Raw genomic sequence first — 248,965 nt, 5'->3', positions numbered from 1 at the left:
ATCTCATCTCACGAAATGAAGGGTCACGTGATTCAAATACTATCTCATTTCGCGAACTATCAGCACCGAATTAGCCTCGAGCAAACTATGTCGTTGCGAGCGTTAGGCACCATCAATCCGCCAATTCTCCCATATTCCCATTTCAAGAATTTATCCCTCCGTTTTCACCCTTCCTCTCGATCTTTCTCTAGTACAACACAACCCCAACTAGGGCAAAGGCTTTTTGTGTATTAGATTGTCCACATTTTTATTACTTTTTACGGTATGTATTCTGATACACATACCCAAAAGTGTAATGAACTGACTTTATTACCTAAACTCAAATCTGGAAAAATATTCAATGACTGACAATACGGGTAAGTTTCCCTTTAAATATGGGGCAAGTGGCAACATGGACTACTATATTGGGAAGCAGTAGGTTGTTCCCATTTCTCTCCACTATCATTTCCCCACTTACTCCAATCATAAGGAAGAACAAACCAACCGCTCATTCCCAGTTTGCCTCCTCACAGGTATACATCTTATTTTAGGAAACTCTCCCATCTTTCAGCATAAAGTAGCATCCAAACCAATTCGGGCATTGATCTCGAGACCATTCGTTCCCCGACGATACCGAGACCTAAATTTACCTTACGCATCAGCTGTTGCCATGGACTCGGGAAACCGAGACACGAGTTGAGCAATCGAGATTAAGCGTCGACCCTCCGGACCTGGAGGGGGGCCAGGACGGGACCGTCTCTGTGGACTGTCCGAACAGGTTACATATTTTGTCTTCTGACAACTCTGCCTCTCTGATCATTGACCAATAAAATAATGGGGCCACAGTGACACGTGGCAGCATCCCTTTCCAGCTTCCAGATTGCATCACCCATAAGGATGCAGTTGTAGATTTCCCAAAGCCCAGCTCAGCACACAGCTCCTACTCCCTTTGCCTTCCCCCCATAGCTGTTCTAATCCAATCTAATCGTACCCTTTGATTTGGAAAACAACAGTTGATTGCTGTGGGTGGAACCATACGAATTACGATAGCCACGACCGCCGAATTTCAGGCGCTTTGAGCAAGTTTTGCATTAAAGGCTCCACGGATTCAGAGAAACTATCCAGTTCAATGTATGATTCAGGAAACAACTGTTAATTGCTGTGAAACTTTCGACGATTTCTATCAGTTTTTTTACGATGGGCTCGGTGCCTATACGGGGATTAGCATCCATCATCCCGACATTACTCGAACCTAAAGATATGGAAGAAGAAACCTGTCTTGTCATCGGGACCAACCGAGCTTCCGGGTTTTTAACCGGGGGCGTATTCAAGTGCCATGTGGAAGGGGCCATCGTGTGACCACACACGGTGCCCCCAGAATTCAATGCTCTGTTTCGCACCAAAATCTTTTTCCTCGCTCCCTCTTTGTCTGCTGTCCCTGTCAACACCCTTAACTGGAGTTAAGAAGGACTCTGGTCTCATGGTTTCCGCAAACTCCCTCGTCCTTTAACCCATTTGCCCCTTCCTCAGCTCTTCGGCTTCCCCTCCACACATGTCCCCGACAGAGACACACGCACACACACACACAGAAGAAACAAACACAGGGCCGCAGGTTTCAGTTCTCCCGTTTATGTGGGGGTAGGAACTGGGTTTTCTCAGGTGAGCTCGAGCTCGTATTCCGTTTCAGAATTCGACCTCTCGTCTGGTTGATTTTATCCGTTGGGTGGTTTCTTTTCTGGGAAAGATCCGTCCTTGCTGTAGGTTTCATGTCCTCTGCTTGTCTCTCTGTGTTTGTCTGGTTCTTCCGCTGCTCTGTTTCGGCCGCACTCAGCTCAGAGATTCAGTCAGATTAAGAAATGGTGGCAATCGTGTTTACTGAATTAATTAAAGAAAAAAAAAATTCTTCATTTTGTTGGGTGTTCCAATTTCAATCCAATTCTTGCTTACTTTAGTTCATGGTATGGTTTCCATAAATGGGAGGAAGACAACGTCTTTCTTGGTTGAAGGTTGCCCTTTATGTTTATCTTTGTTTGATTAGTTAATTAATCGATTGACCTTTCCATGTGCTTAATTTTAATTGATTATTAATTTAATTATTTAATAGTTAAACTTTATATACTGTTGATGTGTTTGTGCACAGTCCATGTGGGACTTTTTTTTATAATAATACCTCAGTTTATATGATGCTTTCAGTTATATACAGAAATCTTCAGACATCATGAACCCTTGTCTTCCTGATTGGAACTTTGAGTCTGATCTCCCTTTCACCAACCAGAACAAACCTTCAGGGTCTACTCTCTCTCTCTCTAGCCCACTCCCTCTCCATGTTTGCTTTTGAATGTCGCTGTTTGTTTTATGGTTTGGTTGATTGAACCGTGCAGCCCGAACAACGACCTGGTGGAGCTCCTATGGCGGAACGGGCAGGTTGTGATGCACAGCCAGACCCACCGGAGGCCCAGCCCGGATCACCTCGAAACTCAGCAGTTGCCTCAGAAGCACGAAAACCAGCATCACCAGAACCCGACTCAAAGGGCAGGCGTTGGGGGTAATACTAACATGTCTTACGGGAATTCGAGTATTCTGATCCAAGACGATGAGACTGTGTCGTGGATCCATTACCCTGTTGATGATTCCTTCGAGAAGGAGTTCTGCTCGCCCTTCTTCACCGAGCTGCCGGCTGCAGATGCTATGGAGACTGACAAGCTGATCCTTGCAGCGCCGGAGCAGGCCAGCAACAGGCAATCTTTTGACCCGGACAGCTCGAGGGTCCCAAACCCGATGCTGCCCCCTCAACCTCAAGTTCAATTCCCTGATTCAGCCGTTCAAAAAAACCACGGCTCGGCGAAGGTGAACTTCTCGCAGTTCTTGGGGCCGATCAAGGGTGACTTGAGGCACTCAAATCCTCACTTTGGAGGGGCTGGAGATGTTGGGGAGTGTTCGGGTATGACTGTCGGATCAAGCAACTGCGGGAGCAACCAAGTTGTACTAAACGACCCTGACTTCAGTCGGGCATCCAGCAATGGGACGGGGACGGTGGGCTTGTGTTCCCAGCTCTTTGCAGAAGATAACATCCCAAAGACGGTTCCTCAAGATGAAGGGAGGAAGACGGAAACCCTTGAGCCAACTGTTACTTCTTCCTCCGGTGGATCGGGAAGCAGTTTTGGTGGGACCCAAAAGAATTCGGCCGGCACCAGTAGCCTTAAGAGGAAGGGCCGAGATGTGGAGGACTCTGAGTGCCAAAGCGATGTACTGCTCCCTTTGCCTCCGGCGACTTGGTTCTCTTTGTTTTGCATGATTTGGCTTCCCTATGGAAAACGTTTAATTCAGAATCTAGGACTTGGTTCGTTATCCAAAGTTCGTGAAACCGACTTTCATTGTTGACATAAAATGATCTTCACTTTCCACAGAGAAACACTAGAAAGTGCGGAAATGACTTCCCTTGCAAATTTATCAACCTAAACAAACTGCCTCACGATGTATCCATATTCTATTGGTGTAAAATTAATCTTTTCAATGGTTTTAGGCTGCTGAACTCGAGTCTGGTGGTGGGAAAAAGCCTTCTCAACGGTCTGGGTCAGCTCGCAGGAGTCGTGCTGCAGAAGTGCATAATCAATCAGAAAGAGTAAGTACTCTTATCGGCTTGTAGCATATAATATGATGGGAAAAAATTGAAGTTTCCCAAATTTAGCCTTGAATTTTGCTTACAGAGGCGGAGAGATAAGATCAATAAGAAGATGAGGGCACTCCAGGAGCTCATACCTCACTGCAACAAGGTCTCTGCCCTTTTTTCACATGTTCGATTTACGCTATAAATTGATATTGGAATTTATCGATATATGATTTTGAGCTCATAATGAACTTTTAGCCCAACAGTTGAAAAGTCTCTCGGATCTCGTCACTTTGAGGTATGCTTTGTTATTGAATCAACTAGATTCGTTCTTGCAGACGGACAAAGCTTCGATGTTGGATGAAGCAATCGAGTACTTGAAGTCTCTCCAGTTGCAGCTACAGGTATGACGTGCTGTCTCTTCAGACAGTGGCTCTGTTTAACCCGAAAAAAGAAAGTAGATTAACAATCTTTTAACAGAACTGTGTTACCAATTGAGAAAATTGTACCTCGATCAATGTCCTCAGATGATGTGGATGGGAAGCGGGATGGCAGCTCCAATGATGTTTCCTGGAATGCAGCCGTACATGTCCCCTATGGGCATTGGAATGGGGCCGCACCCATTGGCTGCCGTCCACAACAACATGCATCTGCCTCGAGTCCCGATGGTTGATCATCAGTCCACGTCCATGGCCCCACCAAACCAGAACATGATGTGCCAAGCACCGGTCCTCAATCCCGTGAATTTTCAGAATCAGATGCAAATGCAAAATCTGCCTGAGCAGTTTGTGCGATATATGGGAATGCACCAACTGCAAGCTGCAGCTTCTCAGGTTCATTATTGCCCTCCTTGTCCATAAGATGTTTTAGCTATTTTGCGATGTCTGCCACTCTGTGGAAATTATCGAGTCCAACTTTGTCTTGCAGCCCGTGAATATGTTCAGATTCGGTCCTCAGACTATGCAAAATTCCCAAGTGACTGCAGTACCAGGAACGGGAATAGTTCAGCTCGGTGGAGGAGCTTCGAACGATGATGCTTCACGTGGCAAGATAGGTAAGTCAGTTTTCACGTTGCCTTTCCCTTCATTTGGTCAGACCTGTCATATGCTTAGAAATTCGATCATGTCACATGTTTCCATATGAAACGAACATCATGCTCTTCTCCTGCAGAGCTAAAACTTCAGTTGTAATGTATTTCTGACCCTATGTTTCTTCCGACTTTGACAGGCTAAAACTTAATTAGAGCCAATCCTCATTATGAATGATGAGATTTCCAATGAGCTTCTGCAAATTGTTGAGAATATAGTAGGAGTGTATATTCTTTTATGGGCAGATTCAATGCTCTTCTCCAGATAAGTCGGCTCTTACCGTAAATTAAGCTCCCGTTCGCAAAATTTTGGCTTCATAACTTGCGTTGTGATTGCCGTTCATAAAACTGGCAAAAATCTCATGTACAACTATATTTTTACATTCTCTCATTTCACTTATTTATATATATATATATATATATATATACACACTCGCATCAAGATCAGTACAGGTTGCCTGTTGTGTTCTGCCCCAATGATCATTTATTGAAATTATAGAGCTCGATTATTGCTCCGGGGCCATCTGGATACGTGGTTTACGGCATTTAATTTGTAGGTATATATCGCTCTTCTTGGAGACGTATTAAATTCAGTACTTATCAGCTCTATGTCTAGATCCTATGTATGACATTACTTCTTGTGGGGAACCTCGAAGAAGAGACATATTGTGGGGACTTATCAGGTGTCCCCATCCAGCTCTAGAATTAGGATGTGAATGTCGGCATCTTAGCTTCTTCTCCAATTGATTTTCGCATAAAATAAATGTGCTTTCGGTTTTTCTTGGAGAAATGTTAAGAGTAAGCAACTCTCAGTTGCTCTTAGACCTAAATCGAAATGAGCTGATCAAGTAAGTTAGACGAAACGAACAATCCAAGAAGGAAGTGATTTTCATCAACCATCTGATGTTACTTGAAAACTTTTAAGCTCATAGTATTATGTTTCTGTAATTTACGATGCGATATCTCAATGGAAGATAAAGTTACTTCTAGGAGGAAAAATGATTGATTAGATTTGAAAAGGGTATGAGTAAAAGTAATTTTTTCATTATCCATATGTAATAAACGGCCTTCGATATTGATTAACGTTCCTGCTATTGTGTGTGGTTAAGAGGATTATTAGGAAGATCGTGATTTCTTTTTTTCGCAGAAACTTATCTGCTTCCTAATTCCAACGCTTTCCAAGAGCCAACTTATTGCGTCCTTTACTTAATTGCTTTCCAGCGCTACACCCATCTTGGAAAACCATTTTTGTGATCCACAACAATTTCAATAGTAACCATCAACTGCTGTAGGGACCAAATGAAGATTCTGATCGATCAATCGGTAATGAAGGTCGGAGTAGCTTCTGGATTTGGAAAGGTTTTCATCGAAATCGCTTGCTTTTTTGAGCAGCCAAAGAATAGCAAAACGAGGGAAAGGCCAAATTCAATGGAGTATTATCATTTGGTTGACAATTTTCTTTTTTCTTTTTCTTTTTTTCATTACAAGAAACGTTGATAGACCTATTACAGATAAATAGAAGTTTTAATATCTAATAAAATGGTATAGATAATCTCACTGAATATCGAACTTGAAACCTCTTGATTATCAGGAGAAGGTAGCATGAATATTCCGATCGAACTTGGAACCTCTCGTGCACCATTGCATTACACCCTCTTTTTTTTTCCGATTACAAAGGAGGCACAAGATCTAGTACAATGAAAGAGAAATATTAAATAACTAATAAAGGAATACTAATAATTTTACGAAGTATCGAACCCTTTTTTGCGCTACACCCTCTTTTGATATTTGATTGGTGGGAACAACAGAATTTGTGAAGTTTCCACTTTGCTAAAGTTGGCCCTCACCAAATGTGTATGTTCTCTGACCACATATGATTTGACAAACATTAGTTTGCAATCCATCAGCGACTTTGCACTTCATCTCAGTAAAGATGCTCTTGAGATTACAAACACTATCCCAAGTTGTCCATGAAGCCCCACCACCCGACACCCTTTGAAGTGGATAAATTATTGGGCGATTGATCGAGATTGTTTTCGAAATCTCTCGCTTAGGCATATTGCATGATCTATTGTCCCAGTTCCATGAGCTTCCATTGCGAGAAAGAAGGGTCGGATATGTGCATCTTTAATCATAACGGGTTATCTTCATTTTGTATATTGTCGCTTTGCTGGTCGCTGCAACTATGATTAATACGGACAAAGACTTACAACCATACATGATAAGTGATGCACTTTTAACTTATGTAATCCTGCAGCCACCTTTGATATCATACAGTGTATATATGGCAAATTTCGCAATATTGTATTGTATTTTTCGAGCGATGTATCAAGAACAATATTGTACCTCTGACAGCTCGAGTCGTCGCAATCAAGATAGCCACTTTGGAAGTCCTCGCTCCACTAGACGAGCATGCAGGTTCTCTTCGATTTCTCTTTTCTTCATCTCGGTTACCTTTCGTTGATTTAACTCTTGATGTCCCTTTTGATCTGTATTGACTCGCCCCGGTGCGTAGCTAGCTGCGAGGACATCGAGTGTGGGCACGAGAAGATTTTATCTTCAACTTTATTTTCACACCCTTTTGTCAAGTGGATAGAGATAAAGGGGGCATCGTATATGTTTGTGACGATGATCAATACATCTCAAACTCGACTCAAGAAATCTTATGATATTCTCTTTGGCCATCACCTTTTGCACTTCTTTTGCTTTCATGTCTATGTTTTGTTCTCTTTGCCTTTGAGGGACAAAAGATGTCTTCAGTTCCTCTGTAGTCCCACTACATATCTTCCCTCCCAAGTTGTCTAGAAATTATTACATAAACTAAGTGCAATGTATAAGCGGTAGATTGACAGATATATAAAAGTGTCCCATCATTTTGACGCAGTTTGTGCCGATAAGGTAGTCAGTATCAACTGGTCCTTTTTTTTTTTTGATCAATAATGAGACGCTTTTATATTTATGTCAGCTAACGATTGGTTCAGTTCACTATCGACGCGAGGGACTGAATTCATGTGATAATTTCTCATTTCTAGACATATGTCGAGAAATGTGTGATTTGACACCAAATGCGTATAATAATGAATTTTAATGAGGTAGGAGAGAGCTAACCATAAGTGATGGAGATATGAGCAAAGACGTATTCAATTTATTGCACAACATATAAGCCATCGTGCCTTTCCCTTTGTTCCGGAGAGAGATTGGTTTTCATTGGACCCACTCTTCCCAGATTTAGCACATTGTTCATGACCATTTCTTTTTCTTTAAGCCTTTCATTGATCATGTCCACAAGCTCGGAATGTCTGAATCGAGGTCTTATGTCCAGTAGTGTTCGCACCTTTCAGGTGGCTAGACTGATGTCGCCATGCCCTGTCTTCTCAAGGCACAGCTGGTTTAGTGATGTGTTAACAGCGTCTTTGTTGTGGCTAGTCATCCACATGAATCGCACTCGCATTGATCGAGCGATGTCCCTCTTTTTTTGGAACTCAATTTCGGAGACTTCAACAGGTGTCCTGATCGGTTGATGTGTCAAATCTTTTTAACTCCTCATTTTCTAGGCTACACATATCTTCATTTGATTATCAATATACATTAGCTTGTTAAATTGATGAATTCGATCCTCAGATGGCATAATTCGAGAAAAGCCAGGATCAATATTAGACATATCTCGAATTGCAGATTGATATGGAAACACATGTACGTTACAGTCAAGCCGCAAGTACTTATATTCAGATTGTTGACGCAGAATATGTACAGTGCTGTCAATTTGATCTGGTTAGACATGTTATTACTCTTAAACCAATCGAAACTGTCAGTTCATATCGATGAGCAACAGAAGGTTTATTACAATGATCTTCCGGTGTTGATACCGGGGATCACGATCTTCTTAGATAGCGAACAAAGACAATATCTTCTATACAAATCGAAATGGTCCCGGCTACACGCTGTCATTTCTGTTGGGTCTTGAGGACACTATTCGCTGCATTAATAGAGAGAGTGGAGATTTCATCTTCCAACTTCTCGTCTGGGAGAGTCTGCTGGTGCAGCGTCTCGCAGAACTCGTCATGACTGATCTCACCAACCTGTTTCGAATTTGCAAAGGCGGATAACACATTTCTCAGTCGATGTTCATATTAACATTTCTTTTTAATCGATGTGAGATAATCGGGGTATATGTAATTACCTCTTTGAGGGCCACCGGGTCCCCCTTGGCTGATGCTTGACGTTGTGGCTTTCTTTCCGCTTTCTTGTTTGCTGTTTCTGACATCTTCTCTCCGACAGAACAGCGGTTCAAAGTAAAACTGCGTAGAAAGATGATTTAGGTTCTTAATTAATCAAGATTAAGAAGCCATTTCTGTTGGGTATTTGTTTATATACAAGGGATGGAGCACGAAACATGGAGAGCTTCAAGGGCAACCTAGGAGGTTGTTACTGGTGTGGTTCTGACAAGTGGCATCTTCCTTTTGCGATTCTTGACTGCGCTCTTGGAGGAACTAGTGAAAAGATCCGTATGATGCACGAAAGCCTTAAATAAATAAAAATTGGTCCAATTATCAATGTGAATTGATTCAAGTAGTTGGAGCACTTATTTTCCTTTAGTAAGGTTTTGTATTCGAGTATTGTAAATAGAAAAAATTTACACTAAAAAAGTTTTACCCCTTAGTGAACCGATTCGCTAAACTAAATTAATCGAGATCCTATTGAATTTCTAGATATTATAATACGCATCGAAAAAAATAAAAATGGGTCCGTATAAAAAAGAGGAGGCCACGTTTCCCGTCATTTTTTGTTTCATTTCTAATATTTTCTTTCATTGCCTTTTAAATTTATTTACAAACTGTAATTGTTTTTTGGTTTTTTTTTTCATTATTTTGATTTCTTCTTACATCCTCCCAAAAAATTTCGAAATTAGCATGACGTAGCTATCTCTGAAATAGGCCACATCCTGTAAAAGTAGAGTAGAATATTATTTTGATATTCACGTGCATTGTTTTCTCAAAATGATACCATATGCAATTTTTGTCTGTGTAAATTCAATGGAAAAATAATGATGAAGCGGGTTTCATTAGAATGTCTCTAAAAAATGTCGAAATTGAGAGATTTATAAGATCTCAACTGATCAATTCTAGAAAAATATAGCTAACATAATTAAATGAGTTAATCTCATTAAATTTATTGATAAACTCAATTATGCATATATTTTAAACTAATAGTTGCAAACTAATTTGGGTTCACATGTTACATTTTTTTTCTTATATGACAATATAGGTGTTTAGTACCAATATTATAATATAGTATTGTAATTCAAGAAGTAACGATACGAATATATTAAAAAAAGCACGTAAAATAAATAATATATTTGCAACTAAAATGGGAATTGTAAGAATGTGATAATACTACTGCATGATAAGGTTAAAAAGAAATATAGGCAAACAGTTTGCTTTCTTCTCTTCTTTCTATTTGTTTAGCTTTTTTTTTTCTTTTTTATAATTTAAATCCCTTTAACTTTGTTGTACCTTTTTAAACAGCCCCCTATAATATGAGGCGTAACTAATAAATTGAAATTGTTCGATACTTGAAAACTACATATTTATCATATTTATCATATTTTAGTATTCAAATTTAGTTAAATATATCGTATGCCTATCTTTGACATTTCATATACTATTCAATGATTCAAATTTTATATAATGAGTTAATCTATTAAGTTTTGTTTAATAAACTAAAGTATCGTATTCAATAATAATTGAAGAGATGTAGATTTTGGTTTTAGTGAGATTCATTACGTGATTAATATTAGTGTATTTGCAATATATATTTTAAGGACATGAGCAAAAGCAACGTAATATGATAATTTAAGTAGCAATACATATATAAAAAATAATATACCTACGCATATACGGTATTTGCAACATTTATTATAAGTAGATGAGTATCGCAATAAAATTGTAGTAATAATACTACATAAAAAGATAAAAGATATAGACACATAGTTTTATTCATATAAATTGATTGATACTTTTGAAAATACATAAAATCATATATAGTGTTAGAGATACATATTTGATAATTAGGAAGTAACTGATTTGCTGAATAAAGCTTATTTGCTTAAAATTAAATACTTATCTTTTGAGCATCATTTGCGATTTGATATCCAATATCTATTTGAGTTTATTTATTTTTTATTTGAGGCGTTTCATTAAGCTTAGGGTTGGGTGATGTGTAGCTTCTTGGGCCGGTCATTCTAATAAGGTTGTTTATGCCCGTGTTATCGTCCATGACCAGTTTATCGTTCCCTATATCTACGATCTTCTCCTCTTATATTAAATTTCATCACTAGAGTTGAATGATATCCAAATAACAATTTTTTTTAATAACAAAAAGTTCATTCTTTTTGCGCCAATGAATACTCCCACAAACCCATGGAACCAAATAAGTCTGTTTGCAAGTACACATTTGGTGGTCTTATCAAGGACGTTCTAAGCATGCAAGGATGGATTCAAATTCACGATATTATGGACTTCTCACGAACATATACATATGTTTTCCCCCACAAAGCGCAGGTTCTAACCGTTCTACTCCTTGTTAATTATTAAAACTTGACGATATTAATGTATGATAATTTTTTATTAAATTATGGAAATAAACTTTCTATATTCAAATTAATTCTTCTTTATGCAATGCAATTCTACAAATGAAAAGTTTTTAATTCAACAACTAATTGTATAAAGCATTTAGCATTGTACAGTGCAAAATTTAAAGTACGACCATCGCATTGAAAAATTCACCATGTAACAAAGATTTGAAATGCACAGTTCACTCATCTTTATTCATCTACTTGCATTTAAAGGGGATATTTTTCGGTGTGTACCCAGTATTAAAAAATTTAACGAGTTTTGATTAATTCAGTTCGAGTTGGATCGGTCCACTACAAGGTAAACCTTTTCCAATTAAGGATTTTTTTTCATTCACTAGACTCGAATCCGAGACCATATTAAAGAAACAAGTGTTTAACTACTTGAACCAACCCTTATTAGTTAAAGGGATTTTTTTTATAATATTAAGAGTGAAAAACTTCACCTCCCTCCTTTTCTCTCTAGCTACTCCTCTTTAGTGGGATATAATTCCTTTATAACACCTATCAATGGTTTTACATATGTCAAGGTTAAAACTCTCCTTTTAACTTATATAAAAGATTATTACACGAACTCAATCACCACGTCAGTAATGAATTGGCCGTTCTTCGACGCTCATCCATGTGAATGTGCTCCATCATTCTAATGGAGGACACTTTTTTATGCGTGCTATCCAACGGAAGATTATGTGCAAGGTGGACTGAGTTCATGTGATAATCTTTCCCGCTACTAGTAGCGGTACGGTGAGTTTGAGTGCAAGAAGCAACGGAACTGGCCCATTGGACCATACAAAATTGGGCCAGGTGTTGGGCCTGACAATGACGTGGCCCCATGTTCTTTTGATTGGGCCTAGACCTCTAAACGTACGGGATGCAACACCCCTGCTTATATACATAAATATATATGTAGTATAAGAGCTACGAGCCATTGCTGACAGGAGATATATAATATATTCTCACGTTAAAAACGACATCACTAGGGAAAAGCCGAATTTCACCTATATATTTTATACATACGTGTATATATATATATATATTACCGCGTGATTTTTTCTTTTAGTCACTCGGAATTATCCATAATTCCATCTCTGACATCTTCCATGTGGCATCACTGGATACTGAGGTGTACGGTATCCAGATCCCACTTCCTTCTAGTCCACCGAAAATTCCAAGACTTGTCCAAAAATCGTAATGTAAGATCGACGAAGGAGCATTAAGATATTATTCTGTCGATAGATCGAATTGAGGAGTAAGTATTTACTATTTAGAGCACGACATTCCATTCTAGTCCACCAAAAAGTGTAAGACACATTTAAAAATCGTAAGATTGATGAAGCATACACTAAAAAATGCTAAATCCTCATTGATGGTGTGCTTTAAAATCGTTCTACTCTTGGCAAAAGAAAAAGAGGAAAGATCTTTCTACTTACATCTATTTAGTCTTTAGAGATATTGCATAAATTACAATTCATGCTGAGTGGGATTTTGAATTAGGAGAATATTTAGATTGATATTAATCCGATATGACAACACTCTTAAGTATTCGGTTGATAAATCAGGCAATCCGGGAAACCTCTCATGCGGTTAACGGGCACCCAAGAGATGGCCAAAATGTAGGGGAAAAAAGAACAAGGAACAAAGCGAAAAAGGAGATCACATAACCTAACAAGCAACCGGGGAAGCGAAGGAGAATACTTTTTATTAGGTCACTTGCACGGTTTACTGGTCGAACTTATTTATATCTTGAACTTAAAAGATTGTTCACGTTATTTATGAAAATCAATCTGATGAAATCATAATATCTCCCATTATCTAAACAATAGAAAATAAAATATAAAAAACCGATGAGTCAGGTCAATTAGAACCACCCGTTCTGTCCTGCTCAAGGGATAGGGCAGTGTACGGGTGGGCCTCTCTTTGGATAAAAGTTTTTGTTAGGTCACATGTCCAATAATTTGATATTTGATTGCATTGGATTTCTCCATCATTATTTTCCATATGGTGTATTCAGGTTTTTTTTTTTAAGCTATAATGGAAGACATATGATTTAGTTTAATAAAATATCAATCTTAAAAACGAATAAATTGATAATCTCAAAACGAGTATTGAATATGGGACATTTTCGTCACTTATCATATGTTGTGATAAGTTATTGTATGTTGTTATGCAAATCGTGGAGAAACTACAGCCATTGACCCGTGTATCGAGATCTGAATATGTTGAATTCGAACTCTAATTGAAAGTCGCGAATGATGAAAACTCAAACCTAACCAACATGCCGGGGCATAGCGTAAATTAAACGTTGTAAGACATCAAGTTGGATTCTATTAATTTGTAGGTTTTGAATTTTGATGAAGCTTTTGCCTCCAAAGAGGAGAAGATATTTTTGGGGGGGGTGGAGGTTAGGGTGGCGGGGGGTGGCCACTCGTGGGGACTGGCCGCTGCGTCGGTCGGTCGAGGGCTTTACAATTTCCGCACGCAAAGGGCGTGGTTGGCGTTTTCCTTTAAACGGCGGGGCCCACCAGAATTGGCCGGTCAGAAAGAATCCCCTGCCTCTTTATTAATACAATGCACGAATCTTCAAAAAGAATTTAAAATTAATAGAGGGTGTAGCGAGCATGGCATGCTCCCCAAAAGAAAAATTAAAAAAGATTTCATCTATGATGTCCGTTATAAGAGCACTTATCTCTCTTTATTAATTATTAAAATTTTATTTTATCATACTAAATTGATAAACATTCTTTATAATTAAAAGAATAATTAAATTAGACTTTTTTCGATTATAAGAGAGGCATGTACGGGTACAGTGAAATAAAAATTTTAATAGTTAATAAAAAGGCACGGATAATCTCACTGAATATCAAATATAAAATCTTTTAATTATCAGACGAATGTATATATCATTGCTCTGTACTTCTTTTTAATCAGGCTTTCTTGGGCTCTTTGATGTTGCCCCACATTATATAGGGGGGGGAAGGAGGAAGTTGTGCCACCGTATGTATGGAACCCATCAATTGGGTTGGGATGAGTCATCTCCAATGAGGGGTCATGTACGAGTCTCGTCACCCCCACTTGGATTTAGGAAAAATAACAAAAAATTTATTGAAGATTGTCGAGTTTATTAAATTTTTAATAAAATTATCATCTTCCGTCCCTTTTGACTTTACTATAAAAAAATCTTTGAACTTCACCCCTTGAACAAAATTTTTAGATCCTTCTCTACTCGTGATTAGATAAAGTTGTACGTACGAGTAGAAGAAGAGAAGAAATAAAGAGTGAAATCTGATTAATCTAGTAGTGTCAATCGAATATTTGAACTCTTAGATTTTTTTTTTTTACGTCCTTGCTATGTCCTCTTTCGAAAGGTCATATTTTCAGTGGATTAGTCTTATCAATTTAAACTTTTTGGGTAAAGGTTGAATTAATTAAGGTTGTGTCATAAGTGTGTATGCAGTATATATGACATGTTTTTTCCTTTTATTTTGGCATGGTCTCAAGAAAAAAAGTAGATATGGACTATAGACATAGTGTCTGTCTTCCTAAACTAACTTGTAATATTCGCATCATACACATATATGTGTATATAAATATAGTATACATTACTCTAACAAGTTTAACTTAATGATTAACAAAGAGTTCATGTATCCACTTCAATCCTGAATTCAAAACTTTTTGGAGCCACCAGAGCGTTTTTGACGTGATTACATATTTATTTTGCTTATGGGGCTTCATAAAGCTCCGGAGATTAATTGGACGATGCTCGAACATCCTGGGTCAAAAAAAAAATCTTGTATACCAGAAAAGGAAAAAAAGTGAAGGACCACTTCATCTCTACATCATATCTTGATAGCTCATCGTAGGACTTTTTATTCATGATTACATTGATGAAATTATTAAATTTGCTAGAATTACATTTATTGAGCATATTTTCATAGTGATAGACAATAAATAATTCTTATTCAATCCGTCAAAACAACTTTTAGCACAATTGGTCCCTACGGGTCACATTATATATCAGACGAGGATTATCATGATTCTAATTTTTATCAACACATTTGATAAACATGGGAAAATTATTGAGTCCAGTGGTTGCATATTCAGTCGTTGCGCCTCATGCGAAATGTTTTCTTACTTAAAGAATAATGTTTCATATAAGATGAATAACATTTCAAAACAAAACAATCAATCGGCTGCATGTACGAATCAGTGAACTAATTTTTTGTACGAAATATTTTCGTACTTGGAGAATAAAGTATTGTATAAGAAAAATAACATTTCGTAAGGAGACGCTGATTAAATATTCATCCGCTTGACCCAACCTAAACATGAGATGGATGCCATCATCCTCTTAAAAGGCTGTCGTGATGACGCATCCACCGCTTTTTGTAAAGCAAATAATCTTTTTGGATGGTTGCAAATTGAAGAGTTTCGTGGCTGAGAAAATAACACAAGATGAAGAAAGATGATGCGTCGTCACTACTATGTAAAAAGGTGATAAAAAAATATATTGTATCGGATTGCAACAATTAGGTCAAGTTTAATATTCAAATTTCATTACAACTATTGCAATCCGGTTATCTAGGGTCTAATTCGAAAGAAACAATTTCCATGAGTATAAGATAAACGTCTTGAATCCACCATAGTACCACGATTTGAAGGCCTTTTGAATTAATATTTTTACGAGACGGGTATAAATTATCTTCAAATTTTTATCTTTTCGAGGGAAAAGAGTTTATTTCAATTGATACTGTTAATTTGTGCCTATCTTTTTAAGATATCTCAAAATAAAAATTCAAAAATGGCAACATAAATAAATTAAAATTATTTTTTTGGGTGATAAAAAGTCAACATTTTGATTGTAAAAGAAAGGAATGCGCCATTTCCCCCTGCATGTCTCACCAATTGACCTCAATTGAGGTTTGATTTGTGCCTCACGAGGCCAAGAGAATTATCTTACACATACGATGATGATATCGACTCAGATTGCTTGCAACTCGCAATGCTATGAGCGACCAGCTCGAGAGGCCGAGATCGAGTTCTAACGACCCCGTTGATATTTTGAGTTTCGAGGTAATCTCAGCTAGGTCGATGTATTGCATCGGGGCCAAGAATTGACTGGCATGGGAGTCGCTATCTTAAGAGCGGAGACATTTTGAGATTGGTTTGACGGTTTCTTGATACACGGATACCTCATTCACTTTTTTTTTTCTCTTTTTTTTTGTTTTTATATTTTAATGATTTTTATTTATAGTTTCACAGTATTTGGATATATCTCAAAATTTATTCCAAAAATATTTCCAATTCATGATTGTGACATGATAAAATCTTGCATATGTATTTTGGATATATACTAATGTGACCTGAAATAATGTGAATTATTTTTGACAACGATGTTAAGGATGGTACGAGAAAAAGACCGTAAACGATATGTGTGCAAATAACGTAGAGAGAATTTAAAATAGATGCTAGATATCAATAGGCATGTGTATTAAATGTAGCAATAATATAAAAAACCTGATTTTCTTTTTCAGGTTTAAAAGAATTAGTTGACTGCGGTATTATATACTAATAATAAATTCAAACGAAGATAAACTGGGTGTTTGATAATTCAAATTAAGTGTTGAAATTAATCATTCGGTACTTAATGAGATTCAGCTTGTTTGATAATACGAAACTAAATTTGACTTAACTTAATAAGTCAATCAAAAATACATTTAACCGTTAAGTAGATCCGGATTTACTTTTTTTTCACTTACTCTCTCAGAGGTGCCCCTCAACTTTTACATAGTTTGCAAATCAGTCCACTTGGCTTTGGGACACTACAGAGAAGGGAGAGAGAGAAAGAGAAGGGAAAGGGTCATGGGTGAAGAGGGTGGAGGTGGCGGCAGCGGCGGCCCCAATTTCGGCCACCATTGCCTAATCAAGGTCGCCAACAACGTCAGTGGCCGCTAGCAACCTCACTTGACCGATGGTAGCCAGGATCGAGGTCACCACAACCCCTCTCCCCTTTCTCAGTCAGATTTTGATCTAACCTTCTTTTTTTTTATTTTCGAAAAACAGTAAAAAATATCGGGGCAAATATTAAAAGAAAAATTTTTTTGTGGTCATTGTACAACTAGAATCTCAAATAATTTAAAGTTTTTAGAACTTATCTTACCAAACAAAATCTATATATAATATATAATTGTTGTAGCATTTATCATTATATGCCATTTGTCCAAAATGTTGAAATTGGATCTTTTCGTTCACCGACTTTTCATATGCCAAATATAATAAATTTACGTAACTTGCATGTTAATTACTACTAAAAAGAATAGAAATACAAAAGATGATCTAAGAAAAAGGTGATTTCATAATTAAGAAAAAATTTGATTACAGTCTCGATGTTAACGTCAAATGCACTTAATGTTATATAAATACATTGATTTTCGACTCAACATTTATAATAAAAAATATTTTTTGTTAAAATTCAAAATATTTTTTCTAAACATTTAGCCATGTTACTATAGATTCAAGACTTATAATTAACTTGCGAAAAGTATCAATATTATGAGTAAAAGTTCAGATAAAATACAAGTAAAAGTTCTTCACAACTTTCTTCTCAATTTCATAGTGAAAACAAATAGCTAATTGCTGAGTGACAGTAAAGAAAATTTATTCTAATAGTGAAAATAAAATCAAATAATTGCGAGAAAGTAAAATTTTAAATCAGTATATATATGTTTTACAAAAAAAATTCTTATTATTACATATATGTCGGACTCTGTCTTGTATCACTACACTAACACCCCTTCTTCAATTATTGATTGATTTTGATTAATTTAAATATACTCTTTCTTTATTTGTAAAAGAATACATTTGTTGATGTAAATTACAACTAAATAGATATATCTTTTTTTAAATAATAATTCAATTTTGATTAGATTTTAAGAATTTATCGATCAAGAAATTTCTGAAGCAAAACCAAGAACATGTCTCGCGCCCTGCGAGCTTGTAGACTAGTTAACTTAATTGGATATGCACAAACACTAAATATTTAACTCTTAAAATTTAGCACTTATAATTTTTTTTAAACACACTTGAATATTTAGCACTTATAATTTAGTGGAAACAAACAAACGCAAAAATTAAAATAAAGGGATGTTGCACATGGAAGGGGACCCGGTGCAACTTCATAAATCGGCTTTAACTGATAATCAAAATAGAAGCCGGTGAAATGAAATATTTTGCTTTTTCTTTTTCTTTTTTTACTGAAATATCATACATTAATATATTCTTATTATTAAGAACCTTGAAAATTCTACTAGTCCCGCCCCAAGTCACTGTTTTTTCCTTTTTAATAATAAGGGTGTCCGGATTTTATTTAATTAATTTTCACGATCCACATGAACACCTTGTAAGGTAATATAATATATCAGTTTGGCCACAAATTGTACATATGATTTAATAAAAAGTATTTTCTTGCATGCTTCCTTAGATGATTTGAACTTGATATTTTACTGAAAAATTCATCATTCCCCTCACCAAGAGAAACTCTCTCTGTTTTTTTTTTTCCCTAACCAACTCCAGTTTCGAAATAATTGTTAACTTATCTGTTTTATTCAATAGTTTTTAAAGAGTAGAAGCGTTTTTAAATTTTCTATTGATTTGTTATTTGTACCAGATAATGTTAAATCAAGAAATTAAAAAAAGAAAAGAAAGAAAGAAAAATTTTCATTTCCAATTACTAGATACTCACCTCCCATATATATATATATATATATATACATGTATATACACTTCAAATAAGCTGGCGATACACGCGAAATTGACTAAATAGCATCTTATATTTTTGTTTTCATGAACATTGACATACAATTTTTTTGGTAAACGAATGTTAACATACATTTATTGATACTAATTAGTATATATCTTTTAAAACTTTTGGAAATCTCAATTTTGGTAGAAGGAAATCTCAAATTCGGATTATTCACGCTTTCATATAAATGAAGAAACTCTCATCATTGATTTATATAGTGTTTAATATGGCAAATGCTCTACATCCAGGATAAAAATATTACATATGTATATATCTTCTCGATATCCTTTTAAAAGATAATATCAATATATCAAAATTCTTGAAAAGGGAGTTATATAAGTCTTGTTTATTTTTGGAGAATTCTAATTTTCTACGAAATTTTTCTTAAAATAAGAAAGCTACGAAGAATATGTATACTTATATTGAATTGAATTAATTTTTTGAAAGAAAAATTACTTCTACATTATTCTAAATTATATATAAATTAGAGAAACTCTTTTTTTAGTTCTCCACTTTTTCATCTGTCCATTATTTGCCTTTTTTTAATTATAATCAATAGCTTTCCTTTTCATTTGTCCATTATTTCGTTTTTTTAAATCTAATCAATAGCTTTCCTAATCATCTTTTTATGATGATTACTCTGATTATTCTCATATTATAAAATTTTTAATTTAACATTAGTAAACATATTCTTATATTTTTTATGGAGAAATAATTTTGAAAATGAGAATAAAAATAGAGATGAAAAGTGAAAATCAGCTTTTTAAAAGTAAACAAGCCCATTATATTTGTTAAGTTTTAACTCTAATTAGTTGATATATCCGCATTGTGAGATAATATTTCAACACATATTCAACGAATAAAGATAAATAGAAAAAATGCATGTGCCGAGTAGATATGTCAACATAAACAGTGAGAGATAAAAAAGTGAATTATGACCAAAATTAATACTCACAATAGTCTTATAAAAATGCGAATCGTAATGAATATAGAGAAAATTTTCTATGACTTAAAGGGGTGGGAAAAACTAATAGAAAGATTATGCATGCAAAATGAAATATGTCATCTATTTATAGGATATTTAGTGCATTGAACTTGAAAAGATATCTTGTATCTCAAGAGACTATGTAAATTATCGAAAAAACTTTTGATTTTTAAATAAAACTCATAATTGTATATACACACATATGAATAATATGGACATATATAAAAATTTATTGAATATAATACAAATAAAATATAGTAAAAATTCATTTAACTGAAATGAAAGGTCCACTAATGTGTAGTTGCGGGTTTTATGATTGGCCTTATATGGCGCAACCACGTCATTTGCTGTTTCTTTTATATATTATAATCGATTATTTTTTTCTAAGTTTCCCGGGAGCAATAAACGTTAGCAAAACTTGATTTACAATGAAAAGGCATTGATACATCCCAAGTGATTTATATATTCATTTTCAATTCAAATAGATTATCGTAATATCGTTTATTTGTTTATATTCATTTTAATTAACGTTACAGGTTTGCATGTATATGATATATATCTTTAAATTAGAAATAATTTTAATTTTGGTTTTTAAAACTAATTCTTGGTCAACTTCGACCAGCCGAGGTAATAACAATTTTGTCTTGCCCTAGATTTTGGTGCATTAAGCGAACCTTTGTCTAGTTATACATATATACTAGTCCCGAATCTCATACGTTGCATGTGATAGAACGTGAAAAAAAATCCCAAGCACGGCAAAATGAAAGTGCAAAAGTAGCATAAGATTGAGGAACTATTATAATCAACGGTCAGATAGGAACTTAAACAATTCATCTTCAAGAACCATCAATAATCAATATGCATTCAATAGCAAGCGCAACACAAAGAGATGACAAAAGCTTATAATTTACAAAGAGAATTCGCGAATAGTGCAAAAAAGGATGAAAAATAGAGATTAGTAGATCTATATTTTCATATTTAAGATTGAGAATCTAAAGTTAAAAAAGAAAAAGTAAAAGATTGAACAACTCACCTTCACATCTAATAGTAAACATACTTTTTTAGAGTTTGCATATAGTGATAACAGTTTTTTATAATCGAATAAATCACGGTTTATGTGTGGTAGGTCCTATTTATAACGATTCATATCTATAAAAAAAATAATATCTAATTTGTTTTCTGAAAAGCAAATTTGATTCATATCTACAATAATAAATAGGATCTAATTTATTTTTCGAAAAGCAAATACGGTCTTATGTGATTTATATAGATAAAATATATTTTGTGTTATAAATATGAATTATATTATTTCATACAATGAATGAAGTATATTAATTCAAATCTATATTTATGTCTCAAAAAATTTTAAAATTAAAATTCGTAATAAAAAATTCAAAAACCGAGAAAATAACAATCAATCCCATAATGCTATATTTATATTTTTTAAGAATTTAAAAATTTTAAGAATTATTTTTTAAAGAACATAAAAAAAATTAAGAAAATAATGAACGGTCCCACAAATCTATATCTATATCTATATATTTTTAAAATTTTTAAAATTTTTAAAATTTATTTTTTGAAAATTACTCAAAAATCCGATAAAATTTCATTTAGTAACGGAGCATTTTGAGGCCATTTGGTTGGGCCTACCTTGAACCTACTTTTGTGTGTGTATATATATATATAGGGTTTTTATGTCCTTCTATATATAAGGGCATAACATAAAAACCAATAAATAAAGTAAATTTTCTAAAATTAAAACTTTATTTAACAAAATTTTACCATTTGAATACAAGCATTTATTTTATTTTCAAATTGTTAAACGCATTCATAGTTAGTTTGAGTTCTTATCCGATGCACTTAGGACATAGGATAGAAAAAACGAATATATATGAGACACGGGAAATTCTCTTTTTATTAAGAAACGAACAATTTTAGTCCAAAAGTAATGTATAGAATCTTATTCGACCATTAACCTACCCCTTACACCGAGTTTAATTAGTTAAAAAATGTCTATCTCGCCACCATAGCTCAGAACATAGGATAAGGATTTGTCACTGATGTGTTTGGTTTTAGAGTTAAGTTGAGTTTTGATTTTAATTGGATTGTAATGATTGTTTTGTTGAATTATGAGAAAAAGTGTGAAAAAGTAATGAATAGTTGAGAGAATTTAGTATTAAAAATTGAATTGAATATAATGGATGTGTATGTGGATTTATGTATAGGCCTCATCTTTTTTACTTTGAAGAGTTGATTTTTGTTGTGTAGTAAGTAGAGTTAAAGTTAGAGTTAAAATTTTAAAATCCGATTGCGAAACCAAACGGAGTAGAAAATCCCATCCATTTATCCAACAACATACAAAATACACCCTAAATTATATCTATAATACTTTAAACACGTTGAGTTGAATTGTTAACTTCACTTAAGAAAACCTGCAGAGAGATATTTCTTCTATATATGCCCCAAAAAAATAAAAAAGAGAAGAAAATATCTTTTATCAGTCTCTCTCTATTTGTCAAATGACTTTTCACGACAAGATATATATATTTTTTTTATCAATAACTGAAAAAAATGAAGAAAATGAATTCCCCATATATCCATGATTGATGAAATACAACAATATTGGTACAGCCCGAAATCCTATTCACATTCATAATTGAATCCACTGTATTAAAGTATATTATAAATTTCGGTCGAAAGCAATTTATAATATACAAAAAGAACTAATCCCTTCATTCCACTTTTAATATTACCATCAAGAGGGAATGAAATATAAAACTATTAATGGAATTCTTATTCAGAGCACTAATATATAAAAAATATAATATATATTATTAATTAATAAATCAAGTTTTAGGGTTTCCGTTGATGGAAGTGTCCCCGTCTACACAGATAAAGGGTCAATTTTTAATGTCAATTCAACAAAGCACGTCACTGTACTGCTTTTTGGATGCACTATCTTGAAGAATTACATGCACTGATCGAGACCCTCAACTAGACGAGTTCTGATAAATTAGTCTATTGACAAAGATATAGTCTGATCGTTTCATATTATTTCATATGATATTGTCAGTAATTCAGATAGTAATAAATAATATTCCTATGATCAGTAGTTCAAGTAAATAGTATGAGAGAACTATGTAGGTAAAAATGACATTTGCTTTTTAATTCTATATATAAAAGGAAAAGGAAGATGATCATCAACATGATCCCCTCTCTCTTTTTGCTTATATGGAGGAAAAGAAATAATCGAGCTTTTGAAGTTTTAGAGAATTTTATAGATATTTTGTTAGGTAAATGGATTAAAATGTTAGTTTTTGGATAAAGGAGAATTGATTAGGGGATGTTAGCCTATTTATTGATATGATCATTCAACTATTCTCTAAGCTTGCTTTTTGTACATGTGATTTTTTGACCTTTTGTACATTTGTTTATACTTTCTCGATACTTTTTCAACATAAGTTATTATCATTTTACCGATAAAAAAGAAAATTCTATATCTAATATATATCTCTTTTTTTGATGATTACAAAATTCAAACACCCTACTTAATTACTTACCAAACGTTGTCAAATTGACAACTCATTTCTCATTTTTCACATTATTCTATATGATATCATCAGTAATTCAGATAGTAATCAATGATATTCATCTGATATGTATTTCGAAAAATAAATTGGATTAGGAGAATTATGCAGATAAAATGGACATTTTTCTTTAAAGGCTATACTTGTTCTTTATGGGTGAACAGATTATACTTGTTCTTTGATTATTTGAAAATTTAAACGCCCTGCTTAATTACTTACCCAACGTTGTCAAATAGGCAGTACATTTCTCATTTAAGTACATAATTGATTGATGATTTCAATATGGGTAACTACATATTTCATGATTTATTATTTTTCTGTAGATAGTACATATATACAGGGAAAAAAAATCCAATTAGTGATTTGTCCTTTTTTTTTTTGGTTGTATGGTTTAAAATCTAACCATTTTGTACGATATACGTAACTGTTAACTTTATTCTCCAGTTATAGAAAATGCTCATTGGCCTAAAAGAAGATAGAAAAAAGGGAAAAAATTGAAGCTGTTACAGTCCCACTGATAGAAATAATTTCAAAACCTCTGCATTCTAAGTTGAGGACGATGCTGCTACACCAATCCTTCTTTGTCAACTGTCAACTTTAATTAGAAAAAAGTAATCTAAATTAAATTTAAAAATATACATAAAAAATATATATGGCTTCTATGTGAAGCTCTTAATCTTTCTTAATTAACGAAAATGATTATTTGGAAACATAAAAAATTAAAATGGAATAACAATAATAATTATTAATATCGACATTCAAGTAAGAGTCATAAGCTTCCTAACATGCATCACATGGTTTTGTTTGGTGGCACGACAAATATGGCAAAAGTATAAAACTTTGGGAATTAAGAAATTAATTAAATCAAAAAATAGGGGAAAAAATGAATTTAACTACTCTCACTACCATTTAATATAAAAATGGAATTTAAAAATCCTTATTACCACATATTTTTGTTTACCATAACAAGTTCTATCAGCTCCACTCAGGTTTAACGATAAGGAAAACCAATGCATAGCGATCTCGATGAACATATCGGGCATAACAAAACACGCATAATTGCCAACATGATATGAACATATATATATATATATATATATATCTTATTATGGGTTTTTTTTTCATTCATTTTTTACCATAGATGTATTATTAATCATGGATTTTATTGACAGTAAAAAATCCGAAAAAACATTGTCTTTTAGAAAAGAAAAACGGAAAATAGATTAAACGCATTGTAATGCAAGTAGTAACGTACGTGCCGCATTATCAAGGTCCAGCCTTGCGAATTACCGGAAACGCCCTTGGTTTCCACGTGGCTAAACCGCTGTGGAGGGTAGAAGAGTAAATTTGGCACGCGGGAGACATTTGATTTCTTTTCCGTCGGGGCAAAATGTCTATAAAGGCGACCCAAAACAGCGGGGGTTGGCAACAGCCAACAGCGGGCGAGCTCCCTTTCTCTCTCTAGAATCAACACCGTCGTCGTCCTGCTTTCTCTCTCTAAAATCTCTCCTCCTTACCCCGCCGAATCGAAGCCGTCGACTGCTGGATTCGACACCCTTTGCATGAACGAGTCGACCAGTCTTGACGATCGGCCGGGAAAGAACTTGGGTTTCTGAGGGCTTGGACTCAACTCAACCGTTGATTTCGGCGGAGGGTGTTTGGTTTTTCCGATCGCGAGAGAGCGAGAGAGAGGAATCGGAGATAAATCAAGTCTGCATGAGCTGGTTGGGGAAGCTTGGTTTCCTGAATCTGAACACGAACCACTTCATCACGTGCCTGTTGATCTTCATCCTCCACTTCTCCCCTCAATTGCCCCGGCCCCTGCTTAATTTCCGGACGGAGCAGCTGGACCCATTATTATCACTACTGTTAATCTCGATTAATTGTAGTAGTAATCGCGGGCTTTGTCTTAATAGCCGATCACCGTCGTCGTCGTCGCATTATGGATTCCGGGAACAGGAGTAATCGCAATTTGCACAAAGGTTGCTCCTTTTTTTTTTATAATTTTTTCTCTGTTGAAAATTCATACTCTCCGATTTGCTTTTTGTCGGTGGACGACTGCCCTTATCGCTTCACGAACTTTCCAGCGGTTTCCGCAGATTGTCTGCTGTTTTCTCGACCTTTCTGTCATGTTCTCGGTTTTTTTTTTCCTCCTCCACCTTAAAGAATTTGGACCTGTCAAACTGTCTTTGAATCTTAGAATCTTTGCCCTGATGAAGGCTTATACATGCAACACTATATATAATTCAAATGTGATTTCATTGATTGGGTTATCATTGAGGGACTGTCTCCGGTGTCTGTGATGGTCACCCTTAACTCAAGACCAAAAAAGGTAGTATATACCCATTATCCAAAGAAAAATTTTCTTGTTTTCTTTGCTGTCATGATGCAATTCGAAAAGGGGGAAAAGGTTGTTCTTGGTTACTCTTTCCGCGGGGAGTTCAAGTTTGCGGCTGATTTTGGCAGATTCATGGTGAGATCCTGTTACATGGAAAGCAGAATCCCATACAGGAATCTCTTGCCTTTGTCGGTGGTAGTGTTCTTTGTTTAGTCTTTGCTTTTGTTTGGAATTATGCCCCGCAGTTCATATCCCCACTTCTGTTGACTCCCACTGCAAATTTCCACACTTGGCAGCTGCCATATTACTGTAATGTCGGCTACTGCTGACTAAGTACAGTATTGTTCCCGTTTGTATATGATGTTGGGCTTCCAAGATTAATAGTTTATTCAAATGAAACTGTCTTGATTTTCAATGTTTGAGTATTTCTTGTCGACATCTCTGGAAGTTTTGTGGCTCATTGATTAGCTAATAAATTCTTCTTTTTGTACCTTAGCTGAGTGCTATTCAACTGAGAGGAAGCGTGGCAGGACCCCATCTGTTATTGTTCTAGGTGCTGGCATCGCTGGACTTGCAGCTGCTCGTTCTCTTCATAATGCATCATTTCAGGTAATTTGAAACTAACTGTCATAATCTTGTTTGAATGTTCAGTAATAACCCGGAGATGTTTCGTGGCATCCCTCATGAACTTGCTGCGCCTTCTACATTTTGACAACTACGACCTGCATTGCATTTTTTTCATGAATTTTTATAAGCGGATGATTATAGCACTATTTATGCATAACATGGTGAATGTTACAAAGGATTTTGGGAATGTGTCCTTACTAGAATGTCACTTCAGTGTGTGAAATTTTGATACTGAAAAATTCTTGCTGTCTTCTGGAAGGACTCCAGAATTATGGTACTTTCTTTGATTCTAGAAACATCCGGTTACCTATGTAATATCATTTTCAGTTTTCACCTTTCTGTTGGAGCATGTGCACGTGTCTCAATGCGCTTTTTCTAATGCAAATTCTTCTGATATGAGCAAACTATACTTATCCCTCCTTGATTGATACCGTGCTCTTGGTAGGTCACCGTGCTGGAATCACGTGATAGAATTGGTGGTCGAATCAACACCGACTACTCTCTTGGTTTCCCCATTGACCTAGGTGCTTCATGGTAAACTCAGCTAGCTTTATGCTTTATACTTTGGAGTTCGTGATTGTGTGAAAGAATGGCTTAGTGTATAAATGCTTTTGTTCCAGGCTGCATGGTGTGTGCAAAGAAAACCCATTGGCACCACTGGTTGGTAGATTGGGACTACCTCTATACAGGACCTGCGGCGACGACTCTGTCTTGTTTGATCACGATTTGGAAAGGTGTGTACATGTTAATATTTTTCAATAGGACAGACGTTCCGTATTCTATTTCATTGCATCTATAGAATCCTTCACTTTCTTGTTTGAGGCTTGTCAATCTGTTAGAATCCTCTCATTTGAATCTGCCAGTAGTTTCATCTGTCCTGTTTTCTGTTTGTTGGTTTTGCAAATAGGAAGGGCTTGACTTGTTTTGGATTCTCACTGTCCTCAGTATATCGATCTCATGCATAATCATCGATTAACAAGTTGAATCTCATGCAGCTATGCACTATACGATGCGGATGGAAAACAAGTTCCTCAAGAGTTGGTCACTGAAGTTGGTCAGGCATTTGAGGAGATCTTGAAGGAGGTATGCCTTCTATACATTTATGCTATGCAGCTGACTACAGTTCTTGTTTTTCTCATGTCATACAGATAGCACAGTCTCCTATTTCTTGACTTCTGTTTTTTGCTTCATGCAGACAAATGAGTTGAGGGAGGAGTTAGAGGAGGACATTTCCATGCAACAGGCTATAGCAAGTGTGCTTGAAAGAAGGCCAGATTTAAGGTATCAATTAACTTAAGCCATTTTTATGATGCTCTTATATGTTTTTCTAGACTACCTACAAATGTTTGTTTAAGCTGTTTGTTACTTGACAGGTTTGAGGGTCTTGCCAACAAGGTGTTACAGTGGTATTTGTGCAGAATGGAAGGTTGGTTTGCTGCAGATGCAGATACAATCTCTGCTAGATGCTGGGATGAGGTGAAGCAGTAGTTAATTGATTTGATTAGATGTATTGGGCAGACTTCTCTTAGTTATTAGTCAAAAAACTTTTCGCGCATAACTAAATTATTTCGATTTTTAACTGTAAACAGGAGGAACTGCTTCCTGGTGGACATGGCCTTATGGTTAGGGGTTACTTGCCAGTTGTTAATACCCTTGCTAAAGGTCTTGATATCCGCTTGGGTCATAGGTGCAATACCGTTGGTTTTCACTATCTCCATTTTGTATTTTGAAAGTTTTCTCCAGCGGTAAAATATTCATTGTATTTTTTTGGTTTCTTCAATAGGGTAACTGATATCATCAAGCGCTCCAATGGGGTGAACGTGACTGTAGAAGGCGGCAAGACATTCTCTGCAGATGCTGCAGTTATCACCATTCCTCTTGGTGTGTTGAAGTCCCACACGATTAGGTTTGAGCCTAAGCTGCCAGATTGGAAGGAGAAGGCTATCTCCGAGATTGGGCTTGGGGTTGAGAACAAGATTGTATTGCATTTTGGGGAGGTGTTTTGGCCCAATGTGGAGTTTCTCGGGGTGGTCGCAGACACATCTTATGTATGCAGCTATTTTTTAAACCTTCACAAGGCGACGGGTCACTCTGTTCTCGTTTATATGCCTGCAGGGCAGCTTGCTAGGGACATTGAGAAGATGTCTGATGAAGCTGCTGCGTCATTTGCTTTCTCACAGCTGAAGAAGATTCTTCCTGATGCTTCTCCCCCGGTAAATTTAGCTTGCCTTGTAATCTTGCTATGTTGTTCTCCCTCTCTCCATCTCCCACTCAATCTCTTTTAAGAAAATTCTGACAACCGCTGTTTGGATGATGCAGATTCAGTATCTCGTATCTCACTGGGGGACGGATGCTAACTCCCTCGGGTCTTACAGCTATGACCTAGTGGGCCGGTCCCATGATCTCTACGAATGGCTGAGGGCTCCAATAGACAACCTATTCTTTGCAGGGGAGGCAACGAGCGTGAGCTTCCCGGGTTCTGCCCATGGGGCTTACTCGACCGGGCTGATGGCAGCGGAAGAATGCAGGATGCGGGTCCTGGAGAGATATGGGGAGTTGGACCGCTTGAACCCTTTAATTTATGAGGAGGCCTCGCAGATCATGGTCCCTCTGCAGATCTCCCGCCTGTGATCTGATTACCCGAGTAGCTACTACTGTCCCCTAGCATAAGTTCTCGTGTTCGCCATATGCTGACATAGGGATTCAGGCAAGAAATGCATTATTGTTTGCCAATTTTGGCTGGTCGGGCGGCGGGAAACCATTGTTTTCTGCCGGGCGAACCAATCAAGGGTGTGGTGGATCAATGTGTAGGCCCTCTTCTATGCGGCATACTTGTGATCATATTATAAGACTATTAATAACAAATGAGCAGTAGTATTGGCGGTGCAGTTGTGTTGTGTCTTTGTTTTGTCCGAGTCTTGAAGAGCAAAAGGGACTGTGTTCCCATTTACAGCCTTAAAAACGTTTGATTGTGAATTACAAAAATATTTTAGTCTCCCTACTTCGTGTTTTCTCCATCATGTTTAATGACGATGATTTGTGATTCCCGTCAGCTCTGTTAAATTGACTGAGAGGACATAAAGCAGGCCTTCGCATGCTGGATAAACTTGGAGGACGTAAGCCAGGCCTTCGCATGCCCAATAAAATTGTTTGGGATCGGCGGCTGCTGACGAGCCGTTTGAATTCTGGAAAAGGCAGAAATTTGATGTCCACATACCAAGTGTATCGGTACCTGCTGTCCATTTTCTTTAGAGAAGACTGTGGTTTTGGTCTCTAAAGATTCCATTGCCATGGTTTTGGTCCCTCAAAGTTTTTAGTTATTGTTTTCGTCTATCAATCTTCATTCGTTTGATGTTTTAGTCATGTCGTCATCTTGCGCGTGCCAACCGTGACTGAAATTTCACGTGGCGATTGAGCTGAACATAACTCCGCCAACCCCCCACCCCAACCCCTACTCCCAAATTGGCTTGAACGATGTCGTTGTCTTCCTCACCTACTTGCATGCCCTTACACCCAACCAGTTCAGTCATTCCCGCCAAAAGTAACAAGCATACATTGTTGTTTAGGGTGACAAATAGATATCCCCAAATGTTGAAATCGTTGTACAATTTGATTTCGGTTTGTTGAAATTGGGCAGAGAAGATCTATTAATCGCACATTGAAGATGTGGAAATTTCAATTGTCTCAGCAGTATACTCGATCCAAGCAATTTGGGGTGATTCCGTTCCATTCCTTGGCATCCGTCCTTTTCACTTTTTGTTGTTGAATTGCAGTTGGAATATTTGGGAATGGCAAAAAGCCAACTTTGGCTGTTGTCTCATACTGTTGTGAAGCAGATGTTGTCAAATGGCAGTTAGAAACATCCAATTTGTTGTCTGTTTTCAGTTCCTCTCATCAAGGCCTTTTACCCTTATTTCTTTGTGGTCCCTTTTCTGGTTCACTGCTCCTGATTGTTCTCCCATAGTACTGACAGAGCAATACTTATTTTTTTTAATACATGTACAAATAATGGACGATGACTTGTACACATTGATTTTTACCATAGGGGTGAGTTAGTTTATGAACCCCGTGTGCAATATGTTGGTGGAGAAATTGATGTAGGGGGGAGGAGGGGTAGATATTGACAAAGTATCATATCCAGAGATTGAGGACTTATATGTTAAGCATGTATATATATATATATATATATATATATAAAGAAGATTTTCTAGTTGGTTCCCGGGTTAGAAGTGCATAAAGGGCTGATGGATTTTGAGACAGACCAAAATGCTCACATATTGTATTCATCTGCTAGAAATGTGAGAGAAATAAAATTCTACTTCATCCAAAATGAAGAATGGACTATAGTAGAACTTGCAAAACGAGTTCTGCAATTTGTAGTTTCTGATGAAGATGATAATGAAGGTGACAGTGAAGATGCATGGGAGTTTGAGTGTGATGGTTTTGATGGTTTTGATGATAGTGATTCAGATGATGCATCGGTACCAGGGAAAGATGGGGATGAAGATGATGACTCTATTGATATAATTTTGTATAGAGAAGACTGTGTTAGTATATGTTAGTACTGTTCGTATGTATCTGTGGCCATTGGCTTTGGACCATATATGCATTTTGTCCACCATTATGATGACTTTGAATAATGGCATATGTATATAGCATATGATGTAATTCATCATTTCTGCAATGCAAGATTTTTTTGTGTATAAAAACCAAGGCAAGTTCCAAATTGAGAATGTATATAGCATATGGCATACAGATGGAGATGGATATGGACAACAAATTGCAATATATTCCAATAGACAATACAACAATACAGACCAAACAATACAGATGGAGATGGAGATGGACAAATGGACAAGAACTTGACAAACAAATTTTATTACCAACAACAATACAGACCAAACTTGTTGGATACATCACAAAGTTCCATACACGGATAAAGTTGGATGGTAACTTGCAAAAAATTCCAATTCATTCCTCTAAAACAACCACAACAATCCAACATATTTCAAATACCTAGCTAAGAAAAACAATCTACAATCTACAATCCAGCAATCAACAAGCTCAGAACCTCCCCATAACAATCCTCACAACCAACACATCCACTACAATTGTCAAAATCTACCACAGCCGAGCCAGCTTCTTCAGTTGAAGCTCACACTCCATAATCCTGCTTTTTAGCAACATCACATTTCTCTGAAGTTGGTTTTCAATTGAAGAACTGTTATGAAGTTTGTCTTCCCACTCGAAATACCCGCAGGTATGAGCTTCATCCTTTCCACAAATGACACCGATAAAATGGTTGATCGGAATTTACAATGGTCTTCGAGATCATCCGACGTGCTCTTTGTCCACAATAACAAAGAATCGACCCAGCTCTGGAGATGCTCGAACTGCAATTGGAAGGGCAGCTCATGCTCGATTTACGATCTTTGTTCATCTCTTTCCTCTGTAATTGAATTATAATTGGAGTGGCAAGTGATTAAGGCTTCTTTCCCTCACCTACAACTTCTTCCTTCCTCTGCAATTGAACTGTAATGTGGCCAGCCTCAAACTTCTTCCTTCAAAGCCTCAAACTTCTTCCTTCCTCTGCACTCGATTTGTAATTAGAGTTAGGTTTCAAATTTGGGGGTGCCGATTCCTAATTAGGGCTTCTATTTGGCAATTGAGGATTTCGGGTAACATGCAATTGCAAGGGATTCTAAACGCACCGTTTTTGTTGGGGAGGGTTTGGGGAGAACGACGTCGTTTCGCATCTTTCTTTTTTTTTTTGGTGGAGCGAGCGAACGACGTCGTTCTCAGTCGCAATTAAAAAATTCACATTTTAACGGAGTTTTGTCCAGCTCAACCGCCATGTGAGATTTCCATCATAGTTGGCACGCGCAAGATAACTGCATGACTAAAACATCAGATGGAATGAAAATTGAGGGACGAAAACAATGGCAAAAAACTTTGAGGGACCAAAACCATGGTAATAGAATCTTTCAGGATCAAAACCACATTTTTCTCTTTTCTTTACTGAATCTCCTTGTGGGGATTTACGCGATTAAGGTTATTGTAAACTGATCCGGGAAATTGGAAACCGAACATGACTAGCAGTTTTCCCAACTATGCCGAAATGCTCTTGAGAGGCACATAACATAAAGTGAACTTACGCAGGGTCTAAACATCGGAACATGAGACGAAGGAATGGAATAAGGAAACTTCGCTTCGCGATTAGCAGTTTATTTATCCTGGCCCGGAGACGATTAGCAGTTTATCTATCCTGCGCCGGAGACCCCTGCAGAGGATACACATCCTTCTACTTTCTCCCGAGCTCAAACTTTAAGCAGCTGATGCACATCCGAAAGAGTTGCATAAACCGGAAAAGAGCATACGAATAGGAAAACATTTGTGGAGTGTTGATGAAGATGATATAACGTAGGCTCTGCATTTTCATAGTAAAAATGAAGAAATATACATTTAATACAATCGATCGATAAATATCTCCAGATCCGAAAAAAATGAATAAGTGTTCTCCCTCCAGCACCAACCGCCCAGTGAAACAAACATGGATTTACATTGGCTGAGCAAGACTGGCAAATAAATCGAGTAGGACAATGTCAAGAAACTGCAGCAGCATTCTATGAAGCCTATGATCCTAAAAGAGACGATTTGAACAACTTGAAATTCTTCCTTTTGTCTATTTTTGCCTTGTTGCATCTCTCTTCTTTAAATGCGACTCCTCCGAAAATCCCATGAACTCCTCCCAGCCTCTTCCTTCCAGTTATGCAAAATATGATCAGTCAGTTCGAAAGGATTGGAAGAAACCAAGACATCACTGATGTCATCCTGAGCACTGCACCTTCGGTGTATGCTGCATTATAACTTATCCTGCAGATTCAGAAGATACAAGCAAATTAGTATATTAAATTAGTATATTTAATGTCTGCGACCAACCCCATCCTTCCAATGGAGTTTCAGTTAGTCATAGCAACTAATCTAGTCTCCAGTCAGTAATCTGTTGAATTTCCCTCTAATCGGTTTTGGTCAATTAATGCAGTTCCAACTAATGCAGTTCCAACTAGTCATAGCAACTAATCGGTTTAAGTCTGTCGAAGCCTTAATCGTAAACCAGATGGTTACGAACTGAACCACGTGGATTATTTTTGGTTAACATAAAAAATTATAACAGATTCCAAAGCACCCCAAAGTTTTCTGCTAATGAACAGGATAGAGTAGTACCATCAAGGACCTTTAGCGGCAAAAGCCGATTAAAATAAAGAGCTGAAGCTTTCAACAGGATCAGATTCTTCAAGCATGGAAGCAGCCTGGAAGCAGTCTGCTGCATCAGCCACACGACCATCCTCCTTATGGACCACGCCCAAGTAGTACCAAGCATTTCTGTTGGTGGGCTCTAACCTCAGAGCATCAGCAAGTAAGCCTCTTGCAACAGGCAATGCTGAGGGCCCCATCTTGTACAGAACCGCTCCAATCAAGATCTTACAGGGCACATAAGACGGTTCTAGCAAGAGAGCATTGATGTAGGAAGCAAGAGCTTCAGCAATCTGTCCCCGTCTCTCGTGCATCATACCTAATACAAGTACCAAGGAAAAATGAGACAGTTTCCTAAATTTTCTCTTTTAGCATGAATTTGAACACCGCAGCATCAACAGGGTTCTGAAACTTGCCTTCTGTGTGCAGTGCTTCGGCAGAGAATGCTTTCGATTCTCTAGCTTTCGACAGGCATATCTCAGCATCCTTCCAATAAGAGAGGCTAGAATATAAATTTGCAAGACCGTGCCAGACTTCGAACTCATTATCTTTGTCATCCTCTGCCTGTCAAGGAAAGATGACATATAAGAGAATGCAGCACTAGCAACATTCTCGGGATAGCGCATAAAAGACACGATCATTTCTTATCAAATCTCTTTTCAACCAAGAATAAATAATTTTCTCCTAGTGATTTTGATCACATCATAACTCTGGATCACGTAATTTTCCTTTCTCATGATCTTAACCATATCATTAATCTTCATCCTATGACTCTATCTTGATTGTGCTGGACCGATAGACAGTCCAAGCACTTTCCAGGACCTAAGTTAAACCTGGCTTAGACAGATTTTATAAAAACAGGTCAAACTAACAAAAGCATGTATTTAATGTGTCAACTAACCTGGGAAGCATTCCGCGTCAACCCAAAAGACTTCCTCTGGGCTTGAACCAAAGCAAGGAGGTATCGGTAAGTCTCAATAGCATCCAGTGGCGATGACTGGGAGATCTTCAGCTTTGCTTTTAATCGAAGCAAAGGCCCTTGTTCCCATTTCGCTGTCTCATCTAAAGCAGCATCGGTGACCACTTCAGCCTCTGAAAATTGCTGTTGAGCAGATAAAACCAAAGCAAGTAGTCTCCAGCCCTTCAGTATGGATCCCCCAGTTGCATCAATGAATCTCTTGGCAAATCGCAAGGCGGTATTCAAATTTCGATGTTCGGCATACTGGACTCCAAGCTCAAAAATTAGGTCTGAATTGTTTGGCTCCAGGGCCAATGCAGCATCTAACGATTTCAGTGCCTCAGATTGAAGTTGAGACCTCTCGAAATCAGAAGAAGCCACTTTGGCCTGCTTTCCGAGACAAAGACCCAATACCCGAAGACCCATGCCCTTCAAATGCTCATCCTTTCCCTGCGCAGCATCAATTGCCCTCTTTGCATAACCCACACCCTCAGAAGCAAGAAGGTTGTCCTGAGAGCAGATTTTAGCTGCCAATAGTAATGCCATAAGATCATCTGGCCGCTCATGTTTGTGTAAGGATTTCCTCAACAGATATAATGCAACTTTATTCTGTCCAACTGCACTATAACAAAGAGCCAAAGTATTCCAGCGATCAATTCGATGATACACTCCGGGCATGATTTCTTCAAACTGCTTAGCTAGAACAGAAGTCTGGCCACATAGAGAAAGTGCAAATGTGAGATGCTCCATAACTGAGGGATCCCACTTAAGGATACCGAGGCAAAATTTCCTCATTAAAATCATCAGAAGTAGAATGGCCTCTTCTAAATTATTTCTTGGGATGTAAGAACCATCGGCTTGAACAGCTAAACTCGGCGGCCCAGCCTCCACTCCACTGTACAGCAAAAACACAGCAAATCCTTTCTGAATCCTCGCACAGCACTCATTGTCAAGATTCCACTGACTAAGAAGGGCGCGTCTGTAAGAAGCCATTGCTTCGGGATAGCAACCAGCCTGCTTCCAAAGCTCTGGGAGCAGCTCCACAGCATGACTAACTGTCTCCTGCAACTTGTTGTCGACCTGTGCATCTGGTATTCCCAAATAAAATATCCTCTCCACAGCATCAAGCACACTTTTACATTCATTGGCAGCCTCTGAAAAGAACGAGGAATATGTAATAAATGAGACTAAAAGAAAATAAAAGCATGTGTTCTAGAAATAGGGATGGGTGTATAATATATACCACTCAATCGCCCAAGCTTTTGAAGAGACTTCGCTTTCAAGTATATGGCTTCAAGCACCAAGCTAGCAGCATGCTGTGAAACTGCATGAATTGATTCCGTTCGCGACCGGCTTTTCTTAGCAGGCTGTTTTTCTGTGACAGCAGGCTGTAGTCTCTGTATAGCAGCTTGAAGATCAATGCCCTCAAAAACACGAAGAGCACCCTCTACATTTCCTCTTTGGTATTCCAACCTTCCAAGAAGAGCTCTTGCTTCCTACAAGTTTCAGAAAATAGTCATGAAATCAACTTGACATATGCGTGCAGTAACTGAAGTGTTTACTGGCAGATTTTAAGCAATCCTCAAGCTTGCTAAGTTTGCAAAAACATCACTCAACATTCCTTCAGGAACTGACCTCAAAATTAAGCGAGAGCCCTTCTCGTAATGAAGATTCTGCTTCTTGAATATTTCCCTCATCGAGTTTTGCTTCTACTTCTGTAGTATTCATACACAGCCCATTGGCGTGGACTTCGCGCACAGTTGAATCATCCCCAGATCCGGTAAACTCTGTCGACTGGCTCTGTGCCATCTGTTATGTTAGCAATACTCACACATTTCACTTCTTCTGTTTCCCTATGGTCCTAGCAATCACAACTGTGCCGCAGCTCCCCTGCTGCTTATCCTAAAAACCTACATTAGACGAGGAAAAGGATCAGACCTTCTGCACTAATTGTCTGCAGTTCTTGCCCCTTATTATCCACAAAAATCTCAAATTTCATGTTAAAAATTTCAGCTGCATCCGGCCCGGAGTATGCATGTGCAAGCTTACATCAATGCTGTGATCCAATAAAGGATAGGTTTTCAATATACAACAGCACGAATCATATCAATATGTACAGTTCGCAATTGACAGAGGACGAGGAAAGTTTTTGCCGTTGACTCACGAAAAAAGCAACTTTAGGACAGAACCCGACATTTTCATCATCATGAGGAACTCAAATGGCAATGATTGTCAAAGGTAACCTTAAAGTAAACAATTCGACTCTTTTTCACAAAGTCAGAGCTCCAACAGAACATTATATAAGCAGTCAAGTCCCAAACATTATCCTCAGAGAAAACAAAAACACGACAAAGCAAAAGCAATTGAAGCTCATTTCCTGTACTTGTCCCCCCCAAAAAAAGGGGGGACAGCCAGCAAACATCAATTCCCACGATCACGAAACATAGAATACACATCAAAATGGCGAAACCTTCAGATCCATCGACCTGAATAAGAGAGAACAAAAGGGAATCACGATCCTCCCAGGAGGAAAAAGACCAAAACTTTCAGACGGAAAGTCAAAGGGAAACAAAAAAAGAATCCGATCTCAACACCTGAAAAGCCTACTCCGGCAATCGGAGCAGAGAATCAATCAAAGGGACGAGAAAATGTGAGAAAAGTTTCATCCTTGCGGTCAATTTCTGGAGTTTCTCTGACCTTGAGACTCATATTGGGTGTGAGGAAACAGGGGCGAACGAATTGCCGCTGATCAAGGAGGATCGCCGTTGGGCGGCGGCGTTAGGGCTGGTTGGAGCTGGCCGGCGGTAGCGGGCGGAGGATCAAATCATGTCATCCCAATGTCGAGACAAAGGAGAGAGGTTCCCTCTGCAGATTTCGCGAGAGAGAGAGAGAGAGAGAGAGAGATCTGTAATCGATCGGGACGAAGAGCTTTGTAATAAAAATAGTTTTTTTTTGTCTAAAAGAAAATTATATTTTTGAAAAAGGAAATTCTAATTCTTCTCCTCTAATTAAATGTTTGTTTTGCAATGGCAGGCTTGTCAGCAAGCTCAGGGGGGGACGACAGGAATTTTAATTAGGTGCACCAAATCTTAATTAAGCACTATGGGATTCCACTCTTCCCCAATTGGGAATGATATGTGATGAATCACATAAATTTGCCCTAAATGATCTCGCCAGATTCATCTTTGGTAGTGATAAATCTTCTGATAATTCTATTTTACAATGTGATATGAAATATATATATATATATATATCACATAAAATTGCTCCAATTTTTAGTTCTTCATTGATTTCGCTAAATTCATCTTCTAGAAAGATAACTTTACAACGATATGAAAAAAACATTGATTCGGCTTGCACTAAGGGAATATATTCTTTCTTTCTTTCTTTCTTTCTTTTTTTCCCTCTGCCGCATTAGTTTGTAGAAATTCTCTCCAAGAATATTATTGAGTTGAAAAAACTATCTTAATAGTAGAATATTAACTGAACTAATTAATGATTTAGATAGTAAACAAAAGATTATGGTACTCGTTCATGATAAGTATGCAACGTCAATTTGCTCATCTTGCTACGAAAATAGTTCAATCTTTATATAAAATATACGTGTTATAATTTTTTAATTCATATGACGAGACATTAGCTCTTATGCCCTAATAATCGGGTCGAGAGGGGCTCTTTAATGATGGTAGGAATGACTTGAGTTTTGAGGTTTTTTTTTTTTGCGCACCTTAATATTCGAAAATTTAAAGGATCTTAATTAATTCAACTCGCACTAGGTCGATTTATTATGAGGTAAAATCCTTCTAACATGAATTTTGTTTATTCACAATATTCGAACTCAATACTTTATTTAAGGAGCACAAACGTCGCACAATTTAAACCAACTTCCCTCGGTGAGTTTTGAGCCTTTTTTAGCTCTAGAGGTAAATTATTGTCCTTTGTGTTTTTATGTAAGTAATTCTTGTCCTCCTTAATACATAAATTCTCACCCTCGATATTATTGCAAGATTAATTGGACATTATTCAGGGAAAAAAAAGAAGAAGATGGACATTGAATCCGTATATGGATCTGTGAAATACTCATTCCTTGATCGGATGCTATGTTCTGGAACGAAATATTTATTTTATAGATAACAAAATGATAAATCTTTTTTTATCTATTTAATGGGAACAAAATGGTAACTTCGCCAAGGTAAAGTAAAACTATGTGTTGATTGCATTAGGGTCACGGCCCTTCCTTGTAACTGAAAAAAGAAAAGACCTTGTGCTCAATTCTTCCGATCAAATGTTATCAACTATAACCCTCGTTGCTTCCTCGGTCGCCGACCTCTTCAATCGAGCGACAGCCTTTTCGACCTGGGCAAGTTTGTGGTCATGAGTTCGAGATATCACGTAAGCCAAACAGACAAAAATTACGTGAAATTTGTAGGAAGGGACATAGTTACCTCGGTGCTCCAATTTGTTCTTGCAGTTAATATGATCAGGGTCAGAGTTTGTAAACCCACTCCAATAATCATACCCCACCAGACCCCCTGCAGATAAAAGAACCGGCCCATCGTGTTTGGATGAAATTATCGAGTAGTTTCAATGGATTTCATCGCCTATCAACTTAAGTTCTAGGAATTCCAGAAATTACCGCCACGCCGAGGCTCGTCTTGAAGCCCAGAACGCATCCTATGGGGAGGCCAATGATGTAGTATGTAGTGAGGTTAACATAGGCCACCAGCGCTTGCCACCCGCTCCCTATCGCAACACCTGAGAGTTCAATCCCGATCCCGAGCCTCGTTAATGCAACATTCCTGATAAGTTCTCTAGTCGAACTATATGTGAACTAAAAATTTCACAGTGGAAGTTTCAATAAAATGAGATACCAGAGAGGATCGGCTGAATGCCGTTAAGGAAGACGGAAATGGCAAGCAGAGGAGTCAAGTCCGAGACCGCTGAAATGACTTCGGCATCGGACGTGAAGAGCTTGCTCAGCCCGACCCGGAATATGAGGATGATCGCACTGAATACTATACTGATGAGGATGCTGGTTCCATTCACTACGATGACTGAGAACTTGGTTACCTTAGGGTGCCCCGCCCCGAGTTCATTACTTACTCGAACGCTGCAACCAGGATTAAGTAACCAAAAACTTATCAATAACGCGACTGGAAAATGAGTAGTTCATGATGATATGGCATTGGGTTTCGAGTCGATAATTCACCTGGCAGCGGCGCTTAGCCCTAGCATGAAGTTCATGTCAAAATTCCAGTAGTTCATGCTGCAAAATGTATCAACATTAGCAAAACCGAACTAGGATCAGGTATGTACTTATAGGAGAAAACCAGAGTTTTTGGTCCATCGATGTACCAAATGGAAATGGAGTCTAGAGAAATCGTTGGGTTCGGGAGGAGACCCGAGATGAGCACGAGTCCTTGGCTGTACCAAATCTCCAGACTGTAAATTAAACACATTAGGATTCAAATTATCTGTTGACGTGTGATTTATATGAGTCGGTCCAAATGAATTAAATGCAGACCAGAGCATGACAGCAGAGGCAACGGTGAGCTTGAAATAGGGCCAGATCCCCTTGAAGGCCTGCATTGAGAGCCCGGTCCATGTCTCCCTGCACGACGGGCTGAACACGATGTAAAGCCAATTCAGCACGACAAGGAGCCACCACGAGAAGCTCAGCGTGAGCGCTGCCCCGATGAGCCCATAACTCAGCACGTAGACCACGAGGTACGTGAGGAGGATGTGGAGGACAAACACGCCGGCGGACATGTAGGCCAGCGGGTTAACGATGTTCTGGGCTTGGAGGAACCGCTGCAATGGGCACGAGATAGCGAACGCATAGAGCTGGGGGATGAGGCCCCAGGCGAAGATCTGGCCCTGCTCGGCTATGCTGTGGGACTGGCCTATCGCCCTGAGGGCCGGACCTGAGAATCCGTAAAGGAAGGTCAGGAGGAAGGCCGCCCCCACATGGAGGACTATGGCCCGTTGGCATATTATGCCCATCGCCGCCAGTTTGCGCGCCCCGTACGCCTGCCCGCACACCGTCTGCACTGCACTCGCCATCCCTATCTGTTTTCAACGACGGCAAAACAATGTAAGGTCACAAATCAAATTAGGTGCACGAATTGGTACATTCAGTCACAAATCCAACATCCAGTGAGGCACATCGACGCGAGCATAATGGGACCGATGAAGACTCACAACGGTTGAATCAGACAAACATCGTATCACATTTATATATAGAGCATACCATGACTCCGTAAGCCAGACCCTGAATGCCCACACTGGCGATGGAGGCCCCCGCGAGCTCCAAGGCGCCCAGGTGTCCCGTAAACATGAGGGTCACGAAGGTTAGCATGTAATTGCACAACGACACAATGATGGACGACCCCGAGAGGAGCCAAAGCAGCCTCGACTCCCAGGCAACGAGCTGGGGCCACCACCTCGCCGGCACTTTCCCCTTCTCCAGGAACTCCTCGATCACCACCGATGACAAGTCAGAGACCCGGCTGTGCGAATCCAGCCCGAGCAGCAGAGGGCGTTGCACCTCTGAGCCCATGATCATCAACTTTCTTTCGCAAGGCAACCGGTAATTCGACCGAGGGCTATTTGTTGCACTTGGTGGAAGTAGCGGCAGGGGTTTATGGACTATGCTATGTTAGTCATATGAAGTTGGACAGAACCGAAGGGAATAATTCGAAGATATAAAGTGATCTGCATAAGACTAAATTGCGTTGGTAAAGAGAGAGACCAAACGGTTAACGCACGAGGGTGGAGGGTAGATGAAGCTAACACCCCACCATACACTAACACAAAAACACATAGATTGAGGTGCAATTAATTATTTATGTTTTTTTTTTTTTCATTTCCTACTACATGTTGACTAATGTTGCAATTACTTGGCATTTTCTCTTCTTAGCTTACTTCTATTTATATGGCACGAGTTTGATACTTTTAAAAAAAAGTTTATTATTAAACCTTTTTTTTTTATAGAAATTTGTAGATGAAAGTTTAGTACGTCACCTCTCTAAGGCGATTTAGCCAATGATATATTAAAAATTCAATTAACTAAAATTATGTTGCTTATACAGTTGTTTTATTGGGTGACTTATACTCCTATGTGAAAGTACATGTGTTTCCTAAGCGGAGCAATTCTTGGGTCCAATGACTAAATATTCAGCGGTAGCCTCCGCAGAAAACGTTATTATCCAAATACGAAAATATTTCGTACAAAATATCAGTCAATTGATTCGTATATATAGTCGACTGATTGTTTTGTGCGAAATATTATTGTTCTTATACGAAATGTTATTTTCATGATACAAAAATATTTCGTATGAAACGTTGCGACTGAACATTTTTAGTCATTGGATCCAAGAATTTCCTCCGCAAAGCGTGAGCAAAATCTACTGGTCCTATCATATTTGCCTGATTGAACCGGTTGGAATTTATTCTAAATTCTGCACCCTTGATGAGATTTTTCCTCGTGAACAAGCAGCAATATGAACCGTCCAGATCATTACCCCAAATACTAATTAATGACCCCTGTCAAACATGGAATTGATTAGGCGGCTGGATATTCGGTATCAAAAACTCTTTAAATTTGACCAATATAAATTAGTTTAAGCATTTCAACGCTTATTCTGTTTAAACAAGATTTCGGATTCGAGTTCTTATAAATATAGAAAATTCATGCTGAGAGAATTTTACCTTTTAGTGGGCCGATCCAGCTCGACTACAATAATCGGGGTTCGATTGAATTTTCGAATACCGATTTGCACCGAAAAAAACTCTTTAAATTGAAAAGTAACTTCAATTATTTGGTTTATTAGGTCTTGACTTTTGATGTACTTCTCCCATCAGATTTCAAAGTAGTAAGGTCTAATTCAAAATTTTCATCTAATTGAGCATGCGTGGCATATTATTCCATAGTTGCGGGATGACAATATACTGACTCCATTAAAGATTCTCCTTTTACGTGGAAGGAGACCGTATCAATAATTATGATCTTACGTATGGACAATTTTTTAATGTCTTGTTCATTCTTAAATGCGACGACTCATTTTGTAGTGGTAGTGTTAGGCCAGCTATTTAATATACTTCATAGTTCTTAGGGGTGTAATGATGTATTACTATTTAAGTGTTCTGTTGACACTCGATTTTCAAAATTTTGAGAAATAAGAATCTCCAAGTCTAAAAAATAGCCCGATTGATGTGAAAGTTATAAATGAAAGTCCGGTCCACATTTGACTTGAAAGCCATGGATAAAGCTTGATGTGGTCCCAAATGAACAAATTAAGACAACTCCAGTTCAGTTCATCCTAATTGTATTTGTGCTACTACGTCTAAATTCATACTATTTTCTTCGATACTGATTTCTCTTCACTTTCATCGTTTCAACTTGCGATTGATTGAGTTGCCTCTACTAACACGCTCGTGGGTATTCTGTTTGAATTGCAAGATATCTCGAGCACATTTACTGAAAATTATCCGATTAAGCAAAAATAGTTTTCGTATTTATTTTACCCCGAAATCCAAACCCAAAAAAAAAAAAAGAATGAGATTAGGGGGATATAAAACCGATTTACAATTTCGATTTTTGATAAAATCGTTATAAGGGGAGGAATAAAGGAAAAAAAAAAAAAAAAAGAGATCTCACTTTATACACACAGTAATAGAAGCCTATGAGTTCAAGCAAGCCTGGCACCTCAGCTACTTCCGGCGAGGATAGTTATGCCGGTCAAAGCGCCGGGGTTCGGTGGTACGACCATTCACTGCTCCAAACCCTCTATTTTTTTTTTGTTCACCCAAAAAGAAGAAGAAGGGGAAAAAAAAAAAAAGCCTATGGATCAATTCTTCATTCTTATACACGCTCACAAAAAGAAATTCCAAAACTGAAACATTCGAAATTCAAATTCTCCATCTTTTCTTGCTTCAGATGTTATTGACTATGCGTAAAGTGGCTTCTTCGTTTGCCGATCTCTTCAATCGAGCCGCTGCTTTTTCGACCTGGACAAAACATGAGAAATGTATGCGCGTTAGCTCCGAGATTAACAATATATGTCGTGCTAGACCAGTAGGTACCAGTCACTTGAAAGCTCGGGAAATACTTTGTTACCTCGGCGTCCCAATTTGTTCTGGCAGTTAATATAACGAGAGTTGCTGTTTGTAGCAATACTCCGACGATCATACCCCACCAGATCCCCTGCATATGCTCTCATTGCGTCAGAGACAACTTATTGGGTGCATTCAGAATAAGCATTCGACATCTCGATGATAAGTATTTATTACCGCCGCACCGAGGCTGGTTTTGAAGCCGAGGACGCATCCTATGGGGAGGCCGATGACATAGTAGGTAGTGAGGTTAATGTAGGCCACCACCGCCTGCCACCCGCTCCCGATTGCCACACCTAAGATCCCGAAAGGAGAAAGATTTTAGAACTGAGCGATTTAATTCAAATTGAGAGCTTCGTTGACGCCACATATCCATGATACCTGAGAGAATTGGCTGAATGCCGTTCAGGAAAATAGAGATCGCGAGCAGAGGAGTTAAATCCACAACTGCTTCAATGACTTCAGAGTCGGTCGTGAAGAGCTTGCTCAGCCCGAGCCGGAATATAAGGATGATCGAGCTGAAGACCACACTGATGATGATGCTTGTCCCATTGACTACCAGGACCGAGAACTTGGCAACTTTCGGGTGCCCTGCGCCCAGCTCGTTGCTCACTCGAACACTACAATCAATTAACCCGGAATTTAACATGTCAAAAGATCATCTGGCAATGATTCAGGATTGTGTTTGATGTCGATGATCAACCTGGCAGCTGCGCTTAGCCCGAGCATGAATTGCATGTCCCAGTTCAGGTAGTTCATGCTGAAAAAAATGTACCAACATTAGTGAAACCGAGCTATGATCACGTAATTTAGGAGGAAAAGGTTCAGAACTTTGGCCCATTTCACGTACCAAATGGAGATGGAGTCTAGTGAAATCGTCGGATTCGAGAGGAGTCCCGAAATGAGCACGAGTCCTTGGTTGTACCATATCTCCAAACTGTACATTAGATATACAATGTTATAAATTATATGAATTGGTCCAATTGTGAGCGTTAGTAATGAAATAAATGCAGACCAGAGCATGATAGCAGAGGCAACAGTGAGCTTGAAATAAGGCCAGATCCCCCTGAAGGCCTGCATCGAGAGCCCAGTCCACGTCTCCTTGCACGACGGGCTGAGTACGATGTAGAGCCCGTTCAGCACTACGAGGAGCCACCATGAAAAGCTCAGCATGAGAGCGGCCCCGATGAGGCCGTAGTTCAGCACGTAGACCACGACATACGTGAGGAGGATGTGGACGAGGAACACGCCCACGGACATGTAGGCCAGTGGGTTGACAATGTTCTGTGCCTGGAGGAAGCGCTGCGCCGGGCATGAGATGGCGAATGCGTAGAGCTGGGGTATGAGTCCCCGGGCAAAGATCTCACCCTGCTCGGCTATGCTCTCAGACTGGCCTATCGCCTTGAGGGCAGGGCCAGAGAACCAGTAAAGGAAGGTCAGCAAGAAGGCTGCCCCGACGTGTAAGACTATGGCCCGCTGGCATATTATGCCCATCGCCGATAACTTTCGCGCCCCGTACGCCTGCCCGCACACAGTTTGCACTGCACTAGCCATCCCCAACTGTTTTCCGGAAGAATAACGACTATTTGAGAACAACGTACTTGAAACTAAAGCTGGTACTGGTTCGATTTGGTTTTGGATCGAGTAGGGACTGGGAGGCGCAGTCGACCCGACTGCTTTTCGTTTTAGAGCAATCTGAATGTCAGGCAATGAGCAAGCCCTCTAATGACAATGTTGAAATCGTATGGCGACCAAAATTGGACATTAATTTCGTTTAAATCGAACTTAGCATGCGAGAATCGAGTGAGGTTAAACTCAATGACAAGGATACATCATTTCATATTGGACATACCATGATTCCATAAGCAAGACCTTGAATTCCCACACTGGCGATGGAGGCCCCTGCAAGCTCCAAGGCGCCCAAGTGCCCCGTAAACATGAGGGTCACGAAGCTTAGCATGTAGTTGAATATCGAGACGATGATGGACGACCCGGAGAGGAGCCAGAGCAGCCTCGACTCCCAGGCCACAAGCCGGGGCCACCACCTCGCCGCCACAGGCCGCTGCTCCAGGAAATCCTCGATTGCCACCGACGACAGGTCGGGGATCCGGCTGTGCGAGTCGAGCCCAAGCAGCAGAGGCTGGTACTCCTCCACTGAGCCCATGATGCTGCTGGTCACTCCTTCTTGCCGGCAAACGACTAATTCGACCCGGCTGGGGGACTCTTGTCACGTTCAGTGGGGGGCAGTAAGGTTTATGGACGGACAATTTACGAGAAACATGAAAGGGACGGGACGAATTTGGATTTTAGTAAGTCAACTAACGTTCAATTGGGAGGGAAGGAGAGGTCGACCGGTTCATGCACGTGTGGCACAGGAGAAGCAGCTGAAGCTACTCCACAAACCACCCCCATGTCTTATTCTATGCGCCGGGAGCACGGTCCCAGTCTCACGATGTTGCAGGCCCTCCTTCGTCGCCGGAGGGAGGCGGAGCATGCTCCCGGAATAAGAAACAACAGCTCCATATACTATTTGCATCGCGGATACGATCTTGTCTCTGACAGATTTCTGTTAACATATATTCATGACCGGTGTCGCTGACGAGCATAGGTGTCCCATGAACACGTTGACTTCGTTATCCTTCATTTTATTTTTCCGGAAACTCATGCCCGGCCAGGTACTTGGCCCGGACAATTTTTCGCAACGCCAGCCACGTCGTCTGCCGACACGATATTGTCATAGGCCCCGCCCGCAGCATCAAAAACAATTATATAGCCGACGTGGCATACAAACTTATCTATCGATCGATACGCGTTCGATATTTCTTGTTTATCAAGATTATGTGTAATTAATTATTTTCGACGGTTGTGTTGCACCAAGGTAGCACTAGTACCGTCTGTTACTATCAGGGGCGATTGGCACTGAACAATTAATTTTAATCATTAAAAACAAAAGGGGAAGAATTTTTTTTTTTTTTAATATAAAAGGAAAAGCAGGGTCAAAGGTTTGAAGGGCAGCATGCAGCTACTCAGGGTCGGGGCACTCGGTGAACCTAAGACCCATTAATTGGAATTAGGAGCCAGACCAAAGCAATTCATTCATTTCCTTCACGAGGTGCTTTTGAATTATTCTCATCTAATTATGAATGCATCGACAAAAAATAATTTTCTACTTCACAGTTGTTGCTCGGCTCAGCTGTTGTCCGATACGAAATCGATTAATCAAGCTCGACATAAGGTCTGCTCAATGACAATGAAGGTGATAAGAACGTATCGGTGTGTCAACTCGATAAGGTTCGATAGCTCCCTTCTCCCTCCGAGAGATCAATCTTTTCCCCTTCGAAAACCGGCAAGGCCAAACCCGAATTCCATAAATTCTTTCTTGTCGAGACCGTGGTCTTTGGAACATAGGTATGCGATTGCTTGAAAAAAGAAGAATCTCGTTTTGCCGGGGAGTTAGGTATAAGACCGAGCTAAATCTACCAGTCTTACAAAATGTTTGTCTTCCCATATTATAGCATTGAGTTTGGTCTCTTCCTCGTTATAAAAAAAAAAAACGCAGAATTTGAAAAGATTTACTTAAATTATTAACCAATTACATGAATTTTGAAATAATTATATTTTTAACTTTTAGTTAAAATATTTGATGGTTGCATACAACTATTTTTGTTGATTACACTTAGAATTTCCTAAAAATCGTACAATATCTATCAAAGACGCTTATGGCATAAAACAGTTACGTAAGTACTATTAGTTTCATTTTCGTTGCTTTATTTATCTATATAAGATCTTTTGAACGGAGAATATTAAACACATATTATTTTGTAACGGAAATTGTGCGTTCTAGCTGGTGTTATCAACCGATCTAATTAATCTACTCGCGCACATGGCCCTATACACACATAGAATGTGTATCTTATAAGATAGTGGTTCGTCAATTAAATTGACTATAAGATTTGGTCGGGCTACCTATCTTGGTTGTTTGTTTATTGATACCAACTTAATTAGCTCCCTTCACGGACATGCTGTGATGGAGCTGATCAGCTGATCCTAAAATTATGATTTTTTTTTAATTATAAGTTTTGTGGGGTTAATAACTATTGGAATATCATGCGGCGAGGTCCTACTTTGACTGTAGGACTCATTCTTTTCTACTTTCATTTACAAGAGTGGTTAAAGTCGAATTTTTACAGTGAAAACTCGAATTTAAAAGTAAAAATTAGTTTAACGATATTCAGATGGCTTTGTTTCCTGTTTAATTCGATTAGCATTGAGTTAGTCTAAAGAGTAATCTTCGAAACAAACCTCCTCAACGTCCAACTTGTGTCTATTGCTTGCATGAAAATAATAAGACCAACACCAACTGAGCCACGGGAACTTGGGTTTGCCAACGAGCCCACTCGAGCGATGAAACCGGGGCGATGACACCAGAGATGGACATCCACAAGTCCTAGGATCAACATTTTCTACCCCTAAAAGCCGTACCTTCACCATGGATTAGTTTATTACCTTATAATTTATATATTCGGCGTAACGGAAACTTCCTTTAATTTACGAGGAAATGAAACTCAGACCTAAAATCCTTTAATTACTCTCTCTAAAATCATTCCTCAGATCCTTCATGACTTCGTCCCTAAGATGTTTGTCAGTTGAATCATTGAAAACTTTATTTTAAATGGAGGCAACATCCTTTACAATTTTGTATTTGACATCGTGTCAAAATTTGATAAAACTTTACGCTGCGTTTGGTTTCATAGTAGAATTTTAAAATTATATTTTGATTTTGAAAAATAGTGATTAAATGGGGCTCACATTTTGACTTTGTATGAATTATGTTGTTTTATTATGAAAAAAAGTGATATACATGGTGTTTACTTTTTGATTTTGTATGAGTTATTTTATTTTATTGTGGATAGAATTAGATTAAAGTTGTGATTTTAAAATTATACTCACAAACCAAACAAGGCATTAATTTTGGGATATCGGATGAATACTTCCTTATTGGCTCTTGGTCCTAATTTGATCCTCCGTTGATCGTAAAATCAACAATAGATCAAGAGCCCCTGGTCCCTACACTTTGAAATATTCTGGAATTGGTTTCTCTGCTTTACCATAAATAATATGGGTATACATTAATGCTGTCCGGTTATGAATGTGACCCATAGTCAGTAACGCTGAATTGCCATATCCACCCAGATATGGTCTTTCGTTTCTGCCGACCTTCTTTTTTTTTTAAAAAAAAAATTCTGGCCGCACTATATAGTATACTAACGTACTACAATTTTTCACATATTTAAAGTTGAGTTGAGTTGAGTTGAGTTTTGATTTTAATTGGGTTGTAATGATTGTTTTGTGAAATTTTGAGAAAAAGTACGAAAAAGTAATGAATAGTTGAGAGAATTTAGTATTAAAAATTGAATTGAGTATAATAGAAGTGTATGTGAATTTATGTATAGGCCCCACCTTTTTTACTTTGAAAAGTTGATTTTTGTTGTGTAGTGAACATAGTTAAAATTAGAGTTAAAATTTCAAAATCCGATTGCGAAACCAAACAAAGTACAAATTTCGCAGAAGACAATTCTTACTACTATTATCACTACCCTTTTTTTTTTGCGTGAACTATGGTATCAGAATGCCCAATTAGCTCTCGACTAATCCAGTCGAATCGGGTCGGCTCACTAAGAGGTAAAGTTCTTCCAACGTGAATTTTTTGCATTCACGAGTATTTAAATCCGAAACCTTACTTAAATAGAATAAGTACTGAATCGCTTGAACCAACCCATTTGGTACTACCCTTTTTCATTACAAAGATAATCACCATCTTCATCACTACTCTTATTACACAAATTTTCAATTTTGGTTTTAAACATTTTAACTATTTAAAGCATTGTTATCAGAACCGGACCGGACCGGCCGATTCGACCGGTCGGACCGGGAACCGGCACCAAGTCCGGTCCGGTTCGCCTAAAAACCGAAATGGCAGCTTTGAACCGCCGGACCCATTGAACCGGCCGGTTTTAAGCAAAATTTCATTAAACCGGCCGGTTCTATGGGTTTTTTATGGGTTTCCTATTTAATGTAAAAATTGGTTGGTTGTGTAAAGATTTGAACTCATGACCTCTTACTTTTCATATTAGCATACTACCAACCAAGCCACCACCACTTTTTTGTTCTTTTAACTCTACTTTTAAGTACTTATTAAAATAAAATATTTATTTTGAAGTAAGAAATATTAAATATAGATACTTTCTTATACTATTGTTATATTTCTTTAAAATCATCATACTTTTATCTTAATTATCATAATTTTTTTAATAATATGAATATTTATTTTATTTTAAGTAAACGAGCGGTCCGACCCATCGAACCCCCGATTGGACCCATAAACCCATGACCCCGTACCCCTTCCGGTTCATCATCCGGTCCGGTTCTGATAACACTGATTTAAAGCCTCATTTAGTTTCTCACGAGATACACACAAGTCAATTTAAAGAATTTTTCAGTGATAAAGTACCAATTTTCGTCTCTTACAAGACTTTGGTTAATTTACAAACAACCTAGTGAAATTAAATTTCAAACTTGTAAAATTATTTCATTCTTAGAAAAGAATCTGATGTGATTTTCATTGAAATCAAGTTTCATATTTCGAGATTTAGTATATATCGTTTAGATTAACGTGACCATTCTGTTGCATATATCGAGGACATTTGGAATTAAACGTGCAAACTCCACACATACCATCAAAAACACAATCAATGATATATGCAAGATTATAAATTTCAAAAGTTTCGTTGCTTACCTTCTCGGACCCCGAGATAGAGTCGAGAGTACAATAAGTTCTTTGAGCTCTCCTCAGTAATGATGATTCTTTCTCGTATGCAATATTAGCCTCCGTGACCATTTCAACATTGTTACTTACCTATACATTACCCAAGTGCGTATAATTAGCAATGGATGATGGGGTTGGTCCATCAATTTGATCATTGCCCAACTCGAGCCATCAAAGTGAGGATAGGCTTAGACTGATCTAATCCACCCGCTCAGATCATTACATATGAACGCAGACCTGCGAGGGATCCCACTTGCAAATCAAAGACTGACCTATTCCATGGAATTGTTGTTTGTTGCAAAGAACAGGGAGGTGGAGGGCGGGAAAGAGATCATTTCAAAGCACAATTTGCAGCTGCTTGAGTCCATTTATGTGATCTTCTTGATGTGCCGTTGCTTTCGACGTCCTTCGGTCTTCCCACTGTTCTTTAACAAAGGGCGGGCTATAAGGAGCTGACCCAGTGCCTGCTTCGCTTGTGAAAGTTCCGGCGCGAATCCAACTGTATAAATTAGTGCTGGGACTCCAACATTGAAAACCATTGAATTGTCAAGAAGCTCTAAGCAATGGCTTCTAGTCCGTTTATCCTTCTTGCCGTATTTGCAGTTCTTCTTCCCTCGATTCCGGAGGCAACAGAGCACATCGTTGGAGATGACTCCGGGTGGACTTTGACTCATGATTACAACGGCTTGGGCTGAGGGGAGAGTCTTCTATGTCGGGGACACCTTAGGTATATTTTAGTTTCGGTGACACTTAACAACCCATTGTGATCTTAGGACAGCACCAGATTATAAATTAAACCCTGTCCTGTCTGAGATTTATATGAGGAGCTAAGTTACCATGCCGTTGCTATTTGACTACCGACCTTTGAGACAATCTTTCGGGCATTTTTGCAGTGTTCAGGTATGTACCTGCAAAACCACAACGTCTTCAAGGTGAACCAGACAGAATTCAAGGAATGCATCAAGCCCCCACCGAACCTAGTCCTGACCTCTTGGAATGACATAATCCAGCTAACAAGCCCAGGGAACAAGTGGTACATCTGCGGAGTTCGGAAGCACTGCTCCTTGTTCCAGCAGAAGCTCGCCATCAATGTGCTCGAAACCAATGATCCGGCGCCCTCACCATTACCTTAAGCGAGAAGCACTCCACAAAAGCTCGAAAAGTGGGCTTGAAGGAAAGATTTCTTCTCACCGTTACCACTTGTTGAACAATGAAGCGATAATCTCTTTTCCCAAGCTTTTAGTAATTCGATTCAAACATTAGGAACGATCAAGTCACAATTTCAAGATCTTATGTTGCTTCAGCTGAAGAGACATGTGACAGCAACAGAAGCAGAATCGACCTAAAGAACAAAACCTATTTGTCCATATTATTCATTTTCTACGAGTTCATCTGGACAGTTCATCAATGGAGCAGAATTAATTTTTTGCCGATATAGATGGGGTACAAATGAAACCAATAACGTTTCATAAATATTATGAATACAAACTTACGTGAACATAAATCGCACCGAACGACTACCACAGGGTCTCTTATTTAAGCTATTGGAAAGGTTGTATTGAAGTCCGACAATACGAGAAGAAAGTGTTCATAGTGAAAAGAGATTCTACAATAAAATATATGAAAGATCTTCAACCTAGTTCTGTTACGTAGAAGTTGGAAGGGCATCCGAAGATGCTATGCTATCAACATCGACAGTTGTAAATATCCCGGTTGAAAAATCGTCCCAAGACTGAGCAAAGGATTCAGTCCTTTCAGTTTCAGCAGGACGTACACGATTCGGTTGATCACCATCACGGCTAGTTTGCGACATCCTTAGGTTCTCCAAAGCCACTGTCACTTCCCTCATTGACGGCCTTTTCCTCCCACTTAGGTTCAGGCACCGTTGCGCGAGTTTTGCAGCATCAGTGATCTCTTCCTTTCCGCCCTGCTCCCTGACCTGCCTGTCAAGAATCTCAAAAAGCTGGTCCCTCTCCATAGCAAGGATGAAGTAGGTAGCGAGGCTCCGATGCTCTTCGGGCCCCACCCTCGTTATCGGCCTCTTCCCCGTCAGCAGCTCGGCTAGTACAACTCCAAAGCTGTATACATCGCTCTTGTCTGTAAACTGGCTTGATTGGAAGTACTCCGGGTCCAGGTACCCAAAGGTCCCCTGCACCTGCGTGGTCACATGGGTCCTATCAAGGGACACTGACTTGGAAGTCCCGAAATCAGCCACTTTCGCTCGGTACTTCTCATCGAGCATTATATTCGTGGACTTTACATCCCTATGGTATACAGGTATTGAGGTGGCAAAGTGGAGATAGGAGAGGGCTCCGGCAACCTCCAAGGCAATCCTCAGCCTCATCTCCCATGTAAGCGAAAGATCGTCGGTTGGGTTGTGGAGATAGTCATAGAGAGTTCCGTTAGGGATGAACTCGTAGACCAAGAGAGGGACTTCTGTCTCCAGACAGCATCCTAATAGCTTCACCACATTCCGGTGATTTATCTGCGAGAGGATTACAACCTCGTTGATGAAATGCTCCACTCGCGCGGAATCCATAGCTATTGACTTTTTTATCGCCACGATCCTTCCGTCTTCCAACATTCCTTTGTACACCGTTCCTTGACCTCCTTGGCCGAGTACCCTGTTCTTGTTGAAGCTATCAGTTGCCTTCTCCAACTCATTCGAGCTGAATATTCGGGTTCTCTCCACATACTTTCCTTCGCCAGAAGAGACCTCCTGCTGCAGCAAGAGGCCCCCATTTCTTTTGAAGAAATTCTGCTTAAGCTTCTGGTCCCTCCTCCTCCTGATGACTTTGCACAACCACATGGCCAGGAGAAACAAAAGTATTGTTCCAAGTCCAATGCCAATCCCTGAGAACAGAACCGTCTCAGTATCGATGTAAATCTCGTAAAAAGAACATTGACTTGGATGCAGTTTTTCAACTTCAATTTTCGAGAAATATTAAGATCAATGTGGAAACATGTGCATGACTTAACAGCATTACCCATAGCGACTAATTTGGCAACCTTTCTGGGGTCCTTGCAATGATAGCTTCCGATAGTATTCACGCACCTCTTCGATGGGCAGATGCTTGGATCCTCACATTCATTGATATCTGAATACAAGCAGAGCAAAATTGCAGAGTCAAATGAGTTAGATGAGATGAGACTGCTATTTGTTGTTCGGGTTCATCAATTGGAGATATGAGGTGCTTGGCTCGAGCTTTACGGGGACAACCCCACCCTACCTTCGCAATTGTTAAGAAGTGCATTGCCAAGGTACCCATATCGGCAATAACAACTATAGAGCACTTGTGATTGATTTGAGGAAGGGCTGTAAGGATCACAGGAAGAACCATAGCCTGCCGTGCTCAACCCAAGTTGGATCAGACTGCTGCTCTGTACGGACCAGTTTAGCACAGCCGGTACAAAGTCCATGTCCCGCAGCGAATATAGATCTTTCTCATTCATACCGAACCATTCCTGATCAGCTATGAATGCATACTTGCACTTGTCCTCTGACGTGTCCTCATCATCAATGAGCTTAAAGTCGATGCTGTAGCCCTGAAGACCCAACGGAAGCGAACTCTGACAACAATCCATACCGTTGCAATAGCTGTACCTGCTCGAACTTCATCATATTAAATGGAGATCATATAGAAAACCACTCAACACGGACTCTCGACTTCCATGGGCATCTCAGCTCTATCGCACCGATTCACTAATTACAAGTACCTGCCAGTAGTAGTGCTTCCATTGCATCTTGAGCCACAGCCCACAATCGAGGACTCCGAGCCATCCATGACCGCAAGGTTGTTGCACCCAACTGCTCCAAAAATGTTCTCAGTCTGGGAGAAGTAGAAGGATGTGCCCTGCAAACTGGAGGCCTCGCTGTTGCCATTCCCTTTGCCGGTGCAGTTTGAGTAGACAATTGGTAGCCTCACATGAATCGTGCCGATAAAGATCCCCCTATACTCACTGAACGGGTTTGTCTCACCTGCCGGAAAATACCCCGGTATCGTGATATTAAGCACCTCCATACCGGTGGCCTTTAGTACCGGGATAGTCCCATTATCGCAGACGATCTCATACGTGCTATTCAGGAAGCAACTGGATGGCCCGATCCCGAAGGGGAACGGGATGGTGATGTCCCCGCACTTGTCCGTGCAGTTGGGCTTGGCGATGGGTGGGGAAGGAGGATAGTACGCCGCCATCACCGATGTTTCTAATGCCAACAGACTTAACAACCACAGAGACAGAACAACCGGGGAAACCCGACTAAGTGCCATCTCTATTGCTCGATTTCCACCACTAGGAAAACCTCGAATTTCGGGAGGATGATGAATGGAATTATGGTGCAATTGTTAATATAACTACCTCTGTTGCTGAGAACCTGAGAATATTCAACTGTGGCAGCAGACATCCTTGAACCACAGGAATAACGACAAAGGTTGTGTAGACTATGTCAATGGCATAGTCGTACAAGGAAGATATGTGTTTGCTCGCTGGGACATGTGTCTGTCTCTGGTTAGTCTCTCTCAGAGAGAACTAAATTAATCACATTAGCTTCCTGGGAAATTCCTGAAGCAGTCTTCTTCTTCGTCGGACTTATTAAACCTTAAACCTGCCCGCGGTCAAGCTTTTCTGATCATGTGCATTGAATTGGTCGCGTTAGATTTTCCTCAACAGTCTGGGATGATATTTAAACATGCTATAGTATAATAACTGCATCATGAAAAAGCACGGCAATGAAGAGAAAGATCGTCGGGTAAGCCGAAGTTCTGCATTATATATGTAGATTCTGGATTTTCTCAACTTTTACAATAGCGGTGATGTGGTATTATCTCGTCCCATATGTACGTGTTATATGTTCGAGAGTTATATGGAAGAGAAGTATAGCATTTGGCAGTCTGGAACTCACAGCGGTCGAAAGTCCGTAGTTTGTAGGATAACAGAAATGCGTCTCTGATTTATTTTTTTGTTCCCCGTTTCATTAATTTGCTGTGCAAATGCAGGTCGTATTCAGCTCCATTTCTCGTGTAAACTTATGCATATGCATAATCTCACAGGTTAGGGTGGATGACTTATTTAGCGTATGATCTGATGATCAAATCAATCCCGTCACAACTGATATAAATTCATTGTTTCCAGAAGTTCCACGCCCAGCTCTTGCATAATAGTGGGTTCCAGAGCACTGTGGACATTCTTTGTGAGGTTAGCCACTTGCCTTTTTATCTTGTTTGAGATCGGCGTCCCATATGTACGTGCTTGTGCGTTCTTTGCAAACTGAGTCGATTCTTGGATTCTCTTTGGAAATTCGGTCTCTAAAATCTGCTCGACTTTGATGTCATTGTATTAATCAGCTGCTGAAGTTTTCATCACTGGATTAATCTTAGATATTTATTTTGATTGGATTCTTCGAGAACCGTGCTTTACAATTTGATCCGGAGTTTCTATCTTTAATTTCAATCTCTGTAAATTTGCAACTTCTCAATCTTGAGTAAAAAAGAAAACAATAGCAACTAGCAATGTCAGGTTGAGTAATTCTTTTTGTTGCTGCCACAGAAATTGGCGTCTCTAGGACGAGAAGATGGCCCTAGTTCCCGGGATGATCTCGGCAAGAAGATTAAAAGTGTCTCGAATCTCAGCAAGAAGATTAAAAAGGACGAGATAGCGGGGGAAGATCCTGAAGTTCTGCATTAAAAGTGTCTCGAATCCTTGCATGATTCCAAATCCCGTGTTCGAGAGTTAATATGGAAGAGAATAGCATACGGCAGTCTGGAACTCACAGCGGTTGAAAGTGCCCAGTCAGTAGAATAACAGAATCGTGTCTGATTCCCCCCCCCCCCTTGATTTGCCGTGCAAATGCAGGTTCTATTCAGCTCCATTTCTCATGTAAACATATGCACGTACATTTCATCTGACAGGTTAGGATTCATGACTTGGTTAGCATAAAGTCAGATGATCGAGTCAAATCCCTGCCTGTTGACAAGGTGTATTGCAGTGTTATATAGTTTATTAACTCATTCTATTCATCGGGTGAGAGGTTGATAAGACGAGGAGTCGACCCTTGTGCGTATAATTATTTCAATCTCCTTCTCTGCAAGAAGATTAAAAAGGACATGATAAGAAGTGAGGCCATTAGACTTGCTCGTGCTGGATATGTGTTGTGTGCATTCCACCGTATAACTCTGCTGCCACCGATCCGAAGGAGGTCTTTCCACTGGCGAAAATCAAACTTGCTGGGGAGTGGCGACTGGCATTACCTTATTGATATATTCTCGAACTCGTCGAATGAGGAGAAGTAAGTATCACGCAGAGCTTATCCTTATTTTGTCTGCATAGAATTAAAAATCTGCAGGATGCTAAAGTAATTGATTGTTGCTTTGCTCGAGTAAAAATGGAAAATTTTGCTTCAATGAGACACATCGGGGCCGGTTTAGGCGCATTGGATTTGATTGGACCGGCAGATTGGCCCAGCTAGATCTATGCTTATGCATCCCGATTAACTGTTCCAATGTGATCCCGATAGGACGAGGCTGAGAAGACCACAACCGCGTGTACTTACGTTTGCCACTCACCTAGTGAAGTTCAAGGACCTGCATGAAGGGTCCATAACCGAGAGGCACCACAGCTTCCCGCCCGTACTAAGCCAGAAACTCTCAGCTCTCTTCATTGTCCCGGAGTCGGGGGTGTTCGACATCCGCCGGCTAATATGCTACATCCTCATCCTTTGTCTGTTTGTGGACGATTTCCGAGTCACTGCCAACTTGAGCAAGGACTTAAGTTCCATTTGGTACGCGGGAATTGAAAGGAATGAAAAGGAATAGATTCTATATAAGGAAATGTAATAGTATTGAGTAGAAAAATGTGATTTTCTTTAATGACCATCACAAAGTAAAGAAATAAATTAGAATATTAGACTTATTTACAAATGTACGATGTTATATATATTCTTAGATATATAAATTAAAAGAACATATATGATGGTCCACAACATATAACATGAACTGAGGAAATGGTCATTCTCTTCCTCAATTAAAGGAACGCTCATTCCATCAAAATGAAGGAAAAATATGATGATGAGGAAATATCAGTTCCAACTTATGTAAGAGACATTAATAAGAAAATGAAGTGCAATTAAGAAATGGGCATTTTACTATATTCTCACGTACCAAACGGGACCTTAATAATGTTCCCATTGGATGTGAATGTGTATTACGAGGGCTTGGGTTGCAAGTTGAACGAATTTGCCGAGCTTTGCATCCCTCATGAAAGCCAGAGCTGAGGCGATGAATGTCTGAGCAGCAGATGAAGATACCGGGCATCAAATCAATCAAGTTCCTCTTTTATCATTTTAGTTTATCAGTCTACCTATGTCCCCAAGTATGTCACTCCCAACATAAGTAAGTTTACTGTGTGTGCACTGCAAGGCATAGTTTCCGGGGCTGCAAAGCGAATGAAGATTGCATGGTTAAGGAAGCTAAAGCTATGGACTACTTATGTGAACTTATTAGACGACGAATACCAAGTCATCGATATCGAGAGGCCCTACAAAGATCAGGTAGGAAAGGAGAATCGAAACTTATAAAGGGCATATTAAGCACTTACTCCAAAGATTAGCACTGGATAGGGCGTGTGCACAGGTTACTTGTGGTCCAGGGCAAAAAACAAAAGTAGGAGCAACAATAGATTGCTTCGATGTCAAATTGTCAGTTCTCCGTGCAGGTTCCTCACATTCAAAAGTACCGCAAAATCCAGAGTAAAGAGAGTAGAGTTTCTCCGATTTATAATATACAGCTATAAGCTGAATTACAGGCGTTTACGAGCAATCCTTCCATCCCATTCCCGTAACATCTCTCAGGACGCATACTAAGTATAAATATATAAACTAAGAGTTTGCACATAAAAGAAATATACCATATAAGATGGTGGCCTATTATACTCGATTCTCTGCTTCCCCTTTTAGCTCGGCTCGCCTCTGAGGGGCGACTCTTGCTTTATTAGTAATCAAGAGATCCTCTTGAAGCTATTCCATTGTTCATGTTCCTTAGTTCTTGTCGGGAAACGTATTCCTCAGAGGCGGTTCTGTTGCCATTGGAAAGCCTGTGGTTGCTTGGGAGTGAGGCTGCTGGGCTGAGGCCTTCCTTGCCCAGCTGCGGCACTTCCAGTGGGGACAATATCTTGATATACCATACGTTGTTAACAAATTCCCTGAGATCAGACAAAAACTTTTACCCAAATGAAACACCAGAAAAAACCACTTCCCGGAATCTTCATTCATTGCGCAAATTTGGCGGTGAAAAATGATGTTTTCTTTTTCAAAAGCGAGTTTCAGATGAAGAATAAAGAGTTGAGATAGACTTACTGCCAAGGTCCGTCGCCAAGGAGAAGGATGTCGTTCTCCCGGTCAACGAATACAAGCTGCCAGCCTGATCTCTGAGGGTCCTCGAGTTGGCCTTCGAGGCCAAACATTCGAGCGAGCTCACTTCCAAGCTCCTTATAGCTGCTGAACTTTGATATGTCCAGTGACCGCCCCAAGGACCCCAACTTTTGAACCTGCCCAAATTTGGACCAGTTTACTCAGTAATTGCGTTGGCAATAAATCTATGAACCAAAATCTGGAGTTTACAGGAGCAAAAATACACAATATCAATCAATCGACAGGGTTATGTGTAGCCGGGAAAAGTATAATTCATCAGTTCATGAGTACTACAATCGTGTTTAAAATGGATGAATCGGGATGAGAATAAATAAATTTCTCAGCATAAAGTTGATGTCTCCATTCGATGCTCACTCGGGTCTTTTTACTGTTGAAACCATTCAGTCGGTCAGCTTTCCCGTGGCTTCACTAAATTTGTACTTTCAAATAATTTCATATAGTCTCTTTAGAATCTAGTTAAAACCCGTTTGATTCACCGGCTGAATGCATGATGCCAAAGCTCTACCAGTTTGAAAAAGAAAAAAAAAAAAAGAGGTTTCAGATGAACAAAAAAAGCACACAAATATTTAACATCAATAACTTAAAGGGGAATAAGTTTCTTTTATGTATACGTACCTTCACAAAGTTTCCCGTGGATGGGTTTACTTGATCCACATGCCCAGTGGATGGCAAGAAACCTGGCTCATCAACGCAACTTGAAGTCGTCATCTCTGAGTTAAGTGGAAAATCTGTGCCAGTTGCAGTAGCGGCGAAATCCGAAGAAGCAAATGGCACGGGCAACGAATCATTCTCGCTGCCAATGCTCCTCAGATGCTGCATCCCATTTTGCAGCATATAGGATGATGAATCGATGTTGACACCAAACAAGAGACTGCTTTGTGGGTCAGCAGCAGAACCTTGATAAGCAGTGGGAGCAGAGTATTCTCTTCCTGGGAAAGGAGGTAAAAGGCTTGCAAGCTCAGACACACTAGAATTAACCAGAGGCACGGATGGAACCACCAGGGGTTCAACCTCAACTGAGCTTTGCTTTGGAATCAGTGAAGGGGAAGACATTGCAGAGGTGGGACAGGTTGGATTTGGACCATTCACGTTGAGCAAATGGGATCCTCCATCATGGGACAGAGAGCCCAAAATGCTCTGCATTGGAGAAACATCAGACGCGCCTAAGGTGTTGTTTGTGCTGCCCACACGATCAGAGAATGTCTGTGGCCGCTGTGCCTGGGACCCGCTGCTTGAGGCATATTGGGGGAGAGAAGAGACAATGCTTGGGATCTGCTGCTGGATGGAGACTTGACTGAGCTGCTGTGACTGTTGAAGCTGCTGGTGCTGTGGCTGTTGAAGCAGCTGCTGCTGCTGCTGCTGCTGTTGCTGTTGCTGTGACTGTTGAAGCCGGTGCTGCTGCTGTTGCTGTGACTGTTGAAGCCGCTGCTGCTGCTGCTGTGACTGTTGAAGCTGCTGCTGCGGCGACTGTTGAAGCTGCTGCTGCTGCGGCGACTGTTGAAGCTGCTGCTGCTGCTGCGACTGTTGAAGATGCTGCCGTTGTTCAATAAATGAATGCTGACGTTGCAGCTGCTGCTGCAGAAGCTGAGCTTGAGCTTGGGCTTGAGCAGAGGCCTGACTTTCCGGAAAGCCCTGAACGAAAGTGCTCTGAGGCTGAGACTGCTGCAAGAGCTGCCTCTGGAACGATGTGCTTTGAGTTTGCGTGAGTGGAGGAAGAAGGGATGGAGAAACAGATTTGGAAGAATCCACAGCTCTCATCTCCTGAAGAGCGGCCGCGGCCATTGCTTGGTAAACATCAGGCTGCAAGCCTGTCAGATGAGAAGCATCTAGCCTGGGCTGCACCCATGGGTTCATCCCGAATCCCTGGAAGTTGAACGACTGAATCCCCTGATCCCCGACGCTACCTTGGAGCCACATCAAGGGAGAGTTAATGCTCATATCGCCGTCTTTGAGAGCTGAAACAGACAATTTACAGGATTGATAAGACACATTGCCGAATTGAAGATAATCTCTTTCAGAACCACAAGATTGTCATCGAGGTATACCATGAAAAGAAGGTAGACCAGAAGGCCACGGTCGCTTCAATCGAAGGGGGAAGGGAGAAGGATACATAGGGAATGTCGTCAAGGGTTCAATCTCCCATAGCGACACTCTCGGCTGTCTCTCCCCTGCAGTGGACTCGTCCCACCCGACCTATCAAAAGTGGAAGCAGATATATACTGTTAGTTAAGCATTACTTTAATGCTCAGTAGAATAAAAATCTTCCTCAAACCACAAAGGTAAAAAACCTTGACCGAGCGCCAATGTGAGTTTGGCCAGCGAATAGGATCCAGATCACTGATGCCAGTTATCGTCCCCATGTATCTGGATCCACAACATTCTCGAATAAGGAAAAACAATTTGGCAAATAATTTCAGGAAATAGCTGAAGAAAAATTTCATTGGAGGAGAAACATTTAGGAACATTTAAGTTCCATTAGTATTTAATCAGCAATTACCACTCATGCAAAAATCATGAGGGCAATATAATATTGGACAAGACTATTACCAATTTTCAGAATGTAAACAACAAAGAAAACAAGAATAACCACAAAAATTTGTACTCACCGACGAACGCTAGACTCCTCTGTCTCAAACAGCATCCTGAACCGCATTCCGACAGACACACGGGTGTGATAGACAGCTTTGACGTACTTTGCAAGTGGTATGACAAATTCAGATGGACTTGCCCTGCACAGAGGCAATGCAACCAATAAGAAAAATTCGAATAATTTAGAATTTTAGCGGACATAGTCCTAATAAGCTTGCTAACCTTACTCACCTTGGGTTGTAAAAGATAGTAAAACGGCTATTTGTGGCAGCTGCATGAGCTGCTGCTGCAAGAAGACCAATGTGCATGCTATCACTAGATAGGACTGATGAAGGCATCACAGTCTGAGGACGATTTGCTCGTCGAATTCCAAGAAGCAATTGATTCTTTTCGTTCCTAATTGAACAAACAGAAGACAAGTAACTCAGAGAAAAGGTGGATGGCAATAATTGGTGTCAACAAATTCAAGATTCTACATTTCCCATAGAATTCATGAACAAGTCCCTACCAGATAAAAAGCACAGAATCTCCAGCAATGAGTCTCTTGGCACTTACAAATACACTCCAGCCCGTAGTAAGAAGATGCCTTTTGGGCTGACCTGCATATGCATATAAGTGTGCCAGGAGAGTTAGAAGGATATACACTGATGAACAATCCCATATTGTGAAGTCTTACATATAAAAGAATCTTTACCCTCTTATTTAACTAATCAACTTTGGACTTGAGCTATTAATTTCTTTTAGATGAAAAGGATCTTTTTTAGTCTCAAAATCCATTTGTGATCAGACTCAAGACACCTTAAAAACATTCTTTGTGACAAATACCGTATAGCAAATTACGTTTGGCAAAACTAGTAGATTAATTACTCAGTTACAACCCCGGAAAATCAGTATCTAGGACCACTATTAAACAGTAAACACTATCGAAAAATTTGACCACAATTAAATAAGAAAATGCATTGATGAGAGCATACCCCTGAATATATGTCTGAACTTCCATTCATTATCATGAAGATCCCTAGCAATTAATTCTTGAGCTGGAGGCTGCTGAGTGTAATCCTGCACCAAAAATTACAGAATAATAACTATTACTGCAAATAAGCAAGACAATGTGATCATCACTTACGCAAAATTTTATATCGAAAACCAAAGAATTGTTATTCATAGTCAGTAGGGACATACAAGAGGAGGAAAGACTTTTTCTGCTGCCCGACGAGGGACAGAGAATCCTCCATGCGTGCTCGTATCACTGGCAGTCAATGTCTTGCAAAAGTAGTTTGTCGGTTGTTTGCTGGGAGCACCCAACTCTGCTGGCAGTAAATATACATCCTTCTGCTCTTGCTGAAAGAATCACAAGAAGCTCAAGTAAGATGACTGATTGACTAGAGACTCACTACAGAACATATCCAGTCAACCCTGAATCAGATCATGTACCGGACTAAGTGGCTGCAGTGTCATTTGAGCATAGACTTCATCTGTCTCCACATCTGCCTGTTATTCACGAGAAATAATGCTTCACCATACAGCCAAAAAACAAAACAGGAATTTGGGGGGTGGGTGTTGGGGAGGGGAAAGACTGTAAGAGACCAAACACGTACATGCATAGTAACATTGTGAAGCTGACAGATGAGTTGTGGTGGTAAACTTGGGTAATTGGGAATGTGAGCATCAACTTCCTTGTTTGTAGAAGCAGCCACCTGCATGAGTAACATCAGATTATAAGGGCAAACAAAATATCTAAAAGTATAACATAGAATCGCTTTCATCAGGAGATGCAGATAAACTTGGAGGCTGACAAAACCGAAGTCAAACCAACCAAAATCACCAGTGCGTTTCAACTTGAACAGCTTGAAAAAGATTATGCTTTCTTACGTTAGCGCAGCGAGCAGAAAAGTGAATGGTCATGTAATTACTGATAAAACTATGAAGTTAAGGACAACCACTATAACAAGCAATAATCAACAAAAGATATGATTGACCAAAAGGGAAAAGCACAAGAAATTCAGCTTCATCTGGTTTAGTTCGGCTCAGATTTCAGTCCACAGCTTCTTTAGCAGTATCGACAAAGTTTGAAGTGCAGGCTGATCCAAGAGCTAGGGAACAAAAATTGAGCTAAACAGGAAAAAGCATCTGTGCTTCCAGGGGGATTGAACGACTGAAAGATGTAAATGAAGAAAACAGAGCAAAATTTCGTTTCATTAAATGGTGCAAAAAATTATTTGTCTATTTATTTATATTTTCAAAAGTTCAGATCAAAGTGCGATATTGCTCCCATCGGGGTCATCATGACAATGCATTGACTAATTATTCGGCATCTCAATCCAACCTAAGGAGGTTACTGGTGAGCCCTACTGACCTGTTCACTGTGTCCTTGTGGAAAGTACACTACTCGGCTTCCAACTTGAGGCAGCGAAACAAGAGGGCCGGCACAAGCATGCCACAGCTCAGAGTTCAAACATTTTTTCTCCCCTGCAGTTATTACAAGAGTAAGTCACAAACCAACGACACATTCCTTAAGCACCATTATACCACTATCCTAGCATATCTCAAAGCCCCAACCAGCTGAAATGGAAACATTCCCAAATAGCGGTGCAAAAAAAGGAAACATTCAACTTTCGCCTTTCACATAATGTACTAAATGCAGCCTCTCTTCCAAAATTTTATGAATTTTTAATGAAATTGCCCTGTTCTGGCTGCCTTGCACAAAATTATCTACCCAGCAAGATTCAAGAAGCGATCATAATCAAGTGAACCTGAGCAATCAATATTAACAATATGTATCCGCATATGCACCCCTTTCTTTAACATCTGTAAGTGCCTGTAGACATATACCGCAGGTGGGTGGAACAATCGCATCTAATCCTTCCGACAATAAATAGTTTTCCGAAACCAGACTAAACCTAGTGCAGCTTATAGAGTTGCCAAGCAGCAGCTCAGACACGGTGAGCTAACCCCCACTTGCCAACAACTAAGTCCACAGATGCCATTTCCAAGTTCTAAAACTACAGAGAGCTGACGATAATCCAAAAAAAAAAAAAGATGAAGAAGAAGCGCAGTTAAGGTGTTGAAGAAACAAAACTTACCTTCCTGAGGCTGGTGACTGAACCCAGCTGGAGACAGTCTCATCCTCCAAAACAGAACTCCACTTTCTTCCTAACTACAGTAAAACCCCACCTTCTATCCCAAAACAAGCTACCCTAAAACCCTAGGTGAACACATTCAACAGAGAAATGCAACCCCATGGCTTCACCAAACCATGCTACCACCCCTTCAAGAATCATCCGAAGCCGGTCCCAATACAGAGCCCGAGCTCCCCAACCCTCATACGCCCCAGATCCCTGTCAACCCTTACCCAACTCGAACACTTGCCCCCAGCACACAAACAGAACTAAAGACCACCCCTGATGCCTGCAAACCCTAGAAAGGGGGGACGCTCAGATCCCGAAATTGAGCTGAGCAGAAGAATGTGAGCTGAAGGGTGAGCTTACGGAGAGAGTGGACGGTGCTTGTGGGAGCTCGGGACTGACATTTGAGGAAGCATATTTTGGGGGTGTTTGGGGATTTTCAGTGAGGAAAGCTGTGAGCTTGGAGTTAATGGGGGAGTCTTTCAATAATCCCTCTCTCTCTCTCTCTGCTAGGAATCAATTCAATTACACAGTAGCCATTATTTATCCCCCAAGGTGGATTTTTTTTTATCTCTCACACAAGGCTTCATCAAAAAGCTAGAGAGAGAGAGAGAAGATGATGGATAACCCCATTCTTCCCACCCCTCCGTCGATGGATTCTTGGAATACCCGACTAATTATTGCTTCTCAAAACTTCATCAAGCTAGCAAATTTCCACTCCCGTACCACTCAGCCGACCTTTCCACCATCCGGGTCCAGACCAAAATTCCCAGTCTCGATTAAATTTCACTTTTTCAAAGCGTACGTACGGAAGGATTAGAATGTGTGGAGAGGGGGTGAGGAGAGGGGTAATGGGTGAGGAGGAAGGAAGAGGAGAGCTCCATTCCAATTCCAATATGGTGTCCGCGTACTCCGTAGGCCCTCCATGTTTCCCTTCTCTCCCCCTCTCTCATGGTGAAAGGGCAACGGTAAAAAAAGGCGGGAGCTTGGAACCAACGGAAAATTACAGTTTTTGTTCTGTGAAGGTTCTCTCTCTCTCTCTCTCTCTCTCTCTCTCTCTTTCTCTGTGTGGACTGTCATCGTACTGACAAATGACAACGATGTTGACTCGGTTGGTCGTTCCCGCTCTGACCGAACCCATACTTTGACCGAAATGGTTCGTTCATCATATCGTCCGACCAGGTAAATATGGGGAGGGTTCCTATCCTTATCAGTTTTAATTGCGGTGGGGGATCCTCGGCATGAGTGAGCAATCACGAGAAAGAATAGCCCAACACCAAACAGCTTACTCCCCCCCGCAAATAACCTTTCTTTCGGATTAAATTAATTGCTCTTCAGTAAAGCGCGGTTACTCGCGCTTCATTCGGAAAGACAAAATGCGTTACCCATACTAAAATATAATTTCTTAAAAAGGATTTTTTAGTACGATAAAAATTTGTGTGCAGTGATTAATTGATGAAATTTAAGTAATAACGAGAAGAGAAGAAATTTTGAAACGCGAGAGAATAGAGAGAAATGAGCTTCTAAGGTTCTGCGATCGGACCGGTCGCTATTGTCTTTTTTTTTCTTGTGACAAATTGTTGAACTAAAACGCCGAAAGTTTTCGCACTTCAATTCAATGATACACAATATGAATTCGGCACTTAAAGAACAGTGTTTTATGCAAGGGTGAAAAATCAGTAAGAGATGATTTTTTGTGAGAAAAGTTTTTCATACAAAAAGAATAACGTTTCGTACAAATAAAAATAACATGTACAAATAATTATTCTTTATGTGCAAAAAATTTCTGTACAAGAAAAATAACCTTTCGTATTGAATTTCTCAATACGAAAATTATGGAATAAAGTGCAAAAAGTTTTTGCACAAAACTCTTTCATTTAGTACGGAAGAATTTCTCTCGTACAAAATGTTATTTTTTTATGCGAAATTTTTTTACACGAGATGAATAATGTTTTGTACTGTCATTTCGTACATGTACAAAACGTTATTTTGTTATGAATTACTCTTGCACAAAGTTATTGACTAAAGTACCAAAAACATTTTCACTTTAATTCGATGGTTTCGCCCAAGAGAAAAGGATAAAAATGACTGAAAATTTAGGCACATGACCTCCGTATCATGAGGGGAGAGAGAGATATAAGAGAGGAAGAGCAGCGAATAGTGGGAAATTGACCATTTATCCAAAAATAGTGGGTGGTGAACCCGTTTGGTTTTCAAATCGAATTTTATACTACATTTGGCTTCGCAGTTAAAATCACAAAAATTTTAACTTTAACTTTAACTCAACACACTACACAACAAAAATATACATTTTCCAAATCAAAAACTTTAACTCAACACACTACACAATCATTTGTCATTTTTCACAATCAAAATCAAAGTTACTTTAACTCCGAAATCAAACGCACCATTAAAATCTTAACTGTAACTTTAACTCTACTCACTACACAACAAAAGTCAACAACACAATTATTATTTTTTCCTTTTTCTTCAATTTTTTTAACCATTCAATTCAATTTTTAATACTAAATTTTCGCAACTATTTATTACTTTTTCACACTTTTTCTCATAATTCAACAATACAATCGTTACGACTAAATTAATATCAAAATTCAACTCTACTTAACTCTAAAACTAAACACATCATATGTTGGTAGTTAAAAATATCCAAATTTACTAATTTTAACTTTGCCATAATTCTATCATGGAAAAATTGGAAAGGGAATGTTATTCCAACATACACCATTCTGCGATTTTTAATGTATATAGATATTGATACTGTAAATAGTAATAATATATATATTTTTTAAAATTCAAAATACTCGTGTCTCATTTAAAGGATACAGCAGTGGAATTATCCTCTTTGGTATGGGAATGAATTTTTTTTTTTAGAGTCAAGTTCTTTTGTTAATTACCCTCGTCGTCCTCGATGCCACTAATAATAATAATAATAATAACTTGGACCAGTTTGTCGATATTAATGGGCCAAGCACAGGCCCAGTGGAAGCCCAACATGAAGGCCCGGTTGACTCTCATTGACCACTGGGAAAAATTTGGGGGGGAAAAAAAGAAAATTGGAATTTATCGAATAAATCAATATCCTCCACGTAATGACGTAATAAAATTGACCATCTTCTTCTTCTTCATCCTTCATTAATTGGATTCAGGTTAGGTTGATCACTCTCTTTCTCCTCCTCCCCCTTCCTCCGCCATTACAAATCCCCCCGAGATCCGCCCCTCCGATCCGACGGCCCTGCAAACCCTCCCCTCTGTCTCCGGTTCTCTGCTGTCTCACAGGGCGGGACGATGGGGGCAATCAAGCTGGCGGTCGCGGACGGGGTGATGACCTTCGGGTGGGTGTTCTGCGCCTCGACGCTCGGGGCGGCGACGACGGTCATCGCCTCCCTGCTCGGGCTCAACCAGGAAGTCCTGCCGTGGGCCTCCCTGGCCATCACCACGGCCCTCGTCTTCGTCCTCGTCACCGTCTTTGAGGTCATCGGTGGAGCGCTCGGCGGGGCGAGCTTCAACCCCACCGCCACGGCGTCGTTCTACGCGGCCGGCGTCGGTTCCGACGACCTCCTGTCCATGGCGCTGCGATTTCCAGCTCAGGTGAGTCGCCGGGGACCCAGAGTTTCGCTTTTGGATACTGAATCTGCGATTCGTTGTTGTTTCTGGAATATTCACTAAATCACCTGGGACGTTGGAAAGGTCAAAGATACTATATTTTCGACGGCTTTAAGGTTGCGCATTCTCTGCTCCGCTAATTACTCCCAAAAAATGGCAACTTTTCCGTACAAATTACTGTCATCATCGTACCTTTTTGCCTCAATTTTGTCGGTTGTTTCATGCTGTAGTAGTACGCAAAAGATAATCTACTTGTGCAATTTAAAATCTAGAGCAGCTTTTCGTCCCGGGAAGTTCGAAATCTCGAGTTCTGCTGCCTGAAATCTGATCTGAGAAGGGGAAAGTTTGGAATCTCAAGTTACTTCTGAATGAAATCTGATATGAGAAGGCAAAAGGAAAAGATTGTAAATCTATTCTGGAAATTGAATAGCTTGTTTCGATACCGATCAGTGCAAATGCAGCCCGACTTTTTATGGTAGTGGTGATTTTGAATTCTGAAGATGCATACTTTTTAGAGGAAGATGCATGTTTGGTAGCCTTCAGATCGCGATAAATTGCAGATTGACCCTCGTGAGGTTTTAGGAATAACTGTGTGATTCCTGCAATGTTACAATGATTCCGAAAAGCAATTTACTGTTTAGATATGGAATTCTGCCCGTTTTACAGGCGGTGGGTGCTGTCGCTGGTGCTCTGGCGATCATGGAGTTAATGCCCGCACAGCACAAGCACATGCTCGGAGGACCAACTCTGAAGGTGGACTTGCACACTGGAGCCATCGCTGAGGGCGTTCTGACTTTCATTATCACCTTTGCAGTACTTTTCATCATTCTCAGGGGACCCCAGAGCTCATTCTTGAAAACTTGGTTGCTCGCTGTTGCCACCGTAGCCTTGGTCGTTGCGGGGAGTCCTTACACCGGACCTTCCATGAACCCGGCCAATGTGAGTACATATGTTAAAGTATCATCACTGTATAGCGAAACATGGTCTCTAAATAAACTATGTCGATTTTGGTCGGCTAGTGTCTACATGTACACGATGAATGTTGTGAAAAGGTATACTGTCAAATGAAACTTCAAGTATAATCACGAATGATGTAGTTTGTGACTGTTTCTCTTCCATAATATGTCCAAAATAAGTAGATACAAGATCCCTGCTGGACATGTATAGGATTTTGGGTAAATCTATCGAATTAGTGGTCGCCTTGGAACAATAATAGGATATCATGTCAGGTTGAAGTTGGAGTTATCCTCATGTCCGATTTTGCGTCTGCTTCTGTTCCATTAATCATTCCCTGGCTTAGGTTTAATGGTCTTGGCTTTTCCGGTGTAGCCATCACAGTCTCCAAGATTTACTTTAATGTTTATTGTCTGTCTATTATATTTGATCTGATTAGAAGTTAACCTTTACCTGCTAAAACGACAATGAAACATTTGCCCTCATTCGGATCTTTAGGATACGTCTGGTATTATGTTCCTGATTGTTTCCTTATCCCTTGCTAATGTTCATCTCATTTCTATCTTTCGATAAACACCTGATGTGTAGTTTTACTACGAGTTCTGATATTTTTTATGACAATGACTCATCTACAGGCTTTCGGTTGGGCATACGTGAACAATTGGCACAACACATGGGAGCAGTTCTACGTCTACTGGATCTGCCCTTTTGTCGGATCTATATTGGCCGCATGGGTCTTCCGAGTCCTCTTCCCCCCACCCTCAAAGCAAAAGAAGGCCTAAGCGAAGAAATAGCGATAGGTTTCCTGCTCCCATTAATCATCGTCAAATGCTCTAATCAAGTGTTTCATCTCCCTACAGTTTTTCCTCTTTCCCCTCTTCTTTCCGGTGATTGTATTGGGGTTAATTCAAGAATTGGACAACCAGAATTGCTCTGCCAAATAAATGAAATGTACATTTTGTTCATCGGGTGACTGATTCTTCGTGCTGCAGATCTTTGAAGTATCACTCACGTTCGAAGTAATGGAACTCGTGGGCTTGTGGGTCTTACATGAGCGATCGATTTCTCGTTTGATTAATGTTGCAGCGCGTTATGTCTAAATCCGGGGTGAATTAAGGCTTTCTGTGACTTAAAGCTTTGTGTTTACAGCTTAAGGCACATCCAACTTTTTCTTGGTTGACGAACAAACTAAACAGATCTTTCGTTGGAAGTAGGCAACTTTAATTGAACTTTACATTGGTAACTCCGGAGCCTCTTTTTTTTTTTTTTTTTCCTTCTTTTGCCCTTTTCACTTCTCAGCATCGTCACAGTCAGATAAACGTTATATGATAATATTTATATAAAATGTATATAAATATTATATGACACATACTGATATTACATCAAACGAAATATTTTTACTTAATAACAAGGGTTAATTGCACCGATAGTTTAAAAGATTTCATAAATATTTCAAGTTGGTCAAAAATATTTTTTTTTGTAACTTATTGGTACATCAAGTTTTAAAATCGTTTCGATATAGTACATTTCGTCATTTTTGTTTGACGCTGTTCCTACTCTAAATTTTTAAAATTGCAAAATGACTCAAATTTTCATAATTTTTCTAAATATATCCTACATTCTCCCTCTCTTCCTTCTCGACTTTCTCTCTCTTCTGCAAGTTCCGGTGAGTTCCCGTCCAACGGCACTCGAGATTCACCCCTTCCGATCCGACGGCCCTGCAAACCCTCCCCTCTGTCCCTGGTTCTCCGTTGTCTCACAGGGCGGAATGATGGGGGCAATCAAGCTGGCGGTCGCGGACGGGGCGATGACCTTCGAGTGGGTGTTCTGCGCCTCGACGCTCAGGACGACGACGACGGTCATCGCTTCCCTACTCCAATTCAACCAGGATGTCTTGCCGTGGGCCTCCCTAGCCATCACCACTACCCTCGTCTTCATCCTTGTCACCGTCTTCGAGGTTATCGGTAGAGCGCTCAGCGGGGCAAGCTTCAACCCCGCCGCCACAGCATCGGTCTACGGGGATCTCTGGGGGCCACTGGACGGGAACTCGTGGGGTCGAACAGAGGGGAGGGGGAGGAGGAACAGTAGAGGGGCAGGAGGAAGACGATGAATAGTGATGGGGAGAGAGGGGTTGGGGCAAAATTGAAAAAGTTCAAAAAATCTGGATCGTTTTGCAATTTTAAAAAGTTTGGAGTAGAAACGGCGTCAAACAAAGATGGCGGAATGTAGTATATTGAAACGGTTTTAAAACTTAATGTACTAATAAGTCATCAAAAAAAATATTTTGGACCAACTTAAAACATTTATAAAATCTTTTGAACTACCGGTGCAATTAATCCTAATAGCAATCATTGAATATTAGAATTATAAATTTATTATAGATTTCATCTAACAATAAGAAATTATCAACGACCTATGAATTTATGATGTTTAACAGTGAAATTAGTATCTACCAAGGGAAAAAAAAAAGAACTGTGAAATTAGCAGCTGTAAGGAGAAACTTCACCAATTAAGCTAATTAATGCATGCCAACTCACAGAAAGGGGAATTGGGGGTTATTTTGAGTAAGTTTCACAATTCTGGAGTTATGGTTCGTGCATGATTCCCTTACTTCTCGACCAATTAAGGTGCGTGTTCGGCACGACAACAAGCTCGCGGGCTTTTCCAATCCCATAACCTATCTACAGCAAAAATTGAGGAATATGCTTTTATTTTAATCATTTTGTTTTTGGAGCGCCATTTTGATATCCGAAAGTTAATAGGCCTTTTACAAATTCAGTCGAGGTAGGTCAATTCATTAAGGGTAAATTCTCTTAGCGTATATTTCTTCATTCATAAGACTTGAACCTAATATCTTATTTAAGAAGAATAAGTGTCGAACGAATTGAACCAGCTCATATTTTCTTACAAAATTTAGTATATATTACAGGGTTAATAATAAAAAAAATCTCAAACTTTTCATATTTTAACGATTTTAACACTAACTTTTTTTTAGCCAATTAAATCACAAATTATTGATTTGATAACAATGTTAGTATATCATCAATTTCTCTGTTAATTTTAATCGGAATTGTTGACTCATACATGATAATGCCCGTGACATACTGTGATTGATCGAATGAATTTCACATTTAAAAAAATAAAAAATATTCTAAAAAAATTTTAAAAAAAAAGAGAAAAGGCCGTACGACCGCAAGGAGGAGGAAGGGAGGTGGCAAGTGATGGAGGCCTCGACGTCAGCCCTTAGAGAAGAAATTAACAATGTGCTAATATTTTAAATCGATAATTTATAATTTAATTGATTAAAAAAAGTGCATGTTAAAATCGCTAAAACTCGAAAAGTTTCAGATTTTTATCGTTATTAACCCTATGTTATATTAATAAATAAATTATAAATTGAATAAAAAAATAAAATTGAATAAGCATGAAAGGGAAAGTTTTTTTTTAAATAAATATCATCGTCATCTCCTCATAGTTCATGGATCCGCTTATTAGCAGTTTGCCGCAGGACGCATTGCCAGTTTTGTCCAAGTCCTCCCCACCCTCCTCTCTCTTTCTCTCCACAAGGAAGGAGAGAGAAGCCATTAGCAGAGATTTCCGGTACACTTCCTCTCTCCTTCTCTCCCGCCATTGCAGCATTCTTCCTCTCTCTCTCTCTCTCTCTGTCCTTCCATCACTTTCCCGTGCGTCGATTCCACCCCGTTTCGCCGGAGTTATCCCCTCAGGATCGGCCAGATCGGAGGAATCAGCTGCCTGAGGTTTGCAGGTTTGGAGACGCATAGCACCGCACACTTCACATACACTGCAGTTTGCGCGACGAGGGGGGAGAGCTGGAGCCGATTCAGGAAGTGCAGTCCTTGAAGGCTCCCGCCACCGCCGCCGGGAACGGCCAGATCCGGTACAGATCGCCGTCCTCCACCGAGCTCCTGGAGAGCGCCACCTCCTCTGGTAACCCCAACTCCCCGCCCCGCCTCGGCTCCTCGGATCTCCTCCACCAGCAGCACGAGCTCGACAAGATGCTGAAACGACCCGGCAGGATGCACGAGGACAAGATCCAGAAGTACCGCGGCGTCATACTCGTGATCTCCGTACCGCTCCTGCTCATTGGTTTTGTTCTCCTCCTGTTGCCGTCCCGCTCCCCCTCCGAGTCCATTCAGGAGTACGCCATCTCCAGCAGGAAAGCTTCTCCTAATGGGGGAGGGAAGACTTTTGCGGTGGTCTTCGATGCCGGTAGCTCTGGGAGCCGAGTCCATGTGTACTGCTTCGATCAATACATGGATCTTATACCAATTGGCAAGGAGCTCGAGCTCTTTGTTCAGGTAAATCTCCATCTTTTTACAGTAATGCTGGACTGTTCGATTCAGTACGGAGTTGGGCACTGCTTTCCGCTACACGAGCACTAATTGATATGCACTGATTACTACATTGCAATTGCCACTGCTGCTGAGATGATGTAAAACTGGAAGAGGCCTCAAAATTTATCATTTATATGTTGGGAGCGTGAATTTGGTATTGAGTTGTATACCTTCCTTGCTTTGGTGTTGCAGCTCAAGCCGGGATTGAGTGCGTATGCCAATAACCCCCAGGAGGCAGCGAATTCTTTGCAGTCTCTGCTGGACAAAGCAGAAAGTGTTGTTCCTCGAGATTTGCGGAGCAGGACGCCCGTTAGAGTTGGGGTCAGTAATCTGTGTGAACAGCCCGTTTGATTCATATCCTTTGCTTTTGGTTACTTAATTTTGATGGTGATTTTGTTGCATGCAGGCCACTGCTGGCTTGAGAGCGTTGGGGGTTGAAGCATCCGATAGAATTCTAGAAGCGGTATTCATCGATCCTTTCTTTTCAAGTGAACCGCTTATCAAATGAGGATGTCTTGTGGCTTATATTATCTTCTCTTGGTTGGTTAGTTGTTCATTTGAATTGCCCATGTTCAGGTCAGGGAGCTGCTGAAAGGTAGAAGCAGACTTAAATCTGAGCCTGAAGGGGTTACTGTCCTGGATGGCACTCAAGAAGGCGCTTATCAGTGGGTATGTTCTGATTTCTTCACAATTGTGTTTGTTGACGGGCTTTGCTTGAACTTTATATTGGTAATATATATTAAATAGTCTTTGTACGGAATCTGTGAAACTGAAAGTGGAAGTGAAACTGAAAGTGGAAGTGAAACTGAAAGTGGAAATGTAACTGAAGCAGGCAGTGAAGCAACTAATGTTATACGATTTTATTATTTATACGCAGGCTTCTGTAGTATCTCTGAGTTGACCATGCCACCTCGCATGATTCTTTGATCTTCATGTAGTTTTTTGAACATGTTTTTTTTGGATGAATTGCAGTTTTTCGAACATAACTGATGACACTATCTTATCACTTCTTTTTCAGGTCACGATAAATTTTCTATTGGGAAACCTTGGAAAGAAATACTCAAATACAGTTGGAGTAGTTGATCTTGGAGGTGGTTCTGTTCAAATGGCATATGCTATCTCAGAAGAGGATGCTGCAAAAGCTCCAAGGCTCTCTGATGGAGAGGATACTTATGTCAAGGACATGTATCTGAAAGGAAGAAATTATCACCTTTATGTTCACAGGTTTTTTTTTTTTTCTTTCTTCATTTCTCTGGCAGTCAGGCTCCTTGATCTTTATATGATAATCCTTGTACTCGTGAAATCTCATGGAGCCTCCTCATCAGTCTGTAGTCTATATTATTGTTGTCCTGTAGCAAGAGATTGCTTTTCCTTAGACATTTCATTTGAATGTATATTCTAATGGAAATGTATGTGGGATGGTTTATTGTGCAGTTATTTGCGTTATGGGTTGCTAGCAGCTCGAGCAGAGATTTTGAAGGCTTCTGGCTCTGTTAATCCTTGCATCCTTGTTGGTTACGAGGGTATGTGACCAGCTCATTAAATCAGTCCTACTTGGGCAAGAAATTTTCATGTCCCTGTTTTATGATGTCGTAAGCTGTTATTTTGAGCCACACCAGCATGATTCAGCGAGAAATTGGTTTATAATCATATATTATATTATCTTGTTCTTCCTGTGCTTGTGTTTTAGGGTCTTACAAATATGGAGGTGTTAATTATCCAGTATCAGCTTCTCCATCAGGCTCAAGCATGAATGGGTGCAGGAGAGTAGCTTTGAAGGCTCTCAAAGTCAATGAGACAACATGCACTCACATGAAATGTACATTCGGTGGGATTTGGAATGGTGGAGGGGGAGATGGACAAAAGAATCTGTTTGTTGCATCATTTTTCTTTGATAGGGCCGCGGAGGTACTGACGCTATTTTATGTTGCAAGTAAAAGATCTTGCCAAATTTAAACAATTCTCTTATATCTGACTTTTGTGCTTTAATACATCAGGCTGGTTTTGTTAATCCCAACCAACCAGTCGCCACAGTTCGTCCAGCGGAGTTTGAGGAGGCAGCTAAACGTGCTTGTCAAACTAAACTTGAGGATGCTAAGTCCGTTTATCCACATGTGGAGGAGGACAACCGCCCATATTTGTGTATGGATCTTGTGTACCAATACACATTGCTGGTCGATGGATTTGGTAAGTTGTCTTCATTTATTTGGTAACCTCCCACAATCATAATGCTGAGCCCTCTAATATAATCTCTTCGTGAGTGTATCTTAGAAAAGGGGTCAGGGTCCCTCACGTTCTGGAGAGCTGAAAGTTTTCTAGTTTCCATGCCCTGTAGAAAAAAAGGAAATAAGGGGAAAATAAAATTTTGTGAATTTGCCTTATTTACAAGGGATTTTAGATAATCCGACTTACTGGGGGCATGGAGGGCGATTCTAGATTATTATTTTTTTTCATATTTTTCTTGCACTGGAGAAAGAGAAATGGGAATTGGGAAAGTTTACTTCTTGTAAGTACTGATTTCTTGGTATCACGGGGCTCTTTCCGCAGGCATCGATCCTTGGCAAAAGATTACACTAGTGAAGAAGGTTAAGTACCGGAACGCTTTTGTGGAAGCAGCGTGGCCACTGGGCAGCGCCATCGAGGCCATCTCTGCGCTATGAATACTGCAGATTGTTTGAGTAGCTTCATTTAACCAATCATTGGACAATGCAGGAGTCCTGTGGCTAGTTTTCAGTCCTTCGAGTGAAGGTTCTGATTGGCTCATGATGATTGCCAACTGAGAAGCCGAGAACAGGTTATATCGAGATTTATATTTTTGACATATAATCAGGAATAATGAGGGATACCGATTAGTTTCATTTGTTTGCTATACTGTAATTATATTGCGGTTTACACTACGCTCGTGGATTTGATCTCTTTTTTTTTTTTTTCCCCCCTTCCTTTCGGCTTCATTGTAGTTTGATTCTTTCAGTTTTTGCCGCGATAAGATCGACTCAGATGAAAATGCACTTAAATATATATATATATATATATATATATATATTTTTTTTTTCCTGCCATGATCGGCAAAAAATGTGGCATCCGTTAGATTCACATTATTTTCTCATCCTGCACTTAATTTTAAACATCAACGAGCCTAATGTCATACGCATACCTTGACAAATCAAAATCTAGAAAGCTTTACATTCATCTAAAATGAAGAGGGAGGTGAATATTTTCCCTTTATAGGCTGCATGCATTATCTGTCTACCGCGTGTAACGTACCGAGAATTTGACAGGAGTCTGAAGTTGAATCTACTATGATGATGTGGTGCGTGTGAGGTTTAACAACATATGGATACAATCCTCGAATTGAGGAGAGACTGTAGTCTATGAAATACCATGTAATTTTGCTGACAAATACAATTAAAAGGTGCTATAAGATAGGTATTTCTCACGGTAAGCTTTAGTACAAAATTGGTCGAATCCTGCCTTGGAATTTGCAGGAGAATATCGAACGGCTAGTCGCCTCTTGCCCGAAGTTGTCCATGAGAGAGCTCATCGTTCGATCGGGAAGGAAAGAAAAGGTGTATTATTGGAGAAGGAATGGCGAGCGCATCTTCAGAGAAGGAATTCCTTATGCAGATAGGTTCGCTCAATCAGGTACAATTACCATCAAATGAACGCTTCTATAAGTTTCCTCGGAGAGGGTTATTAGCACTGTTTTTTTTTTTTTAAAGTTAAATGTTGGGCAGCGATTCTCCCGCTATACAATATCTGAACTTTCGTGTTTAACCGCGAATATATCATATAAATTGAATAATCAGCGCAAGTACTGACTTCATCAGCGTAGTACCACCAAAAGTCTTGTATAGTTTAGTGTCCATCAAGTCCAAACTAATGAGCACACACAACTGACAATTATTGTTAACAAATGCACTAAAGGGAATTTGTCCTTTGAATTACCAAATCACATGTGGTAAGTTTGTTAACCACTAGGTGGTATCAACACTGCTGTTTGGCTATTTGATTGGGGCTTCTTTACCTCGAGTTTGCATTGCTTGATTTTTCCACTATTTTTCTCGCCATCACTTTGTACATCAAAAATAAAAGGTATATATAGTATTAAATTGTGTTTTTATATTTTCTACATTGATTATGATTTATATGAAGATGATGTATTCAAGGACAAGATCCTAGTTCGTAGACACATGAATCATTTTTTACCACGTATATAATAGAGTCATGAGTAGTTTTGGTCCCTAAAAGATCCCGTAGCCATGGGTTTGGTCCCTCAAAAAAATTTTCCATTGTTTTCGTCCCTCAATCACCATTCAATTTGATGTTTTAGTCATGCCGTCATCTTGCGTGTGCCAATCGTGACGAAAATCTCACGTGGCGGATGAGCTGGATGTAATTCTGTTAACCACCCCCCAAACTGTGAGTTGAATTGAGGCGGCAGTTCCACCGTTCCCAGGCAACTTTCAGGCCATGCCCTGCAATCCTCTTTTGGACGACTCTATCAGCATCACCACCCACTTCTCCGTGCCGCGTGCTACTCCTCCTTCCTCATGCCACCCATCAGACACCACCATATCCAGCTCCAACTCCCTTGCAACACGAATTCCCGATCATCTCGATCCCTCTTCTTCCTCTGCAAGTGGCCCTTCTTTCGTCCTTGCGACGGCCATTGTGATGCTTCAGAGCTTCTCCTAGCTTCTGCGGCAGCCAACTCCATGATCTCTCTCTCTCTCTCTCTCTCTCTCTCTCGCGTTGGCTCTCTCCATCTCTCCCTCTTTGAACACTTGCAGACACGCCATCACCAGCTCACTGTCATCACAGCCACCTTGCTTTTCTTTTGGCTGGTTCACCAATTCACGGACATGATCATCTCAGACTCCCTCGCTCCTTCCAGCCGGCCACCTTTCCCAGCTAGAAATCTCACAATTTGATTTCGGTTTGTTGAAATTGAGGGGAGAAGATCTGTTAATCGTACATTGAAGAGGTGGAACTTTCAATTGTGGCAGCAGTATACTCGATCGAAACAATTTGGGGGTGAGGGGAAGGATGGTCGAGCTCCCCACTGTCTGTCTATTATTGCTCGAACCAGAAAAAGAGAACGAGAGAGAGAGAGAGAGAGAGAGAGAGAGATGATGCATAGATCTGAAGAAGAAGATGGTGTCGAGTGATTGAAGAGGAGGTTGAGGAAGATGTCGAGGATTCAGGGTATGAGCGTGAGCTTCGGTTGCAGGGTGGCTGTAAAGTATGGGTGCCCAGTAGAGACCTCTTGCAGAAGGAGGAGTCGAGAAGAAAAAAAATAGAAAAGAAAGGTAGGAAGTGGAGCAAAGCTAGTTGTAGGAAGGAAGCATAGAAAACAGGTTGCAAGCTGCATAAGATCCAAGAAGTTAAGCTGAGCATAAGAAAGAAAAGAAAGAAGCAAAGCTAGTCAACTCGGGGAGGAAAGCTGGTCAACTCGGTCTCAATTAAAAAATTCACATTTTTAAAGGCGTTACATTCAGCTCATCCACCACGTGAGATTTTCATCACGGTTGGTATGCGCAAGATGACGACATTACTAAAACATCAAACGGAATGGTGATTGAGGGACGAAAACAATAAAAAAAATTTTTGAGGGACCAAACTCACGGCTATGGAATCTTTCAGGACCAAAACCACTCCCAACTCTATATAATACTATGTACAATTGCACCGGTAGGTACCAACTGGTGCCCTCCATTGCCGTTGGATCATCCATCCCCTTCACAACCCGTGACTGCAGACCAGTCTCTTCTCACTCGGGCATTTGCACAAACAGCTGCTGTTCGTGTCCGCTTCTTCGTTTCACAAACTTGGCGGGAGCTTTATTCAGTCAGCTGGGAGAGGAGGAGAAGAAGAAGAAGAATGCGAGGCATCATGAGCATCAGAAGGTTCGACAAGGCGGCGGACTTCCCCATGATCCTCCGCAACGCCTTCTCCCGTCTAGCAGGTGTTCATTTCTGTCCATCTCCACATGCTCTCGACTCACCGTCCCCTGTAATGGCCTCCGCTTCGAGCCCCTTCTGTAGTGAAGCAGCCTCCACTGCGTCTCTTCCCTCTTTCGGGTCCTCTGCTGCTGCCTCTGATCACCCTTCTTGTTCTTCGCTGTCGCGCTTGTCTTCCGCGTTTCCGAGTGATCACTCAGATGAGCCGGGACTCGCTGCCTCCGCGGGCATCCGTGTTGATGATCTCGATTGCAGCGAAGAAGAAGCAGAAGAAGACGACGATGAAGTTGGCCTTTTGCCGGAGAGTTTGCTGGAGAAGGCTCCTGAGCTTCACGTGAAAACGATCGTGGACATACTCCGGGACCCGGGTCACGGCCTTCCGGAAAAGAAAGCAGCTCTCGAGCATTGCATTATTGCCGCGACTTCAGCTCTGGTCGTGGAGGTTCTCTCTCGGGTCCGAAACGACTGGGAAGCGGCCTTCACGTTCTTCCTCTGGGCAGGGAAGCAGCCCGGGTACACCCATTGCCTCCGGGAATTCCACTCTATGATCTCCATCCTCGCGAAGATGCGGAAGTTCGACACTGCCTGGGCCCTGATCGATGAGATGAGGGGGCGTGGCGACCGACCGTCTATGGTAACTCCTCATACCCTCCTGATCATGATTAGAAAGTACTGCGCCGTTCATGATGTGGGTCGGGCTGTGAATGCCTTCTACTTGCACAAGAAGTATGGGCTTGAAGCTGGGATTGATGAGTTTCAAGGTCTGCTGTCCGCCCTTTGTCGGTATAAGAATGTGCAGGATGCCGAGCACTTGATGTTCTGCAATAGGACTGTGTTCCCACTCAACACGAAGAGCTTTAACATAATACTGAATGGCTGGTGTAATGTGATTATTAGACCCCGGGATGGAGAGAGGATTTGGAGAGAGATGGGCAAGAGAGGAGTGGCTCACGATGTGGTCTCTTATGCAAGTCTGATGTCGTGCTATTCGAAAACGAATAGCCTAAACATGGTGCTCAAGCTTTTCAACCGTATGAAGCAGCAGGGAATCTCACCTGACAGGAAGGTTTACAATGCCGTCATTCATGCGCTTGTGAAGGCCAAGCACGTCAATGAAGCCGTGAATCTGTTGAAGACCATGGAAGAGAAAGGCATTGTGCCTAATATTGTCACGTATAATTCATTAATTAAGCCTCTTTGCAAGGCCAGGAGACTCGACGAGGCTAGAAAGGTCTTTGATGAGATGCTGCAGAGGAGTCTTCGCCCAACAGCTCGCACTTTTAATGCCTTCCTGCGTATCTTAAAGACTGGAAAAGAGATATTTGAGCTCTTGGAGAAGATGAAGGATATGGGGTGCCCACCATGTTATGATACCTACATCATGCTGATCAGAAAATTCTGTCGATGGCGTCAACTTGATGATGTCTTCAGATTATGGAGTGAGATGAGCGAAAATGGACTATTTCCTGATCGTAGTTCTTACATTGTGCTAATACATGGGCTCTTCTTGAATGGGAAGTTGGAGGAAGCACACAAATATTACGAGGAGATGAAATCCAAACAGTTTCTCCCAGAGCCGAAAACAGATGAAATGCTTCAGGCATGGATTTCTGGGAGAGAAGTAGCAGAGTGGGGGACAATGGAAAATCAGTCGGATTGTAATCAGTTAAATAAAACTGTTACCAAAAAGTTTGATGAGGAAAGAGATTTCCTTCGGCAACCTGAAACCAGAAGAGTGGTGAGAAAGCAAGGATATTCGTTTTGGGAGAAGTAACTTATTGGGGAATGATATTTCAGCTGGAACATTGTTAGTGTTTCATCCATGATCACGACAGTAGATCACCAACGACCTTCAACATGTAGTTGATCTGAGCAAGCTAAAATTAGGATCCTGTATTCGTAAGATGCTTTATACTTGTATAGTATATCGAATCTCTAAGGTTCCAGCTTTTTGTTCATGATTTGTTCCTTTCATAATTTCATTCAGATAAAAAAATGACCATGTTAATGTATACATGACTCTGGCAGCTTTGAATCTTGTACGAGTGCTACTCTGGCAACTTTTATCAATGTTTGTGCTTCACTTATGTTTTTATTTCTTGTTTTTTATGTTATCTCTTGATTCTTTTCTTGGGATAAGTCTGTTATCTCTCGATTTACTTTCACTTCTTGAGGGGACATGGCAGTAGTGACTCTTAAGTTCCCCAGTTGCTTGATAGTAAAATCGTGGACCTGATTAGCTAAATTGGAGAGATTGTGAGATGTCACCTAAAAATATGATTGATTTAGATTTTATGTTAATGGTTGCAATTGTGGCGGCAGTGGTGGTAATTGCTACTCTCTTAAGAGCCAACTTGGACAATATTTCAAGTGCTTATGTACTAAGAAGTGTAGTTGTGCAGCTTTCCAAGCTAGACTTCTGTATATCTGCATATTTATGACGTCTTCAGAGGAAAAAGTTTGGTAGAATGTCTCATATATTGGATAAGTCTATACTACTGAAATGGGGATGTATGTATTGTTTTGTTTATCCCCATGTAGTGTAATCTTTTCCTTTAATCTGCACTGACATGTATTTTGTTTCTTAATATGCTATGAAAGGAAGAGCAATCTCAATAATGCAGCCTCTTATCATTTTAAAATCCAAAGGTACTCTCCTTGTGTCCAGATCCATTATCTTCTAAGTCATTTATCATTGTACTGTCACATTTCATATGAAACTTAAGGCCAAGTTTTGGTAGTAAGGAATGGGGAGTAATAACGTATGAAGTGTTGACTGTTGCAGAGGCTATACCATTTTTCCAACACCGAATACAGACATGATGCTAAGGCCTATTTGCTAAACCTATAATTCCTATGATAATTCTGTGGATCTAAGCACTGTAGACATACAGATGATGTACATTTATAACTGCTTCACCTCATGGGAGAAAACTTCTTATCGTGGTCTGTGGCTGAATATTTAACAATTGGCATGAGTTTTACTAATTGCTTATCCAGCTCTGATAGCAATCTGCTCTTTGTTACCTTTCAGCTTAATAAGATCGCAGAATGCTTTTTCTGAGGTGATTCTCCTTCTGTTTCCTTGCGAATGTTCATCGAAACCAAGTTTTGTATTGAGTAGTTAAGTAACGGAACCATGTTAGCATCTGAGCCGTATTAGTTTGAAGCCTTTATTGGACTCCATGCAACCTATAACGAAGTCTTCTTTTGTGCTTTGGTTGGCTCTGCTTTCCAGCTGGGGATCCTTTCCCATTCCACGGGCAGGCGCATTTATCATCAACCGTAAGGTTCTCTCTCTGATGCTCCTGATTTAAGTTATATTTTGCTACCAGCTTGCAGCTAGCAATTGCTTTGCAGATTACCTTCCTCACTAAATATCATTAGGTCATCTCGATTACGTTCATTTTCGCAACTTGTTGAGCTGCTTCCTTCAGGCACTGTTGGATAGATTTGCCCTTTCTACTGACTCAAATCTATTTTTTATATTATGTCGGCACCATTACTCTCTGAAACTGAATGATATTTGATACATCTGACGGTTTCTTCCTCATTTATAAGAGTTTTATTCCTCCAAATGCATCGTTCGGATTGGAAACTGTTTTTACTTGAATCAAAGATGAAAGGCCTCTCTCATGCATCATATAAAAGGAATTCCTGATCCAAATGGAGGGATCTGGATGAGTAAAATATTGCCCCTCGAAGCTATTCCCTCCAGATCCCTCAATCCAAATAAGTCATAAAGAGTACCCCCCCCCCGGCAGAAATTTCTACCCTGCACGTGGCACGCATAATCGCTCAGGTATGTCATCGAGTCACTGGGCACATCTTTCTCCCGCTTGCATCCTCTTGTTTATATATGTAGTGGATTGATTTCTCAGCGTGATTCTTGGAGAAAAGGAGGGATTTTTCTTGTTTTTCTGGCATTAGAATGAATTTCAAGTGAACAGTGTATGTGCCTCCGTTTCTTACAATACTGTTGTCCGAGACATGTGGAATTTAACTTTAATCTGCACAAGTGAGCCATGTATCTACCCACATCAGTTAACACGATAAGGCGAACTAAGTTCGATTCACCATAACCTTATAATTCCACTATGATTTGTCGAAGAACTTTTTGGGTTCCCTCGTGTCTGCTTTTCCATGATGTTCCTGTCCTATCTTGATATTCTTCTTCCTTCTCAGTCATGCGCGATTCCTGTTCTCGTTGAGATTGCTTCGGGTTAGGCCCAAATCATTATCTTCAGAGGCTCCAGATGGGAAAAACTGGTGCATTGCCATTTGACATTGGATAACTACTAGCCTGTCGATTAGGTGACCCACACGTGGAAAACTACCAAATATCACCATCTAAGACTTTTTTGAGATGTTGAATATTGCAGAAAATAAAAACAAAACAAACAATCAAATTGAATGCCTGCATTACATTTTGCTTTTGACCAGTCTCATGTGCAGTGATATGCACGTAATTCCTCCCCCATGCATGCTTAGTCAGTTCCAAACTTAACAAACCCGTCCTCTGATTCTCATTGGTCCAGGTTGCAAGTGGACGCCAGCCGCATGCCCGTGCCTATCCGAGAACAAAAGCGGGCCTCCGCACAGCACAAGAACCTTTGGGGTACAGCGACCCGACGCACCTCGGTTTCTAACCATTTGGCATGAAAGATGAGACAAAAGTATGTTATAAGAGATAAAAGGTGTATGTTCATTTTCATTTTCTGCTTTGCCTTGAGGCCATCATCAATTCCCCCCACGATGAATGGAAAGAAAGTCAAACGCTCCCACAACTAAGTGGAGATAGCATTCTTTTGACCAATTAATCCCATCTTCTTTTTTTTTTTTTTTTTAATTATATATTCCTTCAAGTATTATCTTATTCTTGTTTCCGTGGGTGGTGGTTGAGATTATCCTTAACATTATTATTGACAGTTTTCTTCTTGCCCCTGATCAGGATGCAGACAAAACACGATGGTCTTAATGTAGAAGTTTATCATGGGAGAAATATAATATTGTCATGCAAATATGGCATGTGCGAGAATTGAAAGACAAGCGGAACAAGCTACCTAGCGCATGGCGAAACGGGACATGGTCGAAGCCGTAAATCGGAAAACATTAAAGTAACAAGCCGGGGAAAGTCATAGGTATGTTGGTTTGCATCACACGTGACATAATCTCCTGGTCTTTAATTATTATATATCTTTTGCGCCCTCTTACTCCATTGCATTCGTTCGTTCATTCATGCATTTCCATTCATTTTAAAGTGAAGATAACGTAAAGGCCTTCAAGACCAAACAAAAGCATCTCTTCAGGGAATAAGGGATAATAATAATCACACAAGTCCAAGGCCTTGTGGATAATCATAACTTTTGAAGTAGTTTTCAGCTCTTTAGCCGTAGATGCTTCAGTACCCATCTTTCTACAATGGTCATTTGTCTTCTTTCTTTCTCCATATATGCTTTCTGTCCGAGTGAATTGCCGGGACTGCCCCGCGATTCTTCGATAATTGCAGACGCGGGTCGAGTCGAGTCGAGTCGAGTCCAGGATATGTTAGGACTCATGCAGATAATTAATATATTGATCTTTTCAAGGTGATCAATAGTACTGATCAAGCAACCGTTGCTCGTGAAGTGTATATATTTCCTAAGTCCTGTTGTGATTGTCAAGCAGTTGGGAGCTGTCCCTTTTTGCATTCAAAGCCTGTGACTTCACCTCTTCTCCAAGCACTACTAGACATCCCTCATTTGGCTTATTAGACGAACTTCATTAATTTCGTCAAATCATGATATTAAAATCTTGCGAGCATGCCGTGCGTGTTCTGTCAGCTGAGAGAGAAAGAAGTATATACTAATTCTATATGCCCCATAATAGGATTGTTAGACTGTAAGGCTAATAGAAAGATATCTCCAGCAAACGAGAAGATCATTCACGAGATGTCTTCAGTCAACTTAATCTTTATTAAAGATAAATGAAGTGTTTTCTGTAAGCCTCGAATCTCTGCACTGTAAGTAAAGTTTACCCATAAGAACTTAGTTTATTGTCGAGTCGCATCCTCGTGATTTCTTACGAAATGGTTTTAATTACTTTCTCAACTTCGAAAGCAATTTGGTGCCCATCTGATCTGGTCCACAAAAACAGCTGTTTGGTGCTGCAAATTTTGAAGTTTTTAGCTATTAAACTAATAATTTAGCATTGCAGGAAGAAAGTATGTTGAGGGAATTTCAGCATGTACTTTTCCTGTATATCTCCAATCAGTAGGCAAAAACACCCCTTATCAAGGCAATAAGCTAGAAGTTGAAATATGAGTGGGGCTTGAATTTAATGAGCATCGTGCAAGGTTAGTTGGCTCCTTAATTGCTTGAAGTGCCCGGCCGTGATAATGGGCCGCTGCAAGCTTTGGGATTTAGTCGTCGCGTCCGGCCCCTCCTCATAGAAAATTAAGGAAAATCTATATTTAGTGGGATCAGACGATCACCCGATCAGCACAAAATTGTGATGATGATCATATGAATCAGTTGCTTGGTCATACATGGGATCTTAGATAATGACACGATTGGATTTGGAGTGGAGTGGTCTTGGTTTTGGTTTTGGGGAGTTTTGGCTAAAGGTTTCTCTTAAAGAAAAATATCTGTAGATTCTATTATTGACCAATTCAGATTCCTATTCTCCATGAAAGGAAAAATTAGGGTGACAAAATAAAAATATTTTTTAAAAAAAGGAATTGCACGTACGTGGTTGGATTTGTTTGCCCCATCCACGTAGTGTTAAAAAGAACCTATTCAATGCATTCATGGATTGACCGTAGCTGGGGATGTCCCTGTCTAGAAGGCATTTGTGTAGAGAGTCTCCTTCTTGTGTGATCATGATATTAATGTCTTAACGTCAACATTAGGCAAAGGGGCATGAGAGAAACTTTCATCTACTTTGCGAGGAAAAACACGATACTGCATAAACTCTTAGATTAGCTCGGTGTAATTGAGAACGTAAGACGCGTATACCGTTATACTCTTTGCATCCTCAATGGGCACGAATCATTTTGTCATGTAACATATACTACCAGGGTGAAGGAACATCATTTCCCCATATGTCGAGGCGTTTGGTTCTTTAGGAGTTTATCCAACTGATATTTGAGCCATGCACAGTCCATATGCGATCTTACCCACATTGTGCAGTGATTGGTTGGGGTAAGCATAAACTTATGGTTATAATTAGGGAGCGAATACTTCCACGGAGTATCTACCGCGTCTCACTCTCCGGACCACAAGTTTGCCCCCGTTAGGTAAACTCCTGAGGCCAAAATCAATTGCTTATTACTGCCTCCTATCCTCTACGTTGTAAATGCTTATAAGATAAGCCTAAGTGCCATTAAGACACCTTCGAGGAGGATGATGATGGTGATGGGGCTTATATTAATTATCAAACATGTACTTGGATTAGGAGGAGGATTTGGTAAAATAAAGCCAATACCCTAAGCATGGGGAATCTAATAATAGCAATTAGCCCTGCCATTTGTGGGAAGTGGACTTTCTTTGCCTTAGATGAAGATGACTTCTGTCCCTTCCTTAGTGAAGAAACCCATTATATCAGAACTTACAAGTAGGTTTGAATGAGACTTTGGCCTCTCCAAGACTTAATTATCATCCCATCTCTAAGATAAGGTTTAGACGGATAATTAATCAATAAAATAATTCCTTAAGTCCAAATCATTTTCTTGACCAATCCCATAGAGCCCCTAATGGTATATCCAAATCCTCCCCTATTGAATTAAAATAAAAATAAAAAAATCTATATCCCTCGTGGCATTATCTTTGTATGTCAGCTTGCTAACCAATCTCCACGCACGGCTCAAAAGGATTATTTTACTTGTATACCTTGGAAACCATTAAAATATATATAACATAGGAGGAGTGTATATTTATGGCACGAGACGACGTCTCTCTGAGATAATAATAATACGACCTTGCAAGCATGTAGTTCGTCGCAGCATTCTATAGTTTTTGTATGTCTTTCGTATCATAATCGTATGTTTTATGCCGTGTGATTGTATTCATGTAATATTTTTACTTTAGAATTCTCGGCTGGAAGCCGGAGGGGCACGTGGCGGATTATGTCAGCACATGAAGTTCATATCTCGCTGGGCAGCCGCCATTCTTTCCTAAAGTACGAGAAAGACACAGAGCCAGACCCCCCCCAATAATCAGAATGCTCCAGCTGGCAGTAAGTCCGACGAGGACCCCTCGTCCCTACAGTACCATTGATATTATATTCTTATATTTTTAATTTTTTTTAATGAGATCACGAGCGTCCTCATCTATCATTTGAAATAGATTTCAATTCGGATATCGACTTCATTGAGCTCGAGATGCTTTTAGTGGATTATGAACTGCTTCACTGCAGTTAAACTTAGTTTCTGTCGATACAACATAAACTAACTTTATCGACTGTATCACATCTCTTAATTTATTTTCTTTTGTCAGCTTCTTCCAGCTTTTCCTTCCACTCCACTTTGGCCTAATCCTCAAATTTCTATGCACAAAACGACAAAACCCGCACAAGCATAAATTGGCTTCCCATCTCCCCCTTACAAAATTTCAAACCTTCCTTCCTTCTTCTTCTTCTTACTCCTCTTCCTGTGGCTGCAACTTGGCCACACCTGCATCTCTGGTTCTGTTTCCATAGTAGCTTTGGTGGGCCGTGCCTCACTCATTGAGATACTTCTGATATATACTGGTCTAATTAAGGAGGAGAGTTGTTTATTATGACCATGAAGAACCCGCAGTCATCCCTGCCCCCCGGTTTTAGGTTCCACCCGACCGACGAAGAGCTAATCCTCCATTACCTCCAGAAGAAGGTGTCCTCGATCCCCCTCCCCGTCTCTATCATCGCGGAAGTCGATATCTACAAGTTTGATCCATGGGAGTTGCCAGGTCTTTATTCAACTAAGTAACTTATATCATAGAATGGATTGTGAAAAACCTGTTATATGTATGTATACGATGCTGATGTTGGTTTCCGGTTCCAATTCTTTGATCAGATAAGGCGGCGTTTGGTGAGAAAGAGTGGTACTTCTTCAGTCCTAGGGACCGGAAGTACCCGAATGGCGCCAGGCCGAACAGGGCAGCCGCCTCCGGGTACTGGAAGGCGACTGGCACGGACAAGGTCATAATGACCTCGGCGTCGAGGGGAGCCCAAAATGAGAACATCGGCGTCAAGAAGGCCCTGGTCTTCTACAGAGGAAGGCCTCCTAAGGGAACCAAGACTAACTGGATCATGCACGAGTACCGGCTCACGGAATCTCCGTGCACCCTCACCCCGACCAACAGGCCCACGAGGCTCAAGGATTCTTCGATGAGGGTAAGCGACGCGATCTCTTGGAAATATGTCCTCGGCATTTTAGTCTCCTGACAGTTCCGTGCAGTCTGCGGTAATAATCGATGGTTTTCTGTCGGACAGTTCGAGAAAACTATCGTTGTCGCCGTCCGTGGTTGTTTTGCCTATGTACACATATCCTTCATCTGAACTGTTTTGCTTGTGAAACCTTAAAGAAAAGGAAAAAAGACCAGAATGTGAATACGCAGACACACGTGGTTCCTTTTTTTCCTCACTTGTTAGGTCTCTTGCTGACTTTCACATCTGCTGGAATATATTCTCAATTATCAGTTCGTAGCACTTTATTCAATTATTAAGCTCTATAGTTCCCTGTTCCATTATAATTTTCGGTATTCTCTCGATTCGGTTTCATCTCGTTTCCTTAAATAGTACTGTTCAGTGAATCCTATTTGTTAAGTTCGGAAAATCCTGCATGCGACTCCTTTGATCATATAAATCATGATTGACCAAAAATAGTGATATGTTTCTTATTTGTTGCACTTGCAGCTCGATGATTGGGTGCTCTGCCGGATCTACAAGAAGCTGAACGCGCTGTCTCCTGCAGCAGCTGTACCAACGATCAATCTAGATCAAGAAGAAGAAGAGTGTCTCATCAGTGCTCAAGATACCAAGTTACCGGGCCTGACTGGTGTCCCGAGCAATAGTACCGGCAACACCCTCATGTCCCAGAAGTCATCATCTTTCTCGAACTTGTTAGATGCGATGGACTACGCGATGCTGAGCAGCTTCTTGTCCGATAGCAGCACCCAGCTCAACAGCCTGTCCTGTCTTGAGCCGTCCGATTCGACCCTCACCCACGTGGTTGCTCCCAACACGGACCGCGAGCATCACATGGTCCCTGCTATAAGCCCATCAGGCCCGGTGATCCAGAATGCACTGAAGAGGCAGCGTGCTGGCATCGAGGCTGAAATGTCCCACCCCTCGAAGAAATTCCCTGGCCCGACCTGCAGCTTCCTGACCAGCGGAGCTGCTGGCACCCAGTTTGACGTCCCGGGACAGTACAACTACATGTTCAACACCCACTCGTATCTGAACCAACAGCTGCTTCTCAGCCCGAATGTCCCATTCCTAGGATGAACATGCCCAGGGGCCAACAATTTGGAGAGAACGAGGAAATGAATTAGGACTAGAAGAATTATATTGGGAGCGAAAAAAATTAAAATTTAAAAATTAAAATTAAGAAATCGGTCGATCGATATAAGTTGAAAATATGTACAGGGGAGTTTGCATGCATATGATTGAATTTTTCCTTCCCTTAGGAAGTGGAAATTGATTGGTGGTAGGTTTTATTATTATGGAAATTTTCCAATGTAGACCCCAATTTCAAGTCAATGAACTTAGAACCAAATCAAATGCAGTTGGAACATTTAATCGAACCGAACATGTTACTCCGGTGACATCTCCGAGAAGTTCGTTCCGTACAGTGGCACTTCCTCCACGTTCACTTACCCCCCGTGATTAAGCTGGATACACGAGACTCGATCTGTTAATACCGTGTCCCTATTGTTCGTAGTTTCCTAAAAACTTACAGAGAGAAACGCGACGAATATGAATCGAAAACAAAAGGACAAGAAAAAATACGATTCTTTTGGAGGTCTAGGATAGGTGTGGAGATGAAGAGAGTTTCTATTTGCTACGGATTACTAAGAAAGTGATGCATTTGTTTGGTCAAATTGGAGGAAAGTGGAGAAAGTAGCCCAAAATAACTTTGAATGGATAAAACTTTCCTTGATTAGCAAGAGGTTCATGAACATTCCGATATGCGCGTGGCGGTGCATAAAATATGCATATATATATATATATATATATTACAATTGTCCCTACATTCGGATCATATTGATTGAAACAATTGATATGTAGAAAGTATTGTGAGGAATATTCGCATAAGCAGCCTAGTGATCTCCGAGAATTGAGGAGTATGGTACGTGTTCGTCTACTTGGAATTTGCATGCTTAGTAATGGACGTGTGAATTTATTTTCATTTGGAGGCTTAGTTACACTCAATTTGATAGCCCAAAGGACCTAAGGGGGGGGCTTTGATCACGTAAAGAAAACATGATTTTTTTTCTCTAATTTCTTTCCCATCAACCCTAAAGGCCCATGTACGGTCTATGCCCTATTCTAGTCCCCTTCATAATACAATTGTTTGCATTTGCAATCGCAGTTCAACCACTCCCAAATCGAAACTCACTAATTTGACGTTTTCACTCAATTTTCCACAATAAAAGAGGTGCTAATATTTATTAATTTTTTTTTTCATATTATAGCCGATGTAGAAATTTCTTATGATTAATTTATCCACAATATAAAACGTGCACGCTCTTATCAGGGTTATGTTTTCCAGTCTTTTTGACTCGGAGATACGAAGAGAGTACACGTGTTAAGAAGATTGTGCATATACGCATGTAAACATAGGCATCTCGATTTGAAGAGAGGCAATGAGGAACGACAACGAAACCAGGATAAGACAAAACATCTTTAAAGCAAGTCATCAATAATTGGAAAATAACTGAAGAAAAACTTTTTGTCCTTAAAAAAAGATTTGGGACATGTTTTGCTTAAAAAAAAAAGAAAGATTAATGATGGAAGCAACGTCCCAAGAAAGGCCAAATGGGTGGCAGAAAGTTGACGATCAACGCCCCTTCACTTTACTTGTTCCAATTCTTTAATAAATTAATGTGCCTAATTGAAATTGATTTGAACCACTCTAAAATCGCCACATAAGTCATCATTGACAATTTAGAGATAATCTCAGGCAGATTTCCAACTCAAGCACCGAGAGGGCGATGGAAAAAAGATCTCGTGTTAACATTTCGACAGTCGATCTAGATCGAATGTTACTAAAGAAATCATTGTCGATTTCGACGAGAGATTAATTGTTCTTGAAGGCATTAATGGTATGTTTAGATGGAGAGAAGCTCAGAAAGGTCAAGACTCTCTCGTTTATTAGTGTTCATGTTCCCTTGAGTCTGGCTTAATTCGAAGAGAATCCAATGATTCATTTTCCTCTCCCTTTTTTCCTTTCGACATAATAGACGTCTCAACCCGGATGAAAATGTAGTAAAAAGGAAAAAAGATTATATGCAAAGATATATGATGAAAACAAAATAATAAATGCAAAGATATATGCATAGTTCATCTTCTTCTTCTTCTTCTTCTTCTTCTTCCTCTTCTTCTTCTTCTTTTTTGATGTCTGTATATATCTAGAATGGTTTTATATTACAATTTGATTCAATTTGATGATTCAAACGAAATCAAGTCTCAACAAACCATTCATATCCAACAATCATTTATCAGCAACTTTCCTCTACCACTTTCAGGGACCGACCGAGGATTCGGTGATTAGGACGAGCGAGCTCCTTAAGAAAGCAAATGGGATTGTAATTTTGTCAAATTAGGGGGGCCGAATCTAAGAAATTTTATCAAAAATTGAATAATAATAATAATAATAATATATAGATTTCTATTGAATGTCGAAAATTTCTGGGGACGACTGCCTCTCTCTCGGCCCCTCGATCCATCCCTGTCCTCAACCCAAGCTTCGAACCTGGCTAATGCAATAGTTATACGAGAGAAACATGGCTTCTCCCTCCGAAACAGATTCCTCCAGATCTGCCGAAGCAGATGGCACCAAAGAAATGCTCATAAAGATGATGAAAATGACTAAACTTGCCATTATTTCTAATTCGATTCTCCTAAAATTAGTTAAACTAATAATTTAGTCCGTCAAAAACTTTTGCCATGGTCCTCCAATATTCATTCCATCCGACAATGGAGCTCTGCTGTGCTCTGCCGATCATCATTGGAAGCTTGGGAGACATCCTGACAATGGAGCTCCCATTCGGTCACCACTCTCGTCACTATTACACTCACACCTGCCACTGCCGACGAGACGACAACTACGAACATGGAGACAGACCGTCGAGGAACACTGCTTACCCACCGCCACCACAGCAACCCTTCGATCAGCCCCCGCCATGTTCCTCCGTTCACCACACCTCTCACGAGGTCTGTTACGGCGTCTACCATGATTTTGTCTCTTCGCTTTGTTCGCTATGAGGAAGAGTTAGCGGCTTTTCGCAAAACAAGAGACCGGACGAATCTCTCTTCTTCAAAGGTTTTTATTGAAATGAGAGTGAGAGTTGATGTTGCTTCTTCAACTGAGAAATTCGGTGATGTGATCCCATTAATCAATGATACGTTTAGTCATGGATTTTTTACCCAAAAATGAAAAATGTTTTCTTTTCTTATACGAGAAGACTGTCTTGTGACAAAATTCGTTAAATGAAGATTAGTAGATATCGCTATCTGCTAGGATTTGTCAGAAGAAAATGTGATCCTCACAATACATTTTTTTGCTTATGTTGATGATATGTGGAAATAAGATCGAATCTTTTGGTGAAATCTATGTTGTCTCATAGTCATTTCCCGAGCTGCAGATGTAAGCGTGTCCTGTTTCTGTAATGTGATTTGCTCTCAATTTGGGTTTTTGATAATTTGATATCACAGCAGCGCAAGGCGGAACCTGCCTCGTACTTCTCCAATGAGGCCACTGTCAAGATCTACTGCAAGGCGGAGCCGAATTACGCCCTTACTATCAGTCGTGATAAGGTCATTCTGGCGCCTTATAACCCGAATGACCCGACCCAAGTATGTTTACAACACTGTCTCGTTATAGTCTGGGCTATGGTTTTGATGGTTTTGAGTAGAACGTCAAGCTTATAACGGACGGCAAGTATACCAGTAAATTACCTATTACGAACATCAGGTTCTTGGTTATAAATATCGCATGTTGTGGCATGTTATCATTTCCCTTCGTTGTCGTATCAGTTGGTACGGAAATTTGGCGTGCCCGTGAAATGTGGAGAGATTACACGTGATCGTACAATTGGGATATGCTTATGGCGTATAAATGGAGACTTCTCGATATGAAGAGAGGCAACGAAGGGAACGACTACAAAACTGGGACTGGACAAAATACCTTTCAATTTCAAGCAAAATAAAAATATAAAAATTGAAATGATTTGAGGAAAATCTTTTGTGCTTAAGAAATAGTTATCACACCCACGCGTTGCACGGGGAATGTTACGTTGTTCTTTTCCAAAATCTTCTTAGTTAATAAATTTTCAGGTTTTTTTATATGAATTTCAAAATGACTTCTCAAAAGTGTATATTCTATACATAAGTTAAATAGTATTTTAATTTATTCACTAAAGCTTAATAATACTTATAGTAGTGTGTAATTCATTGGCGTATTGAACAAAATTATAAGGGTGCCATGTAAAAGTAATAAATTATTTATTAAGAAAAGTTATTTGAAAATGGCTCCTAATGAGATTTTTATATTTTAAAAAGGTAGATATATTCTAATACTAATATCAACGATATAATCTTTCTAAATATACATGTTACAGAATAAATTGCTTGTACTTGAATTTTGAGGGCATTAATTATAAACTAAACTACACCTAAATCGGATAAGAAATGTAAAATCAGAATGTTTCTAACTTAAATCATAATTATGTTTTTACGATTATTTTTGAAGGTCTCTGGTTTTTTTCCCTTCATACATAAAAATGATTTACTAAATTATAGTAATAGTGAATCACAAACCTAATTTGTTATAAATTTCAAAACGCGTGATTTTTGCAATTCTTATCCCTTTTTTTTTATTGAAAGATGAAAGATAAAACTAAATACTTATAGAAAATTTATTTTCCTAATGCTAATAGAGAATCAAGTGACATCTAAGTATGAGTTATATTTTCTGCACAACTAATTTAGATAAGTACGTGTAAATGGGGCGGCAAACACGTTACACAAAATGTATGGGAATGAATTTACATATTTTGTTCTTTGATTATAAAATACCCACATAGCATAATTGTGCTTTAGGTATCTTGCTCAAAGAATATTTAACAGAAAAGTTTCTTAAGCAATGCCTGATTAATAGAATGATAATAGTTTTTAAAGTAAACTTAGTAAGCTAACTGCATTTCTAATTTTTAAAAAATTATGAAAAATCTTAATGAGATTTTGCTGAAGAGAAATATTTGTTGCAACATAAAATGGAAAGCAATGAACAATAAGAGAAGGCATATAGAAAAAAGAAACACACTTATGTTTTTTTCCCCTTTTCTTTTCTCCTGCAACGCTCAAAATCGATCTACAATTGGCCGATGTAAGTGCACGTAATCGATCCATCATCTTGAGCAAGGTAAATGTAGATCATCTGCACTCGAATATTGGAAATTCACCAAGATTAAATTCTTATAATCTAACCCGAAGGAAATCATTTTTTTGGGCGAAATGCTAGCAGAATTTGACTTGAAACATTAGTTATAAGAAGTGCAATAGAGGAAGAGAGAATTTGCTTTCGCCAATGAATGGGCGGAAGGTTTTAACAATTTGGTGATTTATATATAGACATGCAATATTAAGTCTTTTTGGTACATCAAAACACGGTAAAAAAAGAAAGACGTTTGAAAAATCATTTATTTGAATAATTTAATAGGCATTGAATTTGTGTCATTGACCAATTTTCATATGTTTCTATTGCAATGTAATAAGATTACATTTAATATTACATATATATTAATTTTATAGAAGAGTTTTAGATTATTTACCCGTTTACTTTATGTAGTTTATTACCTTACACGTTACAATTTCAATGTGTCAAGTTTAATTTGTAAATAATTTGTAAATTTCAAAAATTATATATTATTTTATAATATTAGTAATTTATCATTTTTTATACTAACAAAATATTATGTCAATGTATCAAGATTTTAATTTGTAATACATCTGTAAAATTTAAAAATTATGAATTATTTTTTTAAATATTAGTAAGTTATTAATTTGCATAATATATTAATATATTGATGTGTCAAAAAAATAATTTTCCACAACTTTATATAATCTTTTTTATAATATTAGTAATTTATTATTTTTATAAAATAATCTTTTAGTAATTTATTTGTATTTTTAATATGTCGATGTATCAAGAGTTTAATTGTAATTTGTTAATACGTCAATGTGTCGAGAATATGAGAAGTCTTGATTGTCAAGTAGATGACACATGGCGGAGGCTGACACATCGCAGAACCTGGTAAAGCAATGTCTCAAGGTTATGAGAGCTCCAATGCCACGTGTCAGGCATATGAGAAGACTTGAGTGCCACATGACGAAACTTGGCGAAATGTTCCTGCCTTTATATATTATATATTGATTTGTAACTCAATTGTAAATTTTTAAAATTATGTACATTTTTTAAATATCATTAATTTATTATTTTTCATATTATAACTTTTTAATATATTAAGGGCAAATTTTGACGACACTCCATATAGTTTGTAAAATGACCAGCGACACTCCCTCTCTTTAAAATCAGCCACACATCCCCCCTCATTTCGTTTATTTTTACTGTTTTTCTTAAGTCTGGTAAGATTTAGTTTGGGTAAAGAAATCAAGTCACGGGTCGGTTTGTGGAGTTCCGCATATAGGATCCTGTGGCAAAATGAATATTCAGTTAGTGCCACATCAGCGAAAGGAGAAATGGTGTGTTGCTAATTTTTGAAAGGAGATGGGTGTCACTAGTCATTTCACAAACTATATCGGGTGTTATCAAAATTTACCCATATATTAATTTGTGGATGTGTCAAAAAAGTAATTTTTCACAATTGTATATAATCTTTTATATTATATTAGTAATTTATTATTTTTTATAAAAATAATCTTTTAGTAATTTATTTGTAATTTTAATATGTTAATATATCAAGAGTTTAATTGTAATTCGTTAATACGCCAATGTGCCGAGAATATGAGAAATCTTGAATGTCAAGTACTTGACACATGAGAGAATCTAATTGAGTAATGTGTCAAGGATATGAGATCTGCCATTATATATCATATATTGATTTGGGATATGTTTTGCTATTATTAGAAAATAGATCAATGGATGAATGATGGAAGCGACGTCCTAAGAAAGTCTAAGTGGGTGGCAGAGAATTGGTGAGATCCACCCACTTTACTTGCCCCAATTCTTTAATAAAATCTATCTAATTAAAACTGAATTGAACCACTCTAAAATTGCCACATGAATATAAAATCACTTGATTGATGATTTTGGGATGATCTCATGCCTTATCTCCAAATTAAATTGGCAGTGGGAAGAGATTTCAGGTCAAAATTTTCTAATCGATCTCCATGGATTAATTACTAAGGCATACCATCCCCTTTTCCATGAGGAATTTGTTTCTCCAGACAATCACATCCCGTTTAGATGGAGAGGAACCGAGTATGACGAATTAATGAGAGAATTTTTTTTTTTTATAAGTGCTCTTCCTGTTGACTTTTGATCCCTTTTTATCGATAAAAAAGAGAGTACTAATGTCGAAGACTCTCATCATTGTGTTGTTGAAAGAAACACGGTATTTCAAACAATTATAGGATATAATTTGATTTCAGAGTGAATACTACAAAAATGATCTTCTCTAGTGAACAAACAGGAGGTGCCAAATATTGCCGATAAAGTTTATGTAACTCACTCAATTTAATCGTTGCGTTTATTAAGAGGATCTGGAATTTTTTCGGTCGATCTAATATCTGAAAAGTTAAATTGAACCTCAACTAATCCAGTCAAGTCGGATCGGACCATTAAGATGTAAAACTCTTTCAGCGTGAATTTTTTTACATTTACAAGAACTTGAACCCGAGACGTTATTTAAGCGGAACAAGCGTTGAACCGCTTTAATCAATTCGTGTTGGTTTCTCAGGGAAATTTTAATTAGCATGAAATAACAAAATTCCTAATGAGAGAAATAAACAAAATTTCATTTAACCTAGTTGCCAAATTTAACACACGAAGATAGTAATATATATTTTTTGATATAAGAGAGGCTCTTAGACATAATACAATGAAATAGAAATCCTAATAATTAACAATTGGACACGAATAGTTATGCTGAGTATCGAACCTGTAACCTCTTAGTTGTCAAGCGAGAACGTGCATTACTACACTACACACACTTTTAAGATAATGATATTTAAAGCAAATAATTTTCACATTTTCTTTCTTTCTTTCTTTTTTAAGTAATTAGATTGCTTTAATTGATGAGAAAAATATGCAGTTGGAAAATGAAAGTATGAGAAATTTGTCTATCAACTGTAAGTACAAAAAATTACCAAAAAAAAGGCATTTTCTTTTTGTTTTTCTCGAAGGTAATGAGAATTTTATAATTATTTAAAAGTGAATATAAAGCAAAATTTTGGGAAAAAAATCCGAGGAATTCTCCAAGCTAATAGTAAAGGGAAATACACATAAAAAATCACATCAAATAAGAATAATACGATCGCAGTCGAGCAGCCAAATTATGAAATTCTAATCACAGTCCTAATAAAAAATAGAAAAGAAATGTTTTCTGATCATATCTATATACAATATATAAAGCTGAGACGAAACATTAGAATGTGCTACGAAGGATGAAGTGGATCTTTAGTTGTGTGACCTTTCAGTTCTCCTCCAATAAGGACGTGATGAGTGATGCAATAATGTGCCGTCACCTCGCTTCTAGAAGCCGAAAAGACATATAGTTATGGACGGTAATAAGTAAACATTTTACATTCACATTAACAATGGGTGAATTTGATTATTTGAGGTTCAACGGATTTTTACCATTAGAGAGAAAACTTATTTTCAACTTTGAGTTCCATGAAAGGAAAGAGAATTTGAGTAAAGTTCTTCATCAACTATCCCGAACAGGAACTACAAAGGGTGTGATTTTCGAACCGTGATGTTACTCGGCATCTTTTGAGGTGAGTGACCTAAATGATCTATTTTACCGGAAGATGTGTCTACACTAAATAGAAGCCTAATGAATTTCTACTTTCGAGAGGAAGATACACAAAATTTGGTATATCTTACACTGTAGCTGTTGGATGTGTGAAGCAAATAAACTATATTTATTGATACCTTTTTAAAATGGGAGGATTAAGAACACTGCTTCCACCACAATGGGGGCGAGTACAAAGGTTGCTTCACATGTCAAAGTTAAGCATTGCATCAGAGGTTATAACTGTACAAATCTCACGTTATTTATAAATGGGTAAATTGTACTGGTCGTTCAAAAAATTTTACAAATATTTCAATATGGTACAAAATGTTTTAAAGTTGTTTCAATATAATACAAACCGTCATCTCGCCATTGACGCAGTCAAATCGACGCTGATGATGCAAAATCAATTTTTGGAAAACATTACATGATGGTACAAAATATTTTGAAGTTGTAACTTAATAGTACAAAATGTTTTACGTAAGTTATATAATGGTGCAAAAGTTACAAATCTTATAAATGACGTCTTGACGGCGTTAATAGTAAAATGACAGTTTGTATTATACTGAAACAATTTCGAAACATTTTGTACCATTAAGTAGCAAAAAAAAAATTTTTATACCACATTGAAACATTTGTAAAAATTTTTGAATCACAAGTGCAATTTATTATTTATAAAATTGACCATCCCAGTAAAAATTACGAGTTATTTTATTGATTACGATAATAATTCTAGTTCGCGCATTTCGCTGTCCTTTTGCCTAATTTCACGTAATTCTCAGTCATCTCGGCTTGACATTTTAATTCAACTCTCACCACATGAGAGCAAAAACAGGAGGGATCTTTTCTCGAGCGCAAGGAACTCTTTGCAGTACCCACCCAGCGTCATTTCGGCCCGACATTTATTTTGCGCTTTTTGCAAACCCTACCCAAAGCATATAATAATTGAAGAAAAATAATAATTAAATTAAAGAAGAAAAAAAAGTAGTGACAACCGAAAACTTTTACTGAAAAGGGGAAAATATAAAATAAAAGGTTTCTTACCCACATATTTTTCATGATTTTATTATTTTTTTAAATCTATACGTACTTTAAAAATTATTTAAAAATACATGTGATTTATATATTATTTCAAATATATCACGCCATCAATTTTTTCATCAATGAAACATAAGTGAATTCTAAATATATTTTATAATTTCAAATTTTTCTTAAATTTATAATATAATTTTGATTTTTTCTTAAATCTATCACAAATAAAGGGTCATAGTAACAAAAATAGACCTACTTAAGTTTCACGTCAGTAACATCATTAAATATTAATAGAGAAATTAATATCGGAATATATTTTGAGTCAGATGTAAATTATGATCCTTTTTAAGTAAATTTTAAATTAACGTGTGATACTATGAGGTATTCGACATAATAATTAAAAGAAAGGAAAAGGTAAAGGAAAATTTGGAAAAACAAAAAAAAGGAAGGAAAAATTGAGAATCTCTCTCTCTTATTGTAGCTGCTTCCATCGAGCACTCTGCTCTGTTCTGCTGATCATCGGTGCTTCGGAGACATTCCGACGATGGAGTTCCCGTTCGGGCACCAGTCTCACTCCCACACTCACACCCACCACCGCAGGGACGACGACGACTACGAAGACCGAGACAGACCGCCGAGAGACGTCCCGTACCCACCACCGCCGCAGCCACCCTTCGATCACCCCCCGCCACCTTACTACGGCGGCGGGGACGAATTCCCGCCACCTCCGCCGCCGTCAAATGTGTACCACACCTCCCATGTCCCCCCACCTTATGATCCCTACCCTCCCCCAGCTCAAGATTCGGGCTACGGCAACTACCCGCCTTACCATCGTCCCCAAGAATCGGAGGGCTTCTCCGATTACCCGCCTCAGCAGCCTCCTTCGACTGTTCACCACGTCTCTCATGAGGTCCACTACTGCGTCTACCTTGATTCTGTTGCTTACCCGTGTCCTGTATGAGAAAAGTTAGTGGCTTTCGTGGTTTGATGGCAAACAGAGATTGGACGAATCTCTGTTTATCGAAGATTTTGTTGAATCGAGAGCGAGATCAACGACTGAGCTGTTTGGTGATATGATCATTTTTATCGATGATATATTTTCATTGATGATTGATCTCATGTGAAAGTAAGGAAGAATCTTTCTGTGAAATCTATGTTATCTCATAGTAATTAAATTGCAGATGTAAGTGTCCTGTTTCTCTGATGTCTTTGCTCTCACTATGCATTTTTGATACCGCAAATTCTTTTTGTTGATGACACTGCTGTTGTAAATTTACGGCATCGGAGAACAGACTGAGACCCATCACTCATACCGACCGCACATGCCTTCATTCATTCATCACCACACTTCTGAGCAGCAGCCTGATTCTGCACCCGTTGTGACTGTGGGGGGAGGAGGGGCGCTTGCCTCGTATTTCTCCAGTAAATCCACTGTTAAGGTCTACTGCAAGGCGGAGCCTAATTACACCTTAACTGTCTGTGATGATAAGGTCATTCTAGCGCCTTATAACCCGAATGACCCGATGCAGGTATGTTTACAGTGCTGTCTTTTTATACTTTAGCTATGGGTTTTGATTGAAGCATCAAGATTAACAAGGATAGGCGATTATACTAGTAAAGTACCTGTTACAACTGTCATTTTCTTGGTTATGAATATTGCATGTTGTGGCATATCATCCTGTCCCTTTGTTGTTTTATCAGTTATCGTAGGCATTTTGTGCACTTGTGAAACTCTTGTAAGAGAATTCATTGGACTAGTGTTTGATCGTTTCTGCAGTTTGAAGTGACTTTTGATTTCTTTCTTTTGCATCTGTTGTTTGGTTTGTGGGATGAATGGTGGTGGCTTACTGTGGTCTTAATTACAGCAATGGTACAAAGATGAGAAGTTCAGCACAAGAGTTAAAGACGAGGAGGGTTTCCCCTGCTTTTCCCTTGTTAACAAGGCTACTGGTCAGGCCATCAAACACTCAGTGGGAGCTTCTCATCCCGTAAGAACTTCTTTCTCATATGGTATCTGTCCAGTAATTTTTATAAACGCTAGAGCCTCTCATCCCATAAGAACTTCTTTCTCATATAGCTTGCATTGTCTTTAAGAGTATAAATGGGATTTATGGTATCATTTCTTTCACTGCTTTCAATTTTGACTTTTATGCGACTTTATCTTCATCTAACTATTCCATTATAATGGAGATTGTTCTGGCAGAAGTCTCAAACGACTCATTTCAACTACAGTATATAGTTTTAGCAGTTCATCCGAGAGGTGGGTTTGTACTCGGAAGATAGATAAATTCTCATTCTTCAATTTTTTGCACAGGTACAACTGATACCTTATAGCCCTGAGCAACTCGACAGCTCTATCCTGTGGTCGGGGGGCAAGGACTTAGGAGATGGGTACAGAGCCATTAGAATGGTAAACAACGTCCGCCTCAATTTGGATGCTTTCCATGGTGACAAGAAATCTGGTGGGGTCCATGATGGCACCACCATCGTACTCTGGCAGTGGAACAAGGGCGATAATCAGCGCTGGAAGATCGCAACAACCCATTGTAAGTTTCAAAAATCTCTACACGTAATGAAATGAAGGTTATAGGGATAGCATCTTCATTCATTCGACGAACTCTTTGAAACTGCTTTTTATCGTGCTTCTTTCATGTTTGGTTTTATGGTCTATTTCCCTAAACTATTCTCTTCTTCATGAATGGCTGAAATTGCAGGATGCTTGAGGTGATATCACTGAGGTCGGAATGCTGTTGTGTTTCATTTCATTGGTGTATCCAGAACGGGTGTATTTCGGTTTGTTTCTCTATAAGCATCTGTTCTAAATCCATGTAATGTGTGTGCTTTTCTGGGTGTGTCGGGGACTCGGCTGCTACTGCTATCATAATTATTTGTAATTATGCCGACATATACACTTATATAATGTTTGATATTAATCTATATCTTATGAATATTCCCTGTAATAAGTCTCACTCATTTCCAAATCATTACATCCATTGGGAGTGGTATTAAGATCCCTCCCTCCGGGGACTCCCGTCTGTTTGAGACGCCATACAGATAGTCCGGGAATAATTGCATTTTTCATGACCCCGCCTCAGACTGGACTGTTGATACATCGATATCATCACATGCTGTTTCCGGGTTGCCTTTATAATGTGCTCAGTTTTGCGATATGAGTGACCTGGTATTGGCTCAGCATAAAAAGGCAGAAGTCATGACATGCGCTTCGGAGCATGCTGCATCACACTCACTGCAGAAGGTAGAATCCACAATTTACTCTCTGAGCCCAATAACGTCTGCAGGAGAGATGGTTGTTGATGAGGGAGATGGAGCGTGTGGAACTACCGTAAAACCAAGCGGCCCCAGAAAAGCCGAACCGGGTTACAGCTTGGTATAAGAGTTATTAAGGAGATCGACCAAAAAGCAAGAGATCTTCTCATGCTGTGTGTTCAATTGGTAAAGAGCACCTAGCCAAAGATCTCAAGCAGCTCAAATATACTGCAGCCTTTTCTTGTTCTTCGAAACGGCATGAATTCGTAACACTAAAAGTTCGTTTAAGAGTGTGGTGGGAAGTTTCATAATCACTTTTTTTATAATCTTAAGTAGATTTGGTACTTGGTGAGAGTTTTTGAAACCGTGGTTTGGGTTGAAACTGCAATTACAAACGTGATTTTCTTAAGCAGGTTAATAGGTGTGTATAAAATTTGCTTATGCTTATTTTGTTTCATATATTAATAATTGTCTTTTTTACTTTTAACAATTTTCAATAGTTAACTCCCAAACGCTTTTATTTATTTTAAAATTAACACTTATTTTTCAATAATTATACTTCAACAGTTATATTTCAATAACAATACTCCCAAATCACGCCTAATTTCAATAACAATACTACCAAATCACGCCTAAGTCCATGAGCTTCGGGCCGGGCCTTCGGCTTGTGGATTGCATTCTGCACTCTACGGAATACTATGATTGGGCTTAATCTCCTCCCTAACAAACAACTCATTTCTTCAGCCGGATGCCCAGAATAAGCAGAGACAAGCACTTGGAATTGAATCAAAAAGCCCTGCCGAAAATCAGGGAAAGATTCGGAATCCCCTCAATCATTTAAGCTGCAATTATTGCAAACAACAATCATTGCAATTCGTTTTTGGTTAACAATCAGTATCGACGGATAAGTCCAAATACCAACGTTGGGTTGATTCAAACGATTCGGTATTTGTTCTGCTTAAGTAAGGTCTCGGTTCGAGCCATTGCGAATGTAAAAAATCTATGCTAGAAGAGGTCTACACAAGTGTGCTGACCTAACTCAACTGAATTAAGCGGGCCCAATTAAACTTCCAAACACCAGAGTTCACATTAAAAAAAAAAAAGGATAAGTCAAAATGTACATGCATTGATTCATACTCCTCCCCAATCACATAAAAACAATTCCCCTACAACTTAGCCCTCTCTGTGGAGCTTCACACATAACAGCAAAGCAGAAGCTTCCCCTTGACTCAACTCCAACTATTTCAGAATCAATCCATTACATATATATGTACTTGTGTATGTTTGTATTTATGTGTACCGTTTATATCATTTATGTGTCTGTCCTTGGCTTTGACAAATGTTTCTGCAACCATCTGGATCATGTGGGGATTAATTATTTTCCCTTCTCTTGAAGCAATCCCTGCTGTATAACATAAGGGCTTGATTTATATAGTAATCCTAGCTAGTTTAGACTATTACTGGTACCACCATCATATGCGCACTCTCGGTGTATGTAGATTCGGGGTGTGATAAAAAAAACAAAGATGGGATTGAACGAATCTTGCACGAACCGGTTCTTTTGGATCTGGCCTATACGGGGCATGTTCTAGTTCACTCGTTGTTTGCAGCTCCCAGTATGAGAAGGACCCGTAAACCTGAGCCAGGTAGGATGGGACTAAACTGATCTGGGAAACTGGTTTCTTTGAAGTTCACCCTCTATTAGTGTATGACTTTGGTGTGACTTGGATATGTGTGGTGCGCGAGACGGATAGAACGGGGAAAGCTGGTCTTTTCTTGTTCTTGTCCGGACTCGCTATGCAAAACTAAACTAGACCGAGGGTACATGACTCTCTGTGACATCAGTGGGTCGGGTTATGATTCCGGGACAAGCAATCTTATGATATTTTGGGGTACTGCATAGCCAGCAAGAGTGGATTACAATCGAATACAGAGCAGGACTGATGCAGTTCACCTATGCATCTCCAAGAAAGCCCATCGTTATATGTTTAATATTTTCCCTTAAAGTATATATCATTGGATAAATCACAAGTTATAATGCAATTGACAAAAGTTTAATTAATCTAGATGAAATTTACTCCTGATCTTGAAATTCATGGGAAGCATCTCGTAGTCAAAATCAAACTGACGTCTGAATGATTAATTTTAGCTGATAATATAAAAATACCTCGCGATTTCATGGAAAAATAAAAAATTCTAATTGGATAAGAATAATTTCCACAGCTTAGCAAAGAGGGTTGAATTGGGAATGGGGTTACAATGTGACTTAGCTGGCATTATTCTTGATCAAGTTCAAAGGTCAACTGTCATGAATTTGGAGTGCCAATTTGACTCTTGTGACCCCCCTCAAACCCTAACACTTAGGCCGGTTGATCTCATGCTGGGAAACTTGGAAATATGAACGCAATTTCTATTTCCTATTTGGTCAATATGAAAAATCGGTCGTCTCTCTTATGTATATGATCACATTGGAATCTGATAAATATAAAGACGACTTTGAAGTATCTTCGCTTTTCTTATTGATCTGTTGTTCATTATGACATATGCGAGGAAGGTATATATAATTCTCATATTAATTTAGGAAGAGAATGCAAAGAAATTTCATGCAATAACTAGTTGAAAATGGTGGTAACTGGGTAAACATAATTTAAGATCCTTTTTTTCTCCTTCTTTTTTGGGTTTTATCATATAAACTTCTTTAGATTGCCATTCCTTTTCTTTTTTTTTGGTAAAATGGATATACATACATACACATATATATATATATATATATATATATAACAACCAAATAAGGTCTTATAAGAATGGTTTGTCGTTCTACAAATGAAAAATAAATAAATAAATAAATAATGGTTTATGTTTTCTTTATGTGGCCATTCCGTTAGTTGGTATATGGTTAGGGCAGTTGCCGGTGCTATTCAATCAAATCTTGCTAGACAGAGGGAGAGGAGGGAAAAATTTAAAGTCAAGAAAGTTGGCTTTTTTTTTTTTGATGAATGAAAATTACCCCACTAGTCTCATTAATTATCTCATACATGTATATAAAACAATACTATTAAACTTTTATTAAGAGAAAAGGACATACACGCACCTCCAAGCCATCTTTTGAACCGCATAATTTTTGGAAAATTAATGAGTTTTATGTATAAATAGATATACATACCAAACTGCTAATAGCATAAGCAGCACACTGTGTCTCAATATCCATCTTTTAGTCGTAGTCATTCTTACTCATGCTTCCCATTTTCTTATTTTGTCTATTTAATTAATTAATTAGTTTGCCCATATAAAATGTTAATTATCAACAAGAGAGCCAACCCAATTATATTAAGTCCATGATACTTCCCATCTGTCCATAGAGAAGTCAACTGTCTCAGCTCTTGAAGGGGAGAGATACCTGAAGATCCTAATTGCAATTGCAATATCCAACAAATGGAAAAATATATTTAAAAAAACATAACTAATAAATAATTAAATTTATTGGTGTGTAAATTAAATAATACGTCCGACCCATTGGGTTCTGAGCCTATAATTTTCTAATAATTAGGGAGATTAAAGTTTAAGATTTGGGAGAGACCCCACTCCCAAGAAAAGACAAGAAAGGATTTAAAGATTTGTTGCCAATGATTTGGTAATGCTTGTGGCTCTCATTTTTTTTTCTATTATAATTGATTGATCAAGATCATGATCATGACTTGGGAGCAATGTTCAGTGACATCATGGCCACACCCATCCAGGGACTTGTTTCATCACAAGAAGATTTATCAAACCGTACTATGGTTTCAGTCATCATATCTAAAAAACAAAATTAACTGACTACAGCACGAGGTGCATGAAAAGATAATTAAGGATGATCACAGTTTCGTCTTTAATGCTAACATGATGAAGCCGGTTTGATCTGATTGACCTCCTCGCAAACTCGAGAGACCGATTGATATTGCCTCTCTTAAAGGAGAATATGCCGAATATTTTCCGATTTTTTGGAACACGTGATTGCATATATCTTTTTCGAGGAAAAAAAACTAAATGTTATGAGACTCTTGCGCGTTTACTTAATTATTAAAAATACAACGTTAACAAAATATAAATGTAAATAAATAAGCAAAAAAATAGATAAATGAATAATAAATTAATTACATAAATGCTCAGGAAAAAAGAAATGGGGATAGAAATGCAATGAATTGCAAGGCTGAAACAGTGTAACTAACGGCACGCGCGACACCACCAAATATATCCAAAAGCAAAAGTTAACGGCGCACGTCATAAGCCGTCACAGTGGGCCCCGCTGACCCCATTTTCTTCAAAAAGGCTGTTTGTTTTGCAGTTTCGTGCTCCGAAGTCAAGCCGGATAGCAAGCCCCATGGCTGGGCCCCACACGTTCCCATTTTCCCACATCACAATATTCTCTCTTTTCTCTTTATTTTCTTTTCGCTGTGGATATCGCTGTCGAGAAATTTAAAAGGTATAATTTAATTTAATTCGAGTCGAATCGTCTCATTAAAAGAATAAAAATATTTTAATTATAATTTTTTTATTTATATGACTCTAATAAAAAATATACTTAAAGAAAATGAATACTAAACTGTTTGAATTTATTTATTTATTTTCTCTTTATTTTGCCTTTTCATTTTGAATTTTTCTCGCATTTTTTCTTTTTTTCTTGATCTTTTAGCTTGATTTGATATCATGGTAAGAATTTTCGTCTACTTTTTCACTAATGTAATAGGAAAAGTATTTCATGAGAAAATTTTAACATCGTTGTTAGAATTGGATATTATAGTACAAACGTAATTTTGTGCAACCTACTATTAGTAATTAAAAAAAACTTTTATTTATTTTTTATATTTTAAGCATCGGCCATTCATCTACTTTAATTTCAATAATTTATAAAACGTTTGCCAAACACATTAGCGCAATTTGAAGTCAGTAATAATTTTCAGTCTTCTTATGTCAATTTTTTCATGAATAACAAGACTCCCACATCGAGCCTCATTCCGAATCCCGCGTAATGCTTTCTACACCAGAGATATAAAATCATTGTTTTGGGTATGAAAGCTCGATTTTTTTCAACACAATAAAAATAGATAATAAATGGAAATATCAACAAGTAATATAAACTAATAAAGAAAGGACGAAGTATGGAATTGAGTATGGTCCAGCTCAGCCTCATAAGAATGTCAACACGTGGGATGGATTTTAGTTGGGACCCACCTTCTTATTATATCCTCGAAAGAAGACTAATATTGTACTAATGATTATTTAATTTCAATTTGTGTGCATTATTTGAGATGAAATTAGCATTATTTGTATTGGTTTTTCAAAGTTTGTTCGTCAGAGTTTGGCATGTGTGGGGAACAGTTGGAGCCGACGTATGCCATTCTGTGTTATACAGCCAACGCTTGGTTCGTTCGGGAGTGTGATTAAAGGTTAAACAAATATCTTTTATTTTTCTTAAGTAGAAGTACTATTCGTCGAAACATTCCAAGATCATGATTTTTGTTAATTCGAGCAATTATAAATGTGATTTTAAGTTTTAACTAACAAGTTAAAAGGTACTTATGAAACTATTTCTGTTTATTTTTTATATCAAATATCATTTATAATTTCAATTGCTTCAAATTATTGTCCTTTGTACATCCAAAAAAAATTATGTCCTTTAATATATTAAACTCATTATGAAATTTACTATCCTAGAAAAAAAAAACTCATGGTGAAATCAATACTTATTTTTAAACAATTATATTTCAACACTTTTAGATTTGGACTCGAATAAGTCGGCAAAAACTAAAATCTTAGGTTTGAAAGTAACACTAATGTTAATTGGGAAGTGCTATTTCTGCCGAACATTTCCTGTGAATCAACCTCCGACTTTCTCACATGTGGCATAAATGTAAATTCAAGACAAATGGAGGGCATTGATATGTTGTGAGACAACCGGCGCATTCGGACGAAGAGATTTTCGGAGGATGTATGTTTATTTGATAATCTCAAATTTAATTCCACACTGAAACTCGATTGGTGATCAATCAAAAAGGGGCTCTTTCATTATGACCTTTGAGTCAATCTCTTGTATGAACTAACAAATCGGAAATGACGGATGTATCTATATGTAATTTGCAGATAATATTTATTCATAATAAAAGAGGGCCTCGATTAGGTTCATAAGGACCAAGTATTGGTGAAGCTCCAGCTGGAAAAAAGAAAAAGAAAAAAAGAAACTTAGTCAAGGCTAATTAAATGGAAAATTATACTAATTATATGGGTGATTAGTTCTCGACTGACTTGGCTTTTGTCCTCCCTTTATTCCACTGAGATGGAATATGTCACACACACACACACACACATATATTAGCTAATTACTATTCTAGTATTTTATCCAAAATTTCATAATATTTTTTACGAGCATTTATTTTAGAAAGGAAAAAGACAATGGATGAAAATGAAAAGAAAGATTTAGTACAATTATGATTCGTTTTCGGCAATTATATCTTTTAAATTTCGCTTTCAATTGTTTTTTTTTTCATATCTATTCATTCCCCTTACAGGCTTAATATAATAAAACAAAAATCATAATAATTAGTAAATGATATAGGCAGTCCCCAATGAATTTGAAATCTAAAACGTCTTAATTACCAGCGTAACGTATGTGCCACTACACTGTATCCTCTTTAATAAATCAACTCAGGTTTAGCTGACTCATTTCCTAAGGGCAATGGTAATCAAGTGTTAAAAGATGGCAAGTGCTGTTTGAAACATTGTTATTCCTTACTAATAAAGATTCGGATGCATTTGAATGATTTTCTAACATTTATTAATTATGCATCCCAGATATATTCCTCATGAATAATTTCCCAATCTAGGATTTCAAGGACTTTATTTCTTTTAAAGCCATAACATATCACATTTTTTATCACATATACATATTAATCGGTGCCTTTAGAGCACCGACTAACTAAAATAGTATTTCCAAAGATTTTACTGATTTTACCCGAACCGACCCGACCCGACCCGAGTCGAGCAAAGCGAAGCCTTGAGGGAAGTAAGGGAGAATCTGAAGCTATGGCCCTCTTCTTAATCTTTTTTGACAAACTCGTAATGATTAAACTTTATGCACGAGAGAGATTCCTCCAACATTTCGCAGCATTTTCAGGGAGAAAACAATTTTCCCTTTTTCTCATTTTTAAGGAGATCATGAGATTATTAAAAGGATAAAAAGAAAGTTATATAAGGAAACACTGGAGAAAGGGGGCGTGGTGCCCAAAAAGATTGAACGCGAAAGATGCCGGAGACCTCATCCTGGCAGAGGTGACGATCTGATATATGTTTTCATTTAATAATCTAAAAGTTTTAGAGTTAACATCTGGTTGAATTATTTATACCTCTTTATTATATTTTTTATTTTCTTATATTAAACTTATACGTTTTATTGTAATAGAGGAAAAAAAGACAATTAAGCTGAGAAAAGAATCTGAAATTTTTTTGTTTTCAGCGAGAATATATATCATTGTACTACACCGCTTTTTTTTTTTGGTATTTGTCGAGAGAAAAATGGAATTTTCTTTCTTGTTTGACAGAACTGTTTCACCTAAAAACCACTGTAGTCAAAAGGCCCCATGTATTCAAGCACATAAAGGCAATAGCTCCAACTGGTAAGGGCGTTGATCCGGAAATGAGCACCCGTCGCATAATAATCACGTTTTAACTGTATCCATGTACGCAATCCCCACCGCTCGCTTTCAATCAGGTAAAAGGATATCCAACGATTCCGGCCCATGCGACACGATGAGGAAGGGATTAACTCGAGCGCCGAATGATTAATCCGGCAATCAATACCTAAGGGAAAATATATGAATGTGCAAAGAGACAAGAGAAATGAATTCTCACAAGGGTGAGAGGGTCCAAGGCTTCTCCAGTAAGTGCCTTCCTCCCTACGGATCTTCAATTCACAAATATATATATATATATATATATATGTATATGTATATATTTATAATAATAACAATAATAATAAGGATGATGATAATAATAATAAAGAATGATTTGTGGAAGAAGCTCCTCTATTTAAGCTCCCTTTTCCCTCATTTGCTTCACTTTCTTGCAGCTTTCCTCCCTATCTCCACCCATCCCTCCAAAACCAAAAAGGAACAATCCCCTCTTTCCCTCCTTCTATATAATCTCATCTTGTAGTATATCCTCATCTATCTCCCTCACAGTTATCTAGTTCGGGCTGTTCCGGGATCGGTCGGTGTGTTCCTTGGTTCTTGCAGCAGCCTGTTGTGTGTCGATTGGGTGTCTTGGGAATTAAGTTGGCTTAGCTTGCTTGTGTTGTGGAGTGATATGGAAGAGTCTGTGGTGGTGAACAAGGAGGAGGACCTGGTCGATCTGCCTCCCGGGTTCCGGTTCCACCCAACCGACGAGGAGATTATAACTCACTACCTCACCCCGAAGGTCCTTAACACCAGCTTCAGCGCGTGTGCGATCGGAGAGGTCGATCTTAACAAGTGCGAACCTTGGGATTTGCCTAGTAAGCGCTTGCTCGCTCTTCCCTTTCGATGTCTACTTATGTCTTTTTAATCATCGGGGGTGCAGGAGATCGATTTTCGGGTTTGTTTGATTATTGTTTTGTTTTGCGATTGGATTTCTTGTGGTTAACTCTTGGCTTTTATGTGCAGTGAGGGCAAAGATGGGGGAGAAGGAATGGTACTTCTTCTGCCAGAGGGACCGGAAGTACCCGACCGGAACGAGGACGAACCGGGCGACTGAGTCGGGGTATTGGAAGGCCACGGGGAAGGACAGGGAGATCTACAAGGGGAAGGGCCGGCTCGTGGGAATGAAGAAGACGCTCGTGTTCTACCGCGGAAGAGCCCCCAAGGGCGAGAAGACCAACTGGGTAATGCACGAGTTCCGGCTCGAGGGCAAGTTCTACTACAATCTCCCCAGAGCTTCCAAGGTAATCTACATATACAAATATGTATATATAATTATGCATATTCACAATCATTTATTCTTCATCCTTTTCCATGGCTTATTGGTTACATGGCTTTGAAAGGGAAATCTGTGACAAAAAAGGTCCCCTTTTCTGGCAAGGCCCTTTCTTCACTTTTGCTTTTGATTTTCTTTTTAATTAAAGCCAGTGATGATATGGATGATGCGAGGAAATAGTCGACCAGATTCCGATATCCGATATCTGAAGTCTCGCCTGTCTTTCACTTGAGCTTAAATTTCCCGATTCCCCCTCATTTATTGATGGAATCGGCGATTCCACTCTTCCATACATATATATTGTTGTTTGTGATGAAGAAGATCTCGTAGAAATAGTGAAACTGATCGATGGAGTGGTTCGGTTTTTCCCTTGCAGGATGATTGGGTTGTGTGTAGGGTTTTCCACAAGAACACGGGGTTGAAGAAAGCTCCATTAGTTCCCGGTGGAGGCTTGGCCAGATCGAATTCTTACATAGATGATGACATGTTGGATTACTGTTCGACTTCGCCCCCACCTCTAATTGACCCAACTTGCTCAAGCGGGCCTACGAGCTCGGGCTTCACTGATGCTATCAAGGATAATGAATTCAAGTTCAAGGGCATGGGCAATACGATCAATTTATCTTCCTCATCTTCGATGCCACAATCATTGGATGGGAATTACTTCTACTTCCCACCCAGAAGTACTGAATTGCAAGATCAGATGGTTTATCACAACAACAACTACTCGCAGATGATGTCGATGATGTTGATGAACCCGATCAGCTCCTACCAAGGGTCGGGATCGATTAACCCGGGATTGTTGCACCGGGGACAAATGGGCGGGCAGAACTGTAAGGTGGAGCAATTCTCTTCTAAGCATGACTACTCAATGGTCAGCCTCTCTCAGGACACCAGCCTCAGCACTGATGTCAACACCACCGCCGAGATATCGTCTTCGAAGCAAGAGAACCTCGGATTAACCAGCAACAATAACAACATTGAGGACATCTCAGATGTCGCCTGCCTATGGGACTTCTGACGGTGAAGAATCGGTCAGTCGATGTATTTAATTCTAGTGGTCAGTAATATAGGATTAACCAATCAGTTTGGAGTTGCATTCGGTTTATCGTTCATGATTTAGTTGACCTATTATATTGTACAGATAATCATAGTCGATTCGTGTTGAAGATGTTCTTAGGTTTCATGTGATGTGAATCGTACCCGTTGATAGATATAGCCAGGAAGATTATTATATGTAGATGAATTATGATTATGTGAATGTATACATGAATTTGGCCTGGATTTCTATTTAATAATAGTAGGCGGCCATGTATAGTCATGAGCTGTTTTCTGATTAATATAGACAGAAAGATATACTCTTTATGATGAGTTTCATGGGCTATAATTATGTGATTTCAATCAATTAATGCATATTTCGCAAATGAACAATGAATTGGAGAAAGCTTCAAATACATTTAAGGAGAATATTCTTTCCTTCATATGGATCACATGGGCAAATCATACATCACCCTGAATATGTTCCTCGGGTGATCTTATTCACCTTTTCGAACGAGTCAAATTGCAGGCAATCAATACTATATCCGAAGAATTTCTCCAGGATAAATATTTGCATGTCTTAACCTGAAGGCAATCTCGACCTCGACCGCTTCTATGGATAATTGCACGCTCAACTACTAGGTCAAATAAGTTATGCTTGATTGATGAGGAGTTACACTTTAAAAATGCCCTAATTTATTATTTTTTTTGTGTGACACAAAAACAAAAAAGTAATATTCGTTCATCACATCTCAACAAGAGAGAGCTCCTTTTGGGATTTCTTTGAGTTTGTTTTAAGTTTTAATTTCTTTTCCCAAAATGGTAAATTGGTTCACGTCGAACCTTTCTTACACCTATACCTTACTATTTTTCCAGTTTTTCTTTTTTGCGGTGAGACCACAAGAAGATTCTTATCATATAACCCCATATTAATCCTTGTCCATAAATCGGCTTTCCTAAGTCACGAAGTGCTTTTAGTTTATCTCAAACATATGTATTGCAATCAAAGTTTTATTTGTTAATAGCAAAGTTTACCAATTGCATGACATCTGCGATTATCATCAAATGTGTGGTCCTTACGTGTTCGAGGAGCATTACGCTATGTCAGATATACACACATGGGTTTTGTGTACGTATAGGGGTATATATATGTGTATTGCGTACGATGATGTAACGTTCCAATGATAGCTTTTACCGGAATTAATTCCCACAAGGCAAAGGAAGAGGAAAGTGATGACACCTATTTGAAGAGAAAATATTATTGCGGAGGGAGAGATGGGAATATTATTACGCCATGGCTGTGTGTGTATGTGGCGGTGGAGAGCTCTGAGAGAGGAATCGGTTATTGTAAGAGAAGAAAGAAGCTCGTCAGCCATAAGAGAGGAGGGGGGTTTCGTCCATGGAAAACGCAATTGCTGCATACATTGCATGCTTTCATTATTATCAACTACTTTCCATTCCAAGCAAAGGATTTCATGACTTCCATGGCAAATTAAAGCTTGTGGCTCTCCCCTGATTTCGAAGATTACCCTTTTTTGCTGAACTTGCTCGATGATGATCCTTTTTTCATGCCACGGTTGCGGCACTCTCAACGTTTCATAATACATATGTATGTACCTTATCCTCTCTGGGTTGGTGCAAAATGGCCATTTACTTGAACATAAGGCATGATCAGAAAGCTCCCAGGAGTACGTGAATTGAAGATGCATGATCGTAAGGAGAAGAATAAGCTACTATATTGTACTAATTGCGATCTTTTCTATTATAAAAGAGGCTTAAGATATAGTACAATGAAAAAAAAATCATAAATAACTAATAAAATGACACTAGTAGTCTCACTAGGTATTGAGTTTACAATTTCTAGGTTAACATGCTAGAGCGTGCACCGCTGGAGTGCACGCCCTTTTTATTAATGGCGATCTTTTTTCTCATGATTCAAATGGGTTCCTCTTTTACAATGGTAAATGAAAATTTTTTTCCTTTGTAGTTTTTTCTTCCTAGATAGTTTTCTTGAATTCACGAGTGAAATTCCCATTTGAATATTGGACTATAATTTGCCAAAAAAGAAGAGAGAGAGAAAGGAATTGTGGGCTAAAAGCAAAAGCAGATTAGAAGAGGAAAAAGAAAAGAGAGAGAGATTTTGGGATTACCTTTAAAGAATTATTCATTGCATAGTAATCTATATATCAGTAAACTTTACTTGGGTGCTGGGTGTATAATAAATGCAATGCTATGTATGGATACATAAATGGGTGCATAATAAATTGAATAGGATGTCTTAACGACCACTGTTATTAAAATCAAACCGGACCAGATCAGCCGGTTCGACCGATCGAAATGGGAACCGGCGCTATGACCAGTCCGGTCTACCTATGGACCCAAAGTGTATGAATAAACCCATGAACCCAAAGAACCGGGCGATTTTTCAATAAAACTGACGTGAACTGGTCAATTCTATTGATTCTCTTTATTTTTAAAAAATTGTCAAAATAGCTATGATTGGAGAAGGAGTTGAACCTTAGACCGCCAAACTATACGGTGAAATCTTTCACCCACTAATCCACTGATCTATCAACTTTTTATTGCGTACTTTTTGTCATTCTTTTGTCATTTATCTCAGTGGCCTTCCTAAATGTCTATTCATAACCATATTTTAATTGTTTTTCTTAGTAATATTGTAATTATTGCATATTTATCAAATTATAATTATTTTCATTGATAATATTATTATTTATTTATTTTTAATTAAACGTGCAGTCCGACCCATCGAATTTCGATTGAACCCATAAACCCGTGAATCCATGTTTCGACCAGTTCGATATCCGGTCCGATTCTGATAACACTGGTAACTATAATAAAAAATTATGGAAAAAATTTAAAAACAAAGAATAATTATAAAAATTATAAAATATAGACACCTAAATTTAATTATTGTAAGTGTGAACATCACGATATAATATTAGAAAATATAATAATAAAAAAGTTCAAACTTAGATTCCTATATTTGAATATTATTAACACAAATATATTAACACAAAGCAAATTAAATATAAGAATCAGTCACATAATTATTATCACTAACTTAATTAAATTAGTCTAAACTCTAACATATTAGAAATTATTTCTTCAAAAATAGAAATTAATTATTGAGAATTCTTACAGTTTATAAGATAATAATTCATCTTTAGAGATTGTGAATAATTACCATATTTTATCATAAAAAGAATAATTATCATATGTAAATAAAACTTGTGCAACTCACGTGAATGAAAATCTATATGTAAGTAAAAAATAGCAAACCAAACTACGACTATAAAAAAATCCATAAATTAAATATTATAATGAATATGTTATACTAAATAAAAAATATTTTAACAACTATAATTGTAAATGCATAATAAATGCAATGCAATCTATGGGTGCACAAGTAGGTGCATAATAAATGCAATAGAATGTCTTACTAACTACAATTAAAAATTATGGAAAAAATAAAATTTAAAAATGAAGAATAATAATTATTATTATTATATAATATAGACACTAAATATCTTACTAACTACAATTAAAAATTATGAAATAATAAATTACAAAATTATATAATTTGAAACATTAAAATACTAATATAATACCATGATTTTATCAAAAGTAAGTAAAAATGAATCAGTAAAGTTAAAGAAACTTTTACTCAATAGCTTATAATATTAAGAAATTTTAACTATGAACGAAAAAAATTGTATTGGACATTTTCAATATTATTAGAACAATATATGCATTTTATATACGAAATTGATGATAATGTTCGAATATCAAAATTTATAATACATCACTTATTATGTTAGACAATATAAAAACTTAGGGATAATTGCGCTATATAGCCTAACGTTTAAAGGAATTCTTAGTTCTAGCCCAAGCTTAATTTTTTACTTGAGATATTTCAACGTTGACGTGTTGGTTTCACATCTAGCCCGACGCTAACTTTCCGTTCAAAATTGACGGAATTGCACACGTAGCACGTTAATTTTGTAACGTTGCTTATATGTGTTACAAAATTAATGTGCTACGTATGCAATTCCGTCAATTTTGGACAAAAAGTTAGCAGCGTTGGGCTAAATGTGAAACCAACAAGTCAACGTTGGGATATCTCATGTAAAAAATTAAGTTTGGGCTAGAACTAAGAATTTCTTCAAACGTTAGGCTATATGGCGCAATTAACCCAAACTTAAATACAATAAAAAATATAGGGTTAATATCACCATATAGCACGATTTTGAAAATTTTTACCACGTAACACATATTCAGCACGATATTTTGAAATTTTTTCATGACATAGCACAACAAGTAATAATTTCACCAAATAGTACAAAATTGTGAAATTGTTTCATCATATAGCACAAAATTGTGAAATTGTTTCGCCATATAGCACAAAAAATTGACGAAAAACTAACGCCGTGCTACGTGGTGAAAGAATTTCAAAATTTTGTGTTATGTGGCGAAATTATTATTTGTTGTGCTATGTCATGAAAAAATTTCAAAATATCGTACTGAATAGTGAAATTAATACGATATGTACTATGTGTTGAAAATTTTCAAATATCGTGGTACATGATGATATTAACCCTATATATCTATCTATATATTTATTGTAAAACAAACTACTCAAAATAATAAATGTCTTTAATAAATACTATCAACATATTATTGTAATTAATTGGCATTAATAAAAATAAGTATATGATAAAACAAAATTCGCATATTACCTATATACAAGTCCATATTTAGGATTGAAATATAAACTACTAAAAATGACTTTTTTATAATAAAAAAGTTGACAAAAGATTTAAATTAGTATTTTAAATGAGAACATCACTATATACTATTAGAAAATATAATATAAAAAATTAGGTTTTGTATTTGAACCAAATATGTATAATGATCTCGGATAATATTAACACAAAGCTAATTAAATATAAGAATTAGCCACATAATTATTGTCACTAAATTGATGAAATTACTCTAAAGTCTAAACTCTAACATATTATAAATTATTTCTTCAAAATTTGAAATTAATTATTGAGAATTCTTATAGTTCATAAGAAAGTAAATTGTCTTTAGAGATTGTGAATAATTACCATATATAAATAAATCTCTTACAATGCGCGAGATTGAAAATCTATATGTAAGTAAAATTAGTAGACCAAACTACGACTAAAAGAAGCTAAATTTCATAAATTAAATATTATAGTGAATATGTTATAATAAATAAAAAATAGTAAAACAACTACAATTGTAATAAATGTCTCTAATAAATGTTCTCAATATTTTAATTAAACCAAATTTCATAATTTAATTATTTATATTGTAAAATAGATTGCTCATGTAATAAATGTTTGTAATAAATATTCCCGATATTGTAAGAAAGCTAAATTTCATAATTTAATTTGAAATTTCATTCTAAATAAAATAAATAAAATAATAATTTATAATATAATGATTTTTAAGATACAATGAACAACTCTTATAAAAATAAAGAACATATATTTGTGTTAATATATATGATAATAATTTTTAAGATATTGTATAAGGACATATTACATAGGATTAGAATAATCATTTTGCGTAAAAATAAGAAAATATAACTAATTGGCAAAAAAAGAACATAAAAAACAAAGTATTGTAATTAACCATTTGACAAATAACAAAATCAAAGAATTAGTTAAAAATTAGAAATGCAAAATTATTATTGTACTATTTAAGTCATTGTGATTTTTAATAAAAATCTGAATAATCATTGTTTGAAATTTTAAATTAATAATAATCATGAAATTTTATTAATCTTATAGAGAACTTAGAATTTCGAAATAAAAAGAATATAAAAATATATATATTAAAATCAACTCGTATAATGCATGGGTAAAAGGCGTAGTGTTACGTCAAATTAACTTTTTATATAATTATATTCAAAAAATTAACTTTGTGTGATGGAATATCACAAATCAAAATATGATATAATTCACCCAAAAGAAAATATATGATCTGATGATATACAAATTCAAGAAACGATTTTGTCTTATTAAGATCGGAATAATTTCACGAGAAAATTAATTTAATTAAGTGGGGATACAAATATTCCTCGTGAATTTCTAGTTGCTTGAAAATTTTCACAACTGACAAGAGCCCCGATTTGCTGCATGAAAATTAGGGCCAAAAATATCACCAACCCCCCAATCGCAAGCCCCCACCACTGCACTGTCTTATTTTAATTTACCTGTCATTGTCTTTACGAAAGTGAAATTTTTACGATGAATCCCCTTTCTGCATTAGCTCATCTCATGTCATAAATATCATTACATGGTAATTATATATAAATATATGTATTACATGAATAAGTTCTTCCTAGCAACCAATTAATTTCTCCCTTTTAATTGGGAAAAAAAAACAGAAAGTATCAATAAAAATAAATATTCTTCAGACGCCCTGTTAATTTCTTCAGTTGAGAAATCTATAAGCCAACCGAATTAACAAAGAACTGATGATTTTATTGTATGCATAATGCTAATTAATGAAATTAATAGAGCCTTTAAATATAACCAATCAATTATGACAATATTATATAAAATTAGCAATTGCGACACAAGGATGCACACAACTCGCTTTATATAAACGCTCTACTGATGATTGATCGTCTTTTGGACTACTCGGAGATTTTATTATAAATATAGAATCAACGTGAAAATGTTCATTGAAAAATTAAAAAAAAATGTATCAATTCATGAATAACATTAGATATTTTCTTAAAAACTAAAAAAGCTTGGCTGAATTAAACAATATATGTGTAATCTACATAATATGTGGGCCCATACCATCCCTATTGGCTTTGATATTGTAATGTGATATGCTCGTTACATATAAGACTTTCTCCATGTTATGATAATTAATTATCATATAAAATTTTCTAATAAATATTAAAATAAAATCTCAATTTGCAAATAAATCTTAATATATCAAATATGAGCTTTTCATAAATTACATAATTTTTTATACACTTGCGTAAAGCACATGCTTGTACCTGGTTGAAAATATTCACAAAAGATAGGTTACATCATATTCATTTTCATCGTACGACCAAATAAATATCCCTTATTCTATACTAATTGTGATTTTGTTTATAATTGCCTCTGATTTGACTCATTTTTAGGCCATCAATCTCCGTCAGTCATCTCTTTGGTGGGTCTAAGATTTGTATAATTAATATTCATTGCACTCATATTCTTGAAAGAGATTGCTATATAATGTGCATACACACGCACGCACACACACACATATATATATAAGGAAGTTAATTGACCCTTCTCAGCTAACTGGAGTTAAAAGTTCATGCACTGTTAATTAATCAAATTTCATTTATTCAATATTTATATGTGTTTTGAATGATTTTAATTAGTTCTTCAATTCCATGCGTATCACCTAGCAAGTAATAAAGTGATCATTATGGGGCCGATCCTCAAATTCTTCGAGCTGGGTCAAATATTTATTTCATCTCTATGTATCGATAACCGCCCAATCTTGTTCCCCAAAAGAAAAAAAAAAAAGAAAAAGAAATGGATCGTATGAGCTGCTGTCGTTTCATATTCACGAACTATTATATCTTGCAAAATTTCCTAGAAAATATAGCACAGTGCCTGTCAATAAAAAATATTAATTACAATCAACAAGGTCTTTAGAAATTAACAATATGTCGGTAAACTGCACAAATTATCCGCATAATAAAACAAAGTCAAGCCCTAGGATCCGTACGGTAATAAATTTTTTATATGTCCACAAAGTGCTGGTAATTAGCTATATTCTTTTATTAACGAATATAACATCATACCATGCATAATTTAATATGATACGTTTATATCACCAAAAGCTACCCAAAAAAAAATAAAAGAAGACAAAGCAAATAGTCTATCATAATATATTAATATTATTACATGTATACGTATATATCTATAATTAATTTCATGCAAGTCTTTGCACCGACACGGATCAAACGACTAAAAACATTGTATTCATGATATGTAACTTAGTTTTCCACCGACAAGAAATTTCATGGAAATTTCTCTGCAGGAAAAAAACAGCTTCATATAGGTACATACATATGAATTAGCGTTTTCTATTATATATATATATATATATATATATGTCTCTGTGTGTGTGTCCAAATTACATTAACATTTTTTGTCACACGGTGTCGAATCGACCTGCTAATTCGTACATAGTAGTTTAATCCAACGTGCATTAATGCTTTCTAATCTAATCCCATATTTTTTAACATTTTAAACTGAAAGAAAATCAAAATATTGATGTGTGCTTTGTTTAATTATAAGCTGTGGCTGTTTGTCACACAATGTTGATTTCTTTCACGTTTAGTGTCGATTACGATGCCCTCTAAAGGGAAATGCCTGGTAAATTTCACATATGAAGTTCATTAAGATAAACACTCGATCATATAGGCATTTGTCCATATCAAAGACCGCATAGTCTGGGGCAAGGGAAAGTACATCTAACTGAAAATGTAATTTTTATGCTGCTCTTCATGAAACCCTAGCTTCCTTATACAAGAAGGATATGTCAATGTTCTCAGCTAATAAAGTACGTGATATGATTTTCATGTGGAACACGATGCGGTGGCAGGATTGTGCGGGGACCAAAACTATGATATAAGTATGATAAAACGAACAGATAGTACGTAGCCATGTGTGAGCATTGTAAATTTAATAATTCAATAGATTTTGGTTCGACAAAAAAAGGTCCCGATCAAAATGTACTTGAAATGAGGAAGTTAAGTATATTCATAGAGGTCCAACAAACTTCCAATTCATCAAAAATATCGGCTTCTTTCCCTGCAAACGACCCTTTGAAACTTCTATTTAACTGAAATATATCTCGAGAGCGACGCCGGACGGAGAAAAAGAGAGTAAAGATTTCCCCAATAATATAATCATATAAAAAATAATAAGTTCATGTAATTGATTTTTTTCAAGAAAATATTAATATTATTATCTATTTATACAGAAATATTTTATAACACATTATTTTAATGTGTGTATTGTAAATATATATATTCATGATCGAATAGCGATGTATGTTGCAATGTTCGATCGGGTCGTTCACTGCCCTGAAACGCAAGGAGGCCACCAGCGACCTTGCCGGAGCTCCACTCTATAGCACCCACGAGCATGCATTTGAAGCTGATTGAAAATGACTTCTAATCGACACTTTCATGTTTTTTTTCTGATGGCAAAACCTTGAAAAAAATCCCGAAAAAATATACATTTATAAATTTCCAATTGTTTCTATTAAATAATCGATTCCCCTTACACTATTTTCTCTTGGTTATATTCTTGGTCGCCATTAATATGTATCTTACCTCGAGTCAAGCTATATAATTAATTCTTTATGTGAAAATGAAGGTCATAAATTTTCTTCATCGTGGGTGGGACTTCCACGCTCTTCTTCTTCTTCTTCCTCCTCTTCTCCATATGTCATTTACGTGCTGGAAATAGACGCGGCAATTCTATCTGTTACATATATATGTGTGCATACATGCATATATATATATATACACATATGGATGTATGCACATATATGTATGCATGCATCAACATGGAAAAGATTTTGCCCTAGTTTATTTGATGTCAGGCTGCAGCCTCTGAATAAAGTTTTGAATATTCTCTATTCGTCTTCTTGATTATTCCCCCATAAATTTCAACCCAAAACGCGTTGCATCATATCAACATTGACAGGATCAAACATTGACAGGGCTTGTACGTGTCTTCTATGCACATATATAGGACTACGCCCCGATCATTACTGAAAAAAGTATATATATTCCAATCTAAATGGAAAATAAGAAATTATTCTTGAGAATCGCAAATATAAATCATGAATACTCCGCCCACCAGTTCATGTGGGAATATCTATATTAAAAGAACCCCAAATTAATCGAACATGAACATTGAACACCATTAATGTCAAATATTATACGTGTAACCTTTTTCAGTCCTGACCTAATACATATACGATGTATCGTCTCCAGTTATTACCTGATGATCTTCCATGCCCAGAGTGAGAAATTTCTGCAAAAAAAAAAAGTCAGCGAAATTACGATGGAGGAAGAATATCATCTATATATATAATATAATTGATCTATATATACGTATACGTATGTGCAATAAGAATTTCTAATTTCGGATATGCATATGTTTTTGTGTCAAGAGGACCACCTTAGCTACAACAGGGGGCTTCGTTGCACCATCAATTTTCCTGCGAAAAGGATTCCTTGCCTACTGCCCTTTTCAATTTCCTTTTCAACCATCCATTTATGGAATGCCACCTCCACTCTCTAAGAAACTTCATTAATAACACAAATTACGGCTTTATATTCAGCTCGGTTATGGGCACATACGGACTATCAAACGCGGACGGGCCATTAGTGTATTCATATCCAATGCAACAATCGTTATCGTCCTACAAGGGCTTGTACGTGTCTTCTATAGACATGCTATTGAGCTAATAATCGAACTTTCCGCAAGTATAAATATCATCATGAGTTATATATAAATGTCGGGAATTTGACATGATTGAGAATTACGAGGATGATATATGTTTGGATTGGTACTATCTCAGGATTGCTAAAACCTACAAAATCATGTATATATATATATATATATATATATACGTAACATTCAAACCAAGAGAAAAAAAGAACCTTTTTTGTTTTCAAAAAGAAGAGGAAAAAGGAAATTAGGAAAAGAGAAAAATAAAGCTGAAAAACCGTGTGCGATTCTATCTAGGGTAAGTCATGTCTGAGGAGACCCACCAAAGTGATTATGACATCGATTCTAATCTTCACCAAGAAGGATGTTTCTGCAATTTTGATCATTGATTATCATCATTATTTATGGAGATATTTGCATGTCATCCCCCATTCACCATAAAATACGTTGATTCACTAGGCCGTTCGAGAACTATATTTTAGATTGATTCATGTCTGGTTTGGCAAAACATGTTTTTTTTACCAACCGTAGCGCATATTCGACTTATTTCTCACGGCCATGACAAGTTCCTTGTTCAAGATCACAAGTCAGAACTCCTTTACCTTACGAGCCACCCTCGAGTTTGTAAATCTAAAGTCTCTCAAGTCGAAGTTTTGGGTAGCTCAAGTGAGCAAAAATGGGCCGAAAAGTGGGTTACGGTCGGCCCAATATAAAGCTGGTATTTTGGGCCCATCGTAAAGCCCAATATGTGGCCCAGAACAAGCTTGGTCCGGCGTAGGTTGTCGGCGTTTCTCTTTCCCCCCGGCGACGCGGCGTCTTCATGGCGGGCTGCCCGTTGTTTGGCTCTGTGGGAGAGCTGAAGCTGGAAAAGAGATTCCAATCACTGCTAGTCAGGAGAGAGTGCTCGCTGTTGCTTCTGTTCACTGACCGGAGTTCGGAGCTGAGCCGCCGGAAACCACCGGAGAATTGGGCCGCTGTGATCTTATCCTGCCATCTGTTGTGCAATCGAAGCTGCTTCATTTACAGGTGATTGGACGGTCCCTGAACCCCACTTGATTCGATGTCGTCCAAGCCCGAGCTCCTTTGGTGAATTTTATATATCGGAAACCGTAGAGAGCGAGCAAAGTGTGCTTCTCGGATGGTTTAGGTTGCAATTCGAACACATTGAACTGTGCGTACCAAAAGAATGAATTTTGGACTTTTAGGGTTGATTTGTTGGATCAGTCCTTGAAAGGGTCAGTCTGTATACTCATTTGAGGATGGCATTCATCGCAGCATTTGGTTGCTTCCTCAGGTTTAGCTTTCAATTTAGCTATAAAGGTGCTGCTGCGGGTCAATAGAATCCTGAAGTAGATAGGAGTGCTGTTCGGGAAGTCAGCAGCAAGGTTTACCGGGGAATAATGGGAATCGGATTGGTTTAAATTTGGGGTCCTTGAGTTTATGCTTCACTATTCTCTGAATTTGAGGTAGAATATTTGGTGTGGTACTATAAAGTTAGGTGCATTTCGGTGATTTCGTGTTGAGGTTCTGTCCACAGCCATATATGCTGTCAAGGTCCGAATGTTTCCTGCCTGTGAGAATGGATAGTGTAGTGACAAATGATAACCATGAATGGTCTCACAGTTAAGCTCGCTGAATCTCAATCCCTGTCTATCTTTTGGTTTTTCTTAGGGTTTAGGGAAGAGGAATGGCTACATTTCATTCCTCGCAGCCTTTCATCAGCCCGTCAGCTCATCCTTCTGGATATCAAGGTGCTGAGGGGATAGGTTCAGCAGCTGGGGACACAGGCTTACCCGTTACCCTTTTAATTCGGCACCTTCCTGAAGCAATACCTCAAGACACCCTTTCTAGACTGCTCTCACATTATGGTGCATCGGCAGTTCGTCCTTGCACTTCTGGAAGGTAAGCAATATGAGATATTAATTGTCCTTTTCAGCTCATGTATATTCTAAACATATTGAGCAATGGGTTTGGTCCATCTGGTTTCATATTTCTTCCTTTCTTTATTCTTCTCTTAATGCAGATTGAAGAGTTGTGCATTTGTGGATTTCGTAAATGAACCAATCGCCTATCAAGCTCAACGTTCACTAAATGGGTATTTGCTCCTGGGCCATATTTTAACAGGACAATTTCATATCTAACTATGAATCTTTTTTGTTCATATACATTTGACGCTGTTGAAACTATCAATAAATTTTCCCTATTTCTATTTCCTTTTGCTTAGAACATTGAGTTTTCTGTGGGTACAGGCTTAGGTTTCTCGGTAAAGTTTTAAAAGTCGAAAGGGCTAGCAATCCAATTAAAGCAAACGAGGTTCAACACAAGGAGGGTCAATCTACCAAGGAAGTCCAATCAGAAAGTGGCACCTCAGCCAGTGATAAAGGCGGAAACTCGAAAACATCATTTGTTCCGGCACAGGAACCTATTGCTCCCAAACTGGGCATAGAGTATCCTTTTCCTCCTCACCTTGAGTATGTTCTCTCTAATCTTTACAGAATCTCTTTCTTCATTTACCTTCTGCGTGACTGAAAAATGTCATTCCACTTAACATTGCAGGTATGCTTATCCTTCTCCGGATGGAAATATTCTCACCAACATCGTAAATGCTCTAATTGCTGTACCACGGTTTTATACACAGGTAGTATCAAGTTCACATTTTCTAGTGATCTGACATTGTTCATATGTACTTTTTAACTTTTCAGTAGAAACAACTTGACCTTCCCTTTATAGGTGTTGCACTTAATGAATAAAATGAACATTCCAGCTCCGTTCCGAATGGCCCTTCCTACTCCACCTCTACCACCAGCTGCACCTGCCCCTCCACCGCTGCCTCCGCCACCACCAGCATCTACTGCTGCAAAGCCTTCCACAGAAGATCTATCTGAAAGAGAATCAGAAACGGAATCTTCAGGAGAGGTGATTGACATTTGCTTTGTCGCTAAAACAAGCTAAATTTCATAGAAATATTTACTGTATCGTTAAAATTAGGTATATTAAGGGTACTTGTTCATACAATATGATTTTTGAACTACTAAATTTTGGATTTCTCTCATAAAAGAAGTTAATATTTCAGTTAATCTGGTTTGAGTTTGTACAAACTATTGATTGTGGACAAATGTCGACAGGATGTTGATGAGATAGCCATTGACTCTGAATCATCAAGAGTAGCAAGATCTGGACGTAAGCGTGCAAGAATAGAAGCTATTGTTGGTCCTGCAGTCAATAGGGATGTCACTCATGAGGAAGTTGGCGTGAAACCGGCGGCCTTGCTTCCTAAGGAGATTCCCCTGATAAAAAAGAACAACCCTGTCTTGCAGGTAACGGTCTATTCAGAAGCAAGCATTGTTTTGAATTGTTTTATCACGAGTTCTTTATGCTTTGCTTGGGGGCTTCTTTTCAGATTAAAATTGCACCTAAGAGGACAAAGGCTGAGCAGAATGATGATGCGGAAGCTAGAGAAGAGAACGTACCGGAGAAAGAGAAGCTGAACGTGGAATGGTTCGCAACAGCAGAAGACCTTGAGAGGGGGAAGTTACCAATGGAAGAAATTCTCTCTCTCCCTCAGTTTAAGGTATCTACTAGCTTTAAGGATCAACAAGAGGAGTAATAGAGTTTTTTACTCTTGAAAATTCAGAAGTGGAAATGATCTTGCTTCAGGAAACTAGCCAATACGGTAGACATGGCGATGAACAGATTCATCATCATCTGATATGGTTATCTATAGTTTCTCAGAATATGGATTTCTCCTAGCACAATCTTACTGCTATAAATCTTGCTTGTTTGATTCTCTATGTTTTTTTCACAAATATGAACTCTTCATTTTGCAGAATTACACCGCTGGGAATCCCGCCCCTGTCCTTTACATAAAGAATCTGGCGAAAGATGTAGTACATGATGATTTCTACTTCATATTTGGTGAGTTCAAAAACGTTTTGATACTTAAATCACTTGATCCGTCTTTTATCACTAGTTGTTCAGGAAATTCGGACAGCTGAAGAGGATTGGTTTTGATTCTCTCATTGCTCTTAAATTTTTGGTCATGTGACTACAAATATGAATTATTGGAATTTTTCTGAGTTTATGCCCATGAAAACTCATTCAAATTTTTTGTTATGGGACATGGACGGGTCACCATTTGTGTTTTGGCTTCTGATTTCTCGCGTTTATTTTCACTTTAGGGTCTCTATTTGCAAGTATGGATGAGGCAAAGTCCAATCTCCATGTGAAGCTAATGCAGGTAATGTCCTTGTGCAACCCTTTCACTCTTTTGAAGTCCTCCGGTTTCTCCTCTCTCTTTTTTTCCCCCCCTTCTCTATTGTATCGATCTTTTGCGAATTCGGCTTTGTCACATACAGTTCAACTACCAATGAAGCTTCCTACCAATTAATTTCAGGAGGGAAGGATGCGAGGTCAAGCTTTTGTGACATTTCCGTCAGTTGAACTTGCTCAGACAGCACTGGTTCGTGTCTTACTCAATGGCCTCTTGGAATCTCTGAAAACGGTCTGCTCTCATGAAACTAACTGTGCATTGCTGATTCTTGATTGCAGAATCTCGTGAATGGCTACGTATATAAAGGAAAGCCGATGATCATTCAATTTGGGCGAAACGCGGCAGCGGCTAAAGTGAATCCAACAGATGCACCATAATTTGTCTGCAATGTGAAGGGCTTCCACTTCCCTGCTGTAGAGATTTAACTCCTACAAGTCCATTTGGTGATTTTTCTATGTTGTAGCTCCTTGGACAAATTTTGCTAGAAACTATTCGGTCTTCTCTTATTCGCTCTTCAACACCCGATTTCCATTTTACTCGAGGAAAGCACCCATTGTAATTTGTAAAGAGATCGCGATGCTCATGTAAATTTTTCAAGCGGCAACTGAAATGTAACTTTATCATTTTGATCTTTCACCGTTCGAGAGTATGTGAAGGAGGTGTACACATGCAGGGAACACGAGGATGCTCGTGTTTTTTTTCCCCTCACCGGAATTCCGATGAGACAATCCTATGATTCTCAGATAGCAATTGAGATGTTTCTACATATAAGTATTCATTTCAATTTGTAGACACGAATCCCCGTTCTATTTTTTATTCTAGGACCCTATGCCGGTATAGTGAAATCGGGCTACTCTCCGCCCCTCGGGAGTTGGGACCGGTTAAGCAGTAGTACAGGAATGTTCACCTGTTGTCCATCGGCTCTCTTCACAAACCATGTTCGAGTCGGGTGTAAAGTGGGACAAAATTAAGACTTGCGGGTGCGTGTTCTACCAACGTCGAACTTTGGGGTGCAAAATGAAATTTTCCCAATCAAGCGGGGTAGTCCTTTTCCCCGTTACATCCGCCTCGGAGGAGGTTGAATGATCAGATTCCCGCTCGCTCTTCCTCGCTGCTATCATCGCTCGATTCAACTCCGGCGCCGGTGAACACCGTTTTGTCGTCAGAAGGTACCAGCGGGATCTTTCAGAATGCTTATGGTGAAGAATCTCTGTTGAAAGCAGGGCATAACCGAGCTTTTAATTGGAGCTTCTGACTGGAAGTCAAGATGCGATGCTCAGGCGGAGAGCGGTCCCTGTTCTTGGCTTCTTCTCAGGTTTCTCAGCATCAGCAGCAACCTTCAATGGATTGCGTTTCCTCTGTTCCTCAAGAACCCACCCGGGTACGCTCCGAAGGCTGCAGAATCGTCTAGTTTCTCTGTTACAGAGGCACCCGCCCAGCCGCCGAGTCGCCCAGCAGGTCCACTGTTGTGCCGTCGCCAGCGGCTGTTTCTCTTCGCTCCACCTTTTCAACACTCTGCTCCGCTGCTATTCCCTCGCAGGATCCCCTCGAGAAGCTTTCTTGCTCTGCAAGCAATTTCGGAGCAGTGATGGCTTCTCTGCGACTCCATTTGACAGCTTCACCTTCACTTTCCTCCTCAACACATGCGCCGCATTAGGCTCCGCTGTCCCTGGAGCTCAGCTTCATGGCCTCTCGATGAAGTCGGGTTTCGAATCCCACGTGTACGTTCAGACAGCCTTGGTCTATATGTATGGGAGCTGCGGCTTCTTGGTCGAAGCCCATCAGGTGTTTGTTGTAATGCCGGAGAAGAACTCCGTCTCATGGAATGTCCTCATTACAGGCTTCGCAAAATGGGGCCAGCCCGACTTCGCTTGCTCTCTCTTGGAAAATATGCCAGCACCGACCGTCGTTTCTTGGACTGCAGTAATTGATGGGTATGCACAGATGAATCGGTTTAATGAAGCATTTGGGCTGTTTCGGAGGATGGTTGGTGATGATGCAGTTGGACCCTCTGAAATAACAATATTCGCAATCATTCCAGCAGTTTCCAACCTCGGGGACGTGAGGATTTGCCAATCTGTTCACTGTTATGGAGAAAAGAGAGGATTCAATGCTTCTGATATTCAGGTCATGAACTCCCTCATCGACTCGTATGCAAAATGTGGGTGTGCTTTGAGCGCATGGAAGGTCTTTTCGGGTATTCCAATAGAGCAGAGGAATTTGGTCTCGTGGACTTCAATCATCTCAGCACTTGCAATGCACGGTAAGGGAAAAGAAGCGCTGGAAAACTTTGAGAGGATGAAGAGATGTGGCCTGAAACCGAACAGGGTCACGTTCCTGAGCATTTTAAATGCATGCAGTCACGGTGGTCTGGTCGAGGAAGGACTGAGATTCTTCGAGAAGATGGGTGCCGACTATGGAGTCAAGCCCGACGTTAAGCATTACGGGAGTTTGATAGACTTGCTGGGAAGGTCAGGAAGGCTGGAAGAAGCGGAAAAGGTCGCGTCAGAGGTTCCTCCAGAGATTGCGAATGATGTGATATGGAGAACTCTTTTAGGTGCTTGCGGCTTTCATGGTGATATTTTGAAGGCAGAGAGGGCGACAGAGAAGATCCTGGAGATAGAGAGGGGCTATGGAGGGGACTATGTGCTGATGTCGAATATTTTTGCGGGAGCTGGTCGGTTTCAGGATGCAGAGAAGTTGAGAAAACTGATAGATCAGAGGTGCACATCCAAGGTTCCGGGCCATAGTTTGCTTTAGGTAATGATGCAGTGAATGATTCAACAATTCGGAGCAGCCTTTGCTTCCGTCCTCCATTGGTAGTACAATTGCTCAAGAGCTAATATACGTGAATTTCAACCTTCCAACGAGCTGAAAGCAGCTTCAAGGATTCGTGAAAGCATTAATCCTTCTGACCGAGGAATAGGAGTCAGTTCTATTTGATTCGTAGATGTGCAACGGTGAGCTCATCGTTCTCCATAATGTGGTAAGCAAAGGTGCTCCTAAAACAAATTCCGAAGCCATGTAAGACGACTGCTATTTTCTGGGCGAACAGTCGCTGAGGTATGTTGAGCCCCGGCAATGGAGAGAGCAGCAAAAGCAATTGCTCCGTATTCAGTAAAAGAGGTAACATGCTGGAGGCTCGGAGCTATAGATAGCGAAAGTATGCAGAACTTATTACTTCAGCCAGCGCAAGCGCAAACATTGCTCGATGATCCGAAAATTCGGTAACACCAAATCGTATTCTAAGGTTCAATGTACAGCTGAAATGCGGGAGAGATTCAAGGGTATGTTCATGAATCCTGTCAATGCGTATTTCCCATTGACATTCATTGAGTCTGTGAGCAGACCGAATTCGATTCAGAAACAAGCTTGACAGTTGACTTCATCTTTTTGAGAAAACAAGGTAATATTTTTAAAGTTTTCTTTTCGGTAATACCATGATGCATACTCAACCTATCAGTTGAGGGACTAATCGTTATTCGTGCTTGCCCAATCAAATAGTAGTTCCAATGACATTATAGTTAGATAGACCCCGTCCATGTAAGACATTCTTTTCTATCTCCGTCTCATCTCGTGGTCAGAAAGTTTTCCGGATAAGTAAGAATAAAGAAGAATGCGGCGGAGCGGACCCACAAATCGACACTCCTCTAGGTGTTGAAATTGAGAGTAAAAATTCGGTGAGTATTATTACTCAGTCACTTGACTGCGTAATATCCAATCAAAATGCCTGAACACGAAGAGTTAGCCCCACAACGGATTCATAGACTTTCACTTACGAGCATTTTCATCTGTTATTACTCATCTACCGTGAAAGAATAATACTCATTTGAATATTTAGTTTGAAATGAATACCTTCTATCCAAAGCTAATCCACTTTGTTTTTTTCCTGACAATCCCCGCTGTGATCACGCCACGTGTGCTATTGTTTGCATGCGCCTCCGACATCGTTTCCTGCACGTTTCAAACAATTCTGTGGCGCCACACCTGTTGCCCCCATCAGCCGTTGGATCTGTTTCCCGCTCCACCTCAACGACGAATCAAACGGTAAAAAACGAAACAAATCCCCTCTACCATGCTGGTCAAACCAAGGCGGGCCCATGACCCAATTCAAAAAGTCCGAGGATTCATGACCGATTCTGTTTTTCGGAGAATCAGATTTTGCTCGAGGCCCTGAAATCTTCTGATCCAAAGTGAACTGCCATGGCGGAAGTTATGAGCAGGGGAAGCATTTTCACCGCATGCCATAATCTGATTCCAAGAAGCGATGACCATGGCTCCGGTACCGTGTCCTGTCGGATTCTAGGGAACCCTCCTGTGAGGTTGAGCTCTTTGACATGGTCGAGGAGTGATTTCCATGGCAGGGGAGTTGTTCTTGTCCCCCAAAGGCATGAGGTTGTCAAGAAGCGAGGAGGGAGCCCCTGGAACCTCACCATTGATGCTCAGGCAAAGCTTCCATGTTCCGTTGTATTGTCGGTTTCGATGATTTTCGCGAAATTTTGCAGTTTCATGCTGATTGGAATTTCCCCGAACTCGTTTACAGGGGAGTATGGCGATAGGGAAGGCCCAGAGATGGTGGCAGAAAGGACTGCAGCCCAACATGGAGGAGGTGGAGAGCGCGCAGGACCTCGTGGACTCATTGCAGACTGCAGGGGACCGGCTCGTGGTGGTTGATTTCTTCTCCCCGGGATGCGGCGGCTGCAAGGCCCTACACCCGAAGAAATGCCAGCTCGCTGAGGCGAACCCCGACGTCCTGTTCCTTCATGTGAACTACGAGGAGCACAAGTCCATGTGCTACAGCCTCGGCGTCCATGTTCTGCCCTTCTTCCGGTTCTACCGCGGGGCCCACGGTCGGCTCTGCAGCTTCAGCTGCACCAACGCCACGGTGAGCCCTCTTGCTGCCTGCTGATCCCTTGAGCTGTCATGATCCGCAAGATAATAGTATTAACCTTGTAATCTGTTGCTACATATTCACTGAAATCGAATGTTTTTCGGATACTCGTAAGTCATGATTGAAATTGCCACAGTAACGTGGTGGGTTGGGAACGTGGTGTTCTGCGATAGATTTTATGTTGATGCACCAGATGACTAAGAGCTCAAGCTAACTCCAACTCTGAGCTCGGAGTCGTATACTTCTGGGCCGGGTGCTGTTCACTCCTTATCGTTTAATGTTCATCCTAGTAGTATTATCGTTCCGCCGAGACTCTTATGGTCATGGTCCTTAAAATGATGTCTTGTGCTTAATACATGCAATGGCTGATCTTATTGCACAGATCAAGAAATTCAAAGACGCGCTTGCCAAGCACACTCCAGATCGGTGCAGCCTCAGGCCCACAAAAGGCCTAGAAGAGAGACAGCTCCTCGCGCTCGCCGCCAACGAGGATCTGTCCTTCACATACACCCTGGTCCATGCTCAGCCTATTCCTGCAGAGGAGGAAGCCCTCCTGGAGCCGAAACCATCTCGCTCAAACTCGGCTGCTCCTCTTTTGCATCTGTCGAGCAAAGTGGAGTCCAATCGGAATTCCAATCAGAGAGATCTGGTCTCTTCAGGTAGATGATGTGGACCGTCAAGAAGAAAGCATTTCCCAACTCCCTTCGATCCATTGTACATAAATTTTGCTTTGATAGGAAGATCGAGTTTGCTTGTGCTAAAGCCATTGTTGTTCTTGTCATTTGGTAAAACCCCCCTTCTGTTTCCATAGCCATTTCACCCCATGGCTTCGTTGTAATCTTTCCTTCTCTGAAAGTTCCATTGCCAATGTACCTTGTAACTGGTTCTTTGTTGGACCATAATACTGCAACCGATGAGTGAAAGTGAGAGTGAGAGCTCGATTTCTGTACATAATAATATGCTTCGAGTTTGTATGGTAAATTTATCAAATGTAACCTCAAAGACAGCTAAAGTTTATGGAACATTTGGGGATTGAGCCTAAATATTGGTATCTCCAATGAATTTTCCAAAACCCATAATAATTGTCTTTGGTTTCAAAGTAAAAAGTAGAATTGAATTTTGATTTTAATTGGTTTGTAATTGACTGTGTGATTGAATTATGAGAAAAAAGTATAGAAAAGTAATGAATAGTTGAGAGAAAGTAATAATTGTATTATTAAATTGTGAAAAAAGTAATGAATAATTGAGAAAATTTAGTATTAAAAATTAAATTGAATTGTTAAAAAAATTGAAGAAAAAAGGAAAATTAATTGTTGTATTTTTGAATTGAATATAAGTAGAGTTTAAAGTGAAGAGGGCTAAAAAATTTTGTGTTTCAAAACGGGAATTAAACCCAACTATTTAGGTGGAATTGACATCTATACACGTATTTAAATTATAATTACAAAATATTTTCAGTTAGATTTTAATTATTAAATTATAAAGTATTTTCAGTGAATTTTAATTACAGTAAAATGTTGTAATTGTTAGCATGTCTGTGAGCTTGAGATGGGATGATCAATGATTGTTTTAGGTGGAGAAAGGATTGATGCGATCAACGCGGAGTCTTTTTTGTTGACAAAATTGCTGGCAATGGTGGATAGGTGAAGAAAAAGCGAAGAGGGAAGAATTCCTGAGCCACCAATAAAAGTATTGATTGAGCGGTAAGCAGTTCACCCTCGTAATGAGGTGAATACGAGTTCGAATTCCGGGAAGCGCACTTGTTGAGAGGAAGAATAACCTTTAATGCTCGATCTCCCGACTAAATTAGTCAGATCTTATTGAGCTTTTAAATATCAGAACACACAGAAAAAAACAAATCCTGAGCTGGAAAGTGTGAAACGTGGCTTCCCCGCCAGAATGTATTATAGCAATTAATAATAATTTCAGGTTGTGTGGAATCAATCATCCACATGGGGAAATCTCCACCATCAACATTAAAACATGTTTCTTGCCTACAACAATTACATAGATTGCAAACCTGCCCACTCTACAACCGGGGTCCACCGAGGATGGACCGAGGAGGCTGAGGGAGCGTCCTCCTAAAATTTCGACGCCTTAAAAGAAATTATATGTCGGGAAAATAACAAATACAAGAAATTCACGTATATCTGTAGCTTTTTGAAAGAATTTATATAAATTAAATCATCACGGAAGTTTTTTAAGAGATTGATATTCGAAATTTATAACAAACTGATGTGTTTGATTTTAGAGTTGAGTTGAGTTTTAATTTTAATTGATTTGTAATAATTATTTTGTTGAATTATGAGAAAAAGCGTGAAAAAGTAATGAAAAATTGAGATAAAATAATATGATTAAGTAATAATTGTATTATTGATTTGTGAGAAAAAATCTGAAAAAATAATGAATAGTTGAGATAAAGTAATGATTAAGTAATAATTGTATTATTGAATTGAAAATAGTATAATTGAGTTGAGTTGAGTTAAAAAAAATTCAAAATCCAAACACATCGATTCGCATAAGATTCCGGTGGCTTTGTTTGCCATGCGGTGCCAGCATCGTCTCGGATGAGCGGACAGAATTGTCATGCGAATGACGGACAGTTTTGGCTGACCTGACGACAGGTGTGGGCTTGAACTACTACTCGTAAGTGATGGCCATGTTAGTATGGACCAGGCTGCTTCCATTTTTATGTGGGCCTCATTGTCATCTTGCATGCTAATGAAATATTGGCCATTGAAAAAGGATGTAGTGTAATGGCTAACACCCTTACTTGATAACCTAGAGATTTCAGGTTCGATTCTTATCAGTGGGACTATTCATGCCCATTTTATTTAGATTTCTTTTTTATTTTCTTGTACTAGATCACGAGTCTCCTATTGTAATCGAAAAAAATATTGGCCACTGGATTCGCATGCATATCCACCATTTGAGTCTCCAACAATTATTCCAATAATTACGTAACCGATTTGACCTATGAACGAATATGTAAGCATATGTTTCATGCTTGTTTGAGGGTCGAATAAAACAACTTCATTATATCATATTTTAGGAGACCGGAATGGTCTGGCGGGTAAGCTCCCGATGTATATCCCCATGACTAGGTTTCAGATCAAATTTGAAGTTAAATGTTGTCGTTGGCTTCCCACTTCGATAATTCAGCTCGACTTGACAACAAAACTTCGGTATCGACTTACCCTACAAATGCCATGATCTGTCAAGTCGAGCAACCTGACCCGACAATGCAAAGCTTTGTCCAGCCGTGACCACCTATGACAATTCCAATAGTTCATCATCGCCAACTTGCTTAATACTCGGAAGGTGCCAAATTTTTTTTTATAATAATAAGAGTAAAATCAACAATTTCGCTGGATCAACGATTTCATCCCTAAAAGATGTGTTCCCCATAAATTGAGTGACTGACCCAATTTTTACATCAGCCCATTTCTTGGCCTCTTAAAATCATATCAGTAAAGTTGTTGACCTAATTTTTTTCATCAACTTGGTCCGTCACCTTTAAACTTACATCCTTAGATCCCTGGCTTTTAACATTACATCAATTAGATCCTTAACCCACTTTTATTTACAAGTAAATCAATTAAGTCCTCGTGTGTGCAATTCTCGAATCACGACTTCAAATTGAATCCGCGCATCACTCACTCGTGGCATCTAAGGATAGACATGGGTAGCATGATATTGCATTTAGTTGTTTCCAACCTTCTTCACGGTTTTGATCACAATCGGGGGCACTTCGTTCTTGAACAAAATGTTCTATTTGGTGATTTAAGATTTCAGTAGTCCTTCAAATGCAGTCCATAAAATACAAACAAGATCAATCAAAAAAATATATAATACAAACAAGAGAAGGAATTTTTTTTTTAAAAAAAATGTGTTATCGTTCACTTCTCAATTTTTTTACGGAATGTACCGTGTTATTCAAAAGTCCAACAGACCCTGACTCATCCAGTTCGAGTTGGGTCGGTCCATTAATGGGTAAAACTCTCATAATCAAATATTTTATTCATTCATAAGACTTGAATCAGAAACTTTATTTTAGAGGATGAAGTATCGAATCGTTTAAATCAATCCTTACTAGTTCATTCACTTATCAATTTTAGCGTGATAAAATGTATTAATTGATGCACCGATAAAATGCCGCTTCGATGTAAAAAAATGAATCAAAGATTCAGTTGATATACTTTTAAAGGTCAAGGACCGAATTGAGCTAAAAATATAAAGTCGATGGCCTAGTTGATGTACTATTAAGGAATCGAGAATTCGATTGATGAAAGATGTGCCACTTGACGTGGAACATCTCGATGAAATTGTTAACATACTCAATTATCAATGCAATGATTCGAGAAAGCTAAAGATAACGAACACAAAATCCAAAACATTTTTTTTTGGGGGCCAATTTTATAAAGCTGCATACACACCCATAAGATGATTATCGTATTATAGCAGACATCTTGATGATGACGATGGTGACAACAATTGTATACAAGAACTCTATAATGCGAAACACATTACAGTCGACATCGCCATCGCCAGGCCGCTTTTGGAATTCCTCTGCTCTTTTTTGCCTAATATCTCCCACCCAACGGAAAAGGCTGAAAAAGGGAATCACTTCTTCCAAAAAGATGCATTATCAGATGCCCATGGCAGCTCAGTCATCTTCAACCTCTGTGTTTGGGTTCTAATTCTCTCCCTTTTCGGGTGGTGGTTTCAACCTCTTAATCGCCAGAGGTGCGATTTTTCCTCCTCCTCAGTGGGTTTTCCTTCGCCAAGAGAAATACCCACATGGAATTTTGGTTAGTTAACTTAGTTTCATCATTCAATGGCTCTAAAGTTGGGGTTTTCTTGGGATTTAGGAGAAGAATCGTGTGGATTTGTGTCTGCTGGTTCGTTGGTTTCAATCCGTTGCAGGGTCGTCTGTTCTCCTTTGGGGGCTCATGGTTAGGTAGAAGTTCTATTTTTAGTAACTGAGGTTTGTTTCGATCTTTAGAAGTTTATGTTTTTACGAGGTTGAGTGTTTGTGTTTCTGGGTGCTTGTCCTTTTGCTGTAATCAAGTGTTAGGGGTAAGTTCTTCTCTTGAGCTGCAAACCGGTGCAGGTAGGAGCTTGTAAGATTGGGGTTAGCAATTTAGGGTTTAGTTGAGCAATGCTGAAGCAGAAATAATATTTTCGAAGAAATTCGAATGAGGAAGTTCGTCAAAACCACAGTGCACACGCAATCTCTTTTTGAGGGGATAATTACTCTGGAAGTTATGCATTTGTATTCCTGGGTCCGGGATTCACAAAACGTCATGTGAAGGGCTGATTCCGGTTTGACCAAGGCAGGGTTAATTTGTTGGCGCCTCACATTCTACTAAACAAACTTATAAGCTACTGTCATTGTCTTATCTTTCCTTATAATGATGATCTGTTTGATTTTGATTGTGCTAAATTTTTTCCTCTTTTGTGTACAGGATCCATTCTGACCCAGTGTGCGATTGGGCGGTCTAGAAATTCCTTTGTTCTCTGTCATTAACTTGACGGCCATAAACTTGTCCCCTCGTTGTAAAGTATAGCTAACACGGGTGCCCTCTGTTGTGTGGCCGCTCGGCCACATGGAGCCAAGCCGCACCCTGGGAGTGAGAGCAGGGACGGTTCGACTGGTAGGAGTGAACCACACTGGAGGATGAATTCCAGCTTTTCTCCGCCTCCTTCGAGGATTTGGGATTGCAGGCTGCACTTAGACAGTGTTCCTCATGGGCCTCGCATTGGGACCGACTTATTACTACACTCGGATCGCAAAGGACTCAGAGGAAGGATAGGCAGTGATAAGTTTACAAGTCATCACCATTCTGTGTCTGATGGGGCGCTGTCTTATAGTGGAAGCCTTTCTGATAGTGTTCAGGCTTCACGGAGGTGGACTTCTCCAGTGCAGAAATTCAAGGTTAATGAGGTTGCTGCCTCTTCCATAACAGGTCAGCCTCGTTATTTCCATATAATTTGACATGAAATGTTTTCTATATGGTCTTTTGAACTTCCATGTTTTTATGACGGCATTCTCTGTCATATTTGGCTTTGTGAGAGGAAACATCATCTTGAAGGTCCATTGAATTGTATTGCTAATAAATAGAAGATTGCATGGAGCAAGTAGTGAATATTAGTTGCTAAGAGTCGTAATCGTTTAAAAGCTTGACGATGATGATGTGAGGGATAACAATAGTCTCTGTGTTCTATTTGTTCATATGGATCATCTTTCCTGGTTTGAAACATGGTAATGTTAATATACTACATCCAAGGAAAGAGGCTTTGTATACTGCAATATAGGATTCTAAAGTAGATAATTGGCTACGTGGGCTAGATTTGATATGTGGTGTAATTGTCAGGACACAGGTGCCCCTGGATATATTCATGGGCGTGATAGAATCTCTATTCACATTTTTGAATTGGGCATGTACTTCTTGGTGCTCTTTTTATGCTTGTTTTGAACTGCACAATTCCGCCCGCGGGGGTTTTTTTTTGTTTGCTGGGGGGGGGGGGGGGGGGGGGGGGGGGGGGGTGTGTGGGGTTGTGTGTGTGTGAAGGAAAATCCTAATAGGATTTGCTGTATTGAGTTTCTGAATTATAAACAGGAATTTGACTAATCTGCTTTTTGGAAATTCTCGTTACAGGATTAAGGTTGGACACACCTTACCCTTGTTCCATCGAGGTGACTTATGTTTTCAAAGCCGTGTATCCGTTTGACATTTTTATAGCTAAAAGAGATTCTTGGCCCTGATCCTTTCCTCTTCCGGCATTATTGTTTCAGGGATGCCCTGGCGCTAGAGCAGTTGCTGCAGCTTCCCCTGGTAGTGGTTCGCCATCATCACTATCCGAGTTCGGTCGCTGGGAATCCACGAGCAGACAGCCCCACACTCCTCTCCCTAGTCGACCCTTCTCGAGACGCATGCATATGTCAAAAGCTGTCTATCCACTTGTGTTCCACAATCCGGTCTCTGACTGCAAGGCTTTGGGTGATGCTGATGTCAACAGCCTAGGGAGGTTCACGCCTGGGGAGGGCCAGATTTCACCCACTTATTGGCCTGAAGACCGTCCATTAAAGTTCCGCAGAACTCTGGTCGAACGGCAGAAGTCAGAGATAGCATCGCCAGACCTGAGCTGGAGCTCGAGAAGGGAAGAAGCATTCAGGTGGAGCAGCTCGAGCAGTTACGATTTTGGGCTTGATGGGGAAAGATATGATGTGGTGGAGAATTTGGAGAACCCAATGTCCCCTAATAGTGGGTCTGCAGTGGATCAAAAGTGTGGAGTTTGTCGGAAACTCCTAGTTCAGAAGTCCCCTTGGAGTTCGAATCGGATAATGAGGGGCAACGATATGCCAATTGCTGGAATACTCCCATGCGGACATGTATTCCATGCAGATTGTTTAGAGCACGTTACTCCAAAGACCCAAATACATGAACCGCCTTGTCCTTTATGCCTGAAGGTTGTAGGAGCTGGGGAGGAATCTGAATCTGCTTCTGTTTCGGAGCCTCTGCACTTGGCCTTGAGGTCTCTACGGAGTAGCAGAAGAGGGGTTGTGGTATCTGAAGCCCAGCAGGAAGCATCGGAGAAACAATCAGGGAAGTGGGCTCGAGTTGGTTCGAGATGGAACATTGGCGGGTCATCAATAAGGAAGCGTCTCAAGAAGCATTTAACCTTTAAAAGTAAAGTAAGTGATGCTTTACATGGTAAGAGAGAAAAAATAATCTGTTTTTTTTTGGTTAATTGCGGAGAAAAAAGAATCCTAAATCATTCCGTGCCTGCAAATCTTAGTTCTGTGCTCAAGTTGTTGATGATGTAATACTTTCAAAAGTTTTGATGAAGGTGATATTCATTTTGGTGCTTTGTACATGATCTGATTCTGCAAATCTTGTTCTCTAGGGAAAGGGAAGCATTGAAGCTTGAAGTTGCAATCTTGTGAAGATTTTCACGGCTACGAAAGATGCAGACTTATGGGTCCTCCGGGCTTCTATTGCTGAAGAGCATTTTGATAAGTAGCTTCTTCTGCAACATGAGCAATCCTCGTGGCCATTGCTTGAAACTTGAAGGCCTGTGCGCTGCAGCATCATAAGACCTTGTTTGGTTTGATAGAATATAAAGTATCTCCAAATGGAATCACCATAGAAGATGTTGCCGTGTTATATGACAGCTTTGTACTTTTTATTCGATCACACCAAACATGGTGGTGAGGGTCCAAAATCGGGTTAGCAGCACAAAGTGGTAGGATTACAGAATGCTCGAATTGGGACTACACCGCCTAGCAGGCTAAGGATTATTTTTCTGACTCTCATTAGCGGATGCATGGACCACTCTGGATCAAGCATGCACAGATTATAAGAACAACAACATTATGTAAGCTTTGTATTAGCAGAGGCTGTCCTCGACTCTCGAAAGATCAGGAGGCAAGTGAAAGGAATCCAGCTGTTGTGTTTGCTATTAGGGGGCTGTTGCTTTTTACATGGTTGTGAACTTTCAGGTTCCATGAGTCGTTCCGTGTCACAAAATTTTAGATCCAGGCCGTAGTTTTTGCCATAGTTTTTGCTTTAGCAATGATGTGGAACGGTTGACGATCTCTGTACAATATACCAATGACCTCGTCTATGTTGTATTCTGTTCTGAAATCTTCAGGTTTGTTCAGATGATCATTTTGTCTGCTGGTTCCTTAACATATGCAGTACCAAACCACACTTACATTACATCAACAATAGACGGTTTTTTGCTGCATCTCTAAGTCATCAAGGTTTCTGGAAAATCTTGCATCTCGGGACTTAGTTTTCACATGAACAAGCTCGGTGCAGGTCTGTGTAACTTTATCTCAACAGGTCCAATCTAAAGTGACAGCTGAAATGGAACAACTAAAAGGTAATAGGAGATTGCATTATGAGCATGAAAACTGTACTGATGAAACCAAAGCTCATGATTGGAGAAAAAATATGTACAATGGCAAAATCCGACCATGTCTTTAGAGATTGAAACTGATAAACTTGAACAGGAAAACACATCTATAGGATTGATCGATGTTAATGGTCTCTACTTCGTCACAGCAATTTTCCAGCCTGTGATTCTTCCACATCTCGTGAGCAACATCACAATCTTCATGGTTGAACATTGAACAAACAGCATCCAGGACTCTTCTCCATTTGATGCATTGATTCGATGCGAGGAAGAGAATGCAACTGCAATCACGTAACAGGACAAACATTACTACATGTGGAAAGATTGAAGAAACATCTATGATAAACATCTTGGGACAGTTTATTCGTGAAAATGTATGCATAGGCAAAAACGGACCACGCCTAAAATCGGGTCAAGTTTTGATTCATCAACTAGACTTTGTATAGCTCACAAGCAACAGAAGGGCCGATGGTTTGTTTGCCCTCATCACGCACTCAGCTCTCAAAGGCAACTCATTAGACGCATAACTGTTACATAGAAGATCGATCGGTAGTACTGCTGCCAGACTATCTTATTCAAAGCTGAGTGCTTGCAGTGAGCAATGATGACAAGCAACTCCAACATAGATTAAATCACAACCGATACAGCAAAAAAAGACAGATCATGTCCGAAGCAGGATTCCCGAATATCTATATGGCTGGCAACAATCAAGACATACAAACATCACAAGCAAGCAACAGAACACCCATTTCAGCATTGAAGCTTTTACTATGAAATACGAGAATACTAGCTCATCAAGTTCGAAACTTGGTCGGCTCGGCCTTCTGTCCGATGAGCAAACTCAGCTAGAACAAGAACAGTATGCCCTAATTCTCAGCAATCGCGGGATAATCGACATCAGATCAACACAAGCTCATGCAAAGAAGAAGAAAAGTGCGTCGATTGTGAAATTTAGGGTTTTTGTTTTGTTGGGGGGAGCCCGCGAGGCCATCACTGCCCGAATCAAGAAATGACGATGGGGCTCCGACCGCGGGCAGTCTTCACAGCGGGATTTGGCCAGCGGACGGGGGTAAGAGCCGCCGGCAGCCCTCAACGGTGGCCGGAGAGGGAGGGTGGCTCAGCTCAGCTGCCCCAATGATTGAGGTAAGCTGCCCCTCCGGAGGCCCGCTCTCCGCTCAGATAAGATCAAGTATTGTGGTTTGCTGTCTAGGGTTTATGTCTCCTTTATAGTGAAGTCCAATTCCTAAAGTTTAGACCCTTGACCGGTTTGGTTTTAAAATCAATTTTTAAAATTTTAAATCCTAATTTTAAATCTACTCACTATATAACAAAAATTAACAACACAATCATTATTTTCTCTCAATTATTCATCATTTTTTCACACTTTTTCTCATAATTCAACAATACAATTATTACATCTTAATTAAAATCAAAACTCAACTTTATTTAATTTTAAAACCAAACACACCATTTATCGAACGTTAATGTGGCATAAAGCAATTTCCGTTCAAATGCCTTAGTAAAACAGTAACGCGTGATGCAAACAAATCCCTTGCAATGGGCTTTTAAACCCTCTTTTTTTTTTTCATTCTAACAGGACATTTGAATAATTGCAAAAGGCACGACCTTCATGTATAGTTACGAATCTAGCACAAGTTGTCAAATTTCCAATCAAATGTAACAGTAATGGCTGACGTGGGCTTAATGGTGCTACGTAACACAACATATAGGACGAATGGATCAACACAATTTTATTTAATAAAAAATAATTTTAAAAATAAAAATAAAAATAAAGAACAGAGGAAAGAAGGAGGAAGTCAGCCATGGTGGCTACGTCGAAGGCCACCACCCCCAGTTGAGGTTATTGGGCACAACAGAGGTGGTCGGCGACCTCGATTGGGTTGGTGGTGATTGCAATCGGGGCCCATCGTTGGAATCGAATGAGCCTCGAAATTGGGGCCTTTTTAATTCCAGCACTGAGAGCCCCAATTCCCTAACAATTGGGGTCACCAACACCCCCCATTTTCTCTATTTCGTTTTTTAGAATTACCTTTAAAACAGTGTGGGTTCACTCATCCAGTAATGTTGTGCCACATAGCACCACTAAGTCCATGTCAGCCGTTACCATTACATTTGACGGCGTGCTAGATTTGCAACTAAATCGGAAAGTCGTGCTTTTTTGTGCTATTATTCAAGGGTTCTGTTAAAAAAAAGGGTAAAGGTCGTGCTTTTTCGAATTATTTACCCCACGATTTTTGTTTATAATGAGATTCATGAATTCGGGGAAGGGGCTTTATACTCCCACACACACTAATCGACGTGTCTAGTCACGTCGTTCGAGCTTTCAATTGTTTTGTCTTTCTTCACGAACCAACTTATCAAATGACACTTTAGTAAAGTTTGTACTCAAAGTAGTCGCGATTATAAAATCGTATGATTTTATGATTTACATGGACGTTGGCAAATTAGATCAGATCAAAGAATCAAAACATTCATAGAATCAAGCATACATCACAGAATCTTAGGTGATCGAAATATGACCGAAAGATTAACCGTTTTCTCCCTTCTAATGCCGTTGGACAGCATGACCAAGAAGATGAATGAATATAAATCAGTAGAAGGAATCAAGCTTCGGTGCCCCACACGATTAGTTATTGACCGTTTGGATGGAAAATGCTTGTTTTTGCACGATTTGTTGACCTTATCTTTGCCGAGCAGTTCTACTCATTTTTGGGACTTCTCTCTCGAATGGTATACAAGCTTTGCTAAGACAAAACGTCTCGCACCCGACAACATTCCGATCACGATCCTCCTTTTCACGGTAGATTGGAAGATGCGCACATTGGTCGCTACTGCTGTTACCTGTGCTCTCAAGTGGTGAACACGGCGACCGGGCCCGGGACCAAATGCCCGTTTTGTGAGAGCAGACTTGTCCAGAAAATGGACGTCGATAACTTTGGAGACAGACCAGCAAGGGGAATCCCGATCTGGTGCTCCGTGCTTCTCGGCTTGGTGGATGACGAAGGCTATTCTCTCACGCAAGAAGAAGATGCTCTCAACAGCAGCGGCAGCCCACCACCTGCAGTCGAAGATGAGGTGCCATTGGAGGACTTGCTGAGTACTCTGCTTTTCTCCGGATCCGAACCAGAGGACTCCGTTGATGACTGGGACTGGGAGAGAGGCAGCGAGTTGATCTCGTTCAATTCCTACGAAGAAGCTTCACAGTATGCCCACCCTTCAGAGTTCAGCTTCAGCCAATCGACTCCTAGTCCTAGTCCTAGTCCCAGTCCTAGAACTACCACATTGGCCAATTTCTTCTGGGACACCGATCTCGAGTTTATACAACTCCACTTCCCCGACAACAGCACCAGGCAGGTTGAGCCTCCTCTTCCACACGACGACATAGGAGCAGCTAAGCTTTTAACTACTGTGAGGATCAGTGAGGCATTGCAGTGTTCGATGTGCTTAGAGGACTTTGAGATTGGAGAGGAAGCAAAGCTGACTACGTGCAAGCATAGGTTCCACGAACAGTGCATCCTCTCTTGGTTGGAGCTCCATGGCACTTGCCCGCTCTGCAGGTTTCAGATGCGCAGTGCCAATAGAAATTGGCCGGAGATCAGAGATGAGAGCGAATGGGAACATGATCTCCTCGAAAGAGGCAGATTTCAAGGACAACGGAGAAGGAGACGCAGAAGTAGGCGGCACTGGGTTCTTTTCTAGATCCTCTTCAACGGTTTTTCCATCGACTTCACAACAGTGCTTTTCAGGGTGAACGCATAATCCCGATGTAAATAGCAAAAGAACTCTCGATGTGAATAGCAAAAGAACTTACAACCAGTATGATGGTTACGTGTATTAAGAATCAGTCAAAGAGAATGTATAAACTCGATGTAAATAACAAAAAAACTCCAAATCAGCATGATGAAAATACACGAATTAACCACTAATGTCGTTTAATTTATAACATATAATTAGTGAGCAAAGTAATCACTTATATTGGGTTAAGAAGAGTAAACATGTATACCATGAGTAAACTTCATGGAGCTCTCGATTACTATCTGTACAGGCAAACCTTGCACGCAGAGGCCTGCTTGTGGTGATTTTTACAGAGTAGATGAAGTTCTCGACTTGTGGATCTTGTCGTCAACCGACGGTGAAGGAGGTGGCGGAGATGGAGATGAGACTGCTGCATGGTAAGACGAAGAAGCGAGTTGGGCGAGTGCTGGAACTGCACCACCTGTAAAATTTCAAATCTGATGACTGGAGCGCCATAGCAAGACAATCATACTTTCACATCGATTCAATCTCATGGCAGAGTTAAAAAATCATGGAAGCTGACTGCTGTGGAGTCCTGTACTTAGGATCAGAAGATATTGTCTGCCTAGCATACCCAGTTGCAGATATCTTAACATCTATCACTCATTAAACGCAGAGAACAGTCATTTTGAAGGTGATAATTCTTCAGTTCAAAAACCAATATCCTATCTACTGGTACGAAGCCACGAGTTCATCTACTTGTCCAAAGCATTTCTCTAATATTGCTGCCCTACAGATATTCCCATCAAAAAGCTCCCAAAGAGTAACAAAAATAACATTGAAGCAGAATAAAAGTCAGCTAAAATATGACACCGAAACTTCAATTGGACTGTCCATCAACCTCTTCTAAGAGGTAAAATCAACTGATAGTACCTTCTAGAAACTTCGGCATCTATACATTTAGATTCAACCTCAAGAACACAGATCAATAGCATATAGTTTTCCATGATAAGGAGTTAAATTTCCAATAAAATAAATACTTAAAAAAATATGTAGAGGGACTAGTAAGAAAATATGCCTAACCTGCCAAGCCGGCACAAGCTGAAGAGAACACTATGACTGGCGGGGCCTGCACGACAGAATAATAATTGGCTTCAGAATTGCTGACAGCAAGTATACAATATTTCCGAGCCGTAATTTGGAAACCATCAATGGTACAAAACATGGTAAAACGTGAGTGATAATCCAACGAAACTGCATAATTGGTGGTAAAATATCAAATTATCAATAGATGTAACTATTGTGCTTCTGCCAATTGAATATGCAACCACACACCATCATAGAGAATAGGTTCAATGAAGCTCATAAAATTGCAGTTTTGAAACTAGATTCAGCCATGAACATGCAATAAGATGATTAGAAAATGCATGATGTTCACAGTATATCTTTTCATTCAAGATGAGCATATGAAAGAATTTCTTTCCATGGAAAAAGTGTCAATGCTGGAGGACCTAGATAACGTGATATCATCCTTCTTTTAACTTTTAGATCCCACAGTACAATTTGGATAATTTGATCCACGACAAAGTTCCAAAAGCTAAGTCATGCATTTATTACACACCAAAAGAGTAGTATGGGATGCTGCCTAGTAAGACAACTTAAAATCACGTGGTGCACTGTGGAGGTATCTTCATCACTGACCAGATATGAAAAGATTCAAGAAACTTACTCCAATAAGGAAATGCAACCACATTGGCCCTTTCACCCACTTTCGAACAATTGGCATCACTACAAGGATACACCATACAGGCAGATCATCAGATTGAGGTGCAAAATCTTACACGCTAATATAGACCAGTAAAGGTGAATTAAAACAGATCACTATTCTATCAAGACAGTTAGCCAAGAGCCATCCCTTCACATACTAACATATGTCTATGCACATAAACTGTTTGGCTGGTTGCAATCATATTCTAGCTGCTCTCCTCATCAATTGGCATGGGAGCAAACAATGGTAATAAAATTTGCTAGAGATCACCTACATTTTTTTTCGGTAATAGAGATCTCCTATATTTAGTTGAATTTTGGATGAAATTATTTCCCATCGCAATCGTTCTTTTTGATAGGAAATTTGAAGCAGAGCAAGGTTACAGTATGAGATGCTGTTGATTGTTCACTTTTTCTTTTCCGGTTGTCAGTGAGTTTGCATGGCCCACACAAAGCAAGCAGCAAACTCACTTTCTGATATAGCTCAACAAGCAGAAGGAATATATTCAAGTCAAGTGCTTATTATAGTACCGTGATTGAATCCATAAAATGCGCTTGTTGTTCCACCTACAGCAGATCCAATCTGAAACCACAAATAACAAAAGGATCATTTATACGAATATGGACAGAAATAAATCAAAAGCTCTCAAACTCGAATATTGAAACGATAACTGCATCTTAGAAAAATAACAAGATTGAATATTGGATACTAATAGCAATAACCACTGCATGTAAATTTAGACAGGAGTGCATATATATTACCATGGAGAAGCTGTCCCTGATAAGAGGCGGTACCGTCCAATCACTAGTTTCCTAACAAATAAGAAAATCTTTTCGATGAGACAATTAAGCTTTCATCTAAGTTTAAGCTCGCAAGCACACGTCTGTGCATATTTGCATGTGTTACACAAACAAGCATAGGGAGTTCTGGCTTACCATATCTTTAGATAGAGGACCTGCACAGTGATGACATCTCAAATAATGTTGAGGGTCTAAACCCGTTGTTGCCTGGTCACCTGAGCTCTCCATCAACTCCTTCAGAAACGGAATTATCGAAAATCTGATTGAAGACAAAATCGGCACCTTCCATTAGAACCACTTACAGGACAGGCCATAGAAAGGACACTTGATAGGAACATAATGGGCAGAAATCTTTGCAACGAAAGCCAAAAGCCCGCCATTCTACCAGTCATACTCAGACTTCCGAACCCCTCCCATAAACAGATAGAGATTCTTAAACTAGTCTTCAAATAATGCAAGGTTCCCATTCTACCAGTCATACTCGCACAAAACTATGATTTCTTTTCATGGATGCGACGTTCGTTCGTCAAACCAACACTTCAGCTGCTTCCCAAAGTAATTGTACAAGTGGAGAGAAACGTTACATGGCTGAAGCCTGATGCTGTTCAGTGTCGTTAACGAAGTCGTCTCACACATACAATTACAATTGAGGTGGAGGACGAGGAGAAGATCACAACCAATTACGCTGCATGAAGAGGAGCGCGCGGCTCTTACCTTTCACCGGCGGCCACCGCCGACGGCCGGCCGACGGAGAGAGAGGAAAGCGGAGGTGGAAAGTTCTACGCGAACTCGAGAGCAGAAAGTGTGAGAGATCAGAGACTGCAACAGAGCTCAGCGACTGGTAGGGCTGCGGAGGAAAGAAAGAATCGTTACTATCTGGATCGGGCCGGGTCAATTCAATATATGGGTCGGATCTTTACGAAACTGATCCGGGTTGCAGATGACCGACCCGATCCGCCTGCCTCTGTTCCGGTTTTCAGCTGCGGTCGCTCAGCTACTGAGCATAGCCATCATCACACACCTCTCTCTCTCTCTCTCTCTCTCTCTCTGAGCTCGCTCGTCGTGTTCATGGTGGGGAAGACCTCGGGGGACGTTCGGTTGAAGTGACGCAAGGATCTGCGCTGCTCGAATTTCGCCATGGGAGCAAGCAGGAAACTGCAGGGGGAGATCGACAGAGTGTTGAAGAAGGTGCAGGAAGGCGTGGATGTCTTCGACAGCATCTGGAAAAAGGTCATCTCCGCTATTTACACCTCCGTTGCATGGCTGCGGACGCCTGGAGGACTGGATTTTGTGTATTAATTGCTGATCATGGCGGTATGTGCCGTTCCTTTTCGCAGGTTTATGACACCGATAACGCGAACCAGAAGGAGAAGTTCGAGGCGGACTTGAAGAAGGAGATTAAGAAGCTCCAGAGGTACAGAGACCAGATCAAGACATGGATCCAGTCCAGCGAAATTAAGGACAAGAAGGTCCCTCTCGCTTCCTCTGTGTGCAGTTCATCTTGTCTGTTGACTGTTGAAGTAGCTCCTCATAGTCATGGTGCTAGTTCTATACATAGGCGTATCTGAAATTTGCAAATTCAAGTTGTTATGCTTTGTTCCCCCAGTTATTTGGTAACGGTTTGCGTGATGGTTGCTCTCTGTTGGGTTTAGTAGATTTTGAACCAGAGTCTAAGAAAGTGGTTCGAGAATTATCTGCAGCATGATGAAATAAATTGAGAATGATCATGCTGGTTTTTTATTTCTTTCGCAGTCCAATATGCACTGGATAGTGTGTAAGATTTAAGTTGCTTTATGGGAAAGTCATTAAAGAACGTCTTGCTGCTCCTTGAATTAGTTTATTACATTCGATTACATGTACTGTAACACAGAAGATAGAGCATTTGTAGATGATTGGATATTTGTAGCATTGTTTTTGCAGTTCACCAACTTCTATGGGGCTGCATTTTTGCTTTACATTGATGACTTCCATGAGGTTGCTGGTGTATTGTAAAACACACACGTGTGTTGCATGATTGCGATGAATGATCTTTGATGAAACAAAATGGTATTGGTAGTAATAATGCGTGCTTTCATGCAGTTCTTTCCTTTCCCTTGTTTTTCCACCAATTAGGGCATTGCATTTCATATTCTCTAGCACTGGATTCATTGCGTCTATAGGACGTATTTCATCGTGTTGCATCTCTCATCTGTACTGTGGCAGTGTCAACATCGTAGACCCAGGTTTCCAGGCCCTAGCATTTTTATTGGATGACAAATTGTTGATGATGAACTTTTGATGTTTATGTTTGAATCCGAAATCATAATTAATGTGGCTTCTTTTGATACATGTTGACATAGGTTAGTGCCTCTTATGAGCAGGCTCTGGTGGATGCACGCAAGCTCATTGAACGTGAAATGGAGAGATTCAAAATTTGTGAGAAGGAGACTAAAACGAAAGCCTTTTCTAAAGAAGGGCTTGGCCAACAGCCTAAAACCGTGAGAATCATACTACTCTTTTATTCCTTTTCACATGGAAATCTTATTATGTAGGATATGAAGTTTAATTTGCTCTTTGGTACAATACCTTAGATGCAGCCTCATTGAGTCGATTCATTCGTTAACTGTTGGGATTTTGCCTATAAGTTTTTAGTTATGTAACAATGCGCATACTCCATTTTCAGGGGACATAATTGCCGTTTATAATTTTTATAAGCAATTTTGATATCTCTATCTCGCCTTGGGTTTTAGATGACGTCCTAACAAAGACTTCCTTTATTTATAAACCGGAGTATGTAGGAGATAATTTTGTCGTGGGCCTCTGCAGATTAATTTATTAACTCTGAGGACCCAAAGGAGCAGTTAATTTTTGTGCTGTCAGTGCATCTTTCTGAGATGATGTCAGTGGTCTCCCCCCCACACCCCCCAACAAGGGTTTGACTCTTTTTTTTGTGTGATGATTCTTTGCATTTTATCTTTTCCTGACAGGACCCAAAGGAGAAAGCTAAATCTGAAACAAGGGATTGGTTGAACAATGTGGTAAGGAACGGAGTCTTCCACCAATCTTTCTTTTCTTTCGTTGCATGAGCAGGCAGTTTTTCTGCTCAATTAGAGGTGACATTATCACATGTTTATCATTTGGCAGGTCAGCGAGTTGGAGACCCAGATTGATGTTTTTGAAGCAGAAATTGAGGGTCTTTCAGTTAAAAAGGGGAAGACGAAGCCACCAAGACTGGTAGATGGTCCCGAAAGCTCTTCTATCTAGAGTGAACATCTTGCTTGTGTTATCATCTTTGGCTAATTACTCGGTCCACATCCCCCCCCTCCCTTCTTTGTAGGCACACTTGGAGACATCTATTACACGGCACAAGGCTCATATAATGAAGTTAGAATTGATTTTGAGACTTTTAGATAATGATGAGTTGAGCTCCGAGCAGGTCAATGATGTCAAGGAATTCCTGGAAGATTATGTGGAACGTAATCAGGTTGATTTTGTCTTGTAATGATTCGTTCTGTTGTCTGATTGTGAACTTCATTAGATACAGGCACTGCTACTTGAATATTTTCCTGAACTCTACTTCAATGTTTTCATCTTTATAGATGAGCTAAAAGTAATGCTCTCTAGATTGCTGTACTGGATTGGTCTCATATAGCGATAATTTCTGCAGGATGATTTTGATGACTTTACTGATGTGGATGAGCTTTATAGCTCTTTACCGTTAGATGAGTCTCTCGAAGAACTGGTTACAGTTGCACCTGGCCTTCTCAAGGTAAAAATTTTACTTCCAATGCGGCATGCATTTCTCACTATCCCAAGAAAAAAACCTCTCTTTTACTCACGGTGAAGGAAATCTTTTAGCATTTATATGGGTTTTGGTAGTTCTTTTTTTAATGGACACTGTACAATGCTCTGTTAGAGTTTTAATCCGTCACTTTGTCAGTGTTATGGTGACATTAGGTCTATCCGATGTTGTTTCTAATATATTAGCTTTATCGGAAAAAAAAAGAAAAAGGAGCCAATTGCTTCCAGTCGATTTAGTTGCTTTTTTTTTTTTTTGGATAAGTGTTTAGATCTTTCATTAATCAAAAGGAAATGTCAATTTAGTTGCTTTTATTGGATAAAATCTTCAGTCGGTATCCTTATGCTTGAAGTCATTCTTTTAATATTAGAGGAATCCTGCTTTTTCAGGCACAGTTCTGGGCTTGAATTTTTAAAGTTACTATGAGTAAAGACAGTAAATTCTTTTAGTGTATCTTACAGAAACTTCTGAAAACTATTTGTACATTATAGAGGATTCCATTTTGGGGTTCCCAGAACAGCCATACGTAGCTAATGTTATCTTTTCCAGAAAATTGCTTTTCATATATGGACAATTGATCTTGAAAACTTGCTTTCATAGCATACTCTTTATTTGAATTATGCTTAATTTACTATGTTGTTACTAATTCTGGCATCATCCTGTTGAGATAGTTCACTTAGCACAGGCAAATTTAGTGGTAGAGCATTACTTTTATCTTTTGATGGTTCCCCCCTCCCCCCCCTCATATAGGAATTATTTAAGATAATTAAATTTGGACCTTTCGCTCTGATCTTCTAAGCTGTGTGACTGCAAAGGAGTTAATCCTGCCATACTGCCAGTTTTATCTGAAATTAACTCCAAGTGAAATATTCTATAATTTGGCAGGGAGCACCACTTAGCTTGAAAACTTCTACCGCAGCAGCACCACCCCAAGCATTGGTATGTCTCTGTATGTATGATAAAGCTAGGTCAAACTTAGTCTCGCAACATCAGCTCTAACTGTTCTGTCTATTGTTTAGCTAATGTGGCAGCTTATTGAGGGAAAAAAGGGGAAAAAAATAAAAAAAAATAAAAAGAAAAAAGAACTACCAATTGCTATATGAAAATGTAGCCTATTAATTATGGAAAATCAGTTATTACCTTATGAAAACTCTCAGTTATACTTTTTTCTTTTTTGGCCCATCCCAGTTGTACTTTTATGATGTATCTATTGCTTATTAATTTTCTATGTTAATGCTTAGTTACCAAAACTCTTAAGCATCCAGTATAGTTTTACGACGAGATTAATGTTGGTACTTGATAGTTACAGATACCGGTTGCATCTAATAGAGTTGCTTTATCTCTCAACGTGAAATCACCCTCTCATTTATTAAAAACCGCGCGCTTGGTTTGTTTTTCAATAAAAAAATGTGTGAGAGGATGTTATATTCGTCATCATATGTGATATATCCGGTTTGGTGTTTCTTGTAGGCTACTGCCATTACTATCCAAAAACAAGGTGCATCAACCCATGATCAAGCTGATGATGCAAGCTCACAAGAGGGCAGTTCTGACATTAATGCAAAATCGCCTCCTGCCAAATATTTAACAGCTGGTGTTGGATCAATACTTGCTAGTCCTCACTCTTCCCCTATTGCATCTAATATACAGTCTCCCCGCATTTCTAGTGCTTCAATGATGGGAACAACCCCTCCTGGTTCAAGTTCAGTTCATGGTTCCCTGGAAACTTCTGGCGCTCCTAATTCTCCATCTGCTACGAAACTTACTAGCCCTTCTAAAGAAGAACAAAGTATCAACTTCTCTGCTCGCAGACCATCTCCTTTAACAGGTGATTCTGGAGCTCTGAGGGAAAGAGGTTCTACACCTACCGGAACCCTCAGTGCTAAACCTGCCTCCCCTGACATGGCAAGGAATTCTTTAGCAGCTGATGACAGATTCAGTAGTAGTGGCATGATGCAACCTCTAGTATCTCCATCAAGTGGTAGAACTCTCTTGCCTCACATTGCAAATGTTAATGATGGAGCCACTACAGTTGACTCTGTCGGTGCCACTGATAATACAGCCATAGCAAGCAGAGTGGTTTCTCCTCCGGCTGTTTCAGGCATGCAATGGAAGCCTGGAAGTTCCTTCACGCAAAATGAACTGGTATATGTATTGAGAAAGTTTTTGCTTTTCTTTCATTAGCTGAGGAATGAACTCTCACAAAATCTACAAAATGTGGGTGCACCTGTCACTAAAATGGGATCACCTTCAACCTGAAAAAAATCCTGTAACTCTCCCGAGGAATGAACTAATGAAAACTGAAACAAGTGGGTCTGCCTGTCATTAAGATGGGGGATCACCTTCAAGTTATAAATGTCCTCCATTTCTATGCTATGAATTGCACCCATAGAATTGGAATGATAGTATCAAGTGAATTAGAGCGGTAAATCATTACTCTTTAAAGTTAACAACTTCCCGTTTGAAGATTTGCTTGTCCAACTAAACAGCTCCTTGATGGATCTAAAACATCAATTCCTGTTCCTGTGAAGATGTTGCCTGAGTATGCTTAATGCATCATTTGCTTGTACATTAAATTTCATGGACAATGTAGTTATGCTTTCTTACTGGAGGTGGAGTGTACTCATCTTTTCTAGGGGCAGGTTCGTGGTAGAGCTGAAATAGCACCTGATCAAAGGGAACGATTTTTGCAACGTCTACAACAAGTGCAGCAACAGGGTCAGAGTAACCTTCTGGGCATGCCTTCTTTTTCGGGAGGTATTCAGAAACCACTTTCTTCACATCAGCAAAATCCACTATCGCCGCAGGTACCTGTTTTGCCTGTTCTTTATTATTCTTATTTAATCATCTTTTTTCTTCTCGTTGCTAGCTTAGAGGAAATTTAGATGATTTTTAGAGCACTCTGTATCTTTTTCACATTGATTTCGCTATTTGAAGTGCAATTTTCGTTGCAGCTTAATTCTTCAGGCTCATTGACTGCTCCTCAGGCAGGACTAGGGCTAGGAGCGCAGAAACCTAGCTTTAATACTGTCACGGCTGCCTCCTTTCAGCTACAACCAAGTCCCATTAACCCAATGCCTAGTCCACGAACACCTGTATCAACTGTTCCTAAAGATTCTGGTACTTTGATGATCCTCATCTATATAGTCTCATATTTGATCATATAAATTTTGGTTTTCTAGAGGATTCATTTTCATGGGCAATATTTTCTACTGCAACTTGGAAAGAACTTCAAAAGGCGCCCATTCACTGATGGCCTTTTTATGTTGCCTTAAACAAGGACAAAGTCCTCTTATTGAACCTTATCAAACTACATTCTTATCATTTCTTCAACCACTCTCTTGTTGCCTTTTGAATTCAGTAGTTAAATATGATTCTAAAAGTGTGTTATAACGGACTCAAGATTTTTAAAATGTAACTTGGATAACTGTTGGGGTATAGATCAAGTTTCCAGTGGGTCTTGGTGGTTCTTAAAAAAGTTGACAAGAGATGGCCCTATACTTTGTAACACATACCTCGAGATAGTTTTGATTGATACCCTTACCTGTGATTCAGAAGGTGGCCTCACAAAGGCAGAAGAGCTGCAAATACAGCCAAATATGTCTGACGACACAAGTTCCGAATCTAGTCCTGTTTCTGGAGCGGGCAAAAACACAAATGAGGATGACTTGAGATCTCCAAATTCCTTGGGTTCTCCTGTACGTCTTATATATTGCTTTATGTAGTCATTTGATTTCTTTTGATTTTCAGTTCACCTTTACACATGAGTTGCAGCAGTGGCATCTTTCTGGTTATAATTGAGAAAATACATTTAAACTCATAATCCCTTTTAACAACTCGATTTTCTGGTGAAGTAATATACATTTTATATATGAATGAATGAAATTGTCCTACTAGATTTAATTATGTCACAATCCTGTAGGATTTGTTTAACCTCTGAACATTGGGTTATTAGTGACTTGGGGGTGGATTTATTTAGCTGGTTGGTTGAGATGACTAGGTGCAATTTCTTGTTGCAAATGACTTAACTTTGTAGTGGAAGAGAGGAATCAATCAGATCAGTAGAATCACCATAAATAGGCTTTTATATGGAGAAAACTGCAGTTGCTGCTGATGGTGACTTCCTGATTGAATGAATATGTTAAAAATTGTCTAACAGGCCAGAGCATCTGCCTCTTTAGTGGAATCCTCGGTGGAACTATCCCCTGGACAACCTTTGCCATCTCCTCAAGCTTCTACAACTCTTGGTGTTATTGGTCGTAGAAGTGTGTCCGATCTGGGTGCTGTTGGTGAAATTCCTACCAGTGGATCAACTATGAGTAGTGTAGGCACAGATGATCAGTTATACAATCTACAGATGCTTGATGCTGCGTATCGCAAACTTCCTCAGCCCAAAGATTCGGAAAGATTAAGGAGCTATATCCCTGTATGGTGATTCGACTTTATTTGTTTTAAAATTCTGGTGTGGACACAACTTGAATATAAGTTAGCTTATATATTCATGTGCTTCTTGTCCCTACAGAGGAACCCTGCAGTCACACCGAATAGCTATCCACAAGTACAGGCACCGATCGTGAATAACCCTGCATTTTGGGAACGTTTAAGCAAGGAGCCTTATGGTGCTGATACACTTTTCTTCGCATTCTACTATCAGCAGGTATGAATATCTCGTCTGCAACTAATACTTACCTTTTACTAGTTTAAAAGTTACTCTGAGCTTAATTGCTATAAATATACAGAATACTTATCAACAGTACCTTGCGGCAAAAGAATTGAAGAAGCAGTCCTGGAGGTACCACAAGAAATACAACACGTGGTTCCAGCGGCATGAGGAACCAAAGATCACCACTGATGAATACGAGCAGGGGACATATGTTTACTTTGATTTCCATATTGCAAATGGGGAAGTACAACATGGATGGTACGTCAGGCTGAATTTCTGTCATCATTGTTTCTTTAGCTGCTGCTGGTGACAACTGTGGACCATTTCGAACCTCTTTTGGTTATTCCTCTCCTATTGGATAATGATGCTTTGCTGAAATATCAAAGGCCTCATGAATTTCAGACAGCTCTCCAACCTATTTAATACATAAGAATTTTACCGTTTGAGCTGAACTTTTTCATCATGAATGAATCTGGGAGTTTCACCCTTCCATGATATTGTTGATTCTAGATATTTCGTCAAATCCTTTTAACTCTGAAAATTGATGAAATTCAGGTGTCAGAGGATCAAGACTGAGTTCAGATTCGAGTATAACTATCTTGAAGATGAGGTGATGTAGTGAAAGCCGTGCCAGAGATTCTTCAATATCATCCATGACTTAATGATCTTGTAAGGTAACCTTTTATTTTGCTCCCTCTCAGATTCAATACATGTTTCTATTAATTGATGGGTTCCTAAAAAAATGAACTTTGAACCATTATTCAATTTTAGCACGAACTTTATTTTTTGGCAAAAAAAAAAAACATGAACTTTGATTTTCTTGTCAAGTTAGATATCTGTGTCATTTTCCATCAGTTTTGCTGTCGTGAAGGAAAATAGTGACTACGTGGCAAACAGTGTCACATCATGTTAGCAAAAAAAAAAAAAATTTAAAGGAAAAGAAAGAGAGAAATGCCTTGATTGGAGAAAGCGTGAGGGCACCGGGTAACCACCATAACCTCGATTGGGGTCGTCAGTGACCTTAGAGGGCGTCGACTATGCCAATCAGGGGATGGTGATCTGGATCGAAGCCCTATCCGTCGAAATCGGGATAATCCTCAAGGATGGTGGCTGGGATCGAGGCCCCACTCGCCGAAATAGGGAGAACTCTCAATTTGAGGATTCTCCCGATTTCGCCCGTCTACCACTCCTCTAATTAGGTTTGTCGATGCCCTCTAGGTTCACTGGCTACTTCAATTGGGGGGCGATGGCTCACCCTTTCCCTGATCAATGTCTTTCTCACTTTTTTCCCTATAATTTTTTAAAATTTTTGTTTAAGTGGCATGACATTATTTATTGCGCAGACACCGTTTTCCTCCAAGTTAGCAAAATGGGTGAAAATTGGCACAAATGCCTAACGTGACAAGAAAATCAAAGTTCGTGCTTTTTTATGCTAAAAAATAAAGTTCATGCTAAAATTGAAAAAGGGGTCAAAGTTCATGCTTTTTTTGGGTCATTAACCCTTAATTGATTTGTGTTATCATTTTCATGTGCAAAGATAGTTTTTCTTTGCCCCTCCTCGTATTAGCCTTTCAGGAGAAAATTTTCAAGTTTTATACATTCTGACACGCCATAAACCTTTTCTAATTTTTCATCGTTTCCCCTCTCATAATCTAACTTTCATTTGGTCTGCCCTTGTGACTGCAGATAGTGTACAATACCGTTCCGTTCCCAGTCACCTAGAGAAAGAATGGTAAAGTGCAATGTAGATGCTTTTTAGTCTTCCGTGTAACCTCTTCTCGGCAGCAGTTGTGTTCGTGTGTAATATCGACATCAGAGACTAGTAATCAGAATATCTGTTGAAGCATCTCTTTCCCATGTGTCTATTCGTTCTAGTTGTCCGACTGCCTCATCTTTGCTTGATACTTTTCTGCTGAAGAACTTACAGGGCAATGAAAACTCGAACTGATCCAACGTCAAATCAGACCAAATGCATTTCCATTTCTCTTCGCTGTGCAAGGCAGCCCCAACATTAGAGAATGCAGGCAGGTCAGGTCAGAATCGTACGTATTGAACTCTTTCTTGATGCTACGTCGAAGAAGAAAGCGGCAACTTGGTTTTTCTTTTGTCGGCAAATAATTTATCCGTAGATTCCGTACAGTGAAGGTAGATAAAATAGAGTCTATGATGTTGCAGAGATATGACAGTTCCAAGGTAAACGCCCTTTTCAATAAAGGGACCGTTGGATTCAAAAACTAAGAGCTTCTCGTCATCTCGGGATCCCGGTTTTCTGCCAACGCCGGGTAAATTCAATACAAGATTCATAGACAGGCATCGGACGGTTCATGATTCTCATACATTGACACTTGCCTTTCAATGTTCTTACTTTTAGGTCTCGATTGATTCCGTCTTTGTCGTGCCTTCCGCGTGGATACACATGAGAGGATGCACGTACGTGCCTCTCATGTGATTACGTTGATTCAAACTTTTGACCTATTATTTAAACTTGTAAGAGTGGCCAACATACCGGATAAATAATAAGGCATACATGAAATAATCGTCTCCAAACTTGGTTCATCTAATGTAACACAATACGGTTAAGATGGGCATGGACATCCGTGAGTTAGGTATAAAATCAATACTACTTTCTGTAAGCCGCCAGCTTGACTCGGTTTTAGCTACGTCACACCTGCCTTTTTTCAAATTAAGTAAATGAATCCTCTCCTTGCCAATTTCTCGTAAGCTTCGTCAACGTTTATAATATTTATTAATTAAAACGTATTTTTTTTAATCAATCAATATCCATTATTTGTATATATAAACTACAGAGCGATACGAAGAAACTCTACAAAGTCATTCTTTTTGAAAACCTCATGTAGACTGTATTGGATGATTGTCTTTATGACGGCCTACAAAATTTTCATTTTCATAAAAGAATTGTATATTGTCTCACGAAATATTTTTTTATTCGCAAAAAAAAAAAAATCTCTGAGAGAAATAGAAAAGAAATTAAATAATTTCTAGAACTCTTTCAATGTGCCCGGCTAGATAGATTTATTGGTCGTAAGCTCGTAGCCGCTAGGAAGCATTAACTTCAGAGCCCTAATGAAGGCAGAGGTGAATTTAACTTTATTTGGGATATAATATTTATTTATTATCCTCGAGATTATCCGAAGAATTATTTATGGACCAGCCGTGCCCATGATCTCTTGTTCCTTACAAACAAGAAAAATGCTATTTATTTATTTATATATTTTGCCATTTTCTTTACCAGAAAAAGAAAAAAACAACAAAGAAACAAAGGAAGCCTCCCAATATTGGCCCTCCACGAATTTTCTAAAATAAGTCAGCCACTGATTCAATTCGAATGGAGAATCCCTGATGTGATCATTTGGACAAGAAAGAGACGTTGAATTAGACAATGGACAAATCACACCTACCCAAATGGCATCTTTAAAATAATCGTCAGAGTCTTTTTGTCAATTGGCATGCCATCCTACATGACAATCGATAACGCTAAAGATTATTTAATAATCGAAAGACTCGTTCAAACATTACATAAAATTGTCATTTCCTCTTGATTCTATCATTCCGAACTTCTATTTATCTCTACTTGAGTGATTTATCGATCCATAAACAAATCTCTAATAAAAATTTTATCGCGAATTTTCTAACATAATTATTCAGCCCACTCAGAATCAAACAACCACGCAGAGTCTCTGCTTTCTTTTTCATGTAGTGTTAAGTGAGTTAAACAATCGATCGACCCAAAAACTCGCTATAGTCATCATCTCCGAGGAGAAGTCGAGGTATAGAAATTCGGCTCGAATTCCATGCGAGCAGTATCCGAGGGGAGATGAGGGGAAGTCGAGGTATAGAAATTCGACTCGAATTCCGTGCGAGCAATATCCTTTGGGAGATATTGTATGCGACATTTTATGACTACTTTTTAGTTTAGTTATTAGTTAGTTATTAATTGAGAGAACTTTTGGGCTTAGCAAAGTTGCACGTGCCACATGAAAAGGTTACACTCACAAGTCACAACGCATTTTGCCCGTACAATTAATAAGACTACACGTGTGATGGTCACCGGCCAAACCAGAAAATATGTTAAAAATAGAATAACTCCAAATCTTCCTTGGCATCCACCAGTTGATGAGATATTTTGTTGGAGAAATTATTTAATAAATAAATATTATACGATTATGTGATTATATAAAACTCGATTAATAATCAATATATGTAAAGATAATGAGAAATTTTATGAATTATGATTACATCTTTTATACGTATCAATTATTGATTGAGTTTTACACCGTCACATGACTGTATATACTCACTAAACATTTTCTCATTTCCTTAACAATGAAAATGGAACAATAATACCTACACATAATTCACTCCCGGGATGAATTCCGTCTGCTCGTTTATTCGGATAGTGTGAAGCGGACGATTTATCTTAAGTTCGGTGTTTTTGGGCCTAATTATTTACAACAGTTGATTATTACGAATTTCACTTGTTCCCGGTCGAACGACTTTCACAAGAATCGCGTATATTTATCCTGACTCACTGTTCATTTGGGTAAAGTGAAACAGAGGATTTATTTATCCTAAAGACAATCTTTCGCCGACCAAAATCATTTACAGTTGTCGATATTAATGTAGATTTTACACGTCCCCCGGTCGAACATCGATAAGCAAAGAAGTAGTAGAAAGATGCTCACTGGTAAGAACAGATCGAGCTGTCTCTCTTTACAGATCATAGTGAGATCAAAAGCTCATCATAATCTCATTGCAGAGATAGTGAAGAAGAGAGATTCTTAATCAGAAAGGAACTCCTCAATCTCCTTTTCTTCTCTTATCTCTAATATATATATATATATATATATATATTCATTTTTCTTTTGGTCGATGCATGAAATGTTTTCAACTCATTGACTGAAACTAATATCTACTCGATTATCGACATACTTTGACATCAACATACTTCTAGTGAATTTCATATCCGTTAATTGAACTAATATAATAGTTTGACAACTGTAACACATCTTTATCTTTATTCAAAAATTTTTTTTCCATTGGATAAGCAAAGATAAAGGGCACTTTTCAAGTCCTCCTTTCTGATAATATTCTAAGCCCCAACCGACCATTAGTTTATCATCAGTATTAGTATTCTATCTTCTCTGGGGACAATCAAACCCAATAAAATAGCATTATGAGATTTTCAACTCCACCAAAAAAAAAAAAACACAAAAGAGTTCACCTTGTGTTTCCTTCTCTTCTGCACCTTCTAGTCGTAGAAGTTCCTCCATTTCCCAGTTTTTGACCTCTCTATTCCTCCATTGACACTCTTTTCTCCTCTCTGTCTGAGTCTTTCTTCTTTGTTTGTTCATCTGCTTCATGTTCCATTTCATCAAACCAGACACCCTCTTCTCTGATTATTGATTTGTTCATATTATGAAAGTTCATTTAGTGTTTCTTTGATAACTCCTAGGACTCATCTTCAGATTCTTGTTGTGTGTGTCTTCAGCTTCACACAAACCAGAAGATTCTTTCTGTTCTATCTGTTTATATTGTTAAGTGGTGAATCCTTCTAACTTTTCGGGATTCTTCGAAAAAAGCCATACTTTGATCCAAACTCTCTTTGCTGGAGACCCCTTTACTGCATAGTTTCCAGCAGAGCTGCTGGTGAGGAGAGACAACAATGGGGAAGGTGTGTATCCACTGGTTGATCATGTTTCTGGGACTCCTAGGTTGCTCTGTCCTTGGCGAGGAGGGGCTTGGCGTGAACTGGGGGACAATGGCCTCCCACAAGCTGCTCCCCAAGACGGTGGTTCAGATGCTGATCGACAATGGGATCAAGAAGGTCAAGCTGTTCGATGCGGACCAGTCTACTATGGGAGCACTTGCCGGGACTGGGATCGAGGTCATGGTCGGCATCCCCAACGACCAGCTCCTAGCCATGAACAGCTACGAACGGGCCAAGAACTGGGTCCGCCAGAACGTGACCCGATACAACTTCAACGGAGGGGTCCACATCAAGTAAGCTCTCCCTAGTCCTGGCATATCAATATTCCATAGCTCTTAAATATGGAAAACTCCGTCCGCTTCTTCACTCGGGATCGCCATAGGAAGGGGCTGTTAGCGGTTACAAGTATTGGCAGAAACAGTGTGATCAGGAATTGACACTTTCGTCTCATTGCACGTAGCAGAGTCAGTAATTCTCTTTAAATTAGCTCTGATTAGGACAATGCAGTTGTATTGATATTGTGTGTGTTTCCGTTATTAAAACGACTGGCAAGTAACTTCTGCACCATTGATTCTCATCCCATTATGATTTTCACCATTGTTAGTCTGAGCCTCGGGATCGCGAGTCATTTTCGGTTTCATGTCTGCCCGATGCTGATCGAAATATGATTCAAATGATAAGTTAGTTTTTGGTTGCACGATCCGATTAGCATATTTTTAAGAGCCAGTGTTAAATTATATGATTCTCTTTTCGCAATTGTTAGAATCCGTGCTGTTAGTTGACTTTACCAGATCAGCCTGCTATTAGATGCCATATAAACTTTGTTTATTTGATCGCATTTATTGTTAATTGCAGTCTCTGATTTTTAATTCATCGTGAGCTTTCCCGGTATTTCATTTCGAAGAACTTTCCATTTTCGAAGTCGAACTCACAGATCTTTGCTGCCCTTCTTTTTACATTTAACTACGTCATTTTTCGTGCCGAACGTGAAGATGACTGCAACTGGTAAAGATTGGTTTTCATATTGGCACATCGACAACACGAAAAAAGAAGAAGAAGAAATGGTTTAAGTTACTGATAGAGATCCTTAAAGGTGTCATCGAGTTGTATGAAGGATGGAAAGGAAATCCCCTTCTTCCATCGAGCCGGTGATTCGAAATTTTCCATGTTTTGCATAGAGATAACTTGCAGCGACGTAAGAATAAACCTGGGATTCTTCTAGATGATAAGCATAATATGCTGCCGAAGAATAACCTCGCAGTTGCAGCCCCGTATTAGGATACAAGAATCTCTAGACTCAGGACTACAAACATTTCCTATATCGGCTTCAACTCTTTCAAGCTAAAACTTAGGACCATCGAGAAACGGTCCGAGAGCTTAAATCGAACGGATTGTAGTTTTACTCGATTTCTCACAATTTTCATTCTTTTTTGTTTCAGATACGTTGCAGTCGGTAATGAGCCTTTCCTCTCATCCTACAACGGCTCGTTCCTTAATGTCACCTTCCCGGCGCTTGAAAACATCCAGAACGCCCTGAACGAGGCGAGGGTCGGGGACTCCATCAAGGCCACGGTGCCCTCGAATGCGGATGTTTATTACTCCCCTGAGTCCAACCCTGTCCCTTCTGCCGGGATCTTTCGAAGCGACATAAGCTCTCTCATGACTCAGATAGTCGACTTCTTAGCCAAGAACAAGGCCCCTTTCACTGTCAACATCTATCCCTTCCTCAGCCTCTACCTAAACCCGAGCTTCCCCCAAAACTATGCCTTCTTCGACGGTGGAGCCACCCCGGTGGCCGATAACGGGGTCCAATACATGAATGTGTTCGACGCCAATTTCGACACCTGTGTGTCTGCCCTGAACTCCGTCGGACACGGGGACATGACCATCATAGTTGGGGAAGTCGGGTGGCCCACAGATGGAGACAAGAATGCAAACATTGCTAATGCTTACAAGTTCTACAACGGGCTCATGCCGAGGCTCGCAGCAAATACAGGAACACCTCGCCGGCCAGGCTACATCGAGGTGTACTTGTTCGGTCTACTTGACGAGGATATCAAGAGTATCGCTCCGGGGAACTTCGAGCGGCACTGGGGGATTTTCAGGTATCGTGAAGTTTTATATGTCTTAACCAGTTGTTAGCTTATCCGAAAGCATGGAAATTGAAAAAAACTGGAGGCAAACGAAGTTCCGGAATCTAAGTCGAGGCAGGCGTGGGAAATTTCCAAATCTTCACTTGCAAGCTGATCTAAAAGTTCACATTGTACTTATGTAACTTTTTACGATTCACATAGGTATGATGGCCAACCGAAGTTCGCACTGGATCTCTCTGGCCAGGGCCAGAACAAGCTGCTAGTTCCGGCGAAAAATGTGGAATACCTCCCTAACCAATGGTGCATGCTGAACCCAAATGCCCAGGACCTGAGCATGCTTGGAGACAAGATCAGCTACGCCTGCAGTCTCTCGGACTGCACAGCCCTGATGTACGGCTCCTCGTGCAACAACTTGGATGCCAACGGGAATGCCTCGTACGCCTTCAACATGTACTTCCAAGCACAGAACCAGAACCCGCTGAGCTGCAACTTCCAGGGCTTGGCAACTGTTAGCACGCAGAATATCTCGCAAGGGAGCTGCCTCTTCCCGATCCAGATCAAGTCGGCCTCTCCCTTTAGATCACCATCAGTCGGTTTTGCTGTTACGACCGTGTTCGTGTTCGTGTTCATGCTTCTCCTATAGTTATTCAGTCTTGTAGATATATAACAACATTTATCAAATTGAAGGTACTTTACCTTCATTTTTTTTTTTTTTATGATTTGGTTTTACCAAAACAATAAAGTTGAGCAGATTCATGTTTTATTCATTGATTTCAGGGTAAATACTTTTTAGGATTTTTTTTTTTAATGTAAAACGATACTACTGCAATGCTTAAAAGCAATTTACAGGGTCGACAAGGCCAAGAGTTGGAACGATTTTGGTTACACAATTTCAACATATTGGATGACTCACGAGTTACAAGTGCGACTTCCACAATGACCAACCCGAACCCCCAGCGAGGAGAGTCGGTCCCATCCGACCGACTGGCCGGGGCGATGTCGGGATTGCCCCAGGTTCAGCAAAACCCAACTCCAGGGCCTGAACATAGAATTGGGCGCCAATTTGGGCTTTCACCAATCATACCCCTTACAACATACTGGGCCCCCAACTTGCACGCGACAGAAAATCCCGACACGGCACCTACTAGTTCTTCTCGTTCGATACGGGACGCACCCGATTCATGACCCGCACTTCTTAGGAGCTACCACTCTCGCAAAATGCTGGGATTGAAGGGTAGTGAGAATATAAGTTTGGAATTCTTTTAGTACAATTTTTAATTCGCGCTGTGTAACATTATGAATTGCCATAAATGCGGTCCAATTATTCAACAAGGGGAGGGGGCACATGCCATTGTACATATAGAAGCTCCACTCCCCACCTTTTCTAGGATTGAATGTGTGATCTCCCACCATGTAGTTAATAAAATCAAGGCCCAACTCGATCTGGCCATTGGCCACCTTCCACCCTCCTAAAAGTGGCTTTAAATGTGTTCTGTATATGCACATCGCGTTCCATTAATGCCCGTGACATCGACTGTTTACATATCATCCACGCTACCTCTTAGTTTCACTTATGTGAAACATAATTCAGGTGACCAAATCGATGGACAAACATAACTTTTAATATGAGACAGGCATGACGCGATACCTTGATGACAATATTTTCTATATTGGAGGAATTTATCGAGAATGGGAGGGGGAGGGGAAATGTTGCGAGAAATGCTCAAATAATGAGAGGAGAGAGGGAATGAATGATTGCAACCAAAGGGAAGCATAGCATGTGGAGTGGAGCAAGAGAAGACATTAATGGAGTATGCATGAGAAATTTCCTAGGGCAATGTCCACATGACAGGGACGTCCTTGCACATAATTCAGTCGATAGTCCACACCCTTTACCCCGTATACATGTAGAGAATTGTACCTTATCTCTGAAAACTTTGTGATAAGTTTACGATGCAATGATAAATAAATAAATAAATAAAATTATAAAGAAAATTCCCCATTATCAAACAAGGATTTGTGCAAAGGCCGGGGCCCATCAGCTTGTGGGAGAGTTGCATGATTCCATAACCACCACCACTCCATAATTCGTAGGGACTTGTTTGTTATGTTGGGTGAAATTCTTGTAGTTTTTTTTTTTTTTGCTCATTACGTTCTAGTGTCGACTTATACTAATCACAAAACGCTTTCAACGTGTTTTAAATGTATATTTAAACTATAGATAAAGTCGAACCACTGATAGTATAGCTTATGAATTGCGTCATATCTCGTGTTCATTCAATTCTTTTTCCCATTAATACTAAGGAAATTTTTACTAAAGAGAGGGAAAAAGGGAGATGAGATGAGCACTTTTTATCTCTCTGTTCCGCAATCTCTTCAAAACATGGTTGTTGCTCATCATAGTACTTTTGATATTTTATTGAAATTGTTCTAGAAGAACAAATGCCCCCACTTGCTTTATTATGAGCAATATCAAAGGGAATATTATAACTAATCTTTGAAAATAGAAATATGGATTATTGAGAAAATAAAATTACTAGCCAATTTTTATTTTGTTACAAGAGAGGTCTAAAGTCTAGTACAACAATGAAATAGAAAAGCTACATAAAAGGGGCATAGAAATCCCACCTACGAGGACCGAATCCGATACCTCATGGTTCCGGACGGCGACTTATGCTATTGCACTAAATCTCCTTCCTCAATTACCGGCCAATTTAAAATTAATCAAAAGATATATATATATATATATTATTAAATTCAACTGACTCTATAAGTGATCGTGGCAACGTATGGCTTTGACATTTTATCTACACGCACGTGAACCTAAAGAACCCGCCCTCAAGAACTGACTATGAGCCACGCACTTTGGCTTGCTCTGATACAATATTAAATTCCACCGACCCTATAAGCGATTGGACCAACTTCTAATTCAAAAGCTCGAGCTAATAAATTGTAAAACCCAATATCTTATAAACCAATTTTTTCTATTCAAATTTTTTATATGGGATTAACTCTCAACTATATATATTTATTTCACTTAAATAAAGTATCGAGTTCGAATCTTGTAGATATAGAAAATTTCACGTTGCGAGAACTTTACCTCTTAATGGGTGATCACGCTTGACTGGATTAGTCGGGTTAGACTTCAAAATACGAGGATTCACACAAAAAAAACTATATATATTATATAGTACATATATAAAAGTGCGGAGCTCAGTATTGTGTTTCTCCACATTTAATTTCCCAAAATACCTTTTATACTTTTTAAAGTATGCATCTATACCCTTAAAAAGATAACCGCTTGCACCTTCTCATATAAATCAAGCCCTCCGCACTATTTCCTAGTTCTAACATCACTTATACACCAGGGCCTTCACCAATCTGCGCCTTTTGTTTACAAATCTTCTTATGTTTGAATCAGTGGTAGCTGATTTGTCGCTTGCCATGTCCCTTTGATAGGATCTGAAATAACTTTGGACAACGTCATGGAAGAGCCTACAAGATATGGACCCACAATTTGGGAAATTGGAAACCCTGATCGCTAAACTGGTGGGTTATGTGTGACGAATCCATCCATGAGGCTCGTGAACAAGTTGTCCATCGAATCGAAGCCCTGCAAGCTCCAACACTTAATATGATCCAGCACATCCCGCATCCCACTTCACCCCTAATATGGACTAATCATAATATAATTCTTTTTTTTTTTTCCAATGGTTTCGGGTTTTGGCAATAGGGACTATGGACAAGGTATGCGAAGCTTTACCCATATGACAACTCAGTTCACACCGCTGACTATACTAAGGGTTGATACTTCACTCACGTCACAATGTATACACAGATTCTTTTGATAATTTCCATCAATATTTTTGTGAAGTCTTGCATACAAAACCGAGTTACATTCGTTCTAATGTGATGTTTTGTTTCTATTAGACATGATATCGCAAATTATGCATTTGTGCCAACTACTTTCTGATACGGCCAATAGATTTTAAACTTCCACAAGTATATCCTTGCATAAAGTTAGACTACAAATTGCATGTTTTCATCCCTTGCATATATCTGCTGCAAGTACCATAGACATATATTAGTTATAGTTGTGAATATATTTGGACGTGTTAAAATGGTCCTCTCTTTTAGCTCTATTATATGGCAGTCCATATGTCATAATATTCCAGGGTACTGAACTTTGGAAATTTAACTAATTGAAGCACGTTTCATCTATTTTAAGCGTGATTCAACGATCCCATATGATGAAAAGAAGGCCCCGCATTTCAACAAGGATGGTAGGATGGGAGAATGCAATCGTGAGACATGGAAGTCGCAGACAGTACTGCTTCCACAACTTCGAGATTTTATATTCCATAGTGGAAACAACTACCCTCTCTCTCACTCTGCCCAGCGCCAAAGTTCCCTTCCAAGGCTTGATGTATGACTATTGCGCTTACGGAAGTAACATGCTTACAGAAGCATGTGGTTGCAATTTACAATTAAAAATTGGATCAACTTAGATTCGTATATGTATTATATTATGAAGTTATTTTAAATAAAACTGGTTATATCATGATATATGTAGTTACAGATCTATTTTTCATCTCTCTAATCGTACAAATTGTAATTGTAGAGATTTTCCCACATGAAAAGGTTGAGTCGAAAACTACGAGCCTATAAGTAATTGACGTTTCAGCATGATTGTTTTAAGGGCTTCGCTCCACTCCGTAAGAATCCTAACTTTGTTTTCTTTCCCCTTTGAATAATGTCGTAGCCTGGACTTGAAAACCAATGGAAAGAGAGACCTAACTTGTCGAGGAACAAGGGCATAGTAGTAATGAATTGGATGAGGTGAAATGTAGAAAATTATTTGTAGGAAAAAGAAGCATCTTTATGAAATATTTGAAGTCATTGTTTACGATGTTATGATATGAAATCTTTTTATTAGTTTTCACTCACGCATTCATCTATTAATGATGACTTTCTGGTGATAAATCACTTGTAACTGAAGAAGAAAAGGGAATGTAAATCACTACAGGTTCATACAACAAAACGGCACACGCGCAACGCACGTGTTTTTCCTACTAGTATAGATAAAGGTCGAGAGAGATTTGCCTCTGTTTTCTTAAAAAAAAAAATGCAACTTCTTATTGCGTCGAGCTAAACTTAAAGTAAGTGTTTCAACTACTTACTTTGAACTCGAATATACAGTATTCAGAAGGCGTCTATTATCCCATGCAACTTGTAATTACGTCGACCTAAACCTCGAGTAAGTGTTTCGACTACTTATTTCAATTTGAACTCGAATATGAAGTATAGTATTTAGAAGGTGTCTATTATTCCATGCAACTACCGCATAAATAAGAGAGATCCCTACGATGTCAACAGTACTATATATTGATAAGCAGATTGTGACAGGGACATGCGAGAAAGGGTCTTTGTACCCATGCAATTAGAAATGGAAAGGAATGGCAACGGATTGGGGCAGGGCGGGTGACTGAATACCCCAGGCCTGACCCACCTGGCTTGAGCCTTGCCTTGTGCAGGATGGGTCGGACCTGGCCCGCCCCTTCTGATTTGCAAAATAGAAAATGAAAAAAAAAACAACACATACACACAAATAATAAGAATCGGGTGTAAATGATCCGAGGCAAGCCCAAATCTACAAGGCTCAAGCTCGGCTAGTCGATGTGCTCCTGAACTCAAGCTCAGGCTTGAGCTTGGTCGAGCATGAACATCTGAGCTTGAGCTCGGTTCGTCAAATAAATCGAAGGCTTGTTTAGACTCGCGAGAGTTTCAAGCTGAATATTATTTAACTTTTCGAGCCGAATATTGTTGTTAAAAACAACAACATCATACAAAATATAATCCAACGATACTTATTTCAACAAAATATCGAGTATAATTTTGTTATTTTGCTAAAAATAAAAATTATTATTATGATGTGGATGATGGGACTGGGTTGTAACGACTAATGATATATATAAATATATATTCGTTTAGGCTCGCGAGCCTCTTGATCTGAATATTATTGAGCTCAGCTTGTCTCGTTTGGCCGACAAGCCCGAACTCAATAAGATCGAGTTGAATATGAGCTTTTATTGAACCAAGCCTGAATTGTTCGCAAATCACCTCGTCTCACTTACTCTCTTAATTAGGATTGAACGATCAGTTAGGCTAGGGATGGCACTAATACACCAATAGACACTTCATAAATTAAAATAATACTAAAAAAGTAATTATATATACTAATACAAATTAGAGTGAGTAGGCATTTGGTCCTTGAGATTTAGATGTTATATCAATCCAGTCCCTTACTTTTTTTTATATCAATTGGGTCCTTCAATTTTGAAACTTACAATTTAGTCCTTAATACATCAATTTGGTCCCCAAGTTTTCATGGTTACATCAATTTGGTCCTCGAGATTAGGGATTACATAAAGAGAGTCCCTTGGCACATTAGTGAAATCCCCGGAGACAATGGCAGTTTTCATGGGTGATGGCATTAGGCGGCCGTTAACTGTCGTTGGTACCAAATTGAGGTAACGTAAACCAAAATTGATGTAGCGAGGGTACTTTTCAATTAGGGTTACATCAATATGGTCCTCAATGCCTTATATCTATCTTATCTTTCTTCTTTCCCACTCATTTCACTTCACAGACGCCTTTATCTTCTCCTTTCTCTCTTCTTTGAAACACGACCCCTGTTCTAGTGTTTCTCTCCAACTACATTGCGCGAATCGATCATGAAGAGAAGTGCGGGAGCAATATGGATGATGATCAAGCCGACTCTAAGTTCGTCCGCATACCTAAGCACTGCTCCGTCTCTTTGAAATCCCACGTTGATAGACTCGTGAAAAAGTTTTTTTTTTTTTTGGTTTTCATCATGTACCATCTCTCTATCTCTGTTGTGGTCGTTTTTTGGTTTCGATGATGGCATTTTCAAAAAGCTGAGTTCTTTAGGGTTTATAAAACTAATATGTTGATGCTTGCAGTGTGCATTTGTGGAAGACAGTTGAAGTCCATGATGAAGATGGACAGTTTGTTGGGAGCCCTAGGATGAGTTATGAAGGGCGGTGATGTATTTACTTTTAAGAACATAGATGTCGATACCCTCATAGCTTTGGATTTATGTTGTATTTACCAATAAAAGAAGGTCAAAATTAGGCAGAAGGACTAATCTGATCTAACGTTGGATCTGTTTGATGTAGCATTTTTCATATTTTAACGGCGTTAGAGACACTATTGGACGGAAATAACTTGAAGGAGCAAATTAATGTAGCAGATGACCAAATTAATGTAGCACAAGGACCATATGGATGTAACATTGTAACTTGAGAGACCTTCATCATATGATCGGGACCAAATTTATGTAACCATGAAAACTTGGGGACCAAATTGATGTAACTTTCAAAACTGAGGGACCCAATTGATTTAAAAAAAAGTTAGGGATTGAATTGATGTAACATCCGAATCTCAGGGACCAAATTGCTTAGGGTGTGTTTGTTTTTTAAAAAATTTTCAACTCAACTCCACTTATCTTCAATTCAACAATACAATCATTACTTTTTTTCATTTTTAAATTTTTTTTAATTATTCAATTCAATTTTTAATATTAAATTCTCTCGACTATTCATTATTTTTTCACAATTTAACAACACAATCATTACTTAATCATTACTTTCTCTTAACTATTTATTACTTTTTCATATTTTTTCTCATAATTCAACAATACAATCATTACAAACTAATTAAAATCAAAATTCAACTCAACTCAACTCTGCGCTCTTATTCACTCTACAAATTATTAGGTAAATACATTTTACAAATTTATATTATATAAAAAGATATAGGGAGAGGGCGGAACCGGAGGGGCGGGTGGATCTCACACAAGATTCGAGCTCGACCTGACTCTAGAACAGGATGGGTTCCACCCGGCCCAAACTAGTCCGGCCAAGTACCTGCGAGTCAAGTCGAAATCCATCCCCAGAAATGGAGACCATTCTAAAATGTATGGCAAAGCAACAGCAACACTGCAATACTTCATGAGGTTTTCTTCTACATGTCCAATGCGAAAAATGTCTATGCAATGCTTGCATTGACAGCAACATATTGCTCCTATTATTATAATTGCAATTAGTGACATTAGTCGATCTGAAACCTCTTTGCTTATGATAGTAATGATCACATCTCAACTACTTGAGACATTGGTGAACAACCCACTTTATCAACCAATTTGTCTTATCATAAATGATGGAACTCTTAAAAAAATTGTGCCTTTGTTTTTGTAATTTTTTTAATGGTAAAATGTGTTACTTATGGTTACCCACAGAAATGTCCTCTTAGGACTTGCTTGGGTCATTGTGTGTTGACGTATACTTGCACAAAATACGACGTTTTTGAATTGAATGTGAACGTGAATGAGGGTTTCAATTTCAAAAACCATCGCACGCTCCCCGACAAGCTATGTCGTATACATGTTGTTTATCTAAGAAAATGTCCCCGTAGATTTGAAGAGAGTCGGTATGAGAAAGAGATATAATGCAATGACACATATTCTTATTTAAGAATAAAAAGAAAGGAAAATAGTATCGTGCAACACGATTTTTTGACTTTTTTCATGTTGCAGCATAAATTCAAATAATTTCCTTGCGTAGCACGCAAAAAAAACCGCACGATACGCCATTGGTTTTAGCATAAAATATAACTTCAAGGATCTGAATTTAATTAACTATAAAATTTAAAAAGCAAAAGAAGGAAATGCTTGATCGGAGGGGGTCGGGGCCTCCCGGCCAGCCATCGACCCCCGATTGGGGTTGCTGGCCTCCTCAAGCAAGGTCGGCTACCCCAATCAATGGGTCGGGGGCTCCCCCATCAGCCACTGACCCTCCGATTGGGGTCGCTGACTTGCTCTATGTCGATCGATAACCCCAATCAAGGGGTCAATGTCTGGCCGGGAGGCCTCGACCCCCTCCAATCAAGCCTTCCCTTTTTTATTTTTTATTTTATAGTTTATTTAATTAGATTTAGATCCATGAACTTTAATTCGACAATACCCCCTAAAGTATTCCGTCTAATTTTCGACGGAAATCAGACGATGTGTTGTACGGTGCAAAAAAAAATTTGTGTTGCACAAGGAAATATTTTGAATTTGTGCTGCACCGTGAAAAAAGTCAAAAAATCGTGTTGCACAGTGCTATTTTTTCTAAAAAGAATTCAAGTTTGATTTTTGTCGATTGGATTATCTGTATTCCTTTACATAGATTTTCATTTCATTATATTACATTCTTAGACTTTCTATAAAATCCAAAAAAGGATACGCTTATTAGAATAAACGAGAATAAAAAAAAAGGAAATGAAAGAAAGTTTAATTGGTAAATTCTTATTAATTTGTGGTACATACCACTTGATATTCACGTTACATATAAAACTTTCTCGTGATTCGAGAAGGTGTTGTACGTACAAATTCATTGCCGAAAAAAGTTGAGAACCAGCGTCAAGTGTGCTAAATTCTTATAAAAAGATCAAATTCACGTAGGAATACGATTTAAGTTTTTCAATTTTCGAGCAAAAAAAAAGTTCATCTTTCTCAATGCATGATCAAGTTTTCATATGTTCATACATGCAGTAAGTTCCATATTAAAATGTCATATGCATGTCTTTAAACACATTTATGTCTGATCCAACCTCGACCGGCCGAGTGGACCGAACAGACCTTTGGAGTCCGCAGCCACCCACCGGAGCCGGAGGAAGGGCCCGTGGCTGTGCGAAGGCCATGTGCGTTGCTTTCTTCTTCCTCCTTTCTTAAAATCGACGCATCACTACGCAGCCCATGCGTCATCAACACTTAATAGGAAGACTCAACAGATCACTAACATTTGAAATTACGTATCTTCTTCCGCTCAAGATTTATACGTTCGCCTATATTTTGAAATTCAAACACAAGTTGGCGACCGATATTTACATCATGTTTGGCTTTAGAATTTTTTTTCAATTTTACTCAATTTAATTTAACTTATCTTCAATTCAACGACGCAATTATTACTCTCTTTTTTTCAATTTTTTAACCATTCAATTTAATTTTTCATATTAAATTCTCTCAACTATTCATTACTTTTTATACAATTCAATAATACAATCATTACTTTCTCTCAACTATTCATTACATTCTTATATTTTTTTCATAATTTAATAATACAACTATTACAAATCAATTAAAATCAAAATCTAATTGAATTTTCGTAGCAATCACAACTTTAATTTTCTGGCCCGAATATGAGGACCTACATAATGACATGCCGTACAAATTGAACTAGGGCTCGATCAAATCATACGGGCCTTTTGTTTTTCCTCCTAAAATCTGAAAAGCTGCAGAGAAAAAGGCATTCTGGGAATTGAACATCGCTTTCCCATTAGCAAGAAAAGGAGAGCAATTATATTTCAAAGCAAAAAAAAAATAAAAATAAATAATAATAATACTATAAATGAATAATATTTTTCTATTGAAAAAAAAGAGATAAAAAGTCACGTCATTTTCTTTCACTGCTAGCACCATTCCTAGCCAGCGATGGGGCGTGCCTTTGTTCTTTGTCCTTTGGGTATCATGTTTTTACCGACAGAATCATGGGCTTAGAAACAACAAAGAAGAGAAATTTCGGAAAATGAAAAAGGCAAAATTTGATTCGAAGAGCTTCTTCGGACCCTCTGGTTACAACACAGAACTTATAAAGAGACACAATTCGTGTATGTTATCGATATAAAAATTGAATTCAAAACCTCTTAATTTTAAGTCAAATCGTGTGCCACAATACTTACTCCCCCTTACCTTTTAGGCATCCTATGTTTTCCATTTTCCCGGAAAATGGAATCTCAGGGAAAACACTTCATGGTAGGAATTTGGAGGAAAATTTTTTAGACATCAAATTAGTTGGAAAATACTAAACAATTTTAAATTATATATATATATTAACCAAAGGCTAAAGCTAATTAACCTCAAGGAATTAAAGCAACATTAATTCAACTACAATGATTAGGAAAAGAAAAGAGATTAATTAATAATTAATTAACTTTTTTTTTTCCCTGCCCCTAAGAATATTCCGTCCTGTCTCTAATTCCTAAGATGGTTTTACAGAGGAAAACAAACAGCAGAGAAGGAATCATCAGTCGGCACCGCACCCCTTCTCCATCTCATGCGCAGGAATGGAGGACACCGACACCATTCCCATTCCGTTCCTCATCTCCATCACCTTCTTGTGGGAGTTGGAGTGCAGGTAGCTCACGAAGGTGGGGCTCTTCGCCGGCCGATACTCTGGCAGCAGCCTCCCCGACTTGTACCGCACCCCGCACGCATTGCACAGCGTCTTCGGCCCCAGGGGCCCCGCCCGCCACTGCGGGGTCCGCTGCGAGAGGCAGTGGGTGCACCTCCTCGGCTGAGACATCCCCATTCCCCCCTTCACTCCTTTGCCCTCCTCTTCCTCCTCCTCCTCGTCCTCCCCCGGCTGTTGGGCCGGGGCCGGAGCCGTGTACTTGTTTTTCCTTCTGGGCCTCTCGTTTCCCGCTTCTTCCTCGCCCTCCGTGGCCTCCACGGCCGGCTTCTTTGGGGCGATGAGCTCGCTGTCGGCCAACCAGTAGGCCTGGTCCAGCAGCAGCGGGTCCGAGCTCGGGAAGTGGCTGAGGGTCTGAGGGCAAGAAGACTGGGACCAGGGAGTGGCCGATGGGGCCTTGGACTTCGCGGCGGCTATCCTCTTCCTCTTGCTGCGGGCCTTCCCGGCGACGGGGAAGCTGTGGAGCGCAGTCTGGGGCTTCCGCATGTTGGAGGGCCTCGTCGGGTCCGACGCCGGGCTCGGGGTCGTGGGCCTGGGACTTGCCATGGGCGGAGGGAGGCAGCTTCCTTGGCCGGACAGGCAGTCCTCCACGAAGATTGAGAGCCATTCCGTTCCGACATCCACTTCCTGATGTCAAACCACGAAAAACAGGGGAAAAGGTGAGAGATTGCTGAGACCCAGAGAGCCAAATGTGGAGAAAATGGAGTAAAGTTTTGATCTTTACGCGAAAATGAGGGAAAGAGCAGGGGAAAATGCAAAAGTGAGGGAAAGAACACGAAAAAAATGCAATTTTTTTGCCTCATTTTTCAAAGATTTTCCGGTGAAATGTGAAGCATGTATCTGCACTGACCGTGTTCTGGGAGAAGAGATCGTCAAGTGTGGTTGTGGTTGCAGCTGTCAAGCCACCACACTCCATGGATGCTCTGCAACTTCTTTGCAAGCTGAAACAGAGAGAGAGAGAGAGAGAGGGAGAGATGAAGAAGAAGAAGAAGAAGAGAGGTAGAGGCGACGGTGGAGTGGTGTGATTAATGGGAGTGAGTGAGTTTGGCTGAGGAGAGGGAAGGAGGACGAAGAGGGGCCCTTAATGGCCTCGATTTCTGTCGGCAGATAATGCTAAAATTCGATGCACACCCAAAAAAAAAAAACTATTTTCTTCTTTTCTTTTCCTCCCTTTTTCCTTGGTCATGATCAAATCCAAGAAATTAAATGGAAAAGGGCGCGTACCCTTCTCCCTCATCCATCACGCAAAATACTCACAACTACAATCTTCTCTGATGAATTAAAAATGTAAATAGAAAAATCCATAATCAACTCACAAGTCATCTTTGATTTATTAGTTAAGACAGGTTCTTGGTCAAACTCAGGCTGGTCTTACCCATTGAAGTGATCTAATGGATTTTGAACTTTGAGCGGTTAGTGTTCGAACTCAGACCAGTTAGAGTTTGTTCACTTATAATGCAGTTCGTCAAACTCATGATTTTAAGATTGTATCGTACGTATGCACACCGAATTCCCTCTCCCCGGACTTTGAAATCTTTTCCCCTTTCTTGGTTTTAGCGTCCCTCTCTGCAACGCAGGAACAGAGCAGTGTCCCCGCTCTCTCTCTCTCTCTCTCTCTCTCTCTCTCTCTATCTTACACAGCAAACTAAGAGCAGAGCTTTGAATTGAACATTACCTTGGACCAAAACGGGAAACAGAGCAGCATATATTTATATTTCTTTTATTTAAAATATAAAAAATAAAATAATAATCCTCCTAGAAAGGGCATTTGATGCATTTTTCGCATCGGTTCTTCTTTTTCTAATTTAGTATTTCGATTTTTCAAGAATATTTTGCGATTCAAAGCTCTGATGAATGTACGGTGGTGGTGTGACGAGGGACGAGCAAAGAGCAATGAATGTATGAATGGGTCCGACCTGGGAGAAACAACACACATGCATGATGAAGTATTGGCGGGTCCCACCTCTCTTGATCGCTAGTCGTACTACTCAATATTAGTAAGGACTGATCAAACCGTGGTTTGATTCAAATCAGCTCGGTATTTTTTTCTTCTTAAAAAAATTTCGGGTTCAACCCATGTAATTGAGAAAATTCACGAGAGTTTTATATTTAATGAGCTGATTTGACTCGATCTGTATTAATCGGGGTTCATTGAACTTTTGAATATCAGAGTGTCGGACCAAAAAGAATTTCTCAACTTTTGAGTACTAGAGTATTGATCGGCTCGAATTGTTTTTTTTTTTTGTATCGATATCCAAAAGTCCAGTAGACCATAGTTATTCTAGTTCAAGCTTAGTCGATCTATTAAAAGGTAAAACTCTTTCGCGTGGATTTTCTCTTTGTCTCGAATCTGATATATTATTTAGGTAGAACAAATATTGAACTGTTTGAATTAACTCGCGTTAATAGGTAGCTTAAACTGAATTATTCGCGCTCATTTGAAAGTAATTCTTTTTTAATAAGTAAAAGCAATATATTTTATTATTAATGTTTATTTTCTCTTAATGTTATGGGGGTGAAGATTTTTTTTTTTTGGTAGAGGGGGTTGAAAATTTTGATTTTTTTTATTTTTATTTTTATTTTTATTTCTCTGTGGAAACAAACAGTTCACCCTCTGCCCGTGACGAGTGCGGCCTCATCCACCAAAACAGTTGAACCTTCTTCATCTTTCATTGACTCCTCTCAAGTACCCATTAATTTAGGGAGCGTTTGGTTCGGGATAGCGCACCGATCCGGCTTGACGGTCGCTTCGCTCGGTACTTCCATAGGTAATATTATTACCTTATCCTCATGACAGTGGCAAAGTACCTGTGAAACCTATTGCATAATCCAACGTGCTACTTAAAATAGTCTCAAATCTGTTTTACATGCAATCTGTAATAATGTTACGACTATTGAGAAATCAATCATGCGTCACCCATCAAGTGCCACACAATCGCATATAACTTTCGATCATGCTCGCTCCACAATTTCGGATTGTGGATGGTTTTACACTTATACAGCACGACATGATATAGCTAGGAGCGTCTACCACTGCATGACAATCGAAAACGAGCATTGTGTTTAGAGCAGCAATGGCAGTAGTACGAGCCAAAGCATGAGAGTACGTCATCTTATCTTCCTTGACACAAGTCGAAGCCGATTCCTATCACTTTCGAAGTGGGAACCCGAGAGGAAACGGCACTGGACGAGGCAACTTTAATGCCTATTAAGCTCTCAATGAACTTTTATATTAAGTGACTAGAGAGAGTTAATGCAAAAAAGGGACAGACTCTAATCCATCACAAGTTCAGCCACATCCACTCTCAGAGCAATTGCCAGCACAGTCCGACTGCAAATTCAATTATTGTAAGGACAAAGAAGAAAAAAGTTGCCCCAGAACATAATTTCTACTCTTTTAAATGCTAAGACACAGACATATTTTAAGCAAAAAAAATAAAAAAAATTTAAAAAGGGCATAGGGCTTGAACAAGAAACACAGCAAGGCAAAGCATACAAGGGATTGGGGTCCTATTCTTGAACAGAAAATTTGAAAATTCACCATTTGCACGGGGCAGTGAATATCGTACAAGATTGTAACCTGTGTGGAGTTCCCATGGCCATGGCCATGTCCCATTCTCAGTCAACGGACAGGCAGACACGAGATGCTGTTGGAAGAAACATTGTTATGGACTTTAGTAGCAATTGCATGTGCACGTTCGTGTCGCAGAATAAGAGCAGCAAGGATGCGTCAATTGATGAAGTTACATCCGCCTACTCAGAGAAAGCATACAAGCAAGGGGAAAACAAAATCAGTAATAAAATCGAGCCGTGTTTCTAACAACCCACATGTATCGAGACCTCTAAGAACATTGAAGGAGCAGCTTTTCTTCTACAAAAGATCCTTCATGAAGCATTCATAGTCATAAGCAGGGTAAAACACGATAGAAGTCCAACTATATAAAAAGATAACGACAGATGACATTCATTTCATAAATATGTAAAAAATTATATGCTGTTGATCTTACAGTTAATGTACAAGTTTACAATATACACATCTCGGGGAAGTCTTTGCATTGGTTGTGCAACAGAATTAACTTATCGGAGGCACAGCTAGACCACCGAGAGTGAGATCAGATAATATATACGAGGCATGAGAATATACAGAGACCGACAACTACAGAAACTACGGGTCATGGATCGGATGACCTGGCGAGATACTCGCGCCATTCCTCAGGCAATCCTTGCCTTGTCCGTAGCATCCTTATTGCCGCTGTTGTTAAAGGTATCGCAAGTACATCGTAGTCTTTCGGGGCCTGCAATGAAAGGATTAACAGCAGCTCAATCTTTGGCATGTACTGTCTTGTGGTGCAGTAGGAGAGAGGAAGGAGGGCATCGGGCAGATAAAGCTATTCAAATTTAATTGTTGCTTAATTCCCCCTCACATCGAACTTTATTATAGCAATAACAGTAGACTTCGTAGTTCAAAAAGTAACAACATGCAATGAACGTATTTTTTATGTTACGTTACCTTGGGGACCTTAAGGAGCCTCATATTCGCTTCTTCCACTGTCTTCTGACCTTTTTTCGAGTTGCACCTTGCACAAGCAGCTACCTGCCATATGATAAGGCCAATCAACATTTTTCGAGGAGCACTAGATAGCATGTTGCCCTCTGCCCACCAAACTACCGGAAGCTATCCCTTTTGGCATTAAATTAAACACTCAGAGTTCCTCACTTTTGGTTTCGTAACTAAATGAAATGGCTCCAAATGCAAGTTTTGTTCGTAAATTCCACCAAACCATTAGGCCATATCAGTTCATACTAGCGCCCCCCACCACACTCTTGCTCGTTGCATGACATACTTCTGCTTCATTATATGATCATTATTCTAACCAAAGGGGACACGGGGACTCCTGGTTTAGTAGAATTTGACAGCAAAGACTAGTCATAACCAGATGAGAACTTGTATATACGGCAACATTCAGTGAAAGTTTAAAAGTATGAGGAGGTCAGCTAACCAAATTTTCCCATTTCCATCCTCCACCTCGTGAAATTGGAACAACATGATCAATGGTCAAATTCTCCTTTGCAGAGCAGTACCTACGAATAGATCAGCTACTGTTTTAGCTTGTCAGCTCCCGATATGCAGGAACACTGGCACAAAATACAATCACTCCTTTAACATTCTCCTAGTCTGAGGACCCTACTCTGTCCCCAGTACTTAAGAAGAAGGGAAGAGAGTTGGGGTGGGGTGAAGAGAGGAATCGAAATGGAACAATGCTGAGAAAAATAAATAAAATAAAGTAGGCAATTGCTCTCCTCTGCAGGGAGGACTAACGCATTCTTTGTCCATCTTTAGTCTTCTTACTGAATTGAAAAGACAGAACACATCCATAATAAATGCCCAAAAATTTACTTACTGACAAGTGTAATTATCTCGATGCAAAATGTTTTTACGACTAAGACTATTTTTTACCCTCCTCCTCTTAACCATTTGCAGTAAATGTGGCACCTGGAAACAAGAAAAGCCATAGCAGGATAAGCAAACACAAGAATGGGAGCCAAAAGCAGATACTTAAAAAACGAATATGGAATGAAAAGTAATTCCAATAAAGATGACGAGAGAACGAACAGCATTGATCCAATAGCCGGAGAGACCTAAAAGGAAGGCGAGCTACCATCACACATACCCTTAAAACTGCAGGTATGTAGAATGATCCGTTTGGCGAGTTTACGGTCTGGTCATAATATTCTAGTACATCAGCCTGCATGCATAAGATAAAACGCCGGGATACATCACAAAGATATCCCTTGAATGCATCATAAACAGTCGAATCATCATCACAGGACTGCAGTTGTAAAGGGGAAAGATGAAGTAAAGCGGCGAGAAAATAGCACCCGATTGATCTAAAAAGTTGTACTCATTGGACCAACAGCAAAATTCAATCTTTATTACCAAGCACGTAACTTAAAATAAATGATTAACCCCCCGATACAATATAGTTCCGGATTAAAATAATGCCAGAATAATCGATTTATACCCGAGAGAATAGTATAAATATGGACGATCATGCAACTTTTCCTATCATAATGTCATTATTATAATAATCAAAGCGAGTGACCAGTCAAATAAGCACTTCCCTTCTTCGGAAGTATCAAAAGGAGGAAATTAATTACTAATCTTTAACCTTCTCCATGAACTCCAGACATATTGCGCGCTTCCAGCAGACAACGTTCACCGGCCTGGAGATTAACCAAACAAACAAGGAACTGTCGGATCAATCGATCTCCAGCGGATCAAGCAGAATACTAAGTTGTCGTTCTGAAAACAGTAGAATGGAAGAGTGCAGCAGCTGTGGATGAGCTTGATCAAGCAGAGAAGCTTCGATTGCTAAGACAGCATAATCCATCCAAGAGCTTTAGATTAGCTTCATTGAGCTGAATTTCGTCACTGATACGTTTCACACGAGCTACCCCAACTGACCTGTACGAGAGATCGAGCACGAGACCTCGGAAACACGCCAGATCGTCGTCGTCTCCGAGCTCGTCGTCGTCGTAGTCACTGTCATCCCCGTCCACGTGCACGCGTTCCTCGCTCACGTCCCGCGGTTTACCGCCACTGACATTGCGCGACCTGCTCTTAGAAGAAGGCGAAGAGGAGTTGAGCTTCGCGGACGGGCCGGCGAACCTGTGCTTGCGGCCGTGAAGCCCGACCGATCTTCGGAGCCGGTGCGGGAGCGGATCCTTCGACCCGAGCACGATGGACCGGCCGCCGCCGTTGCAGAGCAGCTTGACGCGTCCTTGAGGTGTGAACTGAGCCATCAGACAGCGAGGTTTGGTCTTCCGTGGAGTGATCGAGGACTGGTTTTTGAGCTTTCTTCAATGGAGCCAAAGCAAGAATGAGGACGACACGGAAGAAACCGTTACCACATGTTCTCGTCAAGTGTTCCTCGTCCCGTTACGAATATCCTCCTCTTCTTCTTCTTCGTCTTCCTCCTCCTCTCGGCCTCTTCCTCCATGACTGAGCTGAAGCTGAGATTCACAGGCCCAAATGCGGCCCAACGGGTCATGGCTGGGGCAGGAATAGAAGTCCATGAAACGACGTCACTTGACCACGTAAAACACAAAAGCTGGGGAGGATTTATTAACATCAGACCTTGGGTTATTCAGCTTCGTCCAAACTATTTCCCACGTCCCATGTGACCTTACAAAGGCCATATAGATCGTGCGATAAATGAAGGGAACTAGTTATATACTAGTTCAGGTACTCTTTCTTCTTTCTATTGTTCCCTCGATCGTAAATACGTCCACTCGAGTTCTTGTTGGCTTTTGTCTTGGTCGGCCTAATTCGGTCCCTCTCTCTTCTCTCAGGTAGTTTTATTCTTCGGTTATCTCTATTCTCCTCTCTCTCTCTCTCTACACAAGTCATGCAAAATGTAATTGAACTACCCGAACGTCCCGATTCACTCGATAAATCTATTGATGATTTAGCATTTGAATTGACGTGCTTAGAGCTAAATCGGAATCGCATTGCCAAGAGTAGTTGAACATTCGAATTGCCTCGTCGGGATTCAACTTAGCAAGAGTAGTGGAATTCTTACTGCTCGAATACAAGAATCACTCCCAACAGCAAGTAGCATCCAAACACCACATGAAGGAAATTAATTAAAAGTTGATCAACTCAAACAACCGAGCCGCCGTTGACCCTGACGACCTGCCCGTTGACCCATTCCCCGGCATCAGTGGCCAGAAACCCCACCACGGGGGCCACGTCATCGGGCTGCCCAAGCCGTCTCATCGGGCACGCGTCGACGATCCTCTGGACCATCTCGTCCGTCTTGCCTGCAAAGAACAGTTCCGAGGCCACGGGACCCGGCGCCACGCAGTTCGCCGTGATCCCCGTCCCCTTCAACTCCTTGGCCAGTATCTTCACCATCGTCTCCACCGCCGCTTTGGACGCCGCATAGGCTGAGTATCCCGGGTAGAGCGCACCCACGAGGGAGCTCGAGATCATAATGATCCTGCCGCCGCCGCCGCGCTTGAGGCGGCCCGCGGCCTCCCTGCAGCAGAGGAACGCGCCGCGGGCGTTCACGCTGAACGTCCTGTCCCAGTCCTCGAGCGTCGTGTCGGCGAGAGCCGGGTACTTCGAGTCCAGCACCCCGGCGCAGTTGACGAGGATGTGGAGCTCGCCCGGGCCGAATTCCTGCTCGGCCAGATCGAATAGGTGCTTGACCTGGTCCGGGTCCGAGATATCGGCCCTCACCGAGATAACCTGGGGAGGGGACGTGCTATCTGCGGAGGGGTTGAGCTCGGCCACTACTTGGTCCGCCTGAGCCGAGTTGGAGGAGTAATTGATTACAACCTTCGCCCCGAGTGAGTGGAGATGGACAGCGATGGCTCGTCCGATGCCGCGTGAGGCGCCCGTGACGATGGCCACGCGGCCATGGAGCGGGAGGGAGGAGGCCAGGGTTCCCATTTTTGTTGGGTGATGAATTTTGTAGATATGGTGGTTGAATTTGGATGGTTGATTTCGCTGCAATTAATAGCTTTGGTTCGAAGATTATAATACTAATAAGTTGACTAGCCTTAGCTCAGCAGGTACGTAGTAGGAAGGGAATGAGCCTCGGGCCAAAGGAAAAGAAACCCCATGGATAATGGGAAATTAAATACCAAATGTACATACACTATCTTATGCTATTATTTAATTGAAAATTTTATCTATGATTGTTTAATTTAACTTTGTTGAATCATGCTTGACGTCATACTGAAATTCAAATTATTTATGTTCGTTGCAAGATAGTTATTCTATTAGATTAACCTTTAGGTCACGGCCCAAATTTTTGTTTAACTTTAAAAATATAATTAAATATCTAATTTATATATAATTATAGAAGAGTCCTAGGATGGGTTGAACTCTTGGCCCTCCCTGGCTAATATTGCTTAAAAAAAAACAAAAACCTCTCATGACGGCTCTACATAATAATTATTAGGGTAAATTGCACTGGTGATCCAAAATATTTTACAAATGTTACATGATGGTCCAAAAAGTTTTTTTCGTTACATGATGGTACAAAATGTTTCAAAACTGTTTCATGATGGTACAAACCGTCAACTCGAGCTTGACGCCGTCAAGCCGATGCTGACGTGGCTATTACGTGTCACCTCCTTGCCGATGTGGCCGAAAAATTTTAAAATTTTAAAATTTTAAAAATAATTTTAAATTTTAAAAACTTTTAAAAAATTTAAAATTTTAAAAAAAAAAATAATTTTAAGAGGAAAGATTAATTTTTTTATAAAAGGATTTTTAAAAATTTAAAAAATTTAAAAAAATTAAAAAAAATTTAAGAAAATTTTAAAATTTTTTTAAAAATAATTTAAATTTTTAAAAATAATTTTTAATTTTAATTTTTTTCAAAATAATTTTCAAAATTTCAAAATTATTATTTTTTTATTTTTTTCAAAATTTTTACTCTTTCTTGTATTTTTTATATTTTTAAAAAAATTAAAATTTTTATATTTTTAAAAAATAATTTTCAAAATTTTCAAAATTTTAAAATATTTTTTTTATTTTTTTGAAAAATTTTACTCTTTTTTTGTATTTTTTTAATTATTTTTTTTGTATTTTTTTGGACTTTTTAAAATTTTATTTTCTCTTAAATGACGTGGCGCACTATGATTGGTTCCACGTAACAAAAGTGACACATAGGACGCGCCACGTCAGCAAAATGTTAACGGCGTCAGGGCCAATTGACGGTTTGTACCATCATGAAACAACTTTGAAATATTTTGTACCATCATGTAACGAAAAAAACTTTTTGGACTATCATGTAACATTTGTAAAACATTTTGGACCACCAGTGCAATTTACCCTAATTATTAAGGTGAAATAAAAAAAAAATTGACAAGGGACACATGGTTCCTGGAGAAATGGAGGGACCCATTTTAATTGTTTTCTCACACTTCGATCATAAGAAAATATTGTTCATTAATAACTTTTTTGAAAAATCGAGGCATTGCGCGGGCTCTTATCTAGTCATACTAATATCATACTAATATACTAAAACTGTTGTTTAGGTAGGACATGTGCCTACATTTTTAAGCTTTTTAAAAAAAAATTTACCAGTACAACTCCATTTATGTTCTTTTTGTTTTGTTTTTTGGCTCATCTGGAAGGATAGACCTCTCCCATGGCCAAGGCCCAGGTTCGATCCTAACCTCTGTCCACGTTTTTTCTGAACTTTTTATATCTTCAAATCAAAAACTCCTACCAACTTATATAATATTTCAATTTTATCATTCTAATCCATTCCAATATGTTTAATACAATCATCATATGTTTTTCTCCACCATTTCCAAACTCATCTTCCTAACAATTGATTTTGAAACCGAGCATAGGCTATTTATATTGTGAAAAACTCAATAATAATAGTTTTAATGTACTCATATTATATGTATATATATTACACCATGGTTGAATTTTTTTTTTTTACACTTCGATCCAGCCAACATACCCATTTACATTGAGATAATATATCATCTATCAAGCACCTCTTCAAATCATTAAAATGAGATGTAATTCTCCTATAAAAAAAAGAAAAATCAATTGTATGCAATACTGAAGTAATATTAAAATACACCTGCCATATATGTTTTTTAAAGTTAATTTGATTTTTATCTTTGTTAAATAATAAATAATTAAACAAAACATATTTAATAAGGTTAATCTTTTAGATTAGACGGTTATGATATCTCTAAATCCCATATGATATAAAAGCGCATGTTATTACACATGCATTTGGCCCCCCACTTAATTATTTCAAAACTAATCCAGCCACCGAAAGGTAAGCATTGAATAATGAATAATTAAATAATGTCGTATCTAATAATATTAAATTTTTTATATTAGATGATTATGCAATTCTAAATCAAACTTTTTTTAAGAGATAAAAATCAAAATTTAATTGTTTTAACTTTACATTTTTAGGCTAATTGGTGAATGTAATTTTCAACCAGCGGCAACGTGTGGACATCACAACCTAATATATAACTAAAACCGTTGTTCATTGTGGACACTTATCAATCAATTAAAAGTTTTCTTTTTTATATTACATGATTATTATTAATTATTTCATATTTTATTTTATAGTAATACTCTTATATAGGCACATCATGACACGTGTCATCCTTTCTTTTTCTCTTCATCTTTGCCCTTTTCTTTGTTTGCCCTTTTCTTTCTTAATATTTGTGGTTTGCCCACAAACTTCGATGGTTTTTTTTTGTCATCTTTTTTTGTTATTATACAGAAGACCTTGGACTTAATCCGTAAAATAAAAGGTTAAACAAAAAGAAACCGAAAGTCCCATAACGGGAATTGAATTCATAACTTTTCATTTCCAAACAAGAAAGTGCATGATGATTGTTTTTAATATTCTCTAAAATGATTTTAATATTACATGTTTTGGAGATCTACACAATTAACCAAAACATGTCATATCATGTAAAACTATAATTTTTACAGTAATCTACGTGTAAATTTCTAATATTATATTCGAAAACACAATATTGTTAGAAAAAATGAAATATTACATAGGCGAGTGTGAATTGTCATGAAAGAAAAATGCAACTAAAAAGTCAACCTAGAACAATATAATTAACGCGATTAAACTAAGTTGTAAAATTCAACACGATTTTAAAATACAATGCATAGATCATTTTAGTTCTTTTAAACTTAAGCATTGTTTACGTTTGATATTAGTTAATACTTCAATTATATTATTTGAAAATACAAATGTAATTTAGTTGAATTTTTCAATTTATATAATCACAAGGCTAATACAAATAATAATATTATTAATATTTAATATTCTTATAATAAAATGAGAAAATACTAAAATATTTTGGTGCAAAACAACATAAAGGTAATCATATATTCATAATCTTATAGCGAATTTATTGATGCAATTTTTTGACTCGTGGTGAAATGGGGGCATCATTCCCTAATATATAATTTAATCCTTCAGTGGGCTCCACATCCGAATTAATTCCTAAAACATATCAATATCAATACGAACAATTAAGAGTGTGTTTGGATTCGCAACAATTTTCAACTCAACTCAACTCAACTCCACTTATCTTCAATTCAACATCACAATCATTACTTTTTTTATTTTTTAAATATTTTTAACCATTCAATTCAATTTTTAATATTAAATTCTCTCAACTATTCATTACTTTTTCACAATTCAACAACACAATCATTACTTAATTATTATTTTCTCTCAATTATTTATTATTTTTTCACACTTTTTCTCATAATTCAACAATACAATCATTACAAACCAATTAAAATCAAAACTCAACTCAACTCAACTCTCAATCCAAACACACTATAAAACCTTCTCCTTCCCTTTTATTTGCCTTTCAAAAAAAAAAAACTTTTCCTTCCTTTTCACATTTTCTTCCTGCCACTTCAGAAACTGTAGCTCTTGCTTCCCTCTTCGTTGATCAGATGTCGTATAATCAGATGCTTATGATTTGTTGCAATGTGTGGAGCAGATTATTGTAATTTGTATTAGTGATTCAAGTTGTGTTAAAAGCATAGGAATTAGGATTGTATTTTGCAATTTGTCGTCGACTTTACTTTATAATAGATAGACTACAAATCACTATCGCGGTTGACTGTAACTCGGGTAAGGTAAAACTACAGTTGAATGTAATTCTTCGATGGTGAAACTAAATATTCACTTTATTAGACAATAATTTACAGTACTTTTATTATCAAATAGTAGTATGATGTAAAATTGCGTTCCATTCCCATCGCTTTATTATACATACCAAACATCATAGTATTACATTATCATTCACTTTTCCAATAGTTAAATATTCTTACCAAACATAATAATCTTCACATCCTGACCAACATTAATAGGGATTTAATAAACGAGTTAATTTTTTCAATAATCTTAATAGGGAAAAAGACAAAAATCCTCATTGTGGTTTGGAGTCGAGACAAATCGAACCATGTTCTTTTATTTGGAACAATTAGCTTTTCGTGGTTTGCTCTGTTAGACATAGGGGTTTACGACGTTAATTTTTTTTCCATTTTCAATTCTCAATCTTTAACATTTTAATCATTTTAGTCCTAAATCTTTTTCTTTTATTATTATCATCCTCAACTTTCCATTTTGTTTCATTTTAGTCCTATAATGAAAAATCGAAAGGGGAGGGGGTCGGGGCCCGCAGATCGGCGACCCCGAACCCTCCACCGAGGACGCCGACATCCACAGAAGACGCCGACTACCTCGGTGGAGGGGTCACCCCGAATCGATCGGGGACTCCTTGGCACCCCTTCCCCTTCGATTTTTCGTTATAGGATTAAAATGAAACAAAATGAAAAGTTGAGGATATGAATGATAAAAGAAAAAGATTTATGACTAAAATGATTAAAATGCTAAAGATTGAGGATTAAAAATGGAAAATAAAAATTAACGCCATAACCCCTATGTCTAACGGAATAAACCATAGGGAGCTAATTGTCCCAAACAAAAAAACATGGTGCGATTTGTTCGGATCCCAAACCACAATGGGAGTTTTTGTCTTTTTCACATCTTAATATTCCTAATAATCTAACAATGCGACCATAAAAAGTCAACTCAAACGACCAAGCCACTGTTGACCTTTATGACTTGCCCGTTGACCCATTCCCCGACATTTGTGGCCAGAAACTCAACCATAGGGCCTACATTGCCGGGCTGCCCATGTCATTTCATTGGGCATGCCTCGATAACCCTCTAGACCATCTCAACCATCTTGCCTGCAAAGAATAGTTATGTGGCCACGGAGCCTAGAGCCATGCAGTTCACCGTGATCCCCATCCCCTTCAACTCTTCGGCTAGTATTTTCTCCACGCTGTCCACCGCCACCTTGGAAGCAGCATAGGCCGAGTATCCCCGGGTAGATCAACCCCACGACAGAACTCGAGCCTCCTTGCTGTAGAGGACTGCACCGCGGGTGTTCACATTGAACGTCCTATCCCGATCCTTGAGTGTTGTGTCGGCGAGGTTCCGGTACTCATGCTTCGAGGCCAACACCCAGCACAGTTCACAAGGATGTAGAGCTGGCCTTGGCCGAACTCCTCCTTGGCCCAGTCAAACAGGTGCTTCACTTGGTCCAACTCCGAGATATCGGTCCTAACCAAGATGGCTTGGGGAGGGGAAGGGTTTCTGCAGAGGTGTTGAGTTCAGTCATTAATTGGTTTGCCTGCGCTAAGTTGGAGGAGTAATTGATTATGACCTTCGCCACAAGTGAGTGGAGATGGACGGCGATGGCCCGTCCGATGCCACGTAGGGCACCCGTGACGATGGCCATGAGGCCCTAGAGCGGGAATGAGGAGGTCGGGTTTTCCATTTTTGTTGGGTGAATTGAATTTTTTAGATATGATTTTTTGGATAAGTTTATAGTTATGACGATGAATGATCGACTTCATTGCAATTTATAGCTGCTTTGGAGATTATAATACTTTTATGACAAATATATTTTCATTTACATAATTCAAACATAATTATGTTAGTTAAATTTTAAAGATTCCATGAAAAGATATTCATTCCTTCTATAATAGACAATACAAATTAAACCCCAAGGGATTCGGCCTCGTGGTTAATGTGCATTCAAGTTTGCACCGAGACCCAAGTTCGAATCCCCTTGGGGCCACCGGAGCGCTTTTGGTGTAATTTCCCGCTCCGTGCCCCTCCGGGGGTTCACGGAGCCCCGGGGATTAGTCGGGCGAAGCCCGGACACCTCGGGTTAGCAAAAAAAAAAAAGAAAAGATAATACTAATTATATCCAAATATCTTTAGGAATTTTGGTCAATTCATATATTACAAATATATTGGAAGAGAAGAAGAAAATAGTTGTGTAACTTTTTAAAAATTATCATTTTTCTATTCAAATAAAAAATTAGTAACTATAACTTTTTTTCATTGCACTTGCTTTCATGTTATCTTTTTGTTGTCGTGGGTAATCTCTTCTGATCTCGATCTCTTTGTTGTACTCTATAATATTCTCTTAATTGAGTTTCTGATGAGTTATGCTAAAATGAATCAATTATTTCCAATAGAGATTGACTTAATTGAACTTTTACAAGATTTCCAATAGTTTTAAAACATTATACAATACAGTTTAAATTCATATAATTATAAATTTTATTTATTTTACTAAGATTATGAATATTTATTTACTACTATTATTGTAACAATAACGATTCGAATTAATGTATTCTCCATTTTCATATTTGTTACTATTATTTATAATAATATGTCTATTTAATTAACTTTTATTTAACATATTAATATATGAATTACAATATATTTACTATTATATCTATTAGGGAGAGAATCACGGGATATAATATGAAGAAAATCAATTAGGGATATCGAAAAATATTCGATATTTATGATATTGTATAATCTTTGTTATATTTCCATAATTATTATATTCCATCTACTATAAATAAGAGCACATTCACACTATTTGGTGTGTGTGACATTCTAGCAAATTCTCTATATTCTTTATGGAATCAGAGCGAGACGATCCTGCTGCTACTGATTAAAGCTTCCGCTAAATACGTTATCCGGCGCGTCCGGCCATGACCGGGTGCGCCCGGCAACCTCAATTTTGCACTTGTCAACCCCAATTTCTCTACTTTTCTTCCACAGCTCTACCCGGGAAAGCTTCACTTTCCTCGCCTACTTAGATTATCTGAAATAAATCTCTCCTCCTTGCAGATTGTCTCTGTCTCCCGCTTACTGACAAGAATACCTCAAATTCTTTTGTCCTACTGCAGCGATAGTCAGCATTGGATTTGAGTCACACAATTTCGAGTTTTTCCTTCCTCTCTCTCTAGACTTGTCTGCGGAATCTCTCTCGTTTCTTCCGCCTCAAATCTCGACAGTTATCTTTTCTACTACTATCAGTCGTCCTCAACTTTCCTCAAATTCATGGCTGTCCCGAGCCCCGGCCATAGTCTCTCCTTGCCAGTGCTCACAAAATTTCTCTCTGCTAGTCTCTCCCTCTAAATCTTTCATTCCCTTCTTATCTGCTACTTTTTCTCTCTCTTTCATCGAGATCGAAGATCTCCTTTGTCAGCCCCAGCTTCCGATCTCCAGGCCCCTCTACTGTCGAGATGATGTTATGTCGTGCTCCTTAGGCTACTCAGCATGCTCTCGACCCCTTTTGTTGGTCAACACTTCGATATTTTCTACATCTCTTCTAACTAGAGTTCATGAAACAGGGGAGAACTAGAGTTGCTTATTAAAGGCAACCTTTCCAAGACATTCTAATCCGAATTATCAGGTGGCAACTCATCAACTTAGTGGTGTTCAGGGTCTTCACATTGCACTCGCTCAAATCAATTTCAAGCTCAACGTGTGGCCTTCCCGTTGCGCTTGCGGGGGAGTATTAAGGAGAGAATCACGGGATATAATATGGAGAAAATCAATTAGGGATATCGAAAAATATTCGATATTTATGATATTGTGTAATCTTTGATATATTTCCATAATTGTTGTATTACATCTACTATAAATAAGAGCACATTCACACTATTTGGTGTGTGTGACATTCTAGCAAATTCTTTATATTCTTTAATATCCAATTTATTATACAACCTCGGCGTTAAAATTTGCATTGAATTGGCTTTGGCATCGGCATTGAATTATTTAAGTTTTGAGGATAATTTTTAAAAATTATTTTATATTTTTTGGGTATATATGTGTATTAATTGTATATATATTTACAATTACGTCACTCTTTATTTGCATTTATTCAATGTAAATAAATCATTAATATAATATTTATTTTCTTGAGATAGTACATTTTAATCCCTAATATTATTTATACATTTACTGTTATGACATTATAATATTAAAAAAATACATTTCTAACCCCATTTAATGTGCGGGTTACAACTTTATTTGTATATAGACTCTTTATTTGCATTTATTTCATGTAAATATATTATTAATATAGTATTTATTTTCTTTGAGATAATATTGTTTAATCCTGAATATTATTTACATATATACTTTTATGAACTTATAATATTTTAAAATTACTTTTCTAACCCTATTTAATGTGGGTAATATAACTTTATACATATATATATATACACACACACGGACATATAGATCTTGACTGGCATTAGCTCAGCAGGTACGTAAGGGAGGGATGGGCCTTGGGGCCTAGAAACTAGGCCACATAATGGGCCGGGCCTATTGGTGTGGCGCCAGCTTAATTTCAGAATCCCCGCGAACTCAACGGTCAAAACTCGTTGAGGCTGCCGTTCATGAAAATTTCATCATTTTCCCGTTAACTCGGGAGCCAATTGGGGTGGCAAACGTCGGCGAAAGCGATGTCGTTTTGTTGTTTCCCTCTCGCGCACTTTAAATAATCGAAGAGAGAGAGAGAGGAGCAGAGAGAAAGCTCGAAGAGACGACAAACCCTAGAAGTACCCAATCGATCTCCGAGGAGCCGGTGGCCTGAAATGGCGGTAGCGAGAACCGGCGTTTACATCGACGACTACTTCGAGTGTAAGCTCCTCGGCAACTTTTCCGATTTTCCAGCTCGTTGCGAGTCTTCAATGGCGGAATTTTGAAATTTTTTGCACAGATGCGAGCACATTGCCTGCTGAGCTCCAGAGGCTACTCAACACCATCAGAGAGCTCGACGATCGTTCTCAGTGTACGCATTTAGCTAAAATTCGTTCGAATTAGTGTCCAGGAGAAGCTTGAATTCAGCTCTTAACTTAGGATTTTGTCGTTTTCCATTGGTTTTGGGCTTCAGCGATGATAAACCAGACTCAAGAGCAGACGAAGAGTTACTTGGGACTCTCATGGCAGAGCTCGATGAAAGGGAACAAGAATGCTTACAGTTACCGCCAAGGTAATGAAGATGTGGAGACGGCCACCGAGAAAATGCGGAAAGATGTAGAGGCCAATCAGGACAATGCATTGAACCTCTGCACTGAGAAAGTTTTACTTGCACACCAAGCTTTCGACCTTGTAAGCTTTTGACCTTCTTCGAATTCTTTGGATTAGAGCAGTGTTGCGACTGGGTACTAGTTCGTACTGGTTTAGTGCAGCCGATTAGTTAAGTTAACAAATTTGTTGAATATGTTATCTTATTGGGTTGTCTATTGGAAGTAGTCCTAGATCGGATATTCGTTTATTCACTTTTGGCTCGTGTTTTTCTCTTATGCTTGTTTCTTCTGTTCATTTAATAACCAGTGAACTAATTTTTCCTGAATGCAACTAAACCTTATACAGTTCTTTTCCGTGTTTGTCTTCAGATAGACAGCCATATTAAACGGCTTGACGAGGATCTAAACAACTTTGCAGAAGACCTGAAGCACGGTAATCTAAAATTATGCAGGACTGTGAAAGTTATTGTTGTATTGAAACAATTTGACCATGCTGCTCGGTTTATCTGGAGGATATCTCTATTCCTGTCTTATCTACTCCTCTTTTATACATAGAGAGAGTAATATGAATTAAAGAAAAAATACTCCCTTTACTATAGCAGGCAGAGAGGATAAATAGGAAAAGTTCAAAGTCGAACAATTAATGGAAAGCTGACTATTTTTGTTCTAGTTGAAATGAATCTCAACCGTGCTGTGCCAACCCCGATGCCTGAAGGCGGTTTTAACAATTTGCTTGTATTCCTTTTAATTGATCTTCCCAGTCTTACTGCCACAGACATTCTTTCAAATTAATTCCAAATCGAGGACACTTGCTGAGGTGGAACTACCTTTGCGCTGTCTTTGTCTTAGATTTTCTTTTATGTTATTTAAAAGCTTGTTATTTCTCCTTTATGTTCAATATCCAGAAGGTAAACTACCTCCAGATGAACCAGCGATTCTTCCTCCATTGCCATTAATTACTAAGAACGATAAGCGCAAGTTTCCTTCTGGAACACCTCAATCATCAAAGAGGTTCGATCAAAGGGATTGGGAACGGGATCGCGACCGCGAGCGAGATTTTGAGCTCATGCCTCCTCCAGGAAGCCAGAGGAGGGATTTTGCTGCTACTCTTGAGGTTGATCAACCCATTGATCCAGATGAGCCTACTTATTGTGTTTGTCATCAGGTCCTGGCTTTTCAAATTCTTCTTGTTGTATTACTAAATTGTTTACAGAGTAACCTCCCTTTCCAGCGCATTGACGATTTCAACAGTATATATACTTAGTTCTTTTGCTGTTATTTTGGCTCTTCAGGTATCATTTGGGGATATGATTGCTTGCGACAATGAAAATGTGAGCTTCTTATTATCATTCTCATTTAATTCTTTCTGCCTTACATTTTCAAGCGGTATTGGATTGATTTACATATGTGCCCTACCCTATATATGCTGTAGAAATAAGCCTACGATCTTGCCTTTTGCCTGAACTTATCTTGCCTTTTGCTTGAGCTTACTTTCAGATCGGTAACGATATTCTGAGATACAATCCTTCTGTTCTGTTGACAGTGCCAAGGAGGGGAGTGGTTCCACTACTTATGTGTTGGATTGACTCCGGAGACGAGATTCAGGGGGAAGTGGTATTGCCCAACCTGCAGATTACTTCCTCTCTGTCAATGACTACTGTATTTAGAAGTGTAAGACTACTTTACCTTGTCGAAGCATATGAATTGTTGAATGCAATTATATTTCCCTTCTGTCTCAAGAAACCGGAAAACTTTTTGTGACTTGGATCCCACGAAAAAGGCAAATGAATCGTTGAATGCAATCGGAACTTGCTTTCCTTCTTTTCCTTCCTTTTCAGTTCTACTAGTTCATTCCAAACATGTCCCCGTTACATTCTCATACAAGAAATTATGTTCTGATTTAGAAGGTAATAACAAGTTCTTATTTCTATCCGGGGATAATTGGAGTCGACAATAATTGAATTTGATTCTCAAATATGCTTGAGGAATTATCAATAAAAAAATAGCTATCATGCAGGATCCTGACTTTACTATTTTTCCCTTTTCCAAGATAGTAGCATATGAATTTTATCATTTTAAATGATCAGTAAATTTGGAACTTTTATGGTCATTTTAAGTGATCATTCCTTGTACTGATCATTGAAGTGATCATATAACTTATCATAATTTCGCCATGTCCTAAGATAAAGCATCGATAAATTTGTATCTGTAGAATTTCCAAGCTCGAGATAGCTGGCTGTTTCCCATATATTAAGTGGATCTTGGGTTCAACAGTTTGAACCTATCTGGATTTTGGTCAATAGTTTGCAGATCATGGGATTTTTGGATTCGAACCATAGAAGTTCTCCCAGGGGGTTTTTCTATGTTCCCGTGGCGGAAGTGTGACGTCCTGTCAACAATCCGACTGTTGTTGGGTGCACTAAACGGTTCCGCGGTGGACTATAAAATTTTCTCGATCCAAATTCAAAATAATTAAAAAGGGTAAGAAAATTGAAAAATAAAATGAATTTCTGCTCAAATTTCTACTTTTACTCTGGAAACGACATGAAGGGCGGGAATTGAAATTTTGTTTTGTACAGAGAGTGCAAGATTCAAATTTGGGTTGGACCCGAAAGGACCATATTACCCTTTGACATGTTCTGTTGACTTCTATGAATTGAATATTAATATATGCCACATGTTCGCAGAAGTCCGGTGCGAAGAAGTTACGGACTCACTCATGGGGTGGAAAATTCACTTCCCCAATTGAAAAATTCGGATCACATGTCTCGAACATATCATTAATGCAATATTGCTTCCATATGTCCCGATTACGTTACATGGTGGGGCCGCTTCCTAATCGAACAGCAAAAACAACAATTAAAGTAACACTAAGCCTTGCTGATCACTCAACGGCCTTAATGATCCCCTTAAACAGGACAAACCGTGTTGATTAAAGCGATCATTAAATATTAACAAAACCAATTGATTACCTCGGCATCACGTATTTTCCGCGAGGGCATTCTGGTCCTTTCACGCGGAAAAAGCGTGGCTTGTGGGACCAGGTGGTCGTCAAGGGGTAGCGGCGGAATTTTGCATGAAAGATTTGAATTCGGGTTGCCCCCCCCCCCCCCCCCCCCCCCCCCCCTCCCCCTCTACTCTGCTATTCTCTCTCCTCTGTATGTATCTACTGCACTAATTAGAACCCATAAAAGGAAAAATCGGACAGTGCCCACAAATCTCGGATGTTTACCGGAAGCTCCGAACCCACCCCGACCTGATTTCTCGGCCCCACTCCCTCCCCTGCTCAGCTCTCTCTCCGCTCGCGGTATCTGCCCTTTAGCTGCGGGCGATATGATTCCGTTCCAAACAGTGCAAGAATCGCCATAGTTTCCCGATCCGGCTCTTCCCCATGTTTCCTTGATTCTGTGTACAGATTTCACCATTTCTGTCGAGTCCAGCTTCTGGGTAGAGCTCAAATTGAGCCAGAGCTTGACAGAAGTTCGGAAAGACGAGATCTTGAGGACGGGATTCAGCTGGCCACTGGTACGTTCCCTGGGTTCTTGAAATTTGTGCTTAGAGCTTAAATCTGCGGTAGCTTCGGCTGAGTATTGCTTGAGGATAAAGATTTACATACGTTTGCGTGCAAAATGAAGGTCTTGCTTAGGTGGGATTCATAGGGATGGGACGCTTTGTCAAATGTTGGGGAAGGTTTTGTCTCATGTTTTTCGGTTTGGGTTTTAGGTGACAAATGGGTAGAAATCTCAGCCCTGTCCTGCGTAGGGAGTTGGCTAATTTGGACAAGGACGCGGATAGCCGTAAATCGGCAATGAAAGCCCTGAAGTCCTATGTGAAGGACTTGGATTCGAAGGCGATCCCGATGTTTCTCGAGCAAGTTTCCGAGACCAAAGAGACCGGGTCCTTGTCGGGAGAGTACACTATCTCGCTCTACGAGGTCCTTGCTCGTGTTCATGGTGTCAACATTGTCCCTCAGATAGACAGCATCATGTCTACCATAGTTAAGACCTTAGCTTCGAGTGCGGGATCGTTTCCCCTCCAGCAGGCATGCTCGAAGGTGGTACCTGCAATTGCGAGGTACGGAATGGACCCCACCACCCCGGAGAACAAGAAGAGGCATATAATTCACTCTCTGTGTAGGCCACTCTCCGACTCTCTGTTGGGTTCTCAGGAAAGCTTGACATCAGGGGCAGCCCTCTGTTTGAAGGCCCTCGTGGAATCGGATAATTGGCGGTTTGCTTCAGATGAGATGGTGAACACAGTCTGCCAGAATGTGGCTGCGGCTTTGGAGGAGAAGTCGACTCAGACCAATTCTCATATGGGACTCGTCATGGCTTTGGCAAAGCACAACGCCCTTACATTCGAGGCTTACTCCAGGCTTTTGATTCAATCGGGTTTAAGAATCCTTCATGCAGGGGCTCTGGAGTCGAACTCTCAGAAGCGTTTGTCTGCGATTCAAATGGTGAATTTCATGATGAAGTGTTTGGATCCGAGGAACATATACCCCGAGCTGGAGCTGATAACTAAAGAGATGGAGAAGTGCCAATCTGATCAGATGGCTTTCGTGAGAGGAGCTGCCTTTGAAGCTTCGCAGACTGCCAGGAGAATCATGACAGAGAAAGGGCCGAAGTTTGAGAAGAACTTGAGCCCATGCACCGGGTCAAATTTTAGCAGCAGGGACAATAACCGGAGGAGGAACATCATATGGGGTTCAGGGGATCAGTCACCTGAATCACAGACCCTTGATTCCTTCATCGAGTATGATTATCTTGTTGGGACCCCTCTTTCCTCGAGGCCAGTTTCTCCAACCTCTGGCTTTGATCAGAGGAGCGTGAACAGGAGGCTGTGGAGGTATGAGAACGGAGGGGTAGATGTTTCGCTGAAGGACGGGTTATTCTCAAAGTTGGCTCATGAAAATGGAGTCTCAGGTTCAGATTATGGGCACACTATGCATCACGATAGCAATGGTAATGGAGTACACCGTGCAGATGATTTCCTCGGTTTCCACGAGAGAAGTCCCAGGAGGTCATCTGTGACAAGAAGTCTTACTCCTAGTCCCCAGGTAAACTCGGATTTAATTCGACAGCTCCATTATGTTATGGAAATTGTGGAAAGAAATCTGCAGTTTCCTTTATCTGCTCCTCTTAAAACCGAGGAAAACAAGTAAGTTTCAGATTGGAATGTACCAGAAATATCTCACAATGATGAAACTTTAGTTACGAAATCTCCTTGTAGCAAGCAGTCATCGTTTCGTTGCTAGGTTATTGCCTGATTTTATTTGGTGTTGATTTTGAGCTTAATGACTGCTTGGCTCTCTCTTTTCCTTTCTGAACAGAGGCCCCGCTCCCAAATTAACGTCGACAACATCAAAATCTTCACTACTCCGAGGAAGCTTCTCCACTCCCTTCAGGACTCCAGTCTCACGAGCTCCGGATCGACAGAGAAGAGCCTGAGGAGGTTCAGGAGTCCGTCCTCGAGCGTCTCAGACTGGAGCCCAGTGAGTAAGTACGGTGGAAATGGTTCCCAGTATGATCCGAATGATGAAAATAAAGAGAATGGAAGCTCGTATGATGGAACTGAACAACTCATCGGCCGATCCGAATCTGTATCTTCAACTAAGGATGTTATGCCTGCCGGTGATCACGACGAAATAGCACAGAGAGTGGATGCTCCCGTAGACATGGCAAAGAAGGAGGTGATTGGCCGGGGAAAGATTCGAAAGGGGTCATATTTTCTACTGGGTTTCAGCCTCTTCGTGCTCGTGCTTGCAATCATCGCATCACCGTTGTGGTTTGACGATCAGCGCGAAAGATCCCATCTCGCTCCTACTTGAAATCTGTCTTAAATTATCAATCAATTTGGATTACGAACTACTGTAGTGTAGACCTCTCCTGTCGTTGAGATGCTCCTTTTCGTGTCCTGATGTTCTGTTGAGAGGGATTATTGTAGCCTGAATTTGAATCTCCGAAGTACAATTTGCTGAATAGGAGAAAATTTTTTTTATCACATCTACTGAAGTAGAAGCTGTGCAGTTATCCTCAATGGCTATGAATGAGCAGAGCCATAACTTAAAGTATTCGTGAATTTAACCGTAATAATTTTACAATCTATGCCGAGGAACAACCTACTTTTGGCACGTTATCGTGAGAATTCGAAGAGGGATTGTTTAATCGTGTAGAAGGGGTTAAGAAAGCTCGATCACTAAACAGAAATGGCCATTTATTTTTCACTTCATTCATCACAAGTCTCTATTTTGCACCCATTATCGATCAAGGAAGAAAAATATCAAATAAAGCCCGACATAACATCTTAGTCCATGATTTATTCTTGATCTCTAAAACAAACATTCGATCCCATCAATGAGAAATCCTTGAAAAAACTGATCCCCCTCTTGGGAGGGAAAATGACGAGAGAGATTGGACATGATTTCAGGGATCGAACCGTTTTGCTGTCAAGAAGATGGAGTGCATTGTAGCTGGAATGTAGATTGTAAGGGCGAGGGCGACGATCGCAATGAGCCCACCAGCAGCCCGCATCGAGTCGTGACCGCACGACATCCTCCCAAGGCGGATCTCAACCACGTCCACCATGGACATAGTGAGGAAGATGCAGCCAAAGATGGAGGACCAGGCGGAGAGGCAGAGCAACGAGATCCGGATGATCTTCCTCCAAAATCTGTGGATTTGATTGAGCTCGAAATCGCTGAAGAGGTATGTGTTCAGGTGCATCTTCAAGGCCTTGGCTACGAGGCTGGAGAAGAGGTAGCTGGCGAAGGAGATAACCTCGTATACGAGGAGGCTCCGAGCTTTGTCCTCTGGGACCTTGCAATGGGAGCGGCCCTCCAGGCTGAGGTTCCCGGAAAACGTCAGCCCCACGAAGACGGCCATCGTGAAGAGGGAGTTAACGTTCACCATGTCATCCAGGGCCTTCTGATGCACATCGATTGCCTCTTTGAATTTTCCCTCGTCCCTGCATGAAAGACCTCACTCACCTTAAACAAGTTACCTCCCCAAGAACAGCGAATATATACATAAGTAAATGCAAAGTTACTAAGTCAGCCTCGCTATTGATAAATAACACGCAGATAGTAAGTAGAACTGATGCGTTCGACGAGCAGGGTGTGATGGTAGCACTCTTTCGGATTCGATTCTCGTAGGTTGGACTTTCTTGTCCATATTCATTTCCCATTTTATCATCCCCTCACAATGCCAGGTCTGAGCTTGGCCTCGCAATGGGTCGAGGCTGACCCGGCAACATGAAGCCACCCTAACGGGCCATCTCGGTCGAGATTATTACAAAGTCGATGTACGTACAGAACTCTATTAATATGTTGCACGGAAACGATAGCGAAAGAGGTAATAGTGAGAGAGCTGACATTCTGGACGGACTCGACGGCATTGGCGTTGATGATGACTTGAGGCTAGGCCTTCCCTTTTGTATGGTGTCCCGTCTGTTTATTTCAATGAGTTGTGTTGGTTCATATATGTGTATATATACATATATATACATAATAAGATGAAGGTTATAGAATGATAATATACCTTGGGAAGGTTGTCAAGCAATAATCTAATTCTTAAAGAGAGAAAGCAAGGGATTGCTAAGGGGATCAAATTCTATCAGCTTAACTTGTGATGTTCTTTTTGTAATAGGAAATGAAAGCTCGATGATCCTACAAGTAAATATTTTTTTTTTCTCATTTCCTCACGAGGTCTTAGTTAAATACATACTTTTGGTTTTTTTGATTTTTTTTAATAGTTTCTAATAAAAATGAATTCTTAAAATTTTTAAGACATTTTATGATGACATTCGAATAGGATAAAATAATTTAAATTTTATAACGGATTTATAAGTCGGATCGATCACTATACTATAAGTTGAAAATAATACTCATACGTTGTAACCAATCTCACCATTTGACAATATTGCTTCCAGAAGAAATAAAAGAAACTTATTTTTCTTTCTTTCTTTCTTTCTCTTCTGATCGGGTAAATATATCAATTCACCTTTTTAAATCTTCTCTAATATAGATTTTTGCTCATTTTATTGGTGGAATTCAGTTACTATTGGTCAAATATACCTAACAGTATATTTCTTTTTCCATAAAAAAGTATATATTTTAATTATCAATCATCTTCTCATTACAAACTACTGTGTAGTGTAGACCTCTTCTGTCGTTGAGATGCTCGTTTTCATGTCCTGATGGAGCACTGAATTCGTGTCTCCGAACTACAATTCGCTGAATAGTAGAAAATTTTTAACATATCAACTGGAGCATACTTCTAACAAATATTTCAGAGGCCTAATATAGTTCACAGAAATCAGTATCCCTCAAACTCAAACGAAGAGCATACTTCTAACAAATATTTTGACACAAATGCATAAGGGGGATTCGAATCCATGACATTAACATTACCAAACCATATGTGAGTGAATTCGAATTCATCACCATCACCTTTGGTGGTGAGAATTTGTCCACTTATCCTCACTTTCAAATGGCTATGAATGAGCTGAGCCATAACTTAAGTATTCATGAATAATTAAGTCATAATTACATTACGAACTACGCAGAGGAACAGCCTGCTTTGGGCACATTATCGTGGAATTCGAAGAGGGACTGTTTAAAAACTAATCTGCCTCTTCGGAGGGATTGAACTGACGACATTGGACAAGATGTCACGTATCGAATGGTGTAATTATGCAGAAGATGGCTTCCAATGTATTTGGAATGTAGATTGCAAGGGCAAGAGAGAGGAGCCCACCAACAGTCCGCATTGAGTCGTGACAATAGGACATCTTTCTGAGCCGGATCTCAACCACATCCACCATCGACAAAGTGAGGAAGATGCAGCCAATGACAGAAGCATAAGCAGAGAGGGTGAACATGTTCGGAATTATAATATGACGTGGAAAAAATGAAAGAATAATTATGAGTTTATATGAGACTTGGATATCAACACTTATCTACTTTAGCTTTTAAGTGAAAATAGGTCCAAGCCCTTATAAGCCCAATGAAAATTTAATATGATATCAGAGCGGGTTATGTTTCCGTGTGCCCATGCGGGTTCACACTACGCCGACCCAATATTGAGAGCAGCTAGCACCTCGTGTTAGTCTCGCCTAGTTCGAGTACGGAAGATAAGCCTAGCTCGAGGTCAGTTATTGAGAGTGGGTGTTTAAGGGCACGTGACAACATGTAGGCAGAATAGATCACACGTTGCACATGAAGGCGGGTGTTGGGAATTATAATCCTAGTGACATCCGAGTCCGGAACTAAAAGCCTGGCTCATAGTAGTTGATCCCCCTCGCCCGTGCCCGAGTGTGGAAGAAGAAGCCCACCTCGAGGTAGTTAAGGCTCGAGTCCGGAAGAGATGAGAGACCGATTCAAGGTAAATTGTTGAGGGCGGACGGTTAAGGTTCACGTGGCACGTGTAGGTAAAATCGTGAGAAAGACCATATATTGTCACGTAAGAGCGGGTATTGGGAATATAAAAATCAATTGGAAAAAATTAATCCCACATCGAAAGTATAAAAGAAAATAGAATGATTTATATATGATTGGGTCTCACAACACTTGAAAATTGAAGACCACACGGTGCCACGCGATGATAGGTGTTGGGAATATAGTGTGGAAGAAGAAGCCCACCTCGAGGTAGTTAAGGGCCAAATCCAGAAGAGATGAGAGACTGGCTCAAGGTAAGTTGTTAAAGGAGTACGGTTAAAGTTCACATGGCACATATAGGTAAAATCGTGAGAAAGACCATATGTTGCCATGTGAGGGTGGGTGTTGGGAATATAAAAGTTAATTGGAAAAAGTTAATCCTAGGTCGAAGTTCAGAAGAGAGAAGAGACCTACTTTAGGTAAGTTGTTGAACGCAGACGGCTAAGGTTTGCGTGGCACATATAAGCAAAATCGTGAGAAAGACCATACGGTGCCATATGAAGGTGGGTGTTGAGAATATAAAAGTCAATTGGGAAAAGTAAATTCCAGGTCCGAGTCCGGAAGAGAGGAGAGACCCGCTCAAGATAAGTTGTTGAGGGCGAACGGTTAAGGTTCACATGGCACGTGTAGGCAAAATCGTGAAAAAGAGCACACGATGCCACATGAACGCGGGGGTTGGGAATATAAAAATCAATGGGAAAAAGTTAAATCCCATATCGAAAGCATAAAAGAAAATAGAATGATTTATATGAGATTGGGTCTCACAACACTTGAAAGTTGAAGACCATACGGTGCCACATGAAGGCGAGTGTTGGGAATATAAAAGTCAATTGAAAAAAAATTAATCTCACATCGAAATTATAAAATAAATAGAATGATTTACTTGGGATTTGATCTCACAACACTTGAAGGTTGAGTCTAAGTGAGCCGGATATAGAATTTAAGAATGGAAATTTAATTGAACATCCGGCTCCGCATGAACTTATAGAAGAAACCGAAGGAGATAACCTCGTGGAAGAGGAGTCTCTGAGCTCTGTTTTCTGTGACCTTGCAGTCGGAGCGGTCCTCCAGGCTCAGGTTCCCCGAAAACGTCAGCCCCCATAGCAACCGACAACAAGGAATTCACGTTCACCAAGTCATCCAGGACTCCCTGTTGCTTGTTGATCGCCGCTTAGTAGTAGTCTTCTACACAGCTGCTGCTGCTGCAAGAGATCCCCCCTTACATTAAACAAATTACATCCGCAACGAGGACGAATAGATAACTAACGCTATTTAATAATAAGTAAAAATTATATTCGACAAGCATTATATTATTGACCACGCACTGACCCCGCCATCCGGGTCGAGATTATAACAAAGTTCGATGTACAGAAATTGATCGATATATGTTGCACGGAAATGATAGTGAAAGAGTTATGGTAAGAGAGCTGACGTTTTGGGATGAGGAGGAGGAGGAGGAGCCGACTCCATTGATGATGGGGGCAAGTCCTTCCAAACCAAAGCTCTCTTAATTTCCTTCCCTCTTGTATGGTGTCCTGTCCGTTCATTTTGATGTTGTGTTGGTTCATATATGCATGTATATGTATATATAGATGTATGTGATGATGATGAAGAAGGTGATGCATGGAATATAACTTGATAAGGTTGTCAAGCAATAGTTTAATTCTTAAAGTGATAAATTAGGGGATAAAAGAACAAAAATTGTTACGGGGATCAAATTCTTTCCGCTCGACTCTTGATACTCGTTTCGTTATAGAAAAAGAAAGCTCGACCGTTATAGTATCGTCGAAACAAAAAATTAAAGCTCCACGAACGTAATTAATCAATGGAGTTCTCTATCCCGTTTATATTTCATTTCTCTATCTACCGCGATGGATGGACTGAACTCAAATTACTTAAAAAAAGCAACTGCCTATTTCGTAACGAGTAAAGTGCTCGGGACACCCTTGATTAGAACTACTCACGTTATTATATATAAATGATGGAATTAAGCTTTGAGAATTGGTATAATCAAAACAGCTTTTTGATCAATCACTAATCAACTTATAAGGCCGGGAAAAAAAAAACATTATTTAACCGTAGCATACAACGGAAACCATGATTTTGAAATTTCCTGTCAAACACTAATTCTACTTGAGATATAACAGCAAATTGCTTGACAAAGCCATCATCCATACTCCAATATTCATTCCAAATTGGATTCCTAGCTTTTGAACTTTATCATATTCTCAGGTCAGGTAGTGTACTCCAATGTCGCTAAATTCCCACACACTCCAAACCCCGAGGACGCATCTTCTACGTACCTTAGGGTATGAATAACAAACTGGCGATGTATCGATATATATAGTATATATATAACAGTGCTGCACCACAAAAATGGAATCCTTTACAGGTAGAATGTCAGTTTCGTGCGGAGTTCTTCATCTATAGCAACCATGCTGCATTTTTGGTGAGCTTAACCTCCTAAATCTGCTAAGGAAACTTACTTTCTGCTGAAACAGATGAATCTGATGATACATCGATGCCCTCAAACACGAACTGGGGGGGGAGATTCTGCAGTATGGTAAAAGAGCAAGTGCGAGTATGATTGTTTAGAGGGTCCACAGAGACTTTCCCTGTTTCTGAGATTTGTCCTGCTTGGCTTTCTTTTCCAGCATCTTTTTCTCACGATCCTCGTAGAACTTGAAATCATCTAGGATTGAAGATGTCCCCTCATCATCCTTGAAGATCTTAAGAATTTCCATCCCTTGCTCGAATTCCACCTGCCAGCATAGCAAAGTAACAGATGTCGGAATGATATGGTAAGAAAGAATTAATTACACGGGAAAATGGCAGCAAGACAAACTAACCTCCTGAGTGTCCCTACTATTAGTCACTGGCTTGTTCTCGTTGTTTCCAAGCTTTATATGCCTTAGAGAACTGTTCTGTACGTCCTTTATGATGTGCCACTTCACTGGAAAGCATCCCTGCCACTTATCCTGCTGCCAGTACTCCACGGTCCGATTGAAATCAACAGGACCCACCATTTCAGCCACTCCGACGAATTGCCCGCTAGTGTTGACCTAAACAGAGGCGAACAGCAGAACTCTCGTTAAAAAGATGTTGCACTCAAACCCAACATTGAGTAAATGGTACCGCAGATCAAGATTTGAAACTCACTGAGAAGAATAAGAACACCGGGCATCCATTAGGCTTCTCCTTTGCTTCTCGATAAGCTGCATCAAGCTTCTTATTGCCAGTACCAGTGCTTGTCCACATACCATATTTAATGCTCTTGTGGACATCGTCCTCACTGTAGGACTTGATCACGAAAAACTTCGCATCATTATACTCCTGGGGGAAATCTTCCCTGTTGTACTCTTCCTTGTCCGATATAGAAGGAAATATCTCCTCGTTATTCTCGCTCAAAGGAATGTTTTGGATTTTGACCCTCGGGCCTCTGTTCAGTTCATTGAGACCATCCGTGTTCTCACTCACATACCTAGCTCTGTACTTGCTGATAGCTTCAGCTGGTTTGTAACTGAGAGACATTTGATCGTAGCCAAAAGGCCCGGCTCCAGAAGAAAGTGGGTTTCTATACTGGCCATACAGTGCAGTGTTTGGATAATTTTGGTTTAACAACCCAGGGATGTTGCATAAGCCTCCTGATGTCGAGATCTTATTCGAACTCTGCATAAAAGGAAAAAAAGAAAAGAAAAAAGAAAATGAAACTCGTGTATCTGTGGCTTTTCGCCATTTTAAAAGAGTATTCCAAGATTAAATTTAACTATTTTCGTACTGAACAGAATCTCTCTGCTATCTAGAAAGTATGTAAACAAGCTAAAAATGAATTCCTACCTTTCAGTTGAGCAAGAACATGTATACGTACCATCACATTAGGAAAAGGATGGAGACTATTTGCCGGCGTTAGTAAGGAAGTAAACCCGAGGCCTGTTTCCCTATTGAAACGGGTATCAGAAAAAGCAGATGCATCAACCCCAGAAAGTGGTGAGTACATTCCTCCATTTCTGTAATACGCATTAGAATTTGAGGCCATGTACTCTGAATTTGATCTTAATGGCCCGGTGTTTCCTTTGCACTGGGGATTCCCGACTTGAGCCGGGCCATAAGGCCCATTTCCAGAGTCCTGATGCGCGTAGTAAGGGCCGGGATAAAGGTAATGGTGGACTTCCGGTCCAACAGTCCCATACGGAACATAACTATAGCCTTGGTGGTATACAGGGGATCCTCCCTGAAATCAAATTGACAATCCCATCAAAATACTAAACTGCAAAACATCAGAATACACGGTGCAGGCAAACTTACTCGTGATGACTCAGCTGCTTCATCAGTAAAGTACAAAGAGTGGCTGTTCCAGTCATTACCATGCCCATAAACTGTAATAAAACAACCATTCATCAAATTAAAAAGAATGCAAATCGTGTCTGCCGTTCACAGCAATCGAAGGGCAGCATACCATCAAAAGCATAAGAATATGCAGTAGATGGATGAACATTAGGAATGTAACCCGATGCATCGATGTGTGGAGAGGCCTCAGACTTCTGGTTCGGTTTAGCAGCAACACCGGCAGAGTTAGGAAGGGGCGCCACCTACAGACGATATAGAACAATAAAAAGAGTTACTCAGGGTTCATTTATCATACGCATAGAGTTTTCTTAAACAGGTGAAAATCGCTGATGAAGACCAGAAGTATTACCTTATTCGAAGGACTGGGAATTGTTTTCGTGCCCGGGTCTATTGCCAACTTCTGCAGTAAATCTGCAGCTTCTGCAGCGTCAACGTAAAGGAAAACCGGCAACTCTGCTTATCTTACGGCCTTACGAAGATGAGAAAACCGGACAAACAACACCAAACAAACATCATAGCAGCAATCTGTGTACGATCAAGAACAGGATTTCTAGAGAAAGCAATCCATAAAATGCAAAGTATAATAAGGTAGATAATATATATGTATATCAAATATGCCTCAAGATTAACTTAATTGTTGCTATAATCCTTCACAAACAACATGGAATTACAAAAGCTCATCAGACCATAATCAGATGTTCAATAAAGCAGAAAGATTGGTGAGAGTCACAGGAGAAGGATACGGTCTGAGGGAGAACCAACAGCCTCCATGGTTAAACCTGACAGAGAGAGAGAGAGAGAGAGAGGGAGAGAGAGAGAAGTGGCAGAAAAAACCCTAAACCTCAGGAGTTACTGTAACAGGTAAAGGTGGGAACTTTATGAGGCAGAGAGCTTCCTCCATGAAAGGAAAGGTTTCCTTCAGAGTTAAGGAGGTTTTTTGGAGCTTCCGAGAGAGAGAGAGAGAGAGAGGGAGAGAGATAGATGGACAGGGACAGGAAGCGGTGAGCTTTTATAGGGGGAAACATATATTTTTGTATTGGATAAATACACAGCAAAACATACAGGCAGACACGGTTTTGTCGATTCCTTAAATGCGGTGTGTTGAAATGAGGAGACTTTTTATGTCCTTTCTCTAGCTTCTTCTTCTTCCTCCCGAGAACCTACTAAAAGACATATGTACGCATGTCCTTTTCATCTGTTTCTTCCCCGTCATCATTGTAAGTTTTGGATCCATTCCATGCCCCAGCACTCATCTTCCTAGCTAGTAAACCAAAAACCCAGTTTCATGCTTGAAGATTTTGTCTTTTGGGCCAAAACCCACCAGCCACTTTCCCCAACTCCCGCCAATTTCTACCATTCCAATCTTCCATTGTCTCTTCCTTTCTTCCTTTTACCGGAAGAAGCGGAACGGGACGATGCAGAATATATGGAGATTGACTCATAGTTGGATCTTATGCATAGGTGAAATGGAACCAAAACACGACGAAACCTGAAGAGATTGCTCAGGAGAAGCTTAAGAAAACCCACTGCTACTGTTAAAATCCTCTTCATTATGTCGTCATATACAAGTACAACAGTACATTAGTAGTCGTATTGCAATTGTTAGGGACTAAGGATAGAATACAAGCTGTGCAACAATGCTCAGGCGAAGAGACTGGCAGAGATTTCTGTAGGAAGCAGGATCGATTTAATTTTGATGGATACATCTCTACTGGACCGGGACATTCACTTCCCTCAGGAGCTTTGCAGCGTCCTCGGGGAAAACAGGATTTATGTAGCATCCGGTTCCAAGCTCGAAACCTCCAACAACAGATAACTGAGGCACTATTTGTAGAAACCAGTGAGCATAAGGCAACTCTGATGCTGTCGTGTGAAGAGGAGAGGTCTGGATCATGAAATTGAATGGGGGATCGTTCAGTTGCACTGAGATCTTTTTCAGCATGAGTTTGAGCAACCGACCGAGATCCGCAGCCTGCAGAAGGCCGCATGGGTCAGATTCAAAACTCTACAAAGTGAACAGCTAACTAAAACTTGCAACATAGCTAGGCTTATACTTTTCACATCATCATGGCAACTTAGCAATCCAAAATGTTGGAGCGCAAGGAAAGCTATGGCTCAATTTACATGATACAAAATGCTTTCCTCGGCTAAATTTACGCCCTGATACGCAAATTCACTTTATTTCTCCACACAAATACGACTGAAGAAGCAGCATGAAACAACCTTCTCATCGTCTATGTCGTGAAAATGTTGAGAGTGAATTTTCGGCACGATCCAAATCTCGAAAGCAAATGTGGCGGCAAATGGAACGAATGAAATGAAATGGGTCGACTCCTCGATGACGAGGTCACTCAATGGGAGTTCACAGAGAGAACATTTTCCCGTCCGACTGAAGTGATCCTTCATACTACCCAGTCGGGTCGAAACGTTAGGAGGAACGACAGGCAGGGCGATTATCTGACTGTGCGAATGGCTCAAAGATGCCCCTGCTGAAGCTCCATGATTCTTGAACACCTACAGAGGCAGCAGACATGACTGTCAAAACTTCAATTACGGAAATGATCGGAGAATTTCCCATCTATAGCATTGCAGTATCATTAAAATCTATCCAAGCTAAGAAATTTTTCAATCCGCTGTTCAATCCAAATTGACAGAATGTGTAACGAACGAGAGAAGTGGCGATGGAACCTGGACGTATTTGATCTCATCGAACGCCGCCGCAAGCTGCTCGATCCTCTTCCGGTAAGCGATCAGAACATCCCCGACTTCTCGGGGCGGCAGGTCGCTCAGGTGAACTCCGTGAGCCGGAGCCTCGATGACCACGTCGTGGTACCCGAACCCGCCCAAGACTTCCCCGGATTCCCCGCCCCCATCGGGGCGCCCGAGGTTCCTGTCGAGTGCAGGGTAGAGGTTCTCGATGACCCGGATCCTCCATTCGGCGGCAGAGTCCGGCGGGACCCGGAAGATCTGCGGGGCGCAGAGGTGCTCGTTGCCGGCGCAGAAGGGGCAGTTATCGGAGCTCTCGTTTGCCGACCCAGAGGGGGACTTGGACTTCAGGTCGGAGGGGCGTTTGGACCTGGCCGGAGAGAACACCACCCACCGCCCGGTGACAGCGTCCTTCCTCAGCTCCGGCTGACGGCTCTGCGCCTGTGCGGCCATCGCCTCTATCCTTCCTATCTCCGGTGGAGTAAAGCCGGTTTCAGTTGACTAGTCACTATTGAATACTATCAATTGGACCGGATAGTGGGCCTCCAGGTGGGCCCGATTTGGTCTATTTCAGGCCCATTACACGTGTGATGGGCTACGGTGGATTGTAAACGGCCCGATTTATTAAATGATTATGTTTTCCTTTTATAGAAAAAATTGAAAAAGTTTTTGTCGATCGAAATATAAATATATATTGACATGAACACAAATTGTTAATTCCAATAAGAATACTGAACGTTTTCCGATATAGGTTGAATGTGAACCTTTCTTAAGATCCTTTGCCATGGCTTTTTAGATAATGCGTAATATTTGTACTTTCCATGGCTTTCTAATGATGCCTTATTTTACTAAGTTGTTCTTGATTTATGGAACAATGCCATATTTTTACTTGATTAGTTTGTTAATCAATTGTCCCATCTAAAATTATAAGATTATTACAAACACTGACTCATTTATCCTTCTTCCTTTTGTCACTGTACTCATTATTGTTTAACTAGCTTAGTTTCATTATACTTTTTTTTTTGGTAAGCTACGGGGACAAAAGCCCTAAATGAATTAAAAAGTACAGAGACGGGGTGTAAAAACCCCAGCAAGATCGCCTAACAGCAAAGTACTTAAGCTATTAGAAACTGAAAATTTGATATGTAATGTATGAATTTTGATATATTTTAATTAAATTTGTAAAAAATTGCGTATTAATTAAAGCTTTTTTATGTGAACTGATTCATATTTTATATCTTTACTAACAAACTAGAAACTATTAACGATATTTCAATATGATAGGACTAACAGACGTGAACATACATATACACATATATATATACATAAATCATATTATGTATTCACATATCAAGCAATAAAATGAATCGACATAAAATATAGTTAATGTTAAACATCAATGACGATGGAAAATTTGCCCAATTTCTTGTATTATGATTTTATTAGAAAATATAAATTTATAATGTTTATCTATAATTCTATATATATATATATATATAAATTGATGAATATTACATCAAACACTCAATATATAATAAATGTATAAATTCTACTTTACTATACGTATTATAGATGTATTATATAGACCTCTTTAATAATAAAAAAGGTCATTTGTGTTTATAGAACGCAGTCCAATTACCTAAACAGGAACCTAGAAATTCTCATGCCATTCTTGCCCAAACAGAATACATATACTTACCTAACTAATGAACTTATCGAAAATAAATATCTTTGTGAAAAATAACACAATTAAGACCACAATGGTTCCCAAATCCTCTTATTATTCTTAACCTTATTATATTAAACATCTCTACGATTCATGTAATATATTGTCATTTCACAATGGAATAAAGTACTCATAGATAGTTCTCAAAAATATACTTCACCCACTCGAGCCTTCGGGATGCAAAACCTCTTAGCCTCCTCAATACCTATCAACAATTAGTATAATAAGAAACCAAATTATAAACAAATATCACATCATCATATCAACTCATGCCTTTTCATGAGAAGTTATTGGGTGATCTTACCTCGACACATGCGCGTGAGGAAGCACCCATCAAAACGCATGAAATTAGGGACTTAGTACTAATCACTCGGATAATTGCCATAGTTATTCTTCATTATAGAATTCTTATTGGTTATTCGTCACCACGTTATTTGAGGTAAAATTATCTAAAATTTTGACAGTCCATTTGTTCCCTCTAAAATTACAGATTTGCAACAAGACTTAACCTGAACAAAAATAAATTATTCATGACTCACTTATCCCAAAGATATAAATACTAAAAACAATAAAAGCAGGTAATATCATTCAACAAGGAAATTAACCCCAATTTCAAGCAATTCTAGACACGCAGCAAATTTCTTCTCAAGTATCCCCGTCCATGAATAGATGCCCCTACAACGAAAACAACCTCAAAGCAATCAAAATAAACAGAATCAATGGTTTTCATGCTCCTAGTATAACATATCGACATAACCAACAAGGTATTCAATCCAACAGAAGCTGACATTTCTCGAAGCTGTAGACTCGGCTAATCTACAACAAGACACAATCAGGGAATCGAGAGGAATCATTAATCAAAATCAGGACCCTCAACAGAACAGGATTAAAACGACTCTTTCTCCACCCTCTCTCCACCTAACCCGAACTTCTAATTTCACACATCAAGAGCATGGCCGATAAGCGCAAGGGAAGAGAATCGACAGCTTACCCAGTAGCATGCCTATAACCTAATCAAGTGCAAGTTAAAACTCATTAGAACGATTTCCTACTTTTCTTCCACTAACCCGTTGCTTCTAAATCGCCAACAACAAGAACACAATCAAGTCAACAAAGCCAGCCTAAGGAAACAGAACCATTTACGTACCAAAGCATGCCCATAATCTACAACAAGTCTTAGTTAAGATATGTTATCCCACATGAAAAAATTGAGAAAGAAATCACAAACTTACATGAAACTTGAGTCCAGCAACCTATCAGCTTAAGCTTTTTGTTGCAGATGGGCTAAAGTCTGTGTAGGCCCAAGTGAAAATTTTACATGGTATCAAAGCGGGTTATGTTTCCGCGTGCATGTGTGTGGGTTTACATCACGCTATTTGAAAAGTCTCTTTGTTGATAGGCAGCCGAAGTGCGCCTGTGTTTGGCCCGAGTGTAGAACTCGTGGTCTCTTTGAATCTAAGTGCAAAGAAAAAAAAAACCCGCCTCATATTAGTCTGGCCCAAGCGTGGCCTCATTGTCAATTGTCGTCTCCCCCTCCTCCCGAGCACGGAAGTCCAATCTCGGCTCGTAATTAGTTCTTAAGGGCGGGTTGTTTTAGTCCACATGGCATGTGTAAGTGAATGTCAAAGCCACACGTTGTTACATGAGGGCGGGTGTTATAAAAAATACCACACGGAAAAATTAAGAAGAATCTAATGGGTTTATAAGAGATTAGGTATCACGATCTATTAGCTCGAGATTTTGGGTTGGAGATGAGCTCAATCGCTTATAGGCCCAATGGATATTTTACATGGTATCAGAGTGAGTTATGTTTTTGCGTGTTCGTGTGGACTCACATCACGCCATATTCAGTTTCGAGGCAGCCAAGAGTGCGCCTCATGTTAATCGGGCCCAAGAGTGGCCTGGTCCAGTTCGGATTTGAAATCATTTCTTACTCTCAGCTCCCGTGTTCACTCTCCATATGCTCTCAACCTTCACGGTCTCGTTCCTCTCTCAGTCCCATTCCTCCTTAAGTGAGCTCTATTATGGACTCTCTGTTCCACGCTCCCTTTTGGCTCTCTTTCAGCTCTCTCTCCCTCTCTTGCTACACTCTTAGCTGCCATGCCCCAATTATCCTCTTGATTCTTCGATTCTTCCTCTTCTCCCATAAACCCCAGCCCGAGCTCTCAATTGAGCTGACACTCTTCCTCTCTACTCTGTTTCCCGTTGGGCAGAGCTCTCTCTCTCTCTCGCTCTGCTTTTGTTTCTGGTCGAAGAAATGAAGAGGGCTGTGGAGAGGGATCAGGAAAAGAAAAATGGGTGGGCCCAATGGGCTTAGCCCAAACCAAATCAATAAACCTTATATATATATATATATATAAATAACCTAGCTGCTCTATTCATATAGATATAAATATAATATAACCATATATGAATGTATATATCGGTGTAAAGAAAATCCTGAGTTTCACAGCTAACCTTGCTGGCGACCCTTGAAAACGATTAAATCGGTTCCATAAACCATTTTATTAAATCGTAAATCGGTTCTGTTAAACTGAATTTTGAAAAGTAAATCGACCCGTATAAAGCAGTCTACTATAATATGGCCAGATCATCGACATGTCATTCACATGTCCACGTCATTAACATTTCTTTTAACGTCAAAGCGGCTCTCCAAATTTATTTTACTATATATGTGTCCCGATAGATTTGAGAAGAAATTGAATGTTATATGGACAGAATTATTACCTTACAAAATAGATAGACTGAAAAAAAAAAAAAAGGTTCACCATGGAACATAAACGAGCGTTCCATCCTAGAATTGGCCAAATCGATATATCGAGCATATTTTAAATGCAAGGCAATTCCAATACGCAATGATCGGGGAAGGACCTTGCCAGATTTTAAGCAAGAGGTGAGATCTCTGGGGGCCAACAACGAGTTGATGAATCGGTATAATTATTTAGGAGGCAAAGAGGCAGGAAGAAATTCTTTTTCATACTCATATATGTCAACGAAAAATACTAAGCATCCCAACTAGTGTGTGTGTGTATATATATACACATGGTGTAGTTTAAAGTTTATCATGTCTCCTAAATACAAATTTGATTTCTTTTTCAATACATATCATTTGATTTGGGAGATTAACACTGAGAAGGGTCGCAGTTATGATTTATTCGGTGTGAACCCTCCCAGGAAGACGATGATCCGTCCTCTTCAACAAGGCCAGAGGGAAGTCGACTATATGGGGAACTTTGATAAACCCTCATTAGCAGCAACAACAAGGTCGTGGAGGCCAACACGATGTAAGATTTCCATTGTATCCCGATGGCAAAAGAGTCGCCGACACTAATTACAATAGCTGGAATACCTAGTTAAATAGTTCAGCTTTTGAAGGCAGGTGAGTCTTATTTTCTTAAATAAATCTCCTTTCTGTTTAATATAACTACCATTGTAATTAGGAGCTTACTTGTTATTCTTCCGTAGGGGCTTATATTCCGCTTGTCAAAAATTGAAAGCACAGAGATTCATCTGGATGGGCTTATATTAACAACTTGAAGTGAAGGAAGTCCTAAGAATTAAAAGAGAAAAGTTTGAGGACTGACTGTTTTAATGATGATTAATGTTTAGGGATAATAATTTGAAGTTCCCTCTATTTCTTTATTTATTTATTTATTTTTCAGCCTGATAATTTTTTCTTTCTTTTTTAATAGATAATGTTTTAAATCAATTTGGAATTAAGGAGTTTTGATTCTGGGATTATTTTGTGTGCCTTTTTTCTTCCCTTTTCTCCTACATATAAATATACAAGGTTTATGCGTCTCTTGTAACACACACACACACAAAAGGAAAAAAAAAAAGAGAGACTTTTTTTGTCCTTTTTTTTTTAACTCGTAAGTGATTTTGTTTTCCTCAATTGTTTTTGCAGGTATCGATCAACTAGTATGACTACTTCAGGCATGGTAAAAAGTAAGTTTTGAGGTTGCGGTTTCGTCGATCCTTAAATTAAGATAGTTTCATGATTTATGATGTAACCTACAATACTCGAAATTAATTAAATTGTTATGGCATGGCTTGTCAACATTCGATCCAACTGTTATTACTAGAATCTGCTCGGTTGATTTGGATACAATCAAAAGGGTTCATAATAGATCGAATCCTTGTCTTTTGTTTGGCACGAACCTACAATATGTTTTCCCCTGCATTATTTCATTCTCTGTGTCTGTAATGAAAGCATGGAGATGGAGGGCCGGTGCAATATTATACAAGGATTAATGAATGTAAAATAAGAAAACTCAGTAAAAACCAACTTCCTTGAAGAATGATATTAAGAGCAGATACGTAAAACACACGAACTTTCGAGAGGAAGAAACTAAACAAAACCCGATCGTCCGACTTCCTAGAGCGAAGTCAGACGAAGCCCGATCGCCCTCGTTATAAAAAAAAAAGGATGACGGCTTGTACAGATCTATATATTTGAATGATATTCACCTCACTCATTAGGTGATATTCGCGAATTCCTTTACGTGTTGTACAAGGAAATAATTTGAATTTGTGCTATAGCGTGAAAAAAAAAATCAAAAAATCGTACTGTACAATGTTATTTTCCTTATTTCTCCTATTTCTTTCGTATTCGTCCTAATCAATCACGTTTTGAACCTTCAATGAATCCGCTTTTTTTTTTTTTTTGCGATCACTATTGTCCTCAATCATTCATATTTTTGTCAATCTGCTCTGAACGTCAACTTTACTGTTAGCAGTAGCTAGAATGGATTTGTAATTTTAGTTCTAATATTTTCTTTGGACAAAGTTACTTTTGCAAAAATATATTTAAGGAAAAAAAAAAAGAATCAACCGAGATCTCAAAATTGAGATCTTGGCCAGGACGGCTAATGCCCTCAGGCCCTCCCTCCCTCTCCAGCCCTTCCTACCCCGTCAATTTTATTTATTTTATTTTTGAAATTTTAAGTTTTACTTTTTGAAAATCCAAGTTTTTCGTCGATAAAGTACCACATGTCGTGCTGTTATCGGCTTCAAAATTCACTTAGTCTTCGTTGACGGAAAAGTTGACCTTCGGATCAAAGTGATCAAAAACGGAAAGGTTGACGAGAGAGAGAAAAAAATTAGGACCAAAATGACAAAGCGCAAAAGTTTGAGGACCGGGAGTGTCTTTTTCTCATTTTACTTATTGTTTTCTAAGCAATACAAAGAAAGAGGCCCTCATAATCTCATATGCTGTTACCAGTGATGCATTGCTTTGGCTATTTGCAACAAATTATTCGTAGGTTGTGGTTATGCTGATTTTTGGATTTATGATAGTTTTCTGATTTTTGTATTACCAACAAAATTCGAATATTAGATCATTTTATTTGTATAATGTGATCATTTATTACAGGATCCCTTGTTGATACATCTTCTCGCTTAAAGAGATATGTTCGATTTCAATACGATTGAGGGGGATAGTAGATCGAATCATTGTTCGAGGTGAACTTCAAACATGTTTTCCCTGTATTATTTCATTCTCTTTGATAGTAAGAGAGCACATAAAACCCGACCTCAATTTAAACTCATATGCAGAAAGGAAAACAGCAGCCAAAAACGAGTACACTGCCATCGAGTTTCCAAAAACTCGATGTTTTGAACTAGAATTATTATGTAAAGGGGCTCAATATCTCTAAGCAAAGCCTCCATATTTATTGAGGGATTGGTAGATTTGGTTAGAAAGAAACTGTTAGGCCTCCCACCCTCTGAGGACCGTGGCCCGAGCCACACGGTTAACTCCGAGAGTGAATGCTCCCATTCGGAGATCACAGTTGTGGGCCTTGCACATCTCTTTCATAGCTTTGAACCCGTAGGTCATGTAAGTCCTCAGCTCGTTGTTCACCTTCTCCTCATCCCACATGAAACCTTGAATGTTCTGCATATTCATGTCATGCCACGAATGATATAATTCCAGATTTCAAACAGACAAATCACAAGGATTTATTGTAAATGACATGGACCGGTTCCGGATTCTGAGCTATATAAATATGTACCTGCACCCACTCGAAGTAGCTAACAGTGACTCCACCCGAGTTAGCATATATATCAGGCAGGATGACTACACCTTTCTTAGAAAGAATCTGCAGAAACAAATTAAGAACGAACGCCAAAAATATATTATCGTTTACTCTGCTTCGTCGCCTGTTGACTCAATTGATTAAGCTAACCTCATCGGCTTCTGGGTCAGTCGGGTGGTTAGCTGCTTCAATAATAAACTTCGCCTTGATCTCATTTGCATTTTCCCTTCAATGGAAAAACATTCTCTTTTGTGTCACTCTAAAAGCACACTTAATTCTAAGCCGTCTGGTTTCAGTCAAATTTTCTCAGTAAATTCTATATTAGTCCCAGGTGCCAGAGTTTTTCGAACCATACCTATTTATTACCCCTCCAAGGGCTGCTGGTATGAGAACGTCACAATCCTTGACAAGTATCGATTTCGGATCTATCGAGTCCGCTCCATGGAAACCTTTGACGCCCCGTGTCTCCTTAACGTGCTTGAGTAAGGCCGGGATATCAATTCCTTTGCTGTTCTTTATGGCTCCAGAGATATCACTGACGGCAACGACTTTACCTCCATTCTCGCTTATGAGTTGGGCTGCCCAGGAACCCACATTACCGAATCCCTGCAGTGAAACCAAGAAAGTTATTAATCGCCCATGTCTTTTAGTCAAAATGGTAGCAAATATCTGTTACTTAGACTACTCACCTGAATAACAAACCGTTGCCCCGAGACAGTCTTCCCGTGTTCGTTGAGCAGGGCCTCAGTAGCAAAGAGGACTCCTCTTCCGGTGGCTGCATCTCTTCCCAGAGACCCACCGAGATCCTGAGTCCCAAAATCATTTAATAAGGAAGGAAAAGAAATCCATACATTTTCAGAAGGATGCAAATTCACGAATTCAACTATTGAACTGTGTATGTCCTGTAAGATACTCACAATGGGTTTTCCAGTCACTACTGCAGGCGAGTAGCCATGGAACTTCGAGTACTCGTCGAGAATCCATGCCATTGTCTATAGAAATGCAGAGTACAAAGGGCTAGACAAGTCAGTTTGCATCTAGATCTCGTTATCAGAGACGTTGCAGACCAGAACTACCTAAAGGATCATATAGCCTACTGCAATTCAACCTGTGGACCAGTTCCCATATCGGGAGCGGGAACATCGGTGTGGACCCCAATCAGGTCGTGTATCTTCTGAGTGAAGACCCTCGTGAGCCTCTCAAGCTCCGAGATGCTGAGATCGCTGGGATTGCATCCTATCCCTCCCTTTGCTCCACCGTACGGGATATTGGCCACCGCAGTCTTCCACGTCATCAGCTGCGCTAGGGCATTGACCTCATCTGGGTCGACCTATGCATTAAGTTCGGAAAATCAACGACTCTGAACATAGTGGTAACTTAGAAATTACAGGTCGGTCGGTGTAAAGCTAAAAGGATGCTCTATTGGTTCTTTCCATCTCGATCCATAATCTTCTTAGTTAACCAAAACAAGGACAAAAAGACTAAGAGACCGACCTCAGGGTGGTATCTAATTCCTCCCTTCATGGGGCCTCGGGCATTGTCATGCTGAACCCTGAACCCAACAAACGATGCCAAAGTCCCATCATCCTTGGGGATTGTACACTCGACCTGCAAAAGCATGGTTCAGAAATCCAGTTATTAAGTAAAGCAGAGCGCTGTTAAAGAAACATATGTGCCATGAGCTAAAATTAGGCTATGCAACCCGTGTAATTGTAATTTTAATGCTAAATTAGCAACCTCATTCGAAAACACATCATCTTTCTGTGTCTTCGAATCACATTCGACTCTCCAGAGGAAGAGTATCGTCATTCCCAAATAAATGAAGAGAAACAAGGATCAAACTAGTAGGTGTAGGACTTCAAGCACCTTGATTTCCCTGAAGGGTATGAGAAGGCTCCTCTCGAGCTTTGAGTCGAGCCCCAAAAGCCGTGCTGCTAGCCTGAAGTTTCTGTTCGTCGCCACCAAGGCATTCATTTTTCCCACTGCCAGTACCGATAAAGAGATTATACACAGAAGAAAGTATGGCAATGCGGAAACCCCCGAGATCAAATGAACAGGAATTGGAACTTACACAGAGCGAGGTAGCACAGTTATCTTATATTTTCCACTATCTTGAGAACAAGATCTGTAGAATAGAACAGATCGAAAATGATGCTTCCTCCTCACTTCCCTGGTCATTTCTTTTATTGAAGAACATGGTCACTTGAAGGACAACTGCAGTTGATGCCCCCACAACTTGGAACATAAAAAATTACACATGTTTTTCCATTTATTGGGATTATTTACCTGATTGTCTTCACTCAAGTCAAGTCAAAGAAGAAACCTTAATTTTCAAGCACGTGATTCACATTTAATTTTCAAGCATGTGATTCGCGCGTTTCCTAATTTTACTTTTTATCATAAATTTCTTCTCCTGGGATCCACGATCACTCCCACCAGCCCATAAATCCAGATAAATTCACGTGCAAGCATACATGTGACTGACCCAACGAAGACTATACACATGCAAGTGGGATACAACACAAAGCGTGCTACCCAAGGGATTTTCTGTTTGTCTAATCTTTTATCCATTTGTCCTTCACACAAATCCTTCACTGTATGACAATTTATATGATATGGATAACTCAGCTACATTTGCAATGTGGGTGAGGCACATGAGACCTTGCCGACAACTTTCAAGAAAATTAAAGAAAAAAGACAACGTAAGTCTATTTATGGGTCAATGTTTTGTGTTTCTTTTGTATTCTTCAATGAAGTAGCAGAATAGGTGCAAAGAGCATTTACTGAGGCTGAGCAGTATCTTATTATGTGCAATTAAATATTCAACAGCTTCTTCCTAACTAACCTCGTTCTCCTATTTAAGGTCTGCTCGCAACTTCCAATAAATCATCATATTCAAACCCTCAAAAAAAAAAAAGAATAAATATCAGTTTTCCCGGACTAATCCAAACAGATTTATTTCATGAAATTTCTCAGCGTGTATTATGGGGATATTGCATGATCAAGCTAATTCAACAAGTAAACATTTTTCAGACACACAATATGGGTTTAATCGTCCATACGACTTGCCAAACTTAAGAAATGCCGCCAGACCTCAGTCCATGCTCCGACAATCTGTTTATGAAGGGGAACTAAAACAGTTCTTGTTTGGTAAGGACACTGAATAACTTCCTCTGGGTGGATTGATGGGTTTCGCGTGTGCGTCTTCTGCTGTTAACATTCTGCAGTTCCCATTATCAAATTGCCCCAAAAACAAAAGACCGAAAGAAGGGCCGAAGCACGTAGTTTTGTTACTACGAGGGCCGAAACACATAATTACAAAACTACGAGGTACGGTGCAGTTAACAATTTTAAACTTTTGTTTGCATCGCAGATATATAAAACGCAGACAGGACAAGTCAATGCTTGAGCCGGATTATGCGAACGGGCCAAGAGTAACAAGCTGTCTCCCCGATAAAAGGAAAAAAAGAGAGAGAGAGAGAGAGAGAGAGAATGGAAATAAACAAAAGGACAAGTGACCTGGTCCCCTGTTTTGCTTTGTCCCTCGTGAAGATCACGAACTGACTTCCAAAATCGGGTGCTTTGAGCTACAAATTGAAGCAGAAATAGAGAAAGAGTGTGTGTGTGTGTGCGCAGCATACCTGAGAGATTTATGCAATGAGCTGCTCAGCTCCTTCTGCAAGGTCAGATCTTGAGCAGCAACACGGCGAGATTTTACTCAGCTCAGCACTCTGCTTTTAAGAGGAAAAAACTGGGGAATCTGCAGGGTGTGAAGTTGGGATGGGTATTAGAATCGGAATCAGAACCACATTCCTCCCAACTAAGCTCACACAATCCTCACTGACACCATATCCAATGTCTGCGGATGTCCATGCATATATGTATGTATACGTACAGAAGCAGAAAACAGGAGGAGCAATGGAACAAGATGGCAAATCAATCAACGTCAGACATGCAAAAAGAAAGGTTGATTCTTGTTCTTGTTCTTCTCAGAGGAATATGATGCTCCTCCTCTCCTCCCTTCCCCCCAACTCAACTCAGGTTCCACTTCCCTCCTACCTTCCTCCGTCCTCTCTCTTTCCATTAACCCAGCCCCCAAAAAGAAAACAGAGAGTCGACCCGAGAGAAAGAAACAGAGAGAGGCCAGAAAGATAGGCACACAGAGAGAGAGAGAGAGAGAGAGAGAGAGAGAGAGAGAGGGAGAGAGTTAAAAGAGGTGCAAGCAGACGTGGATGAGCAGACTCCAGGGGGATTGGCGAATGTGTCTGCGCGCGTGTGCCTCCAGCTCGGAACCCAACATCACCATTTTTATAGGTGACAAAACAACATTAACTTCCCATCGGTTTACTGACAAATCTTTAATTCAACAGTTAAATCGTATAGATTTTCTCGACACGTACGCTGATATTTGAAAGTCTAATCATGACTCACTAAAAAAATAAAACTTTCGTGGCTTGGACTTGAGATTGCCTTCGGTGCATTTCGGTGATTTTTCTTATGATATAATTTGCTTATCTCAATATAGATTGCCTTAAGATGGACTACTGGACATTCACGTTGTTGGGTTTGGTATGCCAAGAAATATTGGAAGTATATTACCATGGATTTCCATTGTCGTGTTTGGAGTAAATTCGGATTGCTGGACATATGGCCAACTTTTACTAAATTATAATTTTAACAGAGATTTAAAAATTTATTTTTTAGATTAGTTAAATGATACAATAATTTTTTAATTATTCGAGATAAACTATTTTAAATTAATTGTAATTTTTTTTATATTCCTTAAAACCAAATTATTTTATAATCAATATTTTAAGCTAAAATAAATTATTTATAAATATTAATCAATTATCTAAATAGTTAACAATTTTAATTTTATTCCCCTGAAAATTTAAATAAAATTTTAAAAATAATTAGTAAATATTTTTATATTTAAGTAATTTCTATTTATTTTAATAAAATTAGTAATGAATCATTGACAATTATTTTTTTAATTATTAAAAGATATAATTAGGTTGATTTGAAGAGGGAGAAGGTCCGGCATTCAAGAAGAAAATTTCCTTCCAAAATTACCACTTTCATAGTAATCTCCATATAGCCACCCCTCCTTTAATTGATATGGATTGCATTTGAGTGGCAATTTAGTTACCAAAGCACCGTGGAGTACCACTTCGAACATGCAACCAAACAAGGTAATTTAAATATTTAATCATCTTAAAAATAATTAGTAAATATTTTTATATTTAAGTAATTTTATTTATTTTAATAAATATTATTAATAATAAATCATTAATAATTATCTAATTTTTTCGGTGGCGAATAATTATCTAATTTAAAAAATATATATATATATATTATTAAAATTTATAATTAGTTGATTCAAAGGAGAAAGAAGATGGGGCATTTCAAGAAAAAATTACCACTTTCGTGGTAATCTACACTCCATATTACCATGATGACTGAAATTGAATCAATATGAATTGCACTTGAGTGGCAATTTAGTTACCAAATAATATATCCCCAATGGATCGACTGATTTAAATCCGGACTTGTTGACTCGCTGAGTACTAAAACTCTTCCATGGCGTATTTTCTTTATTTGTAAAACTCAAACTCAATACGATATCAAATCACATGAGCTACCTTTTTTTTTCCGATAAACATCACTTTTTTTGTTTTCTATATAGACCTGAACAGGAGAAGCTCCCAGACATCACCTGAGCTAACCTTGATGGGTTTCGGGAATCTTTGGCTTTTTGGATCGCAGCGTCACCCTCAAGATGTCATCGGCAGTAGATCAGAGGGAGAGAAGAATCAACAGAGCGTTGTCCATTCTCGAAACGAAGGTCTTCATGGAGTTTTAATCCACGACAAGATAGCGATCAAAAAGGGGCCATAACTGACCTTTCCACCTCCACCATAACCCCATGATGACTGAATTTGAATCCAAATGATCATTACTGAAGTCGATGTTACGCGATGATTTCGTTCTTTATTTTTCAATAGATCGGGGTTCCGGAGTTCTTTATTTTACTAGATGAAAGCAATCCACTTGAAGAGTATTAGGAGTGTGAAATTATAGCAGGTCATATCATCAAAGAATCGTGTGATATGAGTTATTTTTAAGGTCGGTTTGTTATTTTTTGAAATAATTGATGAAAAATTTCGAGAAAGTGTTTCAACGCCACTGATAAAAATAGTTGGGGAAAGTTCTTAAGTCGAGGTGGTCAATCTATCCCCACATTGGGTATGTTCTTCACCCGATTGTGAAATCGATACTCTACCGATGCAAATACCATCGGAGGCTACCTATACCATGGTCTCCGTTTGGTACGCCGGAATGAAATAGAAAGGGATGAGATGGATTTTTGTATAGTAAACATAATTATGTTGAGAGAAAAACAGTGATGTTTAAATTGAATTAGAGAATATGAATGACTAATTTAATTAGATGAACTTATTTTTAATTATATCATTCAATATATCATATGTTTAGATTAGATATATATAAAATTTAGTAAAAATAATGAAATGAGCCAGCATTCCTGAAGTTTTTTGAATGAATAATTATTCTATTATGTTGTAAAGAATTTTTCCTCTAAATGAATTGTTCTTTCTAATTCATACAAATATTTTCATATAAAAAAAATAGAATAGAAGGATAGAGTTTCATTCCGACGTACTAAATATGGGCCTCGTCACCTTTAACTGCACCAAACGTGGGCCTCATTACCTTTAGGAAAAGTATGTTCTTATATGTCGACTGCGAATACATAAACACCCAATTACTTATTGAAAAAAAAATCATGTGGATTGTGGGCCCGATGAAGCACTCAATATTAAACACTCGTCCATTCAGCAAAAATAAAAGGACCATTAAACACACGTCAGGATAAAAAAAAGAAATACATGTCAAAATAGAAAGTTTACTATTAATAACTATCTAAAACTACGATTTGAATCAAATGAGGGCGTAATGCAATGGTACATGTTATCATGTGATAATTAAATGGTTATAAATATGATATTTAGTGAGACTATTTATGTCTCTTTATTAATTGTTAATATTTTTCTTTCATTATATTAGTTCAATTGACTTCCCTTATCATTTTTTAAAAAAACCATACTTGACATTGGGAAATGGTCTAATGACCCTAATTCATGATGAAAAGGGCAAAGACTGCAAAAAAAAAAGAAGATATTTCCACTATTATTTAGCAAAAAATCAACATCCCTTGTAATAAAAAAATAAAATTGTAAAAGCCACTGGAAAATGGAGCAATGACCCTAATTCATGAAGAGAAGGGAAAAGAAAAGACTGCAAAAAAAGATATTTCCACTATTATTTAGCAAAAAATGATATATCCGCTATTTTGTCTTATATAAGCGGAATAAAAATACCAAAAATTATATTTTTATGCCAAATAAAAAAATATACATATATATACTAATTAATAATTATAACCCTTTATCTAAGGATGGATTTGGGGTCTGCATCGGTTAGAGTCGGAAAAATTTACAAAAATTCTTACGTATATATATTAGTAATTAGTATTGTATGCATAGTATTGAATTTGCCTTCGACTCAAATGATTGAAGGTCCATTCACTCTCGCTGCTGTAAGCAATTATGCTGATTTTATGCCTCAGATTCCAGAATAACATACAAGTTGGGAATTATACACTACTAAAAAAGCCCCCTTACCGAGGGCAAATTTCGTCAGTATCATATACTTACCTAAAGAACTTCGACGAATTATTGAGAAAATTTATCTCCAAGTAAAATCGTCATCGATAATTTGTTCTCAGGATTTATCGAGAAATACCGAGGAAAATTTCATCGAAAGTCCATCAATATTATCGAGGAAACAGAAAGATTCCTCAATAAGCTGCAGGTGTATTGAGAAAAATATTGACCGAAAGATTTCTCAATATAAATTTTTCCTCGGTAAGTCCTCAAAAAGCGAAAGGATAGAATTCCCATTTACCGGAGAAAAGACGTATGCGTTCACACCCACCCCATACTTATCCTTCTCATGCATGCACTCGACCTATACAACCCACCTCGCCCTCCCATTTAATGGTAAGAAATCATGTTCACCTGATGACTCGAAGGTTTGAACCCCCAGCCCCCTACCAACTCCCCTGAGCCTTCTTTGTGATATTTACCCACAATCAATTATACTTATTATATATATATATATATATATATATATCTCCAAATATTAATTTTTTTAATTACATTTCAAATATTTTTTTTACCTTTTATCGGCACAAATTATTATAAATTTAATCTAACTAAATTAGAATAAAGTTTTATTATTTAATGATACAATATAAATGCGTCATTTTATCCGAGGATCTTCCCTTGATAATTTCACCTAGTAATCGATGGAATAAAGTTCACACACACTTTAATTAATATGGTATATGTAACAAATTATTTATATTTTGTCGAAAAGTAAAACGCTTAATATACTATTCCTAGTGTATACGTTGAATATAATACGAAATATCTGTCAATATTTTAAACACTTAATATATGTGTACATTAATTATTTTAATTACTCAATGTAATATAACACGTAAGTTTTTTCCGTGTTATAATAAATTGATAAAGAGTACGTTACTTGAATGTACTTCCATAATTTTAAAAAATACCTATTACATACATTATATAAAAGTACTTATATTCATTGCATAAAAAATTGCATATACTATTAAATTTTTTTATGAAAAAATTTGATATATATATATATATATATTCATTTCTTTAAATACCTAAAACCCTAAAATTATTACATGAAAAATTCGTTTTAAATTTAAAAGTAATTTTTAAAGTTAGATTTAAATTTATAACTAATTGTAAAAAAATAAAATTTTAAATGCATTCATATTTTGATATTAATAATTATTCCAAATAATATTCAACATATATATTCATATATAAATTACATATATATTCAACAAAAAATATAAAAATAATATATAATATAAAAAAGGAATATATAATTAATATATATACCGCAAATTATTAAATATATCTCGATCGTGGTCGGAAGCAGGGCGCAAGCCACGGTTGGCTAGCTAGGGGGCAGCTCGGGAGGGGCGCCTGGTCACGGCTAGAAGTGGGCAGCTCGAAAGGGTGCGTGGCCGCCGCTAGGGGGTTGCAGATCTCTGTAGCTGGGATATGAGAGCGAGCAGCGTAGATCTAGAGAGCTTGTGGAGAGGAGACGAGAGCGCCCTGCTCCCGACATCGGAGAGAGAGCAGAGTCGTGGAGAGTAGAGATGTCCTGAGTAGAGTCGTTATAGGAGAAGAGACGAGACTAGAGGAGACGACAACTAGCACGAAGCTGCAATGCACAGGAAAGAAATGGTAGTAAGAGCGTTCTTGTCGAGGGAGCTGCAATCATGCTCTTGTTAGAGCTACAAAGACCAGAGAGGAGACAAGACAAGAGCACTTTGGCAAACGAAGCTGCAATGCACGGAGACGAGATTGGCAAGGCGGAGATCTAAACTGACCAGAGACATAGAGGGCACATATCGGAAACAAGGGCAGCAGATTTTGAGAGAGCACAAGAACGGAGAGAACAGAGCTGAGAAGGCATGCATGGAGAAGAAGATGAGGGCGGAGCAAAGGGGGCATGCTCGAGCTAACAGTCAATTTGATCGAATTTTTTTTTTTTAAAGTATTGAGGGAAGATTTCCTCGATATGCTGTCGGAAAAGGTTTCCGGCGGTCATCAAGGATTCCATTCCCTGGGGAAACGCAAAACAAATTTAAAAAATAAAAATTTAAAATATCAAGGGATTTTTTTCCCTTTGCGAGGAAAAAAATCAGTCGACACATTCCTTTCTTTAAAATGAATTTATGGAGGAGTTATCGAGGAAATTTAGCTGCGACTTTTTTCCCATGTAAACCGTCGGTAAGTTGTGGATAACTTTTTCTCGTGCCTTTTCAGCGACTTACCAGCAATTATGCGACGGAAAGTTATCGAGGGATTTTTTTTCCTCGATAAATTTCCTCGATAATCAAGACAATTTTAGTAGTGATATATTATATTGCCTAGAGTTGGTGTACAGTATAAATTCCGTATACTAGGTCTATGCAAAACTTTGTTATGACTAGGATATCGGGGAGTGTCTCATTAATATATAGTATGGCCTTTGATACAAGTCGTGTAACAGCACTCAAAATTAATCGGCTAGTGCTAAGATATTGAGGTATCGGACATATGGTATAAACAGTGTGCTTGATATGCATGGACTCATGTTATGTAATGTTGTTCTTTTTTTTTTTTTATAAGTATGTTATGTAATGTTGTTTTTTGATAGGTAATGTTATGGAATGTTGTTGCATACACCAGTTCATGCCTTCAAAGAAATAAAATCATAATCTATCATCCCATGTGAATTCAAAAATTAGAAAGTGCAAAAAAGTTCTCAGTGGTACTCGCTCACTTTTCTTCATTTATCGGAATAAGAAAATGATATTTGTATGATATCGTTGTTTGGATTCACTCCAGTGGGGAAAGACAGTAGTTTGTAGACTGATCATTAGCAGAGTCATAACAGAGAACCTTCATATTAAGAAATCTCCTCTGCCATGTGAATAAAAATGTAGATTTATTTAGTGTACGACTCATACTTAAGCCACAATACATGATACTCATATTGAACCAATAATGCTTCTGTTGCTCTAAAAAAAACCAATCATAGAGATCAATATACCAATAAAGTGTGTCCCGTATAATACAATTTTGAGGTCTCCATAAGATCTTTTGAATGGATTGAGCTTGCTAACTTTTCACTTTGCAAGAAAGACAGTCAAGCCAATGGAGATGAAGGGCGTGGAAATGGAATTCCACTCCTCCAACACCTATAAGCCATTTTGCATAGTGAATTTCAACCCAATATATATATATACATATATGTATGTATGTATGCATAGTGAAGATTGTCCTTTTGTTTTGGTTTTATGGGAATAGTGAATGTCATGGTAGGAAGGAAAAGAACAAAGGGCAAAGTAAAGTCCATTCACATCACCACATTGCATGCGCACCCACAACATTTTGTCTCTCTCTCTCCCCCCCTTTAATATCCAAAGAAGCTTCTTGTTTACTAGTAGTGTACCTCACAACTTGTCTATCTATTGTGGTTCACTTGTCAAGTAGCCATCAATGTACCCATGACTTGGGAACTATAGAGAGCAACTTCACCATGTTGAGCCAAAGACGATGCGAGGAAATCATTGATCTCTTTTGAACGAAAATTATTTATTATTGCATCAGAGCAAGTCTGCGAAAATGATAAGGTTCACGAGTAATACGTCTTTTCTTGAGTGTTTTGATTTGAATTTGCACGCTTCTTTTGAAATGATTGACAGAGACTCGGGTGAGATTTTGGAAGGATATCTAGATCAAAATAAAGCGAATTCAGTGCTTCACTTCCAATTACTTGGGTTTTCTTTTTTATGCCAATGACTAATCAAGTGGTGATGGGGATAAGGTATATATTTGATGAAGAGGCCTAGCTAGAAAGTCTAGGAAAGAGAGGAGCTTTAATTGATACCACCCAAAAGAAAAGGAGACGGAGAGAGCAAATTGATGTTGAAACAAGTGAAACGAATTGGAATGCCACTAATGAGAATCTTTGGTGGATTCCATTTCAGAATCTTTATGTGACATACTCACACCCCCGCATTAGAGGCACGAAGTAAAGGGTCAGATTCCTCAATTGAAACGCACTTGTGTCCTCCGTCTTCACTAAAGCAACACAGCCACCCCCAACAGATTTAAATTATCTTCTGTCGAATAATGGATGGATGTATTAAGTATCATGCATCTTTAGGGTCCCAAACACTCCTAACTTCAATTATACGCTTCGAAGAATTTCAGCGGGAGGATCCTTGATCTTTGAAACTGCAGCATTTCCAGATTCTATTCGCAAGATGATGCGGTGAGAAATGATTAATAATTATAAATCTTATGTTGATGATGCAATGAACGGTAACAGTCGATGATGGAACGAGTAGAGAGAGGGAGAAGACATCGTAGACTCGCTTGTCGAGTCCTTATGACAAATCTTAGAATTAAGATTACTATAGCATGGCTCGGAAACCTTAGTCATATTCCAAGGAGCATATGGGCAAAATCCCGTCGGAGCCTTCTGTAAGCATTTCAAGTCGCGAAGGACACCAGAGAGCCTGCTTCAAGAGCTAGTCTGCACATCGGTGGCCCTTTTCAAGCTCAAATGGAAGCATTGAGTTTGAGTCAAAGGGGCGGTTTGGTTAAACTATTGTTAAATTTTACGGAAAATATAACTACGGCATTATTTTTCCTGGATTGTAGATTGAAATGTGACATTGTTGTGTTTGATAAAGGGAAAAGTACAAAAGCCCCCATTGTGGTTTGAGGTCGGGATAAATTGCACCATGTGTTTTTGTTAAGGACAATTAGCCTCCTATGGTGGATTCCGTTAGATATAGGGGTTACGGCGTTATTTTTTTTTTTTCATTTTTCAGTCCTCAATTTTTAGTCTTTTAATCATTTTAGTTCTACATTTTTTTTCTTTTATCATTCCTATCCTAGACTTTCCATTTTGTTTCATTTTAGTCCTACAAAGAAAATCGAAAGCGAATGAGGGGTCGAGGCCGCAATTACCAAAATGATTAAAAGGCTAAAGATTGAGAACTAAAAATGGAAAAAAAAATTAACGCCGTAATCTCTTATGTCTAACGGAGTACACTACATGAGGACTAATTGTCTCTAACAAAAACACATAGTGCAATTTGTTCCGATCCCAAACAACAATGAGGGTTTTGTACTTTTTCCTTTGATAAATTTTCTAGATTAGTGGGAATGTGAATGATAATATAAGATATAATTTATTTTTACAGAGATAGGATGTGGGTCTCACGATTGTCATCTCCGTTATAATCTAACAATTCCATGAGTTTCAAATGTAAAATCTTTACTAACCACGGTTGTGAAATTTAACTCGGGGAAAATGATTACAATGGTTAGCATTATCACCAAACACTGTAAAATATGATGTAAAGTTCGGACTTTATAATGTAAAATGGGAACTTTAGATCTAACCAAACGGTCCCTAAGCCCAAAATTAACATTTGCCAGTTGATCTACGGCCGTGGATCTTCTGATGGTCCGTTGGAAAAAGCACTGGGCCCGCCATTTAACCGGAAGTGGGCTTTGGCCTCAAGCCCACAGCCGCAGCCCCTGCCTAGTAGAAAAGTCAACGATGTTCTGGCCAGTAACGTCAAGGAAGTAGGCACAAGATAACAACAATATAATAAAGAAAGAAAGAAAGAAGCAGACAAAGTCAACATGCTTTTATTTTTGTTTTGTTTTGTTTTTGTTTTTGTTTTTTTTTTCCGGTGTGCGCCGCATGAAATCTAAACTGTCTATAGGATGGACTATCTATACATGAGTAGGATCAGCTATTAAGAAGTAAAACTCTCGCGAACATAATTTTATTTTTATAAAATTAAAATCGAGATTTACTTTAAAAAAAAGTATCAAATTACTCGAATCAATTCAAATCGGTAGTATTATATGTTTTCTTTTCTTCCATTGGTTTATGAAATTGAAAAGGGATCAGAAGTCTCGTTGAACATGAATGAGTGAATAATTTAGATGAAGTCAAACAGAAGGAAGGAGTAACATGGGAATTATTCTGATTTTCTTTTTCAATTTACAAAAGAATACGTTTTTTGCTTGGCATGTTGGTTGTAGCTGACTTGACCAATGGCATGGTGCCATTAATTATTTCAATTATATATATACATACATGTATATATTTATATATATAACTCTAGAAATTGTCCCACGACCTAACATGCTCCTCATTACAGCTGAGCTGACATAATCTTCAACTAATAAGAGGGCATTAAAAAACAACCACAGCCCCTCACTTATGCACAATCCATTAAAGTTAAATCTTATATTTTCCAAGCTCTTAATTTGAAGCCAAGACGGAGTCCACTTTTCGATTTTTGCCAAATGGTCCTCAAACATATTGCGTGATTCTTTCAACTCTTTGTACATTGACAACCCATATCGGCCGCAACCAAAACTTGGGTTGCCGATCTCCCGATGTCCTCGTCCAGTGGCTGAGGCAGATAGGGCCAAGCCGTCTCGACCCCCCTCAAAATGGATATGATGTGGGCCGATGGAGGTTAAGACAACTAGTCACTTGCCCGAGTCGTTGGAGTGGTTAGCCTCTTCTGTCGACTTTGTTTTGTATCCGTGGTTGCCAGAATTGAACCTCTTTAGTGCCATGAAGTATTTAGATGGGATTTATTCGAATAGTTGTAAAAATTTTATGAGACGAGACAAACATACTAAACAAGAAGGCAAATATCCATATCGATAACTGAATAGATCTTTTCTCTCATTCTTTTTACATCTGTTCCTCTAGATATATAACTGGAATATGTCCTCAAAGTATCGCATCGATTGCAAGGTTTGAATCGAGTAGTTTCTTTTTCCCTTCTGGACACAATCGTATCTCACCCGCAATGCTGTCCAATTTTCTTCATCACATTATAAATTTAACTGTTTTCAAGAGAGCACTTAATTTTTTTTAATAATAAGTTATTAATTAAATGATTTTGCAGTTGGTGGAGCAACCCTTGACTTGGTAAGGCAATAACCAAAGTCATCATAGAACCACTGCATTTGCACACTGCCCATGCCCTTTCCGTCCGTCACCCTGGACGCGTTCCGTCACGTCGTTTCATATTAAAAACCAAACCACTCCTTCCTATTTCGTCAAACTTCCGTCTCCTCCCTCTCTCTCCTCCTCACATTGCCGCCGAGGATAAAGACGAGCCTTTTCCGACCTCATTTGGCCGCCGAGCAGATCGTGATCGGTCCCCCCCCCCCGTAGAATGTGCCCCATGAGGTTCATCCTGGTGTTCTTCTCCGCTGTGCTTGCCGGCTACTTCGCCTGGAGGACCGTCCGCTCCTCCCCCGAGGTCGACCCCTCCCTGCAGGACGCCGCCGCCGACACCGCGCCGAGGAAGGAGGCCCGGGAGCTCAACTTCAAGAAGGTACGTTCGATTCCGCGATCCATTGGTTCAATGCAGGTTCCGAAAGCTCTAGTCCTGTTCTTGATGAAATCGAGGGTTTCTGTTCAGGTGGTTCAGGATGGGTTCTGGGTATTCGTCGACATGGCCAGCGGGAGGTACCTGTGGAGGAACATCAAGGAGATGAGGGCCCCGGAGAAGGCCGCCAAGAGCTGATAGGGTTTTTGAACTCCGATCATCGCCTTCTTCCTTGTAATGATCCTTGTGAAATAGATGAATACGAAATCCCCTTTCTCTGCTGATGCCTTCGTCAATTGTTCTTGTGGATTCGGACATGAAATCTTCTTTCGATTTCTTTGATTGCGGTTCTCTTGTCATCTCTGGGTTTTGTTGGTGGGAATAATGAAAGGAATTTGCGTCAGATCCTCAAACAGTTCTTGAAAGATAGAGGGCTCCGGCAAAGGTTTGAAGTTTACTCGATGAGTGCAATTCGATCGGATAGAATCCCGAAATCGAGGTGTCGGCGATGGTGGATCGCCGGAGCAATGCGAAGGGGACGGGATCCGATGACACGACATTACCAAATTTGCCCCCGAGAGACTTGAGAATTCACCGTGATGACCTTATATAGTACGAATAGGAAAGAGCGTGATCCGTTTGTGGGTTGGTCTCTCTAGCATAAATGATTAGGCCCAAGTGGGCATTGGGCCTGGCTGCCTCAGCCTGTAAGGCTCTATGCTATATGTTTAACAAATTTTCTAAAACCCTTCTACACGTTACACAAATGATTTTACTTCGGCGAAAGATGATGCATTGGAGAATTATTAAATCGACACATTCTCAAAATGCTTTTACATATTCACGAATAAATTGTAATGTGAATCAGATATAACTAGAAGCTTAAGCTATATAATTTATAGTTCCATATAGGAGATTCAGATGAGACGATTATCGACCCGGAATTTGGGAACCTGAACTAATAGCAAAAAATAATGCTTGTGTTGTGTATCTTTTTGATAGCAAGTCTCTTTATTTTGACGAGAAATGGCATATGCACGCTTGCCGTTGCCATTGCCATTTCGGTGAATGAGAGGACGTAACCGGCTCGAGTCAACGGAGAGACCCGCGGGAAGCATTCTCAGTCCGCGCAGAACCACTGGGCGTTCGACACGTGTAAGGCCAACCGCGCCGGTGTCGTGCTTCGAGCTCTCCGTCGTACGGCAATGGCGGGGGATCCATCGAATGGAAAAGTCTATGTTTCTACTTTTCATTTTTTTTTTTGGAATGAAATTGAATGGGCGACTGTCATGGGGGGCTCTGCAACTGTACGAGAGGCGCGTCCACATTCATTCTCGTCCTCCCGACAATGAAACCCCCAAAAGTCCCCTTCATTGAATGCCCTACAGCTCCTCCACTCCTCGCCCCCGTATATTACGGCTCTCCTCTCCCTGTCCTTTCTTCCGAGCTCTCAATAGCAGGAAAAGGGTGTCGAGGGATCCTCCCGTCTGATCTCGTTTCAGCTCAGATTTTGGCGCAGGTATTGTTTCTGGGCTCATTGATTTGGTGGGGTGCTGAGCGATTTCTTGATTCGGCTGCATGTGCATGCATTCTCTTCTTTGATGCAGTCTGCGTTCCGTTCGAAAGATTTTTTTCATGTTTTCTTACGTCGAAGCTGGTCGAAGTCCGTTGTCGAGAGGCCTTGTGACCCTGCTCTGGGATCTTTTATGCTTATCTTGATCATGGATTCCATCGATTGATTCTGCAGTTGGGACTGCATCCCACGAAATGTCCGCCACAATCTGTCTGAGCTTTGTTGCAGTTGGCGCCAATGTCATGTCAATATTGATCTATCCCCATTTCCAATGTGGAGATTCTGTGTGATAGTTTTCTCGAAAGATAGGGGGGGGGGGGGGGGGGGGGGGGGGGGGGGGGGGGGGGAGGCAGTCTTCGATGGGTTCATGTGGTATAAACAATGGTATTTCAGTAATCCTGTGCAGTGTCGTGATCATGTCACAGTACTTGCATTGAGCCTAAGAGACTTGGAATCAACGTAGGGTCTATTCTCTAATGTCTTTGGGCTCGAATATAGCATCTGGTTACTCTTCTGACTGGAAATCTTGCCTGCCGGCTGACTGCATGAATTGACTCGAAATCTTTTTTTCCATGGAAAGAGTAGGGAACGGGATAGTTTGCTATGTCTACTGTGGGAAATAATACCAACATATTTTGGCACGAGTGCCCTGTTGGGAGGCCTGAAAGACAGAAGCTGCTCAACCAAAAGGGATGTGTTGTATGGATCACAGGCCTTAGTGGATCAGGTGCGCTGAACTGAATTCTTGTGAGATTGTATTAGGGTCGATGGTTATACACTTATTATGTGGTGCTAGTATTTTTTACTCATGCATTGCATTTTGATTTTGTCTAAACTTGTGATTTTTAGGGAAAAGCACATTGGCGTGCTCAGTGAGTAGAGACCTGCATTCGAGGGGAAAGTTATCGTACGTTCTTGACGGAGATAACCTTCGGCATGGACTTAACAAGGATCTTGGTTTTAAAGTAGAGGATCGGACTGAGAATATACGAAGAGTTGGTTAGTAGCTCTGGTTGACTAATTGATGTTAACGCATTTCTTACAGCTGAAATCATTTATGGTTGTGCTTTGATTGATGCTGCTATTTCAACTATGTTAATGTTGGGAGGAGTCTTGTATTTGTTTCCCTCTATGATGTCGTGTGGCAGTTGGAATGTGGATGTTATTACGGTTGGTATGGGAGAAGTTGATAAAGTCAGTGTCACAGAAGTATAATAATGTTTGACTTGAGTACTTAATATCAGCTGCTTGACCAAAAACGAGAAGCTATTCCCTGTTTTATTTATTTGTTTATTTGATTTGTGTTTTCATAAATCGTATTTTGTTTCATGATACAGGTGAAGTAGCAAAGCTTTTTGCAGATGCCGGATTAATCTGCATTGCAAGCTTGATATCTCCTTACAGAAAAGACCGAGATGCCTGCCGAGCATTGCTGCCTGATTTGAGCTTTATCGAGGCAAGTATCTTTCTCTGAGGTTGACACTTCCTTCGAGCTTAGATTTAAGTGAAGACCAAATTGCTCTCAATCATACTAAATGCAGGTATACATGAATATGCCTTTGGAGTTATGCGAGGAAAGAGACGCGAAGGGCCTCTACAAGCTTGCGCGTGCTGGAAAGATTAAAGGTTAGCTTTTCAAATGACTTCTACACGGCTGCATTGGAAATGAGCTCCCATTACATTTACCAAAGTCAGGCCTCTATTGAGCTTAATAAATCGGGAGGGTGTTGAATGGGACTTTCAAGGCCTGGATATCTCGACGCTCTAATGGCCATTCTTTTCTCTCGTGTTTGAAGAAAACTGGAAAGTAATCAGGAAAATGTGATACCCCATAATTAATTTCTCTCGTCTTGTTTCCTCACAATTGTCTATAGATGGTTTGCTTTCTCAAGTCTATGTGGTCATCAATTGCAATGGCATGATTGAACATTTCTTCAGTTGATGAGATGATTCGTCATTGGATATCGCAGGTTTTACTGGGATAGATGATCCGTATGAACCTCCATTGAACTGTGAGGTGAGTAACTCGTAAACTTTGAGCAAACACACACTCATCATCGATTCTCTTAGGAAGCAGTTCTTGATCTGATTATCTGCCTCTCTTTTCCCATTATCTGTCTCGTGAAGTCTACGTTTAGATTGACAAATTCCTGCAAATGTCTCGTTCTGACAGATAGAACTGAGCCAACAGGATGGGGTTTGCCCCCCTCCGGGCGCAATGGCCGGCAAAGTAGTGACTTACTTGGAGGAGAAGGGATTCCTCGAAGATAAGTGAAGGGTTTGGATTATAGTTTTATTTCGGCAGCTCGGAGATCTGTCCAATGACTAGAAGCAGTTCGATTAGGTTCCCCGGGTTACAAACATCCCAGCCATAAGCCAAAAAAGACACATAGAACACCACTTTTTTTTTTTTCCCTCTCCATTTTTCTCTGTTTTTTTTTCCCCCCCATTTGATATGAGATTGTGATGGCAAATCTATGAAAGCTTTGTTTTATGACCAACCAATTATATATAATACTGGCAAGTGCTAGTCTTTTGAATTCTTCCATTAGGATAAAGCTCGTTACAAGAAGTCATATTGTCGAGAATTGAGCCAGAAATTTTTCGATGAGAGTGCGTACCATCGCACTAAATCCAACCGAGCCGGCTGGCGCTTGAAACGACGTGGCTTTGGGCTAATGCTTGAAAGCAACGATTTTTCCATTTTCTTTTGGGGTCAAACCACATATGAGACGACGCCTCGTATTTTTGTCATCATTTGAGAGAGAGAGAGAGAGAGAGAGATTCCTTTCTTCGCAGTGACAGAGATAGGGAGAGCGAGAAGGGGGGAAGGGGAGAGAGAGAGAGAGAGAGAGAGAAAGAGAGATGGTGTTGAACAGCTCGGTGGTGGCGGCGGTTGCGAACTTGTCGGCGAACCTGTGCCAGTACATAGCTTGCAACCCGCAGAGGTTCAGCGGCGACCAGGTCCTCTACCTCCTCTTCTGCTACCCTTGTCAGAGCCTCCGCCCCTCCCTTCTCTCCCTCTGGGCCTGCCTCTGCTTCCCGCCTCTCACTTCCTCCTCCGAATCCGAATCCGACTCCGACCTCTCCGATTCTCACTCCGATTGAGGTCGCTCGCGATCAAGTACGCCCTCGCGATCTCGAAGGAAAAGGGAGCAAGTTCCGGTGCCGTCGAGCTGTTGCCGTACTTGGGATCGATCGGCCAGTGAATGGATGTGAAGTTTGTGAAATGAGTAAAGCTCGGTCTCTGTCCCTCCGGCGATGTCTGTAGTTTGGTCACAGGGTTAGGTTATTCTCATTCCACTGTGTGATAGGGACGGGACCAGTAGAGGTTGAGTGTAATGTACAGCTGGCATTCTCATTTTTCATCTATTTTCTTTCCCTAAAAAAATATTTCTATGGATTTTATATTTAGTCTTTTTTTTAAAATTTATTTTTATCAATAGTAACATTTTATTAAAAGGTAACCGTAATATAAACATTGGATTGCCAACAGGACTATCGGCCAACACGAGAAGCACGAAGCTGCCGACTAGGGAGTCAGGACTGCCGACCACAACCATGGGTGATTCAATAATCATCCCTTATTAAACACACCGACAGAACATAACATGAGCAAACATAACCAGATCGCACTCACATGTCGCCACACAATTCTAACCCGACTCAGCACAATTCAGAACTAACCAATTAGGACCTAGCCAAACCGCGGGGACCTCAGTACGGACACCAAAATGGGCAACAAAGCGAATGCAAGAGTGGTGGCGGGCAACATCAGTAAAATTTTCAATAGCATATCATTCGAGCAAAAGATCCATATGTAAAATTTAATTAACAATAGATGCGCAGATAATTCACAAATTTTTTTTCTCCATCTTTACATGTGTCTCAGTTATTAATCGAGTTCTACATAGGTACATGGCTGAGTAATACTCACCGAATATTTTCTCGGAAGATATATATACTCTTTTAATTTTGCTTTCATCAACCTCTCTTGTTTCATTAAAAAAAATTTAATCTCAGGCCCAGAGACAGGCCCAGAATGGTTTTTTTGGGCCCAAGCCCACAAGTAGTTGACTGAGGACTGACCTCATCGGATCATAAAAACCTTTGTGCTCCTCGAAACCAAAACCTCCCAAAATGCTCTTTTCGTTTCCTTGTTAGAGAGAGACTGGGATTTTGTTCCTTCTCTTCGTCGCTGGCTACTGAGCTAAGCTATGAGCCCTTTACCCACCATGGCCGCTAGCTTGCAGGCGTCGCCGCACCTCTACGCCGCCCCTAAGAGCCGGTATTCCTATCGGCCCAGCAGCGGCAGCGGCGGTTCTATCCACCCCAGGAACAGCCGGCATCACCTCTTCACCAAGGCCTTAGCTTGTCAGAGGAGCCCCGAGGCGCCGCTCAATCTGCGCCTCACTCAAACTGGTACTTGAATCTCTTCACTTCCTCCTCTCCGGAATGGAGCCATCCCTGCCCATTTCGATTGCTTCTAGATATATGGCTTGTCCTTGGATGCCAGTGGCTGTGTCAGGGACTGCTTACTCGGGTCAAAGCACAAAACTTTGGTGATTCTCATGTTCAATTTTGTATGTTTTTCCCGAAGCTCCCAGCAGCTCAGCGGACTTCGATCAGTCATTCACTCAGCTGCCCTGCCAATTTTCTATTGGAATTTACTAACCTATTGAATGCAATGACCCTCCGGCAAATTGGTCCCCCGGAGTTTTCTTCTTTGAGTGTTCAGACTTCGTAGGTTTTGTTGCTATTTCACGAATCAGGTGTCGGACCATTGATTATTGACTCTTACCTTCAAGAGATCGAAGAGTCAGATAAAGACTTGAGAATTTGGATATTACTCGTTTCATCTCTTTTGGCATTAAGAGGAAGAAAAATGACACATGAACTGTGCAGCTTGATTTCTTGAGTCGGATACCAAAAATACATTAGCCCTGCCTTTGATTCGAATGGTAAAACTTATGGGCTAGGGTTTGCAGAAATTGTTAAGATCATTTTTAGCTTCTCGTTCTGAATTGGCACTTTGAGATGAGAATATTGCTTTATGTATGTCCCATTTTGTAATAGCCCCAGATAAGTTGGTCAAGGAACGATTCGCAAGCATATCTTCTTCTAGAGGCAAGGAAACAACTTCAGTTGGTGTGCCCCCGCAACCAGTGTCGCCACCGCCATCTTCTGTGTAATTAATTTATGCTCCTTCACTGTTTAGTTTGTAATATTTACTGATTAGTCTTTTGTATCTTGTATGATTATGTGCTGTTTACAAATGGCCAAAACCTGTTGAGTTTATTCAAGTTTCTACCCGGGGAGAATCTGAGAAGTTATTATTGCTTCAAAAAATTCTTTTTTATTTTTAACTGCTGCAAATTATCCCATTGTTTTGCTATCTTGGCAGGGGATCACCACTCTTTTGGATAGGTGTCGGTGTTGGGCTCTCTGCACTTTTCTCATGGGTGAGGAGATGATGCACTCATGAACTCTTATTTGGCAAATTATAGCATTCCAAATCTGATAGTATGTACTGTAAAATTTGCAGGTAGCGACATACTTGAAGGTATGTGCTTTATCCTCGGAGAATGGATTTATAAATATTGATTGATTTTTTTTTCTTTTTCTAGATTCACTGGTCAAATGGTGGGTACTTAGCTTTGCATTTCTATTTTGTTACTTTTCTCTTTCATTTGTCCAAAGCAACTTCTTGATCTGAATCCAGAAATACGCAATGCAACAAGCTTTCAAGGCTATGATGGGCCAGATGAATACTCAGAACAGCCAGTTCAATGCTCCTCCCTTTTCTTCTGTGTCACCTTCTCCTTTTGCACCGCGTCCTCCTTCTTTTCCTGCAGCTACTTCTCCACCTCCCGTTACCGTGGATGTTCCTGTGTCTAAAGTAGAAACTCCAAGAGTACAAACGGAACCACCATCTCCAGTCAAAGATGAACCAGCAGTAAAGGAGGAGCCAAAAAAATATGGTAGGTGAATTCTCTTCCCATGTAGGCCTTCCTAAATAATAGAGAATCTTGGTCATTCTCTTTGGAATCTCCAACAACCCTATTTTCTATTCTGCCTTGGTCTGAATACTTATCTATCTAGTTGCAGGACGTCGGTCTATTTCGATTAATGCACCTTAGAAAAGTAGTTTCTCTTTCTCCACAGTTCAGATAAAACGAAAGTTCTTTTGGAATATAAAATAGAATATAGCCTCTTTGTTTAGATCTGCAATAACAATTATTTCGCGTCTCCCTTTGTTTGTTGGGGGGAATGGACAAAGCTTTTATGGTGATTTTGCTCTATCAGAAAGCTTATTATCTGTAGGATTTGTGTGTTCAAGATTTAGACTTTCCAGCTGTATTTCATTATTAAGATTCACAATGCAAAACTTCACATTGTCAGAGGTAGTTCTTGGGTATGTTGCTGATGCCAATCTCTAGTAGCCGATGCTGTGTCTCTTGTATTCCCAGACTGTTGTGGTTACACTGAATGCTGAGATTTACATAAGTAGATTTACGTGGACTAATTACTTTCTGATTGTGCACTAGGGTAGTAAAAAGACTATGGACTTGCATAACCACACCGAAAGCACTTGTTGACACATCAAGAGTTATTATCTTGAAGTTTGCAGTACACTTGACATTTCCTTTTCCGTTACAAAAACAACTGTTTATTGTGGAACTCCTGTTTTGTAGCTTTCGTGGACATATCTCCTGAAGAAACCAAGCAAAAGAGTGCTTTTGAAAGCTTTGAGGATGTGACAGAAACTGCTTCCGCGAAAGATGCTCAATCTGCCACTGAAGTAAGTTACAAAGGGGGGTGGGAATGTGTTGCAGGGTGGGAGAGAAACACGGGGAAAATTGTTATTTTATTTGATCTAGCATTAAAAGCTCACCTTTTGGGGTGTCATTAATGTAGGTTTCTCAAAATGGAGCTGCGTCTAAGTCTGAAACGGGTGCTTCGGGGGCAGCCCTATGGACTGGTACGTTAGATTATTAGGCAGAAGCTTTGAGAATCAACTTAACTATGATAGTAGTATCAGGTTCAGTTGTCTTAGCCGTCTTAAAGTGGCCTGGATCCACAGAGACTGAAAATCGATACCAGCTATCTTAATTGTACTCCACAAAGTGAAGTGAGTGCATAAAAGCAATTAAAACCTAGGTGGATGAGGCTTTCATTTCATTACTTCGTAAAAATTTTACAATATGTTATTAGAAATTAGGTGATGAAAAATATTTTTTTTACTGAGATGCAAGGTGGTATGCGGATTGGCAATTATCTCTGACTGGCAAGTCCTTATAAATGTCTCTCTTAGTTTGCTTTACTGGTTACAAATTCATTCAATTTAATGTTCTATTTGAGATTTCTAAGTAGGTTTTGTTATCTTGTTGCCAGGAAAAGCAGGTCCTGGTTTGTCTGTAGATGCTTTGGAAAAGATGATGGAAGATCCAACAGTACAGAAGATGGTCTACCCGTAAATTCCTACCCCTCTGACATTCATAATTGATGATTATCTAATGTGATGCTGGTATAAATAGAATTGAGGGCTGAACCTGCATAGAATGCTTACCAAATCCTCACTTACAATGATGTAGGCCATATGAACAATTACTGGAATAGTACTGATGGTTTAAAGTTCTGAACAATCATAAAAAGTAAGATATTGAGGTGTGCTAAATGATTGGAAGATATATGGCCAAACCAATAAATCGTAGAACTGAATAGTTTAACATATTTCACGCCATAAGTTTATGGCTGACCACACTAGTAGCTGTTACATAGAACGTTTAGACATTGATTTCATTATTTGCAAATTGTGAATAATCAATTGCAATTGTCTTTTAACTCTGTCTTTATAAATCGAGTTATTATGTCATATGAAATCATTACTTTTTCTTTTTAATGAATGAGCTAAAGACACTTGTATGCTGGCATTGTTTAATTGTGCTAATCTTCATGCAGGCATTTGCCTGAGGAGATGAGGAATCCTGAAACCTTCAAATGTAAGTCTATTTCTATCTGAGAATAATCTGCTCAAAAAAGAGTTGGCCTGTTAGCAGTTGTAGCACATATGCATTGCATTAAATCTTAATTTGCTCATTGAAAACATCAATGCTAAATAATGTCTAATCAATCTGCTGGATATTTCCTCTCGGTAAGCCCATTAAAGTCACATGAATCTACATAAAATTCTGACAATTTCATTGCTTTCAGGATAATATATTACAATTTCTGAATATTTCATTATTTACAATGCTTAATCGTTCACTGCTTTTTTTTTTTCAGGGATGCTACAGAATCCCCAGTACCGCCAACAACTGGAAGAAATGCTGTAAGTCCATTGATAATGCTGTAATAGACTTATCTTAGAAACGCTGATATTTGACTTATCTTAGAAACGCTGATATTTGACTTATCTTAGAAACGCTGATATTTGATTGATGGGAATTAAAGAATCAATTGAACGAAGATGAACAATTAACATTGACCCTCTTGGTAATACTGTAGGAATAACATGGGAGGTAGCACTGAATGGGACGGCAGGATGATGGATTCTCTGAAAAATTTTGATCTTAGCAGTCCTGAGGTGAAGCAGCAGTTTGGTAATGCTTTAACTTAACCTAAAACTGCTCTCGTTGTCCATTTTATTTTCGCGACTTTATCCATCAGGCATATGGTTAACTGATTTACATGATAATTCTCTCATTTACAGATCAAATTGGTCTGACACCAGAAGAAGTCATCTCGAAAATAATGGCAAATCCCGATGTTGCCATGGCATTCCAGAATCCCAGAGTCCAACAAGCCATTATGGACGTAAGTACTGTTCTCAGTACTTGAAATTTAGTTAGCACTATATGTCCATTAACATTGTCAATCTTTCTGGCAGTGTTCTCAAAACCCAATGAGTATTGCCAAATATCAAAATGACAAGGAGGTAATTTTCTTTTCCTCTTAATGTGCTCTCTCTATATAAATTTAATTTGATGGAAAACCATTATCCTTGAGAGTCCGAAGGAGAAACTACTGAAATGAGCTAATCTTTATTACATGAATAGCATTAAAAGACTACTGTACTGACATGGGAAATTTCCGTATTTGTTCCTCATTTCTGTTGGATCTGTCGTATCAATTTGTGCTATGTTTTTGCTTCTCCAGGTCATGGACGTGTTCAACAAAATATCAGAGCTCTTCCCCGGTGTTACCGGCCCTTGATTGTTTATGATGCAATTCTTCAGCACTCCCGAATTGATTCTCCTCTTGATAGCCATGGAACTGCAGAATTATTTAACAGAGGACCTGATCGTTACTACATATGAAGAAGAAAGAAGGGCTTCCCATCGAGACCGAGGTGCAACAGAACTTTTCCTGATCTTGCTGAGCCACGAAAGACAATGTTTTTCTATGGATAACGAGTGGAATATTTTTGTAACTTGATCTTGTAGCTTAGACCCATGTTATCTTAAAAATAGCTCCTTTATGAAAATATTGTCTCGTATTAGACGGATCCTTGTACTCTTTTGACTTGTACAGAAATCATGTGTCTAAAATGTTTTGGCACCTTAGATGGAATAACATAGTGCTTCCGGGGTTCGATGAATTCTTAGAAGTGTCTTATCATCCGATGACTTGTTATTATTTCGAATATAACACTTTCTGAGTATCGTGTAACAAGAAATCTGTTGTTTAGTGGAGATGTTGATGTATTCAAACTATTAAGTTCCTCGAAGTGTGACTTTTTCGCTATTTAGGAAGCACCTTATTCTATACAAGAATAACAAATCTCTTGTTAAATAGCAAGAATTTCATCATCCAGGAATAACAAATCGCTATTTAGCGATGTTTCTGATTGAAGATGAATTTTGTGCTATGTTTGGTTCAATGTAATGGAATTAATCATGATTAAAATAAGTATGTGATATGAATTAGTATGTAATAGAATTGTAATTTACGTATAAGCTTCTCTGTCTGGTTGGATGTAATAGTAGAAATTATAATTCCTGAAGTTGCTTTGAGAAAATGAATATAGAGGTTACAAAAGTATAATAGTACTCCTCTTATATAAGGAAGGAATGTCCGACAAATATTAAAAATTGATGGAATAAAACAAATATTAAAAATTCATTTATTAAATTAAATATTAAATAATTTTTTTAAAAATTTAAAAAAAAGGGAAGAAGACGAACAGGACTTCCTTCTCCGGCGAACCAGGGCCCCGAGCCCCGGCCAGGGCTCGAGCTCTCTCTCCAGCCCAGAGATTTGCCTCGACGAACCCAGGGCTCGCGAGAGCCATGGCTGGGTTCGCCATCCCAGCGCGAACCCAGCCATGGAGCTCCGAGCTCTGGCCGCGGCTCGGGCTCGAGCTGCTCGGAGGGTGCGAACTCTCCGTGAGCTCCATGGCCTGTTGAGGTCAGATCTTGGGCTCATCGGTGCCGGATTTGATCTTGGCCGCTCGAGAGCAGCTGGCACGGTGCCCAAGTTCCGACGAAGTTTGAAGTCCAGCGGCGGTGACCGTGGCGGAGCAGCTGAAGGGCGCAGGGAGGGCAGCCCAGGTAGTGGCTCATTTCGAAAATTCGATGAATGAGTGAGGGTATATTAGTAATTTGCTGGTCCATTACATGTCAGCAATTCCTATTACATAGGGGACGGTGGAGAATGACTATTCATCCCTTATTACATATCATAAGTCTCATCCGTAATAGTAATTACGATTACGAAACGAAAAAAAATCGTAATGAGAATTACGTACGTAATAGATCCGTAATGTAATACCTATTACACCCAATCAAACGTACCATTATTTATTGAGAAAACTATCAAATTGATACAATGTGTTGTTCGTAACTCTCAATATGGTACAATAAAAAATTTTATCATCAATTTCATACATAACATTTGATTTTGTCTAAGACGAAGTCGTGTTGGTATATGTTGTAAAGAATAACGATTAAAATCTACATCGTTTTGGGCATATTGATAGACGAAATTGAACGTTGTGTATGAACTTGATGGCAAAATTTATTCATATACCAAATTGAGGGTTGTGAATAACATGGTGTATCAATTTGATAGTTTTCTCTTATTTATATCTTTCTAAAAATGGGTTTTATTAATTTTTTCTTTTGGGTAGGTAAATTGGGTTTTATTGTTGCCAGTGATGTTTGATGATGCACTTAAAAAGCAGTTTTGGGTAGTTTATATATTTTGTCTTCTGTAAGTTAGGGACATTTTTGGTTAGTTCTTTTAGTTCCCTAGTTAATTAACAACTTGTCTTTACAGTCATTTACAGCAAATATGACTATCAAAGTTATTTGAATTGCAACCATCTCCCTTCCTATGTATTTAAAGCTTCAGATGAGTTCTTTTCTTCATCATCTATCATCCCCTCAGTAGAATCAATAGAGCGAAAACGAGTTTACATAAAGTCGATATATCTCCTCTGGGCATCGAGAGTATAGCAGCACGAATTGATCATAATGGCCAACCTCTCCCTACCAATGCTCTTACTTCTCGTGTTTGCCTCAGGTAGGATACCGTATTTCTTTTCAAAATGTCATAGTCGGGTCTTCTGAGCTGTCTTATTCGACAGCAAGCTTAATATTTCAAAGGTGATTGAAAATATGCGCAGCAAACATGGGGCCGTGCGATCGGTTATGCGGCAGCACCTCCAATTTGGCACGTCGAGGTGGACAGGGGATGTGTGTCGTTGTCGTTGTTTCCAACCAAAAAATCTGCAAGTGCTTTCGCGAGTGTGGAGTTCCGTCTCCTCCTCCCCCTCAAAAGAAGCTTGATGTGTGCCAGACGAGTCTTGGCATTTGGGGCGAAACTTGCAGGAATGAAGACTGTGACTCAGCTTGTGGCTCGAAGATCCCTGGAAGGGAAGGCCGTGGTTTCTGTGACGTGACATCAGAACCTAGGTGGACTTCTTGCATTTGCAAGCATAGTTGCTAGTCGCTACAAAAGGTCGTCGGACGTCGGCTTTGAGCCTTGGATCTGATGGGTAGTTAGAAAACCTCCCAAGTTCATGTTTTTCTCTGGGACGACGGGAGACCAAGAAAAGGGTTAGAATGCGATGTACAACAAAATTAATTTTTTCGATTGTTTTCTTGCATGTACAACTTTCCATTTCAACAAATGCAAGCCGATATTTTCTTGACATACATTATATTTTACATCCGGCTAGATAGATCATTCGGAGATGAAAAGGAAATTCCGCTGAAATTCAAAAACAGGACGATTCCTTCCACACAAAATGTCTCAGAGAATTGTCCATAGGCTGATGAGACCCGATTCATCATAATCATCGGCTCAGTTTCACGAATCCTTTTTGGGAGACGGTTGATGGAAGAAACACCGTGGCAATCTAGTATATTTGTTACACCAACCTCGAAGTTCTGTATATTGTAACAGGGCAGATTTATAAGGTAAGTAAGTTATGACCAGAAAAAGCAGAACTCATGTTCCCCTAAAATGGCCGAACTCTCCCTAACAATTCCTCTGCTTCTCATATTCACATCGGTACACTTTCATTTCCTTACCACTCGTCACAGATATGAATTTGGGCCTGCCAACATCCATTCTCCTTCAAACTTTCGAAGTAATTCTATCAGAACAGTCTGGCCTTACCTCGATTGAGTAAACAGATGGCAAGTCACTACGCTTGTCATGGCGTGCACTCAATCCCGTTGAATAATACCTGTGACAACTTGCAGCTTCGACCGAGCAGGCATGGAAACATTAATAGGTTAAAATAAAAGAGACACGGGCACAGGATCAATCAAAACTTAAACATGCCTAAAGAATGTCTGCTTCAACCTCCTCGGAGTCTGCCAGTTGTTACATATACAGAGAAGCCCATAGAGAGGGAGAAAGAGATGAAATCACTGGACTAGAGCTCTTCTTTTTCCAAATATACTTCCTATCTCTCTTAGTGCATACGATAAGCCAACCAAGGCTGTACGTAATTACTGGTCGAACAAAACGAACAAATCCGGCTGAAGAAAACCTTTCGTTAAAACGTTGGATCTGATCACTGCCATATATGAAAGAAGAAGAGCTTGCTATCGACAGTGATGAGGTTCGGCTGAGATATTCTCGATCGCATACTGCCCAAATCACGATTCTTCACCGAAAACAGGAGGATGATCTGTGTTACTTCATCTTGTAATAATATATTATTTTACAAATAAATACTGCAATTTATATCGTAGTGATTGAATCAGCTTTTTATATTAAGTCTATATCTATCAGGCGAATCTTTCAAGTATTTTATGTTCCCAAATTTTCTCTTTGCACTTAATTTTTTTGATAAGCATACTCAGCTTATAGATAGCTAAACCGGATATGGTTATTTTTTTTTTCGGCGATCAGCCGGTTATTGTAATTTCTTGAGTCATGCTGTTGTCCATTTTTAGTACTTTCTAAATTTGGATTATATTGCTGTAATTGATTTCTATTGAATTGGAACACTTGAGCGGGTTTTAGATATTTGGGAAACTTAATTTTTCGGTTACAAAGGAGATCAAATGCCTGGTACAATGAAAGATCAATTCTAAATAACTAATTAAGGGGTACGGGTAGTCCTATTAGGTTTCGAATCTGCGACCTCTAGGTCAATAGGCGAGGGCGTGCGCCAATGCGCTACACCGTCTTTTGATTGGGAAACTTTATTTTGGAAGTTCAGAGATCTTTGTCTTTCCAGTTATATACTAAAACAAATTCAATAATCTTTTGTCTTTCCAGTCATATTCTCCAGCAAATATGACACTAGCAAAGTTACTTGAATGCAACCATCTCCTCTTCCTATGCATTTATAGCATCAAATGGTTTCTCTTCTTCATCATCAATCATCCTCAGCAAAAATCAGCCGAGCCTATACCATTTGATTCGATTCTTCTTCTCTGATCAGTGAGAACGAAGTAGTATCTGATGAGAATGGCCAATCTCTTCCCATCCCACCAATGCTTCAACTTCTCACATTCATCTCAGGTCCATTTCCTTTCCCAAACATCACATTCCCGTCTTGTGATTCTGTTGTCAGACATGTCAAACATTTCAACTCCCAAGTCGTGACAGTTTTTTTCTCGACAATGCCTTGCATCTCTGGCATCATCATCACCATCATCTTAGTGTTAAATCAATAGTTCTGCGTACTCTGTCGGATTAAAATATTTTAAAGTTTATCAACAACCTTCTCGCAAGTATCATATACGAAAACAGGGACTTTCTTGCGGA

At 39.2% G+C, this 248,965-nt stretch overlaps 33 protein-coding genes, 4 long non-coding RNA genes and 1 pseudogene across 63 annotated transcripts; 23 read left to right on the top strand and 15 right to left on the bottom strand.

Moving 5' to 3' along the window:
- The first annotated feature begins 1,396 nt into the window (after positions 1 to 1,396).
- On the top strand, positions 1,397 to 5,416 carry LOC116206372 (transcription factor PIF4). Of its 4 annotated transcripts, none has more exons than XM_031539222.1 (9): positions 1,397 to 1,638; positions 2,183 to 2,268; positions 2,361 to 3,225; positions 3,503 to 3,601; positions 3,687 to 3,752; positions 3,925 to 3,990; positions 4,114 to 4,419; positions 4,514 to 4,640; positions 4,814 to 5,416. In XM_031539222.1, the coding sequence occupies exons 2-9, from the start codon at positions 2,198 to 2,200 to the stop codon at positions 4,816 to 4,818; spliced, it is 1,605 nt and encodes a 534-aa protein (XP_031395082.1). In that variant the 5' UTR covers positions 1,397 to 1,638; positions 2,183 to 2,197; the 3' UTR covers positions 4,819 to 5,416. The 4 variants fall into 4 exon arrangements, with proteins under 4 accessions (XP_031395082.1, XP_031395083.1, XP_031395081.1 ...); XM_031539223.1 differs by having other exon boundaries at positions 2,155 to 2,268; XM_031539221.1 differs by having other exon boundaries at positions 1,398 to 1,638; positions 2,173 to 2,268.
- A 3,005-nt stretch (positions 5,417 to 8,421) lies between these two features.
- On the bottom strand, positions 8,422 to 9,136 carry LOC116205584. The gene is made up of 2 exons (XR_004156536.1): positions 8,854 to 9,136; positions 8,422 to 8,752 (listed from the first exon to the last, which is right to left on the bottom strand). It is a non-coding gene; the product is annotated as an uncharacterized LOC116205584 (long non-coding RNA).
- A 15,951-nt stretch (positions 9,137 to 25,087) lies between these two features.
- On the top strand, positions 25,088 to 29,637 carry LOC116204057 (polyamine oxidase 2). Its single transcript, XM_031536112.1, has 10 exons — positions 25,088 to 25,656; positions 26,509 to 26,621; positions 27,085 to 27,173; positions 27,260 to 27,373; positions 27,635 to 27,722; positions 27,835 to 27,920; positions 28,013 to 28,115; positions 28,229 to 28,326; positions 28,423 to 28,852; positions 28,959 to 29,637. The coding sequence occupies exons 1-10, from the start codon at positions 25,617 to 25,619 to the stop codon at positions 29,268 to 29,270; spliced, it is 1,473 nt and encodes a 490-aa protein (XP_031391972.1). The 5' UTR covers positions 25,088 to 25,616; the 3' UTR covers positions 29,271 to 29,637.
- Positions 29,638 to 33,044: 3,407 nt separating this feature from the next.
- On the bottom strand, positions 33,045 to 37,815 carry LOC116204866 (protein NPG1). The gene is made up of 7 exons (XM_031537213.1): positions 37,549 to 37,815; positions 36,487 to 36,761; positions 36,095 to 36,347; positions 34,795 to 36,005; positions 34,310 to 34,457; positions 33,864 to 34,212; positions 33,045 to 33,512 (listed from the first exon to the last, which is right to left on the bottom strand). The coding sequence occupies exons 2-6, from the start codon at positions 36,658 to 36,660 to the stop codon at positions 33,893 to 33,895; spliced, it is 2,106 nt and encodes a 701-aa protein (XP_031393073.1). The 5' UTR covers positions 36,661 to 36,761; positions 37,549 to 37,815; the 3' UTR covers positions 33,045 to 33,512; positions 33,864 to 33,892.
- A 1,087-nt stretch (positions 37,816 to 38,902) lies between these two features.
- Positions 38,903 to 41,542, bottom strand: LOC116202278 (protein DETOXIFICATION 41-like). Its single transcript, XM_031533778.1, has 8 exons — positions 41,102 to 41,542; positions 40,376 to 40,920; positions 40,207 to 40,293; positions 40,061 to 40,117; positions 39,723 to 39,961; positions 39,488 to 39,606; positions 39,297 to 39,383; positions 38,903 to 39,207 (listed from the first exon to the last, which is right to left on the bottom strand). Exons 1-8 carry the CDS (start codon positions 41,414 to 41,416, stop codon positions 39,133 to 39,135), a joined length of 1,524 nt encoding a protein of 507 aa, XP_031389638.1. The 5' UTR covers positions 41,417 to 41,542; the 3' UTR covers positions 38,903 to 39,132.
- A 1,881-nt stretch (positions 41,543 to 43,423) lies between these two features.
- Positions 43,424 to 46,216, bottom strand: LOC116206086 (protein DETOXIFICATION 41-like). 2 transcript variants are annotated; one of them, XM_031538843.1, is made up of 8 exons: positions 45,818 to 46,216; positions 44,981 to 45,525; positions 44,816 to 44,902; positions 44,669 to 44,725; positions 44,347 to 44,585; positions 44,143 to 44,261; positions 43,970 to 44,056; positions 43,424 to 43,860 (listed from the first exon to the last, which is right to left on the bottom strand). In XM_031538843.1, exons 1-8 carry the CDS (start codon positions 46,127 to 46,129, stop codon positions 43,786 to 43,788), a joined length of 1,521 nt encoding a protein of 506 aa, XP_031394703.1. In that variant the 5' UTR covers positions 46,130 to 46,216; the 3' UTR covers positions 43,424 to 43,785. The 2 variants fall into 2 exon arrangements, with proteins under 2 accessions (XP_031394703.1, XP_031394704.1); XM_031538844.1 differs by having other exon boundaries at positions 44,151 to 44,261.
- A 5,138-nt stretch (positions 46,217 to 51,354) lies between these two features.
- LOC116204354 lies at positions 51,355 to 51,924 on the top strand (annotated as a pseudogene).
- Positions 51,925 to 52,230: 306 nt separating this feature from the next.
- LOC116206085 (wall-associated receptor kinase-like 10) lies at positions 52,231 to 55,174 on the bottom strand. The gene is made up of 4 exons (XM_031538842.1): positions 54,509 to 55,174; positions 54,022 to 54,395; positions 53,779 to 53,889; positions 52,231 to 53,644 (listed from the first exon to the last, which is right to left on the bottom strand). Exons 1-4 carry the CDS (start codon positions 55,060 to 55,062, stop codon positions 52,437 to 52,439), a joined length of 2,247 nt encoding a protein of 748 aa, XP_031394702.1. The 5' UTR covers positions 55,063 to 55,174; the 3' UTR covers positions 52,231 to 52,436.
- A 3,280-nt stretch (positions 55,175 to 58,454) lies between these two features.
- Positions 58,455 to 65,730, bottom strand: LOC116206084 (auxin response factor 6-like). 3 transcript variants are annotated; one of them, XM_031538841.1, is made up of 14 exons: positions 64,889 to 65,730; positions 64,162 to 64,274; positions 63,404 to 63,502; positions 63,240 to 63,296; positions 62,988 to 63,146; positions 62,780 to 62,864; positions 62,314 to 62,404; positions 62,037 to 62,201; positions 61,823 to 61,945; positions 61,505 to 61,580; positions 61,262 to 61,409; positions 59,832 to 61,120; positions 59,142 to 59,332; positions 58,455 to 58,987 (listed from the first exon to the last, which is right to left on the bottom strand). In XM_031538841.1, exons 1-14 carry the CDS (start codon positions 64,929 to 64,931, stop codon positions 58,777 to 58,779), a joined length of 2,850 nt encoding a protein of 949 aa, XP_031394701.1. In that variant the 5' UTR covers positions 64,932 to 65,730; the 3' UTR covers positions 58,455 to 58,776. The 3 variants fall into 3 exon arrangements, with proteins under 3 accessions (XP_031394701.1, XP_031394700.1, XP_031394699.1); XM_031538840.1 differs by having other exon boundaries at positions 59,832 to 61,171; positions 63,404 to 63,481; positions 64,889 to 65,723; XM_031538839.1 differs by having other exon boundaries at positions 59,832 to 61,171; positions 64,889 to 65,718.
- Positions 65,731 to 68,078: 2,348 nt separating this feature from the next.
- Positions 68,079 to 70,478, top strand: LOC116205944 (aquaporin SIP1-1-like). The gene is made up of 3 exons (XM_031538645.1): positions 68,079 to 68,539; positions 69,221 to 69,493; positions 70,144 to 70,478. The coding sequence occupies exons 1-3, from the start codon at positions 68,237 to 68,239 to the stop codon at positions 70,288 to 70,290; spliced, it is 723 nt and encodes a 240-aa protein (XP_031394505.1). The 5' UTR covers positions 68,079 to 68,236; the 3' UTR covers positions 70,291 to 70,478.
- Positions 70,479 to 72,984: 2,506 nt separating this feature from the next.
- On the top strand, positions 72,985 to 76,849 carry LOC116205738 (apyrase 2-like). Its single transcript, XM_031538391.1, has 10 exons — positions 72,985 to 73,108; positions 73,234 to 73,827; positions 74,056 to 74,184; positions 74,270 to 74,326; positions 74,440 to 74,532; positions 74,882 to 75,087; positions 75,298 to 75,386; positions 75,554 to 75,771; positions 75,861 to 76,050; positions 76,411 to 76,849. Exons 2-10 carry the CDS (start codon positions 73,525 to 73,527, stop codon positions 76,521 to 76,523), a joined length of 1,398 nt encoding a protein of 465 aa, XP_031394251.1. The 5' UTR covers positions 72,985 to 73,108; positions 73,234 to 73,524; the 3' UTR covers positions 76,524 to 76,849.
- A 128-nt stretch (positions 76,850 to 76,977) lies between these two features.
- Positions 76,978 to 81,918, top strand: LOC116205737 (pentatricopeptide repeat-containing protein At5g15010, mitochondrial). 2 transcript variants are annotated; one of them, XM_031538390.1, is made up of 2 exons: positions 76,978 to 77,505; positions 79,658 to 81,918. In XM_031538390.1, the coding sequence occupies exons 1-2, from the start codon at positions 77,391 to 77,393 to the stop codon at positions 81,595 to 81,597; spliced, it is 2,055 nt and encodes a 684-aa protein (XP_031394250.1). In that variant the 5' UTR covers positions 76,978 to 77,390; the 3' UTR covers positions 81,598 to 81,918. The 2 variants fall into 2 exon arrangements, with proteins under 2 accessions (XP_031394250.1, XP_031394249.1); XM_031538389.1 differs by having other exon boundaries at positions 79,559 to 81,918.
- Positions 81,919 to 82,520: 602 nt separating this feature from the next.
- Positions 82,521 to 85,723, top strand: LOC116205741. Its single transcript, XR_004156563.1, has 3 exons — positions 82,521 to 83,625; positions 84,362 to 84,499; positions 84,775 to 85,723. It is a non-coding gene; the product is annotated as an uncharacterized LOC116205741 (long non-coding RNA).
- Positions 85,724 to 88,407: 2,684 nt separating this feature from the next.
- On the top strand, positions 88,408 to 90,586 carry LOC116205740 (NAC domain-containing protein 1). The gene is made up of 3 exons (XM_031538392.1): positions 88,408 to 88,747; positions 88,855 to 89,174; positions 89,697 to 90,586. The coding sequence occupies exons 1-3, from the start codon at positions 88,579 to 88,581 to the stop codon at positions 90,285 to 90,287; spliced, it is 1,080 nt and encodes a 359-aa protein (XP_031394252.1). The 5' UTR covers positions 88,408 to 88,578; the 3' UTR covers positions 90,288 to 90,586.
- A 9,909-nt stretch (positions 90,587 to 100,495) lies between these two features.
- Positions 100,496 to 103,032, top strand: LOC116205595 (ricin B-like lectin EULS3). Its single transcript, XM_031538226.1, has 5 exons — positions 100,496 to 100,982; positions 101,365 to 101,601; positions 101,938 to 102,060; positions 102,387 to 102,618; positions 102,787 to 103,032. Coding segments are annotated over exons 1-5 (960 nt in total). The 5' UTR covers positions 100,496 to 100,616; the 3' UTR covers positions 102,789 to 103,032.
- Positions 103,033 to 111,420: 8,388 nt separating this feature from the next.
- On the top strand, positions 111,421 to 113,661 carry LOC116206380 (NAC domain-containing protein 87-like). The gene is made up of 3 exons (XM_031539235.1): positions 111,421 to 111,863; positions 112,012 to 112,289; positions 112,698 to 113,661. Exons 1-3 carry the CDS (start codon positions 111,677 to 111,679, stop codon positions 113,340 to 113,342), a joined length of 1,110 nt encoding a protein of 369 aa, XP_031395095.1. The 5' UTR covers positions 111,421 to 111,676; the 3' UTR covers positions 113,343 to 113,661.
- An 11,036-nt stretch (positions 113,662 to 124,697) lies between these two features.
- Positions 124,698 to 128,819, top strand: LOC116203880 (U11/U12 small nuclear ribonucleoprotein 65 kDa protein). Of its 2 annotated transcripts, XM_031535840.1 has the most exons (12): positions 124,700 to 124,926; positions 125,572 to 125,802; positions 125,924 to 125,995; positions 126,150 to 126,371; positions 126,457 to 126,538; positions 126,631 to 126,816; positions 127,026 to 127,217; positions 127,301 to 127,471; positions 127,728 to 127,815; positions 128,079 to 128,137; positions 128,294 to 128,359; positions 128,449 to 128,819. In XM_031535840.1, the coding sequence occupies exons 2-12, from the start codon at positions 125,588 to 125,590 to the stop codon at positions 128,545 to 128,547; spliced, it is 1,452 nt and encodes a 483-aa protein (XP_031391700.1). In that variant the 5' UTR covers positions 124,700 to 124,926; positions 125,572 to 125,587; the 3' UTR covers positions 128,548 to 128,819. The 2 variants fall into 2 exon arrangements, with proteins under 2 accessions (XP_031391701.1, XP_031391700.1); XM_031535841.1 differs by lacking the exon at positions 128,449 to 128,819 and having other exon boundaries at positions 124,698 to 124,926; positions 128,256 to 128,346.
- Positions 128,820 to 129,057: 238 nt separating this feature from the next.
- On the top strand, positions 129,058 to 131,608 carry LOC116203879 (pentatricopeptide repeat-containing protein At1g09220, mitochondrial-like). Its single transcript, XM_031535839.1, has one exon. It carries the CDS (start codon positions 129,443 to 129,445, stop codon positions 130,928 to 130,930), a length of 1,488 nt encoding a protein of 495 aa, XP_031391699.1. The 5' UTR covers positions 129,058 to 129,442; the 3' UTR covers positions 130,931 to 131,608.
- A 653-nt stretch (positions 131,609 to 132,261) lies between these two features.
- On the top strand, positions 132,262 to 134,104 carry LOC116203881 (thioredoxin-like 1-2, chloroplastic). Its single transcript, XM_031535842.1, has 3 exons — positions 132,262 to 132,616; positions 132,714 to 133,055; positions 133,444 to 134,104. Exons 1-3 carry the CDS (start codon positions 132,374 to 132,376, stop codon positions 133,726 to 133,728), a joined length of 870 nt encoding a protein of 289 aa, XP_031391702.1. The 5' UTR covers positions 132,262 to 132,373; the 3' UTR covers positions 133,729 to 134,104.
- A 3,447-nt stretch (positions 134,105 to 137,551) lies between these two features.
- On the top strand, positions 137,552 to 141,743 carry LOC116203820. 4 transcript variants are annotated; one of them, XM_031535761.1, is made up of 6 exons: positions 137,552 to 137,807; positions 137,933 to 138,021; positions 138,530 to 139,030; positions 139,724 to 139,761; positions 139,861 to 140,779; positions 140,973 to 141,743. In XM_031535761.1, exons 3-6 carry the CDS (start codon positions 138,742 to 138,744, stop codon positions 140,987 to 140,989), a joined length of 1,263 nt encoding a protein of 420 aa, XP_031391621.1. In that variant the 5' UTR covers positions 137,552 to 137,807; positions 137,933 to 138,021; positions 138,530 to 138,741; the 3' UTR covers positions 140,990 to 141,743. The 4 variants fall into 4 exon arrangements, with proteins under 4 accessions (XP_031391621.1, XP_031391620.1, XP_031391619.1 ...); XM_031535760.1 differs by lacking the exon at positions 137,933 to 138,021; XM_031535759.1 differs by lacking the exon at positions 137,933 to 138,021 and having other exon boundaries at positions 137,554 to 137,872.
- Positions 141,744 to 141,938: 195 nt separating this feature from the next.
- On the bottom strand, positions 141,939 to 143,200 carry LOC116203821. Its single transcript, XR_004156303.1, has 2 exons — positions 142,438 to 143,200; positions 141,939 to 142,267 (listed from the first exon to the last, which is right to left on the bottom strand). It is a non-coding gene; the product is annotated as an uncharacterized LOC116203821 (long non-coding RNA).
- A 1,564-nt stretch (positions 143,201 to 144,764) lies between these two features.
- On the top strand, positions 144,765 to 145,756 carry LOC116203250 (E3 ubiquitin-protein ligase RNF12-like). Its single transcript, XM_031534925.1, has one exon. The coding sequence runs from the start codon at positions 144,927 to 144,929 to the stop codon at positions 145,704 to 145,706; it is 780 nt and encodes a 259-aa protein (XP_031390785.1). The 5' UTR covers positions 144,765 to 144,926; the 3' UTR covers positions 145,707 to 145,756.
- An 83-nt stretch (positions 145,757 to 145,839) lies between these two features.
- LOC116203251 lies at positions 145,840 to 149,162 on the bottom strand. Its single transcript, XM_031534926.1, has 7 exons — positions 149,025 to 149,162; positions 148,446 to 148,569; positions 148,272 to 148,322; positions 148,041 to 148,092; positions 147,472 to 147,530; positions 146,826 to 146,871; positions 145,840 to 146,223 (listed from the first exon to the last, which is right to left on the bottom strand). The coding sequence occupies exons 2-7, from the start codon at positions 148,536 to 148,538 to the stop codon at positions 146,090 to 146,092; spliced, it is 435 nt and encodes a 144-aa protein (XP_031390786.1). The 5' UTR covers positions 148,539 to 148,569; positions 149,025 to 149,162; the 3' UTR covers positions 145,840 to 146,089.
- A 140-nt stretch (positions 149,163 to 149,302) lies between these two features.
- Positions 149,303 to 158,628, top strand: LOC116203248 (general negative regulator of transcription subunit 3-like). 7 transcript variants are annotated; one of them, XR_004156236.1, is made up of 17 exons: positions 149,303 to 149,540; positions 149,648 to 149,779; positions 150,671 to 150,787; positions 151,277 to 151,327; positions 151,434 to 151,523; positions 151,627 to 151,773; positions 151,957 to 152,058; positions 152,974 to 153,027; positions 153,559 to 154,233; positions 154,725 to 154,895; positions 155,043 to 155,208; positions 155,644 to 155,786; positions 156,248 to 156,514; positions 156,611 to 156,745; positions 156,828 to 157,009; positions 157,307 to 157,425; positions 158,438 to 158,628. XR_004156236.1 is itself a non-coding variant. In XM_031534924.1 (16 exons), the coding sequence occupies exons 1-16, from the start codon at positions 149,448 to 149,450 to the stop codon at positions 157,368 to 157,370; spliced, it is 2,610 nt and encodes an 869-aa protein (XP_031390784.1). In that variant the 5' UTR covers positions 149,303 to 149,447; the 3' UTR covers positions 157,371 to 157,426. The 7 variants fall into 7 exon arrangements, 1 of the variants encoding a protein (XP_031390784.1); XR_004156235.1 differs by having other exon boundaries at positions 150,650 to 150,787; positions 154,731 to 154,895; positions 155,647 to 155,786; XR_004156233.1 differs by having other exon boundaries at positions 150,650 to 150,787; positions 155,647 to 155,786.
- A 3,264-nt stretch (positions 158,629 to 161,892) lies between these two features.
- Positions 161,893 to 165,339, top strand: LOC116205333 (glucan endo-1,3-beta-glucosidase 8-like). The gene is made up of 3 exons (XM_031537906.1): positions 161,893 to 162,772; positions 163,919 to 164,584; positions 164,774 to 165,339. The coding sequence occupies exons 1-3, from the start codon at positions 162,435 to 162,437 to the stop codon at positions 165,213 to 165,215; spliced, it is 1,446 nt and encodes a 481-aa protein (XP_031393766.1). The 5' UTR covers positions 161,893 to 162,434; the 3' UTR covers positions 165,216 to 165,339.
- A 10,144-nt stretch (positions 165,340 to 175,483) lies between these two features.
- On the bottom strand, positions 175,484 to 176,963 carry LOC116202350 (GATA transcription factor 4-like). Its single transcript, XM_031533874.1, has 2 exons — positions 176,735 to 176,963; positions 175,484 to 176,511 (listed from the first exon to the last, which is right to left on the bottom strand). The coding sequence occupies exons 1-2, from the start codon at positions 176,798 to 176,800 to the stop codon at positions 175,720 to 175,722; spliced, it is 858 nt and encodes a 285-aa protein (XP_031389734.1). The 5' UTR covers positions 176,801 to 176,963; the 3' UTR covers positions 175,484 to 175,719.
- Positions 176,964 to 179,824: 2,861 nt separating this feature from the next.
- Positions 179,825 to 182,785, bottom strand: LOC116204652. The gene is made up of 7 exons (XM_031536834.1): positions 182,351 to 182,785; positions 182,055 to 182,109; positions 181,557 to 181,631; positions 181,287 to 181,378; positions 180,885 to 180,966; positions 180,395 to 180,478; positions 179,825 to 180,179 (listed from the first exon to the last, which is right to left on the bottom strand). Exons 1-7 carry the CDS (start codon positions 182,686 to 182,688, stop codon positions 180,057 to 180,059), a joined length of 849 nt encoding a protein of 282 aa, XP_031392694.1. The 5' UTR covers positions 182,689 to 182,785; the 3' UTR covers positions 179,825 to 180,056.
- On the bottom strand, positions 179,861 to 184,427 carry LOC116204653 (NADPH-dependent aldehyde reductase-like protein, chloroplastic). Its single transcript, XM_031536835.1, has 4 exons — positions 181,557 to 184,427; positions 180,885 to 181,378; positions 180,395 to 180,478; positions 179,861 to 180,179 (listed from the first exon to the last, which is right to left on the bottom strand). Exon 1 carries the CDS (start codon positions 184,340 to 184,342, stop codon positions 183,548 to 183,550), a length of 795 nt encoding a protein of 264 aa, XP_031392695.1. The 5' UTR covers positions 184,343 to 184,427; the 3' UTR covers positions 179,861 to 180,179; positions 180,395 to 180,478; positions 180,885 to 181,378; positions 181,557 to 183,547.
- An 8,864-nt stretch (positions 184,428 to 193,291) lies between these two features.
- On the top strand, positions 193,292 to 195,666 carry LOC116202753 (PHD finger protein ING2-like). The gene is made up of 7 exons (XM_031534361.1): positions 193,292 to 193,451; positions 193,531 to 193,602; positions 193,705 to 193,922; positions 194,210 to 194,273; positions 194,746 to 195,005; positions 195,133 to 195,171; positions 195,384 to 195,666. The coding sequence occupies exons 1-7, from the start codon at positions 193,406 to 193,408 to the stop codon at positions 195,492 to 195,494; spliced, it is 810 nt and encodes a 269-aa protein (XP_031390221.1). The 5' UTR covers positions 193,292 to 193,405; the 3' UTR covers positions 195,495 to 195,666.
- A 1,308-nt stretch (positions 195,667 to 196,974) lies between these two features.
- On the top strand, positions 196,975 to 199,845 carry LOC116202325 (protein SINE1-like). 2 transcript variants are annotated; one of them, XM_031533847.1, is made up of 3 exons: positions 196,975 to 197,365; positions 197,564 to 198,899; positions 199,173 to 199,845. In XM_031533847.1, the coding sequence occupies exons 2-3, from the start codon at positions 197,571 to 197,573 to the stop codon at positions 199,668 to 199,670; spliced, it is 1,827 nt and encodes a 608-aa protein (XP_031389707.1). In that variant the 5' UTR covers positions 196,975 to 197,365; positions 197,564 to 197,570; the 3' UTR covers positions 199,671 to 199,845. The 2 variants fall into 2 exon arrangements, with proteins under 2 accessions (XP_031389707.1, XP_031389708.1); XM_031533848.1 differs by having other exon boundaries at positions 196,975 to 198,899.
- A 196-nt stretch (positions 199,846 to 200,041) lies between these two features.
- On the bottom strand, positions 200,042 to 201,330 carry LOC116205307. The gene is made up of 2 exons (XM_031537871.1): positions 201,213 to 201,330; positions 200,042 to 200,806 (listed from the first exon to the last, which is right to left on the bottom strand). The coding sequence occupies exons 1-2, from the start codon at positions 201,233 to 201,235 to the stop codon at positions 200,266 to 200,268; spliced, it is 564 nt and encodes a 187-aa protein (XP_031393731.1). The 5' UTR covers positions 201,236 to 201,330; the 3' UTR covers positions 200,042 to 200,265.
- Positions 201,331 to 205,427: 4,097 nt separating this feature from the next.
- LOC116204517 (YTH domain-containing protein ECT4-like) lies at positions 205,428 to 208,645 on the bottom strand. Of its 3 annotated transcripts, XM_031536647.1 has the most exons (9): positions 208,367 to 208,644; positions 207,973 to 208,043; positions 207,733 to 207,865; positions 207,582 to 207,652; positions 207,317 to 207,507; positions 207,145 to 207,214; positions 206,436 to 206,945; positions 206,126 to 206,338; positions 205,428 to 206,038 (listed from the first exon to the last, which is right to left on the bottom strand). In XM_031536647.1, the coding sequence occupies exons 1-9, from the start codon at positions 208,392 to 208,394 to the stop codon at positions 205,868 to 205,870; spliced, it is 1,458 nt and encodes a 485-aa protein (XP_031392507.1). In that variant the 5' UTR covers positions 208,395 to 208,644; the 3' UTR covers positions 205,428 to 205,867. The 3 variants fall into 3 exon arrangements, with proteins under 3 accessions (XP_031392507.1, XP_031392506.1, XP_031392505.1); XM_031536646.1 differs by having other exon boundaries at positions 207,145 to 207,507; positions 207,784 to 207,865; positions 208,367 to 208,645; XM_031536645.1 differs by having other exon boundaries at positions 207,145 to 207,507.
- A 491-nt stretch (positions 208,646 to 209,136) lies between these two features.
- On the bottom strand, positions 209,137 to 210,821 carry LOC116204518 (ADP-glucose phosphorylase). Its single transcript, XM_031536648.1, has 3 exons — positions 210,312 to 210,821; positions 209,847 to 210,137; positions 209,137 to 209,595 (listed from the first exon to the last, which is right to left on the bottom strand). The coding sequence occupies exons 1-3, from the start codon at positions 210,780 to 210,782 to the stop codon at positions 209,332 to 209,334; spliced, it is 1,026 nt and encodes a 341-aa protein (XP_031392508.1). The 5' UTR covers positions 210,783 to 210,821; the 3' UTR covers positions 209,137 to 209,331.
- A 6,691-nt stretch (positions 210,822 to 217,512) lies between these two features.
- LOC116205280 (glutamate dehydrogenase 1) lies at positions 217,513 to 222,425 on the bottom strand. Of its 6 annotated transcripts, none has more exons than XM_031537833.1 (12): positions 222,322 to 222,425; positions 221,735 to 221,853; positions 220,165 to 220,218; positions 219,960 to 220,075; positions 219,588 to 219,701; positions 219,202 to 219,423; positions 219,011 to 219,085; positions 218,783 to 218,899; positions 218,449 to 218,699; positions 218,244 to 218,319; positions 218,070 to 218,156; positions 217,513 to 217,951 (listed from the first exon to the last, which is right to left on the bottom strand). In XM_031537833.1, the coding sequence occupies exons 4-12, from the start codon at positions 220,065 to 220,067 to the stop codon at positions 217,766 to 217,768; spliced, it is 1,236 nt and encodes a 411-aa protein (XP_031393693.1). In that variant the 5' UTR covers positions 220,068 to 220,075; positions 220,165 to 220,218; positions 221,735 to 221,853; positions 222,322 to 222,425; the 3' UTR covers positions 217,513 to 217,765. The 6 variants fall into 6 exon arrangements, with proteins under 6 accessions (XP_031393693.1, XP_031393691.1, XP_031393694.1 ...); XM_031537831.1 differs by lacking the exon at positions 222,322 to 222,425 and adding an exon at positions 221,989 to 222,176; XM_031537834.1 differs by lacking the exon at positions 222,322 to 222,425 and adding an exon at positions 221,989 to 222,159 and having other exon boundaries at positions 221,613 to 221,853.
- LOC116205282 lies at positions 222,263 to 224,198 on the top strand. The gene is made up of 2 exons (XR_004156489.1): positions 222,263 to 222,407; positions 223,780 to 224,198. It is a non-coding gene; the product is annotated as an uncharacterized LOC116205282 (long non-coding RNA).
- An 8,583-nt stretch (positions 224,199 to 232,781) lies between these two features.
- Positions 232,782 to 233,565, top strand: LOC116204957. The gene is made up of 2 exons (XM_031537344.1): positions 232,782 to 233,163; positions 233,251 to 233,565. The coding sequence occupies exons 1-2, from the start codon at positions 233,002 to 233,004 to the stop codon at positions 233,353 to 233,355; spliced, it is 267 nt and encodes an 88-aa protein (XP_031393204.1). The 5' UTR covers positions 232,782 to 233,001; the 3' UTR covers positions 233,356 to 233,565.
- Positions 233,566 to 234,233: 668 nt separating this feature from the next.
- On the top strand, positions 234,234 to 238,152 carry LOC116204956 (adenylyl-sulfate kinase 3-like). 2 transcript variants are annotated; one of them, XM_031537343.1, is made up of 7 exons: positions 234,234 to 234,676; positions 235,311 to 235,457; positions 235,580 to 235,729; positions 236,068 to 236,186; positions 236,272 to 236,356; positions 236,701 to 236,747; positions 236,904 to 238,152. In XM_031537343.1, the coding sequence occupies exons 2-7, from the start codon at positions 235,334 to 235,336 to the stop codon at positions 237,003 to 237,005; spliced, it is 627 nt and encodes a 208-aa protein (XP_031393203.1). In that variant the 5' UTR covers positions 234,234 to 234,676; positions 235,311 to 235,333; the 3' UTR covers positions 237,006 to 238,152. The 2 variants fall into 2 exon arrangements, with proteins under 2 accessions (XP_031393203.1, XP_031393202.1); XM_031537342.1 differs by having other exon boundaries at positions 234,236 to 234,676; positions 235,316 to 235,457.
- Positions 238,153 to 238,852: 700 nt separating this feature from the next.
- Positions 238,853 to 244,425, top strand: LOC116205335 (protein TIC 40, chloroplastic). The gene is made up of 14 exons (XM_031537908.1): positions 238,853 to 239,152; positions 239,807 to 239,918; positions 240,135 to 240,192; positions 240,276 to 240,293; positions 240,453 to 240,711; positions 241,426 to 241,532; positions 241,649 to 241,712; positions 242,126 to 242,204; positions 242,693 to 242,733; positions 243,017 to 243,062; positions 243,239 to 243,333; positions 243,444 to 243,547; positions 243,621 to 243,668; positions 243,890 to 244,425. The coding sequence occupies exons 1-14, from the start codon at positions 238,948 to 238,950 to the stop codon at positions 243,944 to 243,946; spliced, it is 1,293 nt and encodes a 430-aa protein (XP_031393768.1). The 5' UTR covers positions 238,853 to 238,947; the 3' UTR covers positions 243,947 to 244,425.
- The last annotated feature ends 4,540 nt before the right edge of the window (positions 244,426 to 248,965 follow it).

Source organism: Punica granatum, chromosome 4 (assembly GCF_007655135.1).
Source record: "Punica granatum isolate Tunisia-2019 chromosome 4, ASM765513v2, whole genome shotgun sequence".
NCBI classification, from domain to species: domain Eukaryota; kingdom Viridiplantae; phylum Streptophyta; class Magnoliopsida; order Myrtales; family Lythraceae; genus Punica; species Punica granatum.
This window is presented reverse-complemented; position numbering and strand designations above follow the sequence as displayed.

Coding starts and splice junctions, on each gene's coding strand:
- LOC116203879 (XM_031535839.1), top strand. CDS start 129,443: ATGCTCAGGCGGAGAGCGGTCCCTGTTCTTGGCTTCTTCTCAGGTTTC.
- LOC116202325 (XM_031533847.1), top strand. CDS start 197,571: ATGGGTAGAAATCTCAGCCCTGTCCTGCGTAGGGAGTTGGCTAATTTG. Junction 198,900..199,172: donor GTCTTACTCCTAGTCCCCAG/GTAAACTCGGAT, acceptor CTTTCTGAACAG/AGGCCCCGCTCCCAAATTAA.
- LOC116205280 (XM_031537833.1), bottom strand. CDS start 220,067: ATGAATGCCTTGGTGGCGACGAACAGAAACTTCAGGCTAGCAGCACGG. Junction 219,086..219,201: donor ATATGGGAACTGGTCCACAG/GTTGAATTGCAG, acceptor GCATTTCTATAG/ACAATGGCATGGATTCTCGA. Junction 218,157..218,243: donor CTGACCCAGAAGCCGATGAG/GTTAGCTTAATC, acceptor TTGTTTCTGCAG/ATTCTTTCTAAGAAAGGTGT.
- LOC116205335 (XM_031537908.1), top strand. CDS start 238,948: ATGAGCCCTTTACCCACCATGGCCGCTAGCTTGCAGGCGTCGCCGCAC. Junction 240,712..241,425: donor GGAGGAGCCAAAAAAATATG/GTAGGTGAATTC, acceptor CCTGTTTTGTAG/CTTTCGTGGACATATCTCCT. Junction 243,063..243,238: donor CAACAACTGGAAGAAATGCT/GTAAGTCCATTG, acceptor GTAATACTGTAG/GAATAACATGGGAGGTAGCA.
- LOC116203820 (XM_031535760.1), top strand. CDS start 138,742: ATGAATTCCAGCTTTTCTCCGCCTCCTTCGAGGATTTGGGATTGCAGG. Junction 139,031..139,723: donor TGCTGCCTCTTCCATAACAG/GTCAGCCTCGTT, acceptor TTCTCGTTACAG/GATTAAGGTTGGACACACCT. Junction 139,762..139,860: donor CTTACCCTTGTTCCATCGAG/GTGACTTATGTT, acceptor TTATTGTTTCAG/GGATGCCCTGGCGCTAGAGC.
- LOC116203248 (XM_031534924.1), top strand. CDS start 149,448: ATGGGAGCAAGCAGGAAACTGCAGGGGGAGATCGACAGAGTGTTGAAG. Junction 151,524..151,626: donor AGACGAAGCCACCAAGACTG/GTAGATGGTCCC, acceptor CCTTCTTTGTAG/GCACACTTGGAGACATCTAT. Junction 151,774..151,956: donor ATTATGTGGAACGTAATCAG/GTTGATTTTGTC, acceptor TAATTTCTGCAG/GATGATTTTGATGACTTTAC.
- LOC116205333 (XM_031537906.1), top strand. CDS start 162,435: ATGGGGAAGGTGTGTATCCACTGGTTGATCATGTTTCTGGGACTCCTA. Junction 162,773..163,918: donor AACGGAGGGGTCCACATCAA/GTAAGCTCTCCC, acceptor TTTTTGTTTCAG/ATACGTTGCAGTCGGTAATG. Junction 164,585..164,773: donor CGGCACTGGGGGATTTTCAG/GTATCGTGAAGT, acceptor CGATTCACATAG/GTATGATGGCCAACCGAAGT.
- LOC116202278 (XM_031533778.1), bottom strand. CDS start 41,416: ATGATCATGGGCTCAGAGGTGCAACGCCCTCTGCTGCTCGGGCTGGAT. Junction 39,962..40,060: donor GGGCTAAGCGCCGCTGCCAG/GTGAATTATCGA, acceptor TCCTGGTTGCAG/CGTTCGAGTAAGTAATGAAC. Junction 39,208..39,296: donor GAACAAATTGGAGCACCGAG/GTAACTATGTCC, acceptor AAACTTGCCCAG/GTCGAAAAGGCTGTCGCTCG.
- LOC116202753 (XM_031534361.1), top strand. CDS start 193,406: ATGGCGGTAGCGAGAACCGGCGTTTACATCGACGACTACTTCGAGT. Junction 193,603..193,704: donor GCTCGACGATCGTTCTCAGT/GTACGCATTTAG, acceptor TTTGGGCTTCAG/CGATGATAAACCAGACTCAA. Junction 195,006..195,132: donor CTTATTGTGTTTGTCATCAG/GTCCTGGCTTTT, acceptor TTGGCTCTTCAG/GTATCATTTGGGGATATGAT.
- LOC116204957 (XM_031537344.1), top strand. CDS start 233,002: ATGTGCCCCATGAGGTTCATCCTGGTGTTCTTCTCCGCTGTGCTTGCC. Junction 233,164..233,250: donor GGGAGCTCAACTTCAAGAAG/GTACGTTCGATT, acceptor GTTTCTGTTCAG/GTGGTTCAGGATGGGTTCTG.
- LOC116206084 (XM_031538839.1), bottom strand. CDS start 64,931: ATGAGACTGTCTCCAGCTGGGTTCAGTCACCAGCCTCAGGAAG. Junction 63,147..63,239: donor CACTGCAGCCACTTAGTCCG/GTACATGATCTG, acceptor TGATTCTTTCAG/CAAGAGCAGAAGGATGTATA. Junction 62,865..62,987: donor AAAAAGTCTTTCCTCCTCTT/GTATGTCCCTAC, acceptor TTTTTGGTGCAG/GATTACACTCAGCAGCCTCC.
- LOC116204517 (XM_031536645.1), bottom strand. CDS start 208,394: ATGGAGGCTGTTGGTTCTCCCTCAGACC. Junction 206,946..207,144: donor ATCCTTTTCCTAATGTGATG/GTACGTATACAT, acceptor CCTTTTATGCAG/AGTTCGAATAAGATCTCGAC. Junction 206,339..206,435: donor CGGTGTTCTTATTCTTCTCA/GTGAGTTTCAAA, acceptor GCCTCTGTTTAG/GTCAACACTAGCGGGCAATT.
- LOC116205595 (XM_031538226.1), top strand. CDS start 100,617: ATGGAGTTCCCGTTCGGGCACCAGTCTCACTCCCACACTCACACCCAC. Junction 101,602..101,937: donor ACCCGAATGACCCGATGCAG/GTATGTTTACAG, acceptor TCTTAATTACAG/CAATGGTACAAAGATGAGAA. Junction 102,061..102,386: donor CAGTGGGAGCTTCTCATCCC/GTAAGAACTTCT, acceptor TTTTTTGCACAG/GTACAACTGATACCTTATAG.
- LOC116203250 (XM_031534925.1), top strand. CDS start 144,927: ATGGACGTCGATAACTTTGGAGACAGACCAGCAAGGGGAATCCCGATC.
- LOC116203881 (XM_031535842.1), top strand. CDS start 132,374: ATGGCGGAAGTTATGAGCAGGGGAAGCATTTTCACCGCATGCCATAAT. Junction 132,617..132,713: donor ACCTCACCATTGATGCTCAG/GCAAAGCTTCCA, acceptor ACTCGTTTACAG/GGGAGTATGGCGATAGGGAA. Junction 133,056..133,443: donor TCAGCTGCACCAACGCCACG/GTGAGCCCTCTT, acceptor CTTATTGCACAG/ATCAAGAAATTCAAAGACGC.
- LOC116204518 (XM_031536648.1), bottom strand. CDS start 210,782: ATGGCCGCACAGGCGCAGAGCCGTCAGCCGGAGCTGAGGAAGGACGCT. Junction 210,138..210,311: donor ATGAGATCAAATACGTCCAG/GTTCCATCGCCA, acceptor CTGCCTCTGTAG/GTGTTCAAGAATCATGGAGC. Junction 209,596..209,846: donor ACGACATAGACGATGAGAAG/GTTGTTTCATGC, acceptor GGCCTTCTGCAG/GCTGCGGATCTCGGTCGGTT.
- LOC116202350 (XM_031533874.1), bottom strand. CDS start 176,800: ATGGAGTGTGGTGGCTTGACAGCTGCAACCACAACCACACTTGACGAT. Junction 176,512..176,734: donor ATCTCTTCTCCCAGAACACG/GTCAGTGCAGAT, acceptor GTTTGACATCAG/GAAGTGGATGTCGGAACGGA.
- LOC116203880 (XM_031535840.1), top strand. CDS start 125,588: ATGGCTACATTTCATTCCTCGCAGCCTTTCATCAGCCCGTCAGCTCAT. Junction 127,218..127,300: donor AGAACAACCCTGTCTTGCAG/GTAACGGTCTAT, acceptor GCTTCTTTTCAG/ATTAAAATTGCACCTAAGAG. Junction 128,360..128,448: donor AACTTGCTCAGACAGCACTG/GTTCGTGTCTTA, acceptor TCTTGATTGCAG/AATCTCGTGAATGGCTACGT.
- LOC116206086 (XM_031538843.1), bottom strand. CDS start 46,129: ATGGGCTCAGTGGAGGAGTACCAGCCTCTGCTGCTTGGGCTCGACTCG. Junction 45,526..45,817: donor GTCTTGCTTATGGAATCATG/GTATGTCCAATA, acceptor TCCGGAAAACAG/TTGGGGATGGCTAGTGCAGT. Junction 44,726..44,815: donor CTAGACTCCATCTCCATTTG/GTACGTGAAATG, acceptor CATTTTTTTCAG/CATGAACTACCTGAACTGGG.
- LOC116205740 (XM_031538392.1), top strand. CDS start 88,579: ATGACCATGAAGAACCCGCAGTCATCCCTGCCCCCCGGTTTTAGGTTC. Junction 88,748..88,854: donor TGATCCATGGGAGTTGCCAG/GTCTTTATTCAA, acceptor TTCTTTGATCAG/ATAAGGCGGCGTTTGGTGAG. Junction 89,175..89,696: donor TCAAGGATTCTTCGATGAGG/GTAAGCGACGCG, acceptor TTGCACTTGCAG/CTCGATGATTGGGTGCTCTG.
- LOC116206085 (XM_031538842.1), bottom strand. CDS start 55,062: ATGGCACTTAGTCGGGTTTCCCCGGTTGTTCTGTCTCTGTGGTTGTTA. Junction 53,890..54,021: donor ACTTCTTAACAATTGCGAAG/GTAGGGTGGGGT, acceptor GCTTGTATTCAG/ATATCAATGAATGTGAGGAT. Junction 53,645..53,778: donor TGCCAAATTAGTCGCTATGG/GTAATGCTGTTA, acceptor TTCTGTTCTCAG/GGATTGGCATTGGACTTGGA.
- LOC116203251 (XM_031534926.1), bottom strand. CDS start 148,538: ATGGAGAGCTCAGGTGACCAGGCAACAACGGGTTTAGACCCTCAACAT. Junction 148,323..148,445: donor GTCCTCTATCTAAAGATATG/GTAAGCCAGAAC, acceptor CTTATTTGTTAG/GAAACTAGTGATTGGACGGT. Junction 146,872..147,471: donor GGTTGCATTTCCTTATTGGA/GTAAGTTTCTTG, acceptor TCTGTCGTGCAG/GCCCCGCCAGTCATAGTGTT.
- LOC116204866 (XM_031537213.1), bottom strand. CDS start 36,660: ATGGCACAGAGCCAGTCGACAGAGTTTACCGGATCTGGGGATGATTCA. Junction 36,348..36,486: donor GGCTCTCGCTTAATTTTGAG/GTCAGTTCCTGA, acceptor TGAAACTTGTAG/GAAGCAAGAGCTCTTCTTGG. Junction 34,213..34,309: donor CGAAGCACTGCACACAGAAG/GCAAGTTTCAGA, acceptor TACTTGTATTAG/GTATGATGCACGAGAGACGG.
- LOC116204057 (XM_031536112.1), top strand. CDS start 25,617: ATGGATTCCGGGAACAGGAGTAATCGCAATTTGCACAAAG. Junction 27,174..27,259: donor ATTGACCTAGGTGCTTCATG/GTAAACTCAGCT, acceptor CTTTTGTTCCAG/GCTGCATGGTGTGTGCAAAG. Junction 27,921..28,012: donor GAAAGAAGGCCAGATTTAAG/GTATCAATTAAC, acceptor GTTACTTGACAG/GTTTGAGGGTCTTGCCAACA.
- LOC116204956 (XM_031537343.1), top strand. CDS start 235,334: ATGTCTACTGTGGGAAATAATACCAACATATTTTGGCACGAGTGCCCT. Junction 235,458..235,579: donor CACAGGCCTTAGTGGATCAG/GTGCGCTGAACT, acceptor TGTGATTTTTAG/GGAAAAGCACATTGGCGTGC. Junction 236,357..236,700: donor GCGTGCTGGAAAGATTAAAG/GTTAGCTTTTCA, acceptor TGGATATCGCAG/GTTTTACTGGGATAGATGAT.
- LOC116205307 (XM_031537871.1), bottom strand. CDS start 201,235: ATGCCGTCGAGTCCGTCCAGAAT. Junction 200,807..201,212: donor CCGTCGAGTCCGTCCAGAAT/GTCAGCTCTCTC, acceptor TCTTTCATGCAG/GGACGAGGGAAAATTCAAAG.
- LOC116204652 (XM_031536834.1), bottom strand. CDS start 182,688: ATGGCTCAGTTCACACCTCAAGGACGCGTCAAGCTGCTCTGCAACGGC. Junction 181,632..182,054: donor GTCTGGAGTTCATGGAGAAG/GTTAAAGATTAG, acceptor TTATGCATGCAG/GCTGATGTACTAGAATATTA. Junction 181,379..181,556: donor ACATACCTGCAGTTTTAAGG/GTATGTGTGATG, acceptor TCTTGTTTCCAG/GTGCCACATTTACTGCAAAT.
- LOC116204653 (XM_031536835.1), bottom strand. CDS start 184,342: ATGGGAACCCTGGCCTCCTCCCTCCCGCTCCATGGCCGCGTGGCCATC.
- LOC116205738 (XM_031538391.1), top strand. CDS start 73,525: ATGCTGAAACGACCCGGCAGGATGCACGAGGACAAGATCCAGAAGTAC. Junction 74,327..74,439: donor CCGATAGAATTCTAGAAGCG/GTATTCATCGAT, acceptor GCCCATGTTCAG/GTCAGGGAGCTGCTGAAAGG. Junction 75,088..75,297: donor TATCACCTTTATGTTCACAG/GTTTTTTTTTTT, acceptor TTTATTGTGCAG/TTATTTGCGTTATGGGTTGC.
- LOC116206380 (XM_031539235.1), top strand. CDS start 111,677: ATGGAAGAGTCTGTGGTGGTGAACAAGGAGGAGGACCTGGTCGATCTG. Junction 111,864..112,011: donor CGAACCTTGGGATTTGCCTA/GTAAGCGCTTGC, acceptor TTTTATGTGCAG/TGAGGGCAAAGATGGGGGAG. Junction 112,290..112,697: donor ATCTCCCCAGAGCTTCCAAG/GTAATCTACATA, acceptor TTTCCCTTGCAG/GATGATTGGGTTGTGTGTAG.
- LOC116206372 (XM_031539222.1), top strand. CDS start 2,198: ATGAACCCTTGTCTTCCTGATTGGAACTTTGAGTCTGATCTCCCTTTC. Junction 2,269..2,360: donor AACCAGAACAAACCTTCAGG/GTCTACTCTCTC, acceptor TGAACCGTGCAG/CCCGAACAACGACCTGGTGG. Junction 3,991..4,113: donor CTCTCCAGTTGCAGCTACAG/GTATGACGTGCT, acceptor CAATGTCCTCAG/ATGATGTGGATGGGAAGCGG.
- LOC116205737 (XM_031538389.1), top strand. CDS start 77,391: ATGAGAGAGCTCATCGTTCGATCGGGAAGGAAAGAAAAGGTGTATTAT. Junction 77,506..79,558: donor AGATAGGTTCGCTCAATCAG/GTACAATTACCA, acceptor TTGCACCGGTAG/GTACCAACTGGTGCCCTCCA.
- LOC116205944 (XM_031538645.1), top strand. CDS start 68,237: ATGGGGGCAATCAAGCTGGCGGTCGCGGACGGGGTGATGACCTTCGGG. Junction 68,540..69,220: donor CGCTGCGATTTCCAGCTCAG/GTGAGTCGCCGG, acceptor CCCGTTTTACAG/GCGGTGGGTGCTGTCGCTGG. Junction 69,494..70,143: donor CTTCCATGAACCCGGCCAAT/GTGAGTACATAT, acceptor ACTCATCTACAG/GCTTTCGGTTGGGCATACGT.